Genomic DNA, 288,358 nt, shown 5'->3' with positions numbered 1-288,358 from the left:
ATCCTCAGTGATTTTGGAGCCCAAGAATATAAAATTTGTCCTTGCTTCCACTTTTCCCCCTCCTGTTTGCCATGAAGTGATGGGACCATGTGTCATGATCTTAGTTTTTTAAATGCTGAGTTTCAAGCCAGTTTTTTTTTTTTTTACTCTCCTCTGTCACCCTCATCAAGATTCTTTTAGTTTCCCTTAACCTTTTGCCATTAGAGTGGTATCATCTGCATATCTAGGGTTGTTGCTATTTGTCCCAGCATTCTTGATTCCAGCTTGTGATTCTTCCAGCCTGGCATTTTCCATGATGTACTCTGCATATAAGTTAAATAACTAGGGTGACAATATTTAGCCTTGTTTGCTTCTTTCCCAAATTTGAACCAGACTGTTGTTCCATGTCCTGTTCTAATGGTTGCTTCTTAACTCACATTTAGGTTTCTCAGGAGAAATGTAAGGTGGCCTGCTATTCCCATCTCTTTAAGAATTTCCACAGTTTGTTGTGATCCACACAGTCAAAGGCTTTAGTATAATCAATGAGGCAGAAGTAGATGTTTTCTTGAATTTACTTGTTTTCGCCATGATCTAACAAATGTTGGCAATTTGATCTATGGTTCTTCTGTCTTTGGAAACCCAGCTTGTACATCTGGAAGTTCTCTGTTCATGTGCAGCTAAAGCCCAGCTTGAAGGATTTTGACCATAACCTTGCTAGCATGTGAAATAAGTGCAACTGTATAGTAGTTGGAACATTCTTTGGAATTGTCCCTCTTTAGGATTGGAATGAAAATTGACCTTTTTCAGTCCTGTGGCCATTGCAGAGTTTTCCAAATTTCCTGAGATACTGAGTGCAGCAGTTTAATAGCATCATCTTCTATGATTTCTAATAGCTCACCTGGAATTCTGTCACCTCTACTAGCTTTCTTCATAGTAATGTTTCCTAAGGCCCACTTGACCTCACACTCCAGGATGTCTGGTTCTAGGTGAACAACCACATCATCATGGTTATCCAGGTCATTAAGACCTTTCTTGTACAGTTATGAGTATCCTTGCAACTTCTTAATCTCTTCTGCTTCTCCTTGATTTTTAACGAAATTTTCTGATTGTCCCTCAGAGTGGCTATACTGTTTTACATTCTCCCCAGTAATGAATGACATCATTTCTCTATATTCTTGTAAGCATTTGATGTTATCACTAATTTTTATTATAATAATTCTAATAGTAAGTAGTTATGTCTTATTATGGCTTAAGTTGCATTTACTTGATGGATAATAATATTAAATATATTTTCTTGTGCTTTTATGTCAGGCTTATATCCTGTTTGGAAAAATGTCTCTTCAAGTCTATTGCCCATTTTCTAATTGAATTGTTTGTTTTTACTACTGAGGTTTGAGAGTCCTTTATATATTCTATACTCATCTTGTGTAGTGGTTAGCAAATATTTTTGCTTCTTTTCAGCCATTTACATTTTATATGATATGTTTATGATACACTTTGAGTTCAATTTTTTAAAGTATGATGTTGAGGCTTTACTTTTTTTTTTTCTCTTGCTTATTAATGTCCAATTGCTGTAGTACCATTTGTTGAAAAGGCTATCCTTCCCCCATTGAACTGCTTTTGCAACTCTGTCAAAATCAGTTGGTCCTGTCTGTCTTCATCTATTTTTGAACGCTTCGGTTTCACCAGTTTACTTGTTTGTCCCCTCTCTAAGTTGCCTTGATCACTAAACTGTTATTAATTGAACAGACATTCTTTTACCTTTATTCTTCTTTTTCAAACCATGTTTCAGCCATTCTTCTTCCTAAGCTTTCCATTTAAATTTCATATTTTTTCTATATATCCCCCAAAATCTTGCTGGGATTTTAAAATATAGTATATTAAATCTTTATATCAGTTTTTGGGAAGGACTAGTATCTTTACTCTGTTGAGTTTTCCAATCTACAGACGTGGTATATCTCTCCATTTAATTAGCTCTTGATTTCTTTCATCATCCTAAGGCCCTCTGGTTTCTGATGCTGAGGCAGATAATACTGTATCTTAATTTCAGGACTTAAAGGGGTTTAGTTGTATTTCACACGAGGATAGGGAAAAAAATCTACTCCATGTTCCCAGAAGTGGAAGCGATCTTTATAACATAACCATACAATTAAAGAAGTTTTAACCTCGGCAAAAGTATGCCTCCCTATTATCTCCCTCTAAACAAATGCTATTCTTATTCAGATTTACCAAACATTTAACACCTGTTTATAGTATAATTCACTCCTTTGCACCAGTGTAAGTCACCACCAATATTTTTCCATTTCTCCCCTAAACCATTGGAAACTTTACTATTACAGAGAAGTAGAAAGCTTGCCTCCCTTTTGCAATCTGTCCACTGTGGCACTACAGATAACTTGCAAACAAGAAGCTGATTAAAATCAATAGTAACTGAAGTTAAACAAGTTTGGAAACTCAAAAGGAAAAGAACATTTAATTTACCAATTAACCAACAAGAAAATCTACTTAACAATTTTACGGAATCCTTCATTTTTTAAAAAAGTGAGGTCTTATTAATAATGGCCCATGAGATTAAAGACTAATAATTAAACAGCATATAGAAAATATATTAAACATAAAGGTAACATTTTTGGTTTAAGGGATACCAAAATTATTTTTAGGTGACATTTCAGTTAATTTAAGCTGAATCTGCTAGAAGATGCAGATTTTTTCATATTTATTTCCCTATTTACTGACTTAGTAAGATTGGTATTAATAAGGAAACAACTTTATTTTAACATGCAAAGTGACATATTCTCCTTCCAGTGGGTGATGATGACATAAAACCCCAAAGAATAAAAATTTCACAGCTAAACTTCACTAAAGAGAACATTGCATGCTAAGTCACTTCAGTCATATCCGGCTCTTTGTGACCCTATGGACAGTCGTCCCACCAGGCTCCTTTGTCCATGGGATTCTCCAGGCAAGAAGACTAGAGTGGGTAGCCATGCCCTCCTCCAGGGGATCTTCCTGACCCAGGGATCAAACCTGCATCTTTTAAGTCTCCTGCATTGGAAGGCGGGTTCTTTAACATTATATTCCTGGAAATTATAAAACCCGAATCTATAAATAATTAGTAGCCAGACTTAATACTTATAATTTCATAAATGTTAAACTGCTCCTGGAGAAAAATATGGGAGCAAAAAACATAAGGGAGACAAAGAGAGGAAGAACAAAGGGAAGATACTGGGTGTAGGAGTTACCTACAGGCGTCTACAGGCAGATTTAAATGCAACTGTTTCGAGTCCCAGAAACCAAGCTCTGTCCTGGAAGAAAGTGTGTGCTCAACATATGTTTTCTGACTTCAGACAGGTTGAAAAAAAAGGAGTTTGGGCTCCTCCTCTCTGAATTGTTTTTCTTCTGAGGTCTGATGAATTTCAGAGAAAATAACACTGCCACCTTTAAGGCATTTTGAGATTTCCTCCAATTCTTGATTCCAACATTATTTTTTCTTTCTTTGTCTTTTAATAATCTCAAAGTTTTCCTTACCTGGTTCAGTATGAGAAAACATATCTTATCTTACCTTATCTTCTGCCAAAAGAATACATTTCTTAATGTCAAAGAGGGTCTCTAAACTTAAAAAGCAAAGGGATCAATGTTTTAAATCATAATTTTCTGTAAATAAAGATGCTTATGAATGAACTATGGGCTTGGGAGAAGCAGGAGCAGGATGCTGAGGTCTGGTAAGGGAAGCCCAGTCCACATTCTGCTCTCAGTGATATCTTGCGTACCACATCCCATGAAAAGAAAAGATGGACAGGAGAGGGATTCTACAGTGCTTCTCTACACGAGTTCAAAAAAGTCCACGAGCAAAGTTCTCCTGGTTTAGAACATGCTATTGGATGAAGTAACTTTTCCTTTACAAATCTGTTCTATGGGAAGAATAAAAGGGCTGCAAACTCCACCGAGGAGGAACAGAAAATCAGCCAGAAGGCCAGCAGAAATAACAAGAATGCTACATTTAAGCCAGGTATCCTAATAAAACCAAGGAAACCCAGAGACAATTCTAAATGACCAATTAATATTTTTGCCCTACCACACAGCACGTTTCTCTTGTGCTTAAAACATATTTGAATATTAACAATGGCAGCTGCATCTTAAATTTAGCGGCATCGTTTAATTTTAGGTGTGGGCATTAGCAGAGGATTCAAGCTACCCTGTCTCAAGTGAATAACCAAAAAAAGAAAAAAAAAAAAAGGAGAAAGGGGGCTCCTGACTGGGCTTTGTGTTCATAGCAATTAGTTTTAACAGTCTGGAAGCTGACTTTAAATAATTTTATAGCCTGGGCGAGATCTCTGCCATTTACCATGTGCGCCCTTCCTATTTTTATGGAAACCAGGACCTCCTTCTGAATCTCCTGCCTGTCAGAGCTGCAGGTGAAGGCCAGCTGGGGCCAGCGGCACCGTGTGTGAACATTAGCATCTGAAGAGGGTTTCAGGAGGCCTTGTGTCTTTGGGGACTTAAAACGCTCTAGTCAGATGGAATAGCCTTCCTCTAAGGTGCCCTGCTAGCAAACACAAGTCTTTAGGAAAAGAGCAGTCTGAGCCTGGAAGCCACAGTCAGAAAAGAGTCTGGTAGAGGTTTTCGGGTAAGAGGGAATGAGGGGGAAAATGGGGGGCAAGGCAGGATGTCAGAGGCTGCATGCTTCTGGCAGAGTGACTGAAGTTCATTAACAATTATTTCCAGCTCCCGGTGGCTGTGTGTGCAAGATTTCATATATGACGCATGCTGCCCTTGATTAATGGATGTAACAGTATCTCTGGGATGGGAAATGCTGGCTTGTAAAGAAAATCACAGCAAAACAGTCTGCCAAAAAGATACTTGTGAAAATCTTTCCTGTGTCAGTTATTAATGCCGACTATACACACAGAAATTGAAGACTAATTAATTCCTGCACTGAAAAAAAGAGAATGAATCCAGTTTCCAGTATCCTGAAGCCTGTAATCCTTACAAAGACAAATCTTCCAGGAAGAACACCCAAAATTACACATGTGAAAAATCCTTAGTTTCAGAGGAAGTTTGTTTTAGGAATAAAAAATTTAGCAGGCTTGTATCTCCACCCACCAGTAAAACAAAGAGGTGTTTCTTAATCTTTATTCCTACTGCCTGCCTGAAAATCAGACTCAACCTATTTGAAGTCTACCTGGTTGAAGTCTTAGGATCACAAATAAGTCATTAGCACATACCGATTAACTGAAACCAAGACGCTTCTATTTGGCAGGTTCAAATAGAGTTATAAAATCAAAATATTTTCTTTCTGTAGGGAACTTCAGTGGACATAAAAAGTTTCTCCTGGTTGAGCAGAGTAAAAGTGAGGGTTGAAGTGTGGAGCCAATTTTACAAAGCCCAGATTGGCTGGGGATGGAAAACACAGTGATTCTTGAATAGAAAAGGGAAGAAGGTACCAGAGTACATTTTGAGTGCTACATGTGTTTAGCAATTTTGCCTTAATTAACATTTTTAAAAATCAAAAATATATACATATACATAGTTTAAACAATTAGAAGTCCATGAGTGGTCCACTCACCTTAATAAATGGTGAGAAATTTTGGAAGCTCTCACTATGACACCCCCTAATGACACTCTTCTCTTATTTTGTCCTGTAGAAGGGGCCAAGGAACTATTCTGATTTTGTTTTCATCATTCCTCTGTTGTTATTTGTAGTTTTACAACTAACACGGTCTCCAATTAGCATGCAAGATTTCATACTGTATTCATCAATAGCTCACTTTTTTCACTGTTTTTGAGACATCCTATTCGTGTTATTTATGTGGCTACATGAATTTTCACTGCTGTGAATAACATTTCACAATTGTTCATACAATTCAAGTATATAACAAGTGTATACAATACAAGTGTATAACAATGCCATACTTTGATCCATCCTCCTACTCTGTGGATAAGTGAAACTTAGCTATTTGGGGAGACAGCTAGGATGACCTCGGTCAACATAATGGAGCTGTTTGCACAAGAAGAGCCTCATGCAGAAAGATAGGACTATAACCTGATAAATAGCATCCCTATTATCTTCAGGATCATCCCAGGTGGCTCAGTGGGAAAGAATCTGTCTGCCAATGCAGGAGACACAGGATTGAACAACATGCAGATTCAATCCCTGGGTCGGGAAGATGCCCTGGAGTAGGAAACAGCAACCCACTCCAGTATTCTTCCCTGGAAAGTTCCATGGACAGAGGAACCCTAGCTGGCCACAGTCCATTGGGGTAGCAAAGAGTCGGACACAACTAAGCGACTGAGTACACATTATTTTTAGGTAATTTCTGCAAATCACTTTAAGCACACAAATAATTCGCACATTTGGAAAAAGATAATTCTTTTAAAAGTACAAGAGTCTGATCATCTGGATGCAGGGTGAGTGTATCAGAGCAAAGGCATTTAAAAAGCTCTTCTGTTAACTCCAAAGAAGGCAAGGAAACAGGGAAAGGGGATCCAGCGAAGACGGGGCAAACAGAAAGAAGCTAGCAAGATGGTGGGTTTAAATACAGCCCTCTCAATAATAACATTACATGTAGGTTGTCTAAACATGAAAAACACATAGCAACTCTCGATGTAAAGAATAAACAAGTTAACAGTAAAAGGATGGGCAAAGATACAGCGCCAGAACACCAGGCGAAAGAGAGCTGGCTAATTTAACACAAAATACCATCTCCGGTTCCTTTGCGGTTTAAGGACACATCTGAAGAAGCCGAGCAGGAAAAAGGAGTGGTTTACGAGGAAGACGCAGCTCCAAGGAGCCGGCCACACTCACCACAAGGAGGAGAAGGACACGTGGGCCTCAGGCTACGGGGCCCAGAACATTTAGCTGGGCCCAGATATGGTCCGGGATTGTGACTGTAGCTGCCGCTCTCAGCAGCCCTGCCCCGATCTCAACATCACAGCTCCCGGATGAGAGAAGTGATCCTAGAGGCCATTTTGCATCAGAAGGAGGAGTTCACACAGCAGATGAAGGCCGACCAGAAGCAGAAGTGCCAGGAGCAGAAATAGCGGCAGCGGTCAGGGCGCAAGACCAGGGCCGGGGCTTCCTGGAGGAGATGGCCATGGCGAGCTGACCCCTCGTCCCCTTCTCACCCGCGGCTGCCTTGGGAAATCACCAGAATGATGCCTGACCCAAGTAGGTGCAGCCCTGCAAGCAACGACAGGGCAAAATGCTCCCGCCTTGTGGATCACGTCACGGATCCTCGGAGATCCCGGCCGCCTCGCTGGAGAAGCTGTCGCTTACAGTGACCTGCCCCCCATGATCGAAGCCCACGCACAGTTCAGACCTGAGGCCCTGGACCTTCATTTGGACTGGGAGAAGGCATGACCCACGTGGGGCTCGCCTTGCTCCGTGACCAGGACAACTGAGCAACGCCATGGCCCGCACAGTCCCTCCGCCCTCCAGGGCTGTGAGCATGTTTGAGCACGGTGGAGAGGCAGATTCAGAGGAACGTGATGGACTGCGTGACCAGAGGAAGCTCATTATCCAGATATCCTGGCTGCAGAGGGTCAGTACCGGCTTTGCAAGCTGATGATGCAGGCCTGAGTGTGCTGGAGATCAAATAAATGAGCTTAGACAAGGGGGAAGTAGTTCTAGAACCAGACTGCCTCAGTACAAACCCTGGTTCATGCTTAGTAGCTTGAGTGACGGAGAAGGCGATAGCACCCAACTCCAGTACTCTTGCCTGGAAAATCCCATGGACAGAGAAGCCTGGTAGGCTGCAGTCCATGGGGTCGCGAAGAGTCAGACACAACTGAGGGACTTTACTTTCACTTTTCACTTTCATGCACTGGAGAAGGAAATGGAGAAGGAAATGGCAGCCTACTCCAGTGTTCTTGCCTGGAGAATCCCAGGGATGGGAGAGCCTGGTGGGCTGCCGTCTACAGATTCGCACACAGTCAGACACGACTGAAGCGACTTAGCAGCAGCAGCTTGAGTAAATCACCTTGATCCTGGCCACCGGTTGGGAGGGGAGGTGGGGGTGTGTGGCTTTGATTGGTTATAGGACCTCCACACCAAAATCCACCTGAGGATGCTTGAATATCTTATTCAGAGTGGGGAAGAATTTGCATATAACTTACACACATCCTCCCATATACTTTAAATCATTTCTAAATTACTTATAAAGTGTAATACAATGTAAATGCTATGTAAATAGTTGTAAATGCTATGTAAATACAATGTAAATAGTGGCTTGTGCTCCTCAAATTCAAGTTTTGCTTCCTGGAACTTTCTGGATTTTGATGGGGAGGGAGAATGTTTTATATTTGAAGCAGGGTGAATCTGTAGATACAGAACCTGCTAACTGTAGTCTCTTTCTCAAAGGATTGATGTGAAGATTAAATGAGTAATTAAGTGATTAGTACAGTTCATCCTGTCCATTCCTGTTCAGTCACTTAGTCATGTCTGACTCTTTGCAACCCCATGAACAGTAGCCCACCAGGCTCCTCTGTTGATGGGATTTCCCAGGCAAGAATGCTGAAGTGAGTTGCTGTTTCCTTCTACAGGTGATCTTCCTGACCCAGGGATTTTAACTGCATCTCTTTATCATGAGTGCCACCTGAGAAGCCCAGTACAGTGCATGGCTCATAGTAAATACTCAATAAACAGTATTTATTAGTTGAGGTGACAGTGGACATTCTTGAAATATCTTTACGATAGGACTGTGTCAAATATCGTACTCTTGAGTATGACACAAGATGCTTGTTTACCATAAAACTATTCATCAATTAAGAATATTTGCAGCTTATAGAATTCTTCAGTTCGGCTCAGTTCACTCAGTTGTGTCTGACTCTTTGCAACCCCATGGACTGCAGCATACCAGCCTTCCATGTCCATCACCAACTCCTAGACCTTGCTCAGACTCATGTCCATCAAGTCAGTGATGCCATCCAGCCATCTCATCCTCTGTCATCCCCTTCTCCTCCTGCCTTCAATCTTTCCCAGCATCAGAGTCTTTTCAAATGAGTCAGCTCTTCTCATCAGGTGGCCAAAGTATTGGAGTTTCAGCTTCCACATCAGTCCTTCCAATGAGTATTCTGGACTGATTTCCTATAGGATGCACTGGTTGGATTTCCTTGCAGTCAAAGGGACACTCAAAAGTCTTCTCAAACACCACAGTTCAAAGACATCAATCCTTTGGTGCTCAGCTTTCTTTATAGGCCAACTCTCACATCCATATATGACTACCAGAAAGACCAAAGCCTTGACTAGACAGACCTTTCTTGGCAAAGTAATGTTTCTGCTTTTGAATATGCTATCTAGGTTGGTCATAACTTTTCTTCCAGAGGGGTAAGCGTCTTTTTATTTCATGGCTGCAGTCACCATTTGCAGTGATTTTGAAGTCCAAAAAATAAAGTCTCTTACTGTTTCCATTGCTTCTCCATCTATTTTTGTCACGAAGTGATGGGACCGGATGTCATGATCTTAGTTTTCCGAATGTTGAGTTTTCAGCCAACTTTTTCACTCTTCTCTTTCACTTTCATTAAGAAGCTCTTTAGTTCTTTGCTTTCTGCCATGAGGGTAGTGGCATCTGTGCATCTGAAGTTATTGATATTTCTCCTGGAAATCTTGACTCCAGCTTGTGCTTCATTAAGTCCAGCATTTTGCATGACGTACTCTGCGTATAAGTTAAATAAACAGAGTGACAATATGCAGCCTTGATGTACTCCTTTTCCTATTTGGAACCAGTCTATTTTTCAATGTCCAGTTCTAACTGTTACTTCCGGACCTGCATACAGATTTCTCAGGAGGCAAGTCAGATAGTCTGTTATTCCCATCTCTTGAAGAATTTCCCACAGTTTGTTGTGATCTACACAGTCAAAGGCTTTGGCATAGTCAATAAAGCAGAAATAGATGTTTCTCTGGAACTCTCTTGCTTTTTTGATGATCCAACAGATGTTGACAATTTGATCTCTGGTTCCTCTACCTTTTCTGAATCCAGCTTGAACATCTGGCAGTTCATGGTTCACGTACTGTTAAAGCCTGGCTTGGAGGATTTTTAGCATTACTTTGATAGCATGTGAGATGAGCGCAATTGTGCAGTTTGAGCACTCCTTGGCATTGCCTTTCGTAGGGACTGGAATGGAAACTGACCTTCTCCAGTCCTGTGGCCAAGGCTGAGTTTTTTAAATTTGCTGACATATTGAGTGCAACACTTTCAAAGCATCATCTTTTAGGATTTGAAATAGGTCAACTGGAATTCCATCACCTTCACTAGCTTTGTTCATAGTGAACAAGGCTTCCTAAGGCCCACTTGACTTTGCATTCCAGGATGTCTGGTTCTAGGTGGGTGATCACACCATTGTGGTTATCTGTGTCATGAAGATCTTATTTGTATAGTTCTTCTGTGTATTCTTGCCACCTCTTCTTAATATCTTCTGCTTTGACTAGGTCCATAATATTTTTGTCCTTTATTGTGCCCAAATAATTCTTAACATAGTGGTAAGCAAACAGTTTATTTGCTACTACCCACAACAGGGACTTTATTTTGGGGGGGTTCCAAAATCACTGCAGATGGTGACTGCAGCCATGAAATTAAAAGACACTTGCTCCTTGGAAGAAAAGCAATGACCAACCTAGACAGCATATTGAAAAGCAGAGACATTACTTTGTCAACAGAGGTCCATCTAGTCAAGGCTTTGGTTTTTCCAGTGGTCATGTATGGATGTGAGAGTTTGGCTATAAAGAAAGCTGAGTGCCAAAGAATTGATGCTTTTGAACTGTGGTGTTGGAGAAGACTGTTGAGAGTCCCTTGGACAGCATGGAGATCCAACCAGTCTATCCTCAAGGAGATCAGTCCTGAGTCTTGATTGGTAGGACTGATGTTGAAGCTGAAAGTCCAATACTTTGGCCACCTGATGCGAAGAGCTGACTCATTTGAAAAGACCCTGATGCTGAGAAAGATTGAGGGCAGGAGGAGAAGGGGATGACAGAGGATGAGATGGTTGGAAGCATCACTGACTCAATGGACATGAGTTTGGGTAAATTCTGGGAGTTGGTGATAGACAGGGGGACCTTGCATGCTGCAGTCCATGGGGTTGCAAAGAGTCAGACACAACTCTGAGCAACTGAACTGAACAACAGGGTCAGGGACTTGTTACCTCGATAAACTGGCGCTTGCCTTTAGATTAATCCCTGATAGCATCTCTGGCCCACTTGCCAATTGCTTGCCTTCTCAGCAAATAAGTGTTGCTGGTAACAATTCAAGAAGGAGCAAAACTGGTTCTCAATATGAAATGTAAAACCTTAACGTCTGAGACTGACTTCTGAACTACTTTCTTCCTCAAGTTTCTTCATTTCATAGTTTATTGGAAACTGAAAAGTGGGGAGCATTTAATGTTTATTTGGCTCACATAGTAACCAGTGAGCTAGGTTATGCTTTGAGGGCCAAAGGACACCTCACTTGAAGATGTCATGAATTGAACACATGAAAATTCAAAATGGAGAAACCCATATAGGGTTTCAGTGTCTCAAGCTTGGACAAATGACATTTAAGGGGGAGACTATTGTGTTCACATCTTGACATTTGTAATATTATTAAGAAAGATCCATGAAACAGAGGCAGAAAGAGGGAGAACAGGAAAAGAGGTTTCAGATTGGAGATAGAATCCAATTCAATTTGGGCAGCCTTGATGAATGGCTTAGAAGTGAACTGGAAACTGATCAAACTCTTTTTGTGTTTCCTCTGTGTTGCTCAAATCCTCACTCTTTCAAATGTTCAGTCCCTACTCTGTCAGATGATCCCACAAGGATCATCCAACAACAGAAAGAACAGAAATACCTAATATTTACAAAAAGCAGAAATGGCCACTAACAGAAATATGATATGTGATCACAGCACCTCAATCAATGGCATGGATCTAGATTAACCATGTCCCAGGAAGGTAATGATCTATCCACCAGCTTAGATTGGAGAATGACCACAATGAAAAGGAAACAGACTTCTCAGTATAAAACTGTTGAGATGGTCCAAGGTAACACAATTTAAAAGACGGGGTGGCCTGTGTCAGCAAAATTGTGATGTTAGCTTGCAGAGCTTCTTGCATACCAAGTTATCTGAACAGTTTGTTCATCTGGAAAAACAACTCTCTTATCAAGACAGTGGTTTGCTCAAAAGACTTGTCTTCAGATCCTTGCCCTCTGTCTAGTAGTTCTAAATTACTGTGGATCAAACCTAGCCTAATATAAATCACTCATCCTCTTGATGAAAGAGGAGAGTGAAAAAGTTGGCTGAAAACTCAACATTCAGAAAACTAAGATCATGGCATCTGGTCCCATCACTTCATGGCAAATAGATGGGGAAACCATAGAAATAGTGACAGACTTTATTTCTTGGGATCCAAAATCACAGCAGATGGTGACTGCAGTCACGAAATTAAAAGACACTTGCTCCTTGGAAGAAAAGCAATGAACAACCTAGACAGCATATTAAAAAGCTTTGCCAACATTACTTTGACAACAAAGGTCCGTCTAGTCAAAGCTATGGTTTTACCAGTAGTCATGTATGGATGTGAGAGTTGGACTATAAAAAAAGCTGAGTGCTGAAGAATTGATGCTTTTGAACTGTGGTGTTGGAGAAGACTCTTGAGAGTTCCATGGACTGCAAGAAGATCCAACCAGTCCATTCTAAAGGAGATCAGTCCTGGGTGTTCATTGGTGGGACTGATGTTGAAGCTGAAACCAATATTTTGGCCACCTGATGTGAAGAGCTGACTCATTTGAGAGGACCCTGATGCTGGGAAAGATTGAAGGCAGGAGGAGAAGGGGACGACAGAGGATGAGATGGCTGGATGGCATCACTGACTCGATGGACATGGGTTTGGGTAAACTCCAGGAGTTGGTGATGGACAGGGAGGCCTGGCATGCTACAGTTCATGGGGTTGCAAAGAATTGGACATGATTGAACAACTGAACTGAACTGAACTGATCAGCTCTTCTTAAAATTGTTTTTTTAATTGAGTTGATGAAGACATAAATCATTTATTGCTATCTAAATTGTTATTTCTTCTTCTCAATACTTGGGTTAAGATCTCTAGCATGTTTTGTGTTAATAATGATAGTGAACATTCTTATTATTTTGCTGTTTGAGTAGAATTATCCTAATGTTTCACCATTAAGCACAATGCTTACTATGTTTTACTGGTACTTACACTTTATCAGACTGAGGAAGTTTCCTTCTATCCTTAATTTATTCTGTTTTTTTAAAAATCTATATAATTGTCAGAATTTGGAGTATCTTATCAAAATTTACTATTTAACGCGTTTGTGAACACTTTAATTTTTTGTGTGTGAACTATTTGATGTACTGTCTGTATTTATACCTAGGCCTTAACTGATTATAATGCAATTCTCTTTGATACAATCCTAGCTTTGATTTACTGAGGTTCTAATTTGGATTATTTATTTTTTGTAAGTAAGTTAGATTTGGCTCTAAGTTTGTTTTCTTTCTGTGGGTGCATAATCTCCTTATCTTGCTTGAGGAAAATTAGGAAACTTTAAGTAATTTTCCTATGCTCTGGAATAGTGCATAGAATATAGACATTTTTCTTTTTATGGCTGTTTGGTCACACTTATCTGCAAAATTACTTGAAATTAGTGCCTTTTAAGGTAAAGATTTAGAATACCTTTTCATTTTTTCTCATAGTTTCATAGTTTCTCTTTTCAAGAGTTAATTTAAGTAACATTTTTTAAAGGCAAAGATCTGTACACATTATTCTCTAAGAGTTTAAAATTTTCTCTGCATTTATGTCTACATATGTGCTTATTCTCATAGTTAATGTTATGTATTGTGTATTCTTTCCTTTTTTTATTTGATAACATTTACCAGTGACTTTTATTGATGTGTTAAATGAACTTTATTTCTTAACAGATCAAATTTACTGGATAATATTTTCAATTTTATTATTACTATTCTAAACATATTTTAATTGCTTTCCTTCAGTCATTGTTTTATAATTTTCTTTCTCATTTCCTTAGTTGAAGGTTTAAATAATTTAATTTTAAACTTTTTTGTTTCCAATATAGGTGTTTATGATTAAGAATTTTCCTAAGAACTTTTCTCCCTGCTTTACGTGCAGTTTTTTTTTTTTTTTTTTTTCTGTATTTCTGTCATCCTGGGTGATGAAGAAAGGACAGATAATGCCTGTCTGTTATCTTGATGTAATTTCTTTTCCTGCTTTCTTTTGATGAATTTTCATTTTAATTAGGAACTAGTAAAGTACCTAGGGCTTCCCTGGTGGCTCAGTGGTAAAGAATCCGCCTGCCAATGCAGGAGACACAGATTCGATCCCTGGGCTGGGAAGATCCCCAAGAGAATAAAATGACAACCCACTCCAGTATTCTTTCCTGGGAAATCCCATGGACAGAGGAGCCTGGCAAGCTACAGTCCATGAGGTCACAAAAGAGTTGAACACAACTTAGCAACTAAACAACAACAAATAAGTACATAGCTCTTGAGCTGATCTAGACTATCAAGCATTGGCTTGCAAAAAGTGAGTTAAAGGGTGCTGAGCCAGGAGTTATTTGTGATCTCTAAATATTTCTCTTCTGTTGCTTTCTGAACACTGCCCTTTGAATTTAAGCTTGGCCACGTGATTCGTTGGGCTAATATAAAGTAAGCAGAACTATCTTGTTCACTACGACATGAAACAAGAGCTAGTTATGATTCACTTTCTTTTTCTTTAAATGTTATTTATTTATATTTATTTGCCTGTGCCAGGTCTTAGTTAGGGCATGTGAGATCTTTAGTTGTGGCATGTGGGATCTAGTTCCCTGACCAGGGATTGAATGTGGGCCCCCTGCACAGGGAGCATGGAGTCTTAGCCACTGGACCACCAGGGCAGTTCCGATGATTCACTTTCCCACTACTGTGGTGATTACAGAAGCAGGAATCATGATACAGCATCTATCAGTCCAGGCCCCTAATGACGAAAATGAGCAGAATCACCTGCTTACCTTATATGAGTATGGTACGTGGACAGGAATAAACTCAAGTATTTTGCCTATTAGAGTTCAGAAGTTTGCTACTCCTAGTTGATGCATGTGCTCATACAACTCCTTTTTCATAGTCAGAGATCTTGAATCACCCTTCACCAGCAATGTCACTCTCACAAAAAATAAGTAGGCTTTTTTCCTCCCTAGGGTCACAAAATGTTGAGATACAGTTTTGTTTCCCTGAAGTGACTAGTTATATCTCTGTATTATGAGAGATGAGAGCAGAAAAATACATTTTATTAGATAAAAATATAAGAACAACTGTTTCTGGTAGCCACCTGTGTCTAACTCTTGAAGAGTTGCAAGCGTGGTAGGTATTTGGAAGATGACTATTAAATTTTAATTGAGTGATAATTCATATAGTCACTGCACATTCAAGGTGGCCACTGCCAAGGTTTCCCTCTAATAGGCTCTGAGAGTACTCTTCCTTGTTTGCAATACTTATTGATCTGGCTAGGCAGGTAATACATTTGTTTTCTTCTTGTATGTAGAAAGTCATGTGGCTTTGCGTAAGATTATAAAAGATATTTACTCACTGTCTTAAAAGCTACATAATTTTTTGCAGAAACTACCAACTCCCACATTCCTCCTATGCAGGCAGGAAGAATACCCTGAGTGGATTCAGGGATAAAACTTGCTGCTGTTAGTCTTCCAAAGGCATATCTATACTCTTGGTAGGCTCCATTATATGGGTCTGCACATAGACATAATTACAAGATCATCTGTCTCTCTTAATAGTTCATGCTATGCCTCCAGGAAGCGGGTAAGCACATCTTCAACCAGTTGTGATAGCAGAGGCTATTTCTCTAAGAAATATGTTTCCACACTTTATGAATTTACAAGCATTTGTGAGAATGTGGAACCAAAAAAAAATGTGAAGCAAAACATCTACTTGCTATTCCAGCACTGTTACATAGTAGTACTAATCATATCATTTTTTAAAATACACATGGGTTGCATTAGCAATAGTAAACTAAAATAGATAAACCAATTTCTTAAGTAGTGCCAGAGCAATGGATTGACTACATCATTACTTGTATAAGTGTTGTTTTGTAACTATTGAATGTAAACTTCCTTACAGCCTACGCACATCAAAGAAGTATACTTTTCATTATTTTAAAAAGCAAAGACAGGGAAATTCAAGTCTGCTTTGCTAGGAGAAAATTTCTCGTATTTAGTCTAATATGATGAATCCATATAAAATTTCCCAACAAAGATACATGTTGACAGCTGATGATATTCAAATGTTACGTGTGTACTAGGTTGCTTCAGTCATGTCCAACTCTGCATGACCCCAAGCTCCTCTGTCCATGGGATTCTCCAGGCGAGAATAATGGAGTGGGTTACCATGCCCTTCTCCAACTCAAGTATTAGATGAATCAAATCCAATAAATGAGGGAAAAATTTAAATATATTTTAAAATCAACTTGCTACTATATTATGAGCAGAAAAATTATCAGTGTCACAGGTAACAAAATGGAAATACTTAGAGAATTACCTCTCTGAATAAGTAAATCGCTAAAATACAATATTTATGATAAAGTTCTAGTCTTCAGGTCTGTAAAATTAAAGTACATTCACTAAAAGCAGCATTAACTGTAAACAGTCATAAAATGGCAATAATACATCAAATTATTGTGTGACTATCAAGTAAGTTATTATTAGAAAACAGATCTCCATGGCTGGACTAAGTCAAAGGGAAACATCAAATATGATTACCTGTAATGACAAACTCACAGCAACATTCAAAACTCTACTGAACAGAAGGCCTACAGTGGCCTCTTTTATTATTTAAATGAAAGACACTATAAACAGTTCTCTGAAAGTCCCATGCTGGGCTGTTGTTCTGGCCCAATCAGACTTGATTAGGAGTGCACGTTCGGTCTTTTATGAACACCTGTGTCTAAAGCCCACAAATAATTAGCTTAGCCATACCATTTCACTCTAATAATGGTGTAATTTGCCACGCCTTTCAGGCTCAGGACAGCTGGTGCTATTGAAAAGCACCTCAGGATTAGGGCCTGACTCCCAGGCCTGAGTCTTTGATGGAGGGGGCTGCGGGTGGTGGGGTGGAGGGGTTCTTAGGTATCCATGGCAACACACTTAGACTGCAAATTATCACCTCTAATAATAACTGGGACAGTCTATCTTTATTTTATTTGCATTATCCACAGAAAAATAATACATATGAAATCACAGGAAACCTCTAAAATTGAAAATATACATATATTTTATTACCTTGTCAACAGACATATAAGATTGAGAAGGACAAGGAATTTTTTTTTAATCACACCTGTTCAAAGTTCATTTGGTTATTTAATAAAAGATCTATCAAAAGATATGGAGAAGGCAATGGTACCCCACTCCAGCACTCTTGCCTGGAAAATCCCATGGGCGGAGGAGCCTGGTGGGCTGCAGTCCATGGAGTCGCTAAGAGTCAGACACGACTGAGCGACTTCACTTTGACTTTTCACTTTCATGCATTGGAGAAGGAAATGGCAACCCACTCCAGTGTTCTTGCCTGGAGAATCCCAGGGACAGGGGTGCCTGGTGGGCTGCCGTCTATGGGGTCACACAGAGTCGGACACAACTGACTTAGCAGCAGCAGTAGCAGCAGTAGCAAAAGATAATTGAGGGAAAATGAGGTCCACCTCTGAATCTGTCAGTGCTAATTGATACTGTTACCTACAGCTGCATAGAAATCCAAAGGTGAATTATTATCTTGAAAAGCTCTTCAGCTGAAAGCAACTCTGTGACTGCTGTACTTTTATCTGAGTTCCTGGAAGGTTATAAATTGGACAGCCTAGAAATGCTGATGGCCATGCTCTGGCTTCCCACAGCTTCTCAGCACTTCAATCAGTGTGTTCCATTCACACAAACACGGCAGGCAGGTGGGACTAACTCATGACTTACCTCAAATGCCGGACCAGTGACATATCCATTTATGGAATATGCAGGAGACAGAAAAGGAAATCCTTCTTAAACCAAGCTACACCAAACTTGGCTCGAACCAACAGATGAAAAGGCTCTGATATCTGCGTGTATTCAAATGGGCATTCCTTTTTTTTCCTTAATAGAAGAATATTCATTGTATGTTGATTATTAAGATTCAAGGAGTTGCAGTTAAGTAAGGGGTGTGCCTCATAGGATTCCTTTGTGTTTAAATGTTTCAGCTTTGGAGTGAGACTGCCTGCATTATCATCTAGGCTCTACCACTTAAAATCATTGTGTGACTTGGAAAAAGCCAATTACCCACTCTTAGTCTGCTGTCTTCTCTGTACAATAGGAGGAATAATCATACCTATTTTAGGGGCAGGAGGTGAGGCTTAATGAGCTGATGTGCATAAAAGCATTTTTGTAGTGGTCCTGCACATGGTGAACAAGAAATACTAGCTATTATGGCACACCTGCCACCCAGATCCCCCTTCCAAGAAAAGACTTGTCACTCTACCTGAGGGCAGATAGCCTCCAGATATTAAAGGATGTGCTTTAGCTTCAGAGTTGATTCACTCAAAGTCGTGCCCTTCTGGGATCAGCCCACTTCCAAATGACTGAGCAGAAGACCCAGGCATTTCAGCCCAACATGGGATATTTTTGGAGTGAACCCTCCCAAAGTCAGTGAAAGCTGTGGCAAGATAGCACTGCCGATCCACATCCTTCTCCCTTGTAAGGTTATTGAGCCCTAATAAATACCTTGCACATCAAACTCCTTTTTATTTTTTTTTCTTTCACTACCTGTACTTCTTTATTAGAAAAGAAATTAACCATTCCCACTAGAGACTACAAAAGGAAATTAACTTAATCTTACAATTCTAGAACAGACAGCCTTCATAGTCAGAGATTCTTAAGCCTTCAAAAAGTGGGGGAGGAGAGAAAATCATTTGGGGCAGTGTTTTTCAAATTTGGCTCCTTTCACAGACATATTCTCAAATGAGATAGTTGGAAGTTTTCTATGAATGTTTTAGATATTGAATTTGACTTTAGTTGATAATTGAAATCAAATTAGTACCCCTCATTCATGATTACTCAGATGACCGTTTTATATAACAGATATGACCACGGTATCTGAACTTCTACCTCTGATCCCTGTGGTAAATGAAGACCAACCAGGCTTAACTGCTCATGTGTTGTTAGTCGCCCAGTTGTGCCCGACTCTTTGTGGCCCCCACGCAACCCCACCAGGCTCCTCTGTCCATGGCATTCTCCAGGCAGTTATGCTGGAATGGGTAGCTATTCTCTTCTCCAGGGGATTTTCCTGACCGAGGGACTAAATCTGGGTCTCCTGCATTACCGGCAGATTCTTTACTGTCTGAGCCACCAGGGATCCCAAATTCTCAAGCCCCAAACTAGGGGCTAACCCCAAATTCGGTCCTCAGAATTTCCACAGGATTGTTGAATATGTCCTTTGAGATCCATGAGTTGTCCAGGTTGAGAACGCTGCAGCAATGAGGTGGGGTGGGCATGGTGACAAGGGAGACACGTGTAGTTTGAAAAGGCACATTCAAAATATCTACTGATTTCATAATACAAGCTCTGCAAAGTCAAATCAACAAAGTAATTTGGCTGATGGGCAGTAGCAGAAAACCAACTATAGATTCATCCTAGGGAGGTTGGAATAAACTCAGTTCAGCAGCACTGGCTCAGAGGTAGAGGAGTCCAGTACACGGTGAACAGTATGTAAGAAGCACCTTCCAAAGATGGCCTCTCAGCATCTGCTTCCAAGGCCGCACAAGCTGCAGCGCTGGTAAACAGCACTGAAGATAGGTTCATATTCAGGATTTCAGAGACTATTCCTGGATGCTGCAAAGCAACAAAATCTAAATTATTAAAATTATTTCACAAAGAACATTGATATTATGCTCTAGGGAGTACAAAGGAAAATAGGACACGGCTCCCATTTCTTGAGGAACTGCTCAGAGTCAAGCAGAAGAGCATCCTACCTGAAGTCGATGTCCATAAAAGAATAGGCTGACTACTAACTACTCAGTAGAATCACACATAAACTGCCTTCACAACAAAGAACAAATACACCTCTTGCTAGCACTGGTAAATGATACATAGAAACATGAAAATGTCACTTTATTTTGATCTTGAAAGATGAAGCAGAGGACTGTGAGGTGGAATTTGAGACAGATTGCTCAAAATAGAACAGAACAAGAATGGGGAAAGATGGCAGAGCAGGAAGATTCTGAGCTTGTCTCCTCCCCAAAACAGACAAAAATTCTGCCTGCATATAGGCAAACTATCGGTGGGAATGATCTGAAGACTAGCAGAAGATAGTCTCCACAACTAAAGATAAAAAGGAAAAATTGCATTCAGACAGGTGGAGGCCCAGAGACACAGTCTGGCTGTGATCTTTACCCCAGCACTGTGACCCGTAAGTGGGAGGAAAATCATAACCTAACCAGCTCCCCCTAAGGATTCTGAGCCCCACATTGGGCCTCCCAGCATAGGACACCTGTACTGGGAAGGTGAGCCCCCATAACATCTGGCTTTGAAAATTAGTAGCACTTATATCTGAGAGCCAGAGCACTACAGAAAACTGTCAACTAAAAAAAAAAAAAAAAGTAGTCACAACCTGAAAGCAGAGAGTTGTTTAATTTGATGGGTATTCTTGGTATTTCAAGTCTGGGAGACAGCATCACGAGTAACCCTGGAAAACTGCTCCAAAAAGGTGGGGGAAGGAGTTAAGTTATACAGAATTTTGCAACAAAGGGGGGCAGTCTGAAATCAAAGAATATTGTTAATTAAGGAAAACCAGATATCTCAAGTTAAGAAATTTAGGGCTCTTCTGTGTATGGGAAGAGGCAAGCATCTGGCCTCTCTGAAATCACTCTTGTCCTATACATCTCAGCTACCTGGGGCCAGCATCCTGTGTTTTCACATCCCACATCCATAAGGAGTGGCTGCAGCCTGATGGCTTTTAGACAGCAGGAGTTCTTCTCCTTCCTGAATTCCCCTACAGCTCACTGGGTCACACCAGAGGGAGGGCTGCACTTGCTGATGACTGTGACATCCTTGTTTAGTTGTATGACAGGAAATACCCCATTTCACAAAATCCAGAGTCCACTCTTAAAGGGCGCATGCAAAAATTCACTCATTTCAAGCCTCAGTACAGAGGCAGCAGTCTGAAAAGTACATAGGTCTTACATGAAGGAGATTCATTGAATAACTTCAGAGCATACACTCGAGAGTTAGGGTTCTGTTGGAACTTTGTGTGTTTGTGACTCCCCTTTTACCTAGCTGGTCTTGCACTGGCAATCACGATTTCTGACTTTCCCTATGTAACCTGTTATCACCATTTACTCTGCCCAGATTCACCCATGGACCTAACACTGCTAGTACACTCCTGCAAAGCAGCCCATATCCAGCCACTCCCAACAGGAACACTTGGCTACCACTAGAGTACCTCTAGGGAGGCCCCTGCCTTGCCAATCATTGTGGGCAATCTAGGCTGGCAGTGGAGCCCCTCCAAAGTGGTTCCCCACCCTGACCAAACTCAGAGGATGACCTTGACCAGCACCTGCACCATCCCAAAGCAGCTCCTGCCTCGGGAACTAACCCATCTTACCAGAGCACCCACAATAGTTGCAACAGGGTCTCACAGCCAGCCACACTGGGGGCCAACCTCACACACTAGCATGCCCACAGTAGGCATGGTCCATCCACGTGTGTACACATGCAGTCCACATGGGGGCATTCCTAGAGCACCTGACTCTGGCGACCAGGGGCAAATACATTTCTGATGAACACAGAACATCTTCTACACAAAGCTACTCCTTTAAGACAAACAGACATGGCTGATTTACCTAACACAGAGAAACAAACACAGAAAGTTAGACAAAATGAGGAGACAAAGGAATATGCTAAAAAACAACTTGTCCAAACTTCAGAAAAAGAAGTAAACCAAACAGAGGTAAGCAACACATCAAATAAGGAATTCAAAATAGTGGTCCTGAAGATACTCCCTGAATGGGAGGCCCAGAATGGAAGACCACAGTGAAAGCGTCAACAAAGAGCACATAACATAAAGAACTGATCAAAGCCAAAAAAATATGATAATGGAAAAGAAAACTACACTAGAGGAAAACAAAGAAGATTAGATGATGCCGAAGAAAGGATTCAGTTCAGTTCAGTCGCTCAGTCGTGTCTGACTCTTCGCGGCCCCGTGGACTGCAGCACACCAGGCTTCCCTGTCCTTCACCATCTCCCGGAGCTTACTCAAACTCATGTCCATCGAGACAGTGATGCCATCCAACCATCTCATCCTCTGTCGTCCCCTTCTCCTGCCTCCATCTTTCCCAGCATCAAGATCTTTTCCAAGGAGTTATTTCCTCGCATCAGGCGGCCAAAGTATTGGAGTTTCAGCTTCAACATCAGTCCTTTCAATTAATATTCAGGACTGATTCCCTTTAGGATTGACTGGTTGGATCTTTACCACTCTAGAATACAGGCTAGAGGGTATCACTCAATCAGAACAACAAAAAGAAAAATTTTTTAAATGAGCATAGTTCAAGGGACCTCTTGTACAACATGAAGTGTACTAACACATGTCAGAGAGAAAACAGAGAAAAAAAATGAAAGAACACGTATTTGAAGAAAGAAATGGTTGAAAACTTTCCTAACCTGGTGGACAAAAAAGACATTCAAGTCCAGGAAGCACAGAGTCCCAAACAAGATGAACCCAAAGAGATTCACAAAATGATGTCAGTGAAAAGGTCAAAAATTTTAAAAAGAGAGAAACTTAAAAGCAGCAAGAGCAATACAACAAGTTACTTATAGGGGAGCCCTCATAAGACTATCAGTTGACTTTTCAGCATAAATTTGAAAGGCTGGAGGGAGTGGCATGACTTATTCAAAGTACTGAAAGGAAAAAAAAAAAAAAAACCCTTCCCATCAAGAATACTCTATCTGTACCATCTTTCTAGAATCCATATATTTAATATATGTATTTATAATATATATTTGTCTTTCTCTTTCTGACTTACTTCACTCTGTGTAATAGGCTCTAGGTTTATCCACCTTATTAGAAGTGAATCAGATATGTTCCTTTTAATGGTGGCGTAATATTCCATTGTGTATATGTACCGCAACTTCTTTATCTATTCATCTGTTGACGGACACATCTAGGTTGCTTCCACATCCTAGCTACTGTAAACAATGTTGCAATGAACATTGGGATGCATGTGTCAGAACAGCGGTGGAAATAGAGACAGAGAACAGACTTACGGACACAGGAGGGGAAGGAGAGGTTGGGATGAATCGAGAGAGAAGCATTTAAACATATACATTACCGTGTGCAAAATTTGAGAGCCAGTGGAAATTTACTGTATGATGCAGGGAGCTCAAATCCAGGGGTCTGTAGCAATGAAGAGGGGTGGATATGGTGAGAGGTGGGAGGGATGTTCAAGGGGGAGAAGGCATACATGTGACTATGGCTGATTCATGTTGATATACGACAGAAACAAACACAATTTCATAAAGTGATACCCTCTAATGAAAGTAAATACATTTTTTAAAATAAAAATAAAAAAATACTATGCTGTCTGGAAGTTTATCAATAGAATTGAAGTACAGATAAAGACTTCCCTGAACAAGCAAAAGCTGAAGTATTTCATCACTACTAAACTGACCCTGTAAGAGATGTTACAGAGATTTATTTAAACTGGAAGAAACATAGCTAGAAATATGAAAATCATGAAAGAAACAAGTCACCAGTAAAAGTAAGAATTAATCAAGATAGTGGGTCAACTACCTGTACAGCTAATATGAAAGTCAAAGGAAAAAAACTAGGAAAAGATGTTCAACATCAGTAATCACCAGGGAAATGCAAATCAAAACCACAATGATTTATCATCTCGCATCTATCTAAATAGCTACCATCAAAAAGACAAGACAACAAATACAATTGTGGATGAGGATGTGAAGAAAAGGGAAAACTCATGAACTGTTGGTGAGAACGTACGTTGGTGTAGCCATGATAAAAAACAGTATGAAGATTCTTCATAAAACAAAAATAGAACCATCTTAAAAATCCAGCAAGTCCATTTCTGGATATTTATCAGAAGAAAACAAAAACATTAACTCAAAAAGATATATGTTACCACTGTATTCATTGCAGCGTTACCCATAATAGCCAATAGTCTATGTGCCCATTGATAAATGGATAAAAGGAGATGTGGTATGTATACAAATGAAATCTTTCTCAGCCATAAAACAAAATGGAATTGTGCCATTTGCAAAACATGAATGAACCTAAAGAGTATTATGCTAAGTGAGCTAATAAGTCTGACAGAAAGAGACAAGTATTGTATGATTTCACTTGTTTGCAAAATATATAGAACCAACCAAAGAAACAAAAAGGACGCTTATAAGTACAGAAAGCAAACTGATATTTGCCAGAGGGGAAATGAGTTGGGGGAGTGGGTGAAATACTTTAAGGGGGTTAAGAGACACAAGCTCCCAGTCATAAGATAAATAAGTCAGAGAGATGTAATACATAGCATAAGGAATATAGTAAATAATACTGTAGTAATTTCATATATAGCAACTAGACTCGTCACGGTAATCACTCCATAATCTGATTGTCAGATCACTGTTACACAAGTGAAAGTAATGTAATATCATACATCAACTATACTTCAATGAGAAAGCTGGTAAAGAGAGAATATAAATGTAAAAAAAGTACTTTTGCATGAAAGTGTGCAATTTCTTGATAAGTTTAGAAACTAACAAAAGGCAAAAAGGATACCGCGTTAGCAAGGGAAGTAGCTATAGATGGAATCAGAAAGGTTATGTGTCTGCTTTTTGTTTATTCTATTTTGAAGCTCTGTTTTTTGACGTGTACGCATTTAGGTTGCTTACATTATTCTGTTGGCTTGTCCTTCTATCATTACGTAATAATCCTCTTCTCTAGTAACTGTTTTCGCTCCAAGTTTGCCATGTTTCCCTTGTTTTCCCTACTTTTTCAGATATTTCACCATTCCTGGGTTTTAAATTAATATTTGCACAGTACAACTTTTCCCATTCTTTCATTTTTCAAACCATATGTGTTGTTGAATTTTAAATGAGTATTTTTTTAAATAAGTGTTAATAGTAGGGCCATTTTTAAACTGATTCTGCCCATTTCTATCCTCTGATTGGTGCATTTGGACACTTCTAATTACTGGAATTTTGGTTCTTAAGTCTAGACCCTGATTTATAGTGGTAGTACAATACTGAATACGTTGTCAGAGTTCAAAAAACTTAGAACGGGTGATTCTATTTTATGTTCCATGCAGATTGTTAAGGAGAATAAGATCTACAGCTCAAACTTAGAAGTTACCATCCTGGATGAAATCAGCAGTGCAAAAACACACTAGAGACAGGCAGATGTTCATCTTGGCCTCTGCACTTCACCACTTACATCTGCTTGACCTTGGATATTAATAATTCTTTCTGGGCTGCCATATACTGATTCTGCTTATGAAGGGCAGGACACATGGAAATAATTCCACAATTACGATTCACCTTCTCCTTCCACCACACCATGGTGATGACTTTTATGGTTCTTTTAATTCTGAGATTTTATCATTTGTCAAGACAGGTACTCTGATTTAATGTTTGACTACTTATTTTAGTTTCTTAGTGGCTTAGAAATAGAGGTTTAATTAAACTTCTTTTCAAATTGAAGAGATACTTAACTGCAAGGAAATATTTTGCCAAAAAAATTTTTGGAGCATCTGTAGAACCAAAATTCTATATGGTAACTAGAAATCACCTTAATTTAAATGGAAGTAATCACATTTGAAAAATGATAATATTTGCAGGTGGTTTTGATCTGAAAATCAAGTGCATTTCAACTATTTCTTTAAAATTAATTTTTACCATCAAAAGAAACTTAGGAACCTAAGCAAGTTCACTCTTACATGGTACCTTTAGTGGTGCTTCATTGTCCACAATCAAGAATCAACAGCCACCCGTCAAACACAGGAGAAGGTAGCCAAGTGCCTATTTACAAGGTACACAGTAAAGGCCACCACCTGCCCTCAACTAGCTCCCTCCTGATTAAAATTTGCCCATGATTTCTTGGGTAGTCCACAGCATGCGTGAACATGTGTGGTTGTCTTTAAGAGCCTCACATGTGAACAAATATCAGAGTGAAGCTGGCACCTTACAGAAACTCCCTGGGGGCAGAAATCCTAGTAGGTTGGTGCAAAAGTAACTGTGGTTTTGCATTGTTGAAATTGCATTTGATATTGGAATACATTCTTAAATAAATGTGATTGTGTTATACATCATTTTAATGCACACTTGTTACTTCATGCTTTTTGTCAATGAATTATTACTTGCTGTTATTGTATTTTAGACTATGGAAATGATGTTAGACAAAAAGCAAATTCAAGCAATTTTCTTATTTGAGTTCAAAATGAGTCATACCGCAGCAGAGACAACTCACAACATCAACCATGCATTTCGCTCAGGAGCTGCTGATGAACGTACAGGGTGGTGGAGGTTCAAGAAGTTTTACAAAGGAGACGAGACCCTCGAAGACGAGAAGTGCAGTGGCCACCCATCAGAAGTTGACAATGAGCAATTCAGAGGATCGCTGAAGCTGTTCCTCTTACAACTACACGAGAAGCTGCCGAAGAACTCAGGCTGACCATTCTACAGTCATTTGACATTTGAAGCAAATCAGAAAGGTGAAAAAAATCGTAAGTGTGTGCCTCATGAGCTGACCACAAATCAAAAAAATTGTCACTTTGAAGTGTCACTTTCTCTTATTCTTCACAACAATAAATTGTTTCTCAATTGGATTGGATGTGTGATGAAAAGTGGGTTTTATACGACAACCAGGTTAGCGATTGGACCAAGAAGCAGCTCCAAAGCATTTCCCAAACCAAACTTGCACCACAAAGAGTCATGGTCACTTTTGGTGGCCTGCTGCCGGTCTGATCCACTACAGCTTTCTGAATCCTGGTGAAAACATTACATTTGAGAAATACGCTCAGCAATTGGATGAGATGCACCGAAAACTGCAATGCCTGCAGCTGACATTGCTCAACAGAAAGGACTCAATTCTTCTACATGACAACACCCAACTGCGCATCGCACAACCAACATTTCAAAACTTGAGCAAATTGGGGTATAAAGTTTTGTCTCACCCCCCCCTCCATTCACCTGACCTCTCACCAACTGAATACCACATTTTCAAGTACCCTGACCATTTTCTTCAGGGAAAATGATTCCACAACCAACAGGATGCAGAAAACGCTTTCCAAGAGTTGGTCGAATCCCAAAACATGGATCTTTATGCTACATGGAATAAACTTCTCTTTGGAAAAAAAAAAGTGTGTTGATTGTAATGACTTTTACATTGTAATGATTTACATTAATGTAACGGTTGTTCCTATTTTGACTAATAAAGATGTGTTTGGGCCTAGTTATAATGATTTAAACTAAGGGTTCTGAAGCCGTAATTATTTTTGCACCAACCTAATATCTTTGGCAAATCTCAGTTCTCCTGTGTATGAGACACAAAATGATGTCTGTGAAATTAAGGAAATTAATCATTTACAATTATCTCTCTCAGTTCTTCTGTAACACTAATGAGAAAAATCTTGGTTTGGTGCTTGTTTTTATCCCTTGTTGAACATATTATATAATAATAACCTTTTCAATAAACTGCAAACAGAACACAGGTGGAGAGTCAAGAGCAGGCTACAGTACCCATTTAAAACAGAATGTCAGAAAGTATTTAGTTTTTCACCTACCTTCTCTTTCTGGCAAGGGATGCTGGTTTTGTATTTATGAGAGCAAATGCTACTTACCTGCATGTCGATTGAATCAAGATTGCAAAGTGAGTGAAGTTCAGGCAGACTGAAAGTAAGTGCTCTCTTCCAGGAAAAATAATACTGGGGCTGAGTTCTAAAAGGTAAGAACAGAAGAAGATGATGGAAAAAGTTAAGTGAGACATTTAAATAGCGGGAAAAGCATGGACAAAAGCATCAAGAGGTAACCTATTCCAGAAGTACAGTTTTAAATGATCGCTGTTGTTATTTAGTTGCTAAGTCTCGTCTGACTCTTTGGAGACTCTGTGGACTGCAGCCTGCCAGGCTCCTCTGTGTGTGGGATTTCCCAGGCAGGAATACTGGAGTGGATTGCCATTTTCTTCTCCAGGAGATCTTCCAACCCACAGATCCAACGCACATCTCCTGCATTGGCAGGCAGATTCTTTACCACTGGGCCACCAGGGAAACCCTTCTAAATAATTACATCAAAGAATAAGCAGAAGATTATGGAACTTCATTTAGACCTGTAGGAAGCCACGTCATGGTGATAAGCAAGGTAGACTGTGATCATATTCTCTATTTAAGAATATCAGTTAAGGAGAAATCTGGCAAGTGGACAGGTGGGAGAAGAACCAGTAGCCCAAGAATTGAACAAGAAAATGTATGAAAGAGTGGGAGAAAGTATGTGTCCGGGGTGCACTTGTTTTTCCTATCATTTCAATTTTTTGATGGCTATTCTTGCATTTTTTAAAATTTTGACTGTACTTTATAAAACCTGTATTGCTTATCTAGGTTACCCAATCTGTTAGCTTACAATTGTCCATTGTATTTTGTGCCTTTCTACAATCTGCTATATTTTATAGATTTTCTTATTTTTAAAAATTTTCTTATTATATGTTTCTGTATAGCAACATAGTTATTCGTTACTTTTGTTTTTCAAAGAACAAACTTTAAAAAAAAAATCCTGGTTTCCTGCACTCCACTGATTTCTGGCCTCATTTTCTTTTTATCCCCTGAAATGTGTTCTGTTTCTATTTTTCTAGTCTATTGAATCGAACCTCATGTTTCTCCAGCCTCACTTGTTTTCTGATAATTACAGTCAAAGCTCTACATTTCCTTCTTGTTACTCTCTAGAGCACATCAGACATTTTGAAATACATTGCTTTCATTTTATTTGGCTGTAATAGTTTACAATTTCCCTGTTTATTTCCTTTTTAACCCATAAGTTATTTAGAGGCACGGTTAGTATCGTTCCCTTTCACATGGGAATGCTAACCATGTTCTTTCATTATTAATTTCTAATTTTATGTGGTGGGCAGAGGCCATAATGTGTGGTGCTGAGTCTTTGAATTTATGGAAAGTCCTCTGTGGCCTGATACATGAGTGGTTTTGAAGAATGGTTTATGTGTGCCAAAGAAGAAATGTGTTCTGTTTACTCAGATAAACATGGTATTTATGGTATTCAAATTTTCTAATGGAATTAACAAACCACAAAAATCACTCATTTAAAGTACATACGTCTGTGGTTTTTACTTTATTCTCAGGGTTGTGCAATCACCACAACTAACTTAGAACATTTGTGTTATCCTTGAAAAAATCTGTACCCATTGTAAGCCCTTCCTCCTTCTCTCCTACCTTCAACCTCGGGCAACCATGAATCCACTTCAAGTGTCTATGAATTTTCCTATTCTGGATGTTTCATGGAAATGTAACCATACAATACGTTGCTTTTATGTCTGGCTTCTTTCACTTAGGATAATATTTTCAAGATTCATTCATGCCATAGCATTATCAATATTTCTTTTTATTGCCAAATAATATTCCATTGTATGGATATGCCACATTTTTTATCCATTCATCAGGTGGTAGACATTGGTCGTTGTTTGTTCTGTATTTCAGCTCTGATAGATTATACTACTATGGATACTCACATACAAGTTTTTGTGTGAACATAAGTTTTCATTTCTCAAAGATATGTATATTAAGAGTGGACCAGCTGGACTACATGATAATTCTGCTTGACATTCTGATGAAGAGCCAAACTGAGGAATTTCCAAAGCAGTGGAACGAATCTACAATCCCAACAATAATATCTAGGTTTCAAATCTCTCCCCATTTAGAAAACACTTTATTTAAGCCATTATGTGGATATGAAGTGTAACCTCAATAGTGTTTTCATCTGTATTTCTCTAATGATTAATGATGTAATTGTTGGCTACTTGTATATATTTTTTAAATGAATACCTGTTTAGATTCTTGACCCGATTTTCAATTGGACGTTCCTTTTATTACAGAGTTTTATAAGTTATTTTTATATTCTTGATGCAATTCTCTTATCTTATCAACTTTACCATTTGTAAAACGTGAACCGTGAACTTCCAGATGTTCAAGCTGGTTTTAGAAAAGGCAGAGGAACCAGAGATCAAATTGCCAACATCTGCTGGATCATGGAAAAGCAAGAGAATTCCAGGAAAACATCTATCTCTGCTTTATTGACTATGCCAAAGCCTTTGACTGTGTGGATCACAATAAAATGCGGAAAATTCTGAGAGAGATGGAAATACCAGACCACCTGACCTGCCTCTTGAGAAACCTATACGCAAGTCAGGAGGCAACAGTTAGAACTGGACATGGAACAACAGACTGGTTCCAAATAGGAAAAGGAGTACGTCAAGGCTGTCTATTGTCACCCTGCTTATTTAACTTACATGCAGAGTACATCATGAGAAACGCTGGGCTGGAAGAAGCACAGCTGGAATCAAGATTGCCGGGAGAAATATCAATCACCTCAGATATGCAGATGACACCACCCTTATGGCAGAAAGTGAAGAGGAACTAAAAAGCATCATGATGAAAGTGAAAGAGGAGAGCGAAAAAGTTGGCTTAAAGCTCAACATTCAGAAAACGAAGATCATGGCATCTGGTCTCATCACTTCATGGGAAATAGATGGGGAAACAGTGGAAACAGTGTCAGACTTTATTTTCTTGAGCTCCAAAATCACTGCAGATGGTGACTGCAGCCATGAAATTAAAAGACTCTTACTCCTTGAAAGAAAAGTTATGACTGACCTAGATAGCATATTCAAAAGCAGAGACATTACTTTATTGACTAAGGTCTGTCTAGTGAAGGCTATGGTTTTTCCTGTGGCCATGTATGGATGTGAGAGTTGGACTATAAAGAAAGCTGAGTGCTGAAGAATTGATGCTTTTGAACTGTGGTGTTGGAGAAGACTCTTGAAGGTCCCTTGGACTGCAAGGAGATCCAACCAGGCCATTCTGAAGGAGATCAGCCCTGGGATTTCTTTGGAAGGAATGATGCTAAAGCTGAAACTCCAGTACTTTGGCCACCTCATGCGAAGAGTTGACTCATTGGAAAAGACTCTGATGCTGGGAGGGATTGGGGGCAGGAGGAGAAGGGGACAACAGAGGATGAGATGGCTGGATGGCATCACCAACTTGATGGACATGAGTTTGAGTGAACTCTGGGAGTTGGTGATGGACAGGGAGGCCTGGCGTGCTGCGATTCATGGGGTCCCAAGGAGTCAGACATGACTGAGCGACTGAACTGAACTGAATACTTTCTTACTTTCTGTGGATTGTTTCTTTCTTTCTTAATGTATCATTTATAGTACATATGTTTTTAATTTTGGTGCTTTTTTTTTCTCTTGCGGCTAATGTTTTTGGTGTCAAATCTAGCAACTGTTGTCTAAACAAGAACTACTCCTATGTTTTCTTTGAAGGTTTATAGACTTAGCTCTTATATTTTGGGCTTGTTGTTGTTGTTCGGTTGCTAAGTCATGTCCAACTCTTTGCACCCCTATGGCCTGCAGCACACCAGCCACACCTGTCCTTCACTATTTCCAAGAATTTGTTCAGATTCATGTTTATTGAGTCAGTGATGCTATCTAACCATCTCATCCCCTGTTGCCCTCTTCTCCTTTTGTCTTCAATCTTTCCCAGCATCAGAGTCTTTTCTAATAAGTCAGCTCTTCACATCAAGTGACCAAAGTACTGGAGCTTCAGCTTCAGCATCAATCTTTCCAATGAGTATTCAGGGTTAATTTCCTTTAGGATTGACTGGTTGGATCTCCTTGCTGTTCAGGGAAATTTCAAGAGTCTTCTGCAACACCACAGTTCAAATCATCAATTCTTCAGCATTCAGCCTTCTTTGTGGTCCAACTCTCATATCTGTACATGACTACTGGAAAAACCACAGCTTTGACTATGCAGATCTTTGTCGGCAAAGTGATGTTTCTGCTTTTTAATATACTATCTAGGTTTGTCATAGCTTTCCTTCCAAGGAGCAAGTGTCTTCTAATTTCATGGTTGCAGTCACCATCTGCAGTGATTCTGAGCCCAATAAAAGAAAATCTGTTACTGCTTCTACTTTTCCCCCTATTTACCATGAAGTAATGGAATCGAATGCCATGATTTTAGTTTTTTGAATGTTATCAAGCCAGCTTTTTTCACTCTCCTCTTTCACCCTCATCAAGAGATTCTTTAGTTCCTCTTAAATTTTAGCTATTAGAATGGTTTTTATCTGCGTATCTGAGGTTGTTGATACTTCTCCCAGCAATCTTGTTTCCAGCTTGGATTCATCCAGCCCAGCATTTCCCATGATGTACTCTCCATAGAAGTTAAATAAGCAGGATAACAATACGCAGCCTTGTCATATTCCTTTCTGAGTTTTGAATCAGTCCATTTTTCCATGTCTGGTTCTAACTGTTGTGTCTTGACCCTCATACAGGTTTCTCAGGAGGTCAGTAAGGTGGTCTGGTATTCCCATCTCTTAAATAATTTTTCACAGTTGGTTGTGATCCACAAAGTCAAAGGTTTTCACATAGTTAATGAAGCAGAAGTAGATGTTTTTCTGGAATTCCCTTGCTTTCTCTATGATCCAACGGATTCTGGCAATTTGATCACTGGTTCCTCTGGCTTTTCTAAATCTACTTGTACATCTGGAAGTTCTCAATTCACATACTGCTGAAGCCTAGCTTGAAGGATTTTGAGCATACCCTTGCTAGCATGTGAAAAGAGCACAATTGTGTGGTAGTTTGAACATTCTTTGGCATTACTCTTCTTTGGGATTGGAATGAAAACTGACTTTACCTGTCCTGTGGCCACTGCTGAGTTTTCCAAACTTGTTGACATATTGAGTGCAGCATTTTAGAAGCAGCATCTTTTAGGATTTAAAATAGCTCAGCTGGAATTTCATCACCTCTACTAGCTTTGTTCATATTAATGCTTCCTACAGCCCACTTGATTTCACATTCCCAGTTATCTGGCTCTAGGTGACTGACCTAGAGCCATCATGGCTATCTGAGTTATCTAGTGTAGTTCTTCTGTGTATTCTTGCCACCTCTTCTTAGTCTCTTCTGCTTCTATTAGATTCTTACTATTTCTGTGCTGTATCGAGCCCATTTTGCATGAAATGTTCCTTTGGTATCTCCAGCTTTCTTTAAGAGATTTCTAGTCATTCCCAATCTATTGTTTTCCTCTATTTCTTTGCCCTATTTACTTAAGAAGGTCTTCTTATGTCTCTTTGCTACTCTCTGGAACTCTGCATTCTGTTCAGCATATCTTTCCCTTTCTCCTTTGCCTTTCACTTCTCTTTTTTCTCAGCTATTTTTAAAGCCTCATCAGACAACCACTTTGCCTTCTTTCATTTCTTTTTGGGGGTGATTTTGGTTACTGTCTCCTGAACAATGTTACAAATCCCTCTCCATAGTTCTTCATGCACACTGTCTACCAGATCTAATTCCTTGAATCTATTCATCACCTCTACTATATAATCATAAGGGATTTGATTTAGGTCACACCTGAATGGCCAAATGGTTTTTCCTACTTTCTTCAATTTAAGCCTGAATTTTGCAATAAGGAGCTCATGATCTGAGCCACAGTCATCTTCAGGTCTTGTTTTTGCTGACTGTATAGAGCTTCTCCATCTTTGACTGCAGAGAATATAAACGATCTGATTTCAGTATTGACCATCTGGTGATGTCCATGTATAGAGTTGTCTCTTATGTTGTTGGAAGAGGGTGTTTTTCATGACCAGTGTGTTCTCTTAACAAAACTCTGCTAACCTTTGTCCTGCTCCATTTTGTGCTTCAAGGCCAAACTTGCCTGTTACTCCAGGTATCTCTTGACTTCCAACTAGGATCCTTTAAAACAGCCTGTTAGCTAGCATTTTTTGGATACTATTTTTGAACAATTTTAAAAGAACATTAGATTTACAGAAAAATTATGAAGATAACATAGAATGACCCAGTTCAGTTCAGTTCAGTTCAGTTGCTCAGCCATGTCCGACTCTTTGTGACCCCATGAATACCAGCATGCCAGGTCTCCCTGTCCGTCACTAACTCCCAGAGTTTACCCAAACTCATGTCCATCAAGTCTGTGACGCCACCCAGCCATCTCATCCTCTGTCATCCCCTTCTCCTCCTGCCCCCAATCCCTCCCAGCATCAGGGTCTTTTCCAATGGGTCAGCTCTTCACATGAGGTGGCCAAAGTATTGGAGTTTCAGCCTCAGCATCAGTCCTTTCAATGATCTCCTTTAGGATGGACTGGTTGGATCTCCTTGCAGTCCAAGGGACTCTCAAGAGTCTTCTCCAACACCACAGTTCAAAAGCATCAATTCTTCTGAACTCAGCTTTCTTTATAGTCCAACTCTCACATCCATACATGACCACTGGAAAAACCATAGTCTTGACTCAATATACCCAAAAAACAATATCTCTATTATTTGTATCTTACATTGGCATGGTTCATTTGTTACAATTAATGGACCAATGCTCATACATTATGATTAAATAAAGTTCAGACACTATTCACGTGTCCTTCGCTTTTACCCAACATCTATTTTTCTATTCCTGGATCCTATCTAGAATACCATATGGCAGTTAGCCATCGAGTTCCCTCAGGCTTATTTTGGCAGTGACAGTTTCTCAGACTTTCATCATTTCTGGTTACCTTAACCAGTTTTGAAAGGTATAGACAGGTATTTTATAGATGTTACTCATATAGGAGTTGTCTGGTGGTTTTTTCGTGATTAGACCGAAGTTATAAACTTGGGAGAGGAAGATCAAAAGGAACATGCCATTTTCATCTGTTGATAGGAATCTTGATCACTTGATTGAGGTAGTTAATATTTGTCAGGTTTCTCTGCTGTTAACTTATACTTTTCCCCTTTCTCCATACTGTACTCTTTAGAAGGAAGGCACTATGAGCTCTCACTTAAAAGTAGAGAGTTATGCTCATTATTCTTAAAGGCAAAATATATACACAAGTTATTTGGAATTGTTTTGCATCAGAGATTTGTCTATAATTTATCTTGTAATAATATCATTAACAATAATTACAACTAGCTTTTCTATTGAGTGGTGCCAAGTTGTGTTCTATGCTATTTCCTAGCTCAGATGTATGTATTATATATATGTGTATGTATATTTTTTAATTCCACTTTATTGGATATTACCTAGCTAATGGACAGGGGAGCCTGGTAGGCTGCAGTCCATGGGGTCGCTAGGAGTCAGATGACTGAGCGACTTCACTTTCACTTTTCACTTTCATGCATTGGAGAAGGAAATGGCAACCCACTCCAGTGTTCTTGCCTGGAGAATCCCAGGGACGGGGGAGCCTGGTGGGCTGCCATCTCTGGGGTTGCACAGAGTCAGACACAACGGAAGCAACTTAGCAGCAGCAGCAGCTAAAATTAGCTAGCTAAGTCACATTTTATTTAGGTCATACCTGAATGGTCTAGCAGTTTTCACAACTCTCTTCAATTTGAGTCTGAATTTGGCAATAAGGAGTTCATGATCTTAGCCACAGTCAGCTCCCTGTCTTGTTTTTGTTGACTGTATAGAGCTTCTCCATCTTTGGCTACAAAGAATATAATCAATCTGATTTTGGTGCTGACCATCTGGTGATGTCCATGTGTAGAGTCTTCTCTTGTGTTGTTTGAAGAGGGTGTTTGCTATAACCAGTACATTATCTTGGCAAAACTCTATTAGCCTTTGCCCTGCTTCATTCCACATTCCAAGGCCAAATTTGCCTGTTATTCCAGGTGTTTCTTGATTTCCTACTTTTGCATTCCAGTCCCCTATAGTGAAAAGGACATCTTTTTTAGATGTTAGTTCTAAAAGGTCTTGTAGGTCTTCATAAAACCATTCAACCTCAGCTTCTTCAGCATTATTGGTTGGGGCATAGACTTGGATAACTGTGATATTGAATGGTTTGCCTTGGAAATGAACAGAGATCATTCTGTCATTTTTGAGATTGCCTCCAAGTACTGCATTTCAGACTCTTTTGTTGACCATGATGGCTACTCCATTTCTTCTGAGGGATTAGTAGTAGTAGATATAATGGTCATCTGAGTTAAATTCACCCATTCTAGTCCATTTTAGTTAGCTGATTCCTAGAATGTTGACATTCACTCTTGCCATCTCTTGTTTGACCACTTCCAATTTGCCTAGATTCATGGACCTGACATTCCAGGTTCCTATGCAATATTGCTCTTTGCAGCATCAGACCTTGCTTCTATCACCAGTCACATCCACAGCTGGGTATTGTTTTTGCTTTGGCTTCATCCCTTCATTCATGCTGGAGTTATTGCTCCACTGATCTCCAGTAGCATATTGGGTACCTACTGACCTGGGGAGTTCCTCTTTCAGTATCCTATCATTTTGCCTTTGCATACTGTTCATGAGGTTCTCAAGGCAAGAATACTGAAGTGGTTTGCCATTCCCTTCTCCAGTGGGCCACATTCTGTCAGACCTCTCCACCATGACCCACCTGTCTTGGGTTGCCCCGCAGGCATGGCTTGGTTTCATTGAGTTAGACAAGGCTGTGGTCCTAGTGTGATTAGATTGACTAGTTTTCTGTGAGTATGGTTTCAGTGTGTCTGCCCTCTGATGCCCTCTTGCAACAACTACCATCTTACTGGGTTTCTCTTACCTTAGGCATGGGGTATCACTTCATGGCTGCTCCAGCAAAGAACAGCCGCTGCTCCTTACCTTGGATGAGGGGTATCTCCTTACCACCACCCTTCCTGACCTTCAACGTGGGATAGCTCCTCTAGGCCCTCCTACGCCCACGCAGCCACCGCTCCTCGGGTATAAAGTAATGCTCAAAATTCTCCAAGCCAGGCTTCAGCAATACGTGAACCGAGAAGTTCCTGATGTTCAAACTGGTTTTAGAAAAGGCAGAGGAACCAGAGATCAAATTGCCAACATCCACTGGATCATGGAAAAAGCAAGAGAGTTCCAGAAAACCATCTATTTCTGCTTTATTGACTATGCCAAAGCCTTTGACTATGTGCATCACAATAAGCTGTGGAAAATTCTGAAAGAGATGGGAATACCAGACCACCTGACCTGCCTCTTGCAAAATCTGTATGCAGGTTAGGAAGCAACAGTTAGAACTGGACATGGAACAACAGACTGGTTCCAAATAGGAAAAGGAGCACGTCAAGGCTGTCTATTGTCACCCTGCTTTTTTAACTTCAATGCAGAGTACATCATGAGAAACGCTGGACTGGAAGAAGCACAAGCTGGAATCAAGATTGCCGGGAGAAATAGCAATCACCTCAGATATTCAGATGACACCACCCTTATGGCAGAAAGTGAAGAGGAGCTAAAAAACCTCTTGATGAAAGTGAAAGAGGAGAGTGAAGAAGTTGGCTTAAAGCTCAACATTCAGAAAACAAAGATCATGACATCCGGTCCCATCACTTCATGGGAAATAGATGAGGAAACAATGGAAACAGTATCAGACTTTATTTTTGGGGGCTCCAAAATCACTGCAGATGGTGACTGCAGCCATGAAATTAAAAGATGCTTACTCCTTGGAAGACAAGTTATGCTAACCTACATAGTATGTTCAAAAGCAGAGACATTACTTTGCTGACTAAGGTCCATCTAGTCAAGGCTATGGTTTTTCCTGTGGTCATGTATGGATGTGAGAGTTGGACTGTGAAGAAGGCTGAGCGCCGAAGAACTGATGCTTTTGAAGTGTGGTGTTGGAGAAGACTCTTGAGAGTCCCTTGGACTGCAAGGAGATCCAACCAGTCCATTCTGAAGGAGATCAACCCTGGGATTTCTTTGGAAGGAATGATGCTAAAGCTGAAACTCCAGTACTTTGGCCACCTCATGTGAAGAGTTGACTCATTGGAAAAGACTCTGATGCTGGGAGGGATTGGGGGCAGTAGGAGAAGGGGACGACAGCGATGAGATGGCTGGATGGCATCAGGGACTTGATGGACGTGAGTCTGAGTGAACTCCGGGAGTTCGTGATGGACAGTTATGCTTGGCGTGCTGCGATTCATGGGGTTGCAAAGAATCGGACGTGGCTGAGAGACTGAACTGAACTGAAGTCACATTAGTCATGTCTGACTCTTTGTGGCCCAATGAACTGTAGCTCTGCAGGTTCCTTTATCCATCGGATTCTCCTGGCAAGAATACTGGAGTGGGTTGTCATGCTCTCCTCCAGGGGATCTTCCCTGCCCAGGGATCGAACCCATGTTTCTTTTTTTTTTTTAATTTTTATTTTTACTTTATTTTACTTTACAATTCTGTATTGGTTTTGCCATACATTGGCATGAATCCACCACTCAAACCCATGTTTCTTAAGTCTCCCACTCTGGCGTGCAGGTTCTTTACCACTTTATCTCAGCTTTATTTTTATATTTCATGATTGCGTATTATCTCTTTTCTCATATCTTTATTTACAACCTTTTTTGCCTTATTTTAATTTAAAAAAGGATATTCTAGATTCTTAAACTTTTCTGTTTCTAGATTTATGTCTTTAATACATTTTATTTATTATTATACCAGGGAATATGGATGTATTTCTAATGTCTTTTTAGTTTGTCTCAGAACAATTTTTATTGCTTAGATTAATCATCTTTCTTTTTTTTCCTTCTTTTTCTCCTTTGATACTCCATTGCTTATTTAATCTTATGCATTTCATTGCATTTTCTGATGGTTGCAGTTCTCTTACTAAAGCACACAGTTCTCTTTTCCTGGCGAATGCCTCAATTTCTTTAATACTTATTCTCCTCTTATATGTTAAGAACCTTGGCTGACTTTTAACTCCCTTTGTTCTCCACAACAACTCACCTCAGCAATTTTGATGTGACGTTAAGCTGTAGATTAGATGTTGTAGATATATTTCCTTTTAGTTACTCTTTATTAAAACAAATAATATTTATTAATGTCCTTACTTGTTCTTGCTTTTCATAATTATTGCTTCTTTGTGGACTAACATAATCTCACTAGGGAATATGCTTAAAAATAATACTAGATGCAGTCTGTGAGTGATAAGGTGAAAAGATTTTTATTTTGCCCCATCGTTTGAACTATTTCCTGGGTAATCTAGAATCCTTTCCTACCAACAAAATGTGATCTCATTGTTTTGTTGATTTTGAGAAACTTGAGGTCCTATCCTCTGCCTGTGGCTTTATAGGTAATTGGTTTTTCACTCTGGAAGCCATTTATTAAATTTCATTCTGCTGTGTCTGGACGTACAGTTTTATTTATCTCCTTATTGTGGGCTGCTACACTCTGAAACCATTTTTAATCCAAAGTCATGTGTCTTTCTTTAGTTCTGGAAAACATTCACTTTTTTTTCAAAGATTACCTTCCTACATTGCTTTTTCAAATCTTTCTTTCTGGAATGTTTGCTCTGTAATTAGATCTATTTCTTTAATTTTTTTTCAAATATGTTCTGTCTACTTATGCCATCCCGATAATCTGGATAATCTTCTCAACATGATTTTCCAGCCCATTAATTAATTCTTTGTAGCTATTCTGCTATTTAAATTTTTATAACCTTAAATCAAAGGTTTTTATAGAACCTTTGATTTAAATAATTACACTGTTTCACATCTAATATTTCTAACTGGTTCTTCCTTAAACATATCTGCTCTTTTTTTCATGTTTGCAATAAACCTTTCCTTATTTCCCTCAGGATATGTTTTATGCTTATTCAAAGCTCCTATTTCTTCTCCATTAGCTCTGCTTTCTCTACTATGTGTTTCTTGTTGTTATCGCTTTATATCGTTGTCATCAAATATTTTGTGATCTTTTAATTTTATTATGGTCTTATTGACATTCCTTTTACAAGGTCAGCTCCCTCAAATTATAATTTTTGTATCTGAGAAGGGTGTTGTCTAATCCTGGCCTTATTCTTCTAGCTGTGTTTTGAAAGGAAGGGAACTACATTTTAGGTAGATTGTCTATTAATATAATCTGCTTAGGGCTTCCCTGGTGGCCCAGTGTTAAAGAATCCTCCTGCTAATGCAGGAGACACATTCTATTCCTGGGCAGGGAAGATATCCTAGAGAAGAAAATGGCAATTCATTCTGGTATTCTTGCCCAGGAAAATCCATAGACAGAGGAGCCCGGTAGGCTACAGTCCATGGGATCAGAAGAGTTGGACATGACTGAGCAACTAAGCAGCAATATCAACATGATCGCTTAACCATTTCTACTCTTTTCCTGGACTCTGTTCTCCCCCATGATATCATTTTTCACAGCATCCCAAACTCTCTTTTATACAGAGACATTCACCTTTTATGGTACTTATCCAGCCCATGATGAAGAAAGAACACGGGGAAAGGGCTCATGGTCAATTATCCAAACAGGTAGATCCTAAAGATAAGCAATCCTGAATATACATTGGAGGGACTGATGCAGAAGCTGAAGCTGCAATGCTTTGGCCACCTGTTGCAAAGAGCTGACCCATTGGAAAAGAACCTGATGCTGGGAAAGATTGAGGGAAGGAGGAGGAGGGCTCATCGGAGGATAAGGTGGTTGGATGGCATCATTGACTCTATGAAAATGAGTTTGAGCAAACTCCAGGAGACAGTGAAGGACAGGGAAGCCTGGTGTGCTGCAGTTCATGGGGTCACAAAGCAGTGGGCATGACTGAGCAACTGAACAACAATAACTACACATTGATTATCTAGTTCCTTTAGAGTGTAAATTTCTAGAGGTGGGAATTTTGCATTGTTTACTAAAATCTTCAGCACTTAGAACAATGCCTGGCATAGAGCAGTCACTTCATCAATATCTGTTGGATGGGCAAATATCTACTCCATCAGGGTTCTAGGTCAACTTTATGTGACTCAGTCATGCCTAGGTCTCATTACAGCCTTCTTGATTATGCTACACATGGGGTAGATCTTATGATCCAAGGTAGGGTGTTGAGGCAGTATACAGATACTTATTCCAACCTCTTTCTTTTTGGGGCTCTGAGGATTTGGTTTTTGCCAGCCAAATTTTGCATCACTAAGTTGGAATTGTACTCAGATGTAGCCAAGACAATTCCCTATCAGGTCGTGACTTCCAGCCTGGGCTTCACAAGGCAACCCGAAAGAGAGACAATGGTATACCTGGGAGCCTTCACTCAACTCTTCCATTGTTGCTCCAGGTTGCCATTTCCTCCATGTAAAAAGTAACTGTGGCTGATTCTTGTTGATGTTTGACAGAAAACAACAAAATTCTATAAAGCAATTATCCTTCATTTAAAAATAAATGAGTGAAGTCACTTAGTCGTGTCCAACTCTTTGTGACTGTAGCCTACCAGGTTCCTCCGTCCATGGGATTCTTCAGGCAAGAATACTGAAGTGGGTTGCCATTTCCTTCTGCAGGAGATCTTCCTGACCCAGGGATTGAACCCAGGTCTCCCGCATTGTAGACAGATGCTTTACCATCTGAGTCCCGCAACTCAGAGACTTTAATCCTCCTGAGGAATGTTTACAGTTGTGTACCACTTGCTACAAGAAACTCCATACTCCTCACATGAGTGATAACTTCTCTAACATCTGCCAGATTCAGTATGGAAGACAGAGTCAGCTAATTTGCCTTTGTGGTGAGTAACACAAACTCCAAAATCTACTTTTGATATAAATCCAAGCAAAGAGTGAACTGATTACAATGAAAAATATTAAGTTATTTTGGAGGTGATATGGCCAAGAAATTTGTAGGTAATACAAGGAATATGATTATGACAGAAATTATGAATATGGTAGACAAATAACTAATGCTTTGAACATAGTAGATGTTCAGTGAAAAACTTTAGGATAACTGGAATAAGTGAATAGTGCTTTAAATATGAATTTATGAATTGGGATATTGGATCCTTTTTTGACTGACCGGAGATGGCACAAAAGATCCGTAAAGCTGCAGCTAATTGCATAAAGATGCAAGAGCAAGCTACTGAGCACAACCTGTTGAGCCCCTCCAAAACAAGACTCCTGGACCTCAGTTCTATGTCCAGCATGTCCAATATCTATGATACTGTTAGCCCTTCTGCTATCTGCAGGAAACACGGATCTAAATGAGGACAAAAACCTAGAAATTGGAAGTCACTTAAAATTTCCAGATTTATCATGCATGAGACATGATAAATGGATCGCAAGCCAGAGTGGAGCGGAAAGCAAAAGGGAAATATCCTGGTGCTATCAGTGAGCATAGGAACATTCAGGCCCCTGGATGAGGGAGCTGATCTTGGCTCCACCATACTGAGCTTTCTCATCTCCAGGTACCAAGTCATTCATGCAACAGAAATTTGCTCATAGAACTATATTTTCAAAGCTCCTGAACACCCAATCTAAGTAGTCTATTGCCTTAAGGAAACATGGAAAGTTTAAAAGGAAAGGAAGCATTCTAATTTTCAGAATATCATCTCTCACTCTGTACAACCTTATTTTTCTATTTGTGTTGATGTATTCATGCCTCTCATGGGCTCTATGATTGAGTGTAATTTCTAACTTCTGTGACTTACAAGAAGGGAAGAATACCATAGTAAATCAGGATGCATTAGACCCCAGAAAATGAACAAGTGACATAGAGCCTGTGGGATAGAGCCATAGCGTAAATATCAGAGACTACTGGTTTCCTGACGACCTCTGTGACCTTGGGGAATTCCTCTATCTGAATTTCAGTAAAATCATCAATAAAGGAAGGTAGGTAGGTTAGGTAATCTCAGAGGCTCCTTCTGTTTGACATTTTAGTTTATTTTTGCCAGTGTTCTTTCCGTATAAGCTTCATTATTAGGAAGACGAGCTGAGGCTTCCCTGGAGGCTCAGTGATAAAGAATCCACCTGTCAATGCAGGGGACATGGGTTCAAGCTCCAACCTGGGAAGATCCCACATGCTGCAGAGCAACAAAGCTCATGCACCACGACTGTTGAGCCTGCACTCTAGAGCCGGCGAGCTGCAACCGCCGACGCACGCGGGCCCCGGAGCCCATGGTCCAAGCCAAGAGAAACCACCACGATGAGAAGCCTGAGCACCGCAGCTACAGAGCAGCTCCTGCTCGCCACAACTAGAGAAAAGCCTGCACACCAACGAAGACCAGCACAGCCAAACATCTAAATAAATAAATATTTTTTTTAAAAAAAGGAAGACAAATTTGGAGATGCAAACAATTTCTTGTCATTTTACACATTGCCAAGACTGAGAGCTCTGTACTGATTCTGAGGCTTATTTTCCATCGTTTTCCTCATCCTTTCTTAGACCTGTGCTGTTGAGGTCCAGGTAGACCTCTTGACCCACTGAGCTGCAGTCAAATAAATATATGTACACATGCAAACACATGAACACACACACACTGATTTTCAGTAGTCTATTGCCTTAAGGAAACATGGAATCTAATAGTTCAGTTTTGCTTGATAGTATCATTGAAAAAGCAAAAGAGTTCCAGAAAAATATCTACTTCTGCTTTGTTGACTACACCAAAGCCTTTGACTGTGTGGATCACAATAAACTGTGGAAAATTCTGAAAGAGATGGGAATACCAGACCACCTAACCTGCCTCCTGAGAAATCTGTATGCAGGTCAAGACACAACAGGTAGAACCGGACATGAAACAACAGACTGGTTCCAAATTGTGAAAGGAGTACGTCAAGTCTGTATATTGTCACCCTGCTTATTTAACTTATATGCAGAGTACATCATGAGAAACACTGGGCTGGAAGAAGCACAAGCTGGAATCAGAATTGCCGGGAGAAATATCAATCACCTCAGATATGCAGATGACACCACCCTTATGGCAGAAAGTGAAGAGGAACTAAAGCTCCTCTTGATGAAAGTGAAAGAGGAGAATGAAAAAGTTGGCTTAAAACTCAACATTCAGAAAACTAAGATCATGGCATCCGGTCTCATTACTTCATGGGAAATAGATGGGGAAATAGTGGAAACAGTGTCAGACTTTATTTTTTTGGGCTCCAAAATCACTGCAGATGGTGACTGCAGCCATGAAATTAAAAGAAGTTTTCTACTTGGAAGGAAAGTTATGACCAAACTAGACGGTATATTCAAAAGCAGAGACATTATGTTGCCGACAAAGGTTCATCTAGACAAAGCTATGGTTTTTCCAGTAGTCATGTATGGATGTGAGAGTTGGACTATAAAGAAAGCTGAGGGCCAAAGAATTGATGCTTTTGAACTGTGGTGTTGGAGAAGATTCTTGAGAGTCCCCTGGACTGCAAGGAGATCAAACCAGTCAATCCTCAAGGAAATCAGTCCTGAATTTTCATTGGAAGGACTGATGCTGAAACTGAAACTCAGGTGGCCAATACTTTGGCCACCTAATGCGAAGAGCTGACTCATTGGAAAAGACCCTGATGCTGGGAAAGATTGAAGATGGGAGGAGAAGGGGACAACAGAGGATGAGATGGTTGGATGGCATCACTAACTCGATGGACATGAGTTTGAGCAAGCTCTGAGAGTGGGTGATGGACAGGGAAGGCTGGTGTGCTGCAGTCCACGGGGTCACAAAGAGTCAGACACGACTGAGCGACTGAACTGATCCAACTCTAGGTAATCTGTTAGGCAGTGTGGAAGTAACTGCATCTTAGTTGGACTGATTGAGAAGAGTATGATCCAGAAGAAGACACATGACTGGACAAAGTTTAAGGAATTTATCCCCTTTCAGGTAGCAGTTGAGATAATGATTTTTTGAATGGATTTGAGGCAAAGGTCCAGCAAGTTCAACCACAAAGGGAAAACAATGATTGGGGTTTACCAGTGAATGGCTAAAATATGTCTCCAGAAGTGATCCCTCCAAACTGAGAGCATCATGGAAAAATTTTACTACATCAGAAGAAGTTTATACTTTGGAGCTTTGTCTTTGCTGCCACTGTTAAAAGGATTCTTGTCCTGATCCAGCCAGACAGAACATTCTCTCTCCTCCTCTACTTGGACAACCAATTAAGTTGTCAGTTCCAAATTTAGACAGAGGCTTGAAATAAGCTTAATTAAAGTTAAAACGATTGGGTTATTGAGTAAAATTTCCACTCACCATCTTTTGTTTTGGGAAGCAGAGAATTTCATTATCAAGCTGGCCTGTTGTTAAATGAGGTGGAAAGCTGAGTCAGGTAGGAGTGGGAGGCCAAGCTGATCATTGTGTTGCCACCAAAGTGAAAGACAGGACCAAAACCAGCCAGGCAGCTCTGCAAAAACAAACAAACAAACAAACAAAAATTAGAACCTGAACGCCTCTTCTGATTTCTCAGTGGAGAGATTATAATAATAGGTAAACGATGTTTCCTTCTGAAGAATGTTTTAAACCTATGTTTTTAGAAGCTTTTTCATATAGAGAAGACCACGGCCACGGGAACCTAGTTTTTAATCCAGGCTCTTTGATATCCTGGTTTTGTAAACTAAGGCAACTAAGGAAACTTCTCTGAGTCTTGGTTTCTTTAACTCTAAGACATGGATAATATGCTTCCATCTCACACCTGTTGTAAAAATTTTAAATAGTGTTAGTCCTTTGCTTGGTGCTATGCAGCTGAGCAATTCAGATTCCATAGCTAATGTCTCTTCAGTTCAATGGAAAGTGCAAGTCAAAATTAACATTCAAAGAGTGTCTTATTTAAAAATAAGATAAATTTGCTACACACCATTTTATAAAGTAAATAATTCTGCTACAAAGTGGTTAGTCGCTTATTGTTCAAGGTTAGATTTTTTTTATTAATGAGATTTTCTTAAAACAGGAGAATGCATCAACATTTTTATTAATAAGACATGATTCAAATAAATGATGCCTTGAGTCTTTGCACCAGAGACAGTTTGACCTGGGGATCTACAGGCTAGAACTGTCTTTCACAAAGGCTGCAATAAACGGCTCCTCCACAGATAAGGGCTACTTGTTCTGATGCAGAAGAGGGAAAAAATCCAATGGTATTATCACTTTCTTTTCTCAAAAACAAAAACAAAAACAAAAACAAAAGATGTAGAAAATGGCAAATCTTCTGTGGTTTCTTTCCTGAAAATTTCTCTACTCCAGTAAATTGTTCCTTCTCTATATTCCCACAGTTCTTTGCTCATACTTCATTCTCCATCACTCTAGGACAAATATCAGTAATAGCTAATGTTTAGTACATACTTACTTGTTAAACACCAGACTGTGTCCCAAGGTTATGACATATAACCAACCACTTAATCATGTGTTTAAGGCTAAGAGGGCTTCCCTGATAGCTCCGTTGGTAAAGAATCCGCCTGCAATGTAGGAGACCCCGGTTTGATTTCTGGGTCGGGAAGATCCCCTGGAGAAGGGAAAGGCTACCCACTCCCGTATTCTGGCCTGGAGAATTCCATGGACTGTATAGTCCACAGGGTCACAAAAAGTCGGACACAACTGAGAAACTTTCACTTTCATAAGGCTAAGAAATAGCTGTTATTATCACTTCCTTTTATAGATGATAAAACTAAGGCACAGAGCAGCTAAGGTGTTTGCCTAAGGTTATTCAGCTGGTGGGGCTTCCCTGGTGGCTCAGCAGCAAAGAATCCACCTGCAATGCAGCAGATACAGGAGACTCAGGTTTGATCTCTGGGTAGGGAAGATTGCTTGGAGGAAGGCATGGCAACCCACTCTATTATTCTTGCCTGGAGAATCCCCATGGACAGAGGAGCCTGGTGGTCTACAGTCCATAGGGTGGCAAAGAGTCAGACAAGACTGAAGTGACTTAGCATGCATGCATCCAGCTGGGAAGTGATAAAGCCAAGGTCTGAAGACAGACCTGGTTTGTTCCTGTACTCTGTGCTCTTAACCACGTCAAGCTGGCATTGATTCTCTGGGCCACATATTTGAGATTCAGTCCATTGCAACTATTAGAATTATTTCCTGAGCTGTTATGACTGAAACAAGATCTGAAAGAGAAGTAATCCTGGCAATGCAGAAGTGATCATTAAGAGAAACCTAGGGTAGCCAGAGAAAACTTTTTTTTTCTCTTTGAAGCTTTTTCTAAAGGCTGCACTGGAATGAGACAAAAGTCTAGAATACCAATATGCTGAAAAATTGCTTACCAATGCTGAACAAATTTGTCAACAATTCTATCTCCATATGTTACATATGAAAGAAAGTAAAATCTTCTAAAATTATCCACGTGTTCTAAATGGAGGATTAGAAAGGGAACACCTACCCAGGCCCCCACCCACACCCCACTTGTGAAGGCACCTTAAGGCCCCTTGAGGATTGGTCACTGTTGACTTGTTCAGCCTCACATGTTCCTTTTTACCTTTCAAATTCTGCATTCCAGTTATGTGGAAATGGATTCATTTGTCTGAAAATGCTCCAGATGTTTCACCCCACAGGTCACAGTACTTGCTGCTTCTGCTCCAGGGTCCCCCGTTGTCAGCCGAATTCCTCTTCCTGATTCAGGTGACCAAGCGGGCATCTCTGCACAGGAACTCTTCCCTTATCCTTTACCCAGGTTTGGGTCTTTGCCTCTTGTTCATATTACATGCTTTTTAGTTCCCACCAATACCCTGCAGCTTGGTCTCCTGCCTAGAAGGTACAGGTTAAGAATGGAAACTTTTGAAATGGAATCTCAGTTCTACTACTGACCAGTCACCAAACTCTGAGCAAGTTATATATATACTCTGAGCTTCAATTCTTTATTTGTATAATGAAAATAAAAACAGCACCTATCTCATGAGCTTGTGGTGAGGATTAGTTAAATGGAAGTCAAAGCTTAAGAACAGCCTGACACGGAGTAAAGTACATATGGCTGCTATTATTAGGAATAGCAGTAGGCTTTCCTTAAAAGCTTGTCAGCTCAGTCTGAATAGTTGGAGACCAGGATCAGAGGGTATGGTCACATTGGGCTATTTTACCACTTTAGGGAGATCTGGAGTCTGTGCTTCTTAGAGGGCAGTTCTAATTACTGATCTCAGGGTGATGACAGAATGTGCTCTTCTTGCTGGGGACCCACATAAAACACCGTTACACTTGCTCATTTGTTTTCTGGCCCAGTTGCTCTCTCCCTTGAACTCTGGGTGTCAAATATCGCATCAGCATTTTCTCTGCTGACAGCATTACAAGTTCAGGGATATTGCTCCTTGGGGCATCGTTGGCCACTTCTGGTAAACAGTGCTCCAGTGTGTTTACTTTAGTTTTACAAAGAAGCTGTGGAGAAATTGAGTTTGAGGCCCTTGGGAGCCTCGTAGCTAGAGGCAGGGCCGGGAGTTGGCTTCTTCTCTTCCTTGAGAACAGGTTCCGTTTGTCACCCTCTCCCTCTGTCTTTCTGGACAGCCCCCTCCCTCTCAGCCTGACTCTTCTTTATCATCTCTACTCCTGATATCCAGAGCCCTTTGGAATATCGCTCCCTGGCAATTCTAGACTTCCAGGTTGCTGAGGGAGGTTGGTAGGGATGGGGCAGGGTCTGTCTTCTGAACGACTCCCCTTGTTCTATCCCCCCCCCCAGAATTGACCTTATATGGGCCCTTTCCTTTACGCTTTTGTTCCTGTTTCCTCTGTTTTGGCTGTTAGTGTGTGTGTATGTGGGTGTGTATTTGACACCTCCTTCCTAGGTAGTATAACTGCTTACTTTCAAATAAACAAAGAAGAAATAGCTTTGGACCAGGAGAAAAGAAACTAAGATCCATTTTGATCCTATTTTTATATTGCCAAGCGACCTTGAGCAGATCCATGTTTTAGATTCTTGGATTCCTGATTTGTTAAATTAGCATATGGGAAATCCCTCACTGGAAGTCTGTTTTGAAGTTTTATAACTGTGTTGAAAATGGAAGACTCTTGGAAGACTGGATAGGTCAGTATGCATGGACAAAGGAACTTCCTGAGATTTATCTACCATCACATCAGCATCTCTCAATAAGCAGTTGATGTATAAATCTTGATTTTATGTTGCATAAAAAGGTGCCTTGTAAGGCTGGCTGGGTCAGATCACTCTGGTGACAGCTTAACCAGGGCTCCCAGCCCCTGGGATAAGTGGAGAACATTTACAGCTTCCGCGAGCCTCTTATCCTTATCTATCAGAAGGCAGACAGAATGAAGACCACAACCACAGAAAACTAACCAAAATGATCACATGGACCACAGCCTTGTTTAACTCAATGAAACTATGAGCCATGCCATGTAGGTCCATCCAAAATGGACGAGTCATGATGGAGAGTTCTGATAAAATGTGGTCCACTGGAGAAGGGGATGGCAAACCACTTCAGTATTTTTGCCTTGAGAACTCCATGAACAGTATGAAAGGCAAAAGGATATGACACTGAAAGATGAGCTCCCAGGTCGGTAGGTGCCCAATATGCTACTGGAGAAGAGTGGAGAAATAACTCCAGAAAGAATGAAGAGATGGAGCCAAAGTGAAAACATCCAGTTGTGGATGTGACTGGTGATGGAAGTCCGATGCTGTAAACGACAATATTTCATAGGAACCTGGGATGTTAGGTCCATGAATCAAAGTAAATTGGAAGTGGTCAAACAGATGGCAAGAGTGAAAATTGACATTTTAGGAATCAATGAACTTGAATGGACTGGAATGGATGAATTTAATTCAGATGACCATTATATCTACTACTGTGGACAAGAATCCCTTAAAAGAAATAGAGTAGCCCTCATAGTCAACAAAAGAGTCTGAAATGCAGTGTGCAGAATGAACTCTGTTCATTTCCAAAGCATACCATTCAATATCGCAGTAATCCAAGTCTATGCCCTAACAACTAATGGCAAAGAAGCTGCCGTTGAATGGTTCTATGATGACCTATAAGACATTCTAGAACTAACACACAAAAAAAGATGTCCTTTTCATCATAGGGGATTGGAATGTAGATGTTGGAAGTCAAGATATACCTGGAGGAACAGGCAAGTTTGGCCTTGGAGTACAACATGAAGTAGGGCAAAGGCTAATAGAGTTTTGCCAAGAGAATGTAGTTGTCATAGGAAGCACCCTATTCCAAAAACACAAGAGATGACTCTACCCATGGACATGAACCAATGGTCAATACCAAAATCAGATTGATTGCATGCTTTTCATCCAAAGATGGAGAAGCTCTATACAGTCAGCAAAAACAAGACCAGGAGCTGACTGTGGCTCAGATCATGAAATCTTTATTGCAAAATTGAGACTTAAATTGAAGAAAGTAGGGAAGACCACTAGACCATTCAGGCATGACCTAAATCAATGCAGAGGAAATGACAAATAGATTCAAGGGAATAGATCTGATAGACAGAGTGCCTGAAGAATTATGGACGGAGATTTGTGACACTTTACGATGGAGGTGGTGATGAAGACCATCTACAAAAACGAGAAATGCAAAGAGGCAAAATGGTTGTCTGAAAAGGCCTTACAAAGAGCTGAGAAAAAAAGAGAAGTGAAAGGCAAAAGAGAAAAGGAATACCCATTTGAATGCAGAGTTCCAAAGAACAGCAAGGAGACATAAGAAAGCCTTCCTCAGCGATCAATGCAAATAAAAAGAGGAAAACAATAAAATGGGAAAGACTAGAGATCTCTTCAAGAAAATATCAAGGGAACATTTCATGCAAGATGGGCACAATAAAGGACATAAATGGTATGGACATAACAGAGGCATAAGATATTAAGAAAAGGTGACAAGAATACACAGAAGAACTATACAAAACAGATCTCCATGACACAGATAACCACTATGGTGTGATCACTCACCTAGAGTCAGACATACTGGAATGCAAAGTAAAGTGGGCCTTAGAAAGCATCACTATGAACAAAGCTAGTGGAGGTGATGGAATTCCAGTTGAGCTATTTCAAATCCTAAAAGATGATGCTGTGAAAGTGCTGTACTCAATATGCCAGCAAGTTTGGAAAATTCAGCAGTGGACTGGAAAAGGTCAGTTTTCATTCCAATCCCAAAGAAAGGCAATGCCAAAGAATGTTCAAACTAAAGCACAAGTGTACTCATCTCACACGCTAGCAAAGTAATGCTCAAAATTCTCCAAGCCAGGCTTCAACAGTACATGAACTGAGAACTTCCAGATGTTCAAGCTGGATTCAGAAAAGGCAGAAGAACCAGAGATCAAACTGCCAACATCCGTTGGATAATCGAAAAAGCAAGAGAGTTCCAGAAAAATATCTACTTCTGCTTTATTGATTACGCCAAAGCCTTTGACGGGGTGGATCACAACTGTGGAAAATTCTTAAAGAGACAGGAATATCAGACCACCTTACCTGCCTCCTGAGAAATCTGTACGCAGGTCAAGAAGCAACAGTTAGGACTGGACATGGAACAACAGACTGGTTCCAAATTGGGAAAGGAGTAAGTCAAGGCTGTTTATTCTTACCCTGTTTATTTAACTTATATGCAGAGTACATCATGAGAAATGCTGGGCTGGATGAATCATAAGCTGGAATCAAGATTGCCAGGAGAAATATCAATAACCTCATATACACAGATGACACTACCCTTATGGCAGAAAATGAAGAAGAACCAAAGAGAGCCTCTTGATGAAAGTGAAAGTGTAGAGTGAAAAAGCTGGCTTAAAACTCAACATTCAAAAAACTAAGATCATGTCATCCAGTCCCATCACTTCATGGCAAATAGTTGGGGAAACAATGGACACAGTGACAGACTTTATTTTCTTAGGTTTCAAAATCACTGCAGATAGTGACTTCAGCCATGAAATTAAAAGACACTTGCTCCTTGGAAGAAAAACTATGACCAACCTAGGCAGCATATTAAAAAGCAGAGACATTACTTTGCCAACAAAGTACTGTCTAGTCAAAGCTATTATTCCACCAGTAGTCGTGTACGGATGTGAGAGTTGAACTATAAAGAAAGCTGAGCACCAAAGAATTGATGCTTTTGAACTGTGGTGTTGGAGAAGACTCTTGAGAGCCCCTTGGACTGTAAGGAGATCAAACAAGTCAAACCTAAAGGAAATCAGTCCTGAATATTTATCGGAATGACTGATGCTGAAGCTGAAGCTCCAATACTTTGACCACATGTTGTGAAGAACTGACTCATTGGAAAAGACCCTGATGCTGGGAAAGACTGAAGGCAGGAGGAGGAAAGGGACAACAGGGGATGAGATGGATGGATGGCATCACCAACTCGATGGACATGAGTTTGAGCAAGCTTTGGGAGTTGGTGATGGACAGGGAAGCCTAGCATGCTGCAGTCCATGGGGTCAAAGAGTCAGACACAAAGGAGTGACTGAACTGAACTTCCCTAAGGCTATCAGCTTATTTTCAGCAGAAACTTTGCAGGCCACAAGGGAGTGGCATAATATATTATAGTTGCCAAAATAAGGAAAAAACCTACAACCTAGGGTATTCTACCCAGCAAGGAAATCATTCAGAATTGAAGGGATGATAAAGAGTTTCCCAGACTAAAAAAACAAGTAACATGCTTCTCCATGTTCATGGAAACAGTATTTACATAGCCAAGAAATTGAAGCAATTCAATGTCCATCAACACACAAATGAGTAAGAAGACGTGGTATATGTGTATATATAGTGGGCTACCACTTTGCCATAAAAAAGAATGAAATTTTGCCATATGTGAAAACATGCATAGATCAGAGGGGTATTATGCACATTGAACTAGGTCTGACAGATAAAGATGACTTTGGTATGGTTTCACGTACATGTGAAATCTAAACAATAAAATAAATGAACAAATAAAACAAATAGACATATAGATACAGAAAAACTAGTGGCTACCAATTGGGAGAAGTTCTGGAGGGCTAGATAGGTGTAGGGGATTAAGAAGTACAACTACTATGTATACAATTAAATAAGTCACAAGGATGTAATATACAGCACAGGAAATATAGCCAAAATTCTATAACTTGGTATGGTGTATAATCAATAAAATACCAAATAACTATGATGTACACCTAAAAATAACATAATACTTTAAGCCAACTATGCTTCAATTAAAAAAAAAAACAGAAAGCAGGGGCTCTGTCTTATCAACCTAGAGGGGTGGGATGGGGAGGGAGATGGGAGGGAGGATCAAAAGGGAGGGGGCATAGGTATACCTATGGCTGATTCATGTTGAGGTTTGACAGAAAACAACAAATTTGACAGAAAACAAAGCAATTATCCTTCAATTAAAAATTAATAAATTTAAAAAATTAAATTAATGATCAGAAAAAAAAAAAGAAACAGAAAGCAGGAATTATGGAGTGTATTACGTGCCAGCCATCGTTCCGTCTACTTTGCAGGAAGAAATATCCTTTAGATGGTAGAAGTTTTACATTTGCTGAAGTGGAAAAGTAGAGACTATTGTTTCAACAGCATCTCTCTTCTTTTCTATAAAGTATCTTATAAAGATAACAGAAAGATGGTAGGTTTAACATAAGGGTTACATAACATGCTGTATAGGAAAACACTTTAAAGCTGGACATACTACATACATGAAAGCTAATCATGTTAGCTAATGCTGACCTCAGCTGGGATATCTCCTAGAACAGCTGAATGGATGGTGACCATGATTAAACTTTCCCTGGATTGGGAAGATCCCCTGGAGGAGGAAACAGTAACCCACTCCGGTATTCTTGCCTGGAGAATTCCATGGACAGAGGAGCCTGGTGGGCTATAGTCCATAGGGCCACAAAGAGTCAGACACGACTGAGAGACGTAACTCACAAACATGATTAAATTCTGCCTGAAAGCCAGCAGATCTGGGGGGTAGAGACATTCTCAAAACCGCAAAAGCCCCTTGGAGCAGTTATAAGAAGCCTATATGTATGATATAGTACTGGGAGGAAATGAACCATGTTGGACAAAGATCAAAATATACCTATGCCAAACTAGACACTTTTTTTTTTTCCCTCCAAATTAAAATATTCCGTAGGGGCAGAAAGCTGGACTATTGTTGAATTGCTTAATTTTCTAATGTGTTCCTTCCTGTTCATTGTCAGAGATTTTTGTGCAAATATGTTCTACAAATCCAGGTAGAGAGATCTACTCCTAACTAATGGCCCAATGAATCTTTTTATCTTTCCACTCTCTGGATAATATGGCTATCTTCCTGTTGCACTGAAAACAAAATCTATCTTTTCTTGTAATATTGGTTATCACTATCTTTTCCTGTAGTGCTGATTTTAAATTCAGACATGAATCCTGCATTTTTAATTTAAAAAAGTCAATAGAACATGGCAATTTAAGAGACAGCAACAGAGTGAGGGAGGAGGAAACTATTGATAAATGTGTATTAAAAGATAGATTAATTTCAAAGACAAAATTTGACTTCCTCTTAAGGAGATACGGTTTCTGCAGTAGAGAATATTAAGCAGCGATCAGTGGGTCTCATCTTGCTTTACACTTGAGCTCAGACAATTGGGTGGAGAACTGGCATGGTCACGTGAACACCTGGGTTGAAGTTTTAACTCTTGATCTTTTGCCTTTTGGAATTTATTTTCTGTATTAATTGCAATAAGGCCAACGCAGGGACAGGGTTTCTCTAAAGGAGTTAGTGCAGCAAATGGCGAGACAGATGATCTTAGGTCACTGGGGCCTCATACCCTTCCCTAGTGCTGATCGTAATCAATTTCCATCCTCTTTTTATTAATCTTGTGAGTAGATAGGGTAACTAATAAACATCATGACTATTTTTTAAATTACTCTAGCTTTTGTGTGTGTGTGTGTGTGTGTGTGTGGAGAATTTTAAAGTTATAAAGGTTATATCTGAAACAGTCACCCTGGTGGCTACTGCAGTTACTTTAATAATGCAGCTTTTACCCATAAATTTTACTACTCGAGGATGGACTTGAGTCTGCTTGAAAATCACACCATTAATTGGCCCTATAAATCTAGTTCTGTCCAATCTACTGCTTTTCAAACAGGATTTCAGGCTTGTGTCATTTAATATTCAGTCTATATGCAAAGATCCCTAATTGTCCCAAGACTGTCTTTTGTGTCTGTTTTTCCCCTCCCTTCCCTCTTTCTCTCCCCACCCCCTTCTCTATATTGTGATTTCTATTACTGAGTCAAGATCGTATAAAGGTTAATGAATTCCACATGTTTTTTTTTACAGTGTTTAATCGTTCCTAATAGTTATTAAACACCAACTCTTTTATCTATTTATTATTAGTATAACACTGACCTTTTTGAAGGATTCAGACCAGTTATTTACATTTGGGGATTTTTCTGACTTGTACTTCTTGATTTATTTTACTTTGTTTATCTACTGCCTTTCTTTTCTGTAAACTTAACATTAGAACTCGAGACCTGATTGAATTTGAGTTAATCACTGGAAGCAAGACTATGTCACCCGAGGGGTCTGCCACCTTTTATTGAATAACAACACAAGGCTTGAAAGATCATAACAGGTCAATGCGTCTCACGTTGCTGATGCCAAATTCGATCACTTGGCTAAAATAGCAACGATCAGATTGCTCCATGTTGAAATATATTCCACTCTTTGCAATCATTTAGCCATCTGTGGAATCATTCTTTGGCATAAGATGAACATAATGTTTCTGAACAAATTATTACCTAATGGTTTCTAGTATGTAAGTTTGTCGCTTGCCTGAACCAGTTCTTACACTAAAGTTTCCAAAATGCTGTGCTGTGCTTAGTCGCTCAGTTGTGTCTGACTCTTTGCAACCTCATGGAATGTACCCCACCAGGTTCCTTTGTCCATGGGGATTCTCCAGACAAGAATACTGGAGAGGGTTGCCATGCCCTCCTCCAGGGGATCTTCCCAACCCAGAGATCAAACCCAGGTCTCCTGCACTGCAGGCTGATTCTTTACTATCTGAGCCACCAGGGAAGCCCATGAATACTGGAGTGGGTAGCCTATCTCTTCTCCAGGGGACCTTCCTGACCCAGGAATTGAACCAGAGTCTTCTGCACTGCAGGCAGATTCTTTACCAGCTGAGCTACGGGGGAAGCCCAGAGTTTCCAAAATAATGATATTCAAATGCTACTATTTCTTTCTATGTGTGCTAGCCAGCATCCATCTCAAAGAACTTTTGTCACCCTTCCTCCTTGAGTATCACTGTAGACTTAGAGATTTTCATTTCATTGAGTGTTATAATTAATTACACTTACTATTTGCAATAATGCTTCAGTTCAATTCAGCTCAGTTGCTCAGTCATGTCCAACTCTTTGCGACCCCATGAATCGCAGCACGCCAGGCCTCCCTGTAATGCTTAAGTTGTCCCAAATAGAGCCAGTAAGAGCATGCTTAAGCAAGCTCTTGTGTGTTATTGACATGCTCATATTATGAGCACTTCCTTGATTTTTAGCATAAGCAGAGGTTCCAATTTTCATTGCATGTTCCTATAGATCTGAGCACAGGTTTTACAAAATATTCACAAATTCTTCGACATACTCCCTGTTTAAGACCTCACTGGTGTTATATAAGCATGACCTGAAAATAGGCAACTTTAGGACAGCTTCTGCTTTCTCTTGATCATTATAGAGTTTTGTGGAAAAGGTTCTCTTTAGAAAAACAGTAAAAATGGATAATACTTAATGCCAGTGGGCTTTAGTGTCCTCATGTACCACCTGTCACAACATACACTGGTACAATTATTTTGGATTGTTAATGCAAAGCACTGGTCAGAAAAAACTCATAACTTTCAGCCCAGTCATCCCATTCCAAGGAAGATACTCCAAAGAAACAAAGAAGAAAGCATATCTAGAAAACTGTTCACTACAACTTAAAAAGGCAAGCTTTGCATAGTCCCAGGTATATATTATGCACTAAAAAATATTTATTGAAAAGCTAAATGTGTGCAAGAGTCTGATAATGATTGAATAAATTTTGATACATGAAAAATATGGGGGAAAAGGTGGATTCTAGCTCCTTTCTGCCGGGGGCCAGCGTGAGGAACTCCGCCCATGGCAAAGGTCATGAGGAAGGAGGCTTGGCATATGCAAAGGCGTGATCAAGCCTCAGGAAACCCCCTGTTCCCGAGCATCTAACCCCAAAACCAGAGTCTGTTTTATGCTCTCACCTACACCTCTGACTCTACAGGGGGCTCTCCCCCATAACCGTTTCTCTCGGAGAAGGAGTAAACGTGCAGCTCCAAGGCAATAAAAATTCCTAGGCGTGACAAAAGTGTTTCAGCTTACGGACTCCTCTGAAGGTTATCTAGCCCACCTGTATAGGTTCGTCCGGCCACATGTGATTGTTTACAGCCTCCCAATCTGAGAGGCATGAGATGTTTTAGACTTACTAAAGGCAAATTCTTTTGGGGAGTTGGAAATTATTAGTATAGTGGGTTGGTTAGGAATTATATTAGTGAAGAGTTTTTCATTTGTTGTGCCAATAATTGCTGCTAATTCCCTACCCTGGGTGTGACAAGGGTGTTTCAGGTCAAACCTCTCTGCTGACAGACTAGCTTGTGTGACAGGATTATCCATACTCCTGCCACTAGGCACATGATTGTTTACTACCTCTTAACCATTAACAGCACAGAGAGTTTCGGAGTATTTTGAAGTCTTAATAGGGCTTTTTCTTCTTGTTGAGTCAATGATTGCAGCCAGGCCTCCATATCCTTAGGCACCTGGGAATATATTAATCAATGTATTTGGAATATAGAAAAGGAAATACAGTAGTTTTTAAGGTTAGCCATACTAGACTTTTTGAGTTAATGGATTTTCTCTTTTGTAATAGATCACTGTGCTTTGTTATAAATCACTGTGTCCTTGTTATGTAAAAATGTAAATTTATCACTATCTTAAGACTAAATAGATCTTAAGGGGAGCATTGGTGAAAGGATTTTCATTTGTTGGGCTGATGTTTGCTGCTAAATCTCCATGTTCCCTACCCTTATAATGAATATAACTAGCATATAGGAAGAAGTAAGTCTTAACCTTTAAGCATATAGGAGAAATAAGCATTAACCTGTAAGATTAATCATGTTAACCTTGGGTTAAATAAATTCCTTTCTTGATTGTAACTCACTACACCCTCACCCTATAGGAATGTAACTTTATTTGGAGGGTGGTGCCTGGTTTAAGAAAAAACACCTTTGGAAGAAATAAGTTTTTTGGTTATCAGAAAGAAAGGATCATAAAATCCCTAAGACCTTTTTATGTAAAGCACCTGATTTTGATAAAGGTCAGGACTGCTGACCCCCGCGTGACTCTGTATTCATTTGTATGTGTAACAAAAGGTATATAAGCAAACCCCAAAATAAAGAAATCAGATCAGTTTCCGGAAAGACTGATTCCCCCATGTCGCTTCCTTCTTGCTCCCGTTTCTCTGGCTGAATTCCCATCTGGATTCAGCCTCCTTTTCTCCACTACACTATCTCCTACTACACTATCCGTTTCTAATCTCTCTATATATCTGTAATTAAATATGTATTTTTCCAAAGATGCCGACACTGTCCCCACCTTCAAATTCCCTGGATCCACCGGGGCTGGACCCCGGCACCTTTCCTCTTGAACATGAGCTAGCCCTTGATGACTCAGTTCTAACGAACAGAATGCATCCGCTGTTAGGTTTGAGACCCTGTCACGGAAGGAGACGCAGCTTATTGCTGACTTGCTTTCTTTGGAAACATATTCCTTGGAAGTTTTTAGCAACATGTAAGTCTACTTTCCCTGATGCTACCAAGGGGAAGAGGTCACATGGTGATGGAAAAAACAAAAAACATTCAAAGAACCCTAGATGTTCTTGCCCCCTGGTTTTCCAGTCCTTGGCCTTTTTTGGCTCTTCCTAGCATCATCTGTCGGACATGGAGTCAAGAGATTCCAACTCCAGCCAGCACTGAGTGGAGTGGTGTAAAGTTAACCATGCTGAGTCTTGCCCAAAATGCAGATTCATGAGCACTAGTGTTGCCATTGTTTTGGAAGCTACTAAATCCTGAAATGGTTTCTTGTACAGCCATAGCTGATTGGAACAATCTAATACCAGTCAACTTTTAAAGGAGCACTGTTTTCTATTAATGGGAAATGGTATTAGAAATAAAATTTGGGTGCTGGCATTAGCTCATTGCTCCTGGGAACTTTTGATTCCAGATCTTTTTAGTACACAGGGTGGGGAAAATGTATTCCAAATGTATAGGTTTGTGTTTATATTTCTAGTTTACTATTAAAGGAATTTTTCACTGCTTTTACTTCATTACCACATTTTTTTTACCCTGAAAATCTTACTTTGTAATAGCATTAATGTATTTCATATATTTGCTTCCCTGGTGGCTCAGATGGTAAAGCGTCTGCCTGCAATGCAGGAGACCTGAGTTCGATTCCTGGGTTGGAAAGGTCCCCTGGAGAAGGAAATGGCAATCCACTCCAGCACTCTTGCCTGGAAAATCCCATGGACGGAGGAGCCTGATAGGCTACAGTCCATGGGGTCACAAAGAGTCAGACACGACTGAGCGACTTCACTTTCACTTTCACAGTACCAGGTGGCACTAGTGGTAAAGAACCCGCCTGCCATTGTATGAGACATAAGAGATGCTGATTCAACCCCTGGGTCAGGAAGATCCCCTGGAGGAGGGCTTGGTGACCCACTCTAGTATTCTTGTCTGGAGTGGACAGTGGAGCCTGGTGGGTTATAGTCCACAGGGTTGCAAAGAGTCAGACGCAACTGAAGTACCTTAGCATTCCTCCTCAGTAACATACCTTACTACTAAGATATTAGTAAAAAGTATTACTATTAGCATTCCTAAAGCTGTATATTGTGACCCTGCTTATTCAACTTATATGCAGAGTACATCATGAGAAATGCTGGACTGGAAGAAGCACAAGCTGGAATCAAGATTGCTGGGAGAAATATCAATCACCTCAGATATGCAGATGACACCACCCTTATGGCAGAAAGTGAAGAGGAACTAAAAGTCTCTTGATGAAAGTGAAAGAGGAGAGTGAAAAAATTGGCTTAAAACTCAACATTCAGAAAACGAAGATCATGGCACCTGGTCCCATCACTTCATGGGAAATAGATGGGAAAACAGTGGAAATAGTGTCAGACTTTATTTTTTTGGGCTCCAAAATCACTGCGGATGGTGATTGCAGCATGAAATTAAAAGATGCTTACTCCTTGGAAGGAAAGCTATGTCCAACCTAGATAACATATTCAAAAGCTGAGACATTACTTTGTCAACAAAGGTCCATCAAGTCAAGGCTATGGTTTTTCCAGTAGTCATGTATGGATGTGAAAGTTGGATTGTGAAGAAAGCTGAGCACCGAAGAATTGATGCTTTTGAACTGTGGTGTTGGAGAAGACTCTTGAGAGTCCCTTGGACTGCAAGGAGATCCAACCAGTCCATTCTAAAGGAGATCAGTCCTAAGTGTTCTTTGGAAGGACTGATGTTAAAGCTGAAACTACAATACTTTGGCCACCTTATGCGAAGTGTTGACTCATTGGAAAAGACTCTGATGCTGGGAGGGATTGGGGGCAGGAGGAGAAGAGGATGACAGAGGATGAGATGGCTGGATAGCATCACCGACTCAATGGATATGAGTTTGGGTGAATTCCAGGAGTTGGTGATGGACAGGGAAGCCTGGCATGCTGCGATTTATGGGTTCGCAAGAGTGGGACATGACTGAGTGACTGAACTGAACTGAAAGCATGATTGTTAATAATAAACATACTGAATCAATTTATTGATTTTTGTGCAATTCTTTTTGTCTATTTGTTTTTAGAATATTCCCTATGAATGATACACAGTCATGGTATAGGGTTCAACATCACTTGAACTCATTCTTTTCTTTTACTGGATGTGTGATCAGTTTGATGTAAACTTTAGGTTCACTAGTTATCGTTTGGTTCAATTTTAGGTTTTGCCTTTATTCTTTCTTATTTAGCTTTAGTTTTAAATGTATAAACTTTTCCATGGTTCAGAAATCAAAGCTACATAACATGTTAACTCAACCCTTCCACACTATTCTCACATACATTCTAAAGTTGTTGTTGTTCAGTTATTAAGTCTTGTTTGATTCTTTGTGACCCCATGAACTGCAGCATGCCCTGTCCTTGACTATTCCTGGAGTTTGTTCAAACTCATGTCCATTGAGTCAGTGATGGCATCTGACTATCTCATCCTCTGTCATCCCCCTCTCTTCCTGCCCTCAGTCTTTCCCAGCTGCTGTTGCTGCTAAGTCGCTTCAGTCGTGTCCGACTCTGCTCGACCCCATAAATGGCACCCACCAGGTTCCCCCATCCCTGGGATTCTCCAGGCAAGAGCACTGGAGTGGGTTGCCATTTCCTTCTCCAACACATGAAAGTGAAAAGTGAAAGTGAAGTCGCTCAGTCGTGTCTGACTCCTAGCGATCCCATGGACTGCAGCCTACCCAGCTCCTCCGTCCATGGGATTTGTCAGGCAAGAGTATGGGAGTGGGTTGCCATTGCCTTCTCCGATCTTTCCCAGCATCAGGGTCTTTTCCATGAGTCAATTCTTCCCATCAGGTGGCCAAAGTATTGGAGCTTCAGCTTCAGCATCAGTCCTTCCAGTGAACTGTGATGGTTTATTTCCTTTAGGACAACTGGCTTCATCTCCTTGTTGTCCAAAGGACTCTCAAGAATCTTCTCTAGAATCACAGTTCATTTCAGTTCATTTCAGTCGCTCAGTCATGTCCGACTGTTTGTGACCCCATGAATTGTAGCACGCCAGGCCTCCCTGTCCATCACCAACTCCCGGAGTTCACTCAGACTCGCGTCCATCAAGTCAGTGATGCCATCCAGCCATCTCATCCTCTGTCCTCCCCTTCTCCTCTTGCCCCCAATCCCTCCCAGCATCAAAGTCTTTTCCAATGAGTCAACTCTTCGCATGAGGTGGCCAAAATACTGGAGTTTCAGCTTCAGCATCATTCCTTCCAAAGAAATCCCAGGGCTGATCTCCTTCAGAATTAGAAAGCATCAATTCTCTGGCACTCAGCCTCCTTTATGGTCCAACTCTCACATTCATACATGACCACTGGAAAAACCATAGCTTTGACTAGATGGACATTTGTCGGCAAAATAATGTCTCTGCTTTTCAATATGCTGTTTAGGTTTGTCATAGCTTTTCTTCCAAGGAGCAAGCACCTTCTAATTTCATGGCTGCAGTCACTGTCCACAATGATTTTGGAGCCCAAGAAAATAAAATCTGTCCCTGCTTCCACTTTTCCCCTGCCTATTTGCATTGAAGTTCATGCAACTAAGTTCATGGATGCCATGAACTTAGTTTTTTCAAAGTTTAGTTTTAAGCCAGCTTTTCAGTCCTCTTTCACCTTCATCAAGAGGCTCTTTAGTTCCTCCACTTTTTACCATTAGAGTACCATTACATTCTAAAGAAAACATTTTCAAAAATAAATATATTCATTGGTTTCTCCTTGGTCCTTCCTATAAATATGTACTCATTTTTAAAAATTTGTTATAGAAAAACAATAATAATCTTACTTTTTTCCACCTGGTAAAATAACTTAGAATTCAGTTGAATCTGCTCATGGAACTATCTCGCATTCTTTCTACAGACTATTGTATTCAGCCGTATTGATCTACTCTCATGTATTCAACCAGTCACTTTGGGGGGCATTTTATTACCACCCCTTTGCTACAACAAAAAGTTTAGTAAGATGTAATTTTCTGCATGTATTATTATGGCTGTGGTGGTGGTTCTGTTGTTTTGTGGAGATCTGTCTCCCAGGTCAATTGCAAGAAGTGATATTTAGGGATCAAAAAGTAAATGCGCATGCAATTTTATGGAATGATACCAAATTCTCCCATTTAGCACTTGTACTATGTTGAATTCCAGCTCATTCATTTGATTGCCCGTTTCTTCATAGTTTTATGAAGTAAAAGTATATTGTCAAGTGTTTAGACTTCGGCTTTCACTTTCACCCATCTGATGGTATCTCAATGACTGGTCATAATTTTTCTTTCATTATTACTAAAATATAGTTTTATATGTTTAAAAGATGTTTATGTTTCTCTTTTGTAAACTGTTCATGTCCTTTATCTGTTCTTCTATCAGATTTAGTATTTTTTGTCTTACTTTTAAAGACTTCTTTATGTATCAATTGGTGTAAGTTGCAAAAATATTCCTTTAACTTTGCTTGTGGCATCTTTTACTCTAAAATTTTATTTAATAAAGTTTATCATTCTTTGTGGTTCTGCCTTCTGATTTTGAATCATAGTTCAAATATCCTAAGTTTATTAACTTACCAAAGTTTTCTATGAGGCATTTTAGATTTTATTTTTTACCTTGTGATCTTTGATCCCTTTGGAGTTTGATACCTGATGTGAAGTGCGTGTCCAGCTTTACGTGTTTTCTAAGTGGCCATTTAGTTGTCCTAGCACCATTTACTCAAAAGCCAGTATTTTCTCCAGTGATATCTGATGCTACCTCAATCATATAGCCAACACCATTATGTAGCTATGCTGGGGTCCAGCCCCGGTGGATCCAGGGAAATTCGAAGGGTGAACGGCGTAGGCGAGGAACGCTTATTTATTTAGAAATATAAGATTAGATTAGGAAAAAATAGTATAGCAGGAAAATTTAGTGGAGAAAAGAGGCTGAATAACTTGGTTTACGTGGAAAACCAATAAAATTCCAAGACAAGGAACTTGCACCATCTACGTTAGGCCACCAGCGTCCTCTTGAATAGCGGGGAGTGCCCCACCTTGGGCTCCCTCTCGCATGGATCTTAGAAGCCGGGGCAGGTAGGTAGACATGGCAAGCCTCCACGCCCCAGATGGGAATTCAGCCAGAAAATAGAGTAAAGAGGAGACATGGGGGAAACCAGTCTTTCCCATGACTGGCCCATCCTCTATTGTTGTAAAGGCCTTTTATACCTTTTCAACGTACATAGAGAGATCAATGGATAATATAAAATTATGTAGCATCAGCAGCCCTGACTCTTATAAAAACCAGAGCTTTTCTCTCTGCATACTTAGTTGTATACACAAGTCTTAGGTGATTTACATCATCTTCTGGCCAGAGGGCCAATTAACATTTTACAGCCCTTTTTCTGATAAGGGTTTGTCAACCAGAAGACTTATTTGTCTTAGAATGTTGTTCTTCCCAAAGTCTGGTGCTACTCTCAGAAAGCACTAAATAAAGTTATATTCTTACATATCAAGGACACAAGAGGAGTGCAGTGATAAAGAACAAAGAAAAGTAATTAATTCAAAAGTCTAGTGTTGCTAACATCAAAACTACTATATTCCTATTTCTATATCCCAATTACTTTGATTAATATCCTTCAGGTGCCTAAAAGATAAAGAATATGGAGGCCTGGCAGCAGTCATTGACTCAACAGTGAAAACCCGTCACCAATACAGTTTTTAGCTCTTTAGAAAAGGCTCTGTATCTTTAAGATACTTTAAGCCTTGTGCCTTTTGCAGTTGAGGGGGCTCTAAGCAATCCACAAGTTGTAAAGCAGACCAGTCAGATAGGTTAGAAAGCCATCAAAGGGGTTAAGCCGAGACATTCTTTTTATATGCAAGAGGCTGTTAACTGGAATCCTAAGTTAATTCCGTTTAGAGGCAGAAGAGTGGAAAGCACAGTACAATAAAATCAGGCCGACTCTGGTTTTTGGGGGTACATGTTCAGGAAAACTCAGGGGGAACCCCTGAAGCCAGATCATGCCTTTGCGTTTTGTCGGGCTTCCTTCCTCATGACCTTTGCCATGAGCGGGATTCCTCACGCTGGCTCCTGGCATAGCTGTTTTCCTTTCTGGACCTTGTACTCTCTTCCATTGATTTATTTTCCTAATCATGGGTGGATACCACACTATTTTCACTATAGATAGTTTATTGTATGTCCTAACACTTACTGACACATTTTTTGGAGATTTTTTTTTCTAGCTATTTTGGCAAGTTTACTTTTTTTCATATGGACTTTTAGAAATACTTGTCTAGAAAGAAAAAAAAAGGTAGTATTTTAGTGAGCTTACCCTAAATTTATATGTGTGCTTAAGGCAAATTAATATTTTCCTGCTCTTTAGTAAGTCCTGTCCAAGAATGAGTGTCCAAGTTTACTTTTGTGCCTTTCAGGAGTATCTGCAATTTCACCCAAACAAATTTTACATATATGTTGTTGAGTTTATTCTTAAGTATTTTATCTTTACATTACTACTGCTAGTGGAGGTTTCTTTTCCTTTATATCCTGTAAGTGAGTATTATTTATTTCTAAAAGCCAAATTCACCATGGAGAAATGAAACAAAAATGTCTAAATTGGGGAAAATCTTGTCATAGTCATGGAAATGGATTGCTTTTTGAAACTCAGAAACTACAGAGACATGAAACTCAAAAACTATAAAGATTGTGTTTATCTATTTAAAATTTTAAAACATCTGTACAAGAAAATATTATAAACATAGTTGAATATATATGACCAGCTCAGGAGAATATCAGACCAAAATAGCAAAATACTAATTTACTTAATCATAAAGAATTAGTAAATATCAGTGTGAAAACAGAGAAGGCAATGGCACCCCACTCCAGTACTCTTGCCTGGAGAATCCCATGGATGACGGAGCCTGGTGGGCTGCAGTCCATGGGGTCGCTAAGAGTTGGACACGACTGAGCAACTTCCCTTTCACTTTTCACTTTCATTCATTGGAGAAGGAAATGGCAACCCACTCCAGTGTTCTTTCCTGGAGAATTCCAGGGACGGGGGAGCCTAGTGGGCTGCCGTCTCTGGGGTCGCACAGAGTCGGACACGACTGAAGTGACTTAGCAGCAGCAGCAGCAGCAGCAGCAGCAGCAGCAGCAGCAGCAGCAGCAGTGTGAAAAAATACCAATAACCCAACAGGAAAATAAACTAAATTCACAAATAGATTATTCATGTATATAGAACCATAAACTGTGCAGAAGCATATAACAAGATAACAACAACAATAAAAAGGTAATAACAATGATAAGTAGCAGTAAATTTCAAGACGCTTACCTTGGGTCAGATACTGCCCTAAGTTCTTCACCCATATTAATGTATTAAAACCTCACACAAACATTTTGAGCTTGGCATGACTATCATCCTCATTCTACCAATAAGAAAGCTATTGATTAGAAATAAGATTATTATAAATAAGGATAGACATGTAAACTGATTAATCATTTTTGAAGCTGAAATATTTTCACCAGTCACATTGACAAATGTAAAAAAGTCTAACAATACACAGTGTTGCTGAAAGTATGATGATGCTGCTCGCCTCATGCATTTTGGGGAGAGTATTAATTTTGGTAACCTCTTAACAGCCTCTATCAACTTGTTAAATGCTTGTATCACTTAAAAAAATTTTTTTTGGTTGTGCTGTGTGATCTTAGTTCCCCAACCAGGGATCGAGCCGGTACCCCCTAAAGTGGAAACATAGAGTCTTAACCACTGGACAACCAGGGAAGCCCCTGGTATCATTTTTCAGCCATGAGAATTTCTGATAGGAATTTCTCAGAAATAGAGTTTAATATGTATGTAAATATGAAAGTACAAGAATTTCCATGATGGCAATTTTTTTCTAGTTGGAAAAGACTAAAACAATGCACCTTCCTGGTAGTTAAATAAAATGTGTTACCTGTAGACAATGAACCTCTTGACAGTATCATTATTATGAAGTCCATCCCAATATACTGGTGATGGCAAGATGTCAAAAATCTTAAGGGATAATGGCAATGTGCGGAATTGTGGATGGTTTTCTCCACAATAAAGCAAAGTGCCTGCAAATACTTGTGAAGTTTCTGGAAAGGATACAGGAAACTCAGCATTATTTGTCTCTGGAGAGGGGACTGAAGGTCTGAGGTGGAAGAGAGCTTTACTTTTCATTATGTTGTATTTTTTTTTTTTTGGGGCCATATCAAGTATTACTTCAAAACTTAGAAAGAAAATACTAGAGACAGAGGGAGAGAAGGTTTAAAATACGTTTAGCCCTTGGGATAGGCATCCAAGTCTCCCACTGTGGCTACCTTGAAGGGAATCATGTGCTTTGTGGTATTCTAGTTTTGTCTGTGTATTATAGTTAGACAGATGATGTATCCTCACGCCTTAAATTCAGGGTCTCTCTCCTGACTTCTGACTCTTCAGGTCTCATAGGAATATTTGCTAAATTGGTTGAAAGGGTGATGAGCCCAGCCTGTATTTGACTAGAAATCTGATACTGTAAGACAAGCTTCAGAGTTGATCCAGGCAGTTGGAGCTGCAATTGTTTATAAACTGAAGCAATGCTTTGAAGCTGAGGGTTTCTTTTACAGACCAGGAAGCCTGCTCAGTAGGTGGGATTCCATTAGCTTTTGGTTCACTTGCAAAAGCTTTCTGCCAAATGCAAAATCCATATAATAAGCAGTTTTCAAACTATATCCCAAGAGACCAAGCTTGTTAAAATTGTTCTACCCTAAATAAATGTGTATCTGAAGGACTAGGGAAAATACTTATTTCGCAGTTATGTTGTGGCCCTAGGGACGATGCAGAGAGCCTCCTGTGGAATGAGGACCAGCCTGAGGGACATAGCAGCCAATGCTGGTAGTGGTCAGTCCCAGGCCCAGTGTTGCTGAATGATGTTTTTCCTGCTGGAAGAGGACAGGCTCATCAAAGGTGCAGATGGCACCAAGCACTTGGGAAGGAAGCAACATTTTGGAGACAAGAACAGAATTCAAATTCTGTTAGTAAACTGGAAAGGTGAAGAAGAGAAACAAACAGAGGAGGGAAAATATGAGAAACACTGAAGATGTCAAAGAGTAAAGGCCAAAATCTAGGTGAACTGCTTACAATTAAACCTGAGTCAGAGTAGACAATCAATTGGAAATTGACAGTAGACAATCAGTAGCAGATCAATTCTGTGAACCACAGATGATGGAAGAAAACCGTTCTTGCATACCAAGAGCTAGTTAGGCATCATTTTGAGGTATCTTAGTATTTCTGGAGTCTGATGTCTGCCTGGAATTATATTTGCAAAATCAGACATGGTGATACAGTTGAGAATTATGACTGAAAAGGAACTACATGAGCAGGAAATATGTACAGAGATTTCTAAGAAGCATCATGTGACTGACTTTAGGAAGGGTGCCTTAACCGCAGAGTTGCTCAACGTTCATGTCAGGGTATTGCAGAAACCAGTAATCGAGAAACCAAGCGCCACACTTGGAGAGTTGAGAACTCAGGTTTATCACACTGGTGGGCCCAGAGGAGTTAACACCCCAAGTTCCGAGCCCTGAACACAGGGCTTACAGAGTGTTTATAGACACACTTTAGTGGGCAACACTAGCTGTTAATAGGCTGGTTTAAACTAAGGGGTTTCGTGCACATAGGAACAGTGCTCAAGGCGAGGAGGGGGATGTCTGACCTTTACACAGACAGGCATGATTAGGCAGGTTTGCAGGGGCTGGGCAATTGCAAAGAGCAGGACAAGGGTGAGTGAGATAAGCTCCAGTTCCTAGTATTGTGAGTCTCCACTTTCCAAGACTGTGTGACCTGTGTGATCCTTTTGCAAGGAGCAAGCTGAGTTACACAGGCGGAACAAATAGGAGGTTATGTAAAATTTTAACTTTTCCTCTTCAAGGGCCCCATTATATTTTAATGGTGATAAAGTCAGCCTCAGTCCTAATTCAAATGCCCCTGGAAGTAGATTAGGGATATGATTGTTTCTGTATTATAGATTCCCATGGAACTCTATATTTCTTATTCGTAACACTTGCTGTAATGGTAAAAAAGTCTTTCCACAAATATTTATTGAGCACCTACTGAGCGCCAAGCACTAGTCTAGGCTCTAAGTATATGTAATCTCTTTAAATCCTTTTTTCAAATTTCAAAATTTTTATAGAGTTCATCTCTTCCTTGAAGTAATATATCTTATACAGTTAGTAAAAGTCAGGTGACCCTCTCTGTTTGACCTGGAGATCTCTTTGTTCACATCTGAAAGATTATTAGTTACTTTTTTTTATCTCCTATGTTACCACAGGAGATTGCTTTCCAAACATTTTCATAATTATATACAATGCCTCCCATTTTCACAGTTTCTTGTAGCTCTTTCCTTGACATTTTTCCAGCCCTTTGCCCATTTCCAGAGATAAAAGCTAAAATAAATGTCACTGACTTTAACAACTCACTCCTGGCATCAATTTCAGCATAAGCCATGCTTTGCCACACACACACAAAAAGTACCACATCATAAACCACAAACACACTGGCTTAAAATAGAAAGTCAACACGAGCCACGGGTTAGCTGGGCAGCTCATGCTCGTCTGCGGTCAGCTTCAGGTTGGCCAGGCAGCTTTATTGATACAGAATGGATTCAATGTGGGTAAGTGCAGTGACTTGACTCTGGGCCACCTGCTTTTTTATTCTCCAGTGAGGCAACCCAGGCTGGTAATTAAAGCAATCAAAGAGCAGCAATAGAGACAAAATGGACAAGAGCTCTCTGCTTGCCTCACTTTTGTCAAAACAAATCTGATGGCTGAACTCACAATCAAAGAGCAGAGAACTCTTCTCCACCTCTAGGTGAGAGCAGCTTCAAAGTCACATGAGGAGGGGCAAACAACGGATGCTGAGAATGCAGTAAAGCTGCCAAAGAGATGACTGGCGTATTCCATGTCCCCCCAACCCCGCAAAAAAAAAAAAAAATTATGATGTCTTGATTGTGGTGGATGTGGTAGGAAATAGTCAAATTCTGGCTCTCTATGGAGGTCAAGACAACAGAATATTCTGATTGACCAGATGAAGGATATGAGAGAAAGTGAAAAAAAAAATTGACCTTGACAAAAGTTTGGTCTGAGGATGTGGGAGGATAGATTTGGTACTAATCAAGGTAGAAAAAGTGGACTATGAACAGGTGAGAAGGACTTTCATTTTAGACATTATTCCAGCTAGGGCAGCTGCAAAACAAGCCACTTCATACGTCAAGGGCTTACGATAACAACTGTGTTGACATGGCTCACATATCTGAGGTTCAGGCAGAACTTGGGAGAACAGCCCATCTTTGCCCCACTTGGCATCAGCTAAAATGGCTCGAAGGCAGGGCTAGAATCTCCTAAAGGCTTGCTCTCTCAATACATCGAGGGGTTGATGCTGGGAAGACTCCAACAACTAGGGGCTAGAAGAGTTGGGGTCCCTCATGCATCTCTATCATTGGGTGGTCCCTATAGGACAGCAGCTTCAGGGTAGCCAGATTTCTTAAGTATCAATTCAGGACTCCCAAGATGTGTATATTAAGGAGAGGGTATACTGGGTATAAGCTTATAAAGCTCATTAGCTTTTCCAAACTCGTCTCAGGAGGCTCGCAGCATCATCTCTCCTGCATTAAATTCATTAGAAGTGAGACCCTAGGTCAGTCCACTTTCAAGGAAAGGGGCTTTCAACTCTACTTTGGAGGTGACTCAAATCACTAGTGGGCATTTTTTTTCAAGCCCTGACAAAGGTGACACGCAAGATACCCATTAGACTTTCAAGTAGAGATGATAAGGAGAAGGCTCCGGTTTCCAGTCTGGAGTTCAGAGCAGAAACCCAAGACACAAATTTGAGAGCCAGAGGAGAGGCCCGTGGATCATGTCTTGGGACCCTCCAAACTTAAAATATGGTGAGATGAGGCAGATGCAGTCAAGGAGGAAAGAATTAACAGTAAAAAGAAAACTGTTGGAGAAAACCCAAGAAGCATGATATTTCTATGATTATTTCCCAAATAGAATGTAAACTCCAAGAGGCAGGAACTGTATTATCTCTTTGTGAATTTCCAGCACAGTATTTGTAGAAACTCAAAAATAAATACATTTTAGATGAATAAACATGGAACTATATGAAGATTCAGGGTATGGGCTCAGCATCTGCAAGGATGGGAAACAGAAACACATGGAGAAGGAGATGAGGGTAGGGAGTCTAATTCTTGGCACAAACAGAAAGCACATAGAAGTGCATTTCTACGGTTTGTCTGGGTCAGCCAGTGTATCACAGGGGCTTTCCTGGAGGCTCAGACGGTAAAGAATCCAACTGCAATGTGGGAGACCTGGGTTCAATCCCTGGGTTTGCAAGATCCCCTGGAGGAGGACATGAGAAGTCACTCCAGCATTCTTGCCTGGAGAATCCCATGAACAGAGGAGCCTGGTGGGCTACAGTCCATGGGGTCGCAGAGTTGGACACGGCTGAGTGACGCAGCGTAGCACGGCACAGTGAATCACAGAGATGGCATCTGACATACGGGGGGAGAGTAAGCCCGCCAAGGAAGGGAGGCAGCAGAGAAAGAAATCAACCACAGAACCTTGAGGAATAGAGCTCCTCCCCATGCCCCTCCCCCTGGCCTCCCAATAGTCTGGTTCCTGCTTAGCTTTCCAGCCTCAGTTTACATCTTGCTCTCTCCTTGGTTTCTATGTTCTAGCCACAACAGTACCCTTTCTTTTCCAAAATGACTGTGCTGGTTTATGGCATAACAGGGGCTTCCCTGCTGGCTCAGTTGGTAAAGAATCTGCCTGCCATGCAGGAGACCAACTACAATGCGGGAGACCCAGATTCCATCCCTGGGTCAGGAAGATCTCCTGGAGAAAGAAATAGTGACCCACTCCAGTACTCTTGCCTGGAAAATCCCATGGACAGAGGAGCGTGGCAGGCTACAGTCAGTCCATGGGGTGGCCAGAATCAGACATGACTTAGCGACTAAACCACCCATACCATGGCATAGCAAGGATTATTTCTAAAAGCACTACTTGACATGCTGTATCATATTTGGGGTGTGTTTGGTCCCTGGCCTCATCTATGCCTGTTTCTTGGTCTGGGGACATGCATGAAGGGGAAGCAAGGGAGAACGAAGATGAGGTTTAGCACAGCAGTCCCCAAACTTTAGGCACCAGGGACTGGTTTTGTGCAAGACACATTTTCCATAGGGTGGGGGATAATGTGAGTGATGGTTTAGGTGGTAATGCCAGCCATGAGGAGCTGTGGGGAATGGCTTATTTCGCCAGCCCACCACTCACCTCCTGCTGTGTGGCCCGATTCCTAACAGGAACCAGTACAGGTCCATGGCCGGGGGTTGAGGATCTCTAGGCTAGCATATTAAGGCCAATAGCTAAAACAATAGGTAGGTTGAGAACATAAAATAAGAAGAGAGCATAGACTATGTATAATGTTCAATTAATTCTCACAGCGTCCATGTAAGCATTGTATTAGCTCCATATTATACAGTAGAAAATAGAAGTAATTTTTCCTAAGTCACACAGCTAGTGGTCAGATCTAAGGCTTTGAAGCAGCGAATATTATAGGTGTGTGAACTCAGGCATGAGAAGACAGCAGTTCCTGATCAGGAAACCCAGCTATTCGAAACTAGTTTTCAAAGCAGGAATTAGTTATCAGAATTATAAGTCCAATACCAGTGTCTTGGAGGGTAAGCCAAGACAAGTTCCTGGGAAAGTAGCAAGTCAGGTACTGTAAATGTGAACAAATGAAATCATGCTTGATATTCTAATAGAATTACAGTACCTGCATGGGTTCTTTTGAATAGCATCTGGAGATAGCATTTGCATTTCATATGTTTGTGATAATTAGCCATTTTGAGAGGTAGTGTTGGTGGAGATAATTACTCAACTGCACATATATTTATAGTTCCCTATACAATCATAGGTGAGCAGAACACTTCAGTGTTCAATTAATGACTGTTTAAATAATAGTCTGAACCACTGGATCAGCTCTCTTGTCGAGATAATATACCTTTGCAAAATAACTACAGGAGTGCAGAGAAAGGCTGTCGGAAACCGTGGCTTTATAATGGCTAAGAGTGGGAAACACGGTCCACAGTGATGTGACCTGAGGGTAATATACAGAAGCATAGCAAGTCTTCTAATGCAGTAGAGGGCTCTGGTAAACAAAAGGATGTCGTGAGAATCACTAGGCATTATGGAGAGGGATGGGACGATGAAGAGAGAGAGTTTTCGTCCTCCAAGAGCTTACAACGTGTACTTGGCAGTCCCAGGTGCCAAACTCGGGTGTAAGAGAGGAGTTAGAAAGTGAGAATTACCCTTCCAAATCTCCCATAACAGAGAAATCACCATGGGTTGGAGGTAACTTGGGAAGGAATCCCAAGGACTGGGAAGAAATACATAAGCAAAGTTCCAGAGGAGAAACGGGATATAGTATATTCAGGGCATGGCGAGTGGCCAAGTCTAGCTCAGAGGGAGGATTCATCCTGTCCATCACTAGAACTTGAACTTGAGTGAAAGACTGGGCCTAGGGTTAGTGTTTGGACTCAGTATGTTGAAGAAATTTATGCAGAGATGTGATAATGAAACAAGTTTTATTAAGTTTTATTGGCAGACTATGCAAAATGTTTGGATTCCCCTACCTCAAATGACTCTTCATAATCCAAGGGAAGATATATTTCCTGGCTAAGCCATAGTTACCACACTACGGAACTCTGAACCTCCATATTCAATTCTAATTTTAAAACAAATTCCCTTCTGTATAACCAAATCAGGCCATCCACTGGTTTTATATTTTATTTTATTTTTTTATTCTTACTTTGTTTTACTTTACAATACTGTATTGGTTTTGCCATACATTGACATGAATCCACCACGGGTGTATACAAGCTCCCAATAGCAGAAAAATAAAAGGAAAGCAAGGTACCAATCCTTTGGGGGAAATGCTACGATGTGATAAAATTCAAAGAAACAAACATTTGTAGGCCAAGTAACTCCACGTTGTTTTATAACTTTCAGAACAAAATCCACCTTTCCTGGGTGAGGATCCATGAATAATGACTTTGTTCTACAGCAGATTAATGTTGAAACTGGATCTCAGGCAACTAAGTCAAGTGAAAAATAACTAATGAAAAGATACACATAAAATACACAGTCAGTGTCCAGCTCATAGTAAGTATTGATGACACTACTTTTAACTACAAAGATCAGTTTCAACTGACCACTTGGTTCACAGTGTCAGGAGCATCCACGGTGTTACTACACAATCTTTTCATTCATGAGAAACTCTTAAGAAATGGCCTGAAGTAGAGTAAACTAGAATTAGCACATGCATGCACGCATGCGTGCACACACATACACACACACACAAGAGAAAGGAGTGAGAAATAGCTGGGCTATACTGATAGCAATTTGGCCAAAACCAGGTCATTTTTTGGTAATGCAGTTTGCTGCCGCGTTTCACAGATCCTGTCAAGCATGTGGGTCTGAGTCTGAGAAGAAGGTGGGCTAACGAGGAGGACCACAAAATGAAGGTCAAAGCAGAATGTGGTCAACCTCAGTTTCTTTGGATATAGGGGTTACTGAGACCTAAAGGCTTACTTGGGTGCCACGGGTAGGAATGATGTTAGTCATCCTTTTCATATTTGAACTTGAAAAAATTAGTTGCAGGTAACGGTGAGAAGCAAAGGTAGGAGGTAACTGAAGAACACAAGGACTTTTTCATACTGGGGGGACTTGATTTTATGAGCATAAACCAGCCTGATTGCCTAAATTCTCTCTGAATAAAATAGAGCTGAAATCAAGAGATAGCCACTGTCAGTTGCTAGCTTAGGATTGTTTCAGGCTTCAGACTAAATGCCATCAGCCTTTATTTGGAACCCCTTTACCTCAGTTCCTTTTTAATCACAGCCACCATTGTACACCTTCCATATGGCAGATATTGTATAAGACACTTTACATTTATTATTCCATATTTATGATACTCCCACGGTATACTGAATATCATTACAGTCATTTTATAAAATGAGACTTAGAGAGGTAACACTAGTGATTCCTAATTCATCTGTGCGGATACCCCACATACAAGACAGGCTGTGAGAAATACACAAGGAGTTGATTGGAACACAGATTCTTTGGCTTTATTACTCAGAGACTTTCTGTTAGAGATTATGACCTTTTGCTCAAAAATCTGTTTATTTAAAAAGTTACTTGGTTTTCTAGAAAATTCAGAGGGGTTGGATTCACAGGCAATAGATTAGGTTACTCACATTGTTGGTAAGTCATGAAGTGAGAGTCTGAATACAGATCTCTCCTTCCTGGCAGCCCATGCTCTATTTTATGCAGTCCTATTTTCCCTGCTCTACCTGGTACATTCTCAGGCTACTCTCATGGATCACTTGGACTTCAGCTATGTTCCTCTGGCTCTACTCTGAACCTCTTGTCTTTATATGACGATCTGATAGAAGAGCTATACTGTCACATTCGCTGAAGAACTATTCAGTTCAGTTCAGTCGCTCAGTCGTGTCCAATTCTTTGCAACTGCATGGACTCCAGCACACCAGCCTTCCCTGTCCATCACCAACTCCCAGAGCTTACTCAAACTCACGTCCATCACGTTGGACGTGATGCCATTCAACCATCTCATCCTCTGCTGTCCCCTTCTCTTCCTGCCTTCAGTGTTTCCCAGCATCAGGGTCTTTTCCAATGAGTCAGTTCTTCACATCAGGTGGCCAAACTATCGGAGTTTCAGCTGTAGCATCAGTCCTTCCAATGAATATTCAGCACTGATTTATTAGCAGCTTACTGATCGAGGCCCAGATCCCCAAAGTGATTCTGTGTGATCCATTTGATGTCTCAATATCCACATATTGACCACAATATCACATAGTAGGTCATGGACAATAGAGGTGAGTTATGATAAGGACAGAAGGCTTCAAAAAGCTGCAATTCTCAGAAAACACCAGGTTTTATTTTCTTCATTCAACAACCTCAAAACCATTATCTTTCATTGCCTGTCTCATTGACACACATTTTCGCATTCTTTTTACATTTCCAGAGAACACTTGCATTTGGAGGGTATATTCTATTGTGGATTTTCATAAACAAGTTGTAATCTGAAGTTTTATAATTGTACAGGTATTTAAAAAAAATAAACTCTGGCAAAAAAGGACTTACTTTTCCTTACTCTTCCATAGTTACAGAAATAAAATGTCTCCATGGCAAGCCTATTTCTCCAAATGCTATATGAAATTAGGCAGCTAAAAATATATTTCATCTTTTCCAAGCATGTCAAGTGGTTACAATATGTCAGGCTGTTACTTTGAAACTGATTGTGATATCAAAAATGAAAGATTAGGATTTCAGGTAGGAGAAAGGCAGTGGTAGCCAGGGGAGACTTTTTATCTATAAAAGATACTCTCTCCATGTTAATAGCCTCAAGAAGGAAAAGTAGCAAGGAATCTCAGGCGCAACCAGACCACTTGATATGGAAAAGATTTTGATCTGAACTCAAACGCTTTTCCAAGTTTTAGATGTCAAATCAACCTCTCCTTAACCCTGGAAAGGTAGAACCAGAGTGCAATTGATTAATTTAACCACTTCAAGGGGCAGATAGCTTTTATATTAAGGAAAGGAGAAACAGGGAGCCACGAAGAACGCAGTGGTTTATTTCTACAGGAATGTAATGAAGGCAAGGGAAATGAAATTAAGGCAGAAAATATACCAGTAGACCATTGGTATATTTATGAGCATCTCTCCCCTCAAAAGGGAAAAAATGAAGAGATCATGGTAAACAAAGAGTGGAGCTACTTGCAAGTCTGAACATACTATCTTATGAGATTTAAGGGAGACTTTCTCCTTGGGGATGATATTATTCTTTATACAAACTAAAGATTTTCAAGGGAAATAATCCACCTGGCTTAAACTTTTTCTTGCCAGATTCTGGCTTATTTGAGACAAAATATTTTAGCTGTTTTTGCTGATGTTTGAGAGATTTGTTTTGTTTTGGTTTTAATTCTGAGACACAAAGAAATAAACAGAAATGTAAGAATTCTAAATGAGGCATTTTAGGTTCATTCAAGCATGTCCATCAATAGCTCACATGTAAGTCAAGACAAAGATTCCTCTTTACACAAAGGAAATTTCCTTAGTTCAAGAACGGATGGCTTGGAAATCTAGCATAAATTCTGCAGTTAATTTCTGTTGCAGGGTGGCCCACAGTAATTCACACAAATCTCTGTCCTTATCTCCTAGGCTGATTTTCCCAATCCTAACCTTATAACCATATAATAAGACTTAATAAGATAATGGTTCTTAAGGGACTTCAATAACCCGAAAGAGAGAAGCAATAAAACATATCTTATTATCATCAACATATGCGTTTTAGAATAATTATCTTAATGGCTCAATTTTCTCTTTTAATAATGAGGACTACAATCTTGACTAATTTAACTGGGGAGTGTCTTTCACGCTTGAGTCACTATAAGTGAGATTCAAATAAAAGTCTCCCTTCCTCCCTTCATCCCTTTCTTCCTTCTGCTGTTGCTTTTGTCATTAGGTATTTCCTCCGTGGATAAGAGGTTTGCCTCCTGTAACTCACCACCTTATTACCTGTTGTAAGACCTCATGCTACAGCCCTATGCAAACAGCCCCACTGTTGGTCATTAATGCCTGCGATGGACTGCTATGGCACTGCCTCTCTTTCATCTTCTTTCTCTATACTGTCTTTGCTGATGAATGTACATTCAGAACAGCATCTGTGGAGGATAATTTTATCTGTCTTGGCTTTGAAGAAAAGGAAAGAACACAGCCATGGAAGCCAGAGGGGCTAGCTGTGCCACTGCAAGAGCCATAACTTTAAAGGATTAAAAATAATATGTTTATATGTGCAATTTTCAGAAAAGAGTTAAATATTTTATAATATGCAGGAGATAAAGTATCGCCAACATGAGCAGGAAGTCAGGACAAATTTGTGGCATCTGAGTGTTTCATTGCAATGATATATTGATGCATAATGGGGAGAAAAAAAAAACCAGGAGAAAAAGAAATAAAATTATCTGAGTCAAGATGTTCTGTGGTTGGCAAACTCTTAGTCCAGGGCTTGAGGGAACTCAAGTATTAGCAGATAAGAGCTCCAGTTCCCTTGTTGATGCTTTCTATTTTTGGACTTTTAGTTCAATAAACAGTTATTGAACACCTCATATGGTAGACAGTGTGCAAAGTTTTAAGAATCTAGAGAAGACTAGAATGTGTTTGCTATAACAATCACTGTATGTGATTCTGTTTGGTATCTTTTTTAAAGACAGCTTTTTTATTAATTCAACAATTGATCCTTGCTGCTGCTGTTGCTAAGTCGCTTCAGTTGTGTCCGAATCCTAGCGACCCCATGGCCTGCAGCCTACCAGGCTCCTCCATCCATGGGGTTTTCCAGGCAAGAGTACTGGAGTGGGTTGCCATTGCCTTCTTTGAACTGATCCTTAGATGCTTACATAAACTGAGACACTGTGTTGGACAATCTCAGGGTACACAGAAGTATGAGCTTGTTTGTTTGAATGCAAAGCACGCACTGAAATTACTGCTGCATACTGGGATGTAAGGTGTTCGGCAGGAGATTCAATAATAATAATATGGTAACACTAATGATGATTGTGATGATTCAGCAGCAGTCCAGAGAATGAATGGACAATTTCCAGCTAAGAAGACCAATGAATTCCTCGTGAAATAGTCAAGTTTTGGCTCTCCACTAAAAGATCGACATGATCATACTCGAAAGAGATGGAACCAGGAAAGGATCCACAAAGATAAATGCATGCCAAAGACACAGATGGGGCTGCACAAGGCAGGATTCAATAACAACATATGGGGTATTTAGCAACAGGCATATGAAAAGATCTCAGCATCACTAACTCTCAGGTAAATGCAAATCAAAACCACTGTAAGATATCACCTCATACCTGTCAGAATGGCTATTAACAAAACACAAATTGACAAGTGTTGGGAGGATTTGGAGAAAAGGGAACCCTCTTACACTGGAGGTGGGAATGCAAATTGGTGCAGCCACTGTGGAAAACAGCATGGAGGTTTCCCAAAACAATCCAAAACTAGAACTACACTATGACTCAGCAATTCCCTTCCTGGTGGAGAAGAGACAAGGAAACAAAAGCACCAATTGAAAAAGATACATGTACTCCACTATTCACAGCGGCGTTGTTTACAACTGCCAAGGTACAGAAGCAACCTAAGTTGCCATCAAGATGAATAAAGAAAGAAGATGTGATATGTATACATACATACGTATATATACACACACATACACATGCCTACATACACACACACACAAGGGAATAAGAATCATTAAAAAACAATGAAATTAGGCCATTTACAGCAACATAGGTGGGATGGGTTTGCCTTGGAGATGAACGGAGATCATTCTGTCGTTTTTGAGATTGCATCCAAGTACTGCATTTTGGACTCTTTTGTTGACCATGATGGCTACTCCATTTCTTCTGAGGGATTCCTGCCCGCAGTAGTAGATATAATGGTCATCTGAGTTAAATTCACCCATTCCAGTCCAATTTAGTTTGCTGATTCCTAGAATGTCAATGTTCACTCTCGCCATCTCTTGTTTGACCACTTCCAATTTGCCTTGATTCATGGACCTGACATTCCAGGTTCCTATGCAATATTGCTCTTTACAGCATCAGACCTTGCTTCTATCACCAGTCACATCCACAGCAGGGTGTTGTTTTTGCTTTGGCTCCATCCCTTCATTCTTTCTGGAGTTATTTCTCCACTGATCTCCAGCAGCATATTGGGCACCTACTGACCTGGGGAGTTCCTCTTTCTGTATTCTATCATTTTGCCTTTTCATATTGTTCATGGAGTTCTCAAGGCAAGAATACTGAAGTGGTTTGCCATTCCCTTCTCCAGTGGACCACATTCTGTCAGTAACGCTGAAGAAGCTGAAGTTGAATGGTTTTATGAAGACCTACAAGACCTTTTAGAACTAACACACAAAACAGATGTCCTTTTCATTATAGGGGACTGGAATGCAAAAGTAGGAAGTCAAGAAACACCTGGAGTAACAGGCAAATTTGGCCTTGGAATGCGGAATGAAGAAGGGCAAAGACTAATAGAGTTTGCCAAGAAAATGCACTGGTCATAGCAAACACCCTCTTCCAACAACACAAGAGAAGACCCTACACATGGACATCAGCAGATGGTCAACAATGAAATCAGATTGATTATATTCTTTGTAGCCAAAGATGGAGAAGCTCTATACAGTCAACAAAAACAAGACCAGGAGTTGACTGTGGCTCCGATCATGAACTCCTTATTACCAAATTCAGACTTAAATTGAAGAAAGCAGGGAAAACCACTAGACCATTCAGGTATGACCTAAATCAAATCCGTTACAATTGTACAGTGGAAGTGAGAAATAGATTTAAGGGCCTAGATCTGATAGATAGAGTGCCTGATGAACTATGGGTGGAGGTTCGTGACATTGTACAGGAGACAGGGATCAAGACCATCCCCATGGAAAAGAAATGCAAAAAAGCAAAATGGCTGTCTGGGGAGGCCTTACAAATAGCTGTGAAAAGAAGAGAGGTGAAAAGGAAAGATATAAGCATCTGAATGCAGAGTTCCAAAGAATAGCAAGAAGAGATAAGAAAGCCTTCCTCAGCAATCAATGCAAAGAAATAGAGGAAAACAACAGAATGGGAAAGACTAGAGATCTCTTCAAGAACATTAGAGATACCAAGGGAACATTTCATGCAAAGATGGGCTCGATAAAGGACAGAAATGATATGGACCTAACAGAAGCAGAAGATATTAAGAAGAGGTGGCAAGAATACACAGAACTGTACAAAAAATATCTTCACAACCCAGATAATCATGATGGTGTGATCACTAATCTAGAGCCAGACATCCTGGAATGTGAAGTCAAGTGGACCTTAGAAAGCATCACTACGAACAAAGCTAGTGGAGGGGATGGAATTCCAGTTGAGCTATTTCAAATCCTGAAAGATGATGCTGTGAAAGTGCTGCACTCAATATGCCAGCAAGTTTGGAAAACTCAGCAGTGGCCACAGGACTGGAAAAGGTCAGTTTTAATTCTAGCCCCAAAGAAAGGCAATGCCAAAGAATGCTCAAACTACTGCACAATTGCACTCATCTCACATGCTAGTAAAGGAATGCTCAAAATTCTCCAAGCCAGGCTTCAGCAATATGTGACCATGAACTTCCTGATGTCCAAGCTGGTTTTAGAAAAGGCAGAGGAACCAGAGATTAAATTGCCAACATCCACTGGATCATTGAAAAAGCAAGAAATTCCTGAAAAACATCTATTTCTGCTTTATTGACTATGCCAAAGCCTTTGACTGTGTGGATCACAATATACTGTGGAAAATTCTGAAAGAGATGGGAATACCAGACCACCTGACCTGCCTCTTTAGAAATCTGTATGCAGGTCAGGAAGCAACACTTAGAACTGGACATGGAACAACAGACTGGTTCCAAATAGGACAAGGAGTACGTCAAGGCTGTATATTGTCATCCTGCTTATTTAACTTATATGCAGAGTACATCATGAGAAACGCTGGACTGGAAGAAGCACAAGCTGGAATTAAGATTGCCAGGAGAAATGTCAATCACCTCAAATATGCAGATGACACCACCCTTATGGCAGAAAGTGAAGAGGAACTCAAAAGCGTCTTGATGAAATTGAAAGAGGAGAGTGACAAATTTGGCTTAAAGCTCACCATTCAGAAAACAAAGATCATGGCATCCAGTCCCGTCACTTCATGGGAAATAAATGGGGAAACAGTGTTGGACTTTATTTTTGGGGCTCCAAAATCACTGCAGATGGTGACTGCAGCCATGACATTAAAAGATGCTTACTCCTCAGAAGAAAAGTTATGACCAACCTATATAGTATATGCAAAAGCAGAAACATTACTTTGCCAACTATGGTCCGTCTAGTTAAGGCTATGGTTTTCCCTGTGGTCATGTATGGATGTGAGAGTTGGACTGTGAAGAAGGCTGAGTACTGAAGAATTGATGCTTTTGAACTGTGGTGTTGGAAAAGACTCTTGAGAGTCCCTTGGACTGCAAGGAGATCCAACCAGTCCATTCTGAAGGAGATCAGCCCTGGTATTTCTTTGGAAGGAATGATGCTAAAGCTGAAACTCCAGTACTTTGGCCACCTCATGCGAAGAGTTGACTCATTGGAAAATAGTCTGATGCTGGGAGGGATTGGGGGCAGGAGGAGAAGGGGATGACAGAGGTTGAGATGGCTGGATGGCATCACTGACTAGATGGATGTGAGTCTGAGTGAACTCCAGGAGATGGTGATGGACAGGGAGGCCTGGCGTGCTGCAATTCATGGGGTTGCAAAAAGTTGGACACGACCGATCGACTGAACTGAACTGAGATGGGATTGGAGGGCATTATACTAAGTCAAATAAATCAGATAGAGAAAGATAAATACTGTATGATATCACTTATATACGCAATCTAAAAAAATACAAAAAATTAATGAATAAGACAAAATATAACCAAATTGACAGATTTAGAGAATAAACCAGTAGATACCAATGGTGAGAGGAAGGAGGCAATAGCAATAAGGGGCAGGAGAATAAAGGGTTATTGTGGGATTGTATGAAATCATGTGTGTGAAACTTTGAAAATTTAAACACTCTAAAGTTAAAGAACATTTCATTCCATAAGAACATATGGGCTATTTGGATTGGCATATGGGTCTATAAAGAGAGCAACTGAAAATCTATCTGAAAAATAATGACTTTGTTTTAGACAAATTTTAACTCAAGTTAATAGAAATGGAACTACAGGTCATAGCTGGGCTCTTCTCCACTCCCTCCTCTCCTTAGATGTCATCACCTTTGGGCCCAGATATTCCCTCTTATTCTGATGTGTTTTGCTTTTCATAGTGCCCATGACATTAAAACTATCAAATATAAATTTACCTTTTAAACTTCAGGCTATCTGCCTCTTTCCTACACTAAAATCAATGAGAGTGGAGACAATGCCTCCTCTGTTTATCATTCCATAACAAACAAGGTACCTGGTAGTACACAGAGACACTTACTATCCCTTGAATATTTACTTGAAAAATCCCCCCAAGTGGCATTTTAGGAACTTCCTTATGACTGTCAGTTAGATTGGCTAAGAGGACAGAGCCTGAGGCCCAGAAGCTCTCAGTTCAGTCAGTTCAGTTGCTCAGTTGTGTCCGACTCTTTGCGACCCCATGAATCGCAGCATGACAGGCCTCCCTGTCCATCATCAACTCCCGGAGTTCACTCAGACTCATGTCCATCGAGTCTGTGATGCCATCCAGCCATCTCATCCTCTGTCGTCCCCTTCTCCTCCTGCTCCCAGTTCCTCCCAGCATATCGAAAGTCTTTTCTCAATGAGTCAACATCTTCGCATGAGGTGGCCAAAGCACTGGAGTTTCATCTTTAGCATCGTTCCTTCCAAAGAAATCCCAGGGCTGATCTTCTTCAGAATGGACTGGTTGGATCTCCTTGCAGTCCAAGGGACTCTCAAGAGTCTTCTCCCACACCACAGTTCAAAAGCATCAATTCTTCGGCGCTCAGCTTTCTTCACAGTCCAACTCTCACATCCATACATGACCACTGGAAAAACCTATATAATATTAAGTGATGTGAAGCTTAATCGGGAAATGGAAGTGGAAAAGAATCATACTGATAAATTGAAGAAAGTGAGAGTCAATAAAATTAGACTTGGGGAGCCACGAAAATTGAGAAAATACAAACAGCTCAAGCTTCAGATCAGAGGGCTTAGAAAGAGGTTTGATTGTAGGGGTATGATTTGGGAGCTTCAGAGACATTGAATTTAATTAAGATGTCAAGAGAGCATGCGGGTGGACATACTTAGTAGGTGGTTGGGGCTGTATAAGTGAAAAAGACTAGAGATGTAGATTGGGGATCACCTGATCTGAGATGAGACACTGTAGCCTACCTAGTAAATGGTATCTCCAAGGTGAGTGTAAGGGAATCAGAGCAGAGGGCCAGAGAAATCCATAATCAATGGGCAATGTCCAAGGTGAAGTGTTGGGAGGAAGGGGAAAAGGCAGCAAAGGAGACAGAGCTCCAGCACTCAGACAGTTATAATAAGGCCCTGGATCAATCATCTACAGTTTATAACAGCCTGTAACGAGAACAGCTTCTAACATCTCAACACCCAGGCCCCGCTGCTAGCTCTCTGCAACCACTTGTATCTTAGCGGGTCTCAGTTGCGCGTTCAAACATGTGAACCACAGTAGCTAAACTAAGAGGCAAACTGGGGTCTTAGCCCCTCCATAATCACTGTTGGACTTCTGAGGCCATTCCCTGACAAGCGTACAATCTAAATAAGACCTCATGCTTGCTGCACAAATGCAACCTCCCCCACCCAAGCCCCCTAGATGCTAGTCTTCCCACACAATTGCCCCTTCTGCTGGTCTGATAAGTGGGAAATCTGGAGCTGCCACTGGAGCACGTGGACAGACAAAAGCAGGCCCCAGGGGACCAGAAGGAGGGACACTCACTCTCCCGTAATGATCTGTTCACCTGAGCGCTGACAGAGGCAAGATGACCTTAGTGACCATCTTTCTTCAGAGACCCCTAAGGCCATCTTGCCTGGGCACACACAAGTCTTCCGATTGACCCCCTATTCATTACATAGAGTCTCTGGAGCCAGGGATTAGGACACAGGTCATCTGAGGGCCATTTTTCCTAACTTCCAAAATGAGTCAGTTCTTCTGGTTACTTCTCATTTCCTCTATTCAGAGAGAACAGTCAACTCTTACGATGAAGGTCACTTAAAAATTGGCTTCAGTCTGATCATCCATGAAGACGTGGGAGAATTTTCATGGGTGAGTGATGGTGCTGGTACGTGGAATTCACCAGGTTGTGGTCCCCGCTGAGGATGAGCAGAGAAATTATGACGACTCCTTAAGTTTCCTTCCAGTGTGAGGGTTTTCCATGAAGAGTGATAAATCCTTACAAATCCTTCTTGGTTATTAGAAAGTAAATAAATCAAACTGACAGGATTAATCAATACATAAACCCATCACATTGACCTCATATTTGAAACCAGGAGGACTTAAGCAGCAAATTTATTGCACTATTTTGAAGCTCTGTTGCAAACTACAATAGTTCATGGTCTTGTCAGGCTACAATCAATTTTCTTCACAGATTTAACTGGTATGATTCCCAAGATAACACAATGTCAGCCTGTAATCAAGGAGTTTCAATAGCTAATCAGAGGTTATAATTTAGGCAAATCAGGGTAAGACCCACTTTTGAGAAGGAATGATACTTTGCTTTTAAATTTTATGGAGGTGATAAAAATAATTTAGAGAAGTTTTTATCACCTCTTTCAAAAGGAGCTCAAAGCACTGAGCAAATATCAACTTATTATTCCTAAGAACACTTCCAGTGGAAGTAGAGAAGAAAGCAATTATGGGGTTGTATAGTTTATAGATTCAGCAGAGGAAATGTTATAGGCAGAGTTCCTTTTCTTTTTTAAAACAGCACATTTTATTCAAGTTCGTGCAAGCACTTTGGAAATAATCATGTGGGTTACAAAACCCACACTGGGGATACTAGGAATAAGAGCACCAGCTTGGGGATCAAGATTTTCCAGCTGTAACTCTAACTGGCAATGGTGCCTTGTATTAAGTCTTCTTTTCTAAAGGAGATCAGTCCTGGGTGTTCTTTGGAAGGAATGATGCTAAAGCTAAAAGTCCAATATTTTGGCCACCTCATGCAAAGAGTTGACTCATTGGAAAAGACTCTGATGCTGGGAGGGATTGGAGGCAGGAGGAGAAGGGGACGATAGAGGATGAGATGGCTGGATGGCATCACTGATTTGATGGACTTGAGTTTGGGTGAACTCCGAGAGTTGGTGATGGACAGGGAGGCCTGGCGTGCTGCGATTCATGGGGTCGCAAAGAGTCGGTCATGACTGAGTGACTGAAATGAACTGAACTGATCTTCCTGTGAGGTGAGGTGATTGTTCCAGATCAGGCTTCTCAGCCTTGGTATCATTCACTTTGGGGGCTGGATAATTCTTTGTTATGGGGTATTGCTCTGTGCATTAGAAATTATTTAATAGCACCCTTGACCTCCACCAGGTAGATGCTATAAGTAATCCTATAAGCAATCCTCCACCCCAGTTATTGCAACCAAAAATATCTCCAGGTCTCCAGTATTTCCCCAAATCCTTAGGGGCAAAGAGAAATGAAATGGCCCTGGTAAAGAGCCTCTGCTTTCAGGGACCTCAAATCCTTTCCTGATCTACCATCTTATCCCTTTTTCTTCAGTGGTTAGATTGCACAATAGGAAGATGAGATCAGAGGAGCAAGCATGTGGACTTTGACAGAACTCACAAGAATACCACAAGGAGGTGCTGGTCAGAGCTGATCCCCAGGTACATGGCACCTTTCCTGGCAGTAGAATTGGACCCTCCTACTCAATACCCTGTCATTACAAATGCCTGGCTCTCTCTCTTCATGGCTTCACTTATGCGGCCTAGGCAACGGCCCTGGCTTCTGGGAATTTGAACCCCTGGATAGGAAGAGGCTTTCATTCATTCTTTGACTTTTTATTGTTGAATCATTCTGGCAATTGCCTTCCAGAAAAGCTTCTGCTCCAAAGACTCTTTCATCTCATCCCAACTAGAAATTTTAAGTTTCTGGGAAATTTTAGGTCAGAAAAATAAAACATTTATATTAAAAATAGATGTAAAGTTTCAGTGTTTTGTTTCTTTTGTTTGGTAGTCTGAGGTAAGAAAAAGGGAAAGGGCAGTGTGAGAGGCAGTGGGAATTTGGAAAAACAGTGATCAATATAAAGCTTTTAAAGATGTTGTTGTTGCCGTTTAATCGCTAATACATGACCCACACTTTTGGGACCCCATGGACTATAGCCCACTAGTCTCCTTTGTTCATGGAATTGTTCAGGCAAGAATACTGGGGTGGGTTGCCCTTTCTTCCTCCAAGAGATCTTCCCTACCCAGGGATAGAACCCATGTCCCTTGCTTCTCTGGCTCTGGCAGGTGGATTATTTACCACTGGGCCACCAAAATAAGCCCAAAATAAGGCAGGCAGAAAAGACCAGATACGGTATGGTTTTGTCTAGAATACCTAAAATAAGCAAATTCATAGAAACAGAAAGCAGAGGAGAAGTTATTGAGTGTTGGAGGAAGAAGAGAATGAATTATAGTTTAAAGGATGTGGAATTTCATTTACAATGAGGAAAAAAATTTCTGAAGAAGCATGGCAGAGATGTCTGTATGACACTGTGAATGTACTTAACGCCACAGAATACACTTTAACGTAGTTAAATTGGTTAACTTTATGTTATGAACATTTTACAATAGGGAAAATGGGGAATAGATAGGAAAATGCAATATGAAACCAAAGATACATAGGACAGTTTTTGCTCTGAAATTTCACACTAAAGAGAGAGTATCATCTGCACAACTATAAAAATATGAGAAAAGCATGATAAACTTTTAGGGACAACAAAGGAGAGGGCTGATCTTTGCAGAATAATTTAGGACTAAGAAGAGATACAGATTTGGAGACTGCAAGATTCTTTTATGATCAAACAATATATTGATGCAATCATTTCCTAAAATGACAGACTGGTGTGGCCAGGGCTGATCTTGGGGATTTAAACAGAATCTGAGTGTCCAAAAGGGCAGTAGTTAAAACGGAATCACTGAGTTAAGTATGAAAACCTCAGGCAGTGCAGGTAAGGTAGCAGAAAGCAGGACATGGAAACAAATGCGTGCAAGTCCCGTAGAAGCAGGGCCACACTATCAATGGTCACGGCTGGTGCCATGAAGGCACGTCACAAGAACGTGTTGAATTAATTCTTTCTGCCCAACTCTTCCTTCTGAGATGGAACTCTTTGAGTTCCTAGAAGAAGAATGACTTCATTCTAAAGACAAATCGAAGTTTGCTAAGTGAGAAAAGAGGTGAAAGGGCATTTGAGACATAAGTCATGATGTGAAAGAACATGGGGGAGACAGCTGCACTTGGGTCTATGTGTGTGTGTGCGTGTGTGTGCTGGGGCTGAAGGTGGTCATGAAACTTGATAGGTTAGGGCCAAATTATAAGGAACTGTCACCCTTTGCTCCCATATTTTGTAACCATGCACCACTTTGTTAATTAAGAACACAACAGTATATCACCTATAAGTAGATTTAGTTCCATTATTAGAAAATGATTATGCCCTATTGTTCCATGGACTTCGAATATTTCTAAGTTTTGTCTTAAATTAATTTACTAGACTATAAGGAATCTCCATGTTCTTAGTTTGTGCTGGAAGTTAGAATGGCAGCAGAATGTGCAAATAGAAGAAAGAACACAGTATTCCTTGGCTCTAAAATGAGACTATTAATGCTATTTCCTGGGACCCTTGTAAGGATTAGCTAAAATAAATGCTAAATACTTTTCATATTGCTTGGTATGCAGCTATTGTGTACACAAGGTAGTTATTAGTAATGCTCTTATAAAACGAAATTACAGCTCAGCCTCTTCACTTGGCATGATCAGAATTAGTAGCAAATCAATAAATTCCATTAAAACAGAAAATCATTAAAATGGTATATACAGGTCATAGCAAACACCCTCTTCCAACAACACAAGAGAAGATTGTCCACATGGACATCACCAGATGGTCAATACCAAAATCAGACTGATTATATTCTTTGCAGCCAAAGATGGAGAAGTTCTATACAGTCAGCAAAAATAAGACCAGGACTGTGGCTCAGACTGTGATCTCCTTATTGCAAAGTTCAGACTTGAATTGAAGAAAGTAGGGAAAACCACTAGATCATTCAGGTAAGACCTAAATCAAATCCTTTTGATTATAGAGCAGAAGTGACAAATACATTCAAGGGATTAGATCTGATAGAGTGCCTGAAGAACTATGGACAGGGGTTCATGACACCATATAGGAGGCAGTGATCAAGACCACTCCCAAGAAAAAGAAATGCAAAAAGGAAGAATGGTTGTCTGAGGCGGCCTTGCAAAGAGCTATGAAAAGAAGAGAAGCGAAAAGCAAAGGAGAAAGGGAAATATACACCCATTTGAATGCAGAGTTCAAAGAACAGCAAGAAGAGATAAGAAAGCCTTCCTCTGTGATCAGTGCTAAGAAATAGAGGAAAACAACAGAATGGGAAGACTAGAGATCTCTTCAAGAAAATTAGAGATACCAAGGGAACATTTCATGCAAAGATGGGCACAATAAAGGACAGCAATGGTATGGACCTAAAAGAAGCAGAAGATATTAAGAAGAAGTGGCAAGAATACACAGAAGAACTGTACAAAAAAGATCTTCATGACCCAGATAAGCATGATGGTGTGATCACTCACCTAGAGCCGGACATCCTGGAACGTGAAGTCAAGTGGGCCTTAGGAAGCATCACTACGAACAAAGCTAGTGGAGGTGATGGAATTCCAGTTGAGCTGTTTCAAATCCTGAAAGATGATGCTGTGAAAGTGCTGCACACAAAAACTCAGCAGTGGCCACAGGACTGCAAAATGTCAGTTTTCATTCCAATACCAAAGAAAGGCAATGCCAAAGAATATTCAAACTACTGCACAGTTGTATTCATCTCACACTCTAGCAAAGTAATGCTCAAAATTCTCCAAGCCAGGGTTCAACAGTACGTGAACCGTGAACTTCCAAATGTTCAGGCTGGTTTTGGAAAAGGCAGAGGAACCAGAGATCAAATTGCCAACATCCATTGGATCATCGAAAAAGCAAGAGTTCCATAAAAACATCTACTTCTGCTTTATTAACTACGCCAAAGCCTTTGATTGTGTGGATCATAACAAACTGGAAAATTCTTCAAGAGATGGGAATACTAGACAATCTGACCTGCCTCTTGAGAAATCTGTATACAGATCAAGAAGCAACAGTTAGAACTGGACATGGAACAACAGACTGGTTCCACATTGGAAAGGAGAACATCAAGATTGTATATTGCCACCCAGCTTATTTACCTTATATGCAGAGTACATCTTGCAAAATACTGAGCTGGATGAAGCACAAGCTGGGATCAAGATTGCTGAGAGAAATATCAATAACCTCAGATACTCAGATGATACCACCCTTATGGCAAAAGCGAAAAAAAACTAAAGAGCCTCTTGATGAAAGTGAAAGAGGAGAGTGAAAAAGTTGGCTTAAAACTCAACATTCAGAAAATGAAGATCATGGCATCTGGTCCCATCACTTGATGGGAAATAGATGAGGAAACAATGAAAATAGTGAGAGACTTTATTTTTTGGGCTTCAAAATCACTGCAGATGGTAATTGCAGCCATGAAATTAAAAGAGGCTTGCTCCTTGGAAGAAAAACTATGACCAACCTAGGCAGCATATTAAAAAGCAGAGACATTACTTGCCAATAAAGGTCCATCTGGTCAAAGCTATGGTTTTTCTAGTAGTCATCTATGGATCTGAGAGTTGGACTATAAAGAATGCTGAGCGCTGAAGAATTGATGCTTTTGAACTGTGGTGTTGGAGAAGACTCTTGAGAGTCCCTTGGACTGCAAGGAGATCCAACCAGTCCATCCTAAAGGAAATCAGCCCTGAATATTCATTAGAAGGACTGATGCTGAAGCTGAAACTCCAAAACTTATGTCATCTGATGTGAAGAGCTGACTCACTGGAAAAGATCCTGATGCTGGGAAAGACTGAAGGCGGGAGAAGGGGACGCGACAGGATGAGACGGCTGGATGGCATCACCAACTCAATGGACACAATTCTGAGTAAACTTCGGGAGTTGGTGATGGACAGAGAGGCCTGGCGTGCTGTAGTCCATGGGGTCGCCAAAGGTCGGACATGACAGCTAAACTGAACTGAACTGAGCTGTACCACCTGTATTGCACAAGGTCCAGCCTCCATATTTCCTGTCAGATTTTATTTGAGCTAAAATTTCAAAATACCTGACAAATTTTTCTGAGTGTAAAATCTATCTAGATTCTGATTATATTGAGTGACTTTCTAACACTTAATTGGACCCTTTTTTAACTTAGGAAAATTTGCCTTTATTGAGATTTTCAAAAATTCAAGTTATTTTTCAGAGTAACAAGGGATCAAGGGATGGGGGGGGGTCTTGTTACTTTCTTTTCAGAGTAATACTTTATTGGCTTTCAAAATATTTAACTAAAATAAAATTTACACCTGTTGGGACCTGTTTGGGAACTAATACTGCTGACTCTCAGTTAATAAAAGCAGCAAACAGTGGGCCTCTGCTAGCCTAGAGCATCTTTGTGGGACATGGCCAATGGTCAGTACATCTTTAAGTCTTGCATTCAGACTGTGGTCCTGTTACCAGCTGAATGGACATCACTGGGGAACTCCTTGGAAAAGCAGGCTCCGGGCACCCATCCCCGTCCTGCTAAACCATGCCTACAATTTAGCAGAATCCTCAGGTAAGTTTCGTGGACATTACAATTTGAGGAGTTTCTCAGACTTTTACCAGCACAATCTACTGGTCTCAACTCTGAACCTTAAAATCTCCTGGGGAGCTCTTAAAATCTCTGGAGACTATGCTCCAGACCAATTACTTCAGCATCTCGGGGAGTGGAAATGCTGCGTATTTTTAAAAAAGCAAGCAATAAGAAAACACTCACCAGGTGATTCTAAAGTACAGCTAAGCTTAATTTATTCTCAAAGTCGCAGTCCATAAGAATCTCATGGAGGATGTGTTCAATGCAGATAATTGGGCCCACCCTCAGAGTTTGTGAGTCTAGTGTGAAGCCAGGTTAATGTGCATACTGTTGGCACCGAGAACTTCCTTTTGAGAACTGCTGGTTCTGAGGGCAAGAAATCATTTGAATCTGATGTGTTTGGATTGACGATAATGACTTGATTCCATGGGGTTCTTTGAGACAGCTTCAGACGTATGCTATTAAGGTCGTACGCTATTGAAGTTTCAGAAAAGGGGTTACAGTGAAAGAAAAGAAAACGCGCAGCACAGGGGGCCCAGATGTGCTGAAGAAGTCTGTGCATGTGCAAAATACCACTCTGGGGACTTCCTGGTGGTCCAGGGGTTAAGAGCCCACCTTCCAATACAGGGGATGGGGATTTGATCCCTCGTGGGGGAACCGAAATCCCATATGGCCTGGGCAATTAAGCTGATGTGCTGCAACTACTGAGCCCACAAGCTCTGGAGCCCACGTGCTACACCAGAGAAAAGCCCTTTACATCACAGCGAAAGATCCTAAGAGTTGCAACTAAGATCCTGCTGCTGCCGCCGCTAAGTCGCTTCAGTCGTGTCCGACTCTGTGCAACCCCATAGACAGCAGCCCATCAGGCTCCCCCGTCCCTAGGATTCTCCAGGCAAGAACACTGGAGCGGCTTGCCATTTCCTTCTCCAATGCAGGAAAGTGAAAAGGGAAAGTGAAGTCGCCCAGTCATATCTGACTCTTAGCGACCCCATGGACCACTGCAGCTAATACAAACAAAAATACAACTGTGTCTAGGTGGTTTCATTTTCTGAGCTTGGCATTTGTAACAATTCCTCTTTTGGAACAAACTTTGTCCGCTTAAGAAAGCCCCCTGTGTTTCCATGTGGTTGGCCTATCTCTGAACATGGACTCTTTCCTTCCTGCTGCAGGAGGTGTGGAACTCTGAGAAGGTCGCGTGGCCGGGGTGCTAAGTTGCCTTATTCAAAGGACTTGCAACAAACTGCCTGAAGAATCTGCTGGGTCTCAGGCTGCACTTTTGCATTAACCAAATAAATGCTCTGTCAAGCATGCTTCTTACTGTACTTAGTCCCTCAGTCGTGTCTGACTCTTTGCGACCCCATGGTCTGCAGCCTGCCAGGCTCCTCTGCCCATGGGGATTCTCTAGGCAAGAATACTGGAGTGGGTTGCCATGCCCTCCTCCAGAGGATCTTCCCAACCCAGGAATCGAACCAGAGTCTCTTGCATTGCCAGCGGATTCTCTACCAGCTGAGCTACCAGGGACGCTCAGTTTATTTCATAACCCTGCTAAACTGAGCCTGGGACAACTCTTGGGAGTATGTCTTTGAATTCTCACTATTAGAGATTTGCAGTATAACATGAAGTATACAGGAGATAAATGTTCTTTAATTTTCCCCAAAGTTTCCCCCAAAATGTGGCAACACAGCTTGAAGTAAAATGTATAAAGGATTTCTATTTAACAGAAACCAATCCAATTTTACAGATGGAAAAAAAATAAGACACTGCAAGTGTTTATCCTGTATTCCAGAGACATGTAATATAACTCACGAATTTTGCTTACCAGGTCAGTATATTTGGAAATGGAATCAGCTCAGCTCTATTCACTACATAGCAATAAGATACAATCCAAGCAAAACGAGATAATCAGACAAAGGATGAAGGCTTTCTTGGCTGTTGGTTGGAGATCTGATTGTGGGTCTGTCATAGACCAGAATCCACACTGGCAGCTCTGCCCATGATTCAGGGAGTGTGTCTAAATGCCAGGTACCATGACTAAAGGAGTCTAGGAGAAAGAAAGGCTTGCTTGGTGCCTGTTGATAGCAGCTCATCTGAGCTGGGCAAGGCCACGGCTGAGAGACGCCAAGAACACTAAAGAACAGCGACTCTGTACAGTCACGTCTACGCCTCGCTGCTCTGGGCAAAGCCAGAGAAGATCCTGAAGATCAGAATGGAAGGAAAAGATGTGCTTGGTCAGGCAAAAATTTCCAGCAGCTGACAGGCTTAGCAGAGCCAAAGTCTGAAAGTATGGAAACTCTGTGTCGGGCAGAGAAGCGATAGGGAGTAACCCCTGGGCGGATGGAGGAGGAGTCCCTGCTGGCCAGCTGCCACACTGCCACATCTTGCTGGAGGATTAGATGACAGATCCCCTTGACAGGTTGAACATAATCTCTGGAGGGTGTGAGGTGATCCTGAGAACCGGAGCATCAAAAAATCAGAGACTTTTCGTTCTGAGAAAAAACCTCCAGGTAGCCATATTCCATTCCTGGGGGCCCATATTCCATCTCTGCTGACGTTTCATAAACTATGTGTGAGAGAGAGAGCGAGAGAGATAGAGACAGAGAGACAGACGGAGAGAAGAGAGACAGACAAGTAGATTTGAATATTGGGAAAGCCACAACGAAGCAACAGTTCTGTCATTGTCCTGGATTTCTAAATTAATTGTCCAGACCTCGCAGTCCCCTGCTGTTTCCCATCAAGGACCCAGTTTTCTCTTCTCTGTGTTCTGAGCTGCCCTGTCCTGTGATTCCATTCGACATCAGTGGGAAGTAGCAAGAGTCTTCACTGGCAGTGAGGATACTTGCACTAAGAATCAGTCTCTCTGGGGTATGTTGCTCAAGTCTGCCCTCCAGGCCCCCAGCAAACCCTGGACTGTTGGGAAGGATGCTTGAACTTCAAGGTGCTTCTGCATGAACGCTGTCTGGCCTGAGTGCCTGCATCTGTGCTTCTGAGATACCCACCCTGGGTTCAGCTTGCTGCCTTGCCACCCTCTGAAATGACAGCTTCCTCCCTGACTGCCTCATCTCCCCTGACTCCTGCTGATTGGGCCAGTACTGTTTCTCTGAAATAGCCTCTAATTACATTACCAAATCCTCCTTCCAACCTGACTCCTGGATTTATAATGTATGTCTGTGAGAATAGGGATAAAGGGCTAGTGTTGCCTACCTGTCCGGCTTCAAACCCAGAGCTATCACTTCCATGTTGGATAACATGGGGAAGGTTAGATAACCTCTCTGTGTCTCAGTTTCTCCATCTGGAAAGTGGGGCCAAGGTCCTAATCTACCATTCAGTGGTCTGATAAAGGTAAGATGGTTAAAGTCTGTAAAGGGTCTACAGTGATGGGACACAAGTGAGCAATAGGTAAATGATAAATCCACTCAAGTCCCTTCCCTGATGTTGACTCTGCTGCTGGAGATTGAATATTTGTGTCCCTCCAAATTCATGTTTGAAACCTATTTCTCAATGTGACGATAATGGGAGGCAGAGCCTTTGAGAGGTGATGAGATCCTGAGGGTATGGGATAAGTGCCCTTATAAGAGATGGCCGAGCAAGCTCCCTCACCACTTCTGCCAAGTGAAGACCTGGTGAGAAGGTGGTAAGTACCAGTAAGCAGGCCCTCACCAGACACCAAGTCTGCTGGTGCTTAGGAACTTGGGCTTCCCAGCCTTCAGAACTCAGAAACAAGGGCACAGGTTATAAGCTACCTAGTCTATGGTGTTTTCTTTCAGTGACTCAAACAGACGAAGACACCTGCCTTTCTCTTAACCTAGGCTTTCATTCCCATTTATCCTTCCCATTTCACCATCTTCTACAACACACAGCCATGGTTAAGTCAAGTGCTTATTCTGAAGTTTTAGGCTCAGAGAAATTACCAATATACTTAGTCAAGCACTTTCCCCCTGGAATTCTAAGACCTTGTTAAGAGAACACTCTTTCATAGCCCTCTGAGCATATTATTCCAAACTCTTCAAAATATTGCTTTGGAAAAGTTGTTTAGAACAAGACCCAGATAAACCAATCAACCCACTGATGGAGACATGCAAATCAGAAGTACAACGAGGTATCACCTCATGCTGGTCAGAATGGCCATTATCAAAAAGAGTGCAAACAATAAATCCTGGAGAGGGTCTGGAGGGAAGGGAACTCCCTACATTGTTGGTGGGAAGGTAAATTGGTGCAGCCACTTTGGAAAACATTCTGGAGGAGGTTCCTGAAAAAACTAAAAGTAAAGCTACCATGTAATCTAACAATCCCACTCCTGAGTATATTTCTGAAGAAAACCATAATTCAAAAGATAACATGTACCCCAATGTTCTTTGCAGCACTATTTACAACAGTTAAGACATGGAAGCAACCTAAATGTTCCTTGACAGATGAATGGATAAAAACCATGTGGTACATGTATATAATGGACATATATCAGCAATAAAAAAGAATGAAATCATACCATTTTCAGCAATATGGATGGACATGGAGATTATCATACTAAATGAAATAAGTCAGAGAGAGAAATAAATATGTGATAGCACTCATGTAGAATTGAATTTTTAAAAAAGATACAAGTAAACTTAATTACAAAAAAAACAGAAAGAAACATAGATACCAAAAACAAACATGGCTACCAAAGGGGATTTGTGGGGGAGGGGGGGGCATAAATCAGGAGCTTGGGATGAACACATGTATACCTCTGTATGTAAGACAGATGACCGACAGGGATCTAGGGTATAACACAGAGAACTCTGCCCAGTAGTCTGTGATAACCTTTATGAGAAAAGATTCTAAGAAAATGAATATATGTCTAAGTGAATCACTTTGCCATGCACCTGAAACTAACACACGTTGAAAATCAACTATACTCCAATAAAAGCAAAATATTAAAAAAACACCGATGACAACAGAGACTATTTCTCCAGCAGGAGATATACTAACTTCCAACTCTAAATCTATGGGCTCCCAAACTCCTTTTGAAACCAGTGCCATCTAACATTTTGAAAGGAGAAAGTTTGAACTGATTATAAATTCTCAAAGAGAAAGCAAACTAACTCATTCAGAGGATGGAGCCAGGTCAGTTGAATAATCTCTCCATATCTCATAAATAATATAATTCGTACCTATTAAAAAGGACCAGGTATTGGATGGCTCAGTGGGTTTGAGTTACAGAGACCTTCATCTCAAGGTCATTAGTCTGAAGTCAGCCCACTTTAAGGGAAAGCTTGTAAATCCTGCCTTCTTTGTGTGCCAAAAATGTATTTTCAGTAATTAGTACTTATGTGCGTCTAAAGGATAATGAAAATATAGCCATTCATTTACTCATTGAACACAAGGCTAATACAAATTACTCTGAGTGCCCATGTTCATCTATTGTACAAATAGAGCTTCTGTGAGGAGCCAAAGCAGAAGAAAGAAAGCAAAACTAACATAAGATAATGATAAAATAAAAATCAGGGCTTGGAAGGGAGGGAAGGATGAATAGATGGAGCACAGATGATTTTTATGGCAGTGAAAATACTCTGTATGGTACTATAATATTAGATACATGTGCTTTATATGTTGGTCCAAACATGTAGAATGGTTTAAGATGAAGAGTTGTATGTAAACTATGGATTGGGGGTGACTATGAGACAGGTTCATCAGTTGTAGCAAATGCACCAGTCTGATGGCAGATGTTGATAATAAGGGATGCTGTGCTTAGGTGGGGTCATGGGGCATGTGGGAAATCTCTGTATCTTCCACTCAATTTTGTTGTAAACCTAAAGAAAGAAAGAAAGTGAAGTTGCTCAGTCATGTCCGACTCTTTGTGACCCCATAGGCTGTAGCCTGCCAGGGTCCTCTGTCCATGGGATTTTCCAGACAAGAGTATTGGAGTGGGTTACCATTTCCTACTTCAGGGGATCTTCCCGACCCAGGGATCGAACCTGGGTCTTCCACATTGTAGGCAGACTCTTTACCATCTGAGCCACCGGCGAAGTCCATAAAACTGCTCTAAAAATAATTTAAATAATTTAAAAATTTAGAGGACTTCTGTGGTCGTTCAGTGGTTAAGACTGCACTTCCACTGCAGCAGGCAGGGGTTTGATCCCTGGTCTGGCAAATAAGATCCCATATGCTGCACGGCATGACCAAAAAAATTTGTCTTTTTCATTAAAAATTTAAGAGAAATGGGGAAAAATTTAAAGTACTAGAACGAAAATAGGAAGCATTGTCTAAAAAGGGAACGGAATAGACTTTATGTTCAGCTCTCGCTTGGACAAGTAGAGAGGTCTATCTCCTGTAAAGCTGAATGAGACAATGGCGATGGCGGAGGACAAAGAAGACCCCATCACTTATGACTAGGAAAGCAGTCAAGGGACTCTGCTCTGATAGGTCACGCTCTTGGCTCTGGGTTGCAGGCCATGTCACTTGTCATCTCATTTGTATAATGACAGAACTGCACCAGGCCCCCGCTCTGGGCTTTGAAAGACTGTGAGGCTCTCCAGTAACTTAAATGAAGAGTGGGAGAAATGCTGACAGTATCCCCAAGAAGATGTGCATCAATGAGTAGAATGGAATGCTCCCATGATTAGTGAAATCAGTCTTGCTATCCTAACAGTCTACCAGTTGCACCATAAGCATGGATTTGGCACTCATGACTTGTGACGCATTTTCAACATTATTTGAACTTCACTTCCACCATGTGAGGGCTGTCCTCCCAGGTAATCAGGATCTCTTCCCTAAAATCTGACAAATTTTGTCTGTAGCATGAACTTGATGCTTACAGTCTCGTGTTCTGGGTCTATTTATTGATATGTGTTGTTATTTTTTATGTGTAGTTATCTTGTCTTTTAGCTAGGCAATATAAGCAAACCTTACATTCTGCCAGCAAGCTGTCACTTCTCCTTGCCTAACAGAATCATCAAAGCACAGTTTTCAAATTTAGAATGATTCATGAATATATTCCAATGGATTTTTGTTTTGTTTTGTCTATTTAGAGAACATCACAAGTAACCTTGATTATTTTTTATTATGAATATCACGTTTCAAATATGATTTAGAATAGTCCCAAAGAACTTGCTGCCTTGGTCAGGGCCTTGTTACCCCCTTACAGTTTCTAAGAGATAGATTTCTACAATATTTATCATGCAAATAGATGGATCAGATGAGCAATTAGATGAGCGATTAAACACATTAAGATGACTTGAGGTAGAGCAACAGACAGTCAAATGGCCTTTTTCTCTGGTTGCCTGAAAGGTTTCCATCAATTTTCTCTGCTATCAGAGAAGAACCAAGTTGAAGGGAGTCAGAGGTAGTGGCAGTCAGTAAAAATAGAAATGAAAAATTTTAAAACCTGATAGATGGCAGTTTGGAAGGGCTGGTTAAAATCTGGTCAAATTACTAGACATGTATATCCAGTGGCAAAGGGTAATAGTTAAACACACACATTACATTACGACCGTAAGAAATCATGCCTTGACAGTAAAACCTCAGAAGGCCAACTTTGAAAAATTCAAACAGCGGCTGTTATTGCCTAAATGACTAAGTGTCCTTAATAAAAAACATCAGATAATCCAAACCCAATTAATTCAGAACTCATTTTTCTGGTCCCTTGCATTTCAAATTAACAAAGTTTTTTACTCTACCTGACTGGTAAATGTTTCCTATCACATTCTATTTGCATCTAATTATTTCTCTAGGCAGCAGATTTAAGTGGTCTATGGAGCATGGGTTATTACAGGCTTTCTCTACAGGTGAAGTTATCAACATTGTCAGAGCTCACCTGCATTTGTGGTCCATAGTATCAGTGCTACGTGGTCTTCCCATTTCACTCCATAGACAGATAATTACCTTCTAATAAGAGATAATAAGTTTGTGCCATGTGGTTATACCAATATATGTGTGTAGAACACCAACTAATCCTATTTGTATTGAGTATTGGCTAAGACCTGCAGGCTAAGCAATGCTGTGGAGAAGGCTAAGATCTCAGGGTGTGTATATATGTATGCATGCATTCAAGTTATGGAAAACAGCAGTAACACATACACACTGCTAGATACTAATAATGAAAATTCTATTCCAAGATGATTGAAAGTAGGAGTTTTAAAAAAATCTTCCATTATCTGCCTTGCTAGCTTTAATAATGCCCTAAACACAATAGCAAAATATAAACATTTGTTAAGGAAATAAAATCATGAATAAAATCTTAAAATGTGAATTAAAGGATAAGCTTCAAAAAGGCTGTAAGTTCATACAGAACAGATACACTGCTGTGGGTAGGAATATTCATGACAGGCTCTATGAAGGAGGCAAAACTTTAATTGATATGCTGAGACATAAATAGATTCTGTGGAACTCAGCTATAATCTGTGTAATTCAGCATTAGAGTCCCACTGCCTATCAGACACTGTGTTGAACACATTTGAAAATGAAAACATGAATGATGCCAAAGGGACCTGTGATCTTTTAATTTGGTAGAGAGTGCACAAGATAAGTAATGAAACATGGCAGAAAGTGCTGTAATAGAGTCAGAAAAAGGTGCCAGCTGAACATTGTCACTTGCCATCTATTTCTACAGGGATGAAATCACTGGCCACTGCAGTTGCCAATTCAACACACCCTGAAAAGAGTTCAGAGAGGAGATCAGGAATGAGGCACTCTGTGCTCTGGGAACAACTGGCAGAACAGACCTTCAGAGAGTTAGATACTCACAGGAGAACACTTTATGAGCCCAAATTTTGCATCTTCTCCTATCTAGAAAAGTTTTAAGATCATTAATAGAGACATCTACTCGTTGAGACTAGCAGCACCTTTCTGTCAAAACGAGTGCTTGATTCATGCATTCCCCCTTCAGTAAAGTCATATACATTCTGACCAGGTCCTCAACCTCTTCAGACAGTTCCTCAGACCTGCCTGAGAGGCTATTTCCTGGACTATTATTCGCATTTTTTTCCAAATTAAACTTAAGTCACAACTCTCACAGTATGCATGTTGTTCTCAGTTGAGTTTTAGGGGATGAATAGTAGCCAAAAATGCAATGACAAGAAAGATAGGTGGGAAGACAGTCTCATTCTAGGTGAGAAGAGAATTGTTTCTTGCTAAAAGCAAGCAATTCCAAATTTTAAAGCATTAACAGGTGAGTAATGTGTTTAGGAGATTGAATTTTAAATGTGTTGAGCAGAATCTCTTTACTATTCACTTGTTCATCCAATGGGTATTTATTTAATACTTCTTGTATGCCAGGTACTGTTCTAGATGTCAGAAATACAGTTAACCAATAAGACGAGATTAAGCTCCTGAGAAAACATTGTGAATACAACTTGCCATTGTGAAATGGAAAGCTAATTTCAGATAGCCAGGAGTCTTTAAAGAAGATGAAACAGAGTGAAATGTCCTTTAACTTCATCCGTGTACCTTGCCCCCTGAAACCGTAAGATAATTTCCTGGACAGAAACCTCAAATGTGCAAAAAGAAGTCATGAAACATGAGATTTAGAAAGAAGGATGTGACCTGAATGTTTAAGTTCTCAAATGTCAAGTTAAAGGATTTTTCTTAGCTCATGGGGAGCTTCTTATGGGTGAGAAGGAGAAAATAAAGCTGTACTTTATCACAGTGCTACTCAACCCCATGGCCCAGGGATTGGTTCTGACCTATAAACTGTGTGTTACAGGTCTACAGTGTGACCCTGCCCTCATGTCCAGACATTCAAGCCATAGACTCATTGAGCAGGTTACAGATCAGTTTGCCTGTTGTAACACCCCAGGATTGAGCTGCATGTTGTGTCATGCACAGTAGAGCGCAAATTGGCTCGTGATGTATCAGAAATCAAATAAACAAAAAAAGGGATCCTTGACCACAGACAGATTGAGGAGCATTGCTTTATAGTCATGGCTATTATTATTTCTCATTTATCAGTTGTCAGGAACTATTGGAGTGCTTCCTGGATTGACCCATTTCACCTTCACCACGAACTTATGAGACTGCGGCCATGCTATCATTATCCCCACTTTGCAGGCATGGAGCACTGAGATTACCAAGAACCCTATGATTGAGGATGTCAGAGCCACGACTGGATTCAGGCCCTTCTGGTTCACTCCTCACCATTACCTTGCAGTCTTCTGGGTCTCTGTTTCACTCTACCCTGAGTTCCCTGAGATGAAGATCCATGAATTTTTCATTTTTTTGTTCTCCTGCCCCCCAAATTCAATACAAGTGTAATAAACATGGATTGACTAAATCTGAAAATTCAATGGGGAAAAAAAGAGCATAGGACAGAATGGGAGGGGAACACTGGAGGAGAGGAAAACCTACTATAAAAGTGTGTGATGCCATCAAGAAACCAAGGATAAATATCAAGTGTTGCTCATGGAAATGAGGAGAAAGACATGAAAAGTAGTACCGCGGAAGAACCCACATATCTTGGTGATAGATTGGATGTGAAAATCAAGGGACAAGAAAATAATGATGGCATCAATACTTGCAGCCAAGTGACTAGAAATGGTGAGCCAGGATGAGGGCAGCTCTTAAAAGAAGTCTATGGAACATCTAGGGAAAGATGTCCAGGAAGAAAATATTCAGTTGGAAGTATTAAAACACCCAAAGAATAGTGCTTTATTTCACGTGCACTGATTTAAACTGTGTAAGGAACTCATGGAATGGTACCAGGATTTCCTTAGGGGCTTGGCAATATGAAATGCCAGGGAGAATTAGGGAGACAGTCCTGAAGCTACACTTGACTAAGCTGAGAAAATGTCATCAATCGGCCATACTACGGAACAGGGGATGTGGTGGGACAGATGAACGTTATCAGAACAGGGCTGAACCATCCTAATTTGTCGCCTGAGCCTACCAACACTCTATCTGGAGCAAACTACTCAGAAATATATCTGATAGACTCCAGCAACCCACAAGCTTGTGTTTTTAAATGGAGAAATCTCTCTCCTTTGTGAAGCTCATGATTTTTCTCACAGAGCTAGTGCTGGCCTGAATATTCTTGGTTTTTGTTTCAGTAAGAATGAGTCTGTGTCACATGAAGGGCCCAGCGTGAATGATTTCCCAGTACCCAGTGTCTATGTCAAAGATGTAGTCTTATCTAGGAAATGAACAGTCATTTAATTATGTTATGGTGGCCTATCAAAAGACTAGAGGGGACTTATCTAGCTTTCTGCTCTGTTATACCTGTAATTAGGATGACTGCTGTATTTCCTAAAATCCATCTATTATCCTCCTTCATGGTATTTAACCCAGTGATCTTTTTATTCATTTCAAGTCTCCTTAAATTTAGCAGAATCTCATTTTCCTTCACAGGACAGTTGACGTGGCTCTTTTTCTCTTTACTGACTCATAAATCTTGGCAAGGACACTCAATGGAAAGGAACAGTCGTGGAAGGAACTCTGGCTCAGAGGCACTTGGGAAGATGAAACAAGCCAACAGAAGCCTGGCCCATGTCTCTGGGGAAATTTAGCTCAACCCTCTAAGGCTTGGAGGTTAAGAAAAATACTGCTTATGCTAATAGAACCCTTTATTCACAGGGTGAATTTTCTACTCAAGGATAAGACAAGTTTTGAAAGCTGGAAGGGCCAGAGTGGGAAAAGCAAAAATGGCCACTCTATCTAGACTGTCACAAAGAATCTGTATATTTCATTAGCTGGGGTGCTGGGGCAAGACAGCCCTGGAGACACCATTCCTACAGGTTGGGCCCTTTCCCAGGGGCAGTAATTAAATTACTGCCCCTTCCCACTATTCCGCAGGGAATCAGAAAATGCAAAATTCTGGCTCCTTCTTTTGAGAGCTTGAGGGTTTGACTTCACCCTTGGGTTCAGTTTGCTGATCTGTAAATCAAGCGAAGTCCACTACATTAAACTTGAGGACCCCTTTTACTTGTAATGTTCCACAATCAACTGCTTGTAGGTCCCTCCCTGTGGACCACAACCACAGGAAACTTTGGGGTGCAGGTATCAGGGGTAGAGGGGTATGAAGCATGGGCAGGAGGACAGTGAAACAGACAAGGGGGTGGGGGGGAAACTGAGTACAGAAGCTAGAAGAGAGAGAAAAGGAACAATCTTCATTCCAAGGCACGGGGACTTCTGCTCCTCTTTCATACCAATAACATTGCAGAAACAATTTAACCCATGTCACGTTTTCAAGATTTTCAGAAGTCAAATACTGGATGATATATTTAAATAAGAAAAAAAATAGAAGAGATAGCTTGAGGGTAAGCCTCCCTTAAAATTAAAAATACAAGAATGTGACAAATTACATATATATGTGTATAACTGAATTACTTTGCCGTACACCAGACACTAATGTAACATTGTAAATCATACGTACTTCAATAAAAAATAAAATAAATGCTTCTAGGAAAAAAGAGGAAAAATCAATTTGAAATTTTCATGAGAGAACGGTATCCGGAGGGTAACTACAGGCATGTAATTTTCTTTCAGATCTTGCTCAAATACATATGTAGTCAAGCATCCAACAAATATTTATTGAGCACCTATAATGTGTCAGTACAATTCTAGACCTAGATGTATAGTTGTGTAGATACGCTTGTGTTCCTGCATCATGACATAAATCAAACATCTGATTTTCCATTATTCATTTGCAGCAACAAACGTTTTCTCACATCCCATGCATTTTGATATGTATATCCTTGTGAGTGAGTGCAAGTCACTAAGTTGTGTCCAACTCTTTGTGACCCCATGGACTTCAGTCCATGGAATTCTCCGGGCCAGAATACTGAAGTGAAGCCTTTCCCTTCTCGAGGGGATTGTTGCAACCCAGGGGTTGAACCCAGGTCTCCCACAGTGCAGGCGGATTCTTTACCAGCTGAGCTACAAGGGAAGACCATGAATGTCCTTAGTAGGGAACATATACTGAAATTATGATAAAAAAAAACTGATGAGTTTTGGGTATTAAAAATAAGCTCAAGTATGGTAAAGCTGCACCCTTCAAAAAGCTCCTTGTATTATGGACTGGTTCAAGAACTCATCGAATACTTAATTTGGAGAGCCAGTCTCAGTGTTTTCCAGAGCCCCTCAGATTACAGGAATCAAGTTGCAAGAAAAAGGCACAACAAAGACATTCCTATTCAATTTGGTTCAGCAAATATTTTTAAGAACCTCTTTGGGTTTGGAGGTTTGGGAGAGAAAGAGGAAAGAAATAGAACTTTACCGATTAGTAAGAGAAGACAATTTCACAAGTGATTACTTGGCAGACTATGCTAAACTCTGTTAGAGAGGCGTACACAAAAGGCCACGAGAGAACAATGGAGAAAAATCCAAAAGTCCTTTATAACTAGGGATGAGCAAAACTGTGTGAAGTAAGTGGCTTCTGCATTGAACTTTGAAACAGTTTTAGAACTTGAAAGGACAAAAAACGTGGCGATGCTGGGAAGCAAAAGAAGGGCTGCTAATGGGTCAGAACCTATGGCTATTTCCTGAGCATTTACCCTAATAAGGAACTGAATAGGAGTTTCTTTAAATCCTGACATCCTTGTAAAACAGGTATGTCATCAACTTTATCAGGATCTAATCAGGGAAAGGAACTGCTTCTAATAAAATTTAGCTCATCCCTGGTGTCATGAGTGGTAAAGAATCCACCACCAATGCAGGAGTCACAAGAGACGTGAGTTTGATCCCTGGTTGGGAAGATGCCCTGGAGTAGAAAATGGCACCCCACTCCAAAACGCTTGCCTGGAAAATTCCATGGGCAGAGGAGCCTGGTGGGCTACAGTCCATGCGGTTGCAAAGAATCAGACACGACTGAGCTACTGAGCACACACACACAATATTTATAACCAAGGACATTTAAAGGGGGAAACTGAGGCAACACAAACATTGGCCAAAGCAGGAAGCAATGAGGAATGTAGAAGGGAAGGTGGAGTGATAGGAGCCTGGCCAGGGGCACACTCTCTGAGGCTGAATCCCAGAGGAGACTCAGCCTCTCTAGGGGATGCACCTCAGGATAAGCAAGGGCCCCAGCAGCCTCGCTGCTGCTCCAGCCTGCCTACTACCATCTCCTGCCAGCATCTCCCTGTGGCCAATCCCAGTCAGAAGCCAGCTGACCTGGCCACCTGGAAATCTGCCACCTGTGGGGTGAACAGATCAAAAGTGCTTCTGAGCCACAGCTGATACACACTCCCTTTGCTGATGAGACATTCAAGCACAGATAAGATGGAGGTGGCCTGACCCACACCATTCAGTAAATGATGGAGCCGGTACTGGGATTCAGTGCTGTCTCCAAGTCTGATTTTCTCTGAATGTCAGCTCCACGAATGTCCAGTGTACTCATCTATGACCAACAGAGGTGCTTTGGTGAAGGAATCAAAGGCCATTCATTCCAAAGAATCGACATTCACTTGAATCGCTTGGGAATTTCTTGGAGGAAAGGAAGCTTGATGAATGAGAAAACAAGCCTTGAAACCTCTTGGTAAATGCTAAGGAAGAGGAAAGAAAACACATTCCTCTCCCATGCCTGTCCCTCCACATACCACTCTGCTTTTGCAGACTGAATAGGAAAAGGAGAACCTAGGTTAAAAAGGCTCAAAAAAGAGGCCATCACGGCCCAGGCAGGGGCTAGTGGGAAATGTCAGTGGAACCAAAGCTTCATCTCTGTGTCCAGATGCCATTAAGCCTGGACCATGTGATGATGTCACCCAGCTTGGCTAGATCTCCATGGCCTTCTTCCCCTCCCGGGCAAGTAATGACGGCAGCACCTGACACTCTCATGATACTTTGTTCCTGACACCTGTAGACAACCTGGGGCTTCCCTGGTGGTGTGGTCAGAAACCCACCTGCCAATGCTGGAGACACAAGAAACGCGGGTTCTATCTCTACATCAGAAAGATCCCCTGGAGGAGGGCAAGGCCACCCACTCCAATATTCTTGCCTGGAGAATCCCATGGACAGAGAAGCCTGGCAGGCTACAGTCCATGGGGTCACACAGAGTAGGATACGATTGAAGCATCTTAGCACAGCACACAGACAACCTGAGCTTGGTGTGTAGACCCTCGCAACATGATCAATGTGGGAGCAGGAGGGGAAAGAAAGGAGTCTAATTTGAAGGTTAAGACCACCAGGCACTGAGAGGTTAAGTGACTTGCCCTGGGGTCCCACAGAGACCCAGCAAGGAGGAACGAATAAAGGAAGGGCTCTCAGCTCAGGGCTCTCTTCTGCCACTTCAGACAACCTCAGAGCAGGGAAAACAGCACTCCTATGGAGAGGCTCGGATCCAGCAGCCCCTCATTACAGTGCAGAGATAAATGTGACGCTTATTAGCACTTCTCCCTGAGCACCTGCCCAGCAGAGGAAGCAGGCAGGCTGCAGAGATGCCCTCGATCCTCATTAACCCTTTATCATTGGGTTTCTTTCCACTTCTTCCTCTACAGATAAGAGGATGTTAGAGACAGAAAATCCTCAAGTTATCAAACTTCCTGTGGATGGGAACAAAAAAAAAAACCATGAACCAACAAAGTAACTGCTGGAAATCATGTGACAAATTAGCGGACTATCATTTCACTCCCTCTGTCTGGAATATATTCATGCCCACAAAAGTTAAATAACTCTGAGCAGGGTGGATGTGGAGATCCCAAATTGCAGCGTTTGCCCATTTCCATGGCAAATCCCCACAGCTCAACCGAGGATTGATTGGCTAACCTCTTGAGAAAAATTGGCTGTCATGAGCCATGAGCAAGCATACCCCAAATCCCCAATCTCTGTAGATCAAAGTTACTGTAGATCAAAACTCAAAGCCTTTCTCAAGATTTCAGCTTAAAGGCCACGCACAGTGCCGAGCATGTGGTCGGTGCCTGCCCAATATCATTTCAAGAAATCAAGTGCATAGAATTTCATCTAGACAAAGGAGCCTTTCCCAAAGTCTGTTCTGACAGCTAAAGTTTTGTCTTATGTAACCTTAAATAGGATTTTTATGTTTCTTTTACAGAAGTTTTTTTACCTTTTAAAATCTACATTATTTAGCATTTATTCAACACTTAAACATCTGGTACATATTTCATCTCCAGAGCTAAATGTTAAACTTCTTGAGGGTAGGAATCATGTCTTGCTCTACTCTATATCCCTGAAGGATCCTTGACTGGGTCTTGCATATGATCAACACCTAATAAAAGTTGGATGAATGAATTCTGATGAATCAAGGCTTGCCCTGATCTGCTTACAACTGAAAATAACAATGCTCTAAAAGGGGAAACTTTGATATGTTAATGACTTAAGCTATGGTGTGCCTACAGGAAAAACGAACACAAGTTGGCTGTCTAAATAAAACTGCACTCCTTACCAGGGCAAGACAGCAGAAGAAGGTTTTCTTTAATAGGGAAAAGCATTCCAGGGCAGTTACTTGCCGGGGGCCAGCGTGAGGAACTCCGCCCATGGCAAAGGTCATGAGGAACAAGGCTTCGCATACGCAAAGGCGTGATCAAGCCTCAGGAAACCCCCTGTTCCCGAGCATCTAACCTCAAGACCAGAGTCTGTTTTATGCTCTCACTTATACCTCTGACTTTATGGGGGGCTCTCCCCCATAACTGTTTCTCTTGGAGAAGGAGTAAACGTGCAGCTCCAAGGCAATAAAATTCTTGGGCGTGACAAGAGTGTTTCAGCTTACGGACTCCTCTGAAGGTTATCTAGCCCACCTGTATAGGTTCATCCAGCCACATGTGATTGTTTATAGCCTCCCAATCTGAGAGGCACGAGATGTTTTAGACTTACTAAAGGCAAATTCTTTTGGGGAGTTAGAAATTATTAGTATAATGGGTTGGTTAGGAATTATATTGGTGAAGGGTTTTTTCATTTGTTGTGTCAATAATTGCTGCTAATTCCCTGCCCTGGGTGGGACAAGGATGTCTCAGGTCAAACCTCTCTGCTGACAGACTAGCTTGTGTGATGGGATTATCCATACTCCTGCCACGTGATTGTTTACTACCTCTTAACCATAAACAGCACAGAGAGTTTTGGAGTATTTTGAGAGTCTTAATTAGCATAGGGCTTTTTCTTCTTGTTGAGTCAATGATTGCCATCAAGCCTCCATATCCTTAGGCACCTGGGAATATACTAATCAATGTATTTGGAATATAGCAAAGGAAATATAGTAGTTTTTGATGTTAGCAATACTAGACTTTTTGAGTTAATGGATTTTCTCTTTTGTAATAGATCACTGTACTTTGTTATAAATCACTGTGTCCTTGTTATGTAAAAATGTAACTTTATCACTATCTTAAGACTAAATAGATCTTAAGGGGAACATTGGTGAAAGGATTTTCGTTTGTTGGGCTGATGTTTGCTGTTAAATCTCCATGTTCCCTACCCTTATAATGAATATAACTAACATATAGGAGAAATAAGTATTAACCTTTAAGATTAATCCTGTTAACCTTGGGTTAAATAAATTCCTTTCTTGATTGTAACTCACTACACCCTCACCCTATAGGAATGCAACTTTATTTGGAGGGTGGTTCCTGTTTTAACAGAAAACACCCTTGGAAAAAATAAGATATTTGGTTATCAGAAAGAAAGGATCATAAAATGTCAGCAGGTCTCACTCATGGCCAGAAGATGATGTATCTTTTTTTATACATTTATGTGAAGCACCTGATTTTGATAAAGGTCAGGACTACTGACCCCTGCGTGACTCTGTATTCATTCCTATGTGTAACAAGAGGTATATAAGCAAACCCCAAAATAAAGAAATCGGATCAGTTTCCGGAAAGACTGATTCCCTCATGTCGTTCTTTTCTGCTCCCCGTTTTTCAGGCTGAATTCCCATCTGGAGCGTGGGTGCCCTCCAAGTCTACTTATTTGCCCCGGTTTTCAAGCCCACGTGAGAAGGAGCCCAAGGAGGGGCACCTTCCGATATTCAAGTGGCACTGGTGGCCCAACGTAGATGGTGCAAATTCCTTGTCTTGGAATTTTATTGGTATCCCACGTAAACCAAGTTATTCAGCCCCTTTTTCTCTCCTACTATTTTCTGGCCGAATTCCCATCTGGTGCATGGGTACCCACTAACCCTATTAATTTTGCCTGGGCTTCTAAGATCAGACCAGGGGGGGCCTCAGTGCCTTCTCTCCTTTGGGAGAACGGGAAGATGCCTGCGGCCTGCGTAGGTGGTGATTGGTATTCCATGTGAACCAAGTTATTCAGCCTCTTTTTCTCTGCTAATCTTCTAATCCCTTTCTAAGTCATTTCCAAAGATGCCGATGCCGTCCCCACCTTCGAATTCCCTGGATCCACTGGGGCTGAACCCCAGCAGTTACTGTACAGTAAGAAGATATCGTGTGACTGCTCTCTTGCCTCTTATTAGATGCTTCTCTGAATGCCCCTTCATTGACTACTACCCCTTTCTGTGTCTTCAGATAAAGTGGCATGAGAGTAAGATTGGGCAGGGGCTCACAGCAGGTATTGAATACAACAGTGGCTCCAATTCTTCTGGCTGGGGAATGCAGACCAGGATTCTGGTTGGAAGAGAGTGGAGAACATACAAAGTTTTCTAAACTAATAGTAATGCCATTGTAAGAATACCTTTGTATTAACACTTTCAGAATTACTGTATCCAATGTGAAGTATATTTATTAGTATATCAGACATTATTCTTTAGACAAAGAGAAGTAAAAGAATGTTAAAGTTTTGTTCATTGGAAAAGACCCTGATGCTCAGAAAGATTGATGGCAAAAGAAGGGGGCAGCAGAGGATGAGATGGTTAGAAAGCTTGAGGATGAGATGGTTAGAAGGCTCCACTGACTCAATGGACATGAATTTGAGCCAACTCTGGTAGATAGTGAAGGACAAGGAAGCCTGGCATGCTGAGGTCCATGGGGTCACAAAGAATCAGACACCATTTAGTGACTGAAAAACAACAAAAAGTTTTGTTACAGAAAGAGTTGAAATACTGAATAGCTGAAATGTTTGCAAGTAGGCAAACCAATACAATATAACTGATACTGAAAGGGTTTTCTGCTCATATAGAATATTTAAGAAAATTATTTGAATGTTCAAAATAGAAGATATTGGTTAAAATTATAGTATTTCCTTATTTTAATTTAAACTCTCATATATGATTTTTTTCCTGAGCAAATTCTCTTCTTGGGGAATAATAGTACACAGTATTTGATTGTTGCTTATATTATTTTTTATCATTGCTTGGCTTCATATCATAAAATACACTATAAAGCCTCCATTTAATCTCTGCAATTAGTCTTATTTCAAATTCTATGGAAGAAGTGCTTTGCATTATTGTAAATATTTTACTACAGAATCCCTTCTGTCAACATACTTTCTCAGTTAAGAATATTATCAAACTGTACTCGCCATGTCTTGGACAGTGGGTGTCCTATATTTACCCAACACAGTTTACTCCATGGAGTCATATCAACACTGAATGCAAGTCTGTGATATGGAACCAGATGGTGTTTGAACTTATGAAACCCTGGTGAGGTTGACGGTGGTGCTGGAATAAAAGGTTGTACGGGGGAGAAAAAGCAGACAGCCCATGCAGAGACTCGGTACCAAAGACTATATTTTAAAAACTTGTTCAGGTGTGTCTCTCAAACCCATGGCTTTGGTGAGAGAGCTTTCAAAGAGCAGTGAAAGCAAATAATGTCTGGATAGTTTCTGCATTCAAGGGGCATCCACATCTGCAGAAAGACTTTAAGTGAATTTTAATTCTTGTTAACTTGATTGATTAAACACGTTAAGTGAAGTGAAGCTGATATTACCCCCTTGTTGATGCTGTGAATACTGCATAGTAGATAATGTCTTATTTTTGATACATAACTGGGGTTTGAGAATTGATGCTGATGGAGGATTATGATTGAGAATATTGAGTTTAAAGTTGCCTTCGCAGAGTTCACCAGTGAGCTCAGCATGTATATTGCAGGGAGAAATATGTTCCAATGACTGTGACACCCTCAAGAATGCTGTTTGGTGCAGTTCTGAGTTTGGGGCATGGATGATTTTTATATGGTTGTTAATGCTGAAAATCCTTAAAACTATTTTTTTAAAGAAGGAAATCAACTGCTCTCACTTTGACTTTAGAAGCTTTAGAGATTCAAAGCATTTAGGTAATTTGTCCAACATCCCACAAATAGTAAGAGAGAGAACTAGGACCCAGGTCAGTTGGTGTTTCCATATTACCAGTCCCTCAAGGACTTTCTTTCCCATGCCATATATACAGAGCATATTATGCTTTTTCTCCCCCGTTTTTCCTGCTCCATCTGCAGTCTCTCCAGGTTCTCCTGTTCTGCAGCTACACCTCCATGGCTCCTATCGTTGGGTCTATCGGTTAAGGAGTATTGCTTGAAACGTCACAGGAGAGTTATAGGACACAGGCATATACCATCACCTTGAGCATAAGCAGTCGGGCTGTGAATGGGCAGATCACCCAATAAGATCAGTCAGTTATTTTTAAGAGACTGATATTAATGAAGGAAAACCAAAAGGCACCCTGTCTCATGAGAGTGTGATCGACAAGTACTACATAAACTGACGTTTCTAGTCATTTTTTCTAGTCTAGAGAGATCTTGCTGAAACTGAAGCCAATATAAAAGGTGGCCAAATAAAAAAGAATCAAGGAAGCTGAAGATATCAATTAAGTCTCTTGATTCAGCTCTCCCTGAAGTTGTCAAGTCCTAAGGCATTAGATTATTAAAGCTAAAATGTCCCTTGCATTGCTCCTCATTTGCTGCTTCACTGCAGATGTCCTGATGGTTTCTTCACCTCTGCATTGGCTAGTTCTTGTGATCTATCGCATGTCGCCTACATTAAGCCTTTCTGCTTGTTGTAGCCGTCAGTTCTAGGTGGGTAAACCTCAAAGCCTTTGGAAAGTGTTACTTCACCTCCATGGGGAATCTCTCACGTTTCGTAGTGGGTTATCTCTGTCTCAGAGACAGCTTCTAGGAACCATGACTCACAAACCTTGAAATACAAGGGAACTTCCATTGTGTAGGGGATACAGGGGCAGCAGGAGACTGGGGCTGCTGGATCACTGCTTCTTTTTTCCATCACTTAGATAGTCAATTGAGAGCTATTTTCTTCACCCCTGAGAAGGTCCAGCACCACTTGCCCAGTGGGTGTCAGTTAGACAGTTCACCAGATCCTGATTTCCCTCATTCCTTGGTGTCACTTCTCAAAATAAACCATCTCAGTGCACACTTGTTGTGTTTTGAGGTCTGCTTTCTTAGAGAAACCAGATGAAACACCTCCTAGTGGCATTCAACAGACTCCATTAACGCCTTCTTGGAACTCCCTCCTCCCTTCACTATTGGGATGTATTTTTCCTGGCTTTGCTTATTGCTTTCTGACCCCTCTTTAGCACGTCCTTCATGAGCTTCTTGCCCTTTTTAAATGACAGTACTGCCCAGGACTCTGTGCCCAATCATCGTCTCTTCTACACGCTAGAGCCCGCCCACACCCATGGCTTCACCAATCACTTACAATCATTCCTGAGTCTCCATTCCAGATGCAAATTAATGAGTAAGCAAATGTGTCCCTGACTCTCAGAGGAAACAGCACATCAGACCATGCTGTTTGTGTTTTGTTTTGCATTAATTTGATGCCCAGCATTGAGTTAGTAACACAGACATGATGGGCAATGAAATAAATGCATTTCATTCTTTGTTATCTCGAACCCCAATGCCTAAAAGGGAACATATACTTCACAACCGCACGACTACTGAAGAGTTGTTAGAGCCCGTTCTCCTTGTCTAAAATATTATTTTATCTTTAGGAAGTTTGGAATTAATTTTATAATGCCACTTAGGAATTGTAAGACGGCCAAGATTTTCTGCAGCCATTCTCAGTGGCACTCATATTTTCTTCATGAAGACAATCAGGAGGATGGGGAGAAGAACGCATGTTGAAATCTGTGCTGCTGTACTGCTTGACTCCAGCTACATCTTTCAACCCCTGCAGTCTCCCTGAGTCACTAAGCTGGTGTAGATTTTGTTTCTGGAGTTAGTTACCAAATCCCAGGTTACTGGGATCCTGAAATTCCTATAAACCCTATACAACATAATACAACTTAAGTCCTAGACTCTGAATACCACCTGGAATAGAATTGTATGGGACTAGAAGAGCTTAATTGAGCCCACAACTTAGTTTTCTTCTATGATCTATAAAGACAGACCCCAACCCATCGACCCTATTCTCTACCACGTGTCTCCAGCTTCCCCAGGATCTCAGCCCCAGGGGAAAAATGAACTTGAGGGTAACTGAGCAGCTGGACACTCAGTAGCTGGAAAGACGTGTGTTTATGCATCTTGTCAATGATTTTTTTCTCCCACTCCCAAGGTGTTAGTTTCTGAATGCAGTCACTTTACAACCAATTGTTATCTGCATAATGGAAATTCAAACCATGTTTCCTAATTAATCTATTGTGTTCTGTCTAATTTGCATGATAAATTGTAGGAGCAATGCCTTGTATGTGCCTGTCTCTGGGGCCAGGGTTGTTAGAAACCTGCTTCCGTAAAGTGTCTCTACAGGGGAGAAGCTGAGACAACTTCCAGCACTGCCACATTGTCGCCTGGGCTGCCTTCCTCTGGCTGTTTAGAGGTGAACAGATCCTGAATCTTAAAGTCTCTATTTACGTCTGTGATCTCAGTACTGAACAGGTGAGCACAGAGCCGTAGCAAATTGATAGGGACTGGCTATTCTAGGATGCTCTAACATCCGCTCCTAGGACCTGTGGCTGGATTTGAAGAGAGAATTTGGTCCTGCCTCATAATAAACCATTCATGTGGCTCAAAACCCTTTCTTCCAGAAAGCAGGATGTGAGGTAGGAACGAGAGTATGGAAGGAGACAGAAGTTTTTTACTTTTATGCTTCTTTAAACAAAAATAATTTATATTGAAGTATAACTACTTTACAATTTTGTGTTCATTTCTACTGTACAGGAAAGTGAATCAACCATACATATACATGCATCCCCCCCTTTTGGACTTCCTTCTCACTCAGGTCATCACAGTGCATGAAGTAGAGTTTCCTGTCCTATAGAGTAGGTTCTCACTAGTTATCTATTTTATATATAGTATCAACAGTGTATGGGCTTCCCAAGTAGCACCGTGGCAAAGGATCCGCCTGAAAATGCAGGAGATTCAGGTTCGATCCCGCGGTCAGGAAGATCCCCTGGAGTAGGAAATGGCAACCCACTCCAGCATTCTTGCCTGGAGAATCCCATGGACAGAGGAGCCTGGCGGGCTGCAGTCCATGGGGTTGCAGAGTTGGAAACGACTGAGCATGCGCCTGCACGCATGCATCAGTAATACAGACTCTCCCGATTCCTCCCACTGCCCGCCTCTTTCCACCTGAGTATCCACATGTTTGTCCTCTACCTCTGGGTCTCTATTTCTGCTTCGCAAATAAGATCATCTATACCATTTTTCTAGGTAGAGGTGTGGATGGACCTCAAGAGTGTCATAGAGTGTGAAGTCAGAAAGACAAACACCATGTAATAATGCACATATGTGAACTCATGCTTCTTCACACTCAACTTACAACTAATCATCAAAATCAGGACTCAAGCGCACCTGCCAGTTTATGGTTCCAGCGCCTTTACCTCCAGGGAAGCAGGGTTGCACCGAGAGCTCTGTTCTCCAATGAGTCCAAGAAAAGTCATTGAATTTGTCCAGTTTTTTTTTTTTTTCCTTGTTTTAAGGGTGAGAATAGCAACTTCTAAGCTCTTAATATGCCACAGCTGCAACCAGAAGTCTTAATATTCAATTTCATCTTTTTGCCGCTTCTGTGCTGCTGAGATCTTAGCCTTCTTTGCCAAGGAAGCAAAGTCATTGTGTCTGGCTTAGTGTAAATAACACAGTGCCAGCCGATCTGTGCTCTAGATTTTTCTCCTGTGAAAGTACATCAAAGTCTCCATTTTTAAACAAGAATAATCACCCAGAAAAAGGCATAACAATATAGAAAATACCAGCTGTTTCTGTAGGATCTGGGTAGTCCATAGTTTCATCATGCATTGCTAGTGGGAGATTAAAATGCATAAGCCACTTTGGATAACTGTTTAACTGTTTATTCTAAATGTAAAAGCATGCAGATACCCTATTATGGCCCAGTGATTTTACTCCTAGTTATATACCAGTAAAAAAAAATAAACAAAACCTGTAAAATAACAGGTTCTGCGCTATTCATAATAACCTTGAACTGAAAAAAGCTCAAATGTCATTAGATTGGTAAATCAATGGTGGTGTATTCACACAACAGAATAGTAAGCAACAACGACAAGGATAAATCTCACAGACATGATGCTGAGTGAGAGAACTGAAACAAAAAGTAGTACCTATTGTACAATTTCATTTATCTGTAGTCTAAGAAGAGTCCAAATTAAACTATGGTACTAGACTAGGAGCAAGGCTACCTATAATGTTGAAGGTTCTCCATCTTTGCATGCTCAGTCATGTTCAATTCTTTGCAACGCCATGGACTATAGCCTGCCAGCCTCCTCTGTCCAAGAAATTTTCCAGGCAAGGATACTATAGTCGGTTGCTATTTCCTACTCTAGGGAATCTTCCTGACCCACGGATCGAACTCATATATCTTGCGTCTCCTGCATTAGCAGGAGGATTTTTTACCACTCTGCCACTTGGGAGGGTAATGTTGAAGGTATTGATTAAATGGGTATAAAGAGAAGCATGTGGGATGCTAGTAATGATCTGTTCTTGAACTGTTTACATGGAATATTCAATATGTGAGAATCTAGCTGCAGACTTATGATCTGTGCATTTCTTATGTGTATATTATTGATGAAAAAAGTTTGTAGAAATGAATAATGAAGCCTTATTTAGCAATTTTGCTTGGTTCTTGTTAGGTTCTCATGGCAATGTATATAAAATTCCTTGAAAAATCTGGACACTATAATAATCCAATGAATTATTTCTGTCACCATCATCACCATTTACTTAACATCCTATGTATAAACAATATAATCCCAAGTAGTTGTCACCTTTCTAAGTCAGAGAAGATTCTAACTTACATTTATCTGAGAAGAAACTAGAAATCTGAATTCAATTTAAATTTTCTCAGTACTTAGGCTCCTGGATTTTCTGTTTTTACTGAAACATTTTATAGAACCAAAGGGTAATCTAAAGCCAGTGTAAAAAATGACTATCAGAGTTACCACATACAAGTTTCCTCATTAGAGAAGACCTCATTGGATAAGAAATACAGCCCTTCCCTGAGCTGCAGGCTGAGGCCTGCACACACGACTCACTATGGTCACCCCACAGTCTCTGCAGTCTCCGTCTTTGATTTATCATTTGGAGGCTATTTGGATAACTCCTGGTGTTCATACCAATCTTCAGAAAACATCTGATCCTCTGTGCAGATTTTATCTTGTACCCCTCATTTCAATGTTCTCTAATCTATGTAACTGCTCTTAAAATGGTTCACTCTGCAGACAAAAATCCAAGCCCTTTAAAAGAAGGGAGAATGTGTTAGATCAAGGCTACAAACAACAGGGGATGCTTGTACTGGAGTAGGAAATGAACTAATGGAATGCAAAAGTGCGTGATCTAGATAGTAATTTTTAGCAGTAAGATAATATCTTGATGGTCTCTCACAATAGATCGTAAGTGCCGTGGAGTCAGGAACATGACAGCATACTGGCCATTGTGCATTAGTAACACTGATATTTATCCATAGATCAGGTGAATTAATGTGATAGCTGATGGAAGAATGGTGCTAATATGGTTAAACCTCTCATGACAACTACTTACTAGGCCATTCATAGGAGCAAGTGTTAGGAAGTAAGGGAAAAATATCTGATAAAAGTGATTTAAGACAACACATTAAAAAAAAACATTAAAAAAACATTAAAAAAAGACAACAAATAGAATGGGAGGAAGTTTGCAAATCAAGTCTCTGATAAGGATATATATATCTAGACATGTTAAGAATAACTACAACTCACTAATAAAAAGACAATCTAATTTTTAAAACACTGAGCAGATTTTAACAGACATTTCTCCAAAGAAGGTATACAAATGCTGATAAGTATATGAAAAGACTCCCAACCTCATTAGCCATCAGAGAAATGCAAATCAAAACCACAGGGAGATACTACTTTATACTCACTAGCAACACTATAATCCAAGAGACAGAAATAACAGGTGTTGGTGAGGATATGAAGATACTGAAATCCTTATACATGGCTGGGGGAAAGTAAAACGGTATGGCTGCTTTGGAAAACATTCTGACAGTTCATTAAAAGTCATACGACACAGTAACTCTCTTATCTTATGTATAGACACAAGAGAGATAAAAATATACGCCCTTACGAAAACTTGTACACAAATGGTCATAGCAGAATTATTCATAATAGCCCAGAGTAGAAAAACACCAATGTCTGTCAGTTGAACAGTGGATAAATGAAATGCGGTGTATCCATATAACGGAAGGCTATTAGCAGTTTTAACAGTAAAATACTAACAGATGTTGCAACTATGGATGAACCTTGAAAACATGATGCTCAGTGAAAGAAAACAGACTCTAAAGGCCACCTATTATCTGATTCCATTCATATAAAATATCCAGAATAGGATAAAAAAGCAGAAAGTAGATTGGTGGTTGCATAGTGCTGGGAGGCTGAGGGCATGGGGGTAACGACTAAGGGAAGTGGACTTCATATGTAGGGGGTAATCAAGCGCTATCAGCTGATTGTGGGATAGATGAAGAGTTTGTGAATATCCTCAAAGGCATTAAATTGTAGACTTTAAATGAGTGAATCACATGGTTTGTGGATTGTATCTCAATAAATCTGTTAAAAATAAATTGAAATTGTGATGATTGAGATGGGAGGAAGAAGCACTTCTGAGAAATAGAAAAAGCAATATAAGATAGTGAAAGAATCAATGAAAAAGAGTTCATGTGTGTAATTAGCTGTTTTGTCTACAAAGGGCCTCGCCTCAGTTTAATCTTTGACATTAGGGGTAAGAATCTGATTCCTCCTAAAATTTAGGATTCATTTTCCCTGAATACATGCAAATTGTAAATGGAGAAAGAAAATATGAATAAATCAGGAAATGTAAGAATAAATCATAACAAAAGTCCCTTTAGTGCCGATTCTAATTTAATCAACATGCAAAACGAGAATCTCTCAGAGAAAAACACTAACTTCTCCGGGAAAAGCAGCTTCTGGCAGGTCCACAGCAATCACACATCCCTTTTGCCAGAATGTATTTTCCTTCTCCAGGTAGTTCTCTCAAATAGCCCTCAAATATTCCATTAGAGCATTTCCCTTCATGCACCCCTTTGTAGTTCAGTCATTGTTGCTGATACAATACCAACAGGAGACCTTTTCTTTAAGCCAGACTTCTGCATATTATTAAAATGTAAGATAAAGAACAACATGTCTCCACGTCTGACAGTTTGAAGTCATTTTAGCAGATGTGTCTGCCATTGTTCCCTGTTTCTTTCATAAGTAAAATGTCTGCAGAGGAATGGCAAAGCACTGTTTCCTGTCTCTTAGCTTAAAAAATATAAAACTCCTAGCATTTATTAGACAACTCCAAATGTTAATCTGATAGTAAAAATTTTAAAACCTTCCATAGAGATCCTTGGGGCTTTTCTGCTCTAGAATTAAGAACTTTGTGTTCTTACTGTGAAAACCTACGAAACTTTGAGACAAGGAACCATAATTTTGATTGCCATCCAGCAGGATACCCTACTGGGGTCTCTCAGATTCTCAGTCTGCTCTGCTCTTCTGCCAGGATGGTACATAAATATTTCCCTACCTCCTTGAACCTACTCTATTTTGTGTATGCTGCTAAGTCGCTTCAGTCGTGTCCGACTCTGTGCGACCCCATAGACAGCAGCCCACCAGGCTCCCCCGTCCCTGGGATTCTCCAGGCAAGAACACTGGAGTGGGTTGCCATTTCCTTCTCCAATGCATGAAAGTGAAAAGTCAAAGTGAAGTCGCTCAGTCGCCCGACTCTTAGCGGCCCCATGGACTGCAGCCTACCAGGCTTCTCCGTCCATGGGATTTTCCAGGCAAGAGTGTTGGAGTGGGATGCCATTGCCTTCTCCGATTTTATGTATAAAGGCATGCAAATTATGAATGATAATGAGATTAAAGCTAGTAAACTGATGTATTGTGACTATTTACTGATACTGTCTAAATAGAGCTGAAGGTTGGAAAGACCTAAAGCAACATAAGGTCCAATCATATACTGATGCCATTTGAATACCCTTCATCAAATGTATAGTTGAATTCTTTAACCAAAGAGAAGCAGTTAATTTCATTTCTATAGAGTTTCATTGATTTAAGGTGCTTTATAAATAGCGAAAATTATTCTAGGTTTATTATCTTAGGAAAGAGAAGTCGCTTCATTCGTATCTGACTCTTTACGACCCCATAGACTGTAGCCTGCCAGGTTCCTCCGTCCATGGGATTCTCTAGGCAAGAATACTGGAGTGGGTTGCCATTTCCTTCACCAGGGGATCTTCCTGACCCAGGGATCAAACCTGGGTCTCCCACATTGCAGGCGGATTCTTTACCGTCTGAGCCATTATCTTAGAGCTATACATAAAAACAGCCCATGCATTCTTCTATCTTGCTTAATATTACCTCACTGAATTTTCACAAAAGTACACACTTTTCCATTTGTTTCTTTGGACTCCTGAATCTCTTTACTTCAAGGCTACTACTCACCCAGGAATAATCCCTCCTTCTTTCAAATATTTGGTACCTAAGGTTTTTAGAATTCCACTCAACATTTGCCTCTGAATGTGCCCCTGGTAAGGCTATTTCTCTCTTAACGTGTGACATTCAGAAGACTCCTGGAGTGGGGTATCAGGACAAAGTAGAAGAAAATCACCACTTGTCTATAATGGTATCCATGGAACACAGAATACACTTATTCATTTTCTGTGGTAACATAGGTTTGTAACATTGTCTATTTCATGTGTGCAACAGTATAATTAGATTGCTGAATACGCTACAGTGAGCTCATCATCAAAAGTCTAGTTCCCATCCATCACTGTATAAGCGATCCCCTCTTTACCCATTTTGTCCTCCCCACCTGCCCTCCTCTCCTCTGGTAACCACAAGCTTGTCCTCAGTATCTATGTGTAGTGTTGGTTCATTTTTTCCAGAACTTTCATACTTCATATACGAGCAAAATCGTACAGTAGTTGCCTTTCTTTGTCTGACTTACCCCACTTCACCTAATACCCTCCAGGTCCATCCATGTTGTTGCAAATGGCAAGATCCCACCTTTTTTATTGCAGAGTAATATGCTATTGCTATGTAAACATGCATATACACACATTCAAACACATATATACACGTCTTCATCCATCCATCCATCAGTGAGCAATTAGATTGCTCACATATCTTGGCTATCATACATAACACTGCAAGGAACATAGAGGGGCACTTATCTTTTTTAAACAGTATTGTTGTATTTCTCAGATAAATATCCAGAGGTAGAATAGCTGGGTCATATGGTAGTTCTATTCTTAATTTTTTGAGGATTCTCCATACTGTTTTCCATACTGACTGTATCAATTTACTTTACAACCAACTGTGTATAAGTGTTACCTTTTCTCCACACCCTTTTCAACACTGACAGTTAGAAAGATAAGAAGTAACAATTCCAACCAGTATGAGGTGATATCTTGTTTTGGTTGTGATTGTCATTTCCCTAGTAATTAGTGATGTTGAACATCTTTTCACAAGCCTGTTGGTAATCTATATATCTTCTTGGTAAAAATTTTTATTTAAATCCTTTGCCCATTTTTCAATCAGCTTGCTTTTGTTGCTTCAAGTTTTAAGAGTTTTTAATATACTTGGGATATTAATCTTTATCAAATATATGATTTGCAAATACATTTTCCCATTCAGGAGGTTGTCTTTTTGTTTAGTTGATGGTTTCTTTTTCTGTGCTTCCTGGTGTACAGACTTCCCTGGTGGCTTAGACGGTAAAGCGTCTGCCTGCAATGCGGGAGACCTGGGTTCGATTCCTGGGTCAGGAAGATCCTCTGGAGAAGGAAATGGCAACCCACTCCAGTACTCTTGCCTGGAAAATCCCATGGACGGAGAAGCCTGGTAGGCTATAGTCTATGGGGTCACAAAGAATCGAAAACAACTGAGCGGCTTCACTTTCACTTTTCTGTGCAGAAGCATTTAAGTTTGATGTAGTTCCATTTGTTTAATTTTACTTTTGTTTGCCTTGCCTGTGCAGACATGCTCAGAAAGATATTGCTGAGACCAGTATCAAAGAGATTACTGCCTATGTTTTCTTCTAGAAATTCTATTATTTCAGGTTTTGCATTTGTCTTTAATCCATTTTGAGTTAATTTTTGTGTATGATGTAATATATCAACCTAATTGCATTCTTTTGCATCTAGTTTTTCCAGCACTATCAACTGAGGAGACTATGCTTTCTTCCTTGTATATTCTTTGTACTTTGTCATGAATTAATTGTACATATATGTATGGATTCATTTCTGGGCTTTGAATTCTATTCCATTGATGCATGTCCCTGGTTTTTCAGCCAATGCTGTACAGTTTTGGTTACTATAGCTTTGTAGCATAATTTGAAATCAGGGAATATGATATCTCCAGGTTCACTATTTTCCTTCAAGAAAATTGGTTTGGCTATCAGGGTCTTTTATGGTTTCATACGAATTTTAGGATTTACTTTGTATTATTTCTATGAAAACTATAATTGGGATTTTGATGGGGATTATAGTATTCAGAAAATGAAGATCATGGCATCCGGTCCCATTACTTCATGGGAAATAGATGAGGAAGGAGTGGAAATAGTGTCAGACTTTATTTTTGGGGGGCTCCAAAGTCACTGCAGATGGTGACTGCAGCCATGAAATTAAAAGACGCTTACTCCTTGGAAGAAAAGTTATGACCAACCTAGATAGCATGTTCAAAAGCAGAGACATTACTTTGCCAACAAAGGTCCATCTAGTTAAGGCTATGGTTTTTCCTGTGGTCATGTATGGGTGTGAGAGTTGGACTGTGAAGAGGGCTAAGCACCGAAGAATTGATGCTTTTGAACTGTGGTGTTGGAGAAGACTCTTGAGAATCCCTCGGACTGCAAGGAGATCCAACCAGTCCATTCTGAAGGAGATCAGCCCTGGGATTTCTTTGGAAGGAATGATGCTAAAGCTGAAGCTCCAGTACTTTGGCCACCTCATGTGAAGAGTTGACTCATTGGAAAAGACTGATGCTGGGAGGGATTGGGGGCAGGAGGAGAAGGGGACAACAGAGGATGAGATGGCTGGATGGCATCACAGACTCGATGGACGTGAGTCTGAGTGAACTCCGGGAGTTGGTGATGGACCGGGAGGCCTGGCGTGCCACGATTCATGGGGTTGCAAAGAGTCGGACATGACTGAGCGACTGAACTGAACTGACAGTGAATTGTAGATTGCTTTAAGTAATATGAACCTTTTTCACAATGTTAATTCTTCCAACCCATGAGAATTGAATATCTTTTCCTTATTATGTGTCTTTAATTTTTTTTCAACATCTTCAGTTTATAGATCTTTCAATTCCTTGGTTAAATTTATTCCTACTATTTCTTTCTATATCTCGATACATATATATTATGAAATTATATTTTCTTGATGAATTGTCTCCTTTGTCTTTACGTAATGTCCATGTTTATCTCTTACTACCTGGCACAGGGGTAAAGAATTTGCCTGCTAATGCAGGAGACACAGGAGTTGTGAGTTCAATCCCTGAGCTGGGAAGATTCTCCAGAGTAGGAAATGGCAACCCACTCTTGCTTGGCAAATTCCATGGACTGAGGCACCTGGTGGGCTACAGCCTGTGGGCTTGCAAAAAGTCAGACATAACTGAGGGACTAGGTGTATTCACACACAAGACACACACTTTTTTTTTTTTTTTAGTTTGAAGTCTATTCTGTCTGATACAAGTATGGCTTTCCCTACTTTCTTTGGACTGCCATTTGCTTGGAGGGTCATCTTCCATCTCTTCACTTTGGAACTATCTTTGTCTTTAGAACGGAGATGACGTTCTCAAAATAATACAGTATGTTTTCTGACAGCATATAACCTTCATTAGTTATGGAAATTTGTGAATCCAACTGATAGAGGACTGGAAATGGCTGTCATGAAAAACTGTCAGTGAGCTACAAGAAAACTCAGAAAGGCACTTCATTGATCTCAGGGACAAAATTGAATGAAATGAATAATTTGCCAAAGAGATTAAAACACTAAAAAAGAATCAAATTCTGGAGCTGAAGAACTCGATAAATGAGACGAATGATGCAATTGAAAGTACTGGAAATGCTTATATATAATATAGTATATATTAATGTATAAACTTATATATATATTATTATATATTGTAATCAAACTATATAGACCATATATATATATATGTATTAAATGCAGTTATTGTTCCTTTAAATAAACTCTCTGCTCCCTTCTCTCTCCCTTCTCCTTCTAGGATACCCATTACCCTTATTTTCTCTCCCGTGTTAGTATCATGCAGTTCTCACAAAATTTCTTCACTGAAAAAGAAAATCTAAGTTCTCTCTTCTACCCGAATCATTTCTAGATTTCTACCGTGAAGCTCACTAATTCTCTCTTCCGTATAGTCTGCTCTATTTCCATTGCTTACTATTTCATTATTAATCTCATTGATTAAATTCTTCAGCTCTAGAATTTGATTCTTTTTTAGTATTCTAATCTCCTTGGCAAATTATCCCCTTTGTTCATGAATTTTATTCCTGAGATCACTAACCTGCCTTTCTGAGTTTTCTTGCAGCTAGCTGAGCTTTTTCATGACAGCTGTTTTGAGTCTTTATCAGTTTCACAATTCTCCATGACTAAAGCTGGTTTCTGGAGAACTATCATTTTCTTGTCATGACACCACATTATCGTGGGTTTTCATGATACTTGAAGAGCTGCTCCTCTTCAAGCACATCTGTAGTAGCAAAACACCTTTCTTTTCTTCTTCAGGTAAAGCTTTTCTCTCTTTTCTTTTGAAACTTTGATTCTAATAGTTCAGCAGGTTTTTAACTAGAGGTCTTTCTCTTATTTTTCTATAGGTGGCATTATGGTACGTTTGTTTCCCACTCATGCTGCCTCTGGCTACATTGGAGAATGGTACTTCCTACTCATCAGCACCTCTGCCAGAGGGACTGCCAGTGCCCCTGCCAGTGCCCCTGCCATCACGGGTTGTGCTTCTGGGGTTGCTGGTGCCTTGCAACTGCTGGTGTCATTGGCACCACCAGCAGGGACATCAGGGTGCTGGGAGCCTCCACGTTGTCTCGGGTTGCCTAGGTTGCAGGCACTGTTGCCTCAGTGTGTGCGGGATGGAACTTAGGTCTCAGGCGCCTCTGCCGCTTCCCGTGTCATTGGGCTGTGAGCACCATCACCACGAGTGGGAGGGCAGAACTGCCGGCCTTGCTGTTGCCCAGGTTCCACAGCCCGCCACTGCAGCCAGAGCTCAAGTAGTGTGCACTGCTTCCCCACTGCGTCACTGTTCTCTGTGACCCCTGGGCTGGCATCCAGGGCACCACGCTCACTGTTCCCCCATTCTGCCCCTTCTGCGTTCCAGTCCACCCACCTCCAGATGTACACATGGATGGATCTCTCCAGCATCCTGGTGAATTAGTTGGAGAAATCTTTGCCAAGTTACAGGTGTTTTACTTGTTGTAGACTGAAGCAGGGAGATAAAAGGAGCTTCTCATGACTGACATCTCATAATACTGACATCTCTCCTGCACTTGTTTTTACTGATGGTAGAAATTTTTGATGGTGGTTTTGTCTTTTTTCTTTTTTTTGCTTTATGAGTAATATTTCAACGTGTATTTTGGGAGTATCCAAGATGTCTTTCCATTACAACAGTCACCTTGACTACTTTAATATTGCAAATCAACTATGTAAGGTAGGAAGAATGATTGTTTATTTTATAGAGAAGGAAAAAACAGCTAAGAGAAGTTGTCATAAAAACACTGCAGGTGTAGAAATATGATTTGATTCCATGTTAATCTCCTGACACCAATCTCCTGTTGTATTGAGTACACATCACTGCAAGCCAAAATTGGGTGTCCTGCCATTTAAAGTCCTGTCTGTTTTTCACATAGGTTACTGTGAAGCATATCTCCCCTAACTTCTTTGTGAGTAGTTGGTTTGGGTTTCTTTAGTTTGGTTTTTAAACTCAGCTGTGCACCTTATGCTTGACATTATTTAACTCTACCTTCTTAGGTTCAACCATCAAGGTCTGTAGAAGGGTGTCTATGCACTCCACAGCAAAAAAAAAGGAAAAAAAAATTAACAAATAGCAAGGAATGCTAATACAGAACTGAAAGTGTCAAAATTAGGTTGACAATTTCTTTCCTTCTCTTCTTTTTCTTTCTTCAACATTTTAAAATACATTGTTCTATTCACTTTTACTTCCATTATTTTATAAGAAGTCTGCTGACATTCTTAACATTACACTCCTAAACAATTTTCCCTAGACCACGAGTTGGCAAACTTTCACTATAAATGACCAGATAGTGAATAATTTACTCTTTAGTGGTTCTGCTCCTAGATTATAGTTTCTATTTTCCTGCTTGTTTCCTAGTTCTTTATTTTTATTTTTTGTAAACCAGACATTGTGTTTGAAAAACCAATAGTAGCGAATGAATAAGTAATGTTTATCTCTGGATAAGGTCACACAACCTGTTTTCTCAGACCATCATTTTGGTGAGATTGCATCTATCTAATCTTTAATTCAGCTGGGTTTCGGATTTGATGGACCTTTTGAAAGATTCAGTATACCACTATCTTCAAATATTTTATGGTGGGAGTAGAAATTTCCCTTAGCAGAGCTTAGGATCTGTACACCTCCAAGACCTCAGAGATTTCTTTTTATGCTTTAAAGCCAGTCACCAGGCTTCTAAACTCTCAGAATCTGTAATTCTGAACTCTCAGATTTATAACTTGAAGAACACCTCTTTAGGGTCAGTGGGAGTCTCATTCTCTTTCCCTGCGTCTGGTTTTCTGTGCATCAGGAAATCTCTCCACTCTGCTGTCCCACGCTTATCTTTCAGTGAACATTCATTGTACCTCGGGAGACAGTCTTAATTCTTTCCCAGCCCTAATTAAGCTATTGTGATTCATAAGACCCCATCCACCTTGCGGTGGGGAAACCTCTCAGATCTCTTGTCTTTTTCTGTCCTTTGGTGGGGGGGTGGGGGTGGGACACACTTTCTCATAGTCATAAAATCCCTGTGAATCTCAGGATGAAGATGGGCATCTTGCGCGATTCCTCTGAACTATTTTGTCTGATTGTAGATGTGCATTCAGAGAAGTCCCCTTTTGTCTCATAGATGTCCCCTCTCAGCTCTCCTTCTCTGCCTTTCCCTCTGGGGTGCTACCTCTGTGCACTCTATTAAGGTACTGTGGGAATTAGGCATCCGGTATCCATATTTGCTTTACACTGCGGATCCTTGGAACGTCCATTAATTGTACCTGTTCAGATGTGGGCATCAGAAAAATTGTCAAAAGTCAGGATAATTTTCTCCTTAGTCACCTCTATAAGGGAATGGATGTTAATTCTCTTTCTGTCATTTCCCTAGTCAATCATTACATCTATCAGTAATTGAAGAAAAGAGCCTGGCTAATAAAAGTTTTCCTGGTGGCTCAGAGGTTAAAGTGTCTGCCTCCAATGCGGGAGACCTAGGTTCAATCCCTGGGTCAGGAAGATCCCCTGGAGAAAGAAATGGCGACCCACTCCAGTATTCTTGCCTGGAGAATCCCATGAATGGAGGAGCCTGGTAGGCTACAGTCCACGGGGTCGCAGAGAGTTGGACATGACTGAGCGACTTCACCATTCACCAATAAAAGTATATGTTTCAATACTGGCAGAATTTTGTTTAGGGGGTATGGAGGAGTGAGATCCTTCTGTGTGGCCTAGCTAGTTTTTGTATTTTGTGTGAGTGGAAACCTTCAGAGTCAGAGGACTTAGCTTGCAGAAAGAGCAGTATAGCCTCCAAGCTTCCTGGCCTGGAGGCTTTCACAGATTCAACTGCTGGGTTTCACATTCTCCTACTTATATCTTTCAGTTCAATTCAGTTCAGTCACTCAGTCGTGTCTGACTCTTTACGACCCCATGAATCACAGCACGTCAGGCCTCCCTGTCCAACACCATCTCCCAGAGTTCACTCAGACTCACGTCCATCGAGTCTGTGATGCCATCCAGCCATCTCATCCTCTGTTGTCCCCTTCTCCTCCTTTCCCCAATCCCTCCCAGCATCAGAGTCTTTTCCAATGAGTCAACTCTTCACATGAGGTGGCCAAAGTACTGGAGTTTCAGCTTTAGCATCATTCCTTCCAAAGAAATCCCAGGGTTGCTCTCCTTCAGAATGGACTGGTTGGATCTCCTTGCAGTCCAAGTGACTCTCAAGAGTCTTCTCCAACACCACAGTTCAAAAGCACCAATTCTTCAGTGCTCAACTTTCTTCACAGTCCAACTTTCATATCCATACATGACCACTGGAAAAACTATAGCCTTAACTAGACGGACCTTTGTTGGCAAAGTAATATCTCTGCTTTTCAATATGCTATTTAGGTTGGTCATAACTTTCCTTTCAAGGAGTAAGCGTCTTTTAATTTCATGGCTGCAGTCACCATCCACAGTGATTTTGGAGCCCAGAAAAGTAAAGTCTGACACTGTTTCCACTGTTTCCCCATCTATTTCCCATGAAGTGATGGGACCAGATGCCATGATCTTCGTTTTCTGAATGTTGAGCTTTAAGCCAACTTTTTCACTCTCCTCTTTCACTTTCATCAAGAGGCTTTTTAGTTCCTCTTCACTTTCTGCCATAAGGGTGGTGTCATCTGCATATCTGAGATGATTGATATTTCTCCCGGCAATCTTGATTTCAGCTTGTGCTTCTTCCAGCCCAGCGTTTCTCATGATGTATTCTGCATAGAAGTTAAATAAGCAGGGTGACAATATACAGCCTTGACATATTCCTTTTCCTATTTGGAACCAGTCTGTTGTTCCATGTCCAGTTCTAACTGTCGCTTCCTGACCTGCATGTTTTTAGATTATATTTTTAAGACTGAGTTTTAAAGGCTATATTTAGAGATCAAAGTGTTTGTCTATTTATACAGAAATGGGACAGTTCTAGTCACCTCTGGACTGACTCAATATCTACCATCTTAGAAGAACTGATTAAAACACACACACACCAAAGATGGGAGAAAATTCTGAAATTTCAATTTTTTTTTTCTACTTTGACTCTTTGCTCAATGAGAGCTTATGTTAAAATTTAATATTTTTTCCCTGTAAACTTACTTTAGAAAACATCTTTAAATTTTAGTATTTAAAGTTGTAGATCATAAGGGCATGTGTAAGGGATATTTTCAGTCATATATCATGGAAGATTTTTTCCCTCTAGAGGATTGAACAAAGGTAGTTTAGCTCATTAGTTATGGCCCAGACACCCCTGGAGGATTATAGTTGAGTATTATAACACAAATGGCTCCCATAACTTGGAATGAATTATTTTGAATATTTAAAGGTAACTTCTAGCTACAGATGTTTTATGGCATAATGAGACCTTGATGCTACCTGATTAAACGCAGCAGCAAATCAACATTTACTAGAAAAGTAGTAAAGTGACATGAATTATTTTCCAAATGGCCGCGATGGCAAGAATTTCTATTTGACAGTAACTACAGAAAAAAAAAAAAAAAAGAGTACAAATGATAGGTCAGCAAGGTATCCTGTGAGACTGTGCTGTCTTGGGAGCTGTTGAGAAATCCTGGAGGTGATGAATAAAATTCACTGGGATGGAACACGGTCATGCATAAATGCAGAAGATGGTGACTCAGTGTTTTATCTTTGACTTTTAGAGACTGACAAAAACAGTGCTGAGTAGCACATCACAGAAAAATAAAGATCTTGGGACATGATTTGTACTATCCAATAGTCCATCCTTATCTGTAGGGGACACTTTCTAAGACCCTCAGTGGTTGCCTAAAACCAGGGATAGCCCCAAACCCTACATACACCATATTTTTTTCGTGTGCATATATATACGTGCACACGTATGATAAATTTTAAATTATAAATCAGGCACGGTAAGAAACTAACAATAATAGAACAACTATAACAATATTCTATAATAAAGTTATTATAAATCTTAGCAACCTCAGAATAGGATTTTTTTTTTCTTTCAAGTTGAACACTTCAACCTTTTTTCTTAAAGAAAGCATTTTGTGGCTTCTCTTTGGAATATGCAAATTGTCAGTCTCACTGTTCTTGAGCTTTGGGGCCATCATGAAGTAAAATAAGAGTTACTTGACACAGCACTGTGATTCTCTTGTAATCGATCTGATAACCAAGGCAGCTGGTAAGTGACTAATGGGTGGGATGCAGTGAACAAAGGGATGATTTCTGTTCAAGGTGGGATGGTGAGAGATTTTATTATGCTAGTCTGAATGGTGTGCAACTTAAAACTGATGAAGTATTTATCTCTGGAATTTTTCATTTAACATTTTCAGACTGAGGTTAACAATGGGCAACAAAACATCGAAAGTCAAATCTAGGGTAAGGGGGAACAACTGTGTCATCTTCTACTGTTTTTCTTAGTTTCTCCTCAGTGACTCTCCTGAGTCCACAACCAGATTTCCAGCACATCCAGGGCCATGCCAGAGGAGTGTAACATTTTCTAAGAGCACTTCCCTGGCACTGCTCTATGCAGATGAAGTCAGCTGATTTTCAAGGTTACCTTGAAAAAGTAGGTTTTCTTATTTTCCCATTTTACTAGATGGGGATTTCGGAGAAACAGGGGAATAATTAAAACTTGCCCAAGATCACACACAGTTAAATGGCAGAGCTGAAATGTGCACCCAGATGTTCTGACTCTGGGGGCCCAGACCCTAATGTTCTACAAGATTCTTTTCTGCTCTCCTGTATCTCCCTCACCTCCTAGCTATTTTCTCAGGAAAGAGGATTTGTTGAATATGTTCTTGAATTAAGTTCCTGCTAATAAACAGAAATTCATGTTTCCTTTCATTTTCTTATAATCTTTTCACCTTTACTCCAAGCTCCTATTGGACCCAAATGCTCATACTTCGCTCTACACAGAAGTGCCAATTATGTTTCATGTATTATGCCCAGAGAGTTGGGTTCAGAAGCATTCTGTGGCTGCAATCTGGCTCTTCAAAAATACTACTTTAATACAGAGAATAAACTACTGGCTGCCAGTGGGGAGAGGAAACGAGGGAGCTAGACAGTATATGTAGGGTTTGGTGCAATCCCTGGTTTTAGGCATCCACTGAGGGTCTTAGAATGTATCCCTTACATATAAGGATGGACTATTGGATAGTACAATGGGGACTGGGAGGTGCAAATTATTGGGTATAAGATAGACTACAGAGATGTAAAGCATAGAGAATATAGTCAATATTCTGTAATAGCTGTAAATGGAGTGTAGCTTCTAAAAATCATATAAATAAACATGCAAAAAATAGTACTTAATCAGTTAGCAACATCAGCCATGGGTATAGGATCAGGGAATAGTACTATATAGCCATAGATAGAGATATAGTTTATGTAATAAAATGCTGTCTGACCCTCAGAATGCCCTGTAATAGAACAACATTATTAGTGATCTTCCTCTTATCCTTCTGTTTGTACTTGCTCTATTTGTAATAGACTACTGGAAACGGCAGCATAGTTTAGGAAAATGAACACAGAACTTACGGTGACCAGATCTGGGATTAAACCCTGTATTTATGCTGCTGCTGCTGCTAAGTCGCTTCAGTCGTGTCTGACTCTGTGTGACCCCATAGATGGCAGCCCAACCAGGCTCCCCCGTCCCTGGGATTCTCAAGGCAAGAACACTAGAGTGGGTAAATTGTAGTATTTATGAGTTAAAGATAAGGCAGGAGAGAGTAAGCTTTTTCTATAAAGGTTAGATGGTATATATTTTACCTTTTTCAGGCCATAGTTGGCTGATGCCTGAAATAAGGGAATGTGAAAATAATCCTAAATAGTTAAGAATGTTAATAATCCTCAATACTTATATTCTTTTTTAAAAATAAGACATTGAAATAGTCAAATTATTTCATTTTAAAATGTGAAGATAGCTTGGTGATCTGTAATATATTATTATTAATGCCTCAATATAAATATGTCAGTCATACTTAGAAATAGCAAATCTCACAGCAAGGTTAAATTATTTTGATTGTGTAATTTATCAGTAATTTCTCTTACATCTCAATATGGCTGTATGTTGTTTTATAAATTATATACAGTACAACTCCATAATTACATTTTGTACCTTATAAAACACACAAAATATAAATTACTTAAAATTAAGTGAAGACTTAGAGAAGCTCTAAGCTCAAAGGAAATCATAAACAAAATGAAAAGGCAACCTACAAAATGAGAGAAATTTGCAAATGATACAACTGACAAGAGATTAATCTCAAAAATATACTAAGAGCTCATACAGCTCTATCTAAAAAGTAAATAACCTAAAAAAAAAAGTAAATAACCTAATTGAAAGATGGGGAGAATATCTAAATATACATTTCTCCAAAAAGTGCATACGAATAACCAAAAGCACATGATAAGATGCTTAGCATAGCTAATTATTAGATAAATGCAGATCAAAACTACTGATCCAATGAAGTATCACCTCATACCAGTCAGAACGGCCATCATCAAAAAGTCTACAAGTAATAAACACTGGAGGTGTAGATAAAAGGGAATCCTCCTACACTGTTGGTGGGAATGCAAATTGGTACAATCACTATGGAAAACAGTCTGGAGCATCATTAAAAAAACTAAAAATAGAGCCACATTATGATCCCACTTCTGGGCATATATATGGAGAAACCATAATTCAAAAAGACAGATGCATCTCCATGTTCACTGAAGCACTGTTTCCAATAGCCAAGACATGGAAGCAAACTAAATGTCCATTGACAGATGAATGGATAAAGGAGATGTGTATATAAACATACGTACAAACATACAATGGAATATTACTCAGCAATAAAAAATAAATGATCCCATTTGCAGCAACATGGATGAACCCAGAGATTATCATGCTAAGTGAAGTAGACCAAAGAAAGACTAATATCATATGATATCATTTATATGTGAAATCTTTTTTAAAAAATTAGACAAATAAACTTATTTACAAAACAGAAACAGACTCACAGACATAGAAAACTAACTTGTGGTTACCAAAGGGTAAAGGCAGAGGGAGGGATCAATTAAAAGTTTGGGATTAACATATATACATTAACTATACATAAAATAGGTAAATAACAAGGACCTACTATGTGGCAGAGGAAGCTATAATCAGTATTTTGTAACAAACTATATGCGGAAAGAATATGAAAAAGCGTATCTATAGAGAAAGATAAATAGATATCTGAATCACTTTGCTGTACACAGGAAACTAGTATCATTGTAAATCAACTATTCAGTTCAGTTCAGTTGTTCAATGGTGTCCTACTCTTTGTGACCCCATGTACTGCAGCACACCAGGCCTCCCTGTCCATCACCAATACCCGGAACTTACTCAAACTCATGTCCATTGAGTTAGTAATGCCATCCAACCATCTCATCCTCATCCCTTCTCCTCCTGCCTTCAATCTTTCCCAGCATCAGGGTCTTTTCTAATGAGTCAGTTCTTTGCATCAAGTGGCCAAAGTATTGGAGTTTATGCTTTAGCATCAGTTCTTCCAATGAATATTCAGGACTGATTTCCTTTAGGATGGACTGGTTGGATCTCCTTGCAGTCCAAGGGATTCTCAAGAGTTTTCTCCAACACGACAGTCCAAAAGCCTCAATTCAGTGCTCAGCTTTCTTTATGGTCCAACTCTCACATCCATACATGACTACTGGAAAAACCATAGCTTTGATTAAACAGACCTTTGTTGGCAAAGTAATGTCTCTGCTTTTTAATATGCTGTCTAGGTTGGTCATAGCTTTTCTTCCAAGGAGCAAGCATCTTTTAATTTCATGGCTATAGTCACCACCATCTGCAGTGATTTTGGAGCCCCCAAAAATACTTTCTCACTGTTTCCATTGTTTCCCTACCTATTTGCCATGAAGTAATGGGACTGGATGCCATGATCTTAGTTTTCTGAATGTTGAGTTTAGGCCAACTTTTTCACTCTCCTCTTTCACTTCCATCAGGAGGCTCTTTAGTTCTTTTTCACTTTCTGCCATAAGGGTGGCGTCTTCTGCATATCTGAGGTTACTGATATTTCTCCCAGCAATCTTGATTCCAGCTTGTGCTTCATCCAGCCCAGCATTTTGCATGATGTACCCCGCATATAAGTTAATAAGCAGGGTGACAATATACAGCTTGACATACTCCTTTCCTGATTTGGAACCAGTCTGTTGTTCCAAGTCCAGTTCTAACTATTGCTTCTTGACCTGCATACAGATTTCACAGGAGGCAGGTAAGTGGTCTGGTATTCCCATCTCTTGAAGAATTTTCCACAGTTTATTATGATCCACACAGTCAAAGGCTTTGGGGTAGTCAGCAAAGCAGAAGTAGATGTTTTTCTGGAACTCTCTTGCTTTTTTGATGATCCAACAATCAAAAATCAACTACACTTCAGTAAAAAAAGAATAAGTGAAGATTCAAAGAAGCTCTGATGTTGCTTCTCAACCACCCTAGACAACTGAAGACCATTAGGGGAAAGATTAACACTTTGTCGTGTTAGATAGGCAAGAGTTTTAGGTATTCAGTCTCTCTCAACCAGCTGGTATGAAAAGTATTGTTAAATTATTATCCTATAATAATTAAGAACAAAGACTAAATAACTTCTAATTCTACAAATAGTAAGCCGCAATTTGAATACTGTTCTGTATGTGTCCTAAAACCTTATGTTTCTTTTACCATAAGAGAGACAGAAATTGAAGCATCACCTACAGAGAACAGATGTCTGAATCAAGGTCATCCAAAGAATAACCTTCCAGAGGCAGGATCCATACATAGGCTGTAAAGCAAAGGCTGGGAAAGACTGGGCAGTGGCATATGCTGATAAATGTTTAATTAACTTCTCTCAAGTAGAAATGAGAGGGACCCAATTTATAGTTTTTGTCAATTACTGAGATTGCTCAATAGGACCCTATGACCCCACAGGGCCTGGCTCCACTACCACTGAACTGGGGACAGGCCATATGGGAACGAAGTCATAAAGGGAGGAAGGTATTGAAACAGTAAGACCATCTTTGCTTTGTCCACTCCAAGTACAGAGTTGTCACTTAGACATGGGGCTTCCTCCCTGAGGAAGGGGCAAATGTGCAAGTCAGGAAAAAGAAAACAGGGTATCAGGTATTTCTTAACTATTTATTTCAGGTGATAAAAGGCTGTTTGAATGTCCCTATTTCATGTGTGTGTTAGTCGCTCAGTCGTCTCCAACTTTTTGCCACCCATGGACTGTAACCTGCCAGGCTCTCCTGTGCTTGGGATTCTCCAGGCAAGAATTCTGGAGTGGGTTGCCATTGGACCCACTGTACATTACAGAAGTGATAATGCTGGTTTCTCCTTCCTAGTTATTCTAGTTGTTTACTGTATGTGAAAGAAGAAGAGAAAAAAGTTAATTCTCATCTAATGAATCACAATGGATTTTTAATGGTATTGTGTACAAAGAAATATACAACAGGTTATTTCCTGTAAATGTTTCTTTTTGGAATTACTGTATTTATCATTGCTGTTGTCGTTCAGTCACCAAGTCATGTCCGACTCTTTGCGACCCCGTGGACCGCAGCATGCCGGGCCTGCCTGTCACTCACCATCTCCCAGAGTCTGCCAGGGCTCGTGTTCACAGCATCAGTGATGCTGTCCACCCATCTCGTCCTCTGACACCCTCTTCCCCTTCTGATATTTATCATAGCATAACACAACACCAACTTATAAAAGAGCAAATCCCCAGATAACCTTGATGTCTAGAAAATGTGGCCAGTTATTTCTAGAAAAGGCTAGAAACACATTAAGGGAATTTTTTGTTGTTGTTGTTCATGACTCTGTGAGGCACTCTCTCATGTTCATTGGATTCATGTTGATGTATGACAAAACCAATACAATATTGTAAAGTAAAAATAATAATAATAATAAAATTAAATTAAAAAAAATGAAATTGTTGAATGTGATGTGCCAGGACAGTGCAAACACAGAATATGAAAACAGGACACAGTATTTATCTTCGCCGAGGGATGGTGGATGCAGATGTTGGATTGTACCCTGTTTCATGTCTAAAACAACACGCTCCACAGATGTGAAGAGAAAAAAAAAAACAAAAACCAAAAACCTCTCCTACTTTTCCCAAATCTTTTGCAAGAGGCAGATGAAGCAGAAAATCATGGAGTTATATCTGGCTGGTCTACATGCCTCCTGGTATCACACCTCCCTGCTCTTAACAATTGCTTGTAATTTTAAAGAGATTTATGCTTTTCAAGATAGTCTAGAAATCAATCTCTGATACAGAATCTCAAGCTTGGAAGTTGTCTGAAAAGTCATCCCAGCCAAACCCCTGCTAGGCCTTCAGTGTCCTTGACATTTCTCCACATGTGTGACCCTCTAAAACCCCGAGGGGTGGGAAGGACACAGGCTGGGGACCCCTCTTCACAAGTGAAGAAGCAGGACCTCTAGACAGCCAGTGGCAGCACCTGAATGGGAGGACAGATCATTGGAAACTGCTCGAAAACCTCAAGTCTCCATGTAGAGAGCAGAGTCAGGAACCAGGATTGCCTCTCCATCCTTATGAAAGTGTCCAGGACCTCTCAGTCTTCGGATGGTAGAGGGAGGAGCTCCCAAACAGGGCAAAGACACTGAAGGACATCCCCTGCCCTTAATCCCCTTTGGCTTCATCCTCTCCCCCATCACATCCCACTGTCTCTGCCAAACAGCAGCTGCCCTGGGTTAAGTTCCAGCTCCACTCCTCAGCACTAGCCCTGGCTCAGTTGCTTCTGTCACTCTGTTCTCTCACCATGAAACTGGTCAAGGATACCTATTCCACAGGTGATTGTGAAGAGTTTATTATTTGCCTTCAGGCCTAGCACCTAGGAAGCACGCCATAAATGCAAGCACCTCCCCTGCTAATACCCTGCCAAGAGGGCTAGATTCACCCTCTCCAGCCTCAAAGTCAGAGAAAGTGATGACAAGACTGTGGGCAGGAAACCATGCAGCTGAAATTTCCTTTTAAGTGATCGGCAAATCAGTGTTTTTCTAACTCCGCTATTACTATCATTATGGAAATAATACGTGTCACATTACTGGTTACACTGTGCAGAGACAGAACTGCTGCCCTCGAGGAGGAAAAAGAAGTCAACAAAAAAATGATAAAGAGGAATGTCAGGATGGTATTTAGTAGCTTTTTCTCCCCTTTGCCGATAAATAAAAGCTATTTTGTGCAGTTCCTCAATTCTAATCATGTATTTCTCACCTTTCTCATTGAGTTCCCAGAGGGGAGCCATCTTATTGTTGACATTTAATAATGCCAAACAATAATCGTAGGCTCATTAGGCCAGAGAAGGCCAAGGGGGCTGTGCAGTATTGGTTGCCTCTGGGGAGGGTCCCATGTAAAGCATTTTATAGAGAGGAGGCTCTATGCCATTTTTAAAGCTGTCATGAGAAAGAAAATCCACAGTCTCAACTCCAAACATGAATCAAAATCAAAGATGATGGAGACAGTGATAATACAGCCCTGTGTATAGGCTGCTGCTGCTGCTGTGAAGTCGCTTCAGTCGTGTCTGACTCTGTGCGACCTCATAGACAGCAGCCTACCAGGCTCCCCCATCCCTGGAATTCTCCAGGCAAGAACACTGGAGTGAGTTGCCATTTCCTTCTCCAATGCATGAAAGTGAAAAGTGACAGTGAAATGGCTCAGTCCAGTCTGACTCTTAGCGACCCCATAGACGGCAGCCCACCAGGCTCCCCCGTCCCTGGAATTCTCCAGGCAAGAACACTGGAGTGAGTTGCCATTTCCTTCTCCAGTGCATGAAAGTGAAAAGTGAAAGTGAAGTCACTCAGTCGAGTCTGACTCTTAGCGACCCCATGGACTGCAGCCCACCAGGGTCCTCCTTCTGCGGGATTTTCCAGGCAAGAGTACTAGAGTGGGTTGTCACTGCCTTCTCTGGTGCATAGGCTAGGAAGGCCAGAGATAGGGGGGAACTGGAACTTGAACTTGACCTTGACCTTAAAGAAGTATAAGATGCAGAGCAGCTGAGAGGAGGCAGGGATGTATCTGTGTTGGCACTGAGTGAGGATAACGTACATCCTGCTCGGGGCAAAGCAAGTGGACTAAGTAAGTTACTCTTAGGATTCCTTTTTCCGGATTAAGATATTTCTTTTGCTGCAGAGGACAAAGGTTGAAATATGATTTTCCCATTTGCAGAGTTGAAAGATACTCAAGATTTTACCAAGTGGTGTTAGTTCTAACAGGTCTTGTAGGTCTTCATAGAACCATTCGACTTCAGCTTCTTCAGCGTTACTGGTTGGGGCATATACTTAGATTACTATCATATTAAATGGTTTGCCTTGGAAATGAGCAGAAATCATTCTGTCATTTTTGAGATTGCATCCAAGTACTTCATTTTGGACTCTTTTATTGACTATGATGGCTACTCCATTTCTTCTAAGGGATTCCTGCCTACAGTAGTAGATATAATGGTCATCTGAGTTAAATTCACCCATTCCAGTCCATTTTAGTTTGCTGATTTCTAGAATGTCGACGTTCACTCTTGCCATCTCCTGTTTGACCACTTCCAATTTGCCTTGATTCATGGACATGATATTCCAGGTTCTTACGCAGTATTGCTCTTTACAGCATCAGACCTTGCCTCTATCACCAGTCACATCCACAACTGGTTATTGTTTTTGTTCTGGCTCCATCCCTTCATTCTTGCTGGAGTTATTTCTCCACTGATCTCTAGTAGCATATTGGACACCTAATGACCTGTGGAGTACCTCTTTCAGTATCCTACCATTTTGCCTTTTCATATTGTTCATGGGGTTCTCAAGGCAAGAATACTGAAGTGGTTTGCCATTCCCTTCTCCAGTAGACCACATTCTGTCAGACCTCTCCACCATAACCCACCCATCTTGGGTGGCCCCACAAAGCATGGCTTAGTTTCATATATGCAGAGTACATCACGAGAAACGCTGGGTTGGAAGAAACACAAGCTGGAATCAAGATTGCTGGGAGAAATATCAATCACCTCAGCTATGCAGATTACACCACCGTTATGGCAGAAAGTAAAGAGGAACTAAAAAGCCTCTTGATGAAAGTGAAAGTGGAGAGTGAAAAAGTTGGCTTAAAGCTCAACATTCAGAAAATGAAGATCATGGCATCTGGTCCCATCACTTCATGGGAAATAGATGGGGAAACAGGGTCAGACGTTATTTTGGGGGGGGGCTCCAAAATCACTGCAGATGGTGATTGCAGCCATGAAATTAAAAGATGCTTACTCCTTGGAAAGAAAGTTATGACCAACCTAAATAGCATATTGAAAAACAGAGACATTACTTTGCCAACAAAGGTCCGTCTAGTCAAGGCTATGGTTTTTCCTGTGGTCATGTATGGATGTGAGAGTTGGACTGTGAAGAAGGCTGAGCACCGAAGAATTGATGCTTTTGAACTGTGGTGTTGGAGAAGACTCTTGAGAGTCCCTTGACTGCAAGGAGATCCAACCAGTCCATCCTGAAGGAGATCAGCCCTGGGATTTCTTTGGAAGGAATGATGCTGAAGCTGAAACTCCAGTACTTTGGCCACCTCATGCGAAGAGTTGACTCGTTGGAAAAGACTCTGATGCTGGGAGGGATTGGAGGCAGTAGGAGAAGGGGACGACAGAAGATGAGATGGCTGGACGGCATCACTGACTCGATGGACTTGGGTCTGAGTGAACTCCGGGAGTTGATGATGGACAGGGAGGCCTGGCGTGCTGCGATTCATGGGGTTGCAAAGAGTCAGACACGACTGAGCGACTGAACTGAACTTACCAAGGGGTACCCACATACCTAACCCGCACAGTGCTGCCATCCCCTGTGTTTCCCTCTGCTCCAGGAAGGCAGGGTCATTGCCAGCCACACAGGTCAATCATCTGCACACCTTGCATCCACAGTAGCAGTGAATCACACAGGGCTAAAACGCTTGAGGGACTGGAGGCCTGTGTCAGTACTTAGGAAGCAGGGTTTCTGATAAACTGCATTTTCAGCTCAACTCAGAGTTAACAAGTTCAATTCTTGATGCTGGAAAATCTTTCAAATAACAGTTAAGCCCATTCTTCTGTCTCGATGGACAGGCTAGCAATGGGAATTGAACCCTTTCTTGGTGGTCTCAGAAGCCAGAGGTCCTATAGTCTCTAATTCATCTGAGCGTCACATCTCATTGCTTCACACTGAAGATGGAGAAAGGGAAACGACAGAAGATTGGACAGATTGAGTGCTGAGACTATGACAACCTCGAGGAATCAAGAGGGACAACTGCTTTTCCATTTTCCCTTCTTTTTAAATCTAAATTTAAATATACCAATTTATTTTCACGTGAACCATCTCTTTCCCTTGAAAGACAGTAAAATAGAAAAAAACAGTTAATTATGATTTTTAGAAGCCAAAGTGTGCTTAATCAAGCCTTTACTATATTTTACAATCTCCACAAGAGACAAGACCTTAACTTTAATTTCTACATATCCACCCACAACACATGGCACAGTAGCTGGGAATAAATGTGACTAATTTTAGCAATACTTCATTTGTCTGATATATATGAGGATGAGTTACTTTTTAGATAAATGAAACACCAATACTTTTAAAAATTGTAATAATTTTGACTGTTTTGAGCACATTCTTTAATTCCCTGTCTTGTAGTGATGGTGGTGGTTTAGTCACTAAGTTGTGTCCAACTCTTGCAATCCCATGGACTGTAGCCCGCCAGACTCCTCTGTCCATGGGATTCTCCAGGCAAGAATACTGGAGTGGGCAGCAATTTCCTTCTCCAGGGGATCTTCCTGACCCAGGGAATGAACCCAGGTCTTTGGCATTGCAGGTAGATTCTTTACTGACTGAGCTATGAGAGAAGCAAGTTTCCTTGATGCTATAAACTGCTGATACCTTTAAGAGGCTTGTTGGTAGATAGGGTGAGCCTCTCTACCTGCTCTTAGTCATTTAAATACACTATTGTGTTACAAAATGATAAATAACCATCCAAGATCATCTGAATTAAATAGAAGAGTGAAAATGAAAGCCACTCAGTTGTGCACAGCTCTTTGCAACCCCATGGACTCTAGTCCATGGAATTCTTCAGACCAGAATACTGGCGTGGGTAGCCTTTCCCTTTTCCAAGAAATCTTCCCAACCCAGCGATCAAACCCAGGTCTCCTGCACTGCAGATGGATTCTTTACCACCTGAGCTACAAGGGAAGCCCAAGAATACTGGAGTGGGTAGCCTATCCCTTCTTTAGCGGATCTTCCTGACCCAGAAATTGAACTGAGGTCTCCGGCATTGCAGGTGGACTCTTTACCAACTGAGCTAAATATGAGTAACAGTTTTTTAAAAAGTACCTGAAAATAACACAAATGAATATGATGACCATATATTTAATGTCCAACACATTTAAAAGTGGATAGAACTACTATCAATGAATAGATCTCTTTGCTAACAGGGCTATACCATATAAATGGACAGTGCATATATATATATATTGGGTTGGCCAAAAAGCTCATTCTGGTTTTTCCAAACGATGTTATAAAAAAAAACTCAAACAAAATTTTTGGCCAGTCCAATACCTGTGCCCCAAAGTTTCTTCTTTGAATTCCACTCTGGTTCTTAACAGTATTCCAGGTAGATTTTTATTTCTCCATCTACCCATGCAAAGGCAAAAGGCTTATTAGTTAAGCTCTTTCTATGTGTAAAGCTTTGTGCTAGATATTGGAAGTAGTTAAAATGGAAAACACACACACACATGTGGAAAGAAATCAGAAATTCAGGCTGCCAGAATTTTGAAGGGCTTTGTTTCATCCTCCCAGATAGATCAGTTAACTGAAACTTTGAAGCTGACTATGGGCTACAACAAAAATTCAGAGGAGACAGTTACCAGCTGAAATGCAAACGCAATACTAGAGCTAGGTAACAACGTCTTAGGGGGCAGGATGGGGAGTCAGAAGAACTCTACCTTTCATACTTAGGGGGTTCACACTGCCTTGCCAAGCATCAAACATCAAAGTCTTTGAAACCGAGGTCAGGCATTTGAGCATTTCAAGCCTCATTAAAGAGTGTGACAATTATAGCAAGAGAGAGAAATGGACTGAACTGAAAATAGCCTGCGACACGTATCCCCAGACACAAATAACTATGTAGTTACTGCAACCTGTTAAAAAAATAATTGTCATCCAGGGAAAAGACACTGTCATGAAGAGACAGCATGCCCAGTGCACCTGGCCAATTTTTGCAGAGGATAGGATGAAGGAAGCTTGAGAAGGCTCCAGAAAGAGCAGGTATTCATTCTGCTGTGGACTCTGCATGGACCTGAGGGTCTAATTATCCTCTTTTCTGAGCAGGAGTCTTGCCACCAAACTTGGGAATCACTGCTCTAGGTTCCTGATCATAACCACCTTAGTCTAGCCAAATCATAGTGGATGCAATTTTGTCTTACAGCAATGACAGCATCCATACCATCATCACAAATGGATTCATGCAGTGGAGATCAGTTATTACAAGTCCCCTTCCGGGTAAATCGCAAAACATACCCTACCTCGAAACACACATATTGAGCACCTCACCGTTATTGATGTTAAAAATATTGTAGAATTTCAACACTGAAAATATTTTATAGACCAAAATCTTATGCAGCAAATAAATTTGTCATATAGCATTTCTGACTATAGGACATCTGGCTTCAACATGACTATGTTTCCTAATTTTACTATTTCAAAGGTATCTCTATCCACATATGAATTGCTCAAATTAATAAACTATTCTTTTTTATATTGAATCTATATATATATATCACTTAAAGCTTTCTCGTATTGGTCTTGTTTCTGCCCTCTCTAGAGTAACTCAGAACAAGTTGACCTCTTTATGGCAACTCCTCAAATATCTGAAGATGACAAGTACGTTGCAATTTATCTTTTATAACTTCTTATGTGGACTACTATCAAGCAACTCTCTACTCATATGGAATTACTCTTGGCCTAAATATTGCAATTCCCAAGTGTTTTGGTCTGTAAGTATAATTTACAATATCAGCTCTTCTATTTATTTGTATTCGCTTGGATAGAATAGCCTATGGTAACTATGCAACTGTGAAATCTCAGTGACTTAATATAATAATATTTATATCTTGCTCACATTATTCATTCAATAAGACTTAGGGGCTCTACCCTCCACCGTCACTTAGGGACCCAGGCTAGGGTAGACTTCAACATTTTGTAGTTGCATCATGTAAACAGCGAACCCTCCACGGTCACTGTAGTAGTATAGGAGAACAAGAGAGTCTCTCACCATCTTGCAAACATGTTGCCCATAGTTCATTGGCAGGAAATATTTGCATGGCCACATAATAGAAAACAGCCCAAGTAACTTGAAGAATAATAAGTGCCCCCTCTAAAGACCTTCATAAGACAATGATGAAATTTTGAACAGGACAAAGTCATGGATAGAATTTAAGAACACTGCTCCAGAGGCTTCTTTCTTTTAATTTTTTGAAAAAACCTTTCATTTTATATTGGAGTATAGTTGATTAACAATGTTGTGTTAGTTTCAGGTGGACAGCAAAGTAATTCAGTTATACATAAACATGTAATCCAAACACAGCACTGAAAATGGTCATCAAACCACAAAAGAGAACAAAAGAAGGGGGAAAAAAAGGCCTACAAAAACCAAAATGGGAAAACAATTTTAAACAGAGGCTTCTTTAACTTGACTTATCTTCTTTTAGCAGAGGATGTTCTGCATTGATAATACACAAAGCAAATAAGGACAGGCCCAGGTAATATAATCTAGGATTTCCAGGTTTCCCTTTCTTCACCTCATCCTCCCTAACTTCAGAGTTTGTACATCAAACAGAAAGTTCATAGTGTTTCCAGGGGGAAACAACCAACACATGGAAAATAAACCAGCCAATCGACATTATTTACCCTGTTGAGTAGAAAACGCTGAGTACAGTGTGGTCCCTTGAAATTGGAGGTGGGGATGGCCCTCTAGCCATGTTTTTCCTTAAGGCCCCTAGGACCCTTCCTCTCTTCAGGCAGAACTGTTAACTATTAACCACTGTTAACTGTTAACCACTAACTATTATGTGAACCACTATCGTGGTCACCATCAATCCTACAAGATCCTCAATATAACCTAGTTCATGTAGTATAAACTAAGAAAGAACTTCTTACTTCTAGAAGTGAGAGCTAGAAGCAACCTGAAAGATGGAGTGTTTTAACTCCTTATTTCTAAACCCTAACGCATATATATATATATATGTACATACATACACTTTTACAGTTCATCCATATACCATGGCCCAGGGAACTGGGATTACATAATTAATATCACAATAGGACAAACACCCAAGTCTACTCATGTTTATTGCAATCTTCCTTGCTCCCAACAGGTAAAGGTGACACTTATACCAGGCAATTCTCTAACACTCGGCCTTCAGTCACACTGTTTCTGTTGTCCAGAAGGCTTCTCCTACACCTTTCTCTGTGAGGTGAGAGTCCACTTACCCTTTAAGATAAGTGCTACCTGGCCAGCATAATTCATTATTTTATTGCCCTTGCATTCCTTAACACAATAAGAACTTAGAACTGTGCAAAATAAAAGGGGAAGAATTCTGCATAAGTCTGAGCAGACATTCTACAGTTTTCACCACAGCTCATGAGCTAATTCTTCAGGGCTGTTTTAGGTCCCAATTTGATAAGCACTGTGAGCCCTGGGGAAAGCCTCTGACCCTCTCAGGACTGGACGGTGCAGTAGCAGTGGTCTCATCAACTCTGTCCATCTGCCAAACAAGACACACAAGAGAAATATACCTTGACTATCTCCACCATCTGACCAGGGCATCTCACTAAGAAAGTCTCACTCAGTAAGATGACTTCTGGAGCATTATTGCTATAAAACATTCTAGAAAGTGGGCCATATGGACTCTGAACATTCTTCCTAATGATCTTAAGTACTTGGAGGTGATATTTATCCTGCTCCTATTTTCAACCAGAGATTCCTAGAGAGTGAGGACTTCTAAAAGTATCCACTGGTCAGTCTTCACTTAGAGAACACAGCTGTAAGTACCAATAAGGATGGCTACTAGCCTGTGTTCAATTATTCATCACCCTCAGGTTTCAAAGTCTCAGAAAGAAATCAGACATGGCTCTTTGTAAAATAAGAAATTTAAATTTATAAAAATTACTTAAAACCTCTTCATAGCACCCCAAGAGGTACCCAACAATTAATTGTGAGTGCTAGGGAGTATAACCAAACAGGTTTTCCAGCACTTCCAATGTAAGAAGCAAGGTTCACACTTCATAGATCAGCTACTCAGTGATTCCTACCTGGAATGTTATTTTTTAAAACAAGGCAAAATATGGACCTTCTTGCCAGGAGCCAGCATGAGGAACTCTGCCCATGGCAAAGGTCATGAGGAAGGAGGCTTCAGCATACTCAAAGGCGGGATGGAGCCTCAGGAAACCCCCTGCTCCCGAGCATCTACTCCCATAACCAGAGTCTGCCTGCTTTACTGTTTTATACTCTCACCTACACCTCTGTCTTTACGGGGGGCTCTCCCCCATCACCTCTCTCGGAGAGGGAGTTATCCTACAGCTCCAGTTAATAAAAATTCCTGGGCATGACAAGAGTGTTTCGACTTACGAACTCCTCTGAAGGTTACCTAGCCTGCCTGTACAGGTTCGTCTGGCCACATGTGATTGTTTACAGCCTCCCAACCATGAGAGGCACGAGATGTTTTAGACTTACTACAGGCAGATTGTTTTAGGAAGTTAGAAATTATTAGTATAGTGGGTTGATTAGGAATTGTATTGGTGAAAGGTTTTTCATTTATTGGGCCAATGTTTGCTGCTAAGTCCCCTGCCCTTATACATGTTAATGAATATATAACTAGCATATAGGAGAAATAAGTATTAACCTTTAAGATTAATCATGTTAAACCTTAGGCTAAGTAAATTCCTTTCTTAATTGTAACCCACTACACCCTCACCCTATAGGAATACAACTTTATCTGGTACCTTCGGAGGGTGGTGCCTGGTTTAAGAAAAATCACCCCTGGAAAATAAGTTTTTTGGTTATCAGAAAGAAAGGATCAAAAAATGTCAGCAGGCCTCATGGCCAGAAGATGATATAAAACTCCTAAGACCTTTTTGTATACATTTATATGAAGCACCTGATTTTGATAAAGGTCAGGACTGCTGACACCCCGACACCCCTCCCCCCCGTGACTTTAAAATTTCCATTTGTCTCTATGTGTAAAAAAAGGTATATAAGCAAACCTGAAAATAAAGAAATCAGATCAGTTTCTGGAAAGATTGATTCCCCCATGTCGTTCTTTCTTGTTCTCTGTTTTTCTGGCTGAATTCCCATCTGGAGCGTGGGTGCTCAGCAAGCTTCTTGTCTCGAAGCTTTATTGGTATCCCACGTAAACCAAGTTATTGAGCCTCTTTTTCTCCACTAATTTTCCTACTACACTATTTCTTTCTAATCTCCCTCTATATCTTTAATTAAGCAATTAATTCCTAGGATGCTGACTCTGTCCTCACTTTGAATTACCCTGGATCCACCAGGGCTGGACCCCAGCACCTTCTTCCAAGTTAAACTTATGTTTTAAGAGAAACACATTATGTATGTCCACTTTCTTTTTGCCACCTGGGTTTCCAGTATTACAGCGTGCATAGACACTGTTATTTTGAATTTGCTTTTTTATTATCCACCTATATTTTCCAAGACACAATGGAGGTCAGTGTCAAGATTTCTAAGCCTAAAACTCTTTTTATTACATAGAGTTTTAAGAAATATATGAAGCATAATATCCTAATTTGTTTTCCTTTTTGGCACCTAAGTTATAGAAAATTACTGAGATCTGTTATGAGTAGATATTTTAAAACAAATGTATAGCAGTGGAAACATTTAGAGAATGGGGCATGTATTCAGAGACATATCTTTGCAAATATAAAGATTACTTAGCTCATTGCCACTAACTAGTTCATGGCTCAAAACTGGGAAATATTAGAAATATATGTTGGTTATAAAAATGAATTTGCTATTCAGAGAGTCTTTATGCTTTCTGGAGATTTCAAAGGCCAGGAATTGTTAACCGGCTCCCATGCCATGGCTCTTTCCTTAAGGGACTTAAAATCTAGTAGGCAGAAAAGGACACATTCTGAAATTTGTATAAATGGAGACATATGTATAAAGGACATGAGGACATGAAAAACTCAGGTGCTTTAGAGAGCAATTAGCACTTCATCGTGCCTGGAACACAGGATGAAAAGGAGAGCGTGGAAGAGATGAGGACGGAGAGCATGACAAGGAGTTCATCAAGAAAGGCCTTGGGCTGTCATATAAAAGCCATCATCTTCGGTGGCCCTACATGGCTTGGCTCATAGTTTCATTGAGTTAGCAATGCTGTGATCCAAGTGATCAGCGTATAAAAGCACTTGGACTCAATCAAAAATGATAAGGAATCCATAGAAGAGTATTAATGGGGAGAGGTGATATTAGATTTTATTTTTAAAAGATAACTATGGTACTCTAAATTACTAAACTGCATGTATACTGTAATATCATTGTTATAAGCAAGCCTCTATGTGTGTTTTGGTATACAGTTTATTTGCATAGTGCATATTCAAAATGGATTCAGTAGTTACCACCATGAAGTAGTGTTGGGGTAATAAAGGAGGACTGAACTTTATAAATATCAATTTTAGTTGAATATTCCCGACAAGCATCTCCTTACTTTTTACATTAAAAAGCAAGCTCACTCTGGCAGCAATGTTGATGTTAAGATCAGCATTCAAGAAACCAAATTAAGAAGCTGTTGTGCAATTTAATTGTCCAAATGATAGACAATGAAAGTCTAACCAGCAGCAGAGGTATGAGGGGAAGAGAGAGGCGGCTGTGGATTTGAGTGATATTAAGGATGTAGACTCAGGAACACGATGACATTGGCTGCAGGAAATGAAGAAGCAAGAACAGGTTAAAATGACTTCCAGGTTCCTGGTTGGAGTGTCTCAGTCACCAGCATGGAGCACGTATGGTGAAAAACAATCTGAAAACATACACCTTCGGGTTTGGAAATGTTTAGGGCATTCTTGGGCTATCCAAGCAATAATGATCTAGTTACAGAGTTGGCTTTATCTATCTGGAACTACAACTAAAAGCTGGGCTTGTTAGTGACAGAGCTGAATGTAGAATCAAGTATGCTAACCCTATTGGGCAGTATCCCAGCAGGAAGCAGAATAAGCCTCAGAAGAGAATTCTCTGGTTATCCAGTGGTTAAGACTCCACACTTCCGGTGCAGGGGGCATGGGTTTGACCTGTTGGTGGGGAACTAAGATCCCTTTTGCAGCAAAGCATGGCCAAATAATTAGGACCAGAGAGTAAATATTAAAAAAAAAAAAAAAAAGAATAAGCCTCAGATGGTTCAAAAGCAGAGGGGTTAATAAAGGGAGGCTGGAAGAGGGGAACATACCAGAGGGACTCTTCACTCAGAAAATAGCCATAGTGTGGACGGAGCTGCTACTGCTCGGAAGCCCAAGGGAGCCAGAGGGAGAGCCAAAGCCCGGGTCAATGCCTGAGAAACCAAACCATGGAGAAGGGACTCCAGCTCAAAATTTCAGTACCTGAGAGGTTCAGTGACAACAAAGTTGGCCCAAAGCAGAGACGAAGCATGGAAGCAATACCCTGGCCTCTCTCACTTTCATTCTCTTACCTCCATTTTCCTAACCCCCATTGGCCAAAGCCAACCAGAAGGAAGACCAGGGTCAAGGGAGGCTCTGCATGATGCGGCTCACAAGAAGCCAGCCTCCTGTGATGCACTGGTAAAAAGAAATACAGAAAACAAACCTAGGAAAACAGTCATCATCACGCTGACTCCTACTCAAGGATTTTCTCTGGGGAATTTACAGTGACCTGGAGGAGGGAGAACAAGCTGATGTATATGAAATAATTGCAAAGAAGCAAAAGGTAACTGCATTCTCTCCTGAAATAATCAGCAAGACTTGAGTTCCAACCCTTCTGTGCCATTTACTGGCTGTGTGACTATGGATGATTTATCATATTTCTCTAAGCTGTCAACATAGAAAGAAGATAAAAACACCGCTGAATTCATGGAACTTATAAGAATCGAATAAGATATTTTGGGTAAATGTTTCACCCAATGTCCATAATAAAGTAAGTGCTTGGTGAATCTTAAGAGGAAGAGGGGATGATGACAAGGACTATGAATGGCAATGGTCATTCATTTAGATCCTAAACAGATTAGCCTGAGCTGGAACAGGCAGAGGTTTCAAGATACAGCTTGAATGACAGCTAAGATATAGGGATACATATAGGGGAACACATACGTGCTTGATTAAGAATGTGGAGTTGAGAACAGTGGAGTGTATGCAGAGGACCACGGGAGAACTGGTGGAGTTGGAAGGCTTCCTTACTCTCCCACCACTTCTGAAAGGCAGCATCACAGGAAATAGACACCTCCCACACACATCACCCTGATGTCCTCCTGCTAGATACTCCTTGCAGCCATCAAGTGTCACTGCTCTGCTAACAAATTATTACTGAATATCTTAACAGGTTTGTTGCTTGAGGAGCCGAGTATAATTTTGCAAGTTCTAAGTAGCATATTAATAGGACAAACCTGTATAATACACATCCTCCTACTCAAGTCAGAGCAGAGAACATTGCAAAAAGTAGCTGAGCCAAGACCTAATTTTCAGAGAGACTTCCCTGACAAAAAGTGACTCCTGGTACTCTCCAAGTGCCTTTGATTTCCAACAGCAAAATTTTTGTCTGTGCTTCATAATCTCAGATCTCTAGATACCTGCCTCGCCTTATGTCCTAGTTGTCTCAAGTATGTTCATGTTAACTTCCTTAACACATTGTGATGTCATTAGTAGGCAGAAATGCGCTACTTCCTTCTTAACCACTGAAGTTTTGGTTCCCAAAAATGCGTACTTGTACCAGAGATACCCAGGACACTTGTTAAAATCACAAACTCAAATACCAAATGCTTTAATTTTGGCAGTCTAGGATAAGACTCTTTGGTCTAATTTCTTAAAAAATTTTTCCAATGAGTTCAGATATACATTCATTTTGAGGAACCTCTGATAGTCAGTAGGACATCGTCTTCCTGATCTGCACACAATAGCCAGTTCAGAGAAGAGAAGAAAAAAGTAGCTTAATTAGAGGAAACAATGAGTGCTCTTTAATCCCACAGTGTGATGTTTTCTTTTGTTCTGAAGACATAAGAAGGCTAAGAATATTGAGGAAAGAAAGCGACTTAGTAAGATACAGGCTTTATGTAAACCATTCTGAGTACTGCAGGGATGGAGACCTTCCAGAACTAGAGATCATTTCTGAGGCTGAGCAGTAGTTATGGCAAGGGTTTGTACCAAGGCATAGTAGAAATAGAAGGGAAGAGACGTGAACATCTTCAAGGAGACAGGAGTGAGTGATTACGTGGATGTGGGGAGCCAAGGCTTGCAGGAGTGGCAAATAACCACTCTAACTGTGTTTCTGGCTCGAGTGCGTGGCTGGGCAGAGATACAGAGCAGAACCACAGAAAGAGTAATAGATCTGGGGCTGGGAGAGTTGTTTGTTGGGAGGATGTTGGCCGAATGATTGAATATTGTGATCCATACGATGCCCTGATGGTTCTGCATAACTTGATACTTGAGTCTAAGGAGAGTGATCTGGTTTAAATGTATACAGGTGTTAGGTAAAGCCATACATGTACCACGATACTCCAGGGAGTGTCTGTTTATTGAAAGGTGGAGGGCTAAAAAGGAAGACACCTGTGGAACAAGTTGAAGACAAAGGCCTGAGAAAGGGGACTGGGAAAAGTAACCAGCGCAGTAAAAGAAAGATGAATGCAAAGAATAAGTTGTAAAATCATACATAATGAACTCTCCATTATAGGGATTATTCATGCAGAAGATATCATATTTGTACAGTAGTTGCATGAGGTGCAAGGCTGGATACAGTGTGGTGAGGAAAATATCAGTATAGAGATAGAGGAGAAAAAATGAAACTGAAAGCATCTATTTTTCACCACTTACTATTTCAGTGACCTTGGATGAATTACATAATCTCTTGAAGCCTCAGGTTTTTCACTTTATGCTATAAAGTATCCATTACACAGGACTATTGTAAAGATTAAAAGGGTATTAAATGAGTTCTTTAAATGTTCTTTTCCTCTCCTACTTTCAATCCATATATAAAAATTTCAAGACAGTGTGACAAAACTTCTCTTTCATTAGATAAATGCCCCAGCTTTCCCATTTTATAAGGCTCTAATGACTTCACGCAACTTAAAATATATTTGTCATTTTCCTCTATGTGGATAATGGGTATTTTTCGGAAGTTGTAGAAGAGGTTATTGTGTTGGGAGAAGACTGGCAAATACTTTTAAACCTAAAATTCTTATTAATGCATTCTAAAAGATAAGAGGGAATTGAAATTAAGCTTCTCCCCAGGCAGTTTCTAAAACCGTTCTTTTTCTCTTTCTGAATTTTGGGATCTTTGTCCATCTGTTTCTTGGCATCTATCCCATTCTCCATGATTTCTGAAAGATGATCAGTGGGTTATATACAAACCATTATAATTTTTATAGCAGAAAATATCTGTCCCTCCTAGGTAAAAAACAACAAACCTTCATTTCCTCTACCTAAATGCCACTGAAGGAAAGAAGCCATTTAATTATTTGTCTTTTAAAACATGTTTTTCATTGCACTTGCAAAGGTTTACAAGGAATACATCTAATGCTTAATTGCTTATAGCTGGGGAACACAATTATTCTTCTGGAGTCTACCAAATATTTATTGTGATTGCCTCAGCTGAGGTTTCAGGCTCATACCACTAAGATTGAAACTAATTGAGCCCAAACCCCACAGCTATTAAATGATGGCAGATTCATGTTGAAAAACAGGGGTAATGTCAAGCCTTTGACACTGGGGTGTAGAGGGGTTGTTAGTGTATTTTTCTGCGCTGCAAGAAAAACCTGATTGACAGAATTCATTCTTTGCCACATAATTATCTACTTCTTTGTTGACCCATCTGGTCCCCTTAACTGCGTGCTAATACCATCATAAAACAGTCAGAGTAAATTGGTTGTCTGTTGATCAACGCTTAATATGGTTTCATACAAATTATTCATAGACTGTGAAGCCTTTCCTATTAAAACTATAAACAGAGTACTAGATATAGACAGGGCTTTTCCTAATATTTGAGTGTGTGGTTTAGAAATCATAAAGTCTTTTGCATCTTTTTGACAGATAGTATTTTTTTTTGCAGAGCACTGTTTAAAGGCTCCTGGGTAACCTCTTGCTTTTATCTAACGTTCATTAAAAATACAGAATTGTCCATTCTGAGCTGTTTTTTCTCAGTCTCTACTTAAAACCATACAGAAGCTCTTCGCCGTATGCCATGCAGTATCTTAGTTCCAGAACTAGGGATCAAACTTGTGCCTCCTGCCACAGAAACACTGAACTGAGTCTTAACCACTGGACTGCCAGGGAGGCCCCAAGAAGCTCTTATCATTAGGAAAAAAAATCTTACTGAGAAGAAATAAATTAAGGAATCCTAAAAGAAGTCAATTGCCATGGTTGTTAAGGAAAGGTAGAATGAAACCCAGCAATGTTAGAGTTCCAGAACTCAGCAGGAAAGGGGCCCTACGTGGCAAAAGAGACTAATAGGAATCTCAGCCACTCTATCTCCTAGATCAGTGGTCCCCAGACTTTTTGGCACAGGGATTGGTTTCACTGAAGACAACTTTTCCATGGACCAGGGTGGTGGGGGAATGGTTTCAGGATGATTCAAGCACATTACATTTACTGTGAATTTTATTTCTATTATTATTAATGGTGGTCAGTCCCACCATTAGATCCCAGAGGTTGGAGACACCTGTCCTAGATGACTCTTGATTCCCAGTTTCAGTACCCTGATTCAGAATCTCAGCCTCCATCTCACCCTCAGATACTTCATACTGACCGCTCTTCCTAAAGCATAGAGCTCATAATGTTACCCTCATTTCAGCTTCTGGGATGATTCTCCATCCCCTAGACAGTTCCAATTTCCAAGAAAGACATAAAGGTCTTCCATAGTCTTGTTCTTATCTCTGCTTGATTTGTGTAATAGTGTATCCTTCAAGCTGCTCTAGAACATGCTTTCCTATCCCCGTCTCTTTGCCATGATTTTTTCCTGTTTCTTGACTCTCTTCCCCACCATTTCTTTTCTTTAATCATATTCAACTACCACTTTGGAGAACAGTTTACCATCATCAGGTAAAGTTAATCATATGCACACCCCACAAGCCAACAATTTCATTCTCAGATATGTACTCAAATAATGCATATGCTTGTAAACAAAAAGTATGTAAAAATATTCATAGCATCTTTATTTGTAAGCACCAAAAGCTGGTGGAGATAGTTTTCATCAACAGTAGAGAGGATAAATTGTGATATACACATTGAATGGGTTATCATAGAGCAAGGAAAAGTAATGAAAGGCTATGACCTGCAATGATACTGTGCTGAGGAACAAAATGTCAAGCAAAAGAGCCCGACATGAAAGAGTACATCCTGTCTGATTCTGTTTATATAAAGTTCAAGTATGAATAAAACTGGTCTGTGCTGTTAAATGTCAGGACAGTGGGTACTTCTGGGGAGCAAGGAGAAATAGTGATTGGGAGGAGGCATGGTGGCTGCTGAGTACTTGAAATGTTTGACTTCCACTTCAAAATAACTCATCCACCTGTGCACTTAAGGTCTATCCATATTTCTTTATATATGCTAAATATCCTGAAATGTTTTTGTGTGAAAGTGAAACTCACTCAGTCGTGTCAGACTCTTTGCAACCCCATAAACTACATAGCCCATGGAATTCTCCAGACCAGAATATTGGAGTGGTAGCCTTTCCCTTCTCCAGGGGATCTTCCCAACCCAGAGATTGAACCCGGGTCTTCCACATTGCAGATGGATTCTTTACCAGCTGAATCACAAGGGAAGCCCAAAACATTTTTAGTTGGCTATTTTTCTTTATTACTCAGGCTTAAATATACTTTTCTAATTGGAGGAAAATTGCTTTATGATGTGCTGGTTTCTGCCATACGACAACACGGTTCAGCCATGATTATACATACATCACCCCTCTCTTGAACCCGCCGCTCCTCTTCTCCCTGCTCCACCCCTCTAGGTCATTGCAGAGCACCGAGCTGGGCTCGCTGTGTTATATAGCCACTTCTCAGCAGCTATCTGTTGTGCACATGCTGGTGTATGTATGTTGATGCTGCTTTCTCCATCCGTCCTACTCTTCACTTCCCTCACTGTGTCCAGAAGTCCATCCTCCATATCTGCAACTCCACTCCTTTCCTGCAAATAGATTCATTAATACCATTTTTCAAGATTCCATATATATGTCAATATATAATGGTTTTTTTTTCTCTTTCTGACTTACTTCACTCTGTATAACAGGTTCTAGGTTCATTCACCTCACTAGAACTGATTCAAATCCATTCTTTTTTTATGAATGAGTAATATTCCATTGAATATGTATCACAACCTTCGTTATCCATTCATCTGTCAATGGGCAGCTAGGTTGCTTCTGTGTCCTTGCTATTGTAAACAGTACTTCAGTGAAGATTGGGGTTCACGTGTCTTTTTTAGTTATGGTTTCCTTAGGGTATATGCTCAGTAGTGGGATTGCTGGGTCACATGGTAGTCTCATTGCTAGTTTTATAAGGAATCTCCATACTATTCTCCATAGTGGCTGGATTTGTTTACAATCCCACCAACAGTGCAAGAGGGTTCCTTTTTTCCATATCCTCTCCAGCACTTACTGCTTGTAGATTATTTTATGATGGCCATTCTGCCTGGTGTGTGGTGATATCTCACTGTAGTTTTGATTTGCATTTATCTACTAATGAGCTACATTAAGCATCTTTTCATGAGTTTACTGGCCATCTGCATATCTTCTTTGGAGAAGTATGTTTAGGTCTTCTTCCCTTTTATTTTTTTGATTGACCGTTTGTTTTTCCCATATTGAGCTATATGAGCTGCTTATGTACTTTGGAGATTACTCCTTTGTCTGTTGTTTTTTGGCAATTATTTTCTCCCATTCTGAAGGCTGTCTTTTGTTTATTGTTTCCTTCACTGCGCAAAAGCTTTCAAGGAGGACCTTGTTGTGAGTTACGCCAAAGACTGCATTGTCTATGCTTTCTTGTAATTTCTGGCCTTACATTTAAGTTTTTTAATCCATTTTGAGTTTATTTTTGAGTGTGGTAGTAGAAAGTGTTCTAGTTTCATTCTTTTACACATAGCTATCCAGTTTTCCTAACACCACTTATTGAAGAGACTGTCTTTTTTCTCCGTTTTATATTCTTGCTTCCTCGGTCAAAGATAAGGTTTCCATAGGTGAGTGGGTTTATCTTTGGGCTTTTAAATCTTGTTCCATTGGTCTATTGTGTGTGTGTGTGTGTGTGTGTGTGTGTGTGTGTGCGTGCCAGTACCATACTGTCTGGGTAATTATAGCTTTGCTGTGTAGTCTGAAGTCAGGAAGGTTGATTCCTCCAGCTCCATTCTTCTTTCTCAAGATTGCTTTGGCTATTTGGGGTCTTTTGTGTTTCCATACAAATTGTTAATTTTTTGCTCTATTTCTGTAGAAATTGGTAGTTTGATAGGGATTGCATTGAATCTATAGATTTCTTTGGAAGTACAATCATTTTCTTAATATTGATTCTTCCAAACCAAAACATGATATATCCTTCCATCTGTTTGATTTCTTTCATCAGAGTCTTAGTTTTCTGCATACAGGCATTTTGTCTCTTTAGGTAGGTTTATTCCTAGCTGTTTTATTCTTTTTGTTACAATAGTGGATGGGATTATCTCCTTGATTTCTCTTTCTGATTTTTCATTGTCAGTGTATAAGGATGCAAGAGATTTCTGTTATTAATCTCATATTTTGGGATTTTACTATATTCATTGATTAGCTCTAGTAATTTTCTGGTGGTGTGTTTTGACTCTTATTTATTTTTCAAATTCAAGATCATTTACTGTTTTTTCCATAAAGTCTCAGCTGATCTCTTCCATTCAAGATTAGTGTTCTTCTTTCTCTAAGTTCCCTGCTATGGGACTGATATTTCTCTCAAGGCATTTAACCAACATGCTTTGAATTTTAGTCATAAGATTATATATGACATGAGTTAGGTAATTAAAAAGAAAGATCATTTTAAAATGAAGCAAACCAGTGGTGAAAATTTAATGATATAATCACCTGGTTCAGATTCAGGTTTGGACCCTTCAACTTAACGATGGCACAAAACATCCTTATCTGCTCCTTCTGCAGAATCAAATTCCTCTCCCCCACTTGCTGGTTATCCAAATATGCAATAAAATTTTCTTGTTTTGTTTTGTGGGTGGAATAGTGTGCAATATGGTATATGTTTCCAGATATTGGAAAGCAATGAGCAAAGCCACTTATCAAATGAAGTGTGTCACTACTGACCCAAGATTGTGCCTTCAGAACATTCATAGGTTCATGAAAACCAGTTAAGCAATCTCCCAGTGGGACTGCTCAGCAGTGACATTCAGTCCTTAACTTGAGTTTTCCAGGGGCATGGAGTGAAACTGTCAGCTTCATCTGTACTTAGCAAATCTAGATCCGCAAGAGCTCTTTCTACTGCTCATATCCTCAGAATCACCAGTACTTCTGCAGAAAAATCCATTTCACTGCCATTTGCAATCTCACACGGCCAAGATATCAGCTTCTTGGCAGCATTTGCAAGTTGCCTTGAAGCCATTTTGTCCTGACACTATTTTTCCAAAGCAAACACTCCTTCTGAGACTGACTTTTTCATAAAATCATGAAGCAGTCCTAGATGGCAATATCCCTTCGTTCTCTGTGTTCTGGCCCATCTGCCCCTCTATCCAGCACCCCTTTGACACCCTCACACTACAAGCTCACTAAGAATTATCTGTGTCACTCCCCAAAGCAGTCTGTCCATTGTAGATGATGTTTCTTATATAACAGGATGAAATATGGAACAGTGTGGAAATCATTTCATTCTCCTATCTAGATTCCCAGAGTAGGCGGAATGCACCATTCTTCTGCACCAGAAAGATACTCTCAGCTTTCAATGTCCCAATGTCCCAATCACATTTTTTCTTTACTCAATTTCAACTTGGAAGGAAGGAAAGAAGGGGATTTTCAAAGCATGCTGTAAACCATGGTCCCCCAAGCCTGGAAGCCAGTTTTCCTGCCCAAGATGTGACCTTCAGAGTATTCAATCAATACACAAGAAATGCTCATTCAGGCTTTCAACAATGTTGTCTTGTGCCCCTTGCTTGGTGCTTTTGTACCACAAAGTCTCACAAAGACTTTTACTATGTCCTTTTAACAAATTTAAAGGCTATCTTGATGTTTCTTCTCTTATTTCCACCCAGAAACGCTATGGTTTGAAATCCTACTTTTTTAGACTAGGCTAGTTGTTTAATTATGTTCTTGTTTTTGGTTTTTGTTGTACTTTAATCTACTCTTTCGATAGAACCTGCTGGTTGGAATGTTGTTTCTAAGCTACTAAATCTTAGGAATTTAATTAGTTCAATTTTTTAAAGCAGTAATTTTCAGTTTATTAGATAAAACAGACTTGTAATATAGTCTTCCTGAAAGCAAAATAAGTCATCTACAGCAAGTGACAAGGAAACTGGGCAAAAAGGAATAAAACATACCTTGAAAAAGATTCTTTTGAAATAAAAATATCAAACCATTGTTATAAAGGAATTTACCAAGAATTGTTCTATTTCCTCCATCCGGTTTGCTGGAGGTCAAGAAGACCATCTAGCACTTTGTGTTTATGTCAAAAGTCAGATCAGAGCTTCCTTCTATTGTTATTTTTCAGTTGCTAAGTCATATCTGACTCTTAGAAACACCATGGACTGCAGCATGTCAGACTTCTGTGTCTTTCACTATCTCCCGGAATTTTTTCAGATTCATGTCCTTTGAGTTGGTGATGCTTTCTAACCATCTTCTCCTCCACTGCCCTCTTCTCCTTTTTCTTTCTTTCAGTCTTTCCCAGAAACAGAGTCTTTTCAATGAGTCAGCTCTTCACATCAGGTGGTCAAAGTATTGATGCTTCAGCTTCAGCATCAGTCCTTCTGTTGAATATTCAGGTTGACCAGGTTTGGTCTCCTTGCAGACCAAGGGACTCTCAAGAGTCTTCTCTAGCACCTCAATTCTAAAGCATCAATTCTTCTGTGTTTAGCCTTCTTTACTATCCATCTCTCACATCCCTACATGTGTGTGTTAGTCATTCAGTCGTGTCCAAATCTTTGCAATCTCATCGACTGTACCCACCAGGTTCCTCTGTCCACGTAATTCCCCAGGCAAGAATACTAGAGTGGGGTGCCATTCCCTTCTCCAGGGGATCTTCCTGACCCAGGGATCAAACCTGGATCTACTGAACCGCAGGCAGATTCTTTATCTTCTGAGCCACCAGAGAAGAACATGACTGCTGGAACTTTGACTTATATAGACCTTTGTTGGCAAAGTGATATCTTTACTTTTCAATACACTGTCTAGGTTTTTCATGGTAATGCAAAGCAAAAAAGAAAAAGGAAGCCCCTGAACCCCTCCCTAAAGCTTAGCACTGTAAGTCCAGAGTTTAACTTCAAAAAAGGGCAAGTGGCAATTCAAAGAGTTGATGGTGACTGGGTACTTGGCAACACCAATCCTCCTTTATTGTTTTTAGTGTTGTTGTTGGAGGTTTTCTTTGTTTGCTTGTTTGCTTAAACAGACATCTATCCGGTTTTCCCTTAGGCAGTAAAAGCACTAGGCTTTTGTGGTCAGACTAGCTACTCTAACAACCAGCGCCTGGTTTTCAAAGGACTTTGATGCATATCAGTGTCTGTTATATGTGGGGGTGACAGGCCAGCAAGCAGCTTTCCTCCAGGTAGTATTCAGAGACCTATGCTATTTCTGTCTTGGGAATGTATCATCCCCTGTGAACTCAGAGACCTCTCTGTGGAAGGGGAAAGAGACTAGAGAAGATGCTAAGTCTTCATTAAAAACAAAATCTGGCCCAGAAATTATAGGCATGCCCTGTCCACACCTACTAGCAATTGAACCAGGAATTGTAGTCCCTGGAGGCATCACTACTTCCACATAAAAATTGCAAATTATGGAAAGGTAAGCATGAAATTCTGGTGCACAATTATCTAAACTTCCATGGTGCCCAAAAGGGCCTCCTCAACTTCTTAACTGATTCATAACCTTCTCCTTGCACAATTTCATTCATCATTTAATGAAGTACATTTTGGAAATTCTCCTATGCCAGGTACAGTACCAAGCTCTCACAATATAAAGATGTGGTCCTTGCTCCCAAGGATCTCTGGGTTGGTCCTAAATAGAATATAGAGATTGGATCAGTAAAGGAATATATTTGAACACCTGTGCAGGAGAGGTGTTAATTAAATATATAATTACAAGTGATTAACCTAACAGAAGCAGAAGATATTAAGAAAAGGTGGCAAGAATACACAGAAGAAATATACAAAAAAGATCTTCACAACCCAGATAATCTCTATGGTGTGATCACTCACCTAGAGCTAGACATCCTGGAATGCGAAGTCAAGGGGGCCATAGGAAGCATCACTATGAACAAAGCTAGTGGAGATGATGGAATTCCAGTTGAGCTCTTTCAAATCCTGAGAGATGATACTGTGAAAGTGCTGCACTCAATATGCCAGCAAATTTGGAAAACTCAGCAGTGGCCACAGGAATGGAAAAGGTCAGTTTTCATTCCAATCCCAAAGAAAGGCAATGCCAAAGAATGCTCAAACTACCACACAATTGCACTCATCTCACACGCTAGCAAAGTAATGCTCAAAATTCTCCAAGCCAGGCTTCAACAGGACGTGAACTGTGAACTTCCAGATGTCCAAACTGGTTTCAGAAAAGGCAGAGGAACCAGAGATCAAATTGCCAACATTTGTTGGATCATGGAAAGAGCAAGAGAGTTCCAGAAAAACATCTATTTCTGCTTTATTGACTACCCCAAAGCCTTTGATTGTGTGGATCACAACAAACTGTGGAAAATTCTTCAAGAGATGGTAACACCAGACCACCTGACCTGCCTCTTGAGAAATCTGCATGCAGGTCAGGAAGCAACAGTTAAAACTGGACATGGAACAACACACTGGTTCCAAATCGAGAAAGGAGTACGTCAAGGCTATATTGTCACCTTGCTTATTTATCTTAAATGCAGGCATCATCATGAAAAATGCTAGCCTGGAGGAAGCACAAGCTGTAATCGAGATTGCTGGGAGAATATCAGTAACCTCAGATATGCAGATGACACCACCCTCATGGCAGAAAGCAAAGAAGAACTAAAGAGCCTCCTGATGAAAGTGAAAGAGGAGAATGTTGGCTTAAAGCTCAACATTCAGAAAACTAAGATCATGGCATCCGGTCCCATCACTTCATGGCAAAAAGATGGGGAAACATGGAAACAGTGACAGACTTTATTTTCTTGGGCTCAAAAATCACTGCAGATGGTGACTGCAGTCATGAAATTAAAAGACGCTTGCTCCTTGGAAGAAAAGCTATGACCAACCTAGACAGCATATTCAAAAGCAGAGGCATTACTTTGCCAACAAAGGTCCATCTAGTCAAGGCTATGGTTTTTCCAGTGGTCATGTATGGGTATGTAAGTTGAACTATAAAGAAAGCTGAGCACCAAAGAATTGATGTTGTTGAACTTTGGTGTTAGAGAAGACTCTTGAGAGTCCCTTGGACTGCAAGGAGATCCAACCAGTCCATCCTAAAGGAGATTGGTCCTGAGTATTCATTGGAAGGACTGATGCTGAAGCTGAAACTCCAATACTTTGGCCATCTGATGCGAAGAGTGAACTCATTGGAAAAGACCCCAATGCTGGGAAAGATTGAAGGCAGGAGGAAAAGGGGATGACAGAAGATGAGATGGTTGGATGGCACCATTGACTCAATGGACATGAGTTTGAGTAAGCTCTGGTAGCTGGCGATGGACAGGGAAGCCTGGCATGCTGCAGTCCATGGGGCTGCAAACAGTTGGACATGACTGAGCAACTGAACTGAACTGAACTGAAAGTAATGGGAAGGCGAACTGGAGAATATGGAAGAAAAACAGAAGGATTTGCCTTAGGTTGGAGACTGAGGAAGCAAAGGGTAGAGGACAAGAAATGATTGTTGTGATAAACTAATTCTCCATACAAGGACCAATTTTTTAGTGGACTGGTTTTCAATGTCTTGTTCACTTTCCCTCAGAAATAGTTTTGAATTGCTATGCACTCAGTTCCATTATAAGCTGACACCTGAAGTTTTACATTGTAAGTTGACAGGAACAAGCTTTAACACTCAAATGTTTTTCATTTGTCTCCACAAATTCACATTTTTTTCTTATTCAAGTTCTTCCTTAGAGCTTCAGGTGTTTTGTGCTTGAACGTTCTTTTCATTTCTCATCTTACAACATGTCTCTGCAAAAATATATTCATATAAAGTCAAATTCAGTTTTTAAAATATTTTATTCAAGTTTATGACTAAGGATTATTTTTTTATTTTATGATACTACTATTATGTAATTGATAGCTGTAGAAAAGAGAGTAGCAGTTACCAAGAGTCACACTATTGGGGCACTTTTGTTTTTACTAAAAGAGAAACTAGGAAAGGAAGGAATATTGGAAGGGATGAGGAGTGTCTTTGTATATTGATTTTAAGACAATTACAAAACTCTATGTATTTATTAAAATTCCTAGAACTGGATTCCCAAAAGAGTGAATTTTTCCAAATAAGCGTATATAATTTTCAGAAAGGTATCACTGATGTTTGATCTTTTGTCTTCACAGTCTTCACAGCTATACTCTTTTTCCTTCTGAAACATCAAAGCTTGTATTTTAGCCAAATGTTATTTTCCTCTGAAGATATTTTCCCTCAACAATATTATCTGCGTTTTCCTCAAATCACTGCTTCGTCTTATTCAGACTCAGCAAATTTTGCAAAATATTAACTCTGGGTGCTGTCTATTTGGGAAGTTTACTTTCCTCCCACTTGACAAACTAAACATTTGAGAAGAGATTAAGCAGTATGAGTGACAATGGAAAGCATGCCATAAAGAGAAAAAAAAAAAAAATCACAGTATGCAGAGACGCCATCTCTATTGTTATATTTTAGCAAATCATTCTTTTAAACAGTTAAAATTCCTTATCGTTAGTGTTTAGACTCCAGATACTTTCTCCCAAGTATCTGATGAAAACCTACTTACCCTCAACTGCTCAACTTTTCTTTCCATTTTCTTTTATACACTTTATGCCTCACAATTTTTAAAACAGCTAATAACTCCTTTCTCTGAGTTGTGTAGGGGTGGAAACAAATACTGTGGTTAGAAAACCTAACATTGTAGAACTCAGCCTGATGTATCTACATGTCTCTCCATCAGAGAGCCAGTGCCAGCATCCACATCAGTCAATGGTTACGCAACAATCAGGACACTATTGCAGACTTCCCTGGTGGTCTGGTAGTTAAGAATGTGCCTGATAATGCAGGGGACACGGCTTCGGTCTCTGATCCAGGAAGATTCCACATGCGGCGGGGCAACTAAGTCCATGCACCACAGCTGCTGAGCAGGAACTCTAGAGCCCTTGCTCTGCAACAAGAGAAACCACCGCAAGGAGAAGCCCGCCTGCTGCAGCTGGAGCATAGCCCCTGCTCGCCACAACCAGAGCAAGTCTGCGGGCAGCAACAAAGACCCAGAGCAGCCAAAACAACAATAATAATCAATTACATTAGAGAAGAGGTGCTATGCAACTGATTTCTGCAATACTCACTGCCTAAATCTCTTTGCTCAGCACTTTGGACTGACTGTCATGTCAATGTGGTGGCCTGGGTCCAGGTTTAGCACAGTTTACTGTAGAGTTATGCAGCATATCTTCCCCGCTGGCTCAGGCGGTAAAGCGTCTGCCTACAATGCGGGTAGACCCAGGTTCAACCCCTGGGTTGGGAAGATCCCCTGGAAAAGGAAATGGCAACCCACTCTAATACTCTTGCTTACAAAATCCCATGGACAGAGGAGCCTGGCAGGCTACAGTCCACGGGGTCGCAAAGAATTGGACACAACTGAGTGACTTCACTTTTTCTTTCATGCAGCATAGTGAGAGCTGATTAGCCGTTTACTGGAGGCCTAGTCCACAGCTCTGCAGACCTTCAGGGCAAGAGGAACTAGCTACCAGCTACACGAGGTGACTTGATGGGGTCAGAAGAGCTTTGCTGACTATCCAAGTCTGACTGGCTATTTGATGCTTGCAACCCAAGCAGTAGAGTTTAATTGCTTTATTTCAATGACATCCCTCTCTTGAGTTAACGACTTTGGTTTGAGATTTAGAATGTTCTTTGCAGCAGGGTTCCAGCCACGAGAGGCATCACCCAAGAGAGGGTAGCACCTGGTTCTTAGATGGTGAGAGAAGACAGAAATATTCAGTAAACAGTAATAAAGTGAATAAGTACATAGGGATAAAGAGGTAACGCTTGTGGACAGTGGGATCTGAGATGAGGCAGGAGAAGGTAGGGACAGTGGAGAGGCATAGGGGGAGTGGACCTAATTCAAAACCTGACTAGGAAGAACATGGCTTGAAGATAACCTGGCAGGTTAAATTCTGTAGTCAATCGTTGAGTATACCTTAAGAAACTGTAAAATCATTCATTAAGGAGAGATAAGATACTCTTCATTTTGTTACATCAAATGCATTTTTTTGTTTGTTTCAAATTAGAAACTCAGGTGTGGAAAATAATGCAGTTTTCAATTCTGCATGGTATTGGGTTGACCAGGTGTAGGGGAGCTTGAAAGTCTGTGCTGTGGACGGTTCTGCGTTAAACCTGCGTGAATGGTTTCTCTGATCAACAGTGTGCTTTTCAGTTGCCAATTGTTTTCTCTCTTCTCCCTCCACCTTTTTCAACAAGTTTCCATGTACCATTATTTTCCACAGAAATGATTCCACAAGAAAAGTCCTCTAAGAGTTTATTTCCCCTTAGAAGCCTGAAAAAAACAAACACTGAGTATCTCTTTTCTTCATTTTTACCCTCATACCAAGAGCAAGTATTTTTCCTCTCCTTCAACATATCTTTTTCCAGGTTCATCAATCCTGGCTGTATTTCTAACATGAACTTCAAAAGGGAGTCAGTATAATATGGGTTTGTCACCTGCTACTTTCCAGATATATTGCCCTAAATCATAAACACTGAAAAATTTTTTGATAAGTTTATATGCTTTGCTGAACATAAAGTAGACCCAGAGATGCAGAGATACAAACAGAGATTTTAAATCATGCTGAGGTTAAATCGGGTGTCAATAAAGCTAGACAAACCAGAGACTTAATGTATTAGCTTCAAATTGTGGGCAACAAGGCATGTAAGCCTTGAGATGTGTACAGGGTGCAGACAGGGAAGAGCATTGGCTGGCTTTAGAGTTGCCTTGTTACCTCCAGGAATCAAAGACAATTTACATCAAGGTTCACATGAGCAGTGTTAGTTCCAAACTTCCCTGATGTTAATAAGGATCCCATCTGCTGGACCCCAGGTGTCACCAGGCAGAGGTGAGGCACTAAGTCAGGTGGGTGGCAGACTTTGAGTTTTGGGTGGTCCATTTAATTTGGAACAAGACCTCTGTCAGTGGCTGGCACTAAGGGAGACAGCACTCAGCTGCCAAATTTCAGGGAATGTCAAGTGGCAGGCATGTTGACAAGATCCTAGTCATTTGGGCTGGCATTCAAGGCAAGACTCCAATTCCAGCAGGGGAACCAAAGTACTGAGCAGAAATAAAGAGATAAAAGCCATCATAGAGACTGTCCCACACAGCAGGCTAAGACTGGATGGACAGACAGCTGCTCACTGCAGGAAAGCCAGAATGATGGGCATAAGACCTAGGTGAAGCCCCCTCCAGTCTCACATATGATCTGATTAAAGTGGACAAAGGTACTTGGTGGAACCAAGTCGGGGGTGTGAAAGCACAGACCATGCAGTTGAATGGAGCTATAGAAAGCAGAAGTAGACCCTCAATAAAAAAGGGCTGGAGTTTGTCTCAGCCATAACATTTAATCCCATTCTTTGGCATAGAGTCACTTGGGATTCTGAATTAATCAGTGTTTTGACCTATCTAGTTAATAATGATTCTGCCCCTTACTGGCTTTGCCCCAATGGACTCAAACTAAATGAAAGGTTTAAATCAGTTACTCAAATATTCTGTTTCTACAGGTGTGCAAACAAAGTGAGCAGTAAAGCCTGGATGGTGAGCCCCTTTCTAAGAGTGACGATGACCAGGTGGTACTATTTGACATTTAATGAGACGATATTTGAGAGGACTATCTCTCTAACTCCAAATGTGTCTTCTCAACTAAGCTGCCAGCATCTGCACGTCCACCATTAGGGTTTAACTCCTTCAGAATTGTTTTCCTGGCATCTTATCCCAGAGGCATTTCCTGGAATACAAATTGATTTGCATGTTATTGAATTATCAGTGGTTTCTCCTACCTCTAATATCAGGGACCTGGCAACAGGAGAGAATAAGAATGTGGGATTTTAAAGAATCAGTTCTGAAAGGGAGTAAAAGATGAGAGAAGTAACAGGACAAGTGCTTGTGTGTACCTACAAAACTGAAACTGCTCCATTAAGCATTAAGGGAAATAAATGGAGGAAAAGACAAAGAAAGGCACGGGGGCCTAAAAACCGGCCTAGGCTGTTCCAAGAAGTTCCCAGTAACTTTGAAGGCATCACACCCCAAGGTTTGGTGGAAAAATTTAAAGGATATTAAAAATCCTCTCACATGCTTAGAACTTGTCTGGGATTTGTTCTAATCGATTGGATACTTCCTATTAAACAACATCCTCAAATTAAATAACTAAGTGACCTTCCAACAGGGTTTAATTTCTAATCCATTACAAATTTTTTTTTTCAAAGCCACTCCTGTTTCTGCACCCCTCTCCACTCTGACCCAGTGCCAGCCCTCATATTCTGTCACCTGACCTATACCACCATAGAAGGCAATGGCACCCCACTCCAGTACTCTTGCCTGGAGAATCCCAGGGACAGGGAAGCCTAGTGGGCTGCCATCTATGGGGTCGCACAGAATCGGACACGGCTGAAGCAACGCAGCAGCAGCAGCAGACCTATTCCACTGCCCTCTGACTGGCCTCTCTTCATCCCTCCAATTCCGCTGCATTGAACTGAACAAACGCAAACCTCATTTAGACATTCTTCTGTTCCGCAGTTATTTGATGGTTCTCATCTACCTACAGCATCAGGGCCGAATGCCTTCCCCTATTTCACCATCACTTTCTCTTCTGACTGCTCCTGACCCCTCTAGCTTTTTCACTAGATGCCTCACACTAGACTTTGCAAGAGCACCAAACCGCTTACAGTTTCCCACATATATCGTGCCACATCATGTATTCTTGAAGCTACCAGAATGACTGAACTCATACAAACTAAGTACCACTATATTACGAAGAAGCGACAAAGTTTATGTAGAACGCAGGCCAGCCCTGTGGGCTCCCATTTGTGTTTTCCTTTCCCTTTCGTTGAGAGAAGATCAGTTTCACTGGAAAGACTGAAAAATGCAGACGTCAGTAGGTTCCTAGGCATTATCAAACGTTTATGAATCATCCACCGACTACCAAGTTAGGTATACAATATGAGCATAGTCATACAATCATGAATATATCATTATAATATATATTTGATAGAGTATCCTTAAACACTACAAACAAAAACTATGAAAATTCTTTCTCCGTTTATAAGGTGAATCTTTTTTTGAAACTCAAAGAGGTTCATTTAGGTTAAGGAAATGACAGAACACCAAGGTGGCAATGCTGGAGTCCCAAGTCTTTCCTTCGTGTGTTCACAGTGATTTTTAGTGACCCTGAGTGAATCTGTCCATCAGGGCTAGACTCATATTTACCAAGCTCATGAGACTGATATATATAAAGTCAGAAGGGCAATTTTTTCATTATTGAGAAGTATAACTGCAGAAGGGGCTAGTCAGTTTTAAATGCCACTCAACACACTTTTGCCCAGTATTCGAAGTATAATCAAGATCCTGGTTTATTAATTCGTAATGAGAATCAAAACTGCTGAGACATCAAACATTCAAGCCCTCTGCCTAGCACATGTTCTCCCTGTAGGCATATGGGGAGCAAAAGAAGGAGTTTCTTGAGGAAAAAGAAATCAAATCAATGATAGTTAGCAGCATGATTTGAATGTTTAATAACAATGACCTGAAATAATGTATGGCTAGGACTCAGTCTTCCCTCAAGGCCATAATATTGGCTGGCTTACATAATATTTGACACTTGAATCCACATTTTTATTTACTTCCATAGGATACCTTACAAACGCCATGACCTTTTTAAAGATACAGTAATAAATTCAATAACTCACTTCTTGACAGTCAGGAAGCCATTTTCTCTGAAACCAAAGTTCGCACATGTCTGCTCCACTCTATTATATATTGTTTCTAAACTGAGCTCTCAGAGAATAATTTTATTTCTGCCATTTCCAAATTCTTAGAAAATGGAAAACAGATTTTAATATTCAAGAGCTCTTAAAATCCAATAAAGAATATTTAAGATATTCTGATAGAAAAATTGGTGAAAAGCAATGTGAGGTGGCAACTTAAAAAAAAATCCCAAAATTTATATCAACAGTTTCATTCTCTCTAGGACCAAGAGAAATGCAAATTTCAACTAAGTCTATGACTAAATGGCTTTATTTGCCCTATAAAATCCCCCCCACACACACTATATATATATATATATATACATACACAGAAATATATGCATATATACATATCCACCTATGTATCTATATGTGTGTGCATGTACTAAGTCACTTTAGTCATATCCAACTCTTTTCAGCCACATGGACTATAGCCCACCAGGCTCCTCTGCCCATGGGATTCTCCAGGCAAGAATACTGGAGTGATTTGCCATTTCCCTCTCCAGGGGATCTTCCCAACCCAGGGATCAAACCCACATCTCTTATGTGTCTTCCATTCACAGACGGGTACTTTCAATTCAGTTCAGTTCAGCCACTCAGTCGTGTCCAGCTCTTTGCAACCCCATGGGCAGATAGGTACTTTACCAACTAGTGTATATTTACCACCATATGTGTATATATATATGATCTCAGAATCAGTGTAAGTAAGGTGAAATAGGTACTCTGGTATACGCCCTTCGTGACCAAAATCTGTCATTTCTGTATCAGCATCTCTTTGAATGGGCCTGAGATGCAAGTTCTAAAAACTCCCCGGGTAATTCTGAGGCCACTAGCATATGGACAGTTGTTTGGGATTCATCTTCTGTGCTCCAAAATAAATTTTCCTATTTGTATCCTACTTGCAGTTAATAGACTTTTTAAAAACCCCAGCTATGATAAAGCAATAAAGAGTTGCATTAATGATAATCATACTCACACAGCCTTTGGGTTGCACCAGGTGACAAGGGGGCAGCAGACTGAAATGACCCTGTCTTTCCCCTTCTGTCCTGCTAGACTCAGTGCCAGCTGCAAAGACATAGCATTTGTAGGCAGGCTTATTGTCACACTGACATCCGAGTGATGGTGATCCACAAACACTGTGGCAGCCTTCTTAGCATCTTACTTAACCTGCGTCAGTTCTTAGGAAGCATTCCTCCTGAGAAATGTGAAGCAGGAATGGCAGGGAAATGAACTTCCTCCTCATTTCCTGGTTCTCCTTTGCATCACTGGTAAGTAGCACAGTATATACTTCCCAAAGATGAGGCCAGAGCTCATGCCTGCGGCCTTTCCTGGCCTTTCCAGCCCACCTTGACCCTCGCCTTCCTTGGTATCACATATTCTCGGGACCACTCAGCTTTGTCCTCTAATAGTATCATTATGCATTCAAACTTCATAGAAAGCAGTTTTGCAAGGATATGTATCAAGAAGTTTAAAATGATTCATGTACTTGAGTAAGTAGTTCTATTTTTAAGTATTTATCATAAGGAAATAATCAGTATTTTTTATGAGGAAAGGACAATTATTGCCACATTATTTATATAACCTCTGATTAAGGGAAAGGAATATGTAATGTTTATGTAAAAGGATATTTATTGCAACATTATTTATAACACTCATGAATTTAGAAACACGTTAGAGATTCAACCATCGGCTAGTGGTTAAATAAAATCTCAACAGTTAGATGCTAGAAAACTGGGTAGTTGTTAAAATGTATGTTTTTGATTTATAAGACAGAAAAGGGAAATGTCGATAATAGAACTGGGGGCATTAAAAATTGCAGTGCAATACCATTTCAATTTTGCTTAAAAAAGATGTGTGTGTGTATGTATTTTATAAATGACTTGAGGGAATATACCCAAAACTGAACAGTCTGGGAGATAGAATTAGGGTAATATTCATTTTATCATTTTTTCTTCAGATTTCCTCTAACAGCATGTTACTTTTCAACTTAAAATAATTTTTATCACAAAGTAATAATTAAACATGAAAGTGAAAGTATTAGTTGCTCAGCTATGTCCAACTCTTTGCAACCTGATGGACTGTAGCCTCTCAGGTTACTCTGTCCATGGGATTCTCCAGGCAAGAATACTAGTGTGGGTAGCCATTCCCTTCTCCAGGGGATCTTCCCAACCCAGGGATCGAACGAGGGTCTCTGCTATTACAGGCAGATTCTTAACCATCTGAGCCATCAGGGAAGCCCTATATAATTAAACATAATAATAAATAAATGAAAAATAGCTATCTCCTGAATTAACCTGTGCTTCCCCAATCCTGCTCCCCAGAGGCAACCACCAGGCCTTTTTTAGGTTTTTCCCTTCTCATGGTTACCTCTATATTGCCAAATAATATTCACATGATACTATTTATTGTTTAGTAAATTATAAATATTCTCTTTGCTGTGTTAAAGTAGATGTCAATTTCTATCTCTTACACAATATCCCTGCTCTTGCTCCATCCTTATGATGTACCTATATTATTTTCAGTTAATATTATAAAAGGGTTTTATTGGCATGACTACGTCACTTTTATTTACTGCAGAGTAAAATAGGTTATCATAAATATATTACATTTCCTTTCTTATTTGATGTTTTCTTTTGTAGCTGCAAGTTCCTTGCTGCCTTTTTATCTGCTTCCAGTGTCTTCCAGATAACAATGTCTTTAGCTCCCTGACAGATATTCTATCAGGGTATTCCGCCAGTGCCCCGATGTGTCAGGGAGATGCTCTGGCAGAACCATTGTTCTTCTTCTCTAGTCTGGGTGATTCATCTCTAGACCTGCTCACTGCTGTCATCACTGGATATTTTTTCCTAAATCCGAGACCATTTTTTCACTTGGATAACTTCCTCATTTGTTTAGTACATACTAGCTTTTAAAGCAAGGGTCTTTAAGAGTCAAACATTTTGAATTCTTATGGCTTAAAATGCTTTTATTATACCTTCACAATTAAGAGTGTGGTTCAGTTTAATTTTTTTGGTTTATATTTTTAAGTTATTAGAAGCATACAAATTTAGGACTATTACCTTTTCCTGTTAGAATAAACATTTTATTTTGAAATGTCACTCTTTATATATAGTAATGCTCAAAAATTTACTTTTCCCAGTGTAAGCATAGCTACACTCAGTTTTCATTCAGTTGATGTTTATGTAATACATCTTTTATCATCCTTTTACTCTGACTTTTGAGATTTTTGTTCAATGTGTGTGTCTTTTAAAGCAGCTCAGAGCATTTTTTTTTTTTTTTGCTTTTGTTTTTAGTCTGGTCTGAGCATATTATTTTTTAAATAGTCTATTTACCTTTAATGAAATTACTGATATCTTTGGGTGTAAATCTATATATACATATATATTTTTTTAATTTGTCTCACCTGTTCTTTGTTAGATTTTTCTTTTTCACTTTCTTCTACGTTAACAAATATTTAATTATTTTAAAATTTCCTCTATTTTCTTCTTTTGTCAGATAGTCTTTATTTTTTTTTTTTTTTAGTGTTTACACTAAAGACAACAACATATATCTCCTTGATTTAGAGCCTACTAACCCAGATCTCCCACATTGCAGGCAGACGCTTTAACCTCTGCACCACCAGGGAAGCCCACTAACTTATAGGAAATTCTACTAAAAAGTCATCATAATGGTACACAGGCCACCTTGTCTGCGTTGTCACTAGACAGACGATGCAAAAATACTTAAAAACACTTAACTCCATTTATTACATTCTAGTTATGCTTTTGTTGTCCTGTATTTTAATTCCACATACACTATAATCCATAAACTCCACTTTTTACCTCCCAAGCACCATGAGAGTGCTTCCTGGCTACTGAGCCCCGTGCCCCGAATAAGTGTACGCTACTTCTTTCAGTGGATGTGTGCTAAGAGAAACCTTAAAAGCTATATGAGATTCATATAAGATAACTAGGTTAGAAGGAGGTGGATATTCTAAATGCAGGGGAGTAATAAGAGCTAAAGATACAAAGGCCAGAATTCAAATGACGCTTTGGGGGACGGTAATTAAGCAGTCTAATTAGAATGAAGTGTGTGTCCTGAGAGATACTGGCAACAAAGTTCCAGGAAGATGAACTGACATCAGTCTGTAGATGATTTAGCAATCCAAAAAGGCACATACAGATTCTCTTTGGGAGGCAACAGAAAATCATGAGAGTTTTACAATGGGTATATGACACTAAAGAAGCAATATTTTGGAAAGATTATTTTAATAAACCTGCAAATGTTAGTATACATTCAGCAGATTGGGAGAAAATCTATAATTTTTAGATGGGCCAAAAAAAAGTCGAATATAGTTAAGAAAATGTTACATCAACCACAGTTAGATGACATTTAGATAGAATAAGGAAATTATAGAACACAAAGTAACTTATGCCTAAAGTTGAGGATAGTAATTATCTCCTGGGGCTCCTTTAGAAAGGATTCTATCAAAGAAGAGTCTTTGCCTAAAAGAAGGATCTTCAGAAGTCTAGTTCTGCTTCCTCCATGCTCTCTGGCACAATGTGAGTATAAAGGAATTTATTCCTGTAATATCAAGAGGGTGCTAATGATGATATTTTTATCCCTCCCCACATTAGGGGAAAATAACCAGCTGTTTATAAAACTTGGGTGTTTCACATGAATAAATCTATAGAGAAAGGAGATATTACGATATTATTTGATCATCTGAAAGTTATCCTTTTGAAACTTATCAAAGTCCAGAGTGCTGTCAGCTATGTATTTCAACGTTAGCTGTTATTAGTGTCTTCAGAATGGGGATGCATACTAATCGCACTTGTTAACTGTTCTGTGTCTACGTGCTTCAGCAGGATGGAAGCAAGCATGACACAAGGACTGCTAAATACTAAAGACCGGGACCTGAAGAGCCATCCCAGTCACAGCATGGGACGGCTAACAATCGCATGATGACTTGCAATCAAAACATCTGATTAGGTTTTCTTCGGAGGAGCGAGACGCTTTAATACGAAAATGAAGGCCCACTCTTTCTCTCTCTCTCTCTCTCTGACCCTCACTGTCTCCTCCTTCCTATCCAGCCCCCCAAATCCATAAATATTCCACTTTAAATACAGAGGCACAGAAACTGCCTCTGATGTTAGTGTCAACTCTTATTTTGCTATGTTTAAAGTCATATGTAATCTATTGGTATCTAGTGATGCTGATTCTTTTACAAATAGAACATCTCGGTGGCCATCCAATAGTCACAGATGGGACCAGTTAGTTTCCAGCTCAGTCTCCTTCAGGGAATTTTCCCCTTTCATCTGGTTATGCCACTGTCTTTCAGCTGCCTGGAAATAGTGAAGAGGGTGGCTCCATCTTTCGCTAGTGGAGCATTGGTGCTGTTATTTTGTCGGTAGGGTACTCTGGGATGCAAGATGCCTTGTTATGTACATTCAAGCTATTATGACTAATTGTTCAATTAATTTGCTTTTGGAGGTGGATAAAAGTAATGGGTTTGGCTTGTTTGTCGAAATGCCCCCTTAAGCACGATTACACTGCCTTAGCTGCACAAAGGCGGTCCGTGTGCCTCCTCAGGTAATTGTCACTGGAGAAGGCTCCATATGCTAATGAGCTCTCTCTATCACTGAGAGACAAACATCCCTGCAAGACTTCTCTAAGGCACGCTGATGGATCAAGCTAAGGAGAGGCCCCGCCTCAGCACAAGAAGAACGGGAATGTTCCAAGTGCTACATCATCATTTTCAGCTCATTTGCGGCATTAGCATTTTGCTATTATCATTCATTTCCTTGCTCCACGTTCTCCAGGGTAATAGATGTGCTGTGCCCTCAGGGTGCCTCCCACCCACAGATTCAGCATATGCCCCCAACACAGAGCCACAGATTACATGCATGAAGGTACAGAGTACAACTGTAACTTACCAGGATCTGGGGAGGGAGTGAAGAGGCAGTAAAGAGACGAGAAGTGTGTTCTCACCTCTGTGGCTCTGAGTCCACAGCAGTGGCTAAGGTGCGGGTACAAGGCTTTTGAATCACTCCATTTCCATGGGGAACTTCTCACTGTCTGGTCACACAGGATATAGGATTTTATAGTAAATGGATAACAGTATCTTAGGCTCTCCATACATCAGCTTATAACACAATAAAGCCAGTTGAGGTTGCCACAGGCAGCAACCAGAGAAAACTAATTAGCTAAAAAGCAAAATATAAATGATGATTCTATCAATGACAATCCCGTCTGTGTTTTGATAAAGCATTTTGAACTGCGCGCTTCCCTTTCATGAGCTGATGTCACTGGGTCTCCCGGCAACACTGGATTGACTGACTGGGTTAGCTTTGCAAATTATTGCTTCTATCTGTACCGAGCTCCCTCTCCATGTCAGATAGTCCCCTAGGAGAATCTGAGTATAAAGCATTTCCTACCCGGAAGGCTAAGCCTGGTAACTCTTCCACGTGACACGGTACCGTAGAGGTTAAAGATCCCCAGCCAACTCTCCCTTGACTGAGATAGCTAGGAAACAATTTGGCCACCTACTACTTGATGACCTGTTTCTGGGGGAGTGGGTCTTCTCCTTTCCCTGTCCTGAAACAGACTCAGCAGCACCCAATACTGTCCAACCACGCATTGCTTCAGAGGGTTGCTGATCACCCACATGTCTGGATCATGTTCATTTCACCAGACTGTGGGCTTCTAGCCTGCAAATCTTTTCAGTCCTTTCAGTACAGGGCACAGTATTGTGTACACATCCTGTATGCATGTTTTGACCAATATTTTCCAAATATGGCCATGAAACCAAGGCACTAGGTGAACTGATTAAAAAAATACAGATCTCCAGGATATATTCCATATATTCTGAATCAGGCTCTAGAAATGAGAGCCTGGAATCGCTATTGTTTTTAAACATCACAGGTGATTATTGAGACACAAGCCTATGGCAGAGAAACCATTGATATAAGGATAAACATTCCTTATCTCGTTTTCCATCATAAAATTCCTGACCTATGTTCCATCTGTAGCTCATAATTAATAAAACCTTTGATCAAGTGAAACTGCATAATTATGTGACTCATAATCCTAACCACCGTCTTTTACGTATGTGTACAGATTTGTATTCATTGTGTTTATCCTGTTCCCTGGTCCTCGGCCCAGATGACAAGGCCTTGGCGAACCGATCTAATTAACTTCTTACAGTCCTTTTGGACTCTGCCCCAGTTGTACAAACACAGATTTTGCAAGCAGGAACAAACACCAGTTAGTTACACCGAAATCATGTGTGGTGTTAGTCTGCGCAGAAATTGTGGCAGCAGTTGGCATCTTAATTAACCTGCTTCATTGCTCTGGGAATATTCCTCATAAAAAATGGGAAGCAACAGAAATTGCACCAGCAGTCTCCACAATACTCGGTTTCACTTGGCATCACTGGTGAGTGGCACTGAGTAAAAGCCAAGGCCAGTTCTCCCGCCGAGGCCTGGTCACTTGAGTCCCCAGTATCTGCCTCCCTCTGTATTGTGAAAACTAGACCCTTGGTACCACCCAGTATGGCCCCAAGAATGCATTGCTTCTTAGTGTTGCGAACATTCCATATGCTTGGAACATGTTCCTTTCATTAGTTTGTGGATTTCTAGACAAGGACTAGCCTACAAGTCTGTTTTAAATACTCTCAGCACACAGCAAGTTATCACGATTTAAGCATGATTTCATTGCTTATACTTACTACTACTCATTTATTTTATTAACAGCAAGCTCTACCAATAACTTGCCAGAAGGCCTCATTTGAAATGTACTCTATCTTTGTGTTCAATCACCAGGAATTTCTGGTTTTTAAACCAGAGTTTAGGTATATAGTTATGAAAGATTTTGCTACCTAATATTCAAGACTGCTGCTACTGCTAAGTTGCTTCAGTTGTGTTCGACTCTACGAGACCCCATGGACGGAGGAGCCTGGTGGGCTACTGTCCATGGGATTTTCCAGGCAAGAGTACTGGAGTGTGGTGTCATTGCCTTCTCCGAATATTCAAGACTAGGGGTATGAATATTACATATTCTGTACTCTTCAATCTATACCTAAATGTAACCCCAGTTCAAATCTCTCCTGCCTGAAAATTATTATCATTTATATGTTTGATATGTTAAACTCAACTAAAATATAGCTTTTTTTCTTCTTCTTTTATTTAAAGAGCAGTGCTCCTCAAAGTATGATGTCCAAAGCAGAAGCATTACCTGGGAACTTTTTAGAAAGACAAATTCTCCAGCCCCACCTAGACCTACTGAGTTAGTCATACAGATGAATCTGATGCACACAAAGTTTAAGGACCATTGCTCTAGTGAATAACTATTAGATCTTTTTCTATACTGAACAATCTATTCAACATCTTGAGGTCAATTCCATTTTTAATTGTCATCTTAGTTGATGCCAAATGATAATTTCTACTTGGCCTTATCATTTACTGTCTAATCAATCTGGTCATCAGATCTGCAAAATTGAATTGATCATCTAATTCCTGAGAATGGATCAGACCACCAACCTGCCAAGGGCAAATATGACTGAACATAGAGCCTTCATTCATAAATCATTCAAATTATGAAACAGGGAACTCAACTGGAAGTAAAATTTTTCTTTCTCACATAATGCATAGAATGGATTTTAAAAGGTAATTCAGCTGGATAAGACACCTACTGGAAAAAAAGTTCAATTTACCAATATCCACACATACTCTCTCAAGAGTCTCAGTGTTTTTCAGAGTTTTGCAATGATTCACTCATTCACTCTAAATTTACACCTTTCTTTTCATTTGTTCTTCTCAGAGACATATAAACCTAATGAAAAGGTAAAATGAGGCAAGCTCAAAATTGTCTGAAAGACGAATTTATCTGGGAATAGCAAAAGAATTGCAATTTCGTACATGCCAACTGTAGCAAGCTATGGACAGGTCTGTTGAGGGCTTGGAGTAGGTTGTATTTACAGTCAGGATGTATAGGGAATAGACAGTTCATTAACATCAAAATGAGTAGAGAGTAGCTTGAAAATTCCCCAAGCAGACAAAACCAGTCTTCTACAAACAAAGTTCATTTCAGCTTATTTTGCAGGACCAACCCAATCTGGGTCATTTCTTGGGCATTCCTCTGGAAACCATAAGCACAATTTCCCGAGGTTAAATTGAGCCAATCCCTGACTAGCTTTGTATTATCTAAGAGAATCCCAATATTATCCGTTTTCTGTAAGTCAGACTCTCAGTCCTTAAGTTTTGTTCTTCTGAGGGCGCTATGCATGAAACTTTCTATTTCATTTCCTCCAGTTCTATTTTAGACTGAAATTCTTTCACAGATGCAAGGTAAGGCATAAAGATTACAGGCCTGACCTCCTAAGAAACATTCTCGAAAGTAAACATCCTAAGGAGTGCCCTCACCTTCACCCTTTCAAATGGCTCCTTTGGATGTCTGTTCCCAGGGTTAAAATTGCAGCTGTCTGAGACCTGGTTTAGAAGAGGTCCTTCACCACCACAAACACATTAGTTTAGATAACCCATCGGTGGACCAATTTTTATATTGGAGGGGCAATTACTTTTTTTAAAAAATGTCCATTCAATTATACTAATCCAAGCATGTTGAACAAGGTGAATGATGAAAGCCAGGTGACAGAAAACCAGCATTAGAGCTTTTATTGTCCCAAATGCACCTGGTTCTGTCTTATGTTTTGAAATCTGGACCTGAAGGTCATTCTGACATCAGTGGGGCCATGTATAAACTCTGTTAAAGATGACTCAGGTTTCTAAGTTTCAGTACACTGGTGAAAACACACATTTAATCTTTTAGAAAATCTTCACTGCGCTTCTATACCACTTAATGCTGAGTTACAAACAGCAGTCAAGATCAGCACAGCGCCTCTCTTGAGAGAGCTGCTGTTATTTTAAGTAATACCTTTATCATTCCAGTCTTCAGGCAGCCTGAGATTGCTGACATATTTCCGTGATTAATGGTGAAACTGTAATTGTGCAATTGTTGTCATCCCTCTTAAGTTTAAAAAAATGATTATATCTTAGCCCCTTTTGTATCCAGTCATTTCATACAGGTTGATTCAAGCAAGTCGCCATTCTCAGTCTAGATGTCAAAGTAGTGAACAAGGATAGCAAGGCTTACCACACTCAGGTACCATGTTAACCAATATTATGCTTAGCTTCCTAAACTGACACATAATCAGAAGGGATAAATGTATACAACACCAATATTATCTAAATGCATGCAGTATTTTAATTAATTTAATCCTCATTATAACCCAGGGTGCATGCTCGGTCCAACACTTTGCAACCCTATGGACTATATCCTGCCAGACTCCTCTGTCCATGAGATTCTCCAGGCAAGAATACTGGCTTGGGTTGCCAGGCCCTCCTCCAGGGCATATTCCTGACACAAGGATCAAAACTGGGTCATCTACATCTCCTGCATTGCAGGTGGCATCTTTACTGCTGAGCCACCAAGGAAGCCCATGACTCAAGAAGATGTGTGCTTTTATGATCCTATTTTACAGATGGGTAAACTGAGGCAGAGAGTGATAGAAAAACTTCAACCAAGTTCACATAACTAGATGGGGCAGAATCAACTTCTAACCCAAGCAGTCTGACTCCAGAGTCAGTGTTCTTGTTAAGCTATTCTTGATTTTTATAATGAAATGACAATTAATATAGTATGAAAATAAGTAAAGCATTCATGACTAAAAGAGCCTGTATGACTGTAGCTACAATTAAACTTTGCAAAGTCCCTTCTCTCTCTGGGCACTGGCACAGCACTTGACCTTCTATGGGCCGAGAAGGCTGGGTCTGTCTACATCCCTGATTTTATTGCTCCCAATTGCTCCCAAGCACTGGTTCTCTTCAAATGCTTTAAACTCCCATAACCCCGAATCCTTGTTTTTCCTGAAAAACTAGCTGTCACAATTTTGAGCCCACCATCCCTGTTTGAATCTGGTTTCTTGTCTGGGGTCTTTAAAGCAAGGCCTTTGCTTACTGTAATTTCCACGTGACACTGCCCACCTCATACACTGTCTGAGAGTGTCTCTTCCTTTCACTCTGCTACTTTTTCTGTCTGATTTAAATTAGGAGCTATATTTTCACCTTTCTCATCCTTCTGGATCTGGAAACAGGAAAAGTAAGTTTCTTCATCAGAAATTATCGCAAATCCTTAATCAAGAACAAACAGAGCTGACATAGTAGCCTCAACCTTTTCTAGTCTATTAATATTCATGAGCTCAAGACAATGCAATATTTTATCATATTGTATGCACAGCTGTACAATACTGCCATGCAAGCGATCTTGCAGCTATATTTGCGGCTGGCTCCTTTATTTTCATCTCTGTTCAAATGTAACTTACTCAGAGAAGTCTTCCTTGTACAAAATAAGACAAACCCACCTCCAGTCTCTGGCTAAACCCCTCAGCTCCTTGAGAACAGGGAATTCTCCTACCTCATTTAGTTCTCCAGTGTCTAGAAAAATGGCTTCCCTGGTGGCTCAGCAGTAAAGAATCCACCTGCAATTCCGGACCAAAGGAGATGAAGGTTCAGTCCCTGGGACAGGAAGATCCCCTGGAGAGAGGCATGGCAATCCACTCCAGTATTCTTGCCTAGGGAATTCCATGGACAGAGGGAACTGGTAGGCCACAGCCCATGGGGTCACAAAGAGTCAGACATTATTTAAGCAACTTAGCATGCACACACATCTAGAAAAATGCTTGGAAGAGTCATTGGAAGAGTCATTCACATTTATTTTAAAGTGAAGTAAAGAAGATACTGTTCTAATCTTTAAGAAGGTTAAAACTCTCAACAAAATTAAGCTTTAAAACAGATTTGCTGAGTGTTTATGTTACCAACATTCATTTGGTAAAGATGTAAGAAGTAGAGATATGAACATTTGTATTTATACCTTGTCAATGTATACTAATTTATTAAATTAAACACACTTAAGTCACATAAACATCACAGGTGCTCCGAAATGGGACTTATATTGGTCAAGAATTCTTTCTTCTACTTTCTGTGTAGCTAGTGAGATGACCTCTCATTCAGGAACACTAGATTAAAGGAAAAGAGGCAACTGTGCTTCTAAGGTCTATATTCTGTGAAATAGAATATTTCTATTTCACAAACAGGACTCCAAACAGGAGAGCTGTTTTTTCGTGATGAATTTCCTGCTCTACAATAAAGATAACTTTAAAGAACACATACTCTAACCTTTAAAAAGTTCTTGAGCCAGATGGCATTAATTTTTTAAAACTCCAGTGACGGGAGTAGTAGCTCCTACCCAGGAAGCACGACCCAGTAAAATGTGCTGGTGTTGACGCTGGAAGACCTTAGATTACTCCAGCTCTGTAGGTGCTCAGATGTACCCAGCCCGTAACGCTTTAATAGTCGTACCTGTGTGTGTGTGTGTGTCTGTATGTGCACATGTGTGCACGCTTCTGTTTTTCTCCCCCTTCTCATACACACTAAGATTATTAAAATAATGTGTTATATACGCAATAGCATGTGACTTATATAGCATGTTTAAAAGTGGGTAAATTATGCCTTCTGCAAAAGACAGAGACAGTGAAATTTAGGATTAGAATTATATATGCTGAAACACACCACCTTCTCCTTGTTTTGGACTAACTCCTCTCTCTCTCTCAAGAATAAGTTCACGCTCCACTGTTTAGTACTTAGCCGTACTTAGAATTCAGTACCAAAGAATGTAACATTGGCTTCTTCTCGAATTGTCCCTTAGTTAAATTAGAATACCTGTACACCAATTATGTGGATAAGAGGAGATTAATAGATCGTCACTGATCTTAGAGTAGATTGTAGACCACAGAAACCACAAGCTCAGCATCCTAACTTTATAGAGAGGAAGCTAAGAACCAAAAAAGTCCAGTGACTTGCACAAAGATCACTTAGTTGAGAAAATGACAGAGACAGGATCACGACCTAAGTTGTTAGATATCTAAGGAAGAGGTTTTGGTTTTAACCACATAAGAGTGCTCAATCAAATATGCTTAGAAATAATTTGACGAAGCCATTTCATATACATTTGCAGCATAACTATAGCTCAGTGTGTTATAAACAAGATATTGTAGTGAAGCCACAGAAAATGATTTCATTCTCAACTAAGATTATCCAAAACGTGTAAAGCAGAACACAAGCCTCATAGAAAGTAGCTGTCATTACAAAATGGACTTTTAACTAGGATAGAAAGCCAGGAAGGACACTATTCCCCATCATAACAAAAACAAGAACCACTTAATCTGTAAAATTATAAAAATTTTTGAGCCCATCAGGGACCTTGGGTTATACGGCAGTCAGCTGGCCTAAATACTAGTAAAATCAGGCACTGGTTCATCTGTGCCAGAGCGTAAGAGGACGATTGGGCCACTACACAGTGGATACAAGGAATTTGGCTAATCTCTTTTAAATGAATTGCTAAATGCTGAATGTAGAACAATATGAGGGTGTAGGAACCCTGATGTTGGGGAGCTACATATACAACATGAATTGCCATCCTCAGGGTTTTCTTTACAGGCTTCCATTCGAGGCTCATGAAAAGGACTGAAGGTGATGTAAGAACATCTTAGTCTCAGCATGAGCCTCAGGGGGAGGAAAGTCAGAAAAGACCCACCTGCATGCTTTTTCTTTCAGAAGCAAAAGCTTTACGATGCTGTGCAAAGGTACCAAGCACAATGGCCCTAGGACACAGTGGAAGACCCTGTGCAGTTGCACTTAAAGAACACAAGAAATCATGGGAGAGAAATGGGAAACCATACTGGCTTCAGATCATTTTTGTTCAGTTGCTAAGTCGAGTCTGAACTTTGTAACCCCATGGACTGCAGCATGCCAGGCTTCCCTGTCCTTCACCATCTCCTAGAATTTGCTCAAATTCATATCCATGCCATTCAACTATCTCATCCTCTGTTGTCCCCGTCTCTTCCTGCCTGCTTCTGGGGAGAGACGAGATCACTGAGAAGGATGTACTCTTAAGCCCCAGAAGCTGAGCCTGATTGAGGCTGAGGCTGGACCACGATAACCAAGAAGGCGCCATGCCCTAATTACCGGGTCATCAAGTACAAAGTAGCAGCCAGCTTCAGTCGTTTGCCAGAGGAAGGTCAGGAGCATAGAGAGAGGTGTTTGGGTTTTTTTGTTTTTTGTTTTTCATGTGGACAAGTTTATGAACATCTTTTCTGGTTTGTGCCATTTGCATTTCAGTTATTAAGTTCTTCATTATCACAATACTCTCCTATATTTTCTTCATAAATTTTAATGCTTTTGCTTACCCTATTTCCCACATGTAGGTGATCAGTCTTTCTGGATTTATTTTGTCATAAGAGGTAGAGATCAAATTTTATTTCCCATATGAGTTACTAATTGGAGAGAGAGATTTTTTTGAGGAAAAAGAGTAAAGGGGAGGTCAGATTTGAGGATCAATCAGGAATGCTGAGGAAAAACTGCCAGCAAACCAGACTCTATCCTAAGTATAATACAAAGTATTAAGAAATTTGAAGTAAATGTGCACTGAAGGTAAAAATGCCAACAACAAAATCCAAATCCAGCTCAACTACTAACTAAATTTAGTCAATATCCCACAATAGGAGGCTAGCAGAAAAAGAGACATGCCCAGCAGAGGGCATACATATTATTACCTTCATTCCTGCTCTTATCACAATATCCAACATTTGCTCAAAAATAAGACAGAAAAAGCAATTGCAAACAGCCCAGTATCAAGAGAAAATAAAATAAACAGAATCAGAATCACAGATGATTCAGATGTTGAACTATTAGAACAGAATTAAAAAACAATTATTATTATAGTTAAATATAATTAACATGTTTGTAGAAAAGGTGGATTTCATGCATGAGGAAATGGGAAATTTTAACAGAGACAAAAACTATAATAAAGAGTAAAATAATAATTCTAGGCATAAAATAGTAATAAATATTAAGACCATAGTATTAAGACCATATATTAAGACCATATTAAGACCAATATTAAGACCATAGAAATAAATATTAAGAAGATTGCCAAAGGCTCATCAGTGGACTCAACACAACCATAGAGAGAATCAGTGAATTTGAAGATAGGTTAATGGAAACCATAGAATTAAAAAGTGAAATCAGAGTAGGGGAAAAAATAGAACATAGTATGTAAGCTCTGAGGGGCAATACCAATCACATGAGTAATTCCAAGAAGAGAGAAATAAAATGAAGAAATGTTTGAAGAAATCTTAAACATTTTCTAGAATCTCAGAGAACCACAAGTTAGATAAATAACAAATAAAAAAAAATTTTAAATGCTTCCTATTCTAACTACTAAAAACCAAAGATAAAATTCTTGGAAGCAGCTGAGAGAATTTCAAGCACAAAATAAATATAAAAATTACAATATAGCAGATTTGTCAGTATTTATGTATTCTACCAGACAATGCTATAAGTTCTTTATGGTACAGAAAGAATTCCAAACTCAGTGAAAATCTTTCAAAAATTAATAAAGTCTTTTTGGACAAACAAAATTTTACAGAATTTATTATTCCAGTGTGTCTGTCCTCTAATGCTCTCTTGCAATACCTACCATCTTACTTGGGTTTCTCTTACCTTGGGCGAGGGGTATCTCTTCATGGCTGCTCCAGCAAAGCACAGCTGCTGCTCCTTACCTTGGATGAGGGGTATCTCCTTACCGCTGCCTTTCCTGACCTTCAACGTGGGATGGCTCCTCTAGGCCCTCCTGCAACTGCCTCGGGTTGCTCGTCCCGGCCGCCACCCCTGGCCTCCAGCGTGGGGTGGCTCCTCCCAGCTGCAACCCCTGGCCTCGGGTGCGGGATGGCTCCTCAGGGCCACCGCCCCTGGCCTCGGGAGTGAGGTGGCTTCTCCTGGCCGCCCCTGGCCTCGGACATGGGGTAGCTCCTCTTGGCCACCTCCCCCAATCTCAGAAGCCGGGTGTCTCCTCCCAGCTGCCACTGACCTCGGACGTGGGGTAAAGAAAAAAGGTTTTATTGCTTGAACCAGGAATCAGAAAACTATAACCCATGGGCCAAGTCAGGTCAGTTGTATGGTTTTGCAAGTCAATTTTTGCTGGGAACATAGCCATGTCAATTTATTTGCATCCTCTATTATAAGTGCTTTCATGTTTCATTGGCAGATTGAACAGTTGTGACAAGACTGTATGGGCTGCAAAGTAGGAAATATTTACTAGTTAGCACTTCATGGAGAGGAGCTACCACTGAAACCATAATCACAGAAAACTATCAATCTAATCACACGGACCACAGCCTTGTCTAACTCAGTGAAACTAACCCATGCCATGTGCGGCCACCCAAGTCGGGCGGGTCATGGTGGAGAGGTCTGACAGAACGTGGTCCACTGGAGAAGGGAATGGCAAACCACTTCAATATTCTTGCCTTGAGAACCCCATGAACAGTATGAAAAGGCAAAATGATAGGATACTGAAAGAGGAACTCCCCAGGTCAGTAGGTGCTCAATATGCTACTGGAGATCAGTGGAGAAATAACTCCAGAAAGAATGAAGGGATGGAGTCAAAACAAAAACAATACCCAGCTGTGGATGTGATTGGTGATAGAAGCAAGGTCCGATGCTGTAAAGAGCAATTTTGCGTAGGAACCTGGAATGTCAGGTCCATGAATCAAGGCAAATTGGAAGTGGTCAAACAAGAGATGACAAGGGTGAACGTCGACATTCTAGGAATCAGTGAACTAAAATGGACTGGAATGGGTGAATTTAACTCAGATGACCATTATATCTACTACTGTGGGCAGGAATCCCTCAGAAGAAATGGAGTAGCCATCATGGTCAACAAAAGAGTCCAAAATGCAGTACTTAGATGCAATCTCAAAAACAACAGAATGATCTCTGTTCGTCTCCAAGGCAAACCATTCAATATCACAGTTATCCAAGTCTATGCCCCAACCAGTAATGCTGAAGAAGCTGAAGTTGAATGGTTCTATGAAGACCTACAAGATCTTTTAGAACTAACACCCAAAAGAGATGTCCTTTTCATTATAGGGGACTGGAATGCAAAAGTAGGAAGTCAAGAAACACCTGGAGTAACAGGCAAATTTGGCCTTGGAATGTGGAATGAAGCAGGGCAAAGGCTAAAAGAATTTTGCCAAGATAATGCACTGGTCATAGCAAGCACCCTCTTCCAACAACACAAGAGAAGACCCTACACATGGACATCAGCAGATGGTCAACAATGAAATCAGGTTGATTATATTCTTTGCAGCCAAAGATGGAGAAGCTCTATACAGTCAGCAAAAATAAGACTGGGAGCTAACTGTGGCTCAGATCATGAACTCCTTATTACCAAATTCATACTTAAACTGAAGAAAGTAGGGAAAACCACTAGACCATTCAGGTATGACCTAAATCAAATCCCTAATGATTATACAGTGGAAGTGAGAAATAGATTTAAGGGCCTAGATCTAATAGATAGATTGCCTGATGAACTATGGACGGAGGTTCGTGACATTGTACAGGAGATAGAGATCAAGACCATCCCCATGGAAAAGAAATGCAAAAAAGCAAAATGGCTGTCTGGAGAAGCCTTACAAATAGCTGTGAAGAAAAGAGAGGTGAAAAGCAAAGGAGAAAAGGAAAGATATAAGCATCTGAATGCAGAGTTCCAAAGAATAGCAAAGAGAGATAAGAAAGCCTACCTCAGCAATCGATGCAAAGAAATAGAGGACAAGAACAGAATGGAAAAGACTAGAGATCTCTTCAAGAAAATTAGAGATACCAAGGGAACATTTCATGCAAAGATGGGCTCAATAAAAAACAGAAATGGCATAGACCTAACAGAAGAAGAAGATATTAAGAAGAAGTGGCAAGAATACACAGAAGAATTGTACAAAAAATACCTTCATGACCAAGATAATCACGATGGTGTGATCACTCACCTAGAGCCAGACATCCTGGAATGTGAAGTCAAGGTGGCCTTAGAAAGCATCACTATGAACAAAGCTAGTGGAGGTTATAGAATTCCAGTTGAGCTATTTCAAATCCTGAAAGATGATGCTGTGAAAGTGCTCCACTCAATATGCCAGCAAATTTAGAAAACTCAGCAGTGGCAACAGGACTGGAAAAAGTCAGTTTTAATTCCAATCCCCAAAAGAGGCAATGCCAAAGAATGCTCAAATTACTGCACAATTGCACTCATCTCAAATGCTAGCAAAGTAATGCTCAAAATTCTCCAAGCCAGGCTTCAGCATTACATGAACCTTAAAGTTCCAAATGTTCAAGCTGGTTTTAGAAAAGGCAAAGAAACCAGAGTTCAAATTGCCAACATCTGCTGGATCATGGAAAAAGCAAGAGAGTTCCAGAAAAACATCTATTTCTGCTTTATTGACTATGCCAAAGCCTTTGACTGTGTGGATCACAAGAAACTGTGGAAAATTCTGAAAGAGATGGGAATACCAGACCATCTGACCTGCCTCTTGAGAAACCTATATGCAGGTCAGGAAGCAACAGTTAGAACTGGGCATGGAACAACAGACTGGTTCCAAATAGGAAAAGGAATATGTCAAGGCTGTATATTGTCACCCTGCTTATTTAACTTCTATGCAGAGTACATCATGAGAAACACTGGGCTGGAAGAAGCACAAGCTGGAATCAAGATTGCTGGGAGAAATATCAATCACCTCAGATGTTCAGATGACACCACCCTTATGGCATAAAGTGAAGAACTAAAGACCCATTTGATGCAAGTGAAAGAGGAGAGTGAAAAAGTTGGCTTAAAGCTCAACATTCAGAAAACAAAGATCATGGCATCTGGTGCCATCACTTCATGGGAAATAGATGGGGAAACAGTGGAAAGAGTGTCAGACTTTAGTTTTGGGGGCTCCAAACTTGCTATAGATGGTGTTTGTAGCCATGAAATTAAAAGACGCTTACTCCTTGGAAGGAAATTTATGACCAACCTAGATAGCATATTCAAAAGCAGAGACATTACTTTGCCTACTATGGTCCGTCTAGTCAAGGCTATGGTTTTTCCAGTGGTCATGTATGGATATGAGACTTGGACTGTGAAGAAGGCTGAGCACTGAAGAATTGATGCTTTTGAACTGTGGTGTTGGAGAAGACTCTTGAGAGTCCCTTGGACTGCAAGGAGATCCAACCAGTCCATTCTGAAGGAGATCAGTCCTGGGTGTCCATTGGAAGGACTGATGTTGAAGCTGAAACTCCAATACTTTGGCCACCTCATACAAAGAGTTGACTCATTGGAAAAGACTCTGATGCTGGGAGAGATTGGGGGCAGGAGGAGAAGGGAACGACAGAGGATGAGATAGCTGGATAGCATCACCAACTCGATAGACAGGAGTTTGAGTGAACTCCAGGTGTTGGTGATGGACAGGGAGGCCTGGCGTGCTGCAATTCATAGAGTCTCAAAGAGTCGGACATAACTGAGCGACTGAACTGAACTGAACTGAATTAGCCCTTCACAGCAGGATTGAGGCTAAGGTGAGATGAACAAGGCCCATAGGGTGCAAAATTTAAGGATGCACTCACCTTCAGAGTGAAAGTGAAAATCACTCAGTCGTATCCAAATCATTGTGCCCCATGAACTATACAGTCCATGGAATTCTCCAGGCCAGAATACTGAAGTGGATAGCCTTCACATTCTCCAGAGGATCTTCCCAACTCAAGGATCGAACCAGGTCTCCTGCATTGCAGGCAGATTCTTTACCAGCTGAGCTATCATGTACAAATTCTGCTCTTGTATTTGGTAACTTGAATTGCTAGTTTCAAACCTAGATTCTGAAATGAATACTGAATAATATATGTTGTTGCTGTTCAATTGCTCTGTTATGTCAGACTCTTTGCAACCACATGACCTACAGCACACCAGGTTTCCCTGTTCTTCACTATCTCCCAGAATTTGCTCAAACTTATGCCCACTGAGTCAGTGATACCATCCAACCATCTCATTCTCTGTCAGTCCCTTCTCTTCCTGCCCTCAATCCTTCCCAGAATCAGAGTCTTTTCCTGTGAGTTGGCTCTTCACATCAGGTGGCCAAAGTACTGGAGCTTCAGCTTCAGCATACCATGTTTAATACTGTCTAGGTCACAAGAATAAATCACTTGGCAAAAATATGATATCTTAATTTCAATATACAATTCACTGTGACATACACCTTTTACTATGAGTTAAAGCACTATCTGAGCCACAGAGTAATATAAAAATCAGTATTATGCTTCATGCACATTATATCTAAATGACATTAAAACAACTGTAAAATATAAATTATCCAATACTGTTCCTTTCCCCATCTTGTTTAACTGTCAAGGATATTGTGTTAATCCTGACTGCTTCTAATTCTACAGTTTAGAACATGCACACAAGTAAGAAAATGGACACCTGGCACTCCTGAAAAATGATGGTTCATTATTCAAGAATTTATTGCACTTGTGCTGAGAGGAAAGATTTAACAAATTAATTGTCTTTTACTTATGCACCTCTGCTCAAAATCCTTCCTGTACACCAAAACAGATTCAATGACACCAGCCACATCACAACCAATAAACCTTCAACTATTCCTTCATAGTCACCTTGTATTTTGAAGATATGGTGCAGGAGATATGGAGGAAAAGTTCCCCTGGGCTTGAACAGTGACAGTCAATGATAGGTAGTTAGAAGGATAGGTTATGCTGAATCTTGAATGACACTGGTAACACAGGGTTATTCTGTTGTTGTTTTTAAATTTTGTATTTTTGCAATAATTTGTGGAGCTCTCTTTTATTCAGTGCCCTGGACAGGTGTCCCTTTTGCCCAAGTTTAAGGACTGTATTGAAAGAAGGTTGTGAACTGGGAAGAGCGAGCCTCATCAGTAGGAAGGGCTGGGCACCTACCAATTAGCCACAAGGAGCTGGGTGCCTAGACAAGGACTCAAAGCCACACAAAGTGCCTGGTTCACTGTTCAGGAGACCTTATCCTGGCCCATGTGTAGCCAGATGGACAGCAGTCACTCACCATTTCTCATATGCTCACGCATAGTGGTATCCTTTCATCTTATAGTGAAATGTAAATTGGTACAGCCACAATAGAGAGCAGTATGGAGGTTCTTTAAGAAATTAAAAGTAGAATTACCATACAATCCAGCAATTCCAGGCCTGGGCATCTATCCAGAAAAGATGAAAACTCCAGTTTGAAAAGATATATGCACCCCAATGTTCCTAGGAACGCTATTTATAATAGTCAAGATATGGAAGCAACCTAAATGTCCATCAAGAGCTGAATGGATGAAGAAGATGGTGTGTATACACACACACACACAGACACACACACAGACACACACACACACCAGGAATACTACACAGCTGTAAAAAAGACTGAAAGAATGCCATTTGCAGCAACAAGGATGTACCTTGAGATTATCATAGTAAGTGAAGTAAGTCATACAGAGAAAGATAAAATATCATATGATACCATTTATATGTGGAGTCTAAAAATCACAAAATGAACTTATTTACAAAACAGAAACTGACTCACAGATATAAAAACAAACTTATAGTTACCAAAGGGGAAAGAGGAAGAGAGATAAATTAGGAATTCAGGATTCACAGACACACACTAATATATATCAAACAAATAAACAAGGTCCTACTGTAGAGCATGTGGTAAGTCGCTCCAGTCATGTCTGACTCTTTGGACCCTATGGACCATAGTTCACCAGGCCCCTCTGTCCACGGAATTCTCCTGGCAAGAATACTGGAGTGGGCTGCCATGCCCTCCCTCAGGGGATCTTCCAGACCCAGGGATCAAACCCACGCCTCTCAGGTCTCCTGCTTTGGCAGGCGTGATCTTTACCAATGGCACCACCTGGGAAGCCTACACAGCACAGGAAATATATTCAATCTCTTGCCACAAGCTATAGTGGAAAAGAATCTGAAAAAGCGTGTATATGTATGTATGCATGCGTGTGTATATTTGTATATAAGTATGCATGTATTATCTGAATCACTTTGCTATACACCTAACACACAACACTGTAAGTCACATATATTTCAATTAAAAAAAAAAAATGACTCCCCAGAAGAAAGCCCTCTTTAGCTCTGCTTTCTACCCTAGCTCCTAAATCTGACAGTCCTCCTCCTTTCGCTCTGCCTCTGAAAAGGGGAGACAGACTTTCATTCATTCGTTGGTTCACTCAGTTTACTTATTTCAGCCAACAAGGACATTTTTACTCTGTGTCTTTGGTGTGAAAGGCTCAGATGAAGGTGTTGAAAGGGAAACAAAACAGGCAAAAGGTCATCCTTCTCTCTTGGGGGACGAAGAGGAAGGAATGGGGAACAGACATTTCCTGAGCATGTTTTGTGGCTGCGTTTTGCTGTTTTGGTTTAATCCTCAGGGTATCCCTTGAGAATCAAAGGGGTCAACGTCACGCAGCTAATAATACCATGCCTATGTCTGGACTTAGGATTTCTCTGCCTCCAAAGCTTGCTTTTATTACTATATTACTATAAATACACTATAAATATTTACCATATTTATAGCTCATTATAAGATAAAAAGGACACATGTGCAAGCACTATAGTGAAAATCCATGTGTGAGTGCTGTGGGGTTTGGGCTGCGGAAGCACTTTTTAGTCACAGCGACTTTCTCCTGAATATCCAGACATCTACCAGTAGTACTGAAGGGAAAGAGGAAGACACGTCTCATGGCAAATAATGTGAGCCACCTGTGACCAGGCACCGCCTCTTGGTTCACCTTCTTAAGTGGGGAGCATACCTATATTCCACCTGAGCTATGGAATTGAATTAAATGCCAAAAGGGCTAAAGGAAAAAGTAAATGGGCAGGAGGAAACACTGGAGACAGGAAGAGCTTTGGGGCTTGATGTCTTGGGGTTCAGCAAGCAGAGAATGGACAAACACACAGAAGAAAACATCCCAGATGGGCCCCAGGGGGCAAGTTATGTAAGTTAATGAGTCTCTCTCCACTCTCATTTTGTGGCTTCGGTGATGGAAAATCTTCCCAAAAGGCCCTTACTCCTCCTTGCTTTTGAATGGAAGAAATCGCTTCAGGAATATGTCAGTTTATAAAGAAGCCCTTCTGGATTGAAAAGGAGTGGAGGAGCAGGGTTATCCTGCTAAGCTGCTGCTGCTGAAGTCGCTTGCCAGGAGGATGACCTGGGTGGGGTTAAATAAAGAACAGTGAGTTAATAGCTTCTGCCAACCACCTGGGCAAATTTGGGGAGCAGTTGTCTGGAGGGGTAGGTGGGCAATCCCACTATGAGATACACTCCTGGGCCAGGCAGAAGGCAGCAAGCAGCCTTTCATCTAGAATTCCAGACAACAGAACCAGCTTCTCTGCCCAGCCACCTTCTGAAGATAAAGTCTTTGCCAATAAAGTTAGTTAAGATGAAGCTTCTGGATCATGTGGACGCTAAATCTAAAGACTGATGCTTTTATTCAGAGGAAGACGAGTGACTCAGACACAGTAACCCAAAAGACATAAAGACATACAGCAAAGAAGAACGCCTCGTGCAGACAGAGGCAGCGATCAGGTTACAGAGCTACAGCCAAGGACCACCAAGGCTGGCCCGAAGCTGCCAGCTGGGATAAAGACAGGAATAGGCTCTCCCTCAGAGCCTCTAGGAGGAATCAAGCCTGCCGGCCTGTAATAGCAAACCTCCAAGAAACAAGGTGAGGTGAAGGTGAGGTGAAGTTGCTCAGTTGTGTCTGACTCTTTGCAATCCCATGGACTGTAGCCTACCAGGCTCCTCCATCCATGGGATTCTCCAGGCAAGAATACTGGAGTGGGTTGCCATTTCCTTCTCCAGGGGATCTTTCTGAGCCAGGGATCGAACCCAGGTCTCCTGCATTGGAGGCAGACACTTTAACCTCTGAGCCACCAGGGAAGCCCAAGAAACAAGAGAGAATATATTTTTGTTGTTTTAAGCTGCCTAGTTGGTAGTAATTTGTGACAGTAGCCGTAGGAAGCGAATACATTATCCAGTTCCTAATATCTAATAATGCTGGTGGGATCTACCATTTATGAGCGGTGGGACCCTGGGCAAATCATATTATCCCCGGCGCTAAACCGGGGATGATGATGTTTCTGTCCAGAACTGCTGTGAGCATCAAATGTGGTGAAGTTATTTTTAAAAGTGCTTTATAATCTAACATGGTTACCATAAATATTAGCAGCTGGAATTGTACTTACGTTTTCAATTTATATTAGCAGGAGAGGAAGAGGAGGTTGGGAGGGACAGAGGGAGAGATGGCGGGCAAGGGCAAGAAAAGGAAGGAAATAAAAAAAGCCAACCAGTTTATTAGTTTAAAGGTAAAACTGTTCCTATTAATCCTTTGAATATTTTTTATTATTTTATAAATTTATAACTTTCCTAATTCCAGATAATTAATCTTCGTTTTAAGACATTTAGAAATGGAGCCAACCAACCTCTAGATTAGATTTAACTTTTTAGAGTCTAGGAGATAAAAATTAAGAGCTAACATCTACTGAATAATTTATACGCACTAAATAATCCTACTAAGCATCTTGCCTGCACCGTCTCAGTTCGTGTTCACAGCTCTGAAAGGTATGGACTAAATATTCCATTATAAATGAGGGAAACAAAGGCTCCAAGAGGCCTCACCATCTGCCCCAAATCACCCAGTCCACCCATTCTGTCTGATTCTGAACCTGTGTGCTGGACCCAATCCCACTTTGCTCTCACAACCAGAAAAGCTAGGAAACACACCTGCCCCCTGCCAGGGTCACCCCCAGCTGTGGCACTTACCCAAACCATTTTGGGGCCTCCCCATGAGGATTCACTTCCTTCCCCCAAACTCCCAAGTTCAATGGCAGGTGCATCAGTGTCTGCTCACTAATATGTACTTCAGGCTGCTATTAACCTGCTGGAATCTGAGTTGCTGCCTCCTACTTGGGCAATTTTCCAACCATTTAGTGGCACAATCATCAGAGACAAGGAGGTAAACATTTCCTCCCCGCAGCCTGGGAAGAGGGCCAGACGACCCAACCTTGGTGAATTCCCTGTGGGAAGCTGCTCTTTGGGTAACTCTGTAGAACTGGGCTTCTCCAGGGACAAATTTGGAGAGGTGGAAATGATTTCTTGCCCCGTCCCCCACCCAACTTCCCTGTTTTATCACCAGAACCTATATTTAAAGTCGACACAGATTCAGCAATAAAGAAAAGCAAAACCTGATACACATTATAACATGGATGACCTCAAAAACATTTTGCTAAATGAAAGAAGTTAGACACAAAAGGCCACATATTACCTAAACCCATTTATATGGAATGTTCAGAAAAGTAAATCTGTAGAGACAGAGAGTAGACAAGTGGTTGTCTGGGGCTGGAGGCGAGCAATGTAAACCACAAACAGGTTCAAGGGGGCTTAATGTGTTAAAGAAGATGTACTAAAGCTGGATTATGATGGTATAGCACAACTTGATATATTTACTGAAAATCCTGGAGTCATACACTTAAAGGAGGTGAATTTTATGATATATAAATTATACCTTACTGGATGTATCTTTTAAAAAAGCCAAGTCAGGCTTTCTAAAATTCCTGTTGATTGCTAAATGGGAATTCTAGAGAAAAAAAAAAAAAAACCTCAGATATCAATTAATAAATATAAACTCCAATATCCAAAATGGGGTTTCTGATTTGGGAAACTTTGCCAATATTACAGAATTTTCTCCCACATCTAGAAATGGAAGAAAGGATATCCTTCAGTTTGCTCCATCACATGATTTATCTACTGCTGGGAAAGACTGAAGGCGGGAGGAGAAGGGGATGACAGAGGGTGAGATGGTTGGATGGCATCACCGATACATTGGACAAGAGTTTGAGCAAGCTCCAGGAGTTGGTGATGGACAGGGAAGCCCGGCGTGCTACAGCCCATGCGGTCACAAAGAGTCAGACATGACTGAGTGACTGAACTGAACTGATGCTTCATCTGCTCCCTGACAATCAGACACTGACTTTTCCTTAGAATTTCATGGGAATCTAGTTGTTTGTAGTGCAGCGCCAACTCTACCACTAGTCAACCAGTTAGGAAAACTCTGGGTAAGTTACTCTATCCCTCTAGGCCTCATACTCTTCATCTACAGGATGAGGTGGGTCTACACTATTAATTCTAAGATTTCTTGCAGCTCAGACATTTTATTATAATGTTCACTACATGCCAGATACTATGCTAGGCAATATCTATGCTCATTTTTTCTTCTCAACAAACTCAAGGAGGAAGAATTATTAATTCCATCCTACTGATGAAGAGACTGACCAAGTGATTGCATTTCTTACCCTAGATTACATAAGTAGTAAATGGCAGAGCCAAGATTTAAGCAATAAACCGCAGAGCTTCTCTATTCCCCTCCAGTCTCAATTTAGACAATGGCACTCTGTTGTTAGATTCCAGAATGGGGGGACATTGGAGACTAAGGATGTTCTCTTTAAAATCCCATAAGCCTGTCACACAGGCACAAAATACAAATAATGTTTCCTAGAAGATGCACACACAGCAATAAATACTATACAATGTTTCATAGGCAAAATAGGATGCAAATGCAGTAAGATCAAGAATCCAGAATCTAGGGGTAAAGTTGAAGTCCTATCACTAAATATGTAAATATTAATTTGAACGTGAACATATATGCATGTACATTTGTGATATATATTTATAGGCATGTAGAGTTTCCCTGGTGGCTCAGAGGGTAAAGCATCTGCCTGCTATTCAGGAAACTCAGGGAGAAGGAAAGGCTACCCACTCCAGTATTGTTGCCTGGAGAATTCCATGGGCACAAGAGCCTGGTGGGCCACAGTCCATGGGTCACAAAGAGTCAGACACGACTGAGCAACTAGACACTTTTTCAGAGCTAAAATTAGGGAATTTAAGGCAATAGAGAGTTTTTATCTCTTATAAGGTACAATAGTTTGGAAAACAGAGATCAGCTAGCAAACTGTAAGAATTTTAAAACTGTTCAGTTGATTTATTATGGACAGCTGGCAAGATTTTTTTCACTCACAATTGTTCTAGAAAGAAGTGTGGCCTTGTAACTGTTGCTCTGAAATTCGAAAGAGATATTTCTACCTAGTAAAAGCTGAGTCACTCTGGTGCCATTACATAAGGAAGTTCTCTCCAGGGATTTTATAAGAGCATCAGTCGTGACACCGGTGGGACCTCTCCCATATACTTCTCACATGTCATCTCTTCTGCTTCTATGATCACCGTCTCCAAGACGGCTGGGACCAGTAGCCGCCACAGTGACCATCGCCACAGTCATTCCACAACACGTGCCCCACGGACCACCCCAACCCATCCAGTGCCACTGTCTCTTTAATGAGAAAAGATGACTGCTGTTCCCTTCCAGTCCCTGGATTTTGCCAGATAAATTCCAGGGGGCTACTGGGTTTTTAGTCATATGCAGGCTCAATCCTGGAACCAGTCAAAAAAACCCGGATCAACCAACCCCACTAGTAAGCTGGATCTAGAAATAATCAGTGGGATGGTTAGATATTATGAGTCACTGTTCTGGGAAGGTCCCATAGGTACCCGTGGGGACATGGTTCTGTATCCAGCCCATTTCGTAAGATAATGTGTCCAGACCCCAATCTGGCCTTTTTCCTGAGCCATGGGTTCTCTTCATCTTTTAGGAAGTTCAGGCATAAGAGGGGCAGCCAGTATTTCAGGGACAGACTCACTCTAGTCTTGACAATCAAAAGACAGTCTACACACTCTTTCTGCCCATAGCCTCTTTGAAGTTTGCACACATTGCCAAAGTCAGAATTCGTTGATTTGGGGCCAAATTCTCAAACCCTACATTATTTCCTCTACACTAGTTCTGCTAACTACTGGGATCTAATCCTCAAATTAGGTTTGGCATGAATTGGACTTGTTCCTCTCCTAACAGCATGACTTTGGGCAAGTTAGTTATATACCTTTTGAGACTCCATTTCCTATCAAACGGAGATCCAATTGAGCCATTAAGAGGGGTGAATCAGAGGATATGTGTAACACCCCTAAAGTTCACAATGCACTTTCAATAAAAGCCTGTGTCTCTTTTATTGGGACACAGGCTTCAGATTATGTAGCTTCTGAGGACAAGTAATAAGTACTCTCTGTGTGTTCCCCTCAATTCCTTATGACAGTCTAAGAAGAAGCAGATAAGGAATAGCAAACACGTCTGTGCTGATGAACAAATAACACAGTGCCATGAAATGCAGCCTTTACAAACCCACGGGAACAATCCTAACTGATCTCTCAAGACACAAAGCAGCCATTGAAAGTCTCTATTAAGACAATGTTTAGCATCTCTTTCTGTTGTCTGATTTTCATAGCACAACCATCACTCATATACTTTGGGGCAAGTGGCATGTTAAAAGCAGTAATATAATTTTTACATTGTTCCTAATTGTGGCCACCAAGTCTGGCTCCCTGAACCTTTCAGAGATTCTATGGACTGATCAGTATATTTTAGTTAATTCTTTGGGGGCTTAAGTTAGCGTATCTTGATTTATGGCGCTTTCAGTTAAGAAATCTGATCAATACAGGCAATAAGGCTTCAGGGAAAAGGGAAAATAGGGCCTCAGGGAAATGATGATTTGTAAATCTGGCAGCTCACGGTACTCATGCAGTGCAGAAATAGAAGTTATCTCCTGTGGTAACTTGGAATAATGTGTCCATTGAAGTCAGACTCAAGGAGAACCTCCTGGCCTCTTTTTTAAAAAATGAAGTGCTTCAGAAATTCAAGGATTGTCAAATTGAGATGTATGCTACTAACAGTATTGAACAATTTAAAGAAATCATATGACAAGCGTAAAATATTAAATTCTTGGCTTAAGAGATAGGTCAAAAATAAGTAAATAAACAGGTACTTTCTATGGCTGTACTAAAATAATCTCTTATCTCTTACAGCTGCAGCGCTAAGACAGTTGAAAAATCACTCAGTGTTTGATACTGCAGGTTAGTGAAAAATGTGAGATGAATTCATCAAGTCTTTTTAGGGAAGTTAACATACTTGTAAGAAAGAAGGGACTAGAGAGAACTGGGATGGGGGAACGTGGGAGGCTTTACTATAGATGGTGAAATACCTGGCACTTCACACCTGCCAGGATTCCCTTGGCAGAAGACCTTCGTTCCCCACAACATCAGTGACCTCCTCCTTGCTACAGACTCTGTAATGACTCAGTTGCAGCATCTGTCTTACAGAATTGATGCATTTCTCATCATGCTCTACTCAAATGCCCCATAAGCACTCTAGGCAACTAGGATGACAGGAATAAGACAAAAGTCAGAATCTGGAGGAAACACTTAGTCACAGGAAGAGACCTATAGAATATTGATCATCTAAAACCTGTAGAATATGTATGAGGAAAAGTTGGGAGGACACCTGACAAAGTAGAAAGTTGATTTGAAATTGGGGTGAATACATCGATATCGGTGCAGTTATCAGACACCAGGTTCAACACACTGGCATAAGCAACTAGAAGTGAATGAAGTGAAAGTTGCTCGGTCATGTCCGACTCTTTGCGACCCCATGGACTATACAATCCATGGAATTCTCCAGGTCAGAATACTGGAATGGGTAGCCTTTCCCTTCTCCAGGGGATTTCCCAACCTAGGGATCAAACCTATGTGTCCTGCATTGCAGGCGGATTCTTTACCAGCTAAGTCACAACTAGTGGCTCTAATTATTTGCTCAATTTGTTGACCAGAATCTGGACTCAACAGTAGCCCAGAGTAAATGAAGTTGAGATGCCAGAAATTTCTTAATATATGACAAAGAAAAAGAATGCAGAATCAGAGAGACAAAAATGTTGCAGTGAATGTATCCTCCTCTTTTTCTTACAGTCCCTATGATGACTCAGAAGACATTTTTTCCAACAATGCATGGATAAATACTTTATTGTGAAGACCACAAGGACCTTGGAAATTATTTCGTGTATGTCAGAGATGCTGACAAAAGTCATCACATTTAATGTTGGCTTTCTTATTTCAGAGGAAATGCTGGCACTTAATATAGGAGCACCTCAGGCAAGAAGAGTAGAGTGGGCTGCCATTCCCTCCTCTAGGGGATCTTCCCGACCCAGGGATCAAACCCCAGTTTCCTGCATTACAGGCAGATTCTTTACCATCTGAGCCACCAGGGAAACCCTTTAATATACAGTGAAAGTGCTAACAGCCATAAAAGGGGAAATTGACAGTAACACAATAATAGTAGGGGACTTTAACACCCTAGTTACACCAATGGGCAGATCACCCAGACAGAAAATTAAGAAAACAAAGGCCTTAAATGACCCATTAGACCAGATAGACTTAATTGATATTTATGGGACATTCCACCCAAAAGTAGCAGAATACACTTTCTTCTCAAGTGCATACAGAATATTCTCCAGAATAGATCACATCTTGGGTCACAAATCAAGCCTCAGGAAACTTAAGAAAACTGAAATCCAATCAAGCATATGATATGAAATCATATCTATCATATTTCCAATCACAAAGCTATGAGGATACAAATCAATTATAGGGGGAAAAATACTTTAAGGAAACCACAAAGGAAATGCTAGGATCCCTATGTGGCCATGGCCAAGTTCCATCACTTACCTACTAAAGGCAAGATAGGCTGGAAAATGTAATGGGTGACAGAATCTGAGAAGTGACCCCTAGGTGATAGAAAAGACGCACGTGTATCCCACTTCACCAACTTTCAGCATTATGCTTCAGCTCTCTGGTTCTGGCCACTTTTTAGCTTGTGGGGGTCCTAATCATCTTCCCATCCCTACAGGACATCAGTTTTGACCAATAAAGTGGTAAATTCGTGCCAAAAGATGCCAAGTAAACTGGAACTAACAGTTCCTAAATGACATGGTAGAGAACCTATGTGCCAGGTAGGAGATGATTCAACAAAAATACAGTGGCCTGACATTTCAGCAGACTCTCTGGATGGACGATCTGGTCAATGCCAAGAAATACATTCTGAAGAGAAGGACAAGTAGCTCCCTGCCCACCATACAATGGTAATACATTTATCTTTATTACATTGGCAAAACTGAACACATCTGAACATGCACCAGATGATAAAAATAGTTGATAACTTTGTGTTCCAGACAATGATTTTCAAACTTTAGCCTCTATCAGAATCATCTGGAGAGTTTATTTAAGCAAATTCCTGTTTTAAATGTTTCTGATGCTCCAGACTTTTAAGGTTTCTGATTCAATATGTCTGGAGTGAAGATCAATGATTTGTATGTCTCAAAGTTTTCATGTGATATTGATACTGTTGGTTCAGGGATCAGAGTTTGGGAACCAATGTCCTAAAATTAAAAAAAAAAAGTTCTTAAGTTTGTTCAGGTTCTGTGTAAGTATCTTTGCTACTTATGATCTAATAGATCCAGTGATATTTTTAAACTTTTTGTGACAAGTTAGAATGCTTTGTGTAACCTGCTGGCAGTTACATTTGGAGAATCAAAAAGGTGGTTCCAAGAGTTTGGAGGCAAAACCATGCCCTCTTCAGAATTTACAATAGATCTGCCATTGTAAGCCCATGGTAATACCTGCATACTTGATGAAAAGAACCAAAGGTCAGACAAGCTAACTTCATTGAAGTTAACAAGGAATAGAGTCAGGGGTTGATGCCAAGCCTATGCCCTCATCAGGACCATCTCCTGCCCCATACTAGGATTTTGCACACTGGGGTTGGTTTATGCTCATAGCTGTAGTAAGTAACTACTTCACACAGATATATTTGATTATAAGATCTTTTAAACTTTGAATAATTGCAAGGGGTTTATATCCTTGAGGGCTTCCCTTGTGATGCAGCTGGTAAAACATCTGCCTGCAAAATGTGAGAGATCTGGGTTCAATCCCTGGGTTGGGAAGCTCCCCTAAACAAGAGAAAGGCTACCCACTCCAGTATTCCAGTCTAGAGAATTCCATGGATGGTATAGTCCATGGGGTCACAAAGAGTCATACATGACTTAGCAACTTTCACTTCACTTCACTTATATCCCTATAGCCAAAAAAGTTTCAGCTCAGGCTTATATTTGCTCTTTATGTTCCTTACCTATAAATTAAGAATTTAAAGGTAATAAGTGCAGATGTGTTCTAGCTCTAAATTTTTATGAGTAGACATCTCAGGTCTTTCATATATTCTATAACCTCATGCAACCAAAAAGCCTGTATTTCCTATCAACATTGGCAATGTGGCTAAATGCTATAAAAGCACTTAACATTTCATTCTTGCTGTGCCATATTCAGTAAAATTGACAAACTATAAAATGGAAAAAAGAGACTATTTTTCCTGTAGTTTTCAATTGCATTAATTACCTTTCTCTAAAAGCCCCAGTGAGGGTTGGTTTTTTTTTTTTTTTTTTTTTGTATTTGAATGTAAGATAATTTATACTTCTTATTTTCCCATAGACTTCATGTTTTAAAAGTGCACTAAATCCATTGCATTCTCTAGACTGTCACAAAAGACCTTCCTCACAAAATGAGCTAAACTTAATGCAACAGTGACACGGCCTATTGTACGGGCTGAAGATAGCTGCAAAGTAGTAACAAGAACCTCAGGTGTCTTGACTCAATAAGACTGAAGACAAATTCAGATGGTGACATTTTCCTCTGTAATTCTTTTATTTCTGTACCCATTTAAGTGATTTCCAGAGCCTGCCAAATGTCACCTAAGTAAGCTTGAGAAACTATTTTGAAGGGATTTTTAAAAATGCAATTATACCTCTATTTGACAACACCATCTGCTGCTAGCGTCTCACTTCATCAGCTTCCGGTTCTGTTAACTCCTTCGTCACTGCAATTATCCGAGTGCTGACATCTCTTTTCAACACAAACCAGTGTGACTGTCAATTAGTTAAGGACCTATGCTCTTAGAGGGGACAAATTTATAGAGCTATATTATACCAACTAATAGAGAGCCCAATATTTCTGTGTCTAGCATAAGAAGATGCTAAGTTAGATATCTTTTATGTAGCAACTGTGACATTTTACATCTGCATTACTTGAGAGATTGATATATTGGTTTAAGAAGGCCTAAGTGAAATATTACTCATCTTTTCAAGAGAAATACTAATAAAAATTTGTTTTACTTATGTCTATAATATTGGGAAGTAGAGCAAACTACCAGCATCACCATCACAATGAAGAGAGTAATTCCCACTTCACATGGAGAAACAGTACCCAAAGTTCTATTTACTCCAAAATACATCTCCAGACCAAGGGATTTCTGAGTCTTTATCCACTCATAGTAGAGGTGACAGGACTTAAAAATAAGAGTTTTAAATATCACAGATCTGTGTTGAAGGCAACAAGTTCACATACTTTAAGTACAAATCATTGTGAAATACCATAATTTCTCATGGATATTTTTAAGAATGAAGATGATCTTTTAGAGAAAGTTTGAGTCACTGCAGATGGTGATTGTAGCCATGAAATTAAAAGACACTTACTCCTTGGAAGGAAAGTTATGACCAACCTAGATAGCATATTCAAAGGCAGAGACATTACTTTGCCAAGAAAAGTCCGTCTAGTCAAGGCTATGGTTTTTCCAGTAGTCATGTATGGATGTGAGAGTTGGACTGTGAAGAAAGCTGAGTGCCGAAGAATTGATGCTTTTGAACTGTGGTGTTGGAGAAGACTCTTGAGAGTCCCCTGGACTGCAAGGAGATCCAACCAGTCCATTCTAGGGGAGATCAGTCCTGGGTATTCTTTGGAAGGAATGATGCTAAAGCTGAAACTCCAGTACTTTGGCCACCTCATGCAAAGAGTTGACTCATTGGAAAAGACTCTGATGATGGGAAGGATTGGGGGCAGGATGAGAAGGGGGAAGACAGAGGGATGAGATGGCTGGATGGCATCACTGACTCGATGGACATGAGTTTGAGTGAACTCTGGGAGCTGGTGATGGACAGGGAGGCCTGGCGTGCTGTGATTCATGGGGTCACAAAGGGTCAGACACGACTGACTGAACTGAACTGAGGTTCTACACTGATAGATGAATATTGAGGCAACATGACTTTGGGACTTGGTAGAAGCCCCACCAGAAATTAACTGACATGTTTTGAAAATCTGTAGGTAGAAGCATGGCTTCACCAAGGGACTTTAAACTGCCTTAAAATGGATCTCAGCCCCTAAGGCACTTTCATTTGTTATATAGAACCAAATAACTGCCTTGGGAAAAAATGATGGACAAGTCTACATCATTGAGAACATCACATATCTCTTAGTGAAACAAAAGAAACACAACAAGACAATCCTAAGAATTCTAAAAGAATCCTAAGAGAATTCTAAAACATAGCTTAATTATTGGAAATCTTTAAAGTACTCCTAAGGGTTCTCAAATTATGGAGAAATAGACATAAACAACCAGGACTCTAATATTTGAAAAAATCATCACCGCAAAGATGGTGAAAGCCCCAAATTATCCAGTGGGATCTCACTGGTGAGTCAGACACAAATAAGGGCCTCCCAGATAGAACACACTGACATTCGTTCTTCAGGATTACGTGTCATTGACTCACACTAGCCATTTAAGGTCTAAGAAGGAACAGAGAGAACTGAAAACGTCCTGAGGTACTCGAAGCAAACTCAAAAAGATTGCATTTTCTTCAGGTCTGCAAAAGACTTAAGCTAACTGAGTACTGTCACTCTGGCTGTTTTAAAAATAAACACAAACAAAAAAGAAAAAAAACTCTTTTGTCTTCTTTCAACATGACTCAATTTCTAATCTATCTTCTGTCTGAGCCAATAGAGGATCACGGCCATCTAATTTTCTCTTAACCAAAATTTACCTAAAAGAATAACTCAATAACACATGACCTCCAGCTATAGTCAGCCTGTCTCTGTCTCTCTCTCATAATCACTGGAAATTTTTTCCAATAGTATGAAGTGGATAAGGGTCATGGAGCCAGTTAGTTTGAACTACCCACAGCATACCACTGTTTGCATGACCTTAATATTTTAAGCCTATTTTCTCAACTGTAATATTAAACAAGGGTACCAAATCTATAAGCTTTGACTAAATTTTGTTTTCTAAAATAAATCTAAGACCTTTTCTGATAGATGGTGGAAGGAAAATTGGAGAAATTTGAATACAGACTGCTTATTAGATGGTGCTGAAACTCCAGTACTTTGGCCACTTCATGAGAAGAGTTGGCTCACTGGAAAAGACTCTGATGCTGGGAGGGATTGGGGGAAGGAGGAGAAGGGGACAACAGAGGATGAGATGGCTGGATGGCATCACTGACTCGATGGACGTGAGTTTGAGTGAACTCCGAGAATTGGTGATGGACAGGGAGGCCTGGCGTGCTGGGGTCGCAAAGAATTGCACATGACTGAGCGACTGAACTGAACTGAAGACATTATCATTAATTTCTTTAAGGTATGAAAATGGTAACATAATTAGGTGGGGGTAATATTCTTATTGTTAGGACATGCACACATATTTAGGGATAAAGTATCACAATGTCTATAATATATTTTTAAATGATTCATCAAAATAAATGGTAGGTGGGTGGGGAAGAGGGAGAGATGGAGGAGGAGGAAGAGAGAATAGCAAAATGTTAGCTATTGATGTTCACAATTGTTGAAACTACTCTAGTAGGGTATACAAGATAACAACTATGAAAAGTGACACTAATCCTGCTTAAGAAGTATCATGACTTCAAGATTATGTTTTGCCCCATTAGGCCAGGACTCTGCACACCACACACCACAGATATGGCTACCCCTAATGTGAATCCTATAGAAAGAGATATGCTGCTACTGCTAAGTCACTTCAATCGTGTCCGACTCTGTGTGACTCCATAGATGGCAGCCCACCAGGCTCCCTTGTCCCTGGGATTCTCCAGGTAAAGACACTGGAGTGGGTTGCCATTTCCTTCTCCAATGCATGAAAGTGAAAAGTGAAAGTGAAGTTGCTCAGTCATGTTAGACTCTTAGCGACCCCATGGACTGCAGCCCACCAGGCTTCTCTGTCCATGGGGTTTTCCAGGCAAGAGTACTGGAGTGGGGTGCCATTGCCTACTTACAGCTAAGAATCCAGACCAGGGCATGTTGAGACTTCATAGGCAAAAATTTTAAATATGGCCTTGATCTCTTTATAGAGATCCAAATTTATTTGTGAAAATGGTGTAGAACTTCATCTTGGAGTTCTATATTCAAGAGACATAGAGTCTACATCTTGGAGTCATGTCACTCCCATGAGACAAAGAATCTTATCCAGCATGGTCCAGTGTTATTCTGGTGAACTATTACCAAACAAAACAAAACAAAAAATAAACTTGTACTTCTAGGTAGTATTTGTCAATTTTATGGTGCACATACTTTCCATTAACAATTGTTTAAATACCAAATTCTAAATTTCTGAATATTTAACAATTGTCTTTGCCAAGATGATACAAACAGCTCTAGTAACCAACTAGTCCTGATCCTACATCTCATATTATCAGTACACAATCAATTCATAAAATTTAGAGTGTTGTCATTAATATCAAAGTGAAAGTGAAAGTAAGAGTTGCTCAGATGTATCCAACTCTTTGGGACCCCATGGACTATATAGTCCATGGAATTCTCCAGGTCAGAATACTGCAATGGGTAGCCATTCCCTTCTCCAGGGGATCTTCCCAACCCAGGGATCGAACCCAGGTCTCCTTCATTGCAGGCAGATTCTTTACCAGCTAAGCTACACAAGAGAAGCCCAAGAATACTGGAGTCGGTAGTTTATCCCTTCTCCAACGGATCTTCCAGACCCAAGAATCAAACCAGGGTCTCCTGCATTGCAGGCAGATTCTTTACCAACTGAGCTATGAGGGGAGCAAATATTTTTAATATCAAAATCATATTTTAAATATGTCTACATACCCAAGAAGACCCAGGCACCTAAAACTATATTCATTCAATCCCTCATTCATTCTGTCACTTTATTTACTGAGTCTTTGGATTCCAATATAATTATCATTAGTAGCCAATACAGAATCTCTGAATTGTGAGAAAATTTGTGACAGATATGAGATTATTGTTTCTTTTCCCAGAGAAATTTCATATATAAAAATTAAATATTTAAGAGCCTCAGTTTTATTATATGTAAAATTAAATATATTAGGACCAATTACAGGAAGATAAAATGAAATAGAATAGTGCATGTCTCTAAAATATGGCCACAAAATACCCCACACTACACGCTCATCTATAATGTGACCTTTCCACTCAAGATCACATCATCACTATGGAAGGCCTTTGTCCCTTCCTCTTGATTATGAGCAGGGTTGAGAGCTGTCTAGGCTAATAGAATAATGGGGAAGTGACACTTACTGTAGCCTCTGCTTGGATTTCTATTGCTTCACTTTTGTTCATATTCTTCATCATAGCTGTTTGACCATAGAAGAGACTTAATGTTGATACTTACATGTGGCCAAAAATATAAAAATCCCTCTATGAAACTCCAAATAAAGCAGCTATTAGGTATTGAAATGACTCCACTTTTAAGGAACTGTTTGCCACCTGACTCTAAAAGATTAAAGACTCGTTTGGGAGTGCTTGTTCTTTGAGGTCTAGAGAATCACAGGACAAAATGGCACATGATAAGTTAACCATCATATCACTAGGGTTTAGGATTATTCCTGGAAGTTAATAGGCACTTAGGAAATATTTATGGTGAACAAATAACTGAATACATAGACCCAGGAAGTAGGTTCCATAGAATAGCCCAAGATAACAATGCTTTCATCATCACTCACTCAGTAGGAGCTCTCCTTGGTGCTGAAAACCACATCTTGCCCACAGTACCGATAATTATCATTATCAGTGGGGGCTTGGGGTACATGAAAGAAATCCCACTCTCACTCCAACCAAAAATGGAAGCGTAGAATTATTATTGCAGGGAGGTTTTGCACTGCTGTTAATCCATGCACATAATTCAACCATGGATGTTTAAGGGAGGGAGACTGACAAAGCAGCGAGATTTTTTTCCTCACCCAGAGAAAGGACGGAAGCTAGGTAAAAGCGGTATAATTTTCAAACAAGAAAGCCCAATATCCAAAGAAAGAATGTTTCATTTCTAGTGTACACACCATTGACTAGAAGACTGTGATGTGTGTCTAAATTTGAATCTTATGCTTACTCTTTCCTTTCTTCAACAGAAGTATTATGATGCCGTACTTAGGGGCTTAAACAACAGGCATGTAGAACAAGACATTTTCCCTATATTCTTTGGTAATATATCTTCAATAATAAAAAGAGAAAAATCTTTGAAACCTCACTAAAAAGTTGTGACCATATTTAACCACCTCAATTTCTCTGTCTGAAATATACATGAAGATCATGCTGTTGTTTAATACAAAATAATTCAAACGAAAAAGAATTGATACCATATATTTTATGGGGAATTGACTGTTTTCTACTTATGTCATATAAATCACCCTAGGCTATCATCATTGCCTGGGACTTACACCTCCATCCCCAAGCCTACGACTCCATCAACTTTACCACAAGTCTTCCAAAACTGCAAATTATGTGCTGAGCTACTTTGTAATCTGAAAGTAGCTTAGAACTTCAAGCACTGAGAACACAAGGACTGTATGAAACACTAGGAGAGGAGGAGAACAAATATCAAAGGGACTTGACACAGACACTGCAAGAAACAAAGAGATCAAGGACACCGGCAAATGCAGGAAGGGCACACACCACGTACAGCCTTTTCTCCAGGAATCTGGAGACTTCACTGCGTGTATCCTCACACCAAATCTACAAAGTGATTTTTATCATATCTATCTTAAAATACAGAAACTGAGGAAGGGAAAGATAAAATCATGCTCCCTGATTTTCCTTATCTAGTGAAAAGGGGAGCAAGTTTTAGAACCAGGCACTCTGACTCTAACTTCTGTGCCTTTCAGAAATAAACCTTGGATAATGAATCAAAACAAAATTCAGGTTTCCAAGATAGAGAACCAACAGTTTTCTACCAATGTTTCCTTTTTGATTCATCCAAGTAGAATTTAATTAAAAAATTGTTTCACATATGTCTATCTATTTCTCTAGGAAGATTAATTGGTTTGAAAGAAGCTTTATATATATACACACATATATATATTGCTCAGTCACTCAGTCTTGTCCAACTCTTTGTAACCCCATGTACTGCAGCACGCCAGGCTTCCCTGTCCTTCACCATCTCCCAGACCTTGCTCAAACTCATGCCCATTGAATCAGTGATCCCTTCTCCTCCTGCGTCCAATCTTTTCCAGCATCAGAGTCTTTTCTAATGAGTCAACTTTTTACATCAGGTTGCCAAAATATTGGAGCTTCAGCTTCAGCATCAGTCCTTCTAATGAATATTCAGGATTGATTTCTTTTAGGATTGACTGGTTTGATCTCCTTGCAGTACAAATTTTTTTCTAAATTTACTATAAATTTTACTCAAATTGATATATATATATATAGTCTCAATGGGTGCTCAAATACTGATTTAATTAAATTCTTAACTAATTTTGAGCTTAAGTATTTTCCAATTCTAATTTTTAGGACAAGAATTCACTCAGAGTCTTATATTCAACATTTCAGGTCTGAGAAAGACCTACAAGAATAGTTACAGGAAGAAAACATGACTTGCTCAAGGTCACAGAGCCAGTTAGTGTCAAAACCAGGAAAATCAATGGGGGATCAGGCCACTTCGGAAAGAGGTGAACAACGATTTTTCCTTCTGCAGACAGTGAAAGGAGGGTTTGAGAGCCTCAGAGCAAAGAAGCGGGCAGGAAAATAAGTGGTTACAACTGGGAGCACTTGAAGAGAGGCAAAATTGGACCTGGAGGAAATGTTTGATAGTTGCTATGTCCCTGTCATGGAAGCAGTAAAGGAGCACAAAGAAGTGACAAGCTAATGGGAACCCCGGTGGGAGGCAGCTGGCACTGCGTTTTCCCTGAACTGTAGCGTAAATGATCATTGCCATTCTTGTCAGAATGGTCTGCTGTATTCAGAAACCGGCAGTCTTCAGATTTCTAGTGAGGGAAGATGCACGTCTTCAGGTGAACTGATAAGGAGAGAAACCTTGAGGGTCAGAATATTTCCACATGGATTCAGTGGCAGGGGTTGGGGGCAAGGAAATCACTGTGTGGATGTCGCAGAAAAGCAGATATCAACTTCCCACAAATAAGAATGTTCCATAATGTCCCAGCAACTAATATCCATCTTTAGAAAGGGTTGTCTTTAAAACAGTGGAGTAACCCCCAGCCACTTGGAGCATCGGAGCAGAGGCAAGATGTCAGGGATATGCTGAAACAAATTTGAATATCAAATAAGTTAGGCTTATTAATTTTAACTTTCAAATTCTTTGCAAATCCACAGATTCTAATATTTTAAATTACCTCATAATATACCCGGTATCCCAAAGTTTTCCAGGGAAATGCCACCCTACTCTCTTGAACTCAAGGCAAGGTTCTGTTGAGAACCATCTGAGACACAGGCTAGAAATAATAACCCAGCTCACATTTTTGCACATCATTTTAAGAGTTTATGCAGCTCTTTCATTTCTAGGACTTTCTATAACTCCACACATACACACAGAGAGAACCCTAAGGAAAGCAACATAAAGGCATTACTGTTATTTCCCAGCAGGTCCAGGAAATGCTGCTGCTGCTGCTAAGTCGCTTCAGTCGTGTCCAACTCTGTGTGACCCCATAGACGGCAGCCCACCAGGCTCCTCTGACCCGGGGATTCTCCAGGCAAGAACACTGGAGTGGGGAGCCGTTTCCTTCTCCAATGCATGCATGCATGCTAAGTCGCTTCAGTCGTGTCCAACTCTGTGCAACCCCATGGACAGCAGCCCACCAGGCTCCTCTGTCCACAGGATTCTCCAGGCAAGAATACTGGAGTGGGTTGCCATTTCCTTCTCCCCAAGGAAATGGGGGTCTTTCAATTACCCAGTGGGTTATTAAATTTCTACTACATGGTAGGCATCTTTCTAGGCACTGGCGATACAGAGGTGGAAAAATAGTTCACTCTGCTTCATGAAGCTCACATTTTTTAAAGAGATACGGGCATTGAAAAGTAAATCAACACATATTATGTCCTGAAGCAAAAAAAAAAAGGTATAGATATCAATCATTCAGAGAAAGGGGGTGAGGATTAATGGTATGGGAGGTGCTGTTTATAAAGGACTCTGAAGGAAGAGCTGAGACTTTTAGATGATGGAGCAAAACTTAACACTGCCTTTTTAAAAAGACATTATAGGTCCTAAAATCAGGGCAATTAGGGCATTTTCAAAGAATAGACAGGAAGCGAGTGCAGTCAGACTGAATTGAACAAAGCAGAGAAAGGTAGAAGAGTAGATCAAATTGTTTAAGGCTTTGCAGGACATTGAATAAACTTTGGCTTTTGCTCTGGGTAAGCAGAAATGCCACTGAAGGTTCTGAGCACAGACGCCAGTGACCTAACAGTTTAAAGGGGTAACTCAGATTGCTATGCAGATTAGAAGCCAGAAGATGAACAAGGGTAGAAAAAGTGAGAACCCCTAAAAGACTATTGCAAAAATTCAGGTAAGATGAATGATGTCTTGGAACAGGCCAGTAGCGGTACAGATGGTGAGAAGTGATTGGATTTGGAATTTATTCTGAAGGTAAAAAGCTAGAATGAATGCCGGATGAATGAATATTTTAATACATGTCTTTCCATTCTAATCTAAATTGCATAATGCAACCATTGACCTTGGGCAAGTCATTTAACTATGCACCATCTTCATCAATTTAAAACTGAGATTCTCATAATGCTTGCAGTCTTAGTACAGTAGTCCTTCCAGTTTAACACTTTTCAAGTGCTAGCTCTGGAGGCTCTTCTTGTATAAATCAAGGATGAGGGCATCAGGGATTATTTTGGTGCACAATCCCTGCATCTTAGACATGTACAACCCCCTGCCTGTTTAGAAAGATGGTATCACCTCCCACCACAGCACACATATGCAGTTAGTCACACAGTTACACACATAGCTCCTTGGCATTAAGTTTGCCTGCTTTTGTCTAAATGTGTGTCTGTAATACTCACAGGATCCCTGGGAGGTAAATTGGCTCATAGAGAGACCAAGGCAATGAGATGTAAAAGGCTGGCCTTCAGTCACTGAGATCTCAGTGGGATATGGTTTTGGTCTCATGTTGGGTACTATCCTTTCTTAGTCATCAAGCAAAGCTTTTCCTAAAATGCTACAAAAAATATTCATGGAGCAGGCCAGATGGATTCTGCAAATTGACATTTTGGGGGTTTAAGTGTAACAGAGACAATTTACATGTTCCATAAAATGAGGGGGCAGTGGATTTGCTTTGCTAGTGGTAATTTGCTTTTGATGCAATTAGAAATTGCTTTTGTTGTTGCAAGTGAGACTTACAATCTGTACTTCTGAACACAGTTTCAAAAAATTATGCAGGTCCCAATGCAATTTAGAGCTCATGTTAGCAAACCCATAGACAGAGGTTGTCACTGGGTGGTTGACTGCCTCTTCAGTCCCCTTCTGTGAAGGCTTCTCAGGAGAATGTACTCTCAGCCAAACCTTTATCCAGACTACAAATACACTGAAATTTGTGTTCAATCCCTTCCCTCTCATCTACCCTTGCTGTGTCTCATCATTACTTCCTGTCTTCCTTTGAGACTCCTGGGTTGCTGCAGCTCCAGAACAAACAATCCCAAAACACATTCACAAAAAAAAAGCCTTTCCTCCTTTTTGATTGTTAACAAGAGAACTCCTCTGGACAGAGTAAGTCTAAATACACAAGAATATATCTTAAGTGATGAGAGTAAAATTTGGAAATAAAATCCTTGCAGATGTAATTAGATAAGGATATTGGACAAAACCACCCTAGATTTAGGCTGGCCCTCAGTAAAATGACTGGCAGCTGACAGGAAGGGGGTCATGGAGGCAGAGACTGGGTGATGTTACAAGTGAAAGAACACTGCGGGCCATCGGAAGGAAGGAGAGTCAAGGAAGTGCCCTGGAGCCTTCAGAGGGAGTGGATCCCTGCTGACGACTTGATTTCCAGCGTCTACCCTCCAGAACCTCTGGAGAGAAAGTGTGCTTTAAGCGGCCAGGATCATAGTGATTTGTTATGGGAGCCCCGGGAAGCCAAGACGGCGAATCTGAACCATCAGCACCCCTGCACAGGGAGAAAGTTATGGACAAATGGCCTTCACATGCCCCTTATGTCACACATGGTGTACAGAACCACCTATATGCCTACATTCAGGGGCTACCAGAAACCTCTACTTAAGAGTGTATTTTCTTTTGGCTGACTGCCCGATTGAACCCCAGCCCACCACCCCCTAAATGTGTGGCTCTGGGCAAGTAACGTCTGTATTCCCCAGTTTTTCATCTGTAAAATGGGGGTTAATACTATACCTTGCTCAGAAAGTCAGTGTGAAGATTAAATGAGATTGCAGGTTAAACTCTCAAAACAGTGACTAATACATACTAAGGGCTCAAAATTATCAGCTAATTTTTATTAACAGAAGCTAAGCCCTAGCCACTCTGGAGAACAGTACAGAGAGCCCTTAAAGAACTAAAAATGGAGTTACTATATGATTCAGCAATCTCACCCCTGGGCATATATCCAGAGAAAGCTCTAAATCAAAAAGGTTCTGCACCTTCGTGTTCATAGCAGCAGTACTTACAATAGTCAAGACATGTAAGCAACCTAAAAGTCCATCAACAGATAAATAGATTTAAAAAAACAAGATATGGTATACAACTTCCCCAGTGGCTCAGTTATAAAGAACCTGACTGAAATGCAGGATATGCAGAGATGTGGGTTCAATTCCTGGGCCAAGAAGATTCCCTAGAAGAGGAAATGGCCACCCACTTCAGTATTCTGTCCTGGAAAATTTCATGGACAGAGGAGCCTAGTACATTACAGTTCATGGGGTTGCTAAAGAGCTGGATATGACTGAGCTACTAAACAACAACCACAACAATACATACCCCATGGAATATTACTCAGCCATAAAAAAGAGTGAACCAATGCCATTTGCAGCAACATGGATGGATGAAAGACTATTGTATTAACTGAACTAAGGCCCAGAATGACACATTTCTTATTATATTGTTTACGGGTGGAATCTAATATTTATGAAACAGAATCAGACTCACAGACATAGAAAACAAACTTGTGGTTATCAAAGGGGGAGTAGGGGAGGGATAGGAGTTTGGGATGAACAGATACATACTACCATATATAAAGTAAATGAGCTGAATGTATATATAGATATAAAAATAAATGAAATTAATATATAGCAAGGGAACTATATTCAGTATAATAACCTATAATGAAAAAGAATCTGAAAAAGAACATATATTTGTGTGTATATGTGTGTGTGTATATGTGTGTGTAGCTAAGTCATTATGCTGTGCACCTGAAACTAACAGAGTTGTGAATCAACTGAGGCAGTAAACTTTCACCTACTAGGTGCCCTCTGGAGTCACCTTATTTGGAGTGAAACATTATTATAGAAATGTAATCTGTTTTTGGTGAAGAATTAAGAGTCCTCATCTTTGTTCCTCCCAGAGCACAACTGTCAGGACACTAAGAGGGAAATTCCCCGAGGGCAGAATCGAGAACTCTCAGGTTAGCTGGATAAAGCTTCTTGCCTCCTGTTGAGGAGGCACAGGACTGTTCTGCTCTTCATTTTTATAAGTTAGGTCAGTCTTCAAGGCAAGCAGGAGTTCACAATCTGGGTGCGTGCAAAGAGGCTCAACTCTGCATCACTTCATCTCTTTAAAAAAAAAAAAGCTAAAAGCAAATATGGTCAACATTAATGTTTGAGAGCACATGTGTCCTTTCTACCCTGTCTGTCAGGAATATCTTTTTACCTTTATGATTTGAAATAATAACTGAAATAAAATTTAAAGAACTGCAGTGAAAACAAGTGAACCCAACATAAATCAGGATATAAATACTAAGAGTTAAAGATACTTATGTCTGATTCATATTGAGGTTTGACAGAAAAGAATAAAATTCTGTAAAGCAACTATACTTCAATAAAAAAAATAAATTTTAAAAAAGGAAACTCTGGTCAAATTTCCAGTTGGATTGTAAAATAAATAAACCAATTAAATATATATTTTAAATCATAAAAACTGGTTAAGCAGCAAAAATTACAAAATAATAAAAAAAATAATAAGCACATAAAATGCTTGAGCAGAAAAAAATAGGCAAGAGACAAAAGAGCTGGTGTTTATAACATGACCACCTTTTCTTCTTAATGTGAAAATATATCCAGAAAATAATTATGTTTAAAAGGACACAGATATAATAATACAGAAGGAATCATTAAGCAATTGCATGTTTGGCTGGAATTATGACTCATTTTTCTTTCCTTCTTCTTGCCTATCTACCTTTTATGATTTTCACCAGCATTTTTTTTTAATTGGAATATAATTGCTTTACAAGGTTGTGTTAGTTTCTGCTGTACAATGAAGTGAATCAGCTGAAGTATATCAGCTATATGTATACATGTAAACCTCTCTCCCACCCCCCTCTCCCACCCGCCTAGGTCACCAGCAAGCAAAGAGCTTAGTGTCCTGTGCTGTATGCAGGTTCCCACTAGCTAGCTATTTTACACATGGTAGTGCATATATACCAACCCTAATCTTCCAATGCACCCCACCCTACCCATCCACCCCTTCCCTGCGTCCTCATATCCTCTCTGTACATCTGCCTCTCTCTATTTCTGCCCTGGAAATAGGTTCATCTGCAATGTTTTTCTAGGTCCTACACATTTGAGTTAATATATGATGTTGGTTTTTCTCTTTCTGACTTACTCTATATGATAGACTCTAGGTCTATCCACATCTCTACAGATGACTCAGTTTTGTTCCTTTTAACTTATATGTGCAGTACATCATATGAAATGCCAGGCTGGATGAATCCCAAGCTGGAATCAAGATTTCTGGGAGAAATATCAATAACCTCAGATATGCAGATAATACCTCTAACAGCAGATCATGAAGAGGAACTAAAGAGCCTCTTGAAGAGGGTGGAAGAGAAGAGTGAAAAATCTGGCTTAAAACTCAACATTTAAAACATTAAGACCATGGCATCCAATCCCTTCACTTCATGGCAAATAGAAAAGGAAAAAGTGGAAATAGTGGCACATTTTATTTTCTTGGGCTTCAAAATCACTGTGGACAGTGACTCCAGCCATGAAATTAAAAGACACTTGCTCCTTGGAAGGAAAGCTATGACAAACCTAGGCAACATATTTAAAAAGCAGAGACATTACTTTGCCAACAAAGGTTCATTTAGTCAAGGCTATGGTTTTTCCAGTGGTCATGTATGGATGTGAGAGTTGGACTGTAAAGAAATCTGAACACCAAAGAATTTTTTGAACCATGGTGTTGGAGAAGACTCTTGAGAGTGCCTTGGACTACAAGGAGAGGAAACCAATCAATCCTAAAGGAAATCAACCTTGAACATTCACTGGAAGGACTGATGCTGAAGATGAAGCTCTAATACCTTGGTCACCTAATGTGAAGAGCTGACTCATTGGGAAAGACCCTGATGCTGGGAAAGATGGAAGGCAAAAGGAAAAAGGGGAAGCTGAGGATGAGATGGTTAGATGGCATCACTAACTCAGTGGACATGAGTTGAGCAAACTCAGGGAGATCGTGAAGGACAGGAAAGCCTGGCGTGCTGCAGTCCATGGGGTCGCAAAGAGTCAGACAAGACCTAGAGACTGAACAATAGCAATATGGCTGAGTGATGTTCCATCGTATGTGTGCACCACATCTTCTTCATCCATCCATCTGCCGCAGGACATTTAGGCTGTTTCCATGTCCTGGCAACTGTAAATAGTGCTGCAATGAACACTGGGGTCCATGTGTCCTTTTGAATTATGGTTTAGATATCCTAGTAAAGAAATTGTCATGAACATCACTCTAGGACAAAAATCAGTCTCTGAATGTGGCCTTTTTGAGGTGGAAGCAAGGAAGTGATGGACCATCAACTCCTGTGGTTTGGGAGGATGTCCTGTTCATCACCCAGCATAGTTCTTTGGCCATAATTGGTCCCAAATAACATTTCTTGAACTGAAACAAGTATGAGAGCAGAAGCTGTGGGCTCTAACCAGTGTCTCATCACTCTGCTAACTAAGAGCATCTCATGCCTCCTAATTCTGAAATGAGGGTAAGGTGAGCTGCCTTTGTGGAGGTTTATGGCGGGGTGGCTACCGACACACTGCTTGGTCACACATCTCTAAAATGATCTCTTCCTGTTCCCGCTCTCGAGGTCACTCTGAGCAGCTGTATGGTTCCTGCCACCCCTCTCAGTGCAGAAGCTCTGCAGAGCTGTGTGCAATGAGAGGAGTAGCCTCAGGTGTGGCTCCAGGCTGCAGCCAAGGCTCCAACTAGGAGAAATCCTTTCTTGCCACATCCTGTTAAGCATAACTTCCAAGTGACACTGTTGAAAATTGCTCCAGAGGCCAGACGGGAGGTCTTCAGCCAGCAAAATCTCCATCCCTAGGAGTCAGCCAACTGAGGGCCTGCCCTGGGCCTGGCAGCATGGCCAGCATTTCATTCCATGAGTTCCCCACGTGAAGCCCACATGCATACGGATAACCAGCTTCTCTCTGCTTTCCAACCTGAAAGAGAAACATTTCTCGTCTCTTCCATGTCCTGTAAATGCTTTTCATACGCAGAGTTGCAGGGATCACCCCTGGAGTCTGGTTTCACCATGTAAAATGCTGGGCCAAGACAAACATGGGAGGAAGCCTTTTATCCACCAAGAGGTTGCTGCAGAGGCAGTTGTAGCTGTCGGGAGTTGAGAATCCTGAGGAAGTTGGCACATAGTCAAGGCCTCACACAGCTCCAGTCTGGTCCAGGGCAGGGCCTGGAAGCTGATTATCTCCCACGGACCTCCCTAGTAGACACGCAGAGCTCAGGGATGCTGCTTCCAGGGCAAGAACCGGAGAGAGAGAGAGAAAGTCTCTTCCTTGGTGGAGAGGGGCTGATGACCCACTGCCGCAAAACCTTTGATAATGTCTTATCGCAGCTCTCCTTCATCTGTTCTAAGGCTGTAACTGCTTGCTTTGCCTCCAGGTTGCAGAGACCCTTAGAGTTCAGGGAAATGTACATGATCAGATCTCCCCACAAGGCAGATGACTCTAGCAAACTTTCCCCGAGTTGATGCACTGGCGCTTCTGTCCAGACCAATACTTCGGCTAGGGCACTGGATCCACAGGAGCTGGCCTGACAAGCAGAGTGCTTTATTCCTTAGGTTTGTAACCAGCTCAGAGAATCACTGGGCAGGACTCCTCAGGGCCATCTGCTTCTTGCTTAATGTGCAAACCCAGATGCACACATTTGCCACCTGCTTTGCCATAGCTGAGGCCACTGGCACACTCCTCTGCCTTCAACAAAGGGCTCCCCATGAAAGCACCCTCTGCCACTCAAACCCTGTGCCTTCGGTTGAAAGGAACTAAATCAAAACTCAGAAACATGAGGGTGGTATGCCAAGGATTTTCTGTGATTTTTCTATTCCTGTATCATGCACTAGACCTAGATGAATTAGGTATAAGCAGTCTATCCGCTTATTAAAGAGGATTCAAAAATTGCAAGGGGCAACCTATCAGTCCTCAGACTGGAGTGAAATACACCACCTGTTGGACTTCCCAGGTAGCTCAGAGGTAAAAAAGCTGCCTGCAATGCAGGAGACGTGGGTTCGATCCCTGGGTTTGGAAGATGCCCTGGAGGACTTGGCAACCCATGCCAGCATTCTTGCCTGGGTAGTCCCATAGACAGCCCATGGAGATACAAGAGGCAGACAGTACTCAGCAACAAAGAACATCCCGCATACTTCAGATGTTCTTACAACTGAAAAGTGAACGTGTTAGCCGCTCAGTCACGTCCAACTCTCTGCAACCCCAGGGACTGTAGCCCGCCAGGCTCCTCTGTCCATGGGATTTCCCAGGCAAGGATACTGGAGTGGGTTGCCTTTCCCTTCTCCAGGGGATCTTCCTGACCCAAGATTGAACTTAGGTCTCCTGCATTGCAGGTGGATTCTTTACTGTCTGAGCCACCAGGGAAGCCCAACCCTGCCCCAAATCAGAGTGACTTACCCAAAGATGTTGAGGTATGGACTCTCACTTGAATGTCCACTGAACTATGTATGCACTCCTCCCACCCCCGTGCTGAGCTCTATGTGAGACCAGGGACAAGAGGCATTGGTTTATTTATGTTGTGTCCAGTACACCTCAAAACTCAAACATGTGATGGGTACAGAATAAATGCACTGACCAATAGAGCAAGAGCCTGGTACCTCTGAGTTGAAAGAACAAGTTGGGTTTGCGCTGCTGTCTGGGTTTTGTCTGTTTTGGTTTTGTGTGTGGGTTTGCTCTGGTTTCAATAGGTAATCCCCAGGCAGAATTGTACTGAAATGGAAGTTCAAGGGTAGGAGGGAAGAAGGTTGCAGAATGGATGCCTGTCTGACTATAGCCACAGTTTGGCTGCCGAAAGCTGAAATGAAAGATGTTCTGCTCTGCTTCCTTCTTCCTGAGAACACACCTAAAAATAGCCGCGCTGCAAGGGTCCTGCACAGCCTCAGATGCCCCTGCAGCTGTTCTTCGTCAAAACACCACAACTAGCCTTCACGCCCCTCCCTGCAAAGGACTGTTTCTGTATTCTGTCTTCATCTTCAACTGCCTCTAACTTCAAATTCAGTGGTTCTCTGCACCAGGTCTGTGGCCGGAGGCCAGGGGTATGGGTCAAAAGAGCATTTTTAGACTTTCTCAGTGTTTGATTGTTTGGGTCAGAAGATGCTCTGTCTGGAGAAACCACACGTGGGTCAAGCCCTCCATCAGAAAGGGATGTTCAGACACACTTTCACTGGTGTAGCATCCAGGCGAGCGCAGGCTTGGGGCAGCTGTTCCCCCCAGCGCACGGTGGGCTCGTGGCCCAGCCCATCTGCTGGGATCAGAGGAGGGCAGTGTGCAGGGGACACAGAGAGGAGAGGGGATGCCTGAGCGCAGGGCAGCAGGGCCGCTGCAATCTGGCCCCTACCCCATGTGTGTGTAGACACACACTCACTCACACACACACACACTACAACTTTATCCATTCATCTGTTAATGGATACTTATGCTGCTTCCTTATCTGTCCAGGCACGTGCGCCCAGTCGCTCAGTCGTGTCTGACTCTCTGTGACCCCATGAACTGTAGCCTGCCGGACCCCCCGTCCACAGGATTTTCCAGGCAAGAATACTGGAATCGGTTGCAATTTCCTTCTCCGAGGGACCTTCCTGACCCAGGGATTGAACCCGAGTATTCTTTACCACTGAGCCACCTAGCAAGCCATATTTGAAGTGAAGTGAAGTGAAGTGAAATCACTGTCGTGTCCGACTCTTTGCAACCCCATGGATTGTAGCCCACCAGGCTCCTTGGTCCATGGGATTTTCCAGGCATGAACACTGGAGTGGGTTGCCGTTTCCTTCTCCAGGGGATCTTCCTGACCCAGGGATCAGACCCAGGTCTCCCACATTGTAGGCAGATGCTTTACCGTCTGAGCCACCTAGCAAGCCATATTTAGGCAATTGTAAACAATCTGCTGTGAATATTAGGATCCATGTATCTTTTCAAATTAGTGTTATTCTCTTTTTTTGAGATATATACCCAGGAGAGGAATGGGTGAGTCACATGGTGGTTCTCTTTTTAGTTTTTTGAGAAACTTCCATTTACTGTGTTGAGTAGTAGCTGTACCAGTTTACATTCCCACCAACAGTGCGGGAGGGTTCCCTTTTCTCCTATATGCGTTATTCTTTATAGTCAATGTCTTCACATATATTGGTTGATTACAGTCCCTCAATAACCTTGGAGGTCACACAGAGCAGAAAAATGTCTCCTTTTAAAGATGAAGAAGCTGGGAATCAGAGATATAAGTCCTCACTCAAGATCACACAGCCTGGCAGAGGGAAGAATAAAGCTCAGGCTTCCCGGCACCATTCTAGACCTGTCTACATCGTGTTTATCTATAGACCAGGAGACTTACTGAATCAATGAGGAATCCTTAAAGGATGTCAGAGCGCTGAAGACATAGTCCTCAGATACTACCATTTGTCTCGTTTTTTGACTTACACCACGAAAGTACCAGCTAAATCACTTGTCGCCTTGGAGAGGAGAGGACAAAGCAGACTCATCACTTGTCTGGCCCTTACCTCCCAACTCTCTGTTAGACTTGACATCTGTCATAGAGTGAGAGAGAAAAAACATAACTTTATTAAGGTCTTGAGTAGAGACCATAGGGGTTCTATTTCAAAGGAATACATTGGGCAATACCAAAGGTAAGACCCCAAAGGTGGATTATCAGAGAAGGATCCTGTTTTGAGGAAGACATAAGGAGAGGATGTAAGCCACAATGTTCTCTCTCTGAACTGTGGGCAGCTGTGTTGGGGGAAGTTCCAGAGTTAACTGTAGACCTTCTCTTCCCATCCCTGGGACCATGATCATTAGTTCTCTAAATACGAAAAATTTTTAATTTAATTCTATTTTCTACTATCTAGATTTATAGGTATGTAAATGTTACCTTACAGAGGTAGCACCCAAGAAACAGAGAGATTAAGGATCTTGTTTAAGTACATTCAGCATGTTTGGTGACATAGAAATAAGGACCTCTGTGCTTAACAGCACTATTTATTATAAGTTGTTTATAAAATTATACTGTCTCTGCAGTGATATTACAGGGTCTTTAATGCCAGGTCTAGATCATACGCATCTGTCCCACACTGCGTTGTTATTAGAGAAGAGGTCTCAAGTAGAGTTGGAATAACCAGACTCCAATTGTGTCCATGGGCCAAGCAGGCGCCCCTGTAGACCTCAGCTTCATCATCCAAAATGATTAGACTCAGTTTGTAGGACCTCCTCCAGCTTCATCCAAGGATCCTATCATGCCCTTTCCCTTCATTCCTATCTGACTGCAAAGCACAGCAGGAAATACAAGCCTCCTTTCCAAATAACTACTTGGGAGAGCCCCCACTGTGTCGGTGGGTGGCCCCACAGTGCCGGGGTAGACTAGGTGAAGGCTGCGGCCCTGCCTCACCTCCTCCCACTCCCTCTTCCCACATTTCCCCTTCTGCACCTGTCTCCAGACCTCGGCTTCCTGGGTCACAGTGGGAAACTCCCACCTACAAGCTGGGTTGGTTTTCCTTTTTTGAGAAAAGGAACAGCTGGGTGATTTTAAAGATGGAACTTACAACCTGCTTAACCAGTCAACTCCAGTTGTCAAGCCCCGAAGCTGCATTTGAGGACAGGAGTTGTGGATGTGATGTGAAAGCCACAAGCCCAGCTGCTCTGTTCCTCCCGGCAGGAGACACTGCATACTTATGATATTTTTTTTCCCCCAAAGAGCTTCTGCTAGGTTGCTTTGGTCTTTTTCTTCTCTTAATAAAAGGTATTTACTAGGGTCTGGTCTTTTGGAACTTTTGGCTTAGGGAAGAAAGAGGGTCAGCAAGTTAACAAATGAGATATGTTCTACCCGGCCAGGCCATCAGAAGCTAATTTTACTTGGTCTCAGCCTAACCCATCTTCAGCTCCTGATAGTATCTAAATGATGGAAAGCTTTGTTTAAATTCATAAAATATTTCACAGAGGAGTAAAACAGAACTTATAGGACCATTTCTCATTAAAAGGTCAATGCCGGGAACATCTGATGCTATAGAACTCTCTGATTCAATTTAGCAGGTCAAGCCTGACTAATCCTGTTTCTGATTGGAGCAAATTTATTTCCCTTGAAAATGATTTTCTCACAAGCTGCTGGATTATGTACTCTAAACCTATATTTTTACAAGACATTACTAGAATGTTGATCAAACCTAATTCATCCATTAAACAAAACGGAGGAAAAAAATCTACACCCCAAATTAACACTTAGAAGTCATAAGCAAGGAATTCTAAGTCCTATTAGAAATTGGATGGTGCCCTCAACCAAAGAGCAGAATCAGAAAGGATGCCTGGAAGCAAATTTATTTCAAGTTCATATAGTCTGAGTCCACAGCTGTCAACAGTTGGAAACTTTCCTTAGAATCAATACAGTAAGACAGATACTACTGTATAACATAAAGACCACTGGACTCAGAATCATAACTTGTCTCTTGCCCTCTTACTCATTATGGGATACTAAGGGTAAAAACCTTTCCCTCTCTGGGCCCTGATTACATCATCTATTTGTGGGAGTTTCAAGCTTGTCTTTTTATTGTAGCCAACTGTATTATTCTTTGGCTCTCAATTTAAGTGCTAATTAAAAGGAAAACTATGACAAACCTAGACAGTATATTAAAAATCAGAGACATCACTTTGCCAACAAAGGTTTTTATAGTCAAAGCTATGGGTTTTTCAGTAGTCATGTATGGTTGTAAGAGTTGGACCATAAAGAAGGCTGAGCACAGAATTGATGCTTTTGAACTGTGCTGGAGAAGACTCCTGAGAGCCCCTTGGACTGTAAGGAGATCAAACCAGTCAATCCTAAAGCAAATCAATCCTGAATATTCACTGGAAGGACGGATGCTTAAGCTGAAGCTCCAATACTTTGGTCACCTGATGAGAAGAATCGACTCACTGGAAAAGACCCTGATTCTGGGAAAGATTGAAGACAAATGGAGAAGAGGGTGACAGAGGACGAGATGGGTGGATGGCGTTGCTGACTCAATGGACATAAGTTTGAGCAAACTCTGGAAGATAGTGAAGGACAGGGAAGCCTGGCATGCTGCAGTCTATGGGGTCACAAAGCATCAAACACGACTTTGCAATTGAACAACAACAACTCAATTTAAGTGTTTATTATGTATACAAACTTCTAATGTGGATCTGAAGAATTTAGGCATCTCTATATACTTGAGCTGGTCTCAAAGTCGCATGTACACTCACCTAGTTAATCCTCAGATCATTTTTAGGGATGCCTAATGGTCTCTCGTTTTGGAGTGCTGTTCTCAGAAATGTGTCTTTCTTCTTTTAGATGGTAGGCTGATGCTTAAGCTGAACCTCCAATACTTTGGTCACCTGATGGGAAGAGTCAACTCACTTCCAGTTTAGTTCTAACTTGTCGACTCACTAGAGACTTTAACTCACCTTTTAATTTTATGTGTAATTCTTAGTGTTTTTTCTGGGTAAACTATTATCCTAACATCCAAAACATGTTTTCCCATGTGTTCTCTGAATATCCTCAATTCCCCTGCTGGGCAGAAGTAAAATTACATGTTTCTGCCTTCATGAAACAGGCATGATCTTACAACATGCTTTAGCCAATGAACTGTGACAAGTGCTAACAGAGTTGGTCTGTAACTTGCTACATTATGTCCCCCTCTGCCATGGATACTGACCACGCTGTTGGTGGCAGCTGTAAGGCCCTGAGATTGGGAGTGGACAAAGCAGAGCAGAGCCTGGTCAACCAACAATCAACATATGGCCAATGAGAGTGAAGTAAACGTTTATCTGGTTAAACCACTGAGATCTAACTAGCAGGACTCAAAAAGACAATCATTTGGGTAGGCTGGTAGAAGGAGTAGAGTGAGGGCTAGGTAAGAAATGTGCATCCCAATTATTTGAAACAGAGTGCTGTGCTGTTAAGGGGTTATGTTATGATATTGCCCTGTGTTTGCCCAACAGCAACAAAGATGAAGGCATTGGATGTTGTGAGATCACATACCCAACACTCAACTCTGGGTTTAGTTCAGAGAGGATACATTTAGGCAGATACCAAACAGTAAAACCATAGTTGCTGAGTAACAAGAATAAATTTAGGTACAAAAAACTGATTCTAAGATGCTCAAGAGGCAGATTACAAAAGGAGGCCCTGACTGAGTGCTGGGAACGAAGAAACCCCACTCTGGGTTTGTTTGATGGCTCCATTCCACGTGGTTTGCAGCTTTGCCATGCCTCAGTAAAGTGGTGATATTTTTTTGGTTCCCCTCTGTCAACTGTAACCCACTAAGCAGTCTTAGGAAGCAGCCATGCATAAAACGAGCTAAAAGGGGGCAAGTCAGACTCATCAGAAGATATGTTCTTGATTACCAGCTAAATATTTCTTATGCTTACTTTGTGTCTCATAACAATGCAACAGCATTAATTTTCCCCCACCAGTGTAAACATCATTAATTTCTGTAAGTTAAGCAAAGAAACACCATTAATTCCTGAAGTCAAAACAGAGGAAGCCACAAGATGTGGAGGCAATGATTTCCTTACCTAAGTCAGCACCAAGGACAGCGCAACAAAGAGGGGTGTGTGCTGCTTCTGTCAGCAACTTCCTACTTATCCCCTGCGGCATCTGTGGCCTACTCTCTATCTACCAAGCTAAGGATCCTCATGAACTATAACCATGGTTATGGTACAGTTTGTGAGAGGAGAAAACTTGGGGCAGGTGTGTAACTGATATTCTTGCATCAGACAAATGTAATTAGCACCAAGTTCCTGGGCCTGCAAAATGAGGTTGTATGATCTGCATTGCAGATTTCCCCACCTGCTTCCCATACAGTAAGGAAGGTGTAACTTTCTGTTACCGCCATGCATTTTCAGTTTCTAAAGAATTTCTCTATGAACCAGAGAATGAGGACATCACTAGCACTGTGGGTCCCTAAGTTGGCTCCATATTAGAATTGTCTGGGGAGCTTTTAAAAACCCTGCCTCCCAGTCGCAGTCTAGGTCAATTACTTTAGCATTTATGGAGGGCTGATCAAGTCACCAGAATTGCATTGTTTGTATTACTTAAGCCTCATCCACCAAGTGATTATAGTTTTAAAAATCTAATTCTGGGTCTTTCCCTAGAGATTTTGCTTTAATTGGTGCAGGGATCAGACTAAGTACCAAGACTTTCTAAAAGCTTCCCTGGATGATTCTAATATGCAACCACCTTTGAGAACGAATCTTCTGGAAGACAGAGACAAAGAGAAATTGGCAGTGTTGCCTCTCTAACCCTTGCTTATGAAGATAAGGAATAAAGGCCCCTTGAATGTTTACCAAAGCAAAGTGTTTCACCTAACCTACTGGATTAATTTTTTCATTCTAAGCATTTACTAGGATATAAGTTGGACCGAACACTAAACCCAATGATATGAAATACTAAAGACCAAGTTCTTTGAGCTTAGAATCTGACACAAGTATTATAAAAATGTGACAAATTATAGAAGGGATAAATGATAGCTTTCATAGTGAAATATTGCCTCTACCTGAGAAGGGAATCAGATTAATTTTAACCCAAGCCTAAGCTGCCTAGACATCTAGAAGAATCAGGAGCAAACCAGTTAGAGTATGGCATTCTAAGCTATAGGAACAGATTGTGCAAAGTCATTGAAGCATAATGTGGCCAAGGCAGTTTTGGTTCCAAGGAGAAAACCTGATTCAAAAGTATCTTCAGAAAGAAAGGAAATATACGGGGAAGGAAGAATAGGAACGAATCATTAAACCAAAGAAAAGAACTAAGAACTTCAATAGTCTGCTATCTCTGTCCAAACCAACGTATTTCCTCTGTGATTCTTGCGTTGGCTGAACTTGGCTATGCCAAAAGGTAGTCTGCTCCTGACAACATGTTCTCACTTCTAACAATCAGCATAAACCAACTGGTATCTTTGAGTCTCCAATCCAAGTTCCTGGGAAAGAGGAAATGACTGTCCCAACTTAGGTTAGGTGCCCACATCAGGTGGTCCAATCAGCTGTAGCCAGGGTCATAAGGTACAAACAAGGCTCTCAAGGCCTTAACCCTCTTAGGAGAAATGAGAATACAGTTCTTAACCAATCAGGCATTTGGTGGACTAAGCAAACACCCCTAAAGTTGTATGACAAAGATGCAAGGCAAAAAGTTCAGGTTAGGAAACTAAAGGCACTGCAGAAAGACCAGAGGACAGACTGTACATTTGAAGCCAAAATTAAAGAGGATCTGACCTCAACCAAGCCTAAATCAAAGCTGGGAACGTCAGGATAAGAACATCATGACCAAACAGGCTTTATTCTGGTAATGTAAGACTGATTCAGTTCTAAAAATCAGTAAATGTAATTCATCATATTATCAGACTAAAGAAGACGACTATAGTATCATTTCAGTAGATGGAGAAAAATGTTTTGACAAAATTCAATACACATTCATAATTAAAAAAAAAACTCTAACTAGAGACATGCACTGTACCTTGTATAAATTACTCAAAATGGATCAGATATCTAAAAGTAAAACCTAAAACTATAAAAGTGCTAGAACAAAATATAGAAGAAAACATTTGCATCCTTGGATTAGGCAAAAGTTTCCTAGATATAATATAAAACCATTATCTATAAAATTAAAATACTAAGTTTTATTTCATTAAAGCTAAACATTTCTGATATTTGAGAGACACTTGAGAAAATAAAAAGTCAACCTACAGACCATGAGACAATATTTACAAAACACATTTCTGTTAAAAGACTATCCCCAATATACATAAAGAACTCTCATAATTCAATGACCAAACAAGTTGTTTCTCTTTTTTTAAAATGGGTGAACAACTCAAATAGATAATTCAAAGGAGAGCTAAGGGTAGAAAAATAAGCATATAAAAAATACTCAATGTCACTACTCATTACAGAAATGCAAATTAAAACCACAGTGAAATGCCATTGTTCACCTCTTAGAATGGCTAAGAGTTTAACAATCAGACAATCCCAAGTGCTGATGTGGGTATGGAGCAACTAGAACTTTAAACATTGCTGGTGAGGATATTTAATGGCACAGACACTTTGGAAAACAGCTTGGCAGTTACTTAAAAGTTAAGCAAACATCATATGATTCAGCAATCCCATTCCTAGGTATTTACCCAAAAGAAATAAGAATATAGGTCACTAGGAAATGGCAACCCTCTCCAGTATTCTTGCCTGGAGAATCCGATGGATGGAGGAGCCTGCTGGGCTACAGTCCATGGGGTCGCAAATAGTCGGACACGACTGAGCGACTTCACTCACTCACTCACTCACTCACTCGCTCACTCAGACTTACATGGGAATGCACATAACAGCTTTGTTTGTAACCACCAGAAACTGGAAACAACCAGCCTATATTAGCTGTCTGTTGCTGTGGCAACAAGTATAACAAATTAACACAAACTCAGTGGCTTTTAAAAATGCACGTTCGTTATCTAAGTTTCTATGGGTCAGGAGTCCAGGTATGGCTTAGCTGCTTTGGTTCTGGCAAGACTGCAGTCTCACTTCAAGGCTTGCCTGGGGAGGACTTTGCTTCCAAGATCACTTACACTGTTAGCAGAATTCATTTCCTTGCTTCTCTCTATAACAGGTGTGGGGAAGGAATGGACTGCAAAGCATAAGGAAATTTTCTGAGTACTGGGAATGTTTCCTCTCGATTACCGTGGGTAGGTAAATGTGCACATCCTTCAAAACACTTGGAAATATGTGACACACCGAACTATGTAACAGTGAAGTTTTGCTGTGTATAAATTACACCGCAACAAACCTGACTTTAGGAAATAAAGGGACAGAGCAACAGAGAAGCTGGAGGCAGATAGAAAAGGTCCCTTTGATCTGGTTCCCAGAGGATACTGCCCTGGTGGGCAAGCCTGGAGAAATTGCAGGAAGGCCAATAATATAAATTATGTGTTAGTACTATTCTAATAAGTTTGCTAATAGGAGACCTGCTCATTTTAGGTTAAGTTTCAAATGCTGCTCTCATCATTTAAGTGCATTATATATGGGCAGTTTGACATTGCCTAAAATGAAAAGGTTGATGCTCCGATGAGCCCAACTGTTAAAATGAAAGCCAATTAGATAACCAAAGAACAAAAGTATTTGTTCAGAATTAACTTTATCACACAAGTCCCACAAAGCCAGACACAAAAGAGCCTCATTGAAGTCTTCTGCATGGTATCCTAAGTCTGCATGCAGGACTGAAAACGTAACCCTGTCTAGCACATTTCTCTACCAGGAGGGGCAGAACAAAAAAAATGGAGTAGAGGGCTTATGTTCCTGGACTCAGATCATCTCTCTGACCAAATGTCTATTAATAAACCCCTGCATCTGTAATGCAATGCTAAGAATTTACCTATTCTATCAGCTTCAAAACAAACTGAGACACACCAGAGAGAGGAATTTTGACTTATGCCAAAAAAACACAGTGAGGGCCATTGAAGGCTTATAAACATGGGGATGGAAGAAAAGATGACACTTCAAATAGTATGGATGCTGGCCTTCAGAGGGCAACACTAGAAGCGAGAAGGGAAGATAGGGTGCTGTTACAGGACTCCAGAAAAGAAAAGATGAGCAAAGACTGTTGCAATAGGAGAAAGGAAGAGAAACCTGCGGCGTTCTTTGGGAAATGGAGTCAAGAAGTGACGGTAAGAAAGAGATGATGGAAGTTTATGTGTGTGGCTTGAGCAACTTCATAGATTCTGGATTAAAAGGGAAGGCGCGATTGAGAAGTTCATGTTGGAGGTGCGAAGAATAAGGAGCATTCAGATGAAGGTTTCTGCTAGGCAGGCAGCTATGGTCTGGAGTCCAGGTAAGGAGACTGTGTTAAAGAAAGGCTTGATGCTAAGATACAAGGGCAAGTGGAGACTCTGTGAGGCCACCTATTATAAAGGGCGCAAGCTATACTGAAGAAGTTGGATAGAGAATGCAGAATAAAGAAGTGGAAATCATCATGAACGAAAGGAAAACTGCTCTGCTAACAGCATTCTTCACTACTTTCCTTGAATGTTGGCAGGTTTTGTTTTTCCCTCTCGATTGTTTCTGGTTCAAGAAAACGGAAGAACACATGATAAGAAAACACTGCTCAAATCCAAGTGGAGATGGAAATTATTCCAGCTGGGAGAAGGTAGAAGAATGATCCAATAAGAAGAGACAAAAGGTCCTTAGAGAATCTCGGCATGAGTCCAAAAGGATGGTGCTTTAGCATGGTGTCTGTAGGAATGGTAACTTTACACGCAAGTTGACCCAAACCTGGAAGTCACCTCAATATCTCTATGTTGATTATAGTTTACTGTGGGTTCTGTTTCTTTTATAACCTTGTGCTGCTTGCTTGCAAGTGGAGGCACTGCTCATTTACTGGTGAGCAAAATAACAGGCCTTGCAGCAATTTTCTAGCTAGCCTCAGCACACTGTGCCAGAAGGGGATTTGATCAACCATCCAGTTTATCCCTTTGTTCCCAAGGGAAAGCAGCAGTTACCGAGGCACATGCAACAGGATTCTGTGATGGGAGGACTACTGGGAAACGTTGCCTGGCAGATGAAGCACTGATCTGATGACCTTGGGGAGTCCAGGGTGGTCGCCACGAGCCTGTGACTGGCTGGCTGAGCTTAAACAAGTCACTGACTGTCTCTGGCCTCAGATTTCACACCCATCAAGAAGAGGCTTGGCTGGTGTTGATAATAACTAGTTCTGTTTTGCTTTGTTTTTCCTAGATCTAAAATTTAACTCGAATTATTTTTAGTTGGTTGCCTTCTTATGGGATTCAATATCTACACCCTTAAGATGACTGATACAGAGGAGGTATAAGTTCCCAGCCAATATTTTCATATAAATATATAAAATATATGGTGTCAAAATAGGACTTCCCTGGTGGCTCACATGGTAAAGCATCTGACTACAATGCGGGAGACCCAGGTTCGATCCCTGGGGTTGGGAAGATCCTCTGGAGAAGGAAATGGCACCCCTCTAGTACTCTTGCCTGGAAAATCCCATGGATGGAGGAGCATGGTAGGCTACAGTCCATGGAGTCGCAAAGAGTTAGACACGATTGAGACTTTACTTACTTATTTATGGTGTCAAAATAGCTTAGGGGTGTAGGTTGGGGAACGTTCATGATATCTAACCTAACAAGCCAGAATGGGATCAAAAGTAGGAAGTAGCGATCCACGCAAATTTTACAGTGAGAACAGCCAACAGAACTTTGCATTTTCAGTGATTCTTTGGGAAAAACCTGTTCTTAGCTGGCCAATTTTGCAGTCTTCATATTTGTTAATTATACACAATACATTTTGTCCATTTAACAATAACGTTGCAGCCATAGGACGCCGTGATGGAGTATTTCTAGTAATTAAGCTACAGTATGTGTTAACATTTCCCTTCTGATTAGAATAAAATTAACACTGGACTAAACATACAGATAGGAGAATCCAAACGATTAGGATTCTAACAAAAGCCTCTGAAAAAAAGATTAACTTATCAATAAATATTTATTGAGTGTTAATAAATATATCACATATATCTTTGTGGTGGGTATTACAGAATTTTTAATTTGTTCGATCCTGAAAGGACATTTTAATAATACATTTCACCTTTTCAAATTGGGACCATTCCTGTGCTTACCATGAAGGTAAGTTCTGCTCCACTGTCTAGAAGTACATGAGCAGTAACGATCTTATTATACTTAGATTAGTCTTTGATAATATATTGGACATTCTTATCAAAGATACGAATGAGGTTTTTTTTAAACCTCAGCAATTCAATTTCTATTTATTCCTGTTTCCTTTCTTTCTTATCAGAATATATAATTTTTAGATGATTGTAATAAAAATATATATTTTTTAAAAACTTGTATTCTTCTTTCCCAAAAGCCTTTGTATTTAAAAATGTTCTTTATCAACCAACCAAAATACAAACAAGCACTTGGAATTCCCTCTTGGAAATTTCCATTTTCTCCTTGAACAAACAGTTTGTGCCTCTGCTTCCCTTCGGGGCTGCCTGGCTCTTCAGGGCAGTGCTGACATTTGCTTTGCGCACGGTGGGGAAGCCTCAGGCACTTCGTCTGGTTTTCTGCCTCCCATCAAAGCGCCGCAGGCTGATGCCTGCCAACGTTACCACCACAGGTAAGTCATTAGACACTACTCCCCAGGGTCCCAGCACCACCCCAGGGACAGGCTATAGAGCAGTTGCCTGAACTTCCAGAAATGTTTAAAAATTGTTCCTCCGCCTGGCTTCACCAGTGATTCCCCAGTAGAAGGTATTGCTCTGAGGTCTGTGGTGACCCTTACCCTTCGGAGGTCTCATCCCCACCCCCAATCAGGTTTAACTCCTCCTCTGCCCAGCCTCACTGTCCAAGGCTCTGGGCATCCTCTATCAACAGAGACCACAACCTCCCCTCCCAAACAAGAAGGCAATTTAGTGTGTGGATTAATTGGCTGAGAAGGGCTTCCCAGTGATAAAGAATCTGCCTGCCAGTTCAGGAGATCCAGGTTCGATCCCTGATCTGGACAGTCCCATGGAGGAGGAAAATGGCCACCCACTTGAGTATTTTCACCTGGGAAATCCCACTGACAGAGGAGCCTGGTGAGCTATAATCCATGGGGGTCACAAGAGAGTCAGACACACCTCAGAGACTAAGCAACAAACAAAGGTTTGAGAAGTAGAGGGTGGGAGTCTCTCTACAGAGCTGTACAAATTTCTAAGCTGCTCTTTTAATGTCTAATCTTTTTTTTTTGGCTACACTGTGCATCATGTGGGATCTTAGTTCCCGGACCAGGGATTGAACCCAGGCCCACTGTACTAGGAACACAGTCTTAACCACTGGACCACTAGGAAAGCCCCTAATATTTGAATCTTTAGCACATACCTGAACAAACACTAGCATGACTGCTTAAAACACATTAAAAAACCTTCAACCAAACAAAAACATTCCTTCAAAGAAACACTGCTCTTTCTTTACACAACTCTGAAATTCTGAATGAATAAAGGAAATCTGGTCTTTAAACCCCCATTTCTTGGCATTTAGATGATTCCAAGTCTACTCTGGGGAGAGCATACATGTTAATAAGACTTTTCTAGAGTTTGTTCTAATAAATGATGCGGAAGGAAGACTAGACATGGGCTCAGAGGCCCAAGTGTGAGTCCCACGCCGGTGTTCATGCGTGTGCTCAGCCGTGTCCAACTCTGCGAACACATGGATATGTAGCCCGCCAGCCTCCTCTCTCCATGGAATTCTCCAGACAAGAATACTGGAGTGGGTTGCCATTTCCTACTCCAGGGGATCTTTGCAACCCAGGGATCTAACTCGCGTCTCCTGTGTCTCCTGCATTGGCAGGCCTAATTTTTGCCAATTGTATATATGGGCGAGGCTCAATTCATCTATCTGGTACTTGGTTTACCCAACTCTAAAATGGAAACAGGGCTGCTGCAGAAATTCAACAATCAGAAACAATCAGAAAATTTGATATACACACCAAATCGGAAATGACCTATCCTGACCAGCCCCATTGCAGGGGACCTGGGTGGCCCTGGTTTCATGCCACTCTTGGCCTGTCTTTCCCCCTCTTGCTCTCTGAGGCCTCCCAGGTCGATCGGTATGCATGTATATTTTTCTTCCTCCACGACATTATCAGTTTCATCTTTCTGTTGTTGTTGTTTATCCCCCATAGCACCAAGTGTAATCCTTGCACCCAGCAGGCATTCAATAAATACTAATTGGTTGATTGATTAAACTTGAATTTTAACACCTTCTCCGCACCTTCCTCAATCAGAGAAACCCTTATGCAAACACTAAAGCCATTTACCCAGCAAACATGAGTTTTAGGAGATCTTTGCTTCTGTACAAAAAGCACTGACCCTGGAAAGGAAAGCATTTGGGTTCATATCCTGGTTTCATCACATACTGAGTGACCTTTGGAAAGTTACTCAAACTGAGTCTTAGTTTCCTTGTCTTCAGTGGAGGCAGTAACACCTATTTTACCAACTTGAAGAATTGTAAGAATTAAATAGATTAACCTACTGAAAAGCATCTGGCATATCACTGATATTAAAAATTGTAAGATTCCTTTAAAATATAATTATGTGAATATATAATATATAAATACCAATAAGAAATTGCTTCTAATCTCTCACTGGCAAAACAATTTTAATTAAAACAAGACATATATGAATATTCACACATCCATGTTGCCCCATTTAAACAAGGATGTACTGTGTAATTTGGCCAACAGCTTTAGAGACGAAGCCCAGGGTTATGGGAGACCCTGAAGTTGCCGGTACATATAAGCAATAAGTTGTCAAAGGTGCTATAGTTCTCAATCAATACTGGGTGGAAGGTAGACTTCCCTGGTGTCTCATTTAAAGAATCTCCTTCTCTGTAGGAGACCTGGGTTCAATCCCTGGCTTGGGAAGATCCCCTGGAGGAGGGAATGGTTACCCACTCCAGCATTCTTGCCTGAAGAGTTCCATGGATGGAGGAGCTTGGTGGGCTACAGTTCATGGGGTCTCAAAGAGTCAGACACAACTGAGCTACTTTCACTGAAGGTGGGTAATCAGGCTTCCTTGGATAAGTTAACACGAGCCAGCAAGATCATTGACTGCTGCCAACAAGTGTTTCCTTTGGGAGTTAACCTTAGGAACCCGAACAATATTGCTGCAATCAAGACTCAGTGTCTGCAGAGCAATCTTTAACACTGCTGCTGCTGCTAAGTCGCTTCAGTCGTATCTGACTCTGTGCGACCCCAGAGACGGCAGCCCACCAGGATCCCCTATCCCTGGGATCCTCCAGGCAAGAACACTGGAGTGGGTTGCCATCTCCTTCTCCAATGTGTGAAAGTGAAAAGTGAAAGTGAAGTTGCTCAGTCATGTCCAACTCCTAGCAACCCCACGGACTGCAGCCTACCAGGCTCCTCCGTCCATGGGATTTTCCAGGCAAGAGTACTGGAGTGGGTTGCCATTGCCTTCTCTGAATCTTTAACATTAGAGAATCCCAAAGAATGGAATATTTGAATTGAAAAGGAAAGAAAATGGAGCATTTATTGGCGACCTGCTCTCTGATCCTTGTTCTAAGTACATAAAACTCTCTTTACCTAGCTGATTTCTCATATTCCAGGTAAAAGAACTGAGATCCAGAGAACTATTAAGACTTGCCTGACATCACAGTGAGAGTTGATATCAAGGCCAGGATTAGGAACCAAAGACTGGTAATGAAGTCTTCAGCTCACATCCCTTTCACAGACCTCTCTTACCCATCAAGCAGAAAAAGTCCTGTTTGGGCGAACTCCTGTTGCACAGGGTGGACAGAAGATGGTTCCTTCCTTCCTCAGCATCATGAAAGGGTCCTGAAAACCTGGCAACTCCCACTCATACCCCCATCTCCACTTCTGTAAAAGATGCTACAACATTTGATTCAACTCAAAAATATGGGGCAATGAACAAAATTATAAGGAAGAAGAAAATCTAATCCCATGCCTAACTTTAAATTAAAAAAAAAAATTGAGACCCAATAAAACAAAGTCATTGACCCAAAGCCACACAAAAAGACGGTAGAAATGTGATCCCTATTCTGGGACCCAGAATCCAGTGTCTTTTGGGTAAGAAACCAATAATTTTATTTTTTTCCCCTGTTATCTGTTACATTTAGGAAATTACGGATCAGTGGTGTTCAAACCTAAACAAACATGAGAATCATCTGGGTAGCTTCTTAAGGGGTAGAAGAAGGGGCTCATCCCAGAGCATCTGATTCAGAGCTCTGAACTGGGGCCCAAGATTTTGCCTTTCTAACAAGTTTCCAGTGACATCGATTTTGCTTGCCCAAAGACCCCATTTTGAAGACCCCCTTTGTAGAAACGATGCTGGTTTCAATACCTTCATGCTTCATACTAAAGTTCCTCCTTCCAATCTGGTAGAATGTATAAATTCTTATCTAACTTTCTTGGGGTTGCAAATGTGGAGACAAACACTCCTGGACCAGTGTAGCAATGGTATGAACTCTTCTTGGCAAATTTTTGGACATAACCTGGGCTATTGGTGGCAGGATCTCAGAGACAAAGGGATCCTTCATTTTATCTATTCATTTTCTTTCAGAGAAGCCACAAGCATCCTGTCCACATTAAAATGTACCTTGTTGTTGCTGTTAAGTCACTAAGTCATGTCCAACTCTTTGCGACCCCCATATACTGCAACACACCAGGCCTCCTTGTCCTTCACTACCTCCCAGAATTTGCACAAACTCATGTCCATTGAGGTGATCCAATGATGATGCTATCCAACCATCTCATCCTCTGTCACCCCCTTCTCCTCATGCCCTCAATCTTACCCAGAATCTGGATCTTTTCCAATGAGTCGCTCTTCGAATCAGGTGGTCAAAGTATTGGAACTTCAGCATTAGTCCTTCCAATGAACACTCAGGATTTATTTCCTTCGGGATTGACTGATTTGATCTCCTTGCTGTCCAAGAGACTCTCAAGAGTCTTCCCAGCACCACAGTTCGAAAGCATCAATTTTTTGGGCTTAGCCTTCTTTATGGTCCAACTCACATCCATACACGACTACTGGAAATATCATAGCTTTGACTAGATGGACCTTTGTAGGAAAAGTGATGTCTCTGATGTACCTAGAAAAGGTTAACGTTCGTATAACACTGTAGTGAAAATAAGGGCTCTGTGTGGCCAGAAGCCATCTTCCAATGTGGCTGGAGAGATGAACATTTGCTTCTACCAGAACAGGTTCGTGGCATGTGGTTGGGGAGCCCTGTTGCAGAACCACAGCCAGCAGGGCAACCGAGGCTTCAGCACTAAGATTAGACCTTGTAAACACAGACAACATTATTGGTTCCCTTCTTACTATTGATAGCAATTATTGGAACATTACTGGTTCCCTTCTTACCATTGATAGCAATGGAATCCCAATATTCAAAGGTGACTAAAATACAAGAAGTTTGAGAAAGGAGAAAAGAAAGAGAGTCATTCAGAGGGTAAACATCTTTGCCAAATAATAACTAAGAATATTAAAAATCAGGATTCCTTCCAAGTTCTTAAATTCTATGCCCGAATCATAAGATATTGCTTTTTTTTATTGAATAAGAATAATTTTATTTGATTCATTTTGTCATGTCATTAAAACCCCCTTGAGGCTGATTTTTATTGAATCTAAGAAAGCATTGCATGTTAGATGTACCATTATAGGATGTGCCACCAAGAAATAATTCTTGCAATAGACAAAATATGGCCCATTGCTGTTGTATCATCTAAATGCACAATTTAAAATTTACAGGAGGAGCTCTTTTAAGCTCACTTAGACTTAGCCAGTTCCTGGACATCACTCCGTGCATCCATCAGAGGGAAAAATAAGCTAATCCTTTCTCTCCTTCATAGTCCACATATGACACTTAGAAGTCCCTTTAGTCACTGCATTAGATATGTCCTTGTCCATTCCATGCCGTGACTCAGTTCATCACAGTTTATGTTTTGAATTGATGAACTGTTATCTTTAGTATTTTCTGCCAGGCTCCTAAAATTCATTCAATACATTCACAACTGGGGCAGGGATTCTAAAACCCAGGGATGCTGCTAAACATCTTATAGCTCCCAGGATAGTCACTCACAACAAAGAATTGTATGGTCTGAAATATCAACAGTGCCAGCTTTGAGAAACTGCTCGACTCTTAACTGTTAATATGCTTGAATCAACCTACTTCAAAAATGTAAACCCCTTTCCTTACTCTCCCCCTGGATATTTTAAGGAATTGGCAAGAAATTATCTCATATGATTTTTTTTTCCATCCAAGTATTTTCAAGTTCAGGTAGCAAAATACCTCATAAATCATGGTTTTAAAAGTAAGAGTGAATGACTGGCTATAAAAAGAAGGATGCAAAGGGCTGGAGTCTGGGGCAGACCCTGCCCACGTCTACCCCAGGCGGAGCTGCCACCCGAGGCTGCATGGCCCCCACCTGCAGCTGACATGCCACACTGTGGGCAGAGTGATGCCTTGAGACTGAGGGACCTCATCAAGACACGCAGCGTGGCCACTGTCATGCCCAGCTCTCCTCACAGGAGCCTGGTGTTGGTAAAGCAGGTCTGGTCAGCAATTCGGCAGGTGGCGAGCAGGACATGCTCTGGAGCTGTGAGCCGGCTTTGTGGATCAGCAAGGGCTTCTGCAGGAGGAGGGGGCCGGCCAGGAGGTCTGGGAGGAGTCTGGATGTCACCTGGCCCCTTTGACCTGACCAGCACCAGGTGGCCACACACAAGTCCGGCACGGGACTGACTGCTCCAGCCAGACCACAGTCTCCTCCACAGGTGCCAGACGGCCAGGGTGGCAGCCTGCAGGGTGGGGTGGGACACCAGGTAGAGGAGGCTGCTCTCACGAGGTCGGGCACCTGCCCCTGAATGATGCTCAGGCCTGTACAGATGACCCAGATGTCCCTAAGACCCTGGGGGACACCTTTGATATCAGATGGTTCCTCAGCTGTGTGACCCCTGAAGTCTACTGGGAAATATATTCAAGGTTGCTTAACTCAAAAACAGTGGCATTAGGCTTCCAGAGAGACTTCTAAATTTTTTTTTTTTCGGTTCTTTTTTTTCTTTTTTTTTTTTTTTGGTTCTACCTCGTAGTCACTGTGGCAAACTGAAAAATGTCTCCTTCTCCCCTAAAATTCACATCCTAAGCCTTGAAACCTGGGGCTATTACTCTATGTAGTACAAGATGGTCTTTATAAACATGACTAAGTTAAGTATTTAGACATGGGGAGATTACCCTGGATGATCCATGTGGACCCTAAAGAGACTCACATGTATCCTTATAAAAGGGAGGCAAAGGGAGATTTGACAACATACGGAAAAGAAGATGATATAAAGGCGGAGCAGAGAAAGATTTTCAGATAATGGCCGTGGAGCTTGGAGTGACGCTGCCCTTAGCACGGGAATGCTAGTGGCCACTGGAACCTGGAAGAGTCAGAATCCTCCCCTGAAGCTTTCAGGGGCTTGACTCTATTCCAGTGATACTGATTTTGGACTTCTGGCCTCCTTAATTGCAAGAGAATCAAGTTCTGTTGTTTTCAGCCTCCAAGTTTGTGATCATTTGTTACAGCAGCCACAGGAAACTCATACAGTCTCAAAAATGACAGTCTTGGATGCAGGTATCACCTTCTCATACAATAGATTCTGAGAGAGAAAACCTCTTCTCCTGCATCGATAACCCCCTTCCTTAAAAAGATAAAACCACACAGGAAAATCTTTCCCAGGAGGCCCCAGAGAATTTCTCCTTATGTCTCCATGGCCAGGATGATTTTCCATGCCCACAGCTAAATCTGTCGCCGGAAGAGGAAAATGAAGTAACTGCAATTAGCTTAGGTCGATCACAGTGCATCCGCTGTAGCTCCAAGGGGGTCTTGGTTTGTTCAGTGCATCATCAAGCAAGACTTGGGGGACAGGGGAGAAAGGTCTGACAGTGGTTGCTAGGCAACCGACAGTGTCTCCCCCATGGATCCCAGCCCTGGCCCCAGCCCCTTTGCCCAGTCCCACGTGGTCATGCTGCTGAGATGCTCCAGGGGCCATGACTGCTCATGGAAGGCCAGCTGTTCTCACAGAGGCCCCCAACCCTGCTGCCATGTGGGGCTCTGTGAGATGTTCACTGCCCTGCCCTCAGCTCCCTCATCCTGATCACTGAAATGCCCGCCCCTGTCACACAATGGTAAGACCCTGGTGTTAGCCTTTGTGGTCCAGAAATAAAGTTCTCCCCATCATAGGGGAGCTGCGAGTTGAGATGAGGGTGATTCATCACCAGAAGATAGGTGAGTGGGAAATACGATCAATACCTCATTTGGATTCACTTCTACTTATATCTGTTTTCTACAGGTTTGGATTTTCACTGAAATTATTTTAGCAGACGCAGTGACCCAATCTACACCAAACTGACTTGGACTCTTTCCAAAGTTCTCTATGTCCAGCAGAGTTTAAGACTGCATCTCTCTTTCCCCCGTAAGCCTCTTCATCATTCTCCTCTGCATTCCCACACACAGCCACAGTACAGCCTCAAAAATAGCCTAATGTAGAGTGTTCTTATGTCTTGGCTTTGGTCCTGGACTGGGGGCAGCCAGGTCTAGGCTAGAGGCTCATGCAGGGTAACTCCCTCCACCCCTGGCCACTGTCGGCCTCCCGCTGCCCTGTGAGGGCATCTGGGCTGGAGGGCGTGGGAAGAAGACTGCACGGTCAAAGGGAAAACACCCATCGAATGGCAAAAGCGACCTGCATTTCTAAGGTTACTGTGACCTGGCCACAGTGCAGCAGTAAGAGAGGAAAAAAGACTTGTTTACAATGTGATGGATTATAGACAAGAGACTAAGACCCTGTCAACATCTGCAGCATACCCATTCATTAACGTCTTTCATAATAGTATAGGACCTTGACATGTGTTAAAAAAAAATAGCCTTGAAAATAGACTCCTGTGCTTAGGAATCGCTTCCTGGCATGCCTATAATAATTAATGTCTCTGGAAAGATTTATCATTTTCTGAACATATTCTGAGCACCTCCTGTGTTCAAGGCACTGCAGCATGCACTGGGATACAGACAGTCCTCCAGGAGTCCACAATTCACTGAGCTGCTTCCTCCGTTTGTGTTCTTAAATTCATGCCTGCTACGTGCTATCATTATGTACTGTTTGTATATCCCCAAGAACATTATGCCAAGGGATAACCTCAGCAATTTGTTTTAGAAAAATAACAGGAATACTGACTTTTTAAAAAGTGTTTTGCCAAGCCTCACCCTCCCGGAAAGGCTCCCTGGGTGAACTGGACTTAGTTCTGGAGCATCTGTGGTCCATACGTGTACATTCAAGCTAAGATGCAATGAAATTACTTTCCCCAGGCTTCCACATGCCCAAGGGTCCCCACAGCACAGAGAATCTAGCAGGGCACCCCTAACCACCCCCTGCCCAAGGTTACGTAGAGCACGTTGTGCTCCTGAAGATCCGTCATCCTTATTGCCAGACACTGGGCTTTCTAATTGCTTCATATTCAGTCAGAGATCCAGATGTCCAAACCCAGCTAGACAGACGCAGGACGGCTCAGCAGAAGCACTTCTAATGGGTGTCATCGCTACGGTCTTGAAGAACCTTCTCTTGGCTCCATCCTGGATGAGCATTTGCTATAGAAGAGTCACCTCTGTTGATAGACATCCCTGGAGTTGTATCCCAGTTCTGTTACTTGACTGGCTGGGTTTGCTATGATAAATTAATGTTTATGCTTCATTTTCATCTTATGATTTCTTTATAAGGTGGAGCCATCATCATCATATCTACAGCTGAACCTACTGCTCAAAGACCACTTGCAGATCATAATTAATCTCAAGTAGAAAGCCTGAAAGATCATGAAGAACAGTTTATGTACAGGAATCTTCGCTTGAACCATTTCACCAGTGGTTAACTTCACCTTTTTGTTTCTCTCTCTAGATGGAGGTGAGTCTGAGTGAACTCCGGGAGATGGTGATGGACAGGGAGGCCTGGCATGCTGCGATTCATGGGGTCGCAAAGAGTCGGACACGACTGAGTGACTGAACTGACTGACTGACTGACTAGATGCTATCTAGACCTTGGGAACCTAGTTCTGTGTGCTCGCTACTATAGCATTGTGGATATCACTTTTTAGCTACTTCAGCACCAGAAAAGAACAAGAACTCTACCCCAACGCTTTTCTTCCTCCTTCTTCCTTCTGTATCATCAAGTCTGGTTCAACTTGGAACAGAATGTGCCACTTCTTACTTACCTCACTCTGCAAAATTTACCAAACCCTTTAAAAGTACATCTGTGGTTCTTAAATGTTAGCATCCTTCAGAATCACCTGGAAGACTTATTAAAGCAAACATTGATGGTCTCACCCCCAGAGTTTCTGATTTTGTTGTTCTGGAGCAGGGCCTGAGAGCCTACACTTCTAGTGGGATTTCAGGAGACACTGATGATCCAGAGATCAGACTTTGAAAACCCTCCACATACCTCATAACCAAGTGGCCAACTCCCAACCAGCAATTATAGGAGGCCATGAATGGCATGACCACTCCCCAGTTATTATTTGTGTTCATTGACTGAATCACTTCCGTGGGTTTAAACAGCAAACGTTCCTCTAGAGTAGCAATGAGCTATCTGCAAAGAACAGTTCCACTAGGCATCATCACCACTGTCATTTTATCTCAGATGGTTTCCCTTTCCGTTAGTTCAGAGACCAGCAGACTTTTTCTTAAAAGGTCAGAGAGTAAATATTTTTGGCTCCATGGAACATAAACAGTCTCTGTTACAACTACTGCAGTCTGCTTCTGTGAAACAAAACCAGCCACAGACACTGGGCAAAAGAATGGATTTGGCTGTATTCCAATAAAGCTTTAGGCTTTCTGGCCCTGGATTATGCCAAACCCTGGATTAACCTGATCACACTCAGGAACCTTAAGGAAGATACAGACTGGCCTAAGTCCTTTTTTAGATAGCTGGGGGCTAAATGAAACCCTAAAAAGGGAAGTGATTCTTGGACCACCAATGAACTTTTAAGGATGAGAACACAGTCCCTCAGGGATGAGGCTTAGGAGGAGGATGGGAGGGTCTTGATGGAATAATCCTTATCCCGCTGACTTTAGTTCCAGTGGGCCTTGAGCTCACACCATCAGCAGAAAGCTGGGAAGCTGCAGGGTCTGCTTAAGGACTCTCCAGGTACAAATCAAAGGGGGAAAGCCACCATAAACCCAGGTGATGGGAAGGAGGGATCACTGTGGATAAGAACTCAATCATGTGGCCACCAGGGCAGCAGGAGAAACACAAGCCTGAAGCAAAGCAATTAGCAGTGCTCTGGTAGCACTTCACTCCAACACAGGCACTTACAAGCAAACAACAGATAAGAAAAGAAGCGGACAAATACCTCTTTCATCACTAAAGAGCCCTAAAGGATGTCTCACTGGGATAGATAAACAAACAAAAAGAATTATTTGGGAACAGAAGGCTGCTCAGAGAATCACCACAGCCTTTTTTGGAGTAAGTACTCCAGCCCCCAAAATGGTCCAGATCAGTGGAGCCCATGAAGGACCCCAGAAGGGCTGACCTCCAACATCACCAGTGGGCATCCAATGCAGAGATTCTCTGTCACTGGGGAAAGTGTATCACCCCTGAGGAAATCAAGCTAGTCCAGGGCTCATTAGATTTAGATCTGGGCTTGCATATGTCTCATCAGAGCCTTCAGTTGGTTGAGGGTACCGACATCTGATGCCCCCAGGTAAAGCACCCTGACTCATGAAGAATGCCATCCACATACAAATGATAAAGTGGACCCCTCTCTTACATCATACTCCAAAATCAACTCAAAATAAGTAAGACCTAAAATCATAAAGCTTCTAGAAGAAAATGTTGAGATAAACTCCATGACTTTGCACCTGGCAAAGGTTTTTTGGCTTTGACACCAAAAGCAAAGGTGACAAAAGGAAAAATAAGCTAATGAGACTACATGAAGCTAAAAAACTTCTGCACAGCAAAGGAGACCATTAACCAATTAAAAGGCAGTCTATGGGATGGAAGAAAATATCTATAAACCATATATCTGATAAATAATTGCTATCCAAAATATACAAGGAAGTCATACAACCTAAAAGCAAAATAAATAAATAAACAAACAAACAATTTAAAAGTGGGCAAATGACCTGACTAAACATATTTGTTTTTCAAAAAACACATACAAATGCCCAACAGGTACATGCAAAAAAAAAAAAAAAAAAAGAATGCCATTCAATAGGGCCACTCAGCTCTATGTGCCAGAGACCAGCTTCTCCCTCAAGTCTGTCCTGCCTCCAATGCCTTCGACCTCCCACCACCCCGTGCTGCTGAGGGACAGAGACACAATTGTAATACTTAATACAATGCTTTAGCTTCATTTTAGACTTCCATTTTTCACTCAGTTAACTGACCTGAAGAGAATTACAGTATTTCTAATATAATCTAAACTGTCATTTGTTGAGTGTGCCACAGAGAGAATTTCAATTTTCTCTCAGATTAGTATTTGCCCACTGAATATTCAATGAAAAAGAGAAATTATTTTCTCCTTTCTTGATTATAAAAAGTTCAGAGTGGTGCTGTGAGGAATGCAGAAAGGAATTTGTATTGTCAAAATGCTCTGTCCCTGCCAAAATACTTCAATGGATATTAACCCCAAACGAAAATGAATTCTTGACACCTTAATGCTTGTATTCTTAGAATGGAAAAAAAAAAAAATATATATATATATATATATATATATATATGTATATGGGGTACATGGCATTCTAAATAGGGGTTTGAGAGTGAGTCTCTTAGACAGAGAAATTCAGGAACCTGGATGGTGAGTTTGAGGAAAAGACAGTTGGTCACTGTTTCTCATATTTTAGAGGAGCCTCAATCTGTTAGGCAACTTTTAGATGTTTAATTTAGAATGAATTACCTAGCTCTAAGCACAGCTGAAATTAACACCAATGACCTCACTTAACTAAAGCAGGTATAATTGACATAAGTCAAATTTTTATGCATATTTACCTATACACGAAAGTGAAAGAACAGAGACACAAAAGTAGATACACACACATAAGCTATATGCTATATACAGGATATAAAATGTAGATACAAGCTTCAATAACCTCAGACATGCAGACGGCACCACCCTTATGGCAGAACGTGGAGAGGAAGTAAAGAGCCTCTTGATGAAAGCAAAAGAGGAGAGTGAAAAAGTTAACTTAAAACTCAACATTCAAAAAATGAAGATCATGGCATCTGGTCCCATCACTTCACGGCAAATAGATGGGGAAACAATGGAAACAGTGACAGACTTTATTTCTGGGGACTCCAAAATCACTGCAGACAGTGACTGCAGCCATGAAATTAAAAGATGTTTGCTCCTTGGGAGAAAAACTATGACAAACCTAGACAGCATATTAAGAAGCAGAGACATTCCTCTGCCAACAAAGGTCCATCTAGTCAAAGCTACGGTTTTTCCAGTAGTCATATGTAGATGTGAGAGTTGGACCATAAAGAAGGCTAAGCGCTGAAGAACTGATGCTTTTGAACTGTGGTGTTGGAGAAGACTCTTGAGAGTCCCTTGGACTGCAAGGAGATCAAACCAGTCAGTCCCCAAGGAAATCAGTCGTGAATATTCATTGGAAAGGCTGATGCTGAAATTGAAGCTCCAATACTTTGACCACTTGATGCGAAGAACTGACTCATTGGAAAAGACTCTGACGCTGGGAAAGATTGAGGGCAGGAAGAGAAGGGACAAAGGATGAGGTTGGACTGGCATTACCATCTCAATAGACATGAATTTGAGCAAGCTCCAGGATTTGGTGATGGACAGGGAAGCCTGGCATGCTGCAGTCTATGGGGTCACAAAGAGTTGGACACAACTGAGTGACTGAACTGAACTGATAAACAAATAGGGAAACATGGCAAAACCTCCAGACATAGACATTAAACGAATCATGATGTGGTTGATTATTACCCTACAAATATATTAATTAGGGTAAACAGAAAAAAGCATAGTAAATTTTTATATTAATTATATCCTCATATTTAACTGCAACTTACCTGCCACTGTGTGGAATAATATTAATCAAATGATATTTGTACCCCACACTGAGTACATACATAGCAAGGCCCTTGAGACTTAGAGATGAGGAGGAAAATACAAGTTCTGTCTGAGCTATAATAAAGCAAAAATATAAAAACCCCATGATGACCACATAGGAAAGGTGGGGATTGGAAGAAGGACCTAAGCATTCCCTAGCTTTTCAGGGTTCAAAAAATTAGAAAATTAAGGGCAAGAATTCCCATATCCTAGAAGATCAAGTTCATTTTACTGTTTTTAAAACAAAAATAATTCATATTTTTTTCTTAAGTGAGGTGCCTAGAACATATGTTATACCTTAACCATTAAAAGTCAGCATCCTCTGAGTGGGTGTGGGTTTAATAGTCTATCTGATGTATGTCTCCATAGAGTGACAGGTTATTCTCTGTCCCACTTTTGAACAGATTTACTCTGGTAGTCAGGGAAAGAAACCTCTTTATGCAGCCAGCATGACTCAGCTGGGTATGTGCTAGCTCTCATCCCTCAGAATTTTTTGGAATTTTTTTCCAGCTTTATTGAGACAAAATTGATAAGTTCTATTTATTTCAGGCATACAGTGTGATGATTTCATATATGTATGTATATTATATGTATAATGTTAGGAAATAATTATCACAATCAAGTTAATACATCCATTATCTCACATAGTTACCATCAGTGTATAGGGAGGGACAAGAGGTAAACATTACAGCAGGCCTATATTACATGTTAGGAATTTTGAAAAATATTATGTGGACTCACAGTTATTCTATGTCTAGGTCACACAAGGAAAATTGTAGTTGGGGATGGGATGAATGGTCTAAAGAATGCCTTAATAACCAAAACAAATCCATTCTTTCATTTATACACTTGCACATTTAAGTTCAGAAAAAACAAAACTCAAGTCAAATGGAGGAAAACCGGCTTGAAATCAGAAGTTCCTAGAAAGCAAAACAATCTGAGTTTTGTTTACCACAGACTCGATATGAGCCAAAAAAAATAATGTGACTTTTTTCCTTAGGGCAAATGCCATTTTACAGAGAGTCAATGGAAGTATGGTCTTCTGCTGTGGGGGCAATGGCTGAGGTCTGTGCCCATTGCCCCCTCATCCCCACATCCCATTCCTCAAAACTCAGTCCCTAGCTTACCCTAGTAGTTAAGCTCTATCTAGATCACTGTGTTGAATGATTGGAACAAGCCTGGAAGATTAACCTGGAGACCAAGTTGTAGAAAGGTTAAAGCAATTAGCAAAGTTCATCTTGGAAAAGAAAACCCTTAGTGGAGTGTGGTAAATGTCTTTAGATATCCGAAAGCCTGCATTGCAGACAAAGCAGGAGATTTGTTCTGCTAGCATAGAGAGTAGCATGGGGGTCAATGTGGAGATGACTTTCATTTAATCAAGTAGATTAACTAGATTTATCTAGTAATAAAAGGAGACAATTTTTTTTAATGTAGTGGGCATCATCTCACTAGAAGTATTCTATGAGTGAGGATAACGGTCAATCATTGATATTATAAAAAAGATCGAAACGTAGGTTTTAGGACTCAGAAAAGTTCACTGTGATTCTGCTTTACATCTTATGCTGGAATTCTCTCCATAAATCTCCTGCTCAGCTGATGAGGATACACATCCACTGACAGAAAAGACAAAGGGAAATGTATTTGTCACAGCGTGGCTGCAGGCTGTATGCCTCAGAATATGTGATCTGATTGTCAAAAAAAGGGGAAAAAAATACAGATTCCTTGCTGCCCTCTATTACCAATGTCTGGTACCAGGATGGCACCAGAGATCTACACCTTCGGCGAACATCTCAGATTACTCTGATGCACATTAGAGTTTAAAAGACATTTAAGGAGGTGAACATAAAGATCTTTCTGATGCCAAGAGGCTGGGAGAAATGACAATAGGATAAGAGTCTCAGTTTCCCCAAAATAATTAATTCAATTCAGGGCAATAAAGATATTTTCCATGAATACACATCTGCAAAGTTTGGGGGCATGATAGTCTAACATCTAATGCATTTGCTTCTTTCCAAGGCTTCTGACTTCCCTGGTGGCTCAGACAGTAAAGCGTCTGCCTACAATGCAGGAGACCTGGGTTCAATCCCTGGGTCAGGAAGATCTCCTGGAGAAGGAAACAGCAACCCATTCCAGTATTCTTGCTTGGAAAATCCCATGGATGGAGGAACCTGGTAGACTACAGTCCATGGGGTCTGGTCTGGAGAATTCCATGAACCGTATAGCCCATGGGGTCACAAAGAGTCAGACACAACTGAGCAACTTTCACTTCACTTTGTTTCAAGGCTTCCCAGGTGGCACTAGTGGTAAAGAACCCAAATGCCAAGGCAGGAGATGTAAGAGACACAGGTTTGATTTCTGGATTGGGAAGATCCCCTGGAGGAGTGCATGGAAACCCATTCCAGTATTCTTGCCTGGAGAATCCCATGGAACAGAGGGGCCTGGTGGCTGCACGTTTCTCCAATTCTAGTTCCCTTCAAGTGATTTCCAGGGATAGTGACAAACTGGGACACTTATCTGGCCGCATTCTCAGCCTCATTCCAAACAAAATACCCCAAGTATCACCATTATTGGCAAACACTGACTTACTTTCTTGAACCTTGAAACGCAAAATTAAAATGGGAAAATACCAGATTTTATAGACCTTTGGAGAAGCATCTAGTTAAACACACAGGGAGGGCCAGGCCCATTCTAACCAGTTCAGTTCAGTTGCTCAGTCATGTCTGACTCTTTGTGACCCCATGAATTGCAGCACGCCAGGCCTCCCTGTCCATCACCATCTCCTGGAGTTCATTCAGACTCACATCCATCGAGTCCATGATGCCATCCAGCCATCTCATCCTCAATCATCCCCTTCTCCTCCTGCCCCCAATCCCTCCCAGCATCAGAGTCTTTTCCAATGAGTCAACTCTTCTCATGAGGTGGCCAAAGTACTGGGGTTTCAGCTTTAGCATCATTCCTTCCAAAGAAATCCCAGGGTTGATCTCCTTCAGAATGGACTGGTTGGATCTCCTTGCAGTCCAAGGGACTCTCAGGAGTCTTCTCCAACACCAGAGTTCAAAAGCATCAATTCTTCAGTGCTCAGCCTTCTTCACAGTCCAGTATTGTTTTCAGTCAGGACATTTAAGGTCTTGGAGACTCTGAGTCTGACATCCCATTCACCCTTATCTCCCAAAGTCACCAGTCTTCCAGCATGACTTGACAGATGAGAGAAATAACAATCACGCCCTGTGAATACTGAAGCCCCTCACATCATGATGTAGGGGAGGTAGAGTTCAGATGGTAAGTGTCCTAAGTTAGGTTTACAAGGGCTTACTGAGAACACACTTATACCTGGGATTGCAATTTGAGAGTTCAAAGGAAGGGAGATGGTTGAATCAACCTTCAGGGGAAAAAATGAGATTAGTTGTAAATTCTTAGAGTTTTCGCCCTCAGGAGATCTCCTCACCAAGAAGAAGGAAGTAATTTTCATCCCCTACAAATGCTTTCTCATAAAAATTTCTTTTCTCAAAAGTTTGCCCATTATCCTTCATTAAAAAAAGAAATAGACACCTAATGCTCAGTCTGCCTAGACTAGCAGCTCCAATCTTCTGGGAATAGTCCTACTCCTATGCTAAACATGGAGTTCGAATATTTGGTCACCATGGATTTACCAACAGTGTTCTGGGTTGCCTACCTGATTCTTCATCCAGGTTGAGTCAACTTACAGTACTGTTCAATGCTTTTCAAATTTGGATTGAGACTGACTTTCAGTCTCAACATAGAAGCAAAAGTAAGAGACACAGGATATTGGAGCTGCTGATAGCCTGCATTCCAGCCCTGTGGCAGAAGGCACTATGTATCAGTGAAGTCAGCATGCAGAGAGAAACAGGGAAAAAAGAAGAGCTGGTGGTACCCACCCTCTATTCAGTCGCACTGAGGCATGACTACACATTTATCCTTCTAGCACTGGGGTTAATTATAGAAAATCCAGTAGGTTCCCTTCTGCATCATAGTTTGTGCTGATTGTTCTTGTTTCAACCAAGAAGAGTCACACTAACCAATAGAGAATATACAATTTCTAGTAACTGAGCTTCTGTTGCACACAGATTTGTAATCTTTCAAGTCTTATGCATTTGGTCATCTTTTCTGAAGACTGCTGGAGAAAATCCTATCAATATGTAGACTCAATCATAATGCTCGTTCAGTAACAAGTCCTGTGGCTAAGTGAATATTCTCAGAAATCATTACTGGCAAAATGACCTTGTTTTTAAATGTAGATCAAGATAAAGGATTTTTTGAAATAGTCTGAAAACAAGGAGTTAAAGACTAATATGCCAGTCAGTGTTTTCTGTTGTAACTCACAGATGCATATTCAAAGTCCAGAAATATAAAAGAATCTTTTGAAATCCCAATTCTCTTCTAGCCTCTGTACCCATGTTAAAAATCCATTGCCTATTAAGATGCTTCCCTTACTGGGGGAAGAACTATCTTTAATCTTAACAACAAAAATCTAAAGAAATTCACAATGTAAAAAGAACACAGTACCAATATTAGTCCACAAACAAAATAACAGTGTTTCGGTATATGGTGTTTTTGTATATGGGGGTAGGTAAGAGGAGATGGCCAAAGGCAGTAAAGATAATCCAAGGATAGGAAGGATAAAAGGAAGTAAGGAGAAAGAAAAATTGGAAAACTTTTGGAATTCAAATTAATGACTAAAATATACTTTATGGCTACCTGAGGTATACTGACAGCCTGGAGGCTTATTTAATACAAGATCTTTCTTATCTGGATTTAAATATACAAAAAACTAAATTAGCAGAAGAAAAACTATGGATGGCTGGGAGACATATAGCAATGGAATGGAATATAACCTAAAACTATCGGTAACCAGACAGATGAAGGAAGGTTATATATCAAATAATCAGATTTCAAGTTTCTTTCTTTCAGTCATCCACCCATCCACCTCTGCCAGTATTGAGCATCTATTATACTTCAGACACTAGGAGAATACAGCCACGGGTCAGACAGCCGACAACAAATATCCTGTAGACGGACAAAGAAGATGTGAACAAAAATAACTCAAGACCTAAGATGGCGTGAGCGTTATGAATGACTTCAAGTGTTCTTGGGATGCACAGCAGCAAGAAACCATTTCCTGTCAAGAACTTCATGGTGAAGGTAGCATTGGAATGGAACCTCACAGGGGGATGAGTTCACTTTTATAAGCCCCTCATCCAAAAATAGGGGCCCCAAGATCCTGGGGTAGAAGTCCTCTGTGGATTCTTGATGGCTCCCAGTAGTCTCAGGGTATCATAATTGACATGTTTCCCTTCTGTGAGGCCACAGAGATTTCAGCTATCTACCACCTTCTCTTCAGAAGATGGGATTATTATAAAGTGTGCTTTGAGAACCCGCTTTGGCAGAAAGGAAGAGAGCTCAGCTCAGAGAAGAAGGCTCCCTTCTGCTCTTCACGTGCATACAGCAACACGTCTCAGACACCAGACCCAGAATGTGAGTTTCCTGAGTAATCTTTTGAGTTATCATGTTCTTCTGAAAACATGATCCAGATGGCATTCTGACCCACGAGTGAGCGATTCTGGGCCACAAGCAGAGCTCCTCATGCTCTTCACAACTGTCGGAATCCGGGAGACAGGAAGACACCCTCCTCCTCTCCTAACCCCCACTCCTGCCTGTTTCCTTTGGGAGGGCCTCTAGGGTGGTGGAAATGCAGAGTGGTGGCTGAGAGCTCCCAGATGAATGCCAAATGGATCTTTTTTTTTTTTTTTCTTTTTTTTAGCAACCAGAGAATTCCTTAAAACCAGACCAAATATTTGTTGAGAAATGGATACTTGCCCATAAGCTAAAGAAGGCGAAAGGCAGTTCTTTTCCTTCTTTGACAGGCTCTCCACCATCACAAGATTCATTCTTTGTTAGTAGCAGTGAGGAGATAGGCATAAAAGAGTAATGAGTGCTTATTCTTTTTCAAAGGAAATAAAGCAAGAACAAGAGAAAAAAATCATACAAGCACAAATTGAGGGAATTCTCTGGAAGTCCAGTGGCTAGGACTTGGTGCTTTCACTGCCACGGCCCGGAGTTCAATTTCTGGTCAAGGAACTAAGACCCCACAAGCCTCATGCTGCAGCCAACAAAACAAAACAAACAGCATAAGCACAAATATAAAGGAATAAAACTGGCGTCATTCTGCTCATATGCAGTCACCAAAGCTTGAAGACCACGTGAAAAAATAACTAAAGAGGAAAAAGAACAAGAACTCTAGAGTTCTACAGTGAGCAGAGTATAGGCTTTTTATTATTCACTTATCAGGCTAAAATTAAGTTATAGATTAAGTTACTAATTTAATTTTTCAGGGTAAATTAAGTTATTGAAGGATGAAGAAGAATTCAGAAACGATTTTAGCAAAGTATTCTGAGGAAAACACCTGGGAGATGGTGGCAGGAAGATTAATGAAACAACAAATTATACAGAGGGGATTTCAAGATTGAGGAAATCTTAAGAACAGAGGAAATTATGGTAAAGAATAAATAATAATGTTGTTGTTTAGTTGCTAAGAGTCCGACTCTTTGCAATCCCATGGGCAGCAGCAAGCCAGACTTCCCTGTCCTTCACTGTTCTCCTGAAGTTCGCTCAAATTCATGACCATTGAGTCAATGATGCTATCTAACCGTCTCATCCTCTATGAATCATACTATATAGATATGATTATGTCTAAAAGGGTATATCGATAAATGCTTTATAGCTGTGTATAAGCATGTTAGTATGACTCTCAGAGACAAATGTCTAAGGATTTTCGTACAGTTTCACAACTCTGACTTCAGAATATACTTAGACCAGTTTGTGTCAAATGTAGAAACAATGAAAAAAGAGAACTGTGTTAGTGGCTGAATGGACTTTACTGTGCTTTATTCTTTGGCTAAGTCTACTGCACAAGAGCAGGACTTAAGAGGTGCATCCAAGGCGACCAACTCACTCCGGTTTTCCCAAGACTTTCTGATTTTAGTACTGGAAGTACCATGTCTGGGGAATCCGCTCAGCCCAGACGAAGGAGATGACTGGTCACCCTAGGTGCATGTAACACTGACAAACTTGACCTCAATAAATGTCCAACAAACCTAGAAGTGGAACTTTCAGGCCTGGAATAAGACAACTGAGGTTTTAGAAAAAGATATAAAGCAGATATTAACTGGGGTTGGGGAAGGATGGGGGATTCCCCCCACCCCCTGAAAGGGCATGTGGCAACACCTGGAGTCATTTTTTGTTTGTCACAACCTGGGAGGATGCAAATGGCACCTAGTGGGTAAAAGCAAGGTTATATTGCTAAAGAGTCTACAATGAATAGGATAGCTTTCACAACAAAGACTCATCAGAAGAGCTCAAGTAGAAAAACTTTGATATAAAAAACAAAATCAAGCATAAAAATTCTCACATTAAACAAAAATATATTCAATTGCCCCATTAAAAGACAAACTGTCAACCTGGATTAAAAGCAAACCCTGCCTATAGGCTATTTGGAGGAAACACCCATACATTGGACCTCTCATTGGACTCACTGGTAAGGAGCCTGCCTGCCAATGTAGGAGAAATAAGAGACACAGGTTTGATCCCTGAGTTGGGAAGATTCTCTGGAAAAGGGCACAGAAACCCACTCCAGTATTCTTGCCTAGAGAATCCCATGAGCAGTGGAGCCTGGTGGGCTACAGTCCCTAGGGTCATAGAGTCAGACAGGACTGAAGTGAACTAGCACGCACACACCCACACAATAAGTTGATAAAGAAGTGTGATGTAAAAGAAAAAAAGAAAGTGGTACTAGTCCAGTGCAAAAAATATAAAAGCAAAAGAGGCAAAATTAATAATTAACAACTTGGTTCTAAAAATCAAAAACAATGAATAAAATATACACTGTCAATTTCAATAGTAAAAGAACAACTTTAAAAAACAGACAAATGGTCTTAAGCTGTGTAAATCAAACAATGTATCAGTTAAATATAAAAATCAAAAATTACTTGAAAAGCAGAAATAATTTTATAACCATATAATTTTACTTGGAAACTATTTAACTGATACATCACTTGGTTTTACATAGCTTAAGATTAGGACCATTTGTCTTCAGAAAATTAACCAATCTGATCACATGAACCACTGCTGCTGCTACTGCTAAGTCGCTTCAGTCATGTCCGACTCTGTGCGACCCCATAGACGGCAGCCCACCAGGCTCCTCCGTCCCTGGGATTCTCCAGGCAAGAACACTGGAGTGGGTTGCCATTGCCTTCTCCAATGCATGAAAGTGAAAAGTGAAAGTGAAGTTGGCTCAGTTGTGTCCGACTCTTCACGACTCCATGGACTGCAGCTTACTGGGCTCCTCCATCCATGGGGTTTTCCAGGCAAGAGTACTGGAGTGGGGTGCCAAACAGCCTTGTCTAAATCAGTGAAACTATGAGCCATGCCATGTGGGGCCACCCAAGACAGACAGGTCATGGTGGAGAGTTCTGACAGAATGTGGTCCACTGGAGAAGGGAATGGCAAACCACTTCAGTATTCTTGCCTTGAGAACCTCATGAACAGAATGAAAAGGCAGAAAATAGGGCACTGAAAGATGAACTCCCCAGGTCAGTAGGTGTCCAATATGCTACTAGAGATCAGTGGAGAAATAATTCCAGAAAGAATGAAGTGATGAAGCCAAAGTAAAAACAATAGCCAGTTGTGGATGTGACTGGTGATGGAAATAAAGTCTGATGCTGCAAAGAACAATATTGCACAGGAACCTGGAATGTTAGGTCCATGAATGAAAGCAAACTGGATCTGGTCAAGCAGGAGATGGCCAGAGTGGACATAAACATTTTAGGAATCAGTGAACTAAAATGGACTGGAATTGGTGAACTTAACTCAGATGACCATTATATATACTATTGTGGGCAAGAATCCCTTAGAAGAAAAGGAGTATCATCATAGTCAACAAAAGAGTCCAAAATGCAATACTTGGATGCAGTCTCAAAAACGACAGAATGATCCTGATCCCTGTTCATTTCCAAAGCAAACCATTCAATATCACAGCAAGGAAAGTGTATGTCCTGACCAATAATGCTGAAGAAGCTGAAGTTGAATGTTCCTATGAAGACTTACAAGACCTTCTAGAACTAACACCCCCCAAGAAAGATGTCTTTTCATTATACAGGATTGGAATGCAAAAGTAAGAAGTCAAGAAATACCTGGAGTAACAGGCAAATTTGGCCTTGGGAGTACAGAATGAAGTGGGGCAAAGGCTAATAGTTTTTCCAAGAGAACGCACTGGTTATAGCAAACACCCTCTTCCAACAAAACAAGAGAAGTCTCTACACATGGACATCACCAAATGGTCAATACCGAAATCAGATCAATTATATTTTTGCAGCCAAAGATGGAGAAGCTCTATACAGTCAGCAAAAACAAGACCAGGAGCTGACTGTGGCTCAGAACATGAAATCCTATTGTCAAATTCAGACTTAAATTGAAGAAAGTAGGGAAAACCACTAGACCATTCAGGAATGACCTAAATCAAATCCCTTCCAATTATACAGTGGAAGTGAGAAATAGATTCAAGGGATTAGATCTGATAGACAGAGTGCTTGAAGAGCTATGCATGGAGGTTCATGGCAGGCAGAGATCAAGACTATCCCCAAGAAAAGAAATGCAAAAAGGCAAAATAGTTTTCTGAGGAGGCCTTACAAATAACTGTGGAAAGAAGAGAAGTTAAAGGACAGGAGAAAAGGAAAGATATACCCATTTGAATGCACAGTTCCAAAGAATAGCAAGGAGAGATAAGAAAGCCTTCCTCAGTGGTCAATACAAAGATATAGAGGAAAACAATAGAATGGGAAAGACTAGAGAACTCTTCAAGAAAACTAGAGATACCATTGGAATATTTCATGCAAAGATGGGCACAATAAAAGACAGAAATTACATGCACCTAAAAGAAGCAGTGCATGACTGAACCAACTTAGCAGCAGTAGCAGCAGCAACAGAAGCAGAACATATTAAGAAGAGGTGGCAAGAATACACAGAAGAACTATACAAAAAAGATCTTCATGACCGAGATCATCATGATGGTGTAATCACTCACCTAGAGCCAGACATCCTGGAATGAGAAGTCAAGTGGGCCTTAGAAAGCATCACTAAGAACAAAGCTAGTGGAGGTGATGGAATTCTGTTGAACTATTACAAATCCTAAAGGTTGATGATGCGAAGTGCTGCACTCAATATGCCAGCACATCTGAAAAACTCAGCAGAGGCCACAGGACTGAAAAAGGTCAGTTTTCATTCCAAACTCAAAGAAAGGCAATGCCAAAGAATGCTCAAACTACTGCACAATTGCACTCATCTCACACGCTAGCAAAATAATGCTCAAAATTCTCCAAGCCAGGCTTCAGCAGTATGTGAACCATGAACTTCCAGATGTTCAAGCTGGATTTAGAAAAGGCAGAGGAAACAGAGACCAAATTGCCAACATCCGCTGGATCATTGAAAAAGCAAGAGAGTTCCAGAAAACATCTATTTCTGCTTTATTGACTAAGCCAAAGCCTTTGACTGTGTGGATCACAACAAACTGTGGAAAATTCTTAAAGTGATAGAATACCACACCACCTTACCTGCTTCCTGAGAAATCTGTATGCAGGTCAAGAAGTAACAGTTAGAACTGGACATGGAACAACAGACTGGTTCCAAACTGGGAAAAGAATATGTCAAGTCTGTATATTGTCACCCAGCTTATTTAACTTATATGCAGAGTGCATCATGATAAATGCTGGACTGGATGAAGCAGAAGCTGAAATCAAGATTGCTGGGAGAAATATCAATAACCTCAGATATGCAGATGACACCACCCTTATGGCATAAGCTGAAGAACTAAACAGCCGCTTGATGAAAGTGAAAGAGGAGAGTGAAAAAGTTGACTTAAAACCCAACATTCAAAAAACAAAGATCATGGCATCTGGTCCCATCACTTCATAGCAAATAGATGGGAAACAATGGAAACAGTGAGAAACTTTATTTTGAGGGGCTCCAAAATCACTGCAGACAGTGACTGCAGCCATGAAATTAAAAGATGCTTGCTCCTTGGAAGAAAAACTATGACCAACCTAGACAGCATATTTAAAAGCAAAGACATTACTTTGCCAACAAAGGTACATGTAGTCAAGGCTATGGTCTTTCCAGTAGCCATGTATGGATGTGAGAGCTGAGCGCCAAAGAATTAATGGTTCTGAACTGTACTGTTGGAGAAGACTCTTGAGAGTCCCTTGGTCTGCAAGAAGATCCAACCAGTCCTGATTATTCATTGGAAGGACTGATGCTGAAGCTGAAACTCCAATACTTTGGCCACCTGATGAGATGAACTGACTCATTGGAAAAGACCCTGATGCTGGGAAAGATTGAAGGTGGGAGGAAAATGGGACGACAGAGGATGAGATGGTTGGATGCCATCACTGACTCAATGAACAGGAGTTTGAGTAAACTCTGGGAGTTGGTGATAGACATGGAAGCCTGGCGTGCTGCGGTCCATGGGGTCACAAAGAGGTGGACGCGACTGAGTGACTGAACTGAACTGAACTGTCTCTTTTTTAATATAAATGAAAGCAAAAATGCAGAGGAACTAAGTACTAGAGTGGAATCTTAAATCTTCAGAGAACGTACTATTTTTGGAAATTCTTGTAATAAATAAAAAGCTTACATATTTTAAAAATTTTATAACAGATAATTATAGGCCATATTCCCTAATAAAGCAATAAAATTAGAGGAGAAAATTTAAGTGACAAACAAATGTTGACTGCTTCAAAAACAGTTTTTTAAAATACCCATATAGTTCTAACTAAAATATAAATGGAAAGTGTAATTTATCTATAACTCAATTAATTTTAAAGAAAATATACCAAAAATTACAGTACACAATGAAAAGAGTATTTAGTAGGAAATGGATAGTCTTTAAAATAGCTCATAATTAAGGAAGGAAAATAAAACTAGAACTAAGAACTTAAAGTAAGAAATTTGTGAGGAGAGGGGAAGATTGATTCCAGAAAGAGGGAAATAAAGTAAAAGCTGAAATATTAAACAGAAAAAATTGTAGAAAAAAGTAAAGAGATCCTAACTGCACAAAAAAGATCTTCACTACAAAGATAATCACGATGATGTGATCACTCACCTAGAACCATATCCTGGAATGAGAAGTCAAGTGGGCGTTAGAAAGCATCACTATGAACAAAGCTAGTGGAGGTGATGGAATTCCAGTTGAGCTATTTCAAATCCTAAAAGATGATGCTATGAAAGTGCTGCACTCAATATGCCAGCAAATTTGGAAAACTCAGCAGCGGCCACAGGACTGGAAAAGGTCAGTTTTCATTCCAATCCCAAAGAAAGGCAATGCAAAAGAATGCTCAAACAACTGCACACTTGCACTCATCTCACACGCTAGTAAAGTAATGCTCAAAATTCTCCAAGCCAGGCTTCAGCAATACGTGAACCATGAACTTCCTGATGTCCAAGCTGGTTTTAGAAAAGGCAGAGGAACCAGAGATCAAATTGCCAACATCCGCTGGATCATGGAAAAAGCAAGAGAGTTCCAGAAACACATCTATTTCTGCTTTATTGACTATGCCAAAGCCTTTGACTGTGTGGATCACAACAAACTGTGGAAAATTCTGAAAGAGATGGGAATACCAGACCACCTGACCTGCCTCTTGAGAAACCTATATGCAGGTCAGGAAGCAACAGTTAGAACTGGACATGGAACAACAGACTGGTTCCAAATAGGAAAAGGAGTACATCAAGGCTGTCTATGGCCACCCTGCTTATTTAACTTATATGCAGAGTACATCATGAGAGACACTGGGCTGGAAGAAGCACAAGCTGGAATCAAGATTGCTGGGAGAAATATCAATCACCTCAGTTATGCAGATGACACCACCCTTATGGCAGAAAGTGAAGAGAAACTAAAGAGCCTCTTGATGAAAGTGAAAGAGGAGAGTGAAAAAGTTGGTTTAAGCTCAACATTCAGAAAATGAAGATCATGGTATCTGGTCCCATCACTTCCTGGGAAATAGATGGGGAAACAGTGGAAACAGTGGCTGACTTTATTTTCTTGAGCTCCAAAATCACTGCAGATGGTGATTGCAGCCATGAAATTAAAAGACGCTTACTCCTTGGAAGGAAAGTTATGACCAACCTAGATAGCATATTCCAAAGCAGAGACATGACTTTGCCAACAAAGATCCATCTAGTCAAGGCTATGGTTTTTCCAGTAGTCATGTATGGATATGAGAGTTGAACTGTGAAGAAAGTGGAACACCAAAGACTTGGTGCTTTTGAACTGTGGTGTTGGAGAAGACTCTTGAGAGTCCTTTGGACTGCAAGGAGATCCAACCAGTCCATTCTGAAGGAGATCAGCCCTGGGATGTCTTTGGAAGGAATGATGCTAAAGATGAAACTCCAGTACTTTGGCCCCCACCTTGTACGAAGAGTTCACTCATTGGAAAAGACTGATGCTGGGAGGGATTGGGAGCAGGAGGAGAAGGGGACGACAGAGGATGAGATGGCTGGATGGCATCATGGACTCGATGGACATGAGTCTGTGTGAACTCCAGGCGTTGGTGATGGACAGGGAGGCCTGGCGTGCTGCAGTTCATGCGGTCGCAAAGAGTCGGATGCAACTGAGCGACTGAACTGAACTGAACAGACTATAAAAAATATTTGTAATCCTGATCATGTTAAAGGAGGAAAAATAAAATATCTAGAACTTCGACTAGTTAAAAACTGAGATAAAGAGGAAAGGAATGTTATTTGCAATTCTGGACAGCAAATTTTGGGGTCCTAGAGAAAATGGATTGTTTCTCGGCCAAATACAAACTACTAAAATTTATAAAGAATCATCAAAAGTGAGATTATATCAATAATATAGAAAGAATTATGAAAGCCATTAGATATCTAATCTTTAGAAAATTTAAAAAGCTATTCTAAGCAAAAGGTAGAAGTCTCTAATTCAGTTTTAAAATCAGTTTTATTATCAAAAGTTTAAGATAGCATATAAAAGAAACTATGGACCATTCTCATTTACGAATATAATAAAAATTCTAAGTACACATTTATAAAACAGTCAGACAATATATGAAACACAGCACACTATGAAGAAACTGAGTTTATTCCGGGGTAGAGGGGGGCAATTGTGCTTTAATACCAGAAAACACATTAGCATAACACAAAACATTAAAATAAAAATAGAAAAATAATTATACCTTCAGGTTCTGAAAAATCATTTCATAAAATTCATCAGATATGACAAATAACAGGTTATAAATAAATGACTTATATTTAATTAAACTTGTTTGTCAAAAACCACAAATAGCATATGCAACAAAAAACACTTCAATTAAAAATCAAGACAAGACACAGAAGTCCATGATCACTACTACTACTTAAAATTAACTTGGCAGTTTCAGTAAACTCAATAACATGAGAAAATTAAATAACATAAATATTGAAAGAAAATATGTAAACTTTTATATATAGAAACTCATGAGATGCTAAAAAAAAAAAGAATTAAAAGTTCATCATACTAAGGAGTTTCCCAAGATGAAGAAATGTAGGACAAATACATAAACATAGAACAGACCAATAGAACAGAACACAACACCCAGAAATAAACTCACACACATGTGGCCAACTAACTCATGAAAAAGGAGACAAGAATATACAATGGGGAATTTTTTCTTCAAAAACTGCTACAAAAAAACCATTCTTATATCATACACACAAAAAATAGCTCTAAATGGATTAAAGACTTGAATGAAGACCTGAAATCATAAGATTCTTAGAAGAAAACACTCCTTGACATTAGTCTTCATAGTAATTTTTTTCAGGGGAGGGTATAATTTGATACCAAAAGCAAAGGTTACAAAAACAAACAATTGGGGCTACATCAAACTAAAAATGTTCTGCACAGCCAAGGAAATCATCAACAAAACAGAAAGGCAACCTATGGAGTGGGAGAAAATATTTGAAAATTGTATCAGATAAGGGATTAATATCCGAAATATACAAAGAACTCTGATGATTCAGTAGCAAACAAACAAAACAATCCAATTAAGAAGTGGGGGGAAGATCTGAATTGACATTTTTCCAAAGATGACATCCAGGTTGCAAACAGGTACCTTAGTGGCTCTGCACCACTAATTATCAGGGAAGAACAAATCAGAACTACAATGAGATATAGCATCACACGTTAGAATGGTTATTATCAAAAAGACAAGAACTAGCAGATGCTGGCAAGGATGTAGAGAAAAATGAACCATTGTGCTTTGTTGGTGGGAATATAACTTGGTGCAGCCACTATGGAAAACTGTGTGAAGTCTCCTCAAAAGTTAGTGAGAAAAGGATCAACCATTTCAAAATTGCACTGGCACAGCTGGTTATCCATCCAGAAGAAGAAAGAAAACAAAGAAGAAAGAAAACAGCTCCCATTTAAATTAAAAATTATATATGTATTTAAGACTTTTAAAACTAAGTTTTAATGACTATCATAAACAAACAAACAAAAACGAATCTATGGTGCCATGTGGGGTTCATGGAAGCTTAAGATTGAAAAATCAGAATCTAAAATTTTAAAACATTTTTGGAAAATTAAAAGAAAAAGAGGGGTTTACCTAGAAAGATACCACAAATAAAAGTTAATATCTATGCAGAGCTGTTGGCTTAAAACTCAACATTCAAAAAGCTAAGATCATGGCAACTGGTCCCAACACTTCATGGCAAATAGATGGGAAAACAATGGAAATAGTGACAGACTTTCCTTTCTTGGGCTCCAAAATCACTGCAGATGGTGACTGCAGCCATGAATTGAAAGATGCTTGCTCCTTGGAAGAAAAGCTATGACAAACCTAGGCAGCATGTTAAAAACCAGAGACATCACTTTGCTCACATAGGTCCATCTAGTTAGAGATATGGTTTTTCTAGTAGTCATTGTGTGGATGTGATAGTTGGACCATAAAGAAGGATGAGTGCTGAAGAATCTCTGCTTTCAAAGTGTGGTGTTGGAGAAGACTCTTGAGAGTTCCTTGGACAGCAAGGAGATCTAACCAGTTAATCCTAAAGGAAATCAACCGTGAATATTCATTGGAAGGACTGATGCTGAAGCTGAAGCTCCAATGCTTTGGTCACTTGATGTGAAGAGCCACTGATTGGAAAAGACCCTGATACTGGGAAAGATCGAAGGCAGGAGGAGAAGGGGGTGAGAGAGGATAAGATGGTTGAATGGCATCATCAACTCAATGGACATTAGTCTGAGCAAGCTCCGGGAGACAGTGAAGTACAGAGAAGCCTGGCGTGCTGCAGTCCATGGGGTCACGAAGAGTCAGACACAACTGAGCGACTGCACAACAAAGCAACAATAAAATGAAGGTAACATGCGAGATGTAAGACAGAACTCTTACACACCATCAAGAAAGACTATTCAGAAGGAAAAATAATTATGGGTAAAAGACGTACATGAAAATTTTATGAACAAAGAAAATTGAGAAAATACATGAAAAGATTCTCATATTGATAAACACTGAGGTAACTGCAAAATAAATAATAGATTGTCATTTTATATCAGGCTGATACAAGACAAAAGGGACCATCACACCTAATGTTGGTAGGGTTATGGGGAAAGGGGATTTTAAAATTATTGGGAGAACTTAAAGTGCTATGCCTCTTTTGGAGAAAAATCTAGTAATAGCTGTGATAAAGTCCTTAATACAACACTTTTGAATTCTTCCTGGAAACCCTCTGCAGAATTGTTAGGAATGGACAGAAACTGGAAATAAATTATTTGCTTACTAACAGAGAAGCAGCTGAATAATGTATCATCCTGTCATACTAGTGAATTTTATATTATCATATTAAAAAAATTAAAGCCACTAGATGAGAAACATTTATGAAGCATAGTATTTTAAAAAATGTAGGAAAATGATTCTTTACATCCTTTAATTCCAAACAAAGACTCAAGGAAAAACCCATTGTGGACATATATGGGTATAATCTCCTTATATGAATAGAGTGAAGCATGAGGTATTGATATTTGTATGCAGACTGGGCAAAGAAGATCAAATGAACAAAGCTCTAAATAAAGATAACAATTTGAAAAACAATATGAATAAATTTATAAGCTTGATTTTATGTGAATAAAATTAACATGAATCTAAATTTAAATAACAGAGCAAAACAAAATGTAAACTACTGTTAGTCCTGATACCTTTTCCCATAAGGTGACACAGTCATCACAGAAACAGAGAATGGCTCTGCTTAATAAATGAGGCAGACTACCTTAAATCAGAGAAAAATCCACTTTGACATTAGATAAAGCAAATCGAAGACTCTGTCACTATCGAGATCCATCCTGACGATTTCAAGAATTCGGTCTATCCCTCATAACACATAACCTCGTCCTAGGCAGTATCTGGTCCAGTCTTCTCATTTGACAGGTGAGGAAGTTAAGGTCCCAAAGGAGGTAATGTTTCCTAGTGACAGACTTAGTGCAGAAATGGACCTAGAATCTAAGCTACTCCCTTCTCCAGGGATCCCTCCAACACTCACTCCAATACCCTGTTCCCTATTATGCTAGAGTTCTTTCAGGAGCAAACAAGCATGGGCGAAAGAGGTGGAGATCAAGGGAGTGCAAAGACCTTGCCCTTGTAGATGGAGGCATTTTCTTTTTAAAAAGAGAGAGCTGTGCCACCTTATTAAGAATTTTGGGAAGCTTCTATATAACACAGGGAGCCCAGCCTGGCACTCTGTGATGACCTAGAGGGGTGGGGTGTGGGGAGGGTAGGGAGGCTCAACAGGGAAGGGGAATACATATAATTATGGCTGATTTATGTTGTTGTACGGCAGAAACCAACACAACATTGTAAAGCAATTTTCCTCCAATTAAAAAATAAATTAAAAGAAAATTCTTGCACCAGACACAGTGGCTCACAGGCTCTCCAAGAGCTCTACCCATTGGTACTCTTACATGTGAACTTCTGCTCAAATGCTCAGGTCCCAATCCCAAAGCCAATTACTTCTCTAACTTGGATTCAATACTTTTTGCACATCCAATAATTGTCTATTATTCGTACATGAGTAATGAAATACTCAAGTCAAAATATGTAAAGTTCTTATATGGGAAAAGAATCAGAAAAAGAATGGATATATATAGAGAGAGGTGTGTGTGTGTGTATAACAGGATCCCTTTGCTGTACAAGTAAAACTAACATAACATTGTAAATCAACTATACTCCAATATAAAATAAAAAATTTTTGAAAAATATATGTAGTTACTCTCTCTCCTTCATAGTAAAGTTACACTCTCACTCTTTCATAAACAGATACAGTTGATGAGTTAGCTGGTTTACATAATGAATATTAATGATGTCTTGTCACAAACTCAAGGCCTGTAAGCTTTCCTGTAAGAGATTAAAATTTCAGACTTGGTTATCTGACTACGTGCCTTCTTTACCAAAAATACCAGGTAGGAGACTATGGATCTCTTGTTGCCAATGTAGTATCTCTCCAAGAGAAACAAAGTCGGTGGAAAGTGTAATCACTGCGTGTTAAAAGACATCATGCTTCCACTCTGAGTTACATAGTAGAGACATGAGGCTAACACACAGAATACCCAAGCTAAGCAGCTCCCCTGCCAACTCCAACACCAGTTATCAACGCAGTGTTCCAAGTAATGGTACTGGAGATGGTCTACATAGGGATTACACCTTTACAAGGTTATTTGACTCCTTTATGATATTTTCCATCATCTTCCTCATCATATAATAGGTTGTTTTGGGCTTCAGTAGAACATATTTGATAAAGTGGTTAGCCTAGTATCTGGAATATGCAAGCACTTTATTATTGAGGTAACACTGATTTATAATATTGCATGTTTCATGTATACAACACTGTATTTCTGCTTCTGTATAAACTAATGTGCTTACCAACAAATTGTAACCATTCAGCTGACCCTTTTATTCATTCTGTTCCAGTTCCTTCCCCTCTGCTAACCACTACACTGTTCTCTGTATCTCTGTGTCTATGTGTTTGTCTCTGTTTAGTTTATTCATTTATTTTGAGAATTTTGTTTTTTTTAATTCTACGTTTGAGTGTAATCAAATGGTATTTGTCTTTTTCTGACTTAGTGTATCACTGTCAAGTTCCATCCATGTTGCAGCAAATGGCAAGAGTTCATCTTTTTTATGACTGAGTAGTATTTCTCTGTGTATGTTTGTATGTATGTGCACAAACAACATATTTATCCATTTACTTATTGATGGACACAGGTTGTTTCTATATCTTGGCTATTATAAATAATGCTGCAGTGAACACAGAGGGGCATCCAGTTCAGTTCAGTTACTCAGTCGTGTCCAACTCTGCAACCCCATGAACCGCAGCACGCCAGGCCTCCCTGTCCATCACCCACTCCCAGAGTTCACCCAAACCCATGTCCATTGAGTCAGTGATGCCATCCAACCATCTCATCCTCTGTCGTCCCCTTCTCCTCCTGCCCTCAATCTTTCCCAGAATTGGGGTCTTTTCGAATGAGTCACCTCTTCGTATCAGGTGGCCAAAGTATTGGAGTTTCAGCTTCAACATCAGTCCTTCCAATGAACACCCAGGACTGATCTCCTTTAGGATGGACTGGTTGGATCTCCTTGCAGTCCAAGGAACTCTCAAGAGTCTTCTCCAACACCACAGTTCAAAAGCATCAATTCTTTGGCACTCAGCTTTCTTTATAGTCCAACTCTCACATCCATACATGACCACTGGAAAAACCATAGCCTTGACTAGACGGACCTTTGTTGGCAAAGTAATGTCTCTGCTTTTTAATATATAATTTAATATAAAATAGTAATAACAGAGGGGCATATATCTTTTCTTTTCTTCTTTTTTTTTTTTTGATATGTCATCAGATTTTATTCTCTTGGCTGTGCTTTCATTTTGTTACCTAGCTCTTGCCTTTCTTTTTTTTTAATTTTAATTTAATTTTATTTTACTTTACAATACTGTATTGGTTTTGCCATACATTGACATGAATCCACCATGGGTGTATATGAGCTCCCAATCCTGAATCCCCCTCCCACCTCCCACCCCATATCATCTCTCTGGATCATCCAAATAAATGTTTTTATTTTCTTTGGCTAAATACCCAGGAATAGAATAGCTAGATTATCTGATAATTCTATTCGCAATTTTTAAAATTTATTTATTTTTAACTGAAACATAATTGCTTTACAATATTGATTTGTCCAGCCTCATTTTTTTTTTTTTTTTTGGAGAATCTCCATACTGTTTCACCAATACTGCACAGGAGATTTCCTTTCTCTACGTCCTTGACAACGCTTGTCATTTCTTGCCCTTTTTACACCAGCCATTCTAACAAGTGTGAGGGGATCTAATTGTGGGTTTGGTTTGCCTTTGCCTCATAATTAGGAATGTTAAACATCTTTTGGTATGCCTCTTGGTCATTTGTATGTTGTCTTTGGAAAAATATCAGATCCGATGCTAATTTTTTAACCAGGTTGTTTGCTTTTTATTGTTGTTGTTGAGTTGTATATGTTTTTATATGTTTTGGCTATTAGTCACTTATTGAATATATGATTTACAAATATCTCCTCCCACTTAGTAGGTTGTCTTTTTGTTTTGATTATTTTCTTTTATGTACAGAAGCTTTTTAGTTTGATGAAGTCCCATTTGTTTATTTCTGCTTTTGTTTCCCTTGTCTGAGGAGACATATCCAGAATTGAGAGCCCAGAAATAAATCCATACATATGTAGATAAGAAATTTATGACAAAGGAGCAATGACCGTACAATAAAGAAAGGATAGTCTCTTCAATAAATGGTATTGGGAAAACTGCGCAGCCATGTGCAAAAAAGTGAGACTAGCTCTTTCCCTTATGCCATCCATAAAAATCAGCTCAAAATGGATTAAAGACTGGAATGCAAAGCTTGAAACCAGAAAACTACTAGAAGGAAACATAGGCAACCTGCTGTTTGCCATCAGTCTTAGCAAATCAAGCACTTTAATATATAAATTATCATTTATATGAAAAGTCTATATGTTGTATGTCCAGCCCTATTGGTGACCATTGTTCAAATAAAAATAGAGATAAAAATTGCACATATCTAAATAGAGACAATTGCTGAACTTACATTGTGTAGTATACATTCTGAGCAGTTCTTTTTTTAAAACATTTTTAGAAGGCAGGGAGATAGATGGAAGGATTGGCATGATATACAGGTGTTGCAAAACTGTGGGTAAGAATCTCAGTTTCTTGGGGAAAGCCTGTAAGAGACCAGAGCCTGTAAGAAGGAAGTGTCCGGAGACCATCTGAAACTTTGTGGATCAGGTTTAGGCAAAGAAAGAATGATAGAAACTTCTTCATTAGGACTTGAGAAAACAATTCACAGCTAAGAAGTCCAGAGCAATGGTTCTCAGACTTAAATCAGAATCACCTAGGTGGCGCATTAAAACTCAAATGCACCGTTTACAATAGCTAGGGCATGGAAGCAACCTAGATGTCCACCAGTAGATGAATGAATAAGGAAGTTGTGGTACATATACACAATGGAATATTACTTAGCTACAAAAACGAACACATTTGAGTCAGTTCTAATAAGGTGGATGAAACTGGAGCCTATTATTCAGAGTGAAGTAAATCAGAAAAAGAGACACCAATACTGTATATTAATGCATATATATGGAATTTAGAAAGAGTGAAGTAAATCAGAAAAAGAAACACCAGTACTGTATATTAACACATATATATGGAATTTAGAAAGATGGTAATGACGGTCCTACATGCAGGGCAGCAAAGGAGACGCAGATAAGAAGAGACTCTGGACTCTGTGGGACAAGGCGAGGGTGCGATGATATGAGAGAACAGATTTGCAACATGTATATTACCATACGTGAAACAGATGACCAGTGCAAGTTCAATGCATGAAGCAGGGCACTCAAAGCCAGTGCTTGGGGGCAACCCAGAGGGATGGGGTGGGGAAGGAGGTGGGTCAGGATGGGGGCACACATGTGCACCCGGGGCTGATTCATGTCAATGTACGGCAGAAACCACCACATAATGTAATCATCCTCCATGGAAAATAAATTAATTAAACAAACAAACAAAAAAGCTGATCACCAGGCGCCTCCCTGTGACTCAGTCAGGAGATCTAAAGCAGATCCTAAGGACTCAAATTTCTAACAAGTTTCCAGGTGCTGAAGCCGCTGCTGGTTTGGAAACCACGTTTTAAAACCACTCCTCAGGATGATTTGCCTCAGTTTCCCAGTTTGCTCTGTTGATGAGGTCTGAGTGGGGGAGAACTGGTCCTGAGTAGGGCTAGTCCTAAGCACAGCATCCTCACAAGCCTCTCAAACCTTCCCTTCATCGTTTACCAGGCTCCGTTCCTTCATCATTCACCAGGCACTAAGGCCTTCAAAACTTAAGTCAACAACAACTTTTTGAAAAAAGCTCTCCTGGAAAGGTAGTGAGGGAGACAAATGTGATTAATCTCTTAATTTGGGGATCTGGAGAAAAATGACTCCTGTGTTTTTCTATAGATTTTGACATGTAGCCAGGGTTTGGCTCTGAAACTAAGAGCGGCATCTTTGCTCCAGGAACCATCAGAAGCCACAATTAACATTCAGACAGGCCCACTCAGACTCCACCAGCAGCCCAGATTCTTGTGCCCCTGGGAATATTGATCTGAAGAATCAATTTTGCTTATAAATTAAAGGGGGTGAAAAGAGCTAATCATTAAAACATATGAGACTTGGTCTAAGTGCAGAACAATTATGCTATGTGAAGAGATGATGATAGCTTGCAGATCAATCACTGGGAATTATTTTTTTATTTGGACTTGGAAACTTTAGTAACCAAAAAAGGTGATGTGTTTTAAGGGATGAGGAAGGCTTCTCCAAAAATGGGCTGTAAGTTCAAAAACTGTATAAAAGGAATGATGTGGCATGGATTCTTTGTAATATGTGAGTGACCCAAAATGTCAAAATTTTCAGAACCTATGAAGAGTAGAACATCACTTCACGCAAAGGGCTGCCAGAGGTTTCCAGAGCATACCCCCACTAAGGTGTGGCCTCTTTGCTTGTCTCCTGCCCCATTTCTCACTCCATTTACAGCTCCCACCTGTCCATCTTGGCTGCATCCTGCAAAGCTCCTTTCAGATGATACGCCATGGTCACTGGCCATGATGGAAGGGATTCCAGCATCCAGGTAAGTCCTGCTGCCTCTGAAAGCTCCAAGTGCTGAGGGCATCAACAATCAGGGCTTTCTTCTCCACTCTGTGTCTCATGCTCCACCTGCTTTGCTGAGCCAAGAGATCATAGACATCACAGTAGCTCTTGAACAAGAGCCTATTCGTTTTCTAAGGCTCTCTTAAAAAAAAAAAAAAAAAAAAAGCCAGACACTGAGAGGCGTAAATAGCACACACATTTCCCCTTATTGTTCTGGAGGCTACAAGTCCAAGATCAAGATGTCGGCAGATTTTCTTTCTTCTGAGCCTTCTCTCCTTGGCTTGCAGCTGGTCCCCATATGGTCTTTTCTCCATGTATTGGGTTGGCCAAATAGTTTGTTCAGGTTTTTCCATACCATCTTATGGAAACACCCAACTGAACTTTGTGGCCAACCCAATATAAATACTCCTGCTATCTCTTCCTCTTCTTCAAAGGACACCAATCATATTGGATTCAGTTCAGTTCAGTTGCTCAGTCGTGTCCAACTCTTTGTGACCCCCTGAATCGCAGCACACCAGGCCTCCCTGTCCATCACCAGTTCCTGGAGTTCACCCAAACTCATGTCCATCAAGTCGGTGATACCATCCAGCCATCTCATCCTCTGTCATCCCCTTTTCCTCCTGCCCCCAATCCCTCCAAGCATCAGTCTTTTCCAATGAGTGAACTCTTCGCATGAGGTAGCCAAAGTACTGGAATTTCAGCTTTAGCATCATTCCTTCCAAAGAAATCCCAGGGCTGATCTTTAGAATGGACTGGTTGGATCTCCTTGTAGTCCAAGGGACTCTCAAGAGTCTTCTCCAACACCACAGTTCAAAAGCATCAATTCTTCAGTGCTCGGCTTTCTTCACAGTCCAACTCTCACACCTGTACATGACCACAAGAAAAACCATAGCCTTAACTAGACGGACCTTGGTTGGCAAAGTAATGCCTCTGCTTTTTAATATGCTATTTAAGTTGATCATAGCTTTCCTTCCAAGGAGTAAGTGTCTTTTAATTTCATGGCTGCAATTACCATCTGCAGTGATTTTGGAGCCCAAAAAATAGTCTGACACTGTTTCCACTGCTTCCCCATCTATTTCCCAGGAAGTGATGGGACTAGATCCCACAGTCTTCGTTTTCTGAATATTGAACTTTAAGCCAACTTTTTCGCTCTCCTCTTTCATTTTCATCACGAGGCTTTTTAGGTCCTCTTCACTTTCTGCCATAAGGGTGTTGTCATCTGCATAGCTGAGGTGATTGATATTTCTCCCAGCAATTTTGATTCCAGCTTGTGCTTCTTTCAGCCCAGCATTTCTCATGATGTACTCTGCATAGAAGTTAAATAAGCAGGGTGACAGTATACAGCCTTGACGTACTCCTTGTCCTATTTGGAACCAGTCTGTTGTTCCATGTCCAGTTCTAACTGTTGCCTCCTGACCTGCATATAGGTTTCTTAACAGGCAGGTCAGGTGGTTTTGTAGTCCCGTCTCTTTCAGAATTTTCCACAGTTTATTGTGATCCACACAGTCAAAGGCTTTGGCATAGTCAATAAAGCAGAAATAGGTGTTTTTCTGGAACTCTCTTGCTTTTTCCATGATCCAGCAGATGTTGGCAATTTGACCTCTGGTTCCTCTGCCTTTTCTAAAACCAGCTTGAACATCTGGAAGTTCATGATTCATGTATTGCTGAAGCCTGGCTTGGAGAATTTTGAGCATTACTTTACTAGCATGCGACATGAGTGCAATGTGCGGTAGTTTGAGCATTCTTTGGCATTGCCTTTCTTTGGGATTGGAACAAAAACTGACCTTTTCCAGTTCTGTGGCCACTGCTGATTTTTCCAAATTTGCTGGCATATTGAGTGCAGCACTTTGACAGCATCATCTTTCAGGATTTGAAACAGCTCAAGTGGAATTCCATCACCTCCACTAGCTTTGTTCATAGTGATGCTTTCTAGGCCCACTTGACTTCACATTCCAGGATGTCTAGGTGAGTGATCATACCTTCGTGATTATCTTGGTCATGAAGATCTTTTTTGTACAGTTCTTCTGTGTATTCTTGCCACCTCTTCTTAATATCTTCTACTTCTGTTAGGTCCATACCATTTCTGTCCTTTATTGAGGTGTGTCCAATCATAAATATATATATATATTAATTTAATCTGAAATATCTAAGAATTTGAAGCAGGGAAGTTATCTTTAACCTCAAGCCTCAGATAATTGCTTCAATTGTCCAATTACAGCAATCTGTTTTAAAAGACCTTAGAGTCCAGAACAACCCCCAATAGGCAGCCCATTAGCAATGACTGGGTCACACAGCTATTTCACAAAAGCTGCAGCAGCCCTCAGCCCTGACTCCTCTGACTCAGTTGCCCATTTCTTTCCTCAAATTAACAGTTTGTATTGAGGACTGGATGCACAGGAGGAAACATTCAACAAAGAGGTAAGATTTGCAGAACATGGTGACGTATTGAACAGATGTGGGATAGAACCCTTAAGTGGCTCTACTAATTGTGACTTGACCGCTGAAAAGATGATTGTAAGAATTACTGAGACAAACAGAATGATTTAGAACGGAGTGCGTGGGTGTGGGTGAGGGTAAGGAGGAGCACAGGTGTGGAAGCCATCACTTCAATATATCTGTGGAACAATCTGGCAGAAATGTCAAGTAGATGTATACAGATCAGGATCCCAGGAAAAGACCTAGGCCAGTGGAACCACTGTATAGTGGAACCAACAACAGGCATTTGGGTACAATGACTGTGAGATTGCATAAAGAGTACAAGGAGCCCAGGATGGAGGAGGAGCCCCAGATAGCACCAGGATTTAAAGGACAAACAGCAGAACCTAGGACAGAGCAGAGGAAGCCCCCTGAATTCCCCTGCAATTCTCCTTTTATTAAGTGGATTTTTCTAAATTTCTCTGTTAGCGACCATCTTTACCTTATTTCATGAGATCGCGTTATTCTCCCATTGGACCATCTGTGAAAATCTCACCTTTGTTCTGTCTAATGCTCCCTGTACATGGCCTTTTACAAGCAGCACAGTGAATGATAATGGCACAATCAGTTCAGAGCCTAAAGCCCTGAAGGCCTTTCCCAGCTCTGTCCCAGTAAGATAATCCAACCATGAGAAAAATATCAAAATTCAGCTGTCATTTAGCTGAAGCAAGGCTATGGGTCAGTCATAAGGCAAAGCACTTTATAGACCTCTTATTCAATCTCTTTGACAAATCTAAGGCAGGGATAAGTCTTCCTGCTACAGAGATTAGTGAGGTGAGTTGTGAAGAGGTTAAGTAGTTTTCCGCAAGTTAGCAACAGAAGCCGATTTTAAACCAAAACTTTGTTTTAAGCCCAACATCATTTGGTCATTCCTCTGGGGCAGATCACTACGCTTCTAACCTTAGCCTCTTCATCTGTGAAATAGAGGTAACAATGCTTACTTTGTCTTTCTACAAACATTGCAAAGTTGGAAGAAGCTACTGTATATGAAGATACATTGAGTTATCACGAAATGCTATTACACAGGAACCATTGCACATCAAATAGCCCTGTTGCTTCTCTACCATTTCCAGTTTCTATTGAATCAAGTGGGAAAAAGTAAGTAGTTGTGGACAATAAATATGAGAACAGACATGCACCCCTTGTGGGCAGAGGCTGCGAAAACTGCATGTGAAATTCTGTTTCTCTTGCTGCTGAGACTGAGGGTGCTGCATGGTCCAGAAGGTGTGGAGACAAGATGGCGGATAACCCGTCAGCCTGGATCCTGAGTGACAGCATGGAGCAGAACTTTCTACTATATGGATAGGGCATGTGTGTAGAGATAAACCTTTGCTCTTCTATGCTACTAAGACGTGGGTGTGATTTGTTATCATGGAATCCATTCGGCTTATCCTGACTGACATAAATGCCCTAGATTTACAAGAAATTGTTCGTTTATGTCAACATTCAATATGTGAGGAATGAGATAAAAGGGTATGGTAACTAAGAGTGTTGGAATGTGGAGTTGGAATAAGTGGATTCAAATCCAAGTCCTGCTCTTCCTAAGTTTCATGACCTTAGCAAATAATTTGATCTCTTCATGCCTCAGGTTCTTTATCTGCCCAATGGGAGTAACAGCATTGCTTCACAGGGGTTTACAGGGAATACCTACAGCATTTAGAACAAGGCATAGGAAGCCACTTGATGAGTTCTGTTATTTAGCCCATACTGAATGCATTTCAGTTCCATTTAGTATAGCAGGTCAACCAGAAAGAGTTTAAACAGATAAGTCTCACATGATACCTCCAACAAAAATCAGAAAGGAACTCTTCTGTCTGTGAAAGGAAGAGTAAAAGGAAAGGGACTTGGTGGTTCAGAAAGCAAAAAGAAGGTGCTCCTCCACCTTGACAGCCAGTCTTTCTCTCCTTTCTCAGACCTATGGAGTGGTGCAAATGCAGAGCCTTCCCTATACCAAAGGGTCGGTGAGGGGGGGTGGGTGTGGGTGGTGTGGCGAGGAGCCAGTGTAGAAAATATAGCCCCTAATGGAGGCACGTGGCCTGCTTTGGTAGAGCCCACAAGCAAAAAGCAACAGCAGAAACAACAAAAAACACTTCCTTTTTTTCTTTTTTCACATTTTTCAAGGACTATAGAAAAACAAACCAATAGCACAGAAAAGCCTGCACAACAGAGACTGTAGGTGTCTCACAAAACCTAAAACACTTGTCCTATGGGTGTTTGCAGGAAATTTGTTGGTCCTGCTGTATTTTGAACAACCTTATTCCAACCTCCCAGCTCAGCTTGCCCCAAAGGGAACAGGGGAAAGCCCGCCTCTCCATCGCACCCTCACTTTCCAATCATCTTTTCTCCCTGTTGCCATTCTCCCCTGCGAACATAATCTCCAAACATGGAAGAGAAACCCTGCTAAAGGGGCTGCCTAAGCAAAGGGTAAAATGGAAGAGAGATAGGTCATCTTCTTACTTGTAGGGAGAATAACTGAAGACTTTTTGGTTAAATGCTTTGTATATAAATGCTGGATCTTTTTTTTAGTACTAATTAGTTAATCCACCCCCCTTTCTTCCCATCTGTTTATAAACTCAGGGTCCCCTAAAGGCAAGTACCTAAATTAGCAGACCCCAGAGATAGCCCTGCCTCCATTTTTCTAATTCTTTTCCATTTATTCTTTATTAAGCTGGGGGTTTTAAACTACTGGAAATGTGTCCTTTTACTTCCCCAGGAATAGATTGTCAAGAGCAGTGGACAAGGAAGAGTGTTCCAGTAATGACTGGTTGACAGTAATGACAGCACAGGGAACCAAGTCAATATTCCCTTCATTCCCTCACCATCTTGACATTTAAGTAAGAGACATAATGAATGACAAACTTATTAAAAATAAATAGCAAGTCATCAAGACTTTAACAAAGACTATAATTAAGTCCTATTGACCCTTGGGTTAAGTTCTGCCTGACAGCTAATAGCCATCTGGAAAAGCAGAGTGTGCAAGACAAGGCCTAAGTTACTAAGATATCTCAGCTGGAGCCTCTCCACCCCCCATTTCTTTCCCACTGAGAAAATCTGTTTCCATGGCCACTGACCTCAACCCAACCACTCCCTCCTTGTTCACACCTTTATCTCTGCTAGAAATGGTCTATTTCTTTCATTCTGTTAAAGGTTTCCTTTCTTCACTGCCTTGTTAGTACTAAGCTAAGACTTTTCAGGTTGGATCTGAGTGATAGTTCCCAATTAAGTACTTGGACTCTACGAGACACCAGAGTGTTGGTTGCTGGCAACACTGGCATAGCTCTGGAGTGTTCCAATGACCCACAGCAACCTTTGAAGAATGAGACCCTTGAATAATCTACCTAGCAGTGTTTTGAAACTATCACTCTTGAGACTACATCACTTCTTACATTTTTTGGGCGCCATGACTTTGAGTGGAAAAAGTGAAAGAAAGTGTTAGTTGCTCAGTCGTGTCCAGCTCTTTGGGACCCTATGGACTGTAGCCTGCTAGTTGCTTTCTCCATGGGATTCTCCAGGCAAAGAATACTGGTGTAGGCAGCTTTACTGTCTCCAGGGGATCTTCCTGACTCAGGGATCAAACCCAGGTCTCTGCATTGCAGATTCTTTACTGACTTGAGCCACAAAGTAAGGGAAGCCTGCCCTTACTTTGAGTTCTTCTCTATTCCAGAATGTGTTTTATTCTCATATGCTCAGTTCAAGACAAGCATAGAAGTCCCTTCCTCTGTGGATACTCCTTTGACAACTTCAAAAGGAAAGCTCTCTTCTTCCTATAAGCTTCTTAATATTTATTGGTTCACTTGTAAATCATATGCCAATTATTATATTCTATAATGTTTTTCAACATTGTCACCCTATTCTATTTAACAAGCATCTTGTTTGTGTTGTTTCATTTGTCTCCTAGATCAATGGGAAACTCTAACAGTCATGCTATGTTTTACACACTCCCTATGACCACATAGAATGCCTTGTGCTAAATAAGTGTCTGCAAAGCTGCCTGGCTGCTTAGTAAGATCATAAGCTAGGATTGCCTTGTGTGCAACATTGGATTTTAATTGTATTAACAGTGATTTCCAAAAGTTGTGAACATTAAAATCATCTAGGAGCTTTAACAAATTAACCTGAGAAGGCTGTACCCAATACCAATTAAATCTGAAAGTCTGGGAGTAACAGCCAGACATAAGATCTTTTAAAGGTCCTAGGTGATTTCATTGTGTAGTAAATTCTAGAAACAATTATATTCACCTCAATAACTGTAGCTAACCTTCTGTTTAACCGTGCCCTGACTTGCATTTCAGTGACTAGTTATGGAGCCCTAGCAAGTGCTAGTGGAGAAGGCAATGGCACCCCACTCCAGTACTCTTGCCTGGAGAATCTCATGGATGGAGGAGCCTGGTGGGCTATAGTCCATGAGGTTACACAGAGTCGGACATGACTGACACGACTCAGCAGCAGCAGCAGCAGCAAGTGCTAGATGTTGCACGTGGTGGTGGGTATACTGTGATAAACAAAGCAGAATGGCCTCTGCATTCTTGGAACAGACAACCTGGTGAGTCTAATAAACCTGTAGAATTGTCTTTCACTAGCGTTCCTTTTGTCAATGTTGTAGATGACTATTTTAGGATGTATGTCATTTGCATTTACTGACAGTTTTATCAATGTGATAATATAATAATACTTTCCCCCCTTTTGTTACAAACACCGTCTGGGCAAGCATAGGCTTCAATTTTCTTTGCAACTTGCTTCAAAAGACTCAGAACAGCATTCCTCACACAGTAGAAAATGGTGACGGTAAAAATGATGATGGTAATGATGATGCTGACTACAGTTGTGGTGTTGATAGAGGTGGTGATTTTAAAAAACAAGAGCCACCAAATGGGAAAATTCTCTCAGGGTCTAGTTATATCTGAGCAAAAGAGAGAAAAGACCTAGTCAAAGGCCATGAATTCTTTTTGAGTTCCCATAGGAGATTTTTTGTGTTTACATTAAACCTTGAATTAAAGCAATGAGTATAATTTTATCAGCCTTATTTACTACCCTTAAAGGGGAAATGAATTAGACGGATAAATGCTAGATTGATACATCAAATGTTTTGTGCCTTACTGATGCTATGATGTAAGCATACTAATTAAAAGGCTAGTCTAAAGAGAATCCTTTGAAAAGATGAAAACTAGGTTATATTAGCCCAAATTAGCAGATTTTTCTGATTTGGCGTCCATCATCCCTCCTGATCCTTTGGTTAATTTACCCACCTCTAGCTCATTATTATACTTCTGATTATTCTCCACTGCAAATGGTCTTGAAGCCCATTTCAGATGCTCCTCGCTCCAGAAGGGAGGCTGTGAGAACCGGAGGAAGAATCTGGTGCCAGATCATTTTGCTAATGGAAGATAATTATTGTGATTATCTCATCCTTGCTTAAAAGCTCTAATGGTGGCACAGCAGCCTCCCTGACAGGGTGAAGTTTCAACCAAAATATGTTGCCTCTCTTTGTGGAAAAACTTGTCATATTCTTCTGAGTGAGGAAAGACTGCAGCTAATTCTTAGGGGAAGACTCTGCACCTCACGAGATGCACTTGGTCATTACCATTTTGGTTTCTAAGCTCCGGTCTGACCCAGGTTCCACACGACCTTTAGTTTCCTCCCCGTATTAGAAAGGGTATCGGAGAAAAAGATGGCGAAAGAGGCATTAGCATTATTTGAAAAATACGACCTTATAAACGTACGGTAGTTATTTATATACAAGCTATACATGAGGTACCTTTTATAAATTTGGGGGATGTTGTTAATATCTAGTGTCTTATTTCAGAGCAAAGGCTCCAGTGTCTACTTATCCAGTCAGGATAAATATTTCTCAATTCAGTGGGTGAAAATCATACCTCTCTTCTTTAACAGATGTATGACCTTGGGCATGTTACTTTTTTTCCCCAATTTTTAAAAAAAAAGTTTTACTCTTTTAAATTATGAAAGTGTGGTAACACATTTACAGGAGACTCGGAAAATACAGAACAAGGTTACATATAGTTCCACTATATATTTCAATTATTTTTTAAGTAGCTAAATTAAGATTTTTTGGTTGGAGTTTTAATATCAAGCTCTCAAAAATTAATAGAATGAATATACAGAGAAGCAGAAGGATATAGTAGACCTGGAAATCCCTGTGAACCAATTCAACATAGTTAAGATTTATACAACTTTCACAACAGTAGGATACAAATTCTATTCAAGTTCCCATAGACTGTATACCAGGAGACACTGGAACATATCCAGAGACATAAAACAAGGTGCAAAAATTTCACATTCTAAAGGTATTGAAATCATAGAGTCTGTTCACTTATCATTGTGGAATTATGTTAGAAATTAAGGTACTTCTTAAAGCTTCAGTTTTGTCATCTTTACAATGGGAATTAGTTATTCCTACCATAGGAAAAAGATTCAAATGCTTCTTGTAAAAGGAGAATAATGTTGATATCAAAACTGGGTAAAAACAATTGCCCACACTTTCAGTAAAAAATTCTTACTATTTTTACATATGAATATTGATTCAGATGAATAAAAAATTAAAATATTAAATCTATAGTACATCAGAAGCATAAAACACAATGTACATATCCATTTACTAAAGTAAATGTGATACAAGCCAGAAAAATAAGACAAAAAAAGGAGTTGGACTCTTTTATCCAAAAATAAAATCTTTTTAAATTAAAATAATTAAAAATAATTTAGTGCTGACTCAGGAAAACAGATAATTTGAACAGAATTATAATGAGTATTGGGCTTCCCTGGTGGCTCAGAAGGTAAAGTGTCTGCCTACAATGCGGGAGACCCAGGTTCAATCCCTGGGTCAGGAAGATCCCTTGGAGAAGGAAATGGCAACCCACTCCAGTATTCTTGCCTGGGAAATCCCATGGACAGAGGAGCTTGGTGGGCTACAGTCCATGGGGTCACAAAGAGTTAGACATGACTGAGCAACTTCATTTTCTTTTCTTATAATGTGTATTAGAGTATGAATAGTCTATAAATTATCCAAAATGGACATAGGAGGAACTTATAATACTAAAAAATGATTTTTAAATAAGTCAGTGAAACAACAACTGAAAAAATGATGTGTGAACACTTGTCTGGCTATCAATGGAGATAGAATTAAAATGCCAGTTGGATATAAGTCTCATTCCTAATATGGAAACATCTAAAAGCTTTTTCAAATAAATCAGAGATGCAAACTTAAAAACAAATATACAAAAGCTTGATTGAAATTTTTTGTCATTTTGGTAAGGGGAAATCTTTTATCATTTAAACAGATGCCATGAAATGTATTTAAAGTACTGGGGAGTGTAGGGAGGAAGCAGGAAATGCCTGAGAAGTATATATAACAAGTTTGAGAAACATTTTTAATGCAAATGACAGAAAAGGCCCTGAGGCTTTAATGCATAAAGAGCTTTCATAAATCAAGAAAACAAAGAATAACTCAATATATATTTTTTAAAGTATACAGAGGTATTTCACAGAAAGAAATGCAATTGGTCACTGATTAAGAAACTTATTCAGCATCAAAAAATTTAAAAATGGAGGTGCATTTTCTATTCACTTGCTATAGATTTTAAAGGTTTAATGATATTCCATGGTGGCTATATTGTGAGTCATAAACCATAGAAGGAAAAAGACCTGTCAGAAATTTCTTTTTGCATGTTGCTGGAAATATAAATTAGCACAACATTTTAGGAGAATAATCCAGCCTTGTTATGACATGATTTCTCTCTCATTATGATTCCTACTCATCTTGGGTGAAAGTTAGAAGATTTAAACTATGCTAAGGCTTCCCTGGTGGCTCAGAGGTTAAAGCGTCTGCCTCTAATACGGGAGTCCTGGGTTAGATCCCTGGGTTGGGAAGATCCCCTGGAGAAGGAAATGGCAACCCACTCCAGTATTCTTGCCTAGAGAATCCCATGGACGGAATAGCCTAGTGGGCTACAGTCCATGGGGTTGCAAAGAGTCGGACACGACCGAGCAACTTAACTTAAGACATGTTAGGTATTTAAAACTAGAGTCACAGTGGCCAATGTGGACTTTCAAATTAGTTGTTTTGAAACGTCCACTGTAGGACTGCAAGCGTACTAGAGGGATAAACTAAGGGTATTACTTTAGGTAGCACTCCAGACCAGAGACCACTGCTCCTCTTGAGACACCCTCTTCCCAAACTGCTCTGTGGAGTTGCCTGTTACCCCCATTTCCCCTGCTTTGACTAATCTGTACTGTGTGCCAGCTGCGTGCAGTAGACCGAGTGAGCTGTAAGTGGAGGATGAACAACTGTTTCATATATCTCCAACCTCATGATTCTTAACCCGCCCTTCCTGCTGGGCCCTGAGACAAACAGGTCCCATTCAGAAACATTAAAATATGGATGTTCGTCATCCAGCAACTCTAGTTCCAGCCGTTCACTCTCTCGGTATTGGAAGAACACACAGGAAGCCACTGCAGCTCTGATGAGTTGGTTTGGGGACGGATAGGAGTTGGGGTGGGGTTTCTCAATGTACTTTTCAATTTACTTTGCAAACTTAGAATTCTCTGTATAATTTGATTATGTGGGTTTATGTACAAAAAGTGAATATTCTTCTGTTTTTAAAAATGGCTAATGAAGACAACAGCATTGACTTCAAAGAGATGTGAAGATTAGTGATCCCAGACACTAACAGGACGTGCATGTATGTTGGTATGCAACATGCCCCAAACATTTCTGGGCATATAGTAAATGTTTAAAAAAAAAAGATGGCTTTTATTAGTATATAATTTTGTGAAAAAGAAACATTCCAGCTCTCTTGCCACATTCTGCCTTCTTTCTGATCATCTTTCTTCGGTTCAGTTCAGTTCAGTTGCTCAGTCGTGTCCGACTCCTTGTGACCCCATGAATCGCAGCACGCCAGGCCTCCCTGTCCATCACCAACTCCCGGAGTTCACTCAGAGTCGCGTCCATCGAGTCCGTGATGTCATCCAGCCATCTCATCCTCAGTCGTCCCCTTCTCCTCCTGCCCCCAATCCGTCCTAGCATCAGAGTCTTTTCCAATGAGTCAACTCTTCACATAAGGTGGCCAAAGTACTGGAGTTTCATCTTTAGCATCATTCCTTCCAAAGAAATCCCAGAGTTGATCATCTTTCTTAGGTAACCATAAAATATCCTCATATCCTTGCCTAAACAATGCAGTGCCATTAAACCTGGAAAATGAACGGAATTCTAGAACAGAGCAAACCAGCACTAGAGCAATCTTAGAGAATGTGTGATTCTATTCTTTCGTCCTATTTAAAGATAGATAGATAAGGTGACTAACACGATTCCCAGGGAGGGGAAGAAACTTGAAGGATCCAGCTTTTGAAGGCTTGGTAGAATCAGAACATGAACCAATGAAATCTCCTGTTAGTGTCCGGGGGAAATGATTAAGCGTTTTGAAGAATATTCTGGAAAATGGAAGACTTATTTATGGGGAAGCAGAGACAAATATGGGGTCGCTGGGAGTCGAACATGACTGAGTGTCTTCACTTTCACGCATTGGAGAAGGAAATGGCAACCCACTCCACTGTTCTTGCCTGGAGAATCCCAGGGTTGAGGGAGCCTGGTGGGCTGCCATCCATGGGGTCGCACGGAGCTGGACATGACTGAAGCAACTTAGCAGCAGCAGCAGCAGAGACAAATGAAAAGAAATGCAGACCAGCTACAATTACTGTGCATTGGTTCTGAAATGATCATCGTCACCAGGTAAGAATTCAGCCTTGGGAACCCAAAGAAAGTACTCATTGTAAAATGGGAGCAAAGATGATGGGAACTAGTCCTGCCAGACATCTCTTCTGCTGCTGCTTCTCTTCCTCAGAATCCACACGATAAAGGGCAAAGAGCACTGCAATAAGAATCTGGAATCCCAGGAATTGGCTCTTTCTCTACTCCTAAATAGCTTAGAATTTTCTTAGCCACTTAACTTGGAAAAAGGGTAGACATTTCTATTTCACAGTCCTGTTTTGAGGGTCAGATAAACAAATAGCTTGTTCAAGTGCTTTACAAAATCCAAGGATTATTCAAATATAAGATACAGTTGACCCTTGAACAAAGAGGTAGTGGTTAGGTGCACTGCCCTACCACACAGCTGAAAATTCACATGTAACACATATAGTCGGCCCTCCACATCCTGGATTCTTTCATATCTGTGGATTCAACCCAGTTGCAGATGGTGTAGTACTGTTATTGTTCAGTTGCTCAGTCATGTCTGAATCTTTGCAACCCCATGGACTGCAGCACACCAGGCTTCCCTGTCCTTCACCATCTCCTGGAGTTTGCTCAAATTCATGTCCATTGAGTCAGTGATGCCATCCAACCATCTCACCCTCTGTTGTCCCCTTCTCCTTCTGCCTTCAATCTTCCCCGGTGTCAGGGTCTTTCCCAATGAGTCAGCTCTTTGCATCAAGTGGCCAAAGTATTTCAGCTTCAGCATCAGTCCCTCCAGTGAATATTTAGGGTTGATTTTTGTTTAGGATGGACTGGCACTGTAGTGCATATTTATTGAAAATATCCATGCAGTTCAAACTCATGTTGGTCAGGGGTCAACTGTACTATCATTGGTTAGCTTTCTTCTCCAGTTTTGTGTTGCCTTTACTAAAGGCTCAGAGAGATGCATTACAAGTGCTTTCATATAAAGTGGATACGGATAACACACAAACCAAGGGGAGATCATTGCCTATGGTGTGGGGGATAATACCCAAAAAGCAGCAGGCTGGAGAGTGAGCCCAGAAAAGGCTCCAATGTTGCAGATCAACCTCAGTGCTCTTAACTGGTTGACCATGAGGCTTCCCAGATTTGAACAGCCTATGGTCTTCAGTTCTCAGTTGTTGGTGTCCAAGAAGGGTATGCAGAGATGCTCCCCAGCATACAACACAGACATACAACTTTAAGACTCTCTTGAAGCCCCAGAACCGAATTTGAGTGTTAGAATAAAAAACCTTATCACAATGAACACAACAGCAACTTGCACAAGTCTCTGGGTGCACTTGAGGCAACAGCCTACATTCATTGGCCTGGAATAAAAAAAGTAGCTTGGGTTTCATTCATTTACTGTGTATTTATTCTATTTCATAGTATGTCTTATTTTGTGCTTACTACGTATATCATTGAGATGGATCATACAAGTAGCTTCCTAATTAAGACAGCATGGTAGACAGTTCCAAGACTTTGCATGTTTGAAAAATGTCTATTTCTGCTCACTTGAGGATCTGGGAATATAGAAACTTAGATCTTCTGGCCTGAATTATTACAATGGGTAAGCTCCATCTGGTTCTAATTGCTAACCCTTTGTGGACAATCGCTTTCATTGAGTTTTTGTATTTGCACTTGTTTTTCATCTCTTGAAAACTTTAGGATTTTAGCATAAATTTTCATACTCTGAAATTACACTGTGATGAGCCTTGTTATGTATTTTCATGCAATTTTGCTGGTACTTAGTGAGCTCTTTAAATATGGGAACTCAGGTTCCTCAGTCCCAGAAATTTTAATTATTTCTGATAATTTTCTCCCTTTAGCAGAGAGGGCAATGGCACCCCACTCCAGTACTCTTGCCTGGAAAACCCCATGGACAGAGGAGCCTAGTAGGCTGCAGTCCATGGGGTCGCTAAGAGTCGGACCTGACTGAGCAACTTCACTTTCACTTTTCACTTTCATGCATTGGAGAAGGAAATGGCAACCCACTCCAATGTTCTTGCCTGGAGAATCCCAGGGATGACGGAGCCTGGTGGGCTGCCGTCTGTGGGGTCACACAGAGTCAGACACGACTGAAGCGACTTAGCAGCAGCAGCAACAGCAGCTCCCTTAAGCTTCCCTCTTATCTCTGTCTGAATCTTGTTAGCCAGGTGGCGAGCCTGTTTGAATGATGCTACTTTTCTTACTATTTCTTTCCTTTTAAGAAACTGTTAGTGTCATTGTTAGTGCTCTGCTTCCTAAGAGATTCCTCAAGTTTATCTCATACTTTGATTGATGTTTTTCATTCTTACTATTCTTAATTTTTAAAACCTTTTCTCCCTGTAAAAGAATTGTCTTACTGGCATCTTGTTTAGGATCATATATGATGTATCTTCCAGCTCTTTGAGACTGCTAATAAAACTGTTTCTTTATGTGCTTGCTTATGCTTTGTGTGTTTGCCATCTGCCATGTGATGTTGGATTTGCAAGAAACATGACTGATGACTCTTCACTAGCCTTTCATATGAAAGAGTGGGACACTCAGAACTAAGTGATTAGATCTTTCATTGTTTCCTCTTGTATTAATAAGATCCAAGAACATTTCAACCTCTGCATGAAGGGAATTACCCTAGCTGCAGTGAGGGGGCCTCAGGAGGGAAGGAATTTGGGGATTTCAGGATTCCTAATAATTCTTCTACATTATCTGGTATTTATCAACATGCTACCCCTACCCTCAGTGTGATGTGTCCCCACCTGTCTAAGTACCCACTCTCCTGGGGATAAACCTCCACCCTTGAACCTAGAGTTGAGGAGGGAAGTCTTCCAGATGGGAAGAGTTATGACGTGGAGTCTAAACTGCTTCTTCAGGCTCTCAGTCAATCCTCTTATTTTCAATCTCACTTTCAGGCTACCTGATGGTTCTAATTGCTGTGTCTTTTAGGAATTCCAGTACAAATCCAACTGTTGCTCCCCTTCTCCCATTGCTGGCTTACATCAATCAATTACCACGTGTCCGTAGATTACTCTGTTTCTGCTATTTTAAAGCTTTTGTTGTTCATCTCTCTATTTGTTTGTCAGGATTACAATTGTTTTAATTTATCATTTGCTTTTTAATAAGATTCAAAGAAGTCATAAAGATGTGTCTTTGTGTTTGATCATTCTTACATTTGAGCATATTGAACTAGAACCAGACAGAGGTGAGCACACTAAAAGGGTGAGGGGAGATCAGACCTCTAGTGATTCATGATACCCTAAGCACCTTATAAAACACTCATTAGGCAGTCACTTTCTCTTTTAAATACCTCAATGTGCTACACAGCTGTCTATTTCACCATACCCATGCAAACACAGCCAAATTCTAGATTTAAAGCATCAGAGTCTTAAAGGAGATCATATTCAAGTGAAGGTCATAAATACTGACTTGTTGAGTTTTCCAGATCCTCAGAGAGGAAGTTAAAGAAAATATTGCCTCTGAGTCAATAAATATTTAAAGATACTGTTAAAATGACTAAGTTCAAAATGCTATAAGAGATTACATCAAGATGTAAATAATTTCTCCCTAATGGCTGGCCAGTGGGCTTCAGATAGTCTACTTTGGGTTTTAAATTAAGGGACAACAAAAAATGTAAGAAATGCACCTAGATATTTGAAAATGGGTCTTTCACAATTTTTACCTTCTTGCCTTTAACAAAAACAACAGGCAGCATTGGAACTTTGCATTTTTGTGAAGGAACTGAACTTTCTCTCTATTCACACTGAGATTGAAATATCAGAAGCATAAGGTTGGGCAAAAAAAAAAAAAGAAAACTCACAGGAGACCCCAAATTTATGAATGATCCCATCCAATGTGGTGCTCTCTGGATCCTTAGGGACATTTCCATAAATTAAATTAAAACCATTGACTTCAGGAAAGCTAATTTAAGTAAACAACAACATTAAACAGCTTTGACAGACACAGGGGAATTATTGGGCTGTTGTTGATTTCTCCCTAGCTTTTCCCTGTCAAAAGCTTGGCATGCACCTCCTACATTAGTAAGAGATGAGAAAACATGGTGTGTACAAAGAGCCTCTGATCTTATTAAAAATTACAGTGGTATTCTTTATTTTGCCAAGGAGGCAGGCTGTAAATCCTCAGGCTGTCCAAGGACCTAAGAATAGCTCCCACCAAATGATGTCCATACACAATCTGCCTTTCAGCTCCCACTCACACGTTGTCACATGAATGATGACACCTCCTCCAGCACTGCATCCAGAACTCCAACAAACAACACCTGTCAACCCAAGTAGCTCTTAAAAGGGCCCCTGCAGCCTCTGGTGACCCATCGTCAAGGCTGGAAGGAACAGGGCCACATCCTGTCAGGCTCCAGAACACTGCTCTACAAAACACGCTTCTTGCTCTTGCTGTGTGATCTCTCAACAACCATGGGAGGGAGTTGTGAGGATAAATATATTTTGACATGATGGTGCTAATTGTCCCCAGAGTAAAATATTTTTATTATGACAGCTAATTTGAATAACTGCTGAATGTTTCCTAGAATAAACAGCTAAAAAAATGTTATTAGAATGGATGTTTTTATCCTATTTTTCCTTATGGACAAAATCATATGTAAAGGCAACATCTTAAACTCCTCCAAAAGTCAACATTCTCTCTCAATGAAAGAACTGTTTCACAGATAAAGAGCTCAGAAATGGCTGTCACCTGCTCACAAGGCTACTCAAAATCCCCCCACCTACCCAGTTTTCTGTCTCAAACACACAGTATAAGTAACATCAGCAGCAACGTTTATGAAAACGGTGAATACTACAAATGCTTACTGTAACAGGAGTGATTATTTCAGGGGTACAGAACAATGAGATTCAAGAATGTCTATAGCTAACATTTTCCCTTTTAGCTTTTTTGAGGTATAGCTGACAACTAAAAATTAAATATATCTAAAGAGGAGAGTGAAAAAGTTGGCTTAAAGCTCAACATTCAGAAAACGAAGATCATGGCATTGGTCCCATCACTCCATGGGAAATAGATGGGGAAATAGTGGAAACAGTGTCAGACTTTTTGGGGGGGGGCTCCAAAATCACTGCAGATGGTGACTGCAGAAATTGCAAATAGAACTACCTTATGACCCAGCAATCCCACTGCTGGGCATACACACTGAGGAAACCAGAATTGAAAGAGACACATGTACCCCAATGTTCATCGCAGCACTGTTTATAATAGCCAGGACATGGAAACAACCTAGATGTCCATCAGCAGATGAATGGATAAGAAAGCTGTGGTACATATACACAATGGAGTATTACTCAGCCATTAAAAAGAATTCATTTGAATCAGTTCTGATGAGATGGATGAAACTGGAACCAATTATACAGAGTGAAGTAAGCCAGAAAGAAAAACACCAATACAGTATACTAACACATATATATGGAATTTAGGAAGATGGCAATGACGACCCTGTATGCAAGACAGGAAAAAAGACACAGATGTGTATAACGGAATTTTGGACTCAGAGGGAGAGGGAGAGGGTGGGATGATTTGGGAGAATGGGAATTCTAGCATGTATACTGTCATGTAAGAATTGAATCGCCAGTCCATGTCTGACGTAGGGTGCAGCTTGCTTGGGGCTGATGCATGGGGATGACCCAGAGAGATGTTGTGGGGAGGGAGGTGGGAGGGGGGTTCATGTTTGGTAACGCTTGTAAGAATTAAAGACTTTAAAATTTAAAAAATAAAAAATAAATAAAAAAAAAAATAAAAAAATAAAAGATGCTTACTCCTTGGAAGAAAAGTTATGACCAACCTAGATAGCATATTCAAAAGCAAAGATATTACTTTGCCGACTAAGATCTGTCTAGTCAAGGCTATGGTTTTTCCAGTAATCATGTATGGATGTGAGAGTTGGACTGTGAAGAAGGCTGAGCACCAAAGAATTGATGCCTTTGAACTGTGGTGTTGGAGAAGACTCTTGAGAGTCCCTTGGACTGAAAGGAGATCCAACCAGTCCATTCTGAAGGAGATCAACCCTAGGATTTCTTTGGAAGGAATGATGCTAAAGCTGAAACTCCAGTACTTTGGCCACCTGATGCGAAGAGTTGACTCATTGGAAAAGACTTTGATGCTGGGAGGGACTAGGGGCAGGAGAAGAAGGGGACGACAGAGGATGAGAAGCCTGGAGGGCATCACTGACTCGATGGACGCGAGTCTGAGTGAACTCCAGGAGTTGGTGATGAACAGGGAGGCCTGGTGTGCTGCGATTCATGGGGTCGCAAAGAGTCGGACACAACTGAGTGACTGAACTGAACTGAACTGAAGGTGTATAACTTGACACACTATGATTATATGTATCCTTTGTGTAATCACCACAATCAAGCGGATGGATGTAACCATATCCATCACCTCTGATAGTCATCCCCTTTTTCAGAGTGTGGTGAGACCATTTAAAACAGACCTTCTTAGCAAATTTCAAGTACACAATACAATATTGTTAGCTATAGTCACAGTGTTATACATTAGATCTCCAGAACTTACCCACTTTGCATAACTAAACCTTTGCACCCTTTGAATCCCAATTTCTCCACCCCCTCAGCCCCAGCATCCAACTTTCTACTCTCTACTTCCGTGAGTCTATTTTAGATTCCACATGTAAGTGAGACCATAAAAGCCTACTGGTGGCACAGTGGTAAAGAATTTGCCTGCCAGTGCAAGAGATGCAGTTCCCATCTCTGGCTCAGGAAGATCCCCTGCAGGAGGAAACGGCACCCCACTCCAGTATTCTTGCCTGGGAAATCTCATAGACAGAGGAACCTGGTGGGCTACAGTCCATGGGGTTGCAGAGCGTCAGACATGACCAAGCATTCACACTCGCATATAAGTGAGATCATGCCAAATTTGTCTTTCTGTGGCTGACTTATTTCACCTAGACTAATGTCTTCCAAGTTCATCTGTATCATCGAAAACACAGGATTTCCTTCCTTTTAAGACTGAATAGTATTCCATTTGTGTGTGTGTGTGTGTGTGTGTGTGTGTGTGTGTGTAGTATTTCATACAGGATAGTATTCTGATAACAGGGTTCTAACAGGTGTAAGGTGATATCTCATTTTAGTTTTGATTTGCAGTTCCCTAAGTTCACCGCCGTTTAAAATATCTATGAGTCATTCGCATGTCTTCTTTTGCAAAATGTCGATTCGGGTCCTTCACTCATTTGTTAGTTGGGTTATTCGGTTTCTTGCTGTTCACTTGCATGACTTCCTCATATATTTCAGATATTAACCACTTATCAGATAAATGACTTGCAAATATTTTCACCCATTTCATAGCTTGTCTTTTCACTCTGTTGATGCTTTCCTTTGCTGTGCAGATACTTTTTAGTTTAAGGCAATTCCATTTGTTTACTTTTTGCTTTTGCTGCCTACAGTTTTGGTGTCATATTCCCAAAATAACATTGCTCATATCAATGCCAAGAAAGGTACTCTTCTCTTTCACTAACATACCTCATCTAGTATTTCCTTATATTTCCACTCCATTTCTCAAGTAATTTTCCTGACTCTATTTTATATCATATATTTACAAATAATTTTATTATATCAGACATTTCATATATGATATTGTGGGAAAACAATGTTTCAGTTCACTTCAGTCACACAGTTGTGTCTGACTCTTTGTAACCTCATGAACCGCAGCATGCCAGGCCTCCCTGTCCATCACCAACTCCCAGAGCTTACTCAAACTCATGTCCATTGAGTTGATGATGCCATCCAACCATTTCATCCTCTGTCATCTCCTTCTCCTTCCACCTTCAATCTTTCCCAGCATCGGAGTTTTTTTTTCAATGAGCCAGTTCTTTGCATCAGATGGCCAAAATATTGGAGTTTCAGCTTTAGCGTCAGTCCTTCCAATGAATATTCAGGACTGATTTCCTTTAGGATGGACTGGTTGGATCTCCCTGCAGTCCAAGGGACTCTTAAGAGTCCTTTCCAACACCACAGTTCTTTGAAAGCCAAGCACAAAAATATCTATATGGAATAGTACTAAGTTATTAAAGAATCACAATAAAATATAAAAAGTAACCATCTTCCTTCAGGGGTCACACAGATTTAAAAACATGAAAGCATAAGTATCTTGAGACAAGTGAAAATGGAAATATAAGATAATAAAACTTGTGGAATGCAGCAGAAGTAGTTAAGAGGGGAGTTCATAGGGATTATATGCCTACATTAAGAAACAAGAAAGATATCAAATAAACACTCTAGCTTTGCACATCAAGAAACTAGAAAAGAACAAACTAAGCCAAAATTTATTAGAAGAAAGGAAATAAAGAACAGAGAAGAAATAACTAAAACAGAAACTAAAAGATACTAGAAGAGATCAATAAACTGAGCTGTTTTTTTAAAGAGGAAAAGTTGACAAGTCTCTAGCTAGGGTCACTAAAGGGGAAACAGTAGGATTTAAAATTAGAAATGAAAGAAAAGACTTACAACTGATAGTACAGAAATACAAAGGATCATAAGAGAATTCTATGACCAATTATATACTGAATGCTATTATATACTATATTCCAGTTAAGTTGGACAACTTAGAAGAAATGGATAAATTCCTAGAAACATACAAACTACCAGGGTTGAATCACAAAGAAATACAACATCTGAACTGACATAATTCCTAGTAAAGAAGATTAAATCAGTAATCATAAACCTCCCAATGAATAAAATTCCAGGACCAGATGACTCTAGCAATTAATTCTTTAAACATTTGGTAGAATTCACATCAATCTTTCTCAAAGTCTCCAAAAAATATGAGAGATGGAAAAACCCCCCAAGTCATTTTATGAAGCCAGCATTTCCCTGATACCAGAACCAAACAAAGATAATACAAGAAAATTATAGGCAACTATCTCTAATGAATATAGATATAAAAATCCTCAACAAAATATTAGTAAACTGAATTTCGACATTGCATTAAAAGGACCATATACCATGATCAAGTGAGATTTATTTCAGGGATGCATGGTAGGCTTAGCATCTTCAAGTCAATGTGATACATCACATTTAAAAAAGAGCATAAAAATAGCATGATCATCTCAATGGATGCAGAAAAAGCATCTGACGAAATTTAACATCCATTCACAATAAAAATGCTCAAAGCGGGTATATAGGAAACATACCTCAATGTAATAACGTCGTATATGACAAGCCCATAGCTTAAGTAATATTCAATGGTGAAAAACTGAAAGCTTTTAAGTTCAGGAACAAGACAAAGATGCCTGCTCTCACCTCTTTCATTCAATACAGTACAAAAGGAAATAAAGTTGTCACTATTTGCACATACATGTACCTGTACACTGAAATTTTTTGGGCACTGATGAAAGAGAAGTAAGCGGAAAGATTATCTATACTCACAGATTGGAAGAATACTGTTAAAACATCCGTTCCACCAAAAGTAATCTAGACTCAATGAAATCTCTATCAAAATTCTTACACCATTTTTCACAGAGTTATTGCAGTAACTAGTTTGCAATATATGTCTCTACCAAATCATTGTGTTTTACACCTATGACTACTAGAATGTTACACCAATTATATCTCAAGTTTAAAAAATGAATAAAAGTGGCTGAATGGAATAATTAGGAATGAGCAAATATTTCAATAGTTCTGGGAAACTGTCTTAAAATCTAACCATTTTACCTGATGCCTTAAAAGATGACAGACAATCATCCTTGAAGGATGAGATAATTGACTTGGACTTAAAAGCAACCTATATGAAAAAATAAATCTGAGAAAATTTGACTTAAGCATGGAATTCAGTCTTGGTAGAACAAGAATTGGCTCTAGTTCTTGTTTTTTATACTACACATCACCTAGAGCCAGATATCCTGGAATGTGGGCCTTAGGAAGCATCGCTACAAACAAAGCTAGTGGAGGTGATGGAATTCCAGTTGAGCTATTTCAAATCCTGAAAGATGATGCTATGAAAGTGCTGCACTCAATATGCCAGCAAATTTGGAAAACTCAGCAGAGGCCACAGGGCTGGAAAAGGTCAGTTTTCATTCCAATCCCAAAGAAAGACAAAGCCAAAGAATGCTCAAACTACCGCACAATTGCACTCACCTCACACGCTAGTAAAGTAATGCTCAAAATTCTCCAAGCCAGGCTTCAACAATACATGAACTGTGAACTTCCAGATGATCAAGCTGGATTTAGAAAAGACAGAAGAACCAGAGATGAAATTGTCAACATCCACTGGATCACTGAAAAAGCAAGAGAATTCCAGAAAAACATCTATTTCCACTTTGTTGACTATGCCAAAGCCTTTGACTGTGTGGATCACAACAAACTGGAAAATTCTTCAAGAGATGGGAATACCAGACCACCTGACCTGCCTGTTGAGAAACCTGTGTGCAGGTCAGGAAGCAACAGTTAGAACTGGACATGGAACAACAGACTGGTTCCAAATAGGAAAAGGAGTACGTCAAGGCTGTATACTGTCACCCTGCTTATTTAACTTCTATGCAGAGTACATCTTGAGAAACGCTGGGCTTGAAGAAGCACAAGCTGGAATCAAGATTGCCGGGAGAAATATCAATAACCTCAGATATGTAGATGACACTGGCTTTATGGCAGAAAGTGAAGAAGAACTAAAGAGCTTCTTGATGAAAGTGAAAGAGGAGAGTGAAAAAGTTGGCTTAAAGCTCAACATTCAGAAAACGAAGATCATGGCATCTGGTCCCATCACTTCATGGCAAATAGATGGGAAAACAGTGGCTGACTTTATTTTCTTGAGCTCCAAAATCACTGCAGATGGTGATTGCAGCCATGAAATTAAAAGATGCTTACTCCTTGGAAGAAAAGTTATGACCAATCTAGACAGCATATTAAAATAGAGACATTACTTTGCCAGC

Source organism: Capra hircus, chromosome 24 (genome assembly GCF_001704415.2).
Source record: "Capra hircus breed San Clemente chromosome 24, ASM170441v1, whole genome shotgun sequence".
Classification (NCBI taxonomy): Eukaryota; Metazoa; Chordata; class Mammalia; order Artiodactyla; family Bovidae; genus Capra; species Capra hircus.
The sequence above is the reverse complement of the archived record's forward strand: the minus strand, read 5'-3'. Positions refer to the sequence as shown.